The sequence below is a fragment of the Meles meles genome, chromosome 19 (genome assembly GCF_922984935.1).
Source record: "Meles meles chromosome 19, mMelMel3.1 paternal haplotype, whole genome shotgun sequence".
NCBI classification, from domain to species: domain Eukaryota; kingdom Metazoa; phylum Chordata; class Mammalia; order Carnivora; family Mustelidae; genus Meles; species Meles meles.
The window spans coordinates 54362556-54621247 of NC_060084.1; the positions used below are offsets into that span (position 1 = coordinate 54362556).

The window sequence follows — 258692 nt, forward strand, 5'->3', positions numbered from 1 at the left end:
ATATTCTTAATAGAGATCATTATATATATTCTATGTCATCTTATATGTATATAAATGAAATGTATGTAATATATAAATATTTGTATAAATATATATAAATATTTAGAAAATGACATAGATCAGTAGGTCGAAGTGAGCTATTTTCTTGAATGCTTAATATTCTGAATCGGCTTACAATGTGATTACAGAGAGAGCTGTATTAACATGATTCTGAAGCGTGGAGGAATATCCTTTATGTGTATTTATCACCTACTCCAAATTGACTGACTACTTCATTATAAACTTCTTCACATTGAAGACCAGGCTGGCGAACCACCAAAAGTCAGAATACCAATATGGTCAATTGACACAATTCCTAAATAAAGAAAAAGAATTACCTTTTCTAGATCCCCCCAATAATGCCTTTATCCAAGACTGTGTGTATATAAACTTTTCATGTACACTGGATAAAAGATTAGCAAGTACATCTTTTTTGCCCTTCACATTTAAGTTCATAGATGCCCATTCTCACACGAATTTAAATATACTAAGGTTCCTCCATAACTTCGCATTTCAAATGAATACCATCACTCTAGGATCCATTGTGCAAGGCTTCTAAGTGTCCATTTCTCTGCTGCCCCAAACTAAATTTGCCATCCAGCTGGATGGCAGACTATTATTCCATGGGTCCATAGTTTTCTTCCATTTCTTGAATGACCATCTCATATGTGCATCCTTATGGATAACACTGTCCTAAATTCCCATTTGTCACATTGAAATTTACACACTCTAATATTTGACTATAATCTGTGATTTGTTTTAGCATCTAACAATTCATGAGCACGCAGACTCTGAACTTTTCCACTGTACACATTAATCTTTTGATTTCTACAAGGCCACAATAAATACATCGCTTTTCCTTTACAATTGCTACTATAGGTTACTTTTAATTACTGGGACAAAGTTCAGTCTGTCTTGGTCACTGTTTGCCTGTAATGTGTTGAATAATAGAGCTTAGGATTCGGTGGAAGATGAATGAATGTAAACATTTTAACATTGTTAAAACATAGAATTTATGGGGTGCCTGGGTGGCTCAGTTGGTTGAACAACTGTCTTCAGCTCAGGTCATGATCCTGGAGTCCCGGGATCGAGTTCCGCATCGGGCTTCCAGCTCACAGAGAGTCTGCTTCTCCCTCTGACCTTCTCGTCACTCATGCTCCCTCTCTCACTGTCTCTCTCTCAAATAAATAAATAAAATATTTTTAAAAAACCATAGAATTTACATCTCTAATTATATTAAGGGACTTGAATTTCTTATCCAGTCACAACAGAGCCCAGATAGACTGGAGTCATGGCTCCTGAGAAGAAAGGGACAGACAGGTGGGAAATATGCAGCAAATAGCACAGACAGATTCCCCATCAACCAGTTGGGGGTATGAACAAGAGCACTGCACCCCTGAAGACAGAGGTGAGAGTGTTCAATGATACAAAGGTGCCCAGCATGACAAGGATGTTCTGGGTTACTGTGGTCTGGTGGGAGGGTCTGGGGAAAACCCAATTTCTACGAATGTGCTGGACCCCTGCTTCTTTTGCCTGGGCAGCATGGAAAGCAGGGAGCCACTGGCCCAGATCATGAGACCCAAAGGTGAAACACCAAGGAGTAACAGCCATGTGCAAATCGTGGCACTGTGCGTTCTCCTTGAAATGTAGCAGAACAGTGTCCAAAATCTATCTTTTCATGATGTGTTTACTACTCAAATTGCCAGCCATATACACAGGAAGAATCACGTTGATTAGCGTATATAGCACCCAATAAAGGAACATATTGAACTCAATGTACTCGGGAGATTACACTTGGAGCTCTGCCCACCTGGAGTTCCAGGGACTGAGCATGATCACCTGAAAGACACTCAGGAGGCAGGTGGTGCCAAGAGACACACCCCTGCCCATGCTGTGAAGCTAAAACACAGTTTGTATTCAAAATCTTTTGAGAATATCTTTCAGTGCAAAACCTGCCATTGCCTGGGTGACTCCTTTAGAAAAATACAAGCAAGGAGTGCCTATGGTCAGGTGTTTGAGAATCAGATCTGTGGACCTTACCTGTGCCCAGGGGAGTGAAAAGGAAGGAATAAGGGTAAAGAAGAGAGAACTTCTTCAGGTTTCCCACTATACCCTGTAATAAAAAAATGTTACGCCTGTTGTCAAGTGTTTACAGGCCATCCTACTGGCTTCCAGATGACTGCTATTCATCTTTGTTGCCAGAGATCTATGGAAGTATGAGGCAGGCATTCAATGGAGCATGGCAGATGAAAGTCAATAGTTAGCACTTTTTACTAGACCTACTCAAAGAAAATTACAAAAATATACTTCCTTTTGTTAAAAGGCTTCCAATCTTCAACCATATCAGCCTTGAAATAGGGACGTGTATGAAATACTGAAAACAACAATGCACATGTGTTACTTTTAATTTTTTTAAAATTTTTTTTCATGTGTTACTTTTTAAAAATCTTCATGATTCAGTAATATGGGCCCATACATAGTTTTTTTTTTTTAAAGATTTTATTTATTTATTTGACAGAGAGAAATCACAAGTAGACAGAGAGGCAGGCAGAGAGAGAGGAGGAAGCAGGCTCCCTGCAGAGCAGAGAGCCTGATGCGGGGCTCGATCCCAGGACCCTGAGATCATGACCTGAGCCGAAGGCAGCGGCTTAATCCACTGAGCCACCCAGGCGCCCCCATAGTTTTAATTTGTAGAGGAAAATGATGCAGACACAAAATTTTAAAAACTTAAAAAATTTTTAAATCTGAAAAAAAAATTTAGCCAGGTTTAAAGTTTTAGAATTTTAAACTTCACATATTTCTATGTGAAAATGTGCACACAGCTTATGGGCAGAGTGCTGTATTGTAGCAAAAACTGTGCTTTAACTACTGTGCTACAGGAATAAATCCTGACGGCTGGGTTTTCAACTAATTTCGATCTCTGCTTAGTTTTGTTTCTTATACCTTGACATTTTAAATTCGTATTTTTTTACTTTGTTTTCACAATATTCTTAGGTATAAATACTCTACAGGTCGGTGTGAAGTATGAAGAAAAACTTGGGGTTTTTATTATGTTAGATGAACTATTGCAGTATAATAGGAAAAGGAATCTGCCCCAAGACCAACTTGGATTTCGTGAAAATAGAATGACTTGTTAGACAACATTCATCTGTGTGTGTGCCAGTGTCCAAGTGCAATGTGAGATATCACAGTACGTCCAGAGTATTCGCATTATGAAACAATCCACGTGATGCAACCACTGTGAAATGTCAACCTTTGACCCAGTTTTGGGTAGAAATGAAGTTATTGGTATTATCAGACCACCTTGTTCTCCATTCACACCAGTGTAAAATGAAACTATTATCGATACAGTGAGATGTGTGAAGTGTTGTACATGGTGGAAAGTTGGGGGAAATGCATGCTGAGCTTGCGCTTGGTACTAAAATCTTTTTTAAAGAAGAGAAAATATCACAAAGTGCATTTGAGCCGAACAGCTGCTCTGTGAAACCCACGATGCGAAGCTTTTTTCGAATACCTCTTACTTCCTCACATCAATGGTCTCTTGATAATCATCAGAAAATGGATGTTAGAGTAGGGACGCTTTCAAAGTCTCCCTTACATGCATCCTGACCCATAGTTAGAGAAAAATATTTCTATTTTTGAAACATTCACTCACAGGCTGTTCTTTTTACAACTTGAAACCCTTTACCTCTCTTCCTCTGAGGTGTCCTCCACAGTGGGCTTCTTCTCATTGAATGTTTTCCTTATTTGCCTGTTCTACTGAAGGCTGGCTCTCTGAATATTTCTCTCCTTCATCACAGAATCTCCTGTCAGTTCTCACTTCTTTCTCCTTGGGCTGTTTATATGCGCTAAACAATTCTCACCATGAAGGAATGACCTAAAGCTCTTTTGAAGGTTAGTTTTGGGGGTGTTTCAGTTTTGACACCCAAGATTCCTTTTGGAGTTGGCAGTCAGGGTCTGGATATCAAAGAGGAGGGACAGCCTATAGCACTTAGTAGGCATAGGATATTGGGCTACTCTGTGTAGACCCGGATTAAAGAAAGTGCAGTGTAATCCAGATGGGGTCAATGACCCCAGTAAAGGGCAAAGTCCTGAAAAATGCAGAGTACTTAGCTCCGCCAGAATTTGAAAAACTAGAGGATGAACAAGAGCATTGCTGAATTCTGAATACCAAAAAGAGGTGTTACAGTGAATTGAATAAATCACTCCATAACCTGAAATCAGTTCTTATTGGCATTGCCTTTAAAAGCATATGACAGGGGCACTGGGTGGCTCAGTGGGTTAAGCCTTTGTCTTTGGCTCAGGTCATAATCTCAGGGTCCTGGGAACAATGCCGGCATAGGGTTCTCTGCTCAGCGGGGAGCCTGCTTCCCCCTCTCTCTGCCTGCTTGTGATCTGTCAAATAAATAAATAAAATCTTTAATGAAATAAAAATAAAATCATTTGATAAACTTGATTGATTAAAGAATTCATTTTTAAGAGACACAATCATCCTAGAAATCTTAAAAACTAGAGGTTTGGAAAGAATCTATACTTCAGGGGCGCCTGGGTGGCTCAGTGGATTAAGCCGCTGCCTTCGGCTCAGGTCATGATCTCAGGGTCCTGGGATCGAGCCCCGCATCGGGCTCTCTGCTCCACAGGGAGCCTGCTTCCTCCTCTCTCTCTGCCTGCCTCTCTGCCTGCTTGTGATCTCTCTCTCCGTCAAATAAATAAATAAAATCTTTAAAAAAAAAAAAAAAAGAATCTATACTTCATCCATTGAACTGAAGGCTAGATGTACATCAAATAATTGTTCTGGGTCATTCATTATAAATGAGGGAAAAATGCTTTCAATTCACTAGGAAGCAACCTAGAACTTTGGCTTTGAGATCAGACAGTCTCCAATGTGGTTTCAATCGTGATTACCAAAGCAACATTTCTCTTCGGGCAAATATTTCAAATACTCCTGAATGAAAGGTAAGTCATGTACCTTATAATTATATATGCAATATGAATCCCTTTCTACAGAAATATGCAGTCAGCTTTTCTTACCTGTATGACTTTAACTCTTTTACAAATATACAGATATTGAGTTAAAAGTATGCATGCCATTTTTGTTCCATTATGGGTTCCAGCTTTTCTCAACGTTTATGTAATCTAATTTCGAGTTGTTTTATTACTAGTAAAAATGAAATGGGGACATACCTTAAGATATCCGTGTATTTTTTTATTGATCACAGAGAAGTCATTTTTAAGTTCCTCTGCATAAAAAATGTTGTTATTTATATTTCAGACAGATTTGTATCTATTTCTTTATAAAAAAAAATTTTTTTTTGAGAGAAAACACAAGCAGGAGGAGTGGCAGAGGGAGAGGGAAAAGCAGGCTCCTTGTTAAGCAGGGAGTCAAACATGAGGCTGATCCCAGGGTTGGGATCATGACCAGAGCTAAAGGCAGATGCTTCACTGACAGACCCACCCAGGCACCCCTGTTTATTTCTATGAGTAGTAGAATATGAGCTGAAACTACTGTTTCAAAGACAAATGAATTCAAAACTCTTAAAAATATTTGACCGATCTTCACCAAAATTGCACTTATAGGATTACATAGGGTTATTTTATACAGTGTTTTTCCTCCCCGCCTCACCAACACTCTTCATTACTATTTCAATTTCATCTATCATGATGAGGCTAAAAGTGCTATGTGCGTATTTATTAGTAGTCTACTTCCTAGCTGTGAAATTGAGCAATTTTCATTATTAATATTCAAGTTATTCTGTCAATTAACTTTTGTACTTAGAAAAATAAGGTTCGGGGCACCTGGATGGCTCCTTGAGTTAAGCCTCTGCCTTCAGCTCAGGTCCTGATCTCAGGATCCTGGCACTGAGCGCCACATTTGGGGTCTCTGCTCAGGAGGGAGCCTGCTTCCCTCTTTATTTGCTTGCTGCTCTGCCTACTTTTGATTTGTCTGTCAAATAAATAAATAGAAAAAAAAAGATGGTTCAATTGCAGAGATATTATTTTTTAATCCTATGTAATAATTAAAATATTTTTTGTTGGCTAACAGTAATTTTTTACTTATAATATGTAAGAAAAATAGATATGCTCTTGATTATACTGTTAAATGTAACATCCCACCATAATTCTGATTTTGTCTTTTATGGAAGGCATGCTTCCACATGCTTCAAATGTATGCCTGAAAATGCTGTATACCCTCATTCACTTAGTCAAAATATTATAAGATGATGTTTAACTCTTTCTAGAAGTTATCTGGATTTTTTCTATTTTAAATAGTTTATATTAAAGTCATATGCAAATAAATCCATACCAGTTACTAGACAGTCTATTCTGGAGAACATAGTAATTAGCTGTATCTTCCAAAGGTGCTTTTCTGACTGACCTAACTGTGCCTCCAGACCGTCTTCAGATTCTCCAGCTGATTCAACATCAGCTCTTTCCTGGCCTTCGAGTCTGCTGGACTTCCTTGCCGACATCCGACTTGCCAACTGTTACATTTAGGTTAGGCAATTCATAAAGGAAGCTTTCCTTCCTTCTATATATGTAGAGATATATAGAGAAACATATTTTTATGTTTAGAGAAACATATACTTATGTATGTATAAACATATTTCTATAGAAATCTATAGAAATCGATATTAAAAATACAGAATTACACAGATATCCATTCTACTGATTCTTTAGAGAAACTGACAGATTTTCACCTCTCCATTTTCTTTATCGAACATCAAAGCGTTGAACATAACTCATACTAGTAATTATGTATGAGTACTTTGACAAAACTTTTCCTGTGTGCTTTTCAAAATTGTTTTGTGTCATTACAAAACTTAAGACACACAAGAAAGTTAAATCCTAAATTCCCATTGAAACCTTACAAATGTGTATGTGTTTAATAGATGAATTTATGTAGTCCTGAGATGTTATAATACTAAGTCTTCTTATGCAGGCATTTTTTTTTTTTCCTAAACATTTTATTTATTTATTTGACAGACAGAGATCACAGGTAGGCAGAGAGGCAGCCAGAGAGAGAGGAGGGGAAGCAGGCTCCCTTTATGCAGGCATTTATTTGGGGTTCCTTGTAATAGCTTTATTTGCACAGAATTTCCATGGTGCATGTCACCCATTTAAAATGTACAAGTGGACCAGATGGGATGCCTGGGTGGCTCAGGTAGTAATTCCAGAGTCCTGGGATTGAGGCCCACCTCTGGCTCCTTGCTAGTTGGGGAGTCTACTTCCCTCTCTCCCTCTGCCAGCCCCTCCCCCTGCTTATTCTCCGAGTTTCAAATAAATAAAATTGTACAACAAATGTGCAAAGTGAGGTTTTTAACTGATTCTCACATCAGTGCAAGCAAACAATAGTCAATTTTGCATTGAACTACCTCTTAAAGAGAATTCATACTCTATCACCATCCCTATCCTCTTATGCCTGTGGCTAGGAAACCACTAATTGGCTTATTTCATGTTTTTTCAGTCTCATTGATATAATTAATATGTAACATTTTAATGCACTGTATGGTTTACATATATTGCAAAAGTTATCACCTCAAAGATTTACAGGTTTTCATGTGATAAGAATTTTTAAAAGCTATTGTCTAAGCAACTTTCAAATGTATTGTTAATTATATCCAGTATACATTGTATATGCCCATTATCTACTCACCTGACGATGTACAAGGTACTTCCATTCTATTGGCTGTTATAAAGTTGTGTGATTATTTTTCACATTCTTGTGAATTTTCTCATTTTGTACTTGTAAATGACTTCTAGTTTCACGCCATAGTGGTTGGAAAGGTGCTTGATATCATTTCAATCATACACGTATTAAGACTTGTTTTGTGGTCCAACATATACTCTACACTGGAGAATGCTCCATGTGCACATAAGAATGTATTCTTGGACGCTGCTGGATAGTGTTGGAAGTCTGCCTTCCTCTTAACATTGAAGTCTGATGTTCCCTTACTCATTTTCTGTCTGGATAATCCACCCATTATTAAAGGCACAGTATCAAAGTCCCCTTCTAATATATTGCTGTCTCTTCCTCTGTTCTCGTCTGCTAATAGCTGTTTCATGTGTGATGTGCTTTTATGTTATGTGCATAAATAATTATAAAAGTTGTATCTGTTAGTTGAATTAACCCCTTTATTACTTTTTTCTTTTTAAGGAAAAGCATTCATTTGAAAAATATAAAAGAATACTATAGATCAAACAAAATTAGTCTTTAAAAGTAAGTGACTCCTATGTATCCAAATTTTGACAAATCAACACAACCATCCAATTCACAAAAAGACTGTTCTTTGCTCAAGGAGCAGAAAGCAATAAAGAGAAATGTCTTGTCACTACATACTCTATATGAATACACAAACCTACAGCTTTAATGTAACAAACCATACCTACACGTGTTAGCTACCTTTCTCCAAAATTAAAGGAGTGAACATTTTGTATTTAGTAAATGCATATATAACTTACACAACTGTTAGTCATAGGTAAGCCATGCTAGAAATGTTGAAGCAACTAGAATATAAGGGTTTCTTACAGGAAGATGTACATTTCCAAAAAAAACCCGGCTTGGACTAAATCTACTATCACAACTAAGGCAAAGGTGATCCAGAGGAAGCTTATCATTTGCAACTGAATAAAAAAAAAAGAAAGCCCAGAAATAAAATCAGGAATCTTCCTGAAGGGCATTATGGTAACCTGACTGAAAGTCCGAGTCATTTATTTAGGGATTTTAAATAACAGATAGCAGGGGCACCTGGGTGGCTCAGTCAGTTAAGCATCTCCCTTTAGCTCAGGTTATGATCATAGCGTGCTGGTATTGAGACCTATGTTGGCTCCCTGCTCTGCAAGGAGCCTGCTTCTCCCTCTACCTCCCCCTCTGCTTGTCACTCCCCCTGCTCGTGCTCTCTCCCTCTGTCAAATTAATAAAAAATAATAACAGATAACAATGTAAATGAAATAACACGTAAAAAAACTATGCAATGTATAATAGCAAGATGTTAGACAACTGAATACTGTGTTAAAGATTAGCCTCTACAAGTTAGTTTTGATAAATTACTGGCTACTTATTACGTAAGTTGCCAAGATTTTCAATGCAAACATATTTTTCCACACACATCAGAATCTGACAGCAGTAGGTTTTCTCACATTGTTATTCAGTGTTTTTTTTCCCCCAACCCTCAAAACACAGAAAAAGGGTTTTGAAAATCAACTGCTTGGTTAGGGGACTCCTAACATATCAATGTTCATAAACCTTACATAAGCTACAATTGAGGTACCTGGACAAACACCACCAACATTTATGGGAAAAGGTACTGGTTTTGGAAGAGGAAAGTGTTACACAAGTTACATAATCATACTATTCCTGTCCTTCCAAAACCAAAACAATGAGGGAAATCTTTTTTGACATTCTGCCAAAACCACATAATTATGAACACTGCACAAAGTGATCCTGTTATGTTACATGAGCTTTGCCATGTTTTTCTACACTCTCTGGCTTCAAGTTTATTTTCACTGATGTAAGCACAGCTAACCTGCTTTCTTTTCTATTCCATTTGCATGGAATATTCCCTTCTACATCTGCACTTTCCATCAGTGTTCTTAAAGCTGAAGTGATTATCTTGAAGACTGTATACAGTTGGGTCTTGTATTTCTTTCCTTTCAGGTACTCTGTATGTTTGGATTCAAGAATTTAGGCCCTTTATATTTAAAGCAAGTATCAGTACAAGTATGGAGTCACAGTCTGGCTGTTTAGAATTATCATCACTTTCTTATTCATTAGCTATCTTTGTGATTTGATGATTTTAAATAAAGGAATAGATTATTTTCTCTTTATGTCTTGTGTTATCTACTGCATTGTTTTCATTTTGTGATTACCATGAGGCTTAGAGAAGACATCTGATAGCAGTCTGATTTAACTTCTTACCAGCTTAGTTTTGCATACGAAAATGCTTTCAGGACTCTGGTAATTCTCTAAAAATGTGGATGTACAAGTGTATGTCATTTACAGAAGTTAGCTATTTTCTGATATGTCAGGATTTCTTCATTTCAACTCCATCAACTCATACTAACAATTACTGTTGTGAAGACTGCCATCTTGTTTTCATTATAAACACCAATTAGTAAAACATGTAATTGGTAATGGTCACAATTTTGTTTAGTTTTAATAACTGGAGAATGATGTTCTGAACACCTACTTCATGATGACCTATATCAATGTCATAACCATAAGAGGAATATTCATTTAGATTTTCCTCATATATTGTATGTTACACAGTCCATCATCCATGGAAAATTAGATATGCATGAATCCCACCTAAAGAACAGCTTCTCATATCCCTGATGCGACACCAATCACCTACACAGTTTCACACACTCACTAGAAATAAATGAATTTTCTGAAGAGTTCTAAGAGTAGAAATACATGAATAATTGCAAGTCACAAATCTCATACAGGGTCAGTGGATAGATAAACATTTAAATTATAATGAAAAAATCCCCCTTCTATCTTTTGAAGCATAATAGCACATACATTACCTAATTAAATTTGTATTATTTTTTTATGTAATCTCTGAAGAGAGTGACTGGTGTACTGCTTTATACTGTGAATTTTGTGACATTTATTGACATCTGATTTTCAATTAAATGTTTCTATGTATTTTTCTCTGAAAAGGTCCTTTTCTTCTCTAAACTCTGATGTTTTCTAAAGTGTAAGAGAAAGTCTTTCTTCATTATGTTTGTACAGTTTGAACCAAGACTGCATTTTGGGATACTGAGTAAGGACTGAATTCTAGTTAAAGGCTTGGCCACTGTCTTTACATATTACAGTTTTGCTCCTGGATGATAACGACGATGTTGAGCAAGTTATGACTTCCAGCCACGGGTTTGTCATGTTCTTTCCATTTCTAGCATTTCTCCTCAGTATGAACTCTGGGATGCTGAGCTAAGTATTGAGCAATCCGAAAGCTTTACCATATTCTCTCTTCTTTCTTTCTTAAGATTTTACTTATTTATTTGAGAGAGTGAGAGAGAGAGAACATGACACGGGGGAGGGTCAGAGGGAGAAGGAGACTCCCCACTGGGCAGGGAGCCTGATGATGTGGGCTCAAACCTGTAACTTCAGGATCACGACCTGAGCCAAAAGCAGTTGCTTAACCAACTGAGCCACCCAGGTGCCCCGCTTTACCACATTCCTTACACTTATAAGGTTTCTCTCTAGTGTGAATTCTGTAATACTGGGAGAGGCTTGAGCACTAGGAAAGGGCTTGCCAAATTTTGTATTTGTAAAATCACCTCCACTATACATTCTCTGATAAAGAACAAGGGTTTAGCATTGCTTAAAAGTCTTGCCACATTCTTTACACATAGATATTTCCTCTCCAATAGGAATTCTCTGACATAGGCTTAAGGTTTAGCAGTCCTTCCAAATTCTCTCAGTCTTCAAATTTGTAAGACTTGCTCCAGTAGGAATTCTGTGATTTTGTTTAAAGTATGATGGCTGGATAAAGCCCTGGCCACATTCTTTAAATTTCTAAGACTTCTCTCTAGTATGAATTCTGTGATGCACACTAAGGGCTGAGTTCCACTTAAAGGCCTTCCCACATTCTTTACACTTCAGAGGTTTCTCTCCAGTATGAATTCTTTGATGTTGAGTAAGGAATGACTGATGGATAAAGGCCTTGCCACATTCTTTACATTTGTAAGGTTTCTCATTGGCATGAATTCTCTGATGTTGAGTAAGGCCTGAATGGAGGATAAAGGCCTTGCCACATTCTTTACACTGGTAAGGTTTCTCTCCAGTATGAATTCTCTGATGCTGAGTAAGGCCTGAATGGAGGATAAAGGCCTTACCACATTCTTCACATTTATAAGGTTTCTCTCCAGTATGAAGTTTGTGATGTACACTAAGGGCTGAGTTCCACTTAAAGGCCTTCCCACATTCTTTGCACTTAAGAGGTTTGTCTCCAGTATGACTTCGTTGATGTTGAGTATGGCTTGATTGATTGATAAAGGCCTTACCACATTCTTTACATTTGTAAGGTTTCTCACCTGTATGAATTCTCTGATGTTGAGTAAGGCCTGAATGGAGGACAAAGGCTTTGCCACATTCTTTACATTGATAAGGTTTCTCTCCAGTATGAATTCTCTGATGTTGAGTAAGGTGTGTCTTCCTCCTAAAGGCCTTGCCACATTCTTTACATTTATAAGGCTTCTCTCTAGTATGAATTCTGTGATGCTGAGTAAGGTGTGAGTGCTGCCTAAATGCCTTCCCACATTCTTCACATTTGTAAGGTTTCTCTCCAGTATGAATTCTGTGATGCTGAGTGAGGCTTGAGTCATGGTTAAAGGCTTTGCCACATTCTTTACATTTATATGGTTTTTCTCCTGTGTGAATTTTATGATGTTGAGCAAGGGCTGAGTGCTGCTTGAAGGCCTTGCCACATTCGTTACATTTGTAAGGCCTCTCTCCAGTATGGATTCTGTGGTGTTGACTAAGGTTTGAATGCTGGCTAAAGGCCTTGCCACATTCTTGACATTTGTAAGGTTTCTCCCCATTATGAATTCTGTGATGCTGATTTAGGCTTGATTGCTGGATAAAGTCCTTGCCACAGTCTTTACATTTATAAGGTTTCTCTCCAGTATGAGTTTTGTGATGTTGAGTAAGGTATGATTGCTGGTTAAAGACCTTGCCACATTCTTTACATTTGTAAGTTTTCTCTCCAGTACAAACTGTCTTATGTATATGTATTCTTGGTGGCTGACTAAACATGTTCCTGGTCTTCTTGTATCTGTATGGGTTTTTCCCCACATGAATTATTGAATGATCACCAACACTGGAGGACTGGTTAAAATCTCTTTCATATTCATTCAATATATAAGGATTCTCTTTTATACGCATACTGTTAGACAGAAGGTTGGATCTTTGATAAAAGACTTCCCCACATTTAATGGGTTTGAAATGGTTCTCTGCAAAATGAGTCCTCAGGTGTTTATTAACATTTGAACCTTGATGAATTTTTTTCTCAGATTCACTGCCTTGAGCAATTCCCTCTCCATTGAAAATGCTCTGGGAATTTTGAAGGGTTGAGTCTTTAGTGAAGGACCTCTCAAATGGATCCCACTTAGCAGTTGTTTCTCCATGTTGAAATCTCTGAAGTTTAGAAATATTTGAATGAAAGGTCAATCCAATCCTATTTTCAAAATTGTTCAAATCATTATTTTCAGCACAGGCTAGGTAACTTTCAAGATGGTCCACATTCTCCATCCATAAATATGTACGTTTGAGTATTGGATTGGAGCTTCTGCTTACAGCAACACCCTGTTTTGCAGAACTAATGGACTTAAAAAGGAAGGTTTTACAAAATATTTTGTATCTTTCACCATTATGGGCAGTGAGATTCTCATTATGGGCAGTAGTCTCAATTTGGATATGTCCTTTATGATCATTATCCCAGTCTATCATTAAATGTAACTTCTCAAGGACATTATGTTTATATTGGCCCATTGACACATCTTGAAATGAAGCTTCTTTGCATGGCTTTGGCAGGAAGCTCAGGGTGCCCTGTGAAGATACAGCTGAAAGATATTGAAAAAACAGAAAAGTCAAGTCATTCCACTTACTACTTTCAGATGAATATACTGAGGATGTCTAACATAGCAACCATAAAATCAGAGAATGTCAGCAAGATGGCTGAGTAGGATGCATCAGGACGTTGTTCCTCCGTGGACACATAAACTAGCACACAACATACTGACCACACAACTTCATAGAAAAGACTATAGTATTGTCAGGGTCTAACACAAATCACTCTCCTCTATATCAAATAATCATGAAAAGTACCATTATATGAGCCCAAAATCAGCAGAAGGAAGGAATATCTTCAAAGACTTATTAGAGAGAGAGAGAGAGAGAGAGAGCATGAGTGAGTTAAGGGCCAAAAGGAGAGGGTCAAGTGGATTCCCTCCAAGCAGGAAGCCTGACACAGGATTGAATCCCAGAACCCTGAGATCATGACCTCAGCTGAAGTCAAATGCTTAACTGACCGAGCCATCCTAGCACCCAGTGGAAGAAATGAAATTTAAACATGACACAGAAATGAACAACTAGGATTTAGCAAAAAAAATAGGAAAATAACTAACAACAGGATTGGTTTTCAGAAAAAAAAATCAAAACTGACAAACCATTCAAGTAAGAATGAAAAAGACCGACTAAAATCAGAAGCAGTAAAACAGAGTGTAACTGATACCACAGAAATACAAGTAATTATGAGGCAATGACACTAATTATATGCCAAGAAATAGACAACAATAAATGAGTGTAAATACAAAAAACATTTATCAACCTGGATTCCATCATGAAGAAATATTTTTAAAACTCTTCACTGATCTACTCAGTAGATTGAAAGTCATTTAAAATAATGCCTAACAAAGAGAAGTCCTGTGCCATAGGAGTTCACTGCATAATTCCAACAAATATATAATGAGAAACTAGTTCAAATCTCCTCAATCATTTACAAGGAGTAAAGAGAAGGGAGACCATGAAAACACTCTCTGTGACACCAGCATTAACATGTTATCAAAGCCAAAGGAGAGATGCTACACATAAGGCCTACAAACTACTACCTGTGAGGAAGATTCCTTGAAAGTTGACAATAAAATAATCTGAATCATGAGATGCCTGGTTGGCTCAGTGGCTTAAAGCCTCTGCCTTCGGCTCAGGTCATCATCCCAGGGTCCTGGGATTGAGCCCCGCATCAGGCTCTCAGCTCAGCAAGGAGCCTCCTTTCCCCTCTCTCTCTCTGCCTGCCTCTCTGCCTACTTGAGATCTCTGTCAAATAAATAAAGAAAATCTTTAAAACAAATAAATTGAATCAAAAGCACAATTTACCATTTTACAACATAATCAAGTGTGAATTCAAGGGTGTTTCAACATACGGAATAGTATCAATTTGAGACTGTACATTTACAGAATGGGTTTCAAAAATGGCAATGATTAGGAACACCTGCGTGGTTCAGTTGGTTAAGCATCTAACTCTTGATTTCAGCTCAGGTCATGATCTTGGGGTCCTGGATGGAGCTCACATTGGGCTCCATGCTCAGTGGGGAGTCTGAGATTCTTTCTCTCTTCTACTGCCCCTCCCCCTGTTTGGGAGATCTCTATCTTTCTCTAAAGTAAATAAATAAATGTTTTTTTTTTTAAATGGCATGATTGGGATGTCCAGGTGGCTCAGTCAGTGAAGTGTCTGCCTTTGGAATCATGACCTGAGCCAAAGGCAGGAGCTTCATTAATTGAGCCACCCAGGTACCCCTTAACTTTTTTTTTCCCCGGGATCACGACGTGAGCCGAAGGCAGCTGCTTAACCAATTGAGCCACCCAGGTGTCCCAACTTTTTTTCTTAACATTACACCACAGGGAAAATAGAAAAAAAAAAAAAAAAAAAGGAAACTTAGCTGAAAGTCAGGAGGAGGAAATACCAAAGCAAAATCAGAAATAAATAAAAGAGACAGCAGGAAAAAAACAGTAACACTGAAAGCAAAGCCCAGTTTTACCAAACAACAAACAAAACTGGCAATATTTTAACATTACTTAAGAAAAAAAAAGAAAAAAAAGGAGAGATGACTCAAAAATGAAAATGAGAAATGGAAAAGAAAATGATATAACACTTAACCACAGAAATATATACTGTGATAACAGACTACTATAAACAATTGTATACTAACAACTCAGACAAATTGGGGAAAAAAGGATAATTCCTACAAATGCAGAAGTTACCGAGTTTGAAATACGAACCTTGAACCTAAGAAATAGCAAGTTTTCTTAGACCAAATGCAAAAATAAAAGTTGAATTTGGAATAAACATATTCCCAGTACAGAAAAGTCCAAGTCCACATGCCTTCATTGATCAATTCAAACAAAGACCAATAAATAAATAAACAAACAAACAAACAAACAAACGATAAATCTTAGAAATAGAAGAATGGAGGGAACACAATCAAAATCATGCCATGAGGTCCCATTATCCTGGTACCAAAGCAGGATAAAGACAAACAAGAACAAAAATGTTGATTTTTTTTTTTTAAGATTTTATTCATTTATTTGACAGAGAGGGCACAAGTAGGCAGAGACACAGGCAGAGAGAGAGGGGGAAGTAGGCTCCCTGCCGAGATGCGGGGCTTCATCCCAGGACCCTGAGATCATGACCTGAGCCGAAGGCAGAGAATCAACCCACTCAACCACCCAGGTGCCCCCCCCCCCCAAATGTCTATTTTGTCCAATATAAGTACTGTTACTCTGGCTTTCTTTTGACATCCATTTCAGCCCCTTTCAATCTGCAGGTGTCTTTAGGTTTAAAGTTAGTCTCTTACAGGAGTGCCTGAGTGGATTAGTCAGTTTAGCATCTAACTTCAGCTCAGGTCATGATCTTGGATCCTGGGATCCAGCCCTCCATTGGGTTCCCGACTCAGCATTGAGTCTGCTTGTCCCTCTCCCTCAGCCCCTCACTCTGCTTATACTTTCTCTCAAGTAAGTGAATCTTAAAAATAAAACAAAAATGAGGCTTCTGTACGGAGCATGTAGATAGGTCTTTTTTAAAAAATCCATGTCTTGACTGAAAGAAAATATATTGTACACTCCAAAGTAATTATTGAGAGAAACGTGTTTATTGCCATATTATTCCTTGTTTTGTCACTGTTTCTGGAGATATTCTCTGATGCTCTCTTGTCTGTATCACTTTTGCTATCTTATCTGTACTCAAGATTCTGTTTTAACATTTCTTGCAGGGCCGGTTCACTGATCAAGCTAATTCTACCCCTCTATGGTGAACTTCATCAACCTCTCTTCTGAGCTACCTTTTCCTTTCCTTCTTCCTGCCACCATGTCAAACATCTTCTTGGAAATAGCTCCCTCTTTGACAAATAAGGCAGGTACAATCTGTTTCTGGTGACAATGCTGGATTTCATAATCTGGATTCCAGTCAATCCACTGCCTTCAAAACTATCAAGTTTTCCCACTGCCTTACTAGTTCCCACTGTTCATGGTACAGGAGCTCTGTTTTTAACTCAGGTTTCCTCCTAAAATCTGACATTGCCTAATATGAGCATGGACATAAAAATCCACTGCGCTTTCCAGTATTCCCCAAGGAATCCATTTATGGAGAGAAGCCTTAATGAGCCATGTGATCATTATTACATACACTTTAATGGTGAGACATGAGAGAGAGAACCCTGCAGGGGAAACAACTAAAGAAGCTCGCACAGAAATGACTGTTCTTCATGTGTCTTCTGGGCTGCTCAGCCTGTGAGGACTCCAGGATTCACTTCTGAATGCTGGGTTCCTGCTGGGAGCTCTCACCTCTCTCCCATGTCCTCTCCTTTCTCTAGCATTGTGTTACAGATAAATTCACCTTCCTAAGTTTCTATCCTCCCATGAATACATAGGATTACCCAAATGTGCAGAGTAGGTTAGCTTTCCTTTACATGCAACTTCCTAAAAAAGTAGTTTAAGTGGGGCACCTGGGTGGTTCAGTGGGTTAAGCCTCTGCCTTTGGCTCAGGTCATGATCTCAGGGTCCTGGGATCAAGTCCCACATCAGGTTCTCTGCTTGGAAGAGAGCCTGCTTCCCCCTCCCTCTCTGCCTGCCTCTCTGCCTACTTGTGATATCTCTTTCTCTCTGTCAACAACAACAAAAAAGTAGTTTAAGTGACACATGTTTAGGCATATCTGTATCTGGTTTCTGTTCTTTTCTTCTCTCTCTTTTTAAAAAGTTTTTATTTATTTATTTGACAGAGAGATAGAGAACACAAGTAGGCAGGGCGGCAGGCAGAGGGAGAGAGAGAAGCAGGCTCTCCACTGAGCAGGGAACCTGATGTGGGGCTCAATCCCAGGGACCTGGGCTTATGACATGAGCTGAAGGCAGAGGCTTTAGCCAACTGAGCCATTGAGGTACCCCAGAAACCCCAATATCTTAAAGGAACACCTAGCCTATCTACCTGAACTTTGCCATGGAAGGAGCTATCTCCATTTTCCTGTACAGTGAATAAATCTGTGCTCTATCCAAGAGCAAGACACTACCACTATATTCCGAAGCTTTTTAATACACAAACATCAATGGAAAGACAAGAAGAAAAATTTCCAACGCCTCCATCCACAAAACATGGAGAAACATAAACCCACAGAGAATCATCTCCCAACAAAATCCCCCACTCAGTTTGACCCCGGCTTGACTCCTGCCTAATTTTCCCATGTGTACACCACCTCGTCAAACACTTCTGAATCTGACACAGGATCTGGAAGAAAATCTATCCAGTCTGCATCACTGAAACCCTGTTGAAGACTATGATCTGCACGATATAATACAGAAGAATCGTGTGAGCCATTATGTTCTCTTCTCAATGTCTCCGTAGGTCTTGCATTTGAACAGATAAAGAGATCCCAATACCTGTGAGAATCTACCTTAAATTTCTGTAGTGAGCTTCGAAGGGAGAGGGGTGAAGAAATTGCACAAAAGCATACAATTTACATGGATCTGAAAAGATGAGAGGATTTTAAATTTCTTACCGAAGAAGAGTAAGCCCTGCATATAATAGAATCATGGCCCATGACAGTAAAAGGGCTAATGATTGGGAAACACATAGGAAATAGGGCAGAGGTACTCCAGAAACTGTCAATGGAGAATATTAAGAACAGCAATGTAAACATAAAAGATGCAGGAGATTGAGTCAAAGGAGAAAGATGGGGGCACCTGGGTGGCTCAGTGGGTTAAAGCCTCTGCCTTCAGCTCAGGTCATGATCTCAGGGTCCTGGGATCAAGCCCCACATCGGGCTCTCTGCACGGCAGGGAGCCTGCTTCCTCCTCTCTCTCTGCCTGCCTCTGCCTACTTGTGATCTCTCTCTGTCGAATAAATAAATAAAATCTTAAAAAAAAAAAAAAAAAAAAGGAGAAAGATGCAGGAGATTGAGTCAGAAGGAGAAAAATACTTTGGGTGGCTATGAACTTAGGTGAAGATCTGGAGGAAATGCTGATCTTATGAATACACTCGACCCACTGCTTGTGTACTAGATGAAAATCAAGGAACCACTGGAGTGGACCATGAGCTCACAACATGATTTCAAGGAATAGTAACAATGCTGAGTAGAGCAAATGTATAATTTTCTTCTGATATCCACAATGGTTCCCAAAATAGGTTTTCCTTCAGCATGTTTTGCTGCTCATTTGGGAGTGACATATGGAAGAAAATGAAAAGGTTGTGTACTTGGAAGTCTTCACGTTAGCTCCTTCCAGGCAGCATACATACGGCTAATCTTAATGGTCTAGAAGACACTCGAGACCCCCAGTGTACTACAATGGACACACTACTGGTCACTCTGTAAAAATACCAAAGAAGTCTACATCCAAAATCATGACAGAAATCTCTTCACCCAAAAGCCATCACTCTTGGTGGGACTCCTTTAAAGACAATGACCAATGAGTTGACTAAACTTATGTTTGGCAGTAAATTCTTTAGAAGTTAACCCACGCCCCGTGAAATAATGACAAAAACAGCTCTCAGTTTGCCAAGATTCCAGCTATTGTCCATGACAAGTAGATTACTGCTATCACCAAGCCCTGAGAAGGCATTCTGCTATGGGAATACAGGAATGATCATTCAAAGAGCAGCCAGATGGTTCACATGGTAGTGCATATGACTCTTGATCTCAACATTTTAAGGTTAAGCTCCATGTTGATTACAGAGATTACTTACAAACGAAGTCTTAAACAATAGAAAACTTCAGTCACTACTCAAACCACAGAAGACGTTGTTTAATACATTTCTGAGCAAAACTGTAAGATAATTAATGATGTTATTAGAAAAACATAACGGATTGTGTTACTGTGGTCTTGGCATAAGAGAACATTTTTACAAATGGTTAAAGAAAACAACACTAACCATGGGATGTCTGGGTGGTTCAGCTGGTCAAGTGTCTACCTTCAGCTCAGGTCATGATCCTAGCACCCTGGATCGAGTCCCAAATCAGGATCCTTGCTCCGCTGGGAGACTGCTTCTCCTGCCTGTTGCTCCCCCTGCTTGGTCTCTTTCTCTCTCTCCCTCCCTCTAACAAATGAATCAAATCTTTTAATAAAGAATTTATCCATTTATTTAGAGAAAGAGCATGTGAGAGCACCGCAGGGGAGGGCCAGGGGGAGAGGGAGAGAGAATCCCTAGCAGACTCTGCTGAGCTTGAGCCCAACAGGAGCCTTTTCCAAGACTCCAACATCATGACCTGAGTTGAAATAAAAAGATGGATCATTAGCTAAGCCACACAGGCACACCTCTCTGTTTTACTTTAATGTAAATAATGACTCCCTGAACACTTACTTCACCATGATTTATATCACTCTTACACATCAACCACAAACAGCATCTCCATGTCGGCTTTCCTCATACACTATACACCACAGCCTCCTTAACCTTCTGTGCAAAGTGGCACGAGCGAATTCCCCATTATACAAGAGCCCCTCGTGTCTCTGAGGCAGCAATGATGAAATCACTTTGCATGTGTACAAGCAATAAAGGCACAGCATGAGATGATTTAAGAGTAAAATAGTATTTGCCATGGGAAAAATCTCAAATGTGGTCAAAAGAAAAGGAAGAGACACACTATTATCCCTCACCAGACAATGATCATCCCTTGATCCTTTGAGGCATATTAATGCAACTCACAATCGAGTAACATGGGTTTGAAGGGCCTGGGTCCACTTACACATAGATTTTGTTGATACCTACTGTGCCGTAGGCTAAAAATGTTTTCTGTTATGATTTCCTTAATATTGACTCTTCTTAAGCCTACCTTACTATAACAATACCATATAAAATACAGAGAATACGGGCTATTTGTTTTAGGTAAGGGTTCTGGTCAACAATGGGCTCTTTCTATGGAAAGCTAGGTGTGATTGGACGTTTGGAGACCCAAGAGTGAAAAGCAGATTGTCAATTTTGTTAGAGTTGACACCCTTAATGTCTGCATTGTCCAAAGCTAAAATGTTATTGATTTAACTGTTTGAATTCTGCATTCTTCGCTATAATAAATCATGTCTGGAAAATGAGACTAACTTACTGCTTTCTGCTGTGACTTTTGTGATTTTATATAAATGTCATTTCATTACATAGTTCGCTAACTGCTCATGTCTTTTATGGGGTTTTTTTTCCTCTTCACTAAGACTTTTTTCTGAAGTATGTACTAAAATATAGGTTTTTCAATCCATCATTACATTTCTGGCATTTCTATCCTGTATGCTTTCTCTGAGGTTGAGGAAGATTAAGTTCACTGTGAAGACTTTGTCTACATTCTGGACATTTTACAGTATCTCCACAGGATGTATGATCTCATGTTGAAGAGTCTGGATAAAAGCTCTGCCCCATTTTTTACATTTGTAGGGCTTCTGTCATCATGCACTCTCTGATGCTTAGAAAGTTGTGGTTCTCATAAAGGCTCTGCCACAATTTTTTTAACTTTTTTTTTTTTTTAAGATTTTACTTATTTACTTGACAGAGAGAAATTACAAGAGAGGCAGGCAGAGAGAGAGGAAGGGAAGCAGGCTCTCCGCTGAGCAGAGAGCCCGATGTGGGACTCGATCCCAGGACCCTGAGATCATGACCTGAGCCGAAGGCAGAGGCTTAACCCACTGAGCCAACCAGGTGCCCTTTTTTTAACCTTTATCGACCTTCTCACCAGTATGTGTTGCCTTATGTTGGTAACTTTTAGAATGGTCGTCAAAGGCTTTGCCACATTAAACAAAAGAAGTCCCACAAAGGGACCCTCTGTTAATGAAGAACTCCTACTTGCATGACAAAGAACTAACCATCATAAAGAGGCACATGGAGAAAGGAAGAGAAAACAGATATGAAACTCAGTGAAATCAGAAAACGGGTCATGACCAAAATGTAAACCTAAAGAGACGAAGTATAACAATCGGCCAAGCAGGAACAGGGAGCTGAAGAACACGATGACCGAAGTTAAAAACACACCAGTGGGTCACTCACAGACTTGCTCAAGCAGAAGAAAGAATCAGACAATCTAAAGACCCCTTGTTTTGAAGATCAATGAAAAATGTCAAAAAGGACACAGTCTGGGGACTCATGGGACACCAGTAAGTGGACTGATATGTACGTTAAGGGGACCCCACAAGGAGAGGAGAGTAAAAAGGGGGGAAAGAGGTGACATGAAGAACTAAAGGCTTCTACTGCACACACATGTGGGGAAAAGAGACAAACTCAACCATCTCAGTAATTCATAGAAGGATAAATGTCAAGACATGAACACACTGACACAGTATAATAAACCTAACAAAAGGGGCGCCTGGGTGGCTCAGTGGGTTAAGCCTCTGCCTTCAGCTCAGGTCATGACCTTAGGATCCTGGGATCGAGCCTCACATCTCTGCTCAGCGTGTAGTCTGTTTCCCTCCATCTCTCTGACTGCCTCTCAATCTACTTGCGATCTCTGTCTATCAAATAAAATATTAAATAAATAAATAAATAAACTCAGAGGTGAGGGGCACCTGGGTGGCTTAGTTGGTTAAGTGTCTGCCTTCGGCTCAGGTCATGATCCTGGGGTCCTGCTATCAAGCCCCACAGAGGGCTCCCTGCTCAGTAGGGAGCCTGTTTCTCCTCTCCCTTGCCTGCCACTTCCCCTGCTTGTGCGTGCTCTCTCTCTCTGTGAAATAAATAAACAAAACCCTTAAAAAAAATCTGAGGTAAAAAGGGAATTTTGAAACAGCGTGACAAAAGTAACTCACCTTCTATAAAGAGCTGCTATGAGAGTATAACTGGAATTTTCAGCAGACCTTACGGGAAAAGGGGAGTGCGATCATGTATTCCAGTACACGCAGAGTAAACAATCCACACCAAGAACAATCGACCTGGCAGAACTGTTGTGCCTGACTGTGCAAATGATGGCTACGCCAAGCAAAGACCCTCTGATTTACCAGCAGACCTGTCCCAAGAAATGTGAAGGGAAGTTTTTCTGCATGAAAGGAAAGGATTCGAAAGAGCAACTGAAAGCACATGACAACATAAAACTCCTGCTACTATAAATATTTACACAATTCTGGAAACCTGTAGTGCTGTAATGAGGTAGCACGGGTCACCTGTATTTCTGCTATAGAAGTTCTTAAACAAAAGCATAAAACTCATAAATCGACCTAATTAACTACATAACATAAAAGACAGAATTTCTGATAGTGGTAACATAAAGTAGGTTCAGGGCTGGAGAAGTTTAAGTAGAAAACTTTCCTATAAAAGTGACTTTGGTTTAAAATGATTTGCTATGCAACTTTAAGATGTTTTAAGGAATCCCTAAGGTAACAAGAATGAAAATACATAGAGAAGACAGAAAAGTTAATGAGAACGGTGTCAAAGCATATCATGGGAATAATACCAGAGTTACGACAAAATATAACACCTAGACAAGATACAGAGGTATAAAAAATGTAAAAATTGCTTTTGATTCACCAAAAGTGCTTCTCATGCAAAGAGAATATAAATTCAACAATAAATAGATGTTGAAATTAATGCCAATATTATAACAATTCACTTAGTTGTGAATGTTCTTTTTTTTTTTTTTAAGATTTTATTTAACAGAGATGACAAGTAGGCAGAGAGACAGGCAGTGGGGTGGGAGCGGAGAGGAAGCAGGCTCCTTCAGGAGAGCCCAATGTGGGCCTCAATCCCAGGACCCTGAGACCATGACCTGAGCTGAAGGCAGAGGCTTACCCAAAGAGCCACAAAGGTGCCCCGAAGAAAGAATATTTGAAGTGAAATAAAGGATTACATTGTCTCATCTTAGGGAAGTACTTTGTTACCTGATGAACTTACTGAGTCTCAGTTTTATGTTTAAGATTAAAGCCTCCATAACATTGGAAAGCATAAAGCAGAAACTACGTGGGTCTATCTCCAGTGTTCCGGGTATTTCCACACCAATCCCCAGTATACCCACCACAACTCGGGCAGTTTCTCACACGAAGCAACAGAACTCAGAAGAGACTTAGCACAGAGACCCTTAGAAACAGGGAGATTTTCCCAAGACCCTCATAGCAATGGAAGAGCTCTCAGATTATGGAGACCCTCCCACTCCCAGGAGAGTCTCCTGGTCCTCCCTGTGGACAGGATGGACCATCACTGGAGCTGAAGCAGAATCCTTAAGAGAAAATAAAAGCATGATAATGTTGGCTCGCAGATGTCTCTCTGGGAGAGACAGAGACAGAAGACCCGGCTTCTCCAACCCATTTTCATTCAAGCAGAGCTACTGGAACCACATTTGAAGGTTTACCTTCCTCCTTCAGACATGGGACTTCACCTCTGTCATCTGCTTCATCCATTCCCACCTACCTGGATCAAAGACCACTGTCTTCTTTCTCATCACATCCCAAGGGTCCTTCTTTTGCTCCAAAAAGGAGACCAAATCAGGCTTGGACACAATGAGACCTGTTTAATAGAGAAACCGAATACACATATTGCCATAGAGTCTTTCGATCCACTACTGCGCTCAGCAGAGAAGAGAGAACTTTGAAGAATTCTAAAATATGATTTCCCAAACACTGTTGACCAGCAGCCCCTATAGAACATGAAGGGCTTTCAAAGAGTCATATCCTAACTTGCACTTCTAAGTACTGCCGATACAATAATAAGCAGTGAAAATTGGAGTTTCAATGCAGGCAGTACCATTTTATGCCATGCCAGGCTTTCAACAGCCGCTGATCTATAGAAATCATGTTACCTGAAGGAAAGGGAGGCTAAAGCTGAAAAGTAATCATCAGGAGGATTTTTGTCTACACCTACAAATCCTTACTTGTGTTCCTTAGTGCAGTGATCTGATCTCCAGTTATGTAAAGAGGAATCATCCAAGAGATAGTCTTCATAGGGGAATGAAACCCTGAGTGTGGTCTGGGAAATCTGGAAGGAGTCATTCTCACCCAAGAAGAGCAGGTGTCCATAGTTCTCCAACATCACATCCCTGTACAGTTGCCGCTGAGTGTGGGTCAGGCGTGCCCACTCCTCCTCGGAGAATTCGATGGCCACATCCCTGAAGGTCAGCTGTCCCTGCAATAAATACCACAGTCACCAAGAGGCCATTGACACAGTTCACAATGGTCCCTAAGTTGAAAGAGGGAGTTAATGTCATCAGCTAGACCCAAGACCTGACCATCACTGCTTACCTGACTGTACCCACTAAATTTTATCCCACATTTGAGTTAAACTCTTCTTTTCACCTTATCCTTTACTTTAGCCAAAACACCCCATGGAGAGAGACTCCTGTGGTGGAAACAGAAACTACGCAATAAAAGGTAACGACGAGGGGCACTTCGGTGATTCAGTGGGTTAAGCCTCTGCCTTCGGCTCAGGTCCTCATCTCAGGGTCCTGGGACTGAGCCCCACACTGGGCTCTCTGCTCAGCAGGGAGCCTGCTTCCCCCTCTCCCTCAGCCTCCCTCTCTGCCTGCTTGTGATCTCTGTCTGTCAAATAAATAAATAAAATCTTAAAAAAAAAAAAGTGGTAGAGTAGAAAACTGTCACGGTGATTAATTCAAGAACCATTTTCATTCACATGAGATTTACAAATCACATTGTGGATGATACTGCCTCTGTCTTTTATTCCCACTATCTTTTTTTTTTTTTAAGGATATTTATTTATTTATTTGACAGAGAGAGATCACAAGTAGACAGAGAGGCAGGCAGAGAGAGAGAGTGGGAAGCAGGCTCCCTGCCGAGCAGAGAGCCTGACGCGGGACTCGATCCCAGGACCCTGAGGTCATGACCTGAGCTGAAGGCAGCGGCTCAACCCACTGAGCCACCCACGCGCCCAGCCACTATCGAGGGAAACACATAGAATGATACAGATAAAACAGCTATTATTGGGGCACCTGGGTGGCTCAGAGGGTTGGGCTCTGCCTTCAGCTCAGGTCATGACCTCAGGGTCCTGGGATTGAGCCCCGCATTCGGGCTCTCTGCATTCTGGCTCTCTGCTCAGCAGGGAGCCTGCTTCCCTCTCTCTGCCTGCTTGTGATCTGTCAAATAAATAAATAAAATCTTAAAAAAAAAAAACAGCAGGGCGCTTGGGTGGCTCAGTGGGTTGGGGCCTCTGCCTTCAGCTCAGGTCATGATCCCGGGGTCCTGGGATCAAGTCCCACATTGGGCTCTCTGCTTACCAGGGAGCCTGCTTCCCTTCTTCTCTCTCTGCCTGCCTCTCTGTCTACTTGTAATCTCTGTCAAATAAATAAATTAAATCTTTAAAAAAAAAAAAAACAGCTATTATTTATAAGGGTACATTTACCTTGAACTCAGAAGGCTGACCCACAGGCTTCCTAGTTCTGCTAAGAATAAAAAATATACTAATTGCTACATTCTTTTTTCTTTAAGATTTTATTATTTACTTGAGAGAAAGAATGAGAGAGAGAGAGCGTAAGAGGGAGGTTCAGAGGGAAAAGCAGACTCCCTGCCAACCAGGGAGCCTGATGCAGGACTTGATCCCAGGACTGGAGGATCATGACCTGAGTCCAAGGCAGAGACTTTTCTTTTTTAAATTTATTTATCTGACAGAGAGAGAAAGAGATCACAAGCAGGCAGAGAGGCAGGCAGGGAAGGGGGGAGCAGGCTCCCTGCTGAGCAGAGAGCCTGATTTGGGGCTTGATCCCAGGACCCTGATATCATGGGATCATGAGATCATGACCTGAGCCGAAGGCAGAGGCTTTAACCCACTGAGCCATCCAGGTGCCCTATTGCTGCTACATTCTTAAAGGGTCTCTTGACTCACCAATATTAATATCAAATGGAATGATACCATCAGAGAAATCTTGCAAACGTAGTTTTACACATACATTTTCTTTTTTTTTTTTTTTTTAATATTTTTTATTTATTTGACAGAGAGAAATCACAACTAGGCAGAGAGGCAGGCAGAGAGAGAGGAGGAAGCAGGCTCCCTGTGGAGCAGAGAGAGAAATCACAACTAGGCAGAGAGGCAGGCAGAGAGAGAGGAGGAAGCAGGCTCCCTGTGGAGCAGAGAGCCCGATGTGGGGCTCGATCCCAGGACCCTGGGATCATGACCTGAGCCGAAGGCAGAGGCTTTAACCCACTGAGCCACCCAGGTGCCCCTACACATACATTTTCAAACAAACATTTGTATCTACTACTCTGTGCACCTACCCCCCTCCCCAACACTGAGCATATACCCACCAGCTTCAGGCAGCTGACCTGCAGTTCCTTCTGCCCACAGGTCCTGTCCCAGCTACTTCAATAAACCTACTCTCTGGTACCATATAGCTTCTCAAGTATTCTTGAGAAGCTGTATTCTTGACCACCATGCTCGAAGATCCCACTACACAGTATTTCATCGAACGCTTTGGTATCAACCATCTGTGACCTATTTCAGGATTTTTAAGATCCTCAAACATGTTAATTATGTGATTCTTGTTTTCTTCTTCTGAAAATACAAAGGAGGAAACAGGGTGCCTGGGAGGCACAATGGGTTAAGCATCTTACTCTTGACTTTGGCTCAGGTCAGGGTCATGGTCTCAGGGTCCTGGGATCTACTCAGCACAGAGTCAGCTGGAAAGTCTCTCCCTCTCCCTCTGCCCCTACCCTGGATCACCCCCTCTATTTCTCTCACACACACCATTTCTCTCACTCTAAAATAAACAGAAACAATACTTTTTTTTTTTTTTGAAGACTATTGTCTATGACATGAGTGTGGAACAAAGTAAAAAATCACAAGAGGGAGGTCTGACTGAGTCAGATCCTCTACTCCCAGAAGTCTGTGCTACCGACTACACCAAGGTGGGAGTCTCCATCTGTCCCGTGCAAACTCATGTGAGGTGGCTTGCGAGCAGATGGTCAAGAAAGGATTCTTGAGGCATTTTTGGTTTAAAAAAAAAACCAAAAAACAAAAAAAAACCTCTTTTTATTAAGCCTCAGGGATAGGACCCGTTGGCAGAAAGAGCTGCAGTGTGATTTTGAGAACTCATTGCTTTTCAGTTAAGGGGGTAGAGACAGAAGTTTCAAAAGGGATTTTCATATGTTGAAGAGGACTTACAGGATCCTGGAGGTCTGACTATTTGCCACCTGAGGTAGCTTTTGCCTCTAGCAAAGCATTACACTAAGGCATCTGTGAATTCCTTAAAGAAAGCCAGACTTTGCTTGTATCCAGTATTTATCGGTGGGTGGCACATTGTAAGGACATTTCATTTTCCTCTACATTTCTTTTCTAGGGCTGATCCCAGGACCCTCTACATTCCTCTACATTGCTTTGTTCTCCTTATCAGACACTACAAGCAAAGAGAAACTAAGGAATTTCCAGCTGAAACGTGGTTTCTGCACATCACTCAGGAAATCCATCAAAGACATTCATGAATGTAAAAAGGAACAAATGAGCATTATTGGAGGGTTATCTGGCAGAAGGCATCAAGCCATTAAAAGAAGTTAACATCAGCTGTGATGAAACAAGTTGGTATGAGTGCCTAAGGCACATTGAAGGACCTGTGACTACTGGTGTTGAGTAAGGGACTGGCGGGACTGGGTAGGGATGGATAAGCAATAGGCTAAGTGACCAGGCTCACCAAAAATCCCAGGAATGAGGAGACACAAGAAAACCAGAGATAAGGGAACAGAACCAGACCACCTTGTTTGTTTTAAACATCAGAGATGAGATATTCAAAGGAGAAGTAATCATGGTGCTATCGGGGGTGACATCAAGAAGATGTAAGTGCCCTGGTCATTTTCTATAAAAGACCAACCATAAAAGTGCTCTGTGGCAACCCGTTCCGGACCCCTCTCACTCTAGAAAACTCTCTGTTCTCCCCTTCACTTGATACACTATCCCTTTACCATTTTGTGTCTGAGATCTTTCTTCTGCTCCAGAGAGACAAGAACTCTGCAAAGGTGTGTTCTTTGTTGAGGCCACTTTTAGGCAAAGAGGCCTGAGCACCGGAATGGGAAAAGGACCTGTGACTACCTGCCTGAACAGGGACAGGCCCATCAGGTGACCCACCCCCAAATAGCCATAGGCCCTAACTAACCAACAGATTACTTAGAACCAGTCCCATTCCCACAAAAGGGAATATTCCATCTGTCTCCGTACCTCCTCATCTTCCCCTGTAAAAACAGGTCCCACCCACCACCTCCCTGCAGACAGCCTCTCTGCTAGCTCCTGTACCCTGCTCCCTTGCTGTGTATCCAATGAACTTCTAGCTCCTTTGTTCTGCCTCAGGGGTGTTCCCTTGCTTCCCCTAGCCCGGCCCACACCTGATCATCACCCGACATTTAAGAGCCCCCCATATGATCAAGAGGCACTCCATGTAGGCACCGCATTCCTGTATTCCCTAACCAGCAAATCAGAATGTCCATGAAATTATGGGAATACACTGGATTTATGCACACTTCGATCACATATACTTTCCCTGTCCTGGAATATCTAGTATATTTTAGATACAGTATGTTTTCCACATGCTAAAGGGTATGGACCCCGCCCTTTTTTTTTTTTTTCCAGAGAATGTTCCAGGTTACTCTGGGTCTCATATCCACTGCTTATCTGTGTATTTTCTTACTCCTAGTCTACACAGAGCTGTAAGGCTTCCAGATGGGACCTAAATAAGACCACTTTCCTCCACTGATATCCCAGGACCAGATCCCTTCAGCAATAGGAATCCTTAACACCTTCCCCATGGATCTGTCACCAAGGGATTATTTTCAATACTGGCAGACAACAGTTTTTGTTTTGTTTTGTTTTAGCTATTTATTTGACAGAGAGAGACACAGCAAAAGAGGGAACATTAGCAGGGGACAAGGGAGAGAGGAGAGCTTGTTGTAGGGCTGATCCCAGGACCCTGGGATCATGACCTGAGCTGAAGGCAGATGCTTAACGACTGAGCCACCCGGGCACCCCTCAAAGTTACAACTGTTGATGGCCTACTGGAAGCCAGGTTGGAGAGAAGGGTTAGAAGGCTCTGGTTTATAGGTGAGAAGCGTTTTTAAAGACCTAATTTTGAGTATCATTTCTGGAAAGTTTCAAAAATTAGGTGTAAACATAAAGCAGAAACATCAGAACTAGAAAAGTCAGTATTTGCAATTTCTTTTTTTTTTTTAGATTTTCATTTATTTATTTGACAGACAGAGATCATAGGTAGGCAGAGAGGCAGCCAGAGGGAGAGAGGAGGGGAAGCAGGCTCCCTGCTGAGCAGAGAGCCTGATGCGGGGCTCGATCCCAGGACCCTGGGACCATGACCTGGGCCGAAGGCAGAGGCTTTAACCCACTGAGCCACCCAGGTGCCCCAGTATTTGCAATTTCTAAGTGTGAGGAATTTCAGGAGAAAAAGATGACTGGTCTCTAAACTCAGACGCAAGCCTTACCTGAGAACTGGCCATTTCTTCTTTCACTTGGTCCTTTGGCGTTCTTCCTCAGAAAAGATTCTAGGAGAAATCACAGAGCAGCGTCAGGAGAAAATGCCTTTTTAAAGCCACCGACAGAGTCTCTGCACCTCTAAACCACTGGCCTCCAGGTAGGACTTTGAAATGCAGAAAAGGTCCAATTTCCTAGCCTTTTGTATCAAGAGCTACTCAGAAATAATGAATATCTCCTTGGAAACTAATCTTTGAGTTTTCCTTCTCTGCTTTCAGGGGGCCTCCCAACCACAGACACACACACAACTTCTGGGAGAGCAGAAAGAAAGAAGTGTGCTGCACGGACCTGATGCTTCTAGAATCACTGGGTGGAGGCCATGTTACCTCTGCTGGAGCCAAAGCCTGCGCTCCGCTGTCTTCTATTCAGGGGAAGCCCTCCTGCTTATTGGTGGACTCACCTAGAATCGCCTGGAGTGTTTCACTAAAACAACACTGTTTTTTCCACCCTCACCAACGGACAGAATCTGGGTGGGACGCTCTGAGTACGATCATTTTGAAACTCCACACAGTTATCCTACTGGGAAACGTTGGGGAAGGTGACCAGGCAAAGCACAGTGACCAAGTCCATGATTGTTACTATTTAATCTGTGCCTTGTCCACTGATCAGAGTTTCTGGAGACTGACATTTTCTCCCTCTTTCTACTCAACAGAGGGAGACACCCTCACAAATAGAGCTTTCCCTTAACAAATGCAAATCTATTTTACCAAAGGCAACTTCTGCAGAGTTTCAGAGCTTTTCCTTTGTTTCTTTAAAATAAGCCTTATGCCAAAGAGACCTATTTTGTGGTGATAAAATGCTCCCCTTGGGTAGCAAAGTTTATTTTCATAAGTCACCGCCAAATCATTTTCCAAACTGAAAGTACTTTTTAAATTCCCATTGGTGTAGAATGTTGCGATTCGGAGTCAATGGCCAAGGAAGAATTCTTGAGATATCTTTGATGCAAAAAGGTGGTTTTATTAAAGTATGGGGACAGGACTCCGGGGCAGATAGATCTGCACTGGGGTTGCAACAGGTGACTGATTATATACTTTTAAGCTGGAAGGGGAGTAAGGACAGCACACGGTCTCCAAAGTATTTTGGGAACATCCAAATGTTGTTCCAGGATGTTGACAGGGCTAGCTATTTTTAGGAAAAGTTCATTTGTTACCGTTCAGTAACCCCTCAGTCATTAGATACTTCAGCTGTATAGCGGTGGGCCATATGTTTGGGGGATAATTGCTAACATATATCTTGGAAGGTAGAAATAAAGGAAGTTTCCAAAGGAATTTTCTTATGTTCACGTAGACTGACAGGATCTTAGGAGGCTGAGATAATGTTATTGTAAGATTGTCTTTTGTCCTTAGCAAAGAGATAACATGCAAGGCAGTTGAGCTCCGAGAGGAAGGTCACTCTACCTGTTTCAAGGACTTGTCAGTGGGCTGCTGGCAGTAAGGAAATCAATGCTTTCTCCTTTGCCTTTGTTTCCCACAGTAGTAAATGGGAATTCTAATTCCTCAATGTTTTCACTGAAGTATAGCTATCCTAGAAAATGTTCAGTGGTTTCTCACTGTAAATGTTAAGTTACCTCACTCCGGTTCTCCTGGTAACTGAAACTGAAACCATTTAAAAGCATCAAGCTGAACAAAATCAAAATGGCTGCCTTAAAACATCTGGGAGGCATTTTTTTAAAAAATAAATTATCTTTTTTTTAAAAGATTATTTATTTATTTGACAGAGATCACAAGTAGGCAGAGAGGCAGGGAGAGAGAGAGAGGAGGAAGCAGGGAGCCCGATGCGGGGCTCTATCCCAGGACCCTGAGATCATGACCTGAGCCAAAAGCAGAAGCTTAATCCACTGAGCCACCCAGGCACCCCTGGCAGTCATGATATTAAACTAAGTAACTTGTTTTCTTGTTTGGAAACCTTCCCTCCTCCCTTCTTAGACCTTTTTTTTTTTTTTTTTAAGGAATCTGGGAGCACACTGAAAACCTGATCAGCAGGGCTGGCGGCACAGACACACTTCCTGTCAAAACCAGGTAGATCCTGTTGAAGGAGGAGCGTGAACTTTTTGTCTCAGGGAGTCAAAGAATAAATCTTGAGGACAAAGGGGAGTGAATAAAGTGGTAGAGTTTTATTAAGCAAGGATAATGAGAACTCTCCAGAGTGAGAGGAGTCCTGAGGGGGTTGCCAATGCAGGCCTCCGCCAACAGTCTTTTTTTTTTTTTTAAACAGTAGAAAGTGACTTGTACTATTTTTTTTTAAGAATTTATTTATTTATTTGACAGAGATCACAAGTAGGCAGAGAGGCAGGCCAAGAGAGAGGAAGGAAGCAGGCTCCCCGCTGAGCAGAGAGCCCCATGCGGACCCGGGGATCATGACCTGAGCCGAAGGCAGAGGCTTTAACCCACTGAGCCACCCAGGCGCCCTCACTGACAGTCTTATATTCAGAACTGACCTCGGAGCTAGTGGCCTTAATGTTCTTGAGAAGCCTCAGTCTGACTAAGGACTGGTGATGACATCTTTTTTTTTTTTTTAAAGATTTTTATTTATTTATTTGACAGAGAGAAATCACAAGAGAGGCAGGCAGAGAGAGAGGAAGGGAAGCAGGCTCTCCGCTGAGCAGAGAACCCGATGCGGGACTCGATCCCAGGACTCTGAGATCATGACCCGAGCTGAAGGCGGCGGCTTAACCCACTGAGCCATCCAGGCACCCTGGTGATGACATCTTTAACGGCTTACTTCTTCTTTGGGGTCTGGTTATTTTTCATTGGTCACAATGTGACTGCCATAAAAAGACCCCAAATGCCCAGGGCAGGGTGGTCTGGTTTGTTTCCTTATCCCTGGTTTCCTTGTGCCTGCACACTTCTGGGATTTCTGTGAGCCTCATCGCAGGGCCCCACCTATCACTCCCTACCCAGCCCCACAGGTCCCTTTCTCAATGAGGCCCTTCGGATATAAAGCAGAAGGTCATATACTTGGGGGATGATTGCCAAAATGTATCTTGGCGGGGGGTGGGGGTTTGAGATAAAGAACTTTCCAAAGGAATTTTTATCTGTTAGAGTAGACTTACAGGATCCTGGGGGTCAGGCTAAGATTGCCTTCTGCCCTTAGCAAAGTGTTAACATCCAGACAGTTGCATTCCTAGGGGAATGTAACTCTGCCTACCTCGAAGACTTGCCAGTGGGCTGTAAGTACAAAAGAAATTTATAACTTTTCTTCTGTCTTTGTTTCCCACATCACTGCATTTCCCTACAAAACCCCCTGACCCTTCCTCCAGGTGGGCTTTTGGTTTGGAGGGCCCGGCCCTCTGTGTCCTCCTTTGCCTCACAAAGCAACAAAGGTACTGTTTCTCTTTATCCCAAACTCTGCCTTTGTCTTCTGTTTGGCTTTGAACCATGTAGGTCATTTTTTTGCCAACAGAATAAACATATAGGAGAAGAAACTTTTTTTTTAATCTGTTCTCAATTCTTTGTGCTTTTTTTAAAAAAAGATTTTATTGATTTATTTGAGAGAGAAAATAAGTGAAGAAAACACAATCAGGGGGAGCGGCAGAGAGAGAGGGAGAAGCAGGCTCCCCACTGAGCAGGGAGCCTGATGCAGGGCTCCATCCCAGGACCCTGAGATCATGACCTGAGCCAAAGGCAGAGGCTTAACCCACTGAGCCACCCAGGCGCCCCACAATTCTTTGTCCTTCTAATAATTAAGCAAACACAAGACAGGTTCACCAGAGGGAAAAAAAAAATTCTTAACATGGGAACCTCAAAGATAATGAATAAGGGACAGGTGGGGCTACATGACCGGGATCAGAGAAATCCCAGATGCGGAGAAACTCCCAACTGTAAAAAAGAGCAAAGCAAATAAACAAAGAAACAAAAACAGAGATAAGGGACTAAAACCACACCACCTCCTTTGTCTTCAAGGTCAGAGATGAGATACTCAAAAGAGAAGTAATCATCGTGCTATCAGTGGTGATATTGATAAAGTTCCAGAACCTAGGTGAGATTCGGTGGGGTGAGGTCCGGAGCCAATGACCAAGAAAGAATTCTTGAGACATCTTTGATGCAAAATGGTGGTTTATTAAAGCACGGGGACAGGACCCGTGGGCAGAAAGAGCTGCTGCTGCCCCGGGTTGTGAGGGATGGCAGGCTATGTACCCTGTGACTGGGGGAAGGTGAGGGAAAGGGAGGTTTCAACGGAGTTTTCATATGCTAAAGAGGACCTATAAGGTGCCAGGAGTATCCCAGAGGCTTGATTAATTACCATCAAGATAGTTGGGAGATTCCAGTCTTGCAGGCAAGTTAACTATTTGTTTCTCATTTATGGTGGTCAAGGGGTGCCTGAGGAATGCTACACATATCATGGAGGGGAGCCGATGGAGAGGGGGTGCAAGGTGCCAGCTTTTGCTTTGTCCTCAGCCAGTCTCCTGCTCCCTCATCAGTGACATCAAGAAGATTTAAGTTCCCTGGTCAGTTTGTTTGTTTTTTTAAGATTTTATTTATTTATTTGACAGACAGAGATCACAAGGAGGCAGAGCAGCAGGCAGAGAGAGGGGGAAGCAGTCTCCCTGCTGAGCAGAGTCCGATGCAGGGCTCTCTGCATCATGACCTGAGCCACCCAGGCGCCCCCTGGCCCCATCAGTTTTCAATAAAAGACTGATGATAAAAGTCTCTAGTGGCAACCCATTCAGGACCCCTCTCACTCAAGAGAGCTTTCTCTTTCTGCTCTCACCTTCACTTAATAAACTTTCACTTCACCCATTTGTGTCCCTGAGATTCATTCAGGCAGGCGACTGCCGCTTACATGCCCCTGTGACTCAAGGAGAAGGGACTAGGGATTTAGAATTTCAGGAAGGAGGAAGTACATTACAGGAAAAAGGAAAGAGCAAATGTTAATCAAACAAATGTTTGCCTGGGCAGGCAGGCAGCTCTTTACCCATTGTTCATCCAGGGGTGCAGGGGCGGGGGGTGGGGGGGGGTGGGGGAGGCTGGGTGACTCAGTCCTTTAGGCATCTGCCTTCAGCTTGGGTCATGATCTCAGGGTCCTCAGAGCCCCACATCGGGCTCTCTGCTCAGCAGGGAGTCTGTTTCTCCCTCTTCCTCTCCCTCTGCCCCTAACCCCACTCATGCTCTCTCTCTCTCAAATAAATAAATATTTTTTAAAAGCTCATCTCTGGTATTAGCTCTCTTCCTGGGAGAGGTATCTCATCTAATTTATTCTCGGTACATCCATCAGCCTCCAAAAAGAAGGAAATCCTTCCATCTGCAGCAACAGAATCATCCTAGAGGACATTTTGTTAAGTTCAATAAACCACATGCAGAAAAAAAAGACACCGTATGGAATCACAAGAGATGCAGAATCTTTAAAAAAAGGCAAAATTATCAAAGATTAGCATGTTTGTTCCTAGGGGCTGAGGATGGGGGAGAATGCTTAGATGTGGGTCAAAAGCTAAAAAAGTTCACTATGCAGGATGCAGAAACACTGAATGCTGAACATACAGCGTGCTGACTGAAGTTAGTAGGAGTGTATGGTGCACTTCAGATTTTCTAGAAGAGGGCATCTTAAGTGTTCTCACCTTTCACACACACACCCACATACACAGATCTTAACTATGTCAGCCGAAGGATGTCTTTATTCCACTGACTGTGGAAATTATGTTGTAACCAGGACCCGAGGGTACAAGGACACGTGGCTGCACAGGTCCCAGACCTATTCTGCCTCTCACGGCTGACAAAATCCAAAGGCAAGAAAGACGACGACTTTGGCCGCCTCAATTGTGGCCTCAGACTTTCCAGCTGGGTTCCTTCTGGCTCGTCTCCTGGCTCAGGAGGAAGACCCTGAGGGCAAAGCATCCCCCGAGGGGAACTGAAACGACCCCTCAAGCAACTGGGACTGCCCTGAGCCAGAGAGACCCCACCCCCCACTGACCTCCAGACAAGGACAGATTTAACCCTGGCTGCCTGCCTGCAGCTACCCCCTCGCTTGCTACCCGCCTCGCTTTCGCCCCCCATTTTCCTTCTGTAAACCTGGACGTGTTTTCAGCACTTCGGAGAGAGTCCTTGGGACATTCCTGGGCTGTCCTGCGGGTGTGGGTCTCCCCGAAGTAACTTCCTCTCTCGGCTCCCCACCATGGGTCTTTCTGCCTGGGATTCTGTCGGCAGGGAGTGGCCAAACCTGGTCTGTTCGGGACCCCCGGAGCCGCGTGCCCATGCGCCCCTCCCTGTGCCCTGGCCACCAGCGGCCGGATGAGTGGGAGCAAAACGAGAAAGGAATCTACTTCAGGGACACCGCCACAGCGAAGGCCGCGGAGTGACGTCTCAAAGGTGGTCTCTGAATCGCGGACCGCGCTTCCAAATCTGAATAAAGAAAATAAAGGACAAAGCGAGGCGGAACATGCAGGCGGGTGGTAGAGGTCAGGCCTGGTACTGTATTGGCGTCGGGCATGTGGGGTCTTGCTGGCTCCGCGCAGGCCCTGCTGTTTCAGGGTGTAGTTTCCCTCCCCTTCCTGGGATGCTGTGGGGCTCCGCCTTCTGCCTGAGCTAAAAAGATAAGCTGGCGAGAAGACCTGAGTGACTCACAGATACAGACTAAGGCTGAAATGGAGACAACTGAAGATACTACTGGGTCCTCTTTCCATTTCACAATATAAATGTATTTACTTTTTAAAACTTGAGGGGGCGTCCAGGGGGCTCAGTCCTTAAGCAGCTGCCTTCAGCTCAGATCATGATCCCAGCCTCCTGAGATCAAGTCCCGCATCGGGCTCCCTGCTCTGTGGGAAGCCTGCTTCTCCCTCTCCCACTCCCCTGCTTGTGTTCCCTCTCTCGCTGTGTTTCTCTCTGTCAAATAAATAAACAAAATCTTAAAAACAAACAAACAAACAAAAACTCTGAGTGACTACTAGATATTCAAAAATAGAAAACAAGCAGCTGAATGGGTTGGCTCTTGAAGCTGTCTCCGCGCAAAAAAGCCCTGTCCCCTTTCTGGGGAGTATGAATTCCTGTCCCCTACAAGGTTGTTCCACCTGCAGGAAAAATGAGACAGATTAGCAGAAGAGAATAAAAGTGAATAGCACACATACGGGGAATCCACAAACCCATGCAAATTCCAAAGTCACACAGGCAAAATGAGGTCTATACATCATCATCCCGAACCAAGAAAAAGTAGGAGCAGGAGTGTGGGATTTCAAGGTGAAGAAATGCAATCGACAGGGTACTAAGGAAAGGAAATTCTGGACAGTTGTCCCCACCCCTCACCAGAATGTGCCACTCTGGTGGGTGTATTATTTTGAGCTGAAAGCACTTAAGATCCTATAGTCTCAAGAGAAATGTTTGTCCCTCACTTCATCACACCGAAGAATCCAAATTAAAGGTCTTTTCCAGAATAAAGGTTATTAACAAATAAATTTTCTCGGAGTGACTCATCTCAATGATCGGGCAAATGTCCACCAAACACTTGCTTGTCCTATTGCCCCGTGAACTACATTCCTTTCCTCTGAAATCTTGGGTCCCTACCCCCTTCTCCTCAGTTCGGAATCACATATACACCTCATTTGCCTGTTTTTAAAATTTCCATGTCTATACAGATTCCTTGTACATATGCCATTAACTTTGATTTTCTTTTGTGAATCTGTCTCATGTCAATTTGATAGTCCAGCTCGAAGGACCCTTGAAGAGGACAGGAGTTCTTGCTCCTGACACTGGGGATTAGATGTCTACTCTGCCACACAGATGGACACTCAGGTAAAAGTATCTTCTGTAATTACCCGTGTTTGGGAAAGGGCCCCCAGTTTAGGTTCCTCTCTGTCGTGACGGGAGGCGCAAAGGTTTCTCTTGGGCCCATAGGGTCTTGGTTGCCGTCAACTCCAAATAACCCACGTGCCAAAGTGGCACATTCTGACCCACTTGGAGGCACAGAATGTAATGAGAAAGATAGAAAATAAGGCACCAAACACACAATCGTTGTGATATAGTCTTCGACTGTTGGTGAGATTGAGAGCAGATGGCCAAGAAAGAATTCTTGAGGGGCCTTGAGTGCAAAAAAAAAAAAGTGATTTTATGAAAGCACAGAGACAGGACCAGTTGGAAGAAAAATGTGGTAAGGAATGGCTGATTATACACAATGGAGTTGGGGGAAGTAAGGACAAAAGAAGGCATCCACAAGATTCTCATATGCTAAAGAAGACCCTCAGGATACTGAAGACCCTGCTGTTGTCAAGCTAAGGCTGTTTTTCTCTCTAGCAAGACATTAATATTAAGACTGTTGGGAGGGGCGCCTGGGTGGCTCAGTGGGTTAAGCCACTGCCTTCGGCTCAGGTCATGATCTCAGGGTCCTGGGATCGAGTCCCGCATCGGGCTCTCTGCTCAGCGGGGAGCCTGCTTCCCTCTCTCTCTCTGTGCCTGCCTCTCTGCCTACTTGTGATCTCTCTCTCTGTCAAATAAATAAATAAAATATTTAAAAAAAAAAAAAAGACTGTTGGAAGTTTCCTGGAAGAACATCACACACATCCCACCCAGGAGTGTGGCAGCAGAGAGGCTATGGGGTATGAGCTTCTGCTTTGTCCTTAGCTTGCCTTCTGCTCCCTTATTATTTGCTTCCATATATCTGATTTGGGATGTCAGCCAAACATTAGTATCTACCCATGAGGTGTGGGAGGAGCAGTGAACCAAACCTCTGACCTGTTCTGATCTGTTCAGTGAGGGGAGAACCCAGGGTGCGGCCAGACCTAGAGAAGCTTCAGAAGAGAGGATTCTAGGTAGAGCTGGAGAGGCAGAGGACTCAGGCTTCTGATTTCCTTGCTTATTGGATATTCCCAATTCTCTCTTCCTAAATTTCCCTAGCAGAAACTTTGTATGATTATATTCTATGTAAGCCAATTCCCTATTTTATAACGTGAAATAATAAGCAATTTAACATAAACACAGATTTCTGGGACAATGCTATTAGAAACTGAAGTTGACCCTTGAAAGACAGGGGTCTGAAGTGCATGGGGCTACTTGCACAGAGATTTTTTTGGATAAATACAGTAGAGCACTGGGAATGTGTTTTCCTTACAATTTTCTTAATATTTCTCTAAGTTTTTTTTTAAAGATTCTATTTATTTGACACAGAGAGAGAGAGAGAGAGAGAGAGAGACAGTGAGAGAGGGAACACAAGCAGAGGGAGTGGGAAAGGGAGAAGCAGGCTTCCCACTGAGCAGGGATCCGGATGCAGGGCTAGATCCCAGGACCCTGGGATCATGACCTGAGCCAAAGGCAGATGTTTAATGACTGAGCCACCCAGGTGACCCTCTAGTTTACTTTTATTGTAAGACATAGGCTTAGAGATATAAATGTATATGAGTATATAGATATTGATATGGCTATAGATACAGATACATAGAGTCAGTATGTAACTGACTATTTTATTGGTAAGGTTTCCAGTCAGAAGCTGTCCGTTAAGGGTTAAATTTTGGGGGTGTCAAAGTGACACATGGATTTTCCATTGCACACCATTTGCTCGAGACTAAAAGTCTCTGAATGGTGGGGGCCATGGCTCTTCATCTCTGTTCTTCTAATGATCAAGCTAAATAGAAACAATCGCTTTTTCTATCAGTTTGCATCTCTGTGTTCATCACAGTAGCTATAAACACATTCTAATCATGAGAAAAATAGCAGACAAATCCATTTTTAGAGATAAAAAGCATCTGTGTAGGCTTTCTCAAACCTGTCAAAGTTGTGAAATTTAGGAAAAAATGAAATTGATACAGAACAAAGGATACTGCAGAGATATGATGCATGTACAATGCTATTCTGGATCGCATCCTTGCGGAAGATGATGGATAGGTGGAAGGCAGCAATCAGGAACAAGGGGTCCCCACCTAAGAGAAAAGCACCCTTAAAAAGACTTTACACTGCTCTGGAAGGAGCCCTCCACCCTTACCCATGTGATAGGTGACAGATGACAGGCTCAGGGAAGGTTAATCAGGCTAAAAGAGCCCTCCTAAGTAAGCTGTAGAAGGCCCAGACTTAGAAGGTCCCAGTGGCAATCCTCTTGGGTTCCCTTCAACCGTCACATTGCCATTGCTCAATATACCTTGCTTTGCTGCCCACCCCTCTGTCTACCTCTCCACTCTTCAAAGTGGGGTGACCAAGAATCATGGGCATGAATGTAGAAAAGAATCCTGTTACAGTGGATGGAAAAATAATTAAAATTGGTGAAATACTAATAATTCTGAAACATCTATAATATTAGTGTGCCATTCCGAGTTGTAAATTTTGTCCAAAGGACCACAGTAGGGGTGCCTGGGTGGCTCAGTGGGTTAAGCCTCTGCCTCCAAGTCAGGTCATGATCCGAGGGTCCTGGGATTGAGCCCGGCATCAGGCTCTCTGCTCAGCAGGGAACCTGCTTTCCTTCCTCTCTCTCTGCCTGCCTCTCTGCCTACTTGTGATTTCTGTCTGTCAAATAAATAAACAAAATCTTTAAAAAAAAAAAAAAAGGACCATAGTAATGTCACAGTAACAAGGGAAGCGAGTAAGGACTCTATAAGAACTCTCTGTATTCCCTCTGCCATACCTCTGCAAGGATTAATGTATTACATAATAAAAACTTACATTAAAATTATAGCTTTAAAACATAATTATAGTTACATTAAATTAATGTTGAATAAATATCCCTTCTTTAAAATCATGTCCATTGTTCCTCCCTTAGATATTTCAAAAGCAATACAACTTCTTATTAGATAAAATACTTAATGCCTTTTGTCCCCAATTGTATCACTTTCATTTTCCAAGCTTGGTGAGCGTTTCCTCCATAAAACTGCTTGTTAAAACTGAGACAGCCAAAGACTATTCTTGTAACCTGTTTCCTTTCAAAAGAGAAAAGCTTTGGCATCCAAGCTTAACAAAAGCCAAGAGAACCCCAGCACATCACCAAATCCATTCAACTTGAACTCGGACACAAAATGTTCATTATTTGCTACCCACCATAATTCTTCTTGTCTATCAGCTGACACATGCACCGGTATTTTCTTTTGTTCCCTGCACTTCACTATTACAATTATAATGGAAAACACTTAAATACACTAGTGGTTTTCCTTGGGCATTGTCATCTATCAAGACTTCAACATATCTCCTAGGACATGAGACACAATGTTCACCACATAGTCTCCAATGCCTGCATTGCCTAAAACCCAGCTTCACCTGCCATCAGCTGCATCATACTTCTGAGACAACTTCCCTCACCCCAGCTTCCTGAAGGACCATTTGACATGTCAGCTTATCTTTGTGGAACTGTCTTCAGAACCTCACACCCAGATGAATGTTAGGCAAATACGGTATTTCATGTTGAAGGATACAAATTCAAAGATATTTCAAGGATTTCTGCATTATTATAGGACACAGTTGCATTACTGATTAGACTCTGGCCTTATTGCTGGGACCAGTGACACAAGACAATTGTACGGCTGCTTCTATGAGAATTATATGTGTTTGTGTGTATGTGTGTGTTTAAAGATTTTATGTATTTATATTTGTGGGAGAGAGAGAGCACGCACATGAGCGGGGGTTGGGGGAAGGGCAGGGGGTGAAGCAGACTCCCCGCTGAGTGGGGAGCCCAGTGCAGGACTCCACCCCAGAACCCTGGATCATGACATAAGCAGAAGGCAGACACTTAACCGACTGAGCCACCCAGGTGCCCTCTATGATAATTATAAAAGGTTTCAGTGTATGGCTATAATGTATTATTTATTACTGGAATGGATTCTCTTATTCATAATTTTACCTAAAATGTGAATCACTTGTAATTGTGCATAACATTCTCTGAGCCATGAATATATAAAAGACGAACATGGAGAAAAACAGTCCAAGAAAAACAGACTACTTTCTTCTCATCTGAGATGAGAAAGTTTTATAATTTCTCCAGGATACAGAGAAGAGCCTGAAAACACAGGGAACATTACTCAAGAAAATAAAAGGGCTGACCGTTGGGAAACACGCACTGATTAAGGCCGAGTTGTTCAATTGCTTCCACACGGTCTAATGAAAAGGAGAAAAAATCACAATGATGGCAGAGAAGGTATAAAAACTACAAAGATGCTCCACTAGGACAAGGATGCCAGGGGAGGTGTTTTCTGAGCAGAGGATCTAGGTGTGCATTGTTCCTAGCAGTGTGCTGGCCTGTCAGCTTGTGCATGCACAGAATGGAAACCATAGTAAGTCATAAACACAAAACATCTGGGCACATCTGAATGCCGTTTGGGGTATGTCTGTGTTTGTCACAAAGCAGAGCAGAACCAGATCCAATACTTAACAGTGTTTGTGAAGTATTTGTTGTCCTTCTTGTCTCATCCAATATAGACACTGTGATACTGACCAGCTCATGCAGAGTCTGGCACAGGACACTGGAGAGGCCAATGGAATACGGGACTGTAACTTAATGCTTCTCCCAACCGGAGTCCTAGGACTGATGATAGCGTCCTGTAAGTCCTTCAAGGGGACAGAGTTGCCAACAGACAGACCTCTGGACATTCTGTGAAACTAGAAAACAAGTCTCTATGCAAAACCGTGGAGAAAATGTTTCACACCAAAAGTTGCTAAGGTGTCTGGGATTCCACTTAGAAATTATGACCGACAGGTGGCCACATTCAGATGACTGAGAAGAACGTCTCAAACTTGCCCTGGTTCCCTTGGTGTAAAGGAAAAACAAAAATGATGACATAAGCTGTAGAATCCTGCAAGTTTCCACTGAAAATCTAGACCAGATTAATGTCTTAAAAGTGCTGTTGGCATAGTACGTTCTGCTGTGAATCTCTGGTATTTATTTAAATTTGTTTTCTCATTACATAAATTGCCATTTTTTACATCTTTCATGTTTTTATGCTGTATAAACTATTTTTCCCCAAAATGTATATTTAAAACAAAGGATTTCCCCTATTCATTACATTTCTAGGGTTCTGAAGATTTTTATTTATTTGAGATAGACCAAGAGAGTGAGAGCAGGGAGGAGGGGCAGAAGAAGAGGGAGAAGCAGTCTCTCCACTGAGCGGGGAGCCCAATGCGGGGCTCGATCCCAGGACCCTGAGATCATGACCTGAGCCAAAGGCAGAGGCTTAACCGACTGAGCACCCAGGTGCCTCTATCCGGTACACGCTCCCCGATGTTGAGTGTTAAATTCAGAGTAAAGACATTACCACATTCTTTACATTTGTACCTAGTCTCTCCAGTATATATTCTCTAATGTATAGTAAAGTGACGGTGCTAGTTAATGATTCAGTTATATTCTCTATATTTGTAGGGTTTCTCCCCTGCATGTATTGTCCTCTGTCAAGGAAGGCTTGAAATTCAGACAAAGATTTTGCCACATTTTTTATATTTGGGGGGTTTCTCCCAGTATGAATGCACAGAAGTTTATGTAGGTTTGTAGTTTTGTTTCAAGGCTTTGCCACATTCTCTGCATTTGTTGGGTTTCTCCCCAAGTATGTATACTCTGCTGTCAAGGAAGTCTGAGGAATAAAGGCTTCCGCAAAATCCTTACATTTGTAAGTTTTCTTCCCAGTATGTATTCTCTGATGTCAAGGAAGTTTTGAGTGCTGGCCATGTTACTTACAAGGTTTCTACCCATTATGTGTTCTCTGATTCATGAAGGCTAGAACTCCGGGAAAAGACTTTACACGCTCTTTACGTTTGTAAGGTTTTTCTCCAGTATACACTCTCTGATTCAAAAAATTTGAGTACTGGTTAGGGCTTTGCCACATTCCTTACTTATGGAAGGTTTCCTCGCAGTATGAAAACTCTGTGTTGAGCATGTTTGAAGACTGTGCTTAAAAACGTTGCCACATTCTTGCATTTGTAAGTCTTCTCTCCAGTAAGGAAACAATGACATTTAATAAGGCTTGAACTTTGATAAAAGACTTTCTCACATTTATTTCATTTGTACTGGTTCTCTAGAAACTGAGTTCTCTGCTGTTTATTAGGACTTGACCCACGGATAACATTTCCCCCAGATTCACTGCATTGGTAAGTTGTGTCTCCATTGTAAACACTTTAGTAATTATTAAAGATAGATCCTTAATAAAGATCTTCCTAAGTTCACAACACATAAAAGTTGATCCAAATTAACTTGGCAGCTTTTTATACTCTCTTACATCATTGTAATTTCTCTGTTTTTCATTAGATTATGTGGAATGAAGTGAACTCGGCCTTAATTGATGCATATGTCCCAACTGCCAGTCCCTTTATTCTCTTGAGTGATGACCACTGTGTATCTAGGTCCTTCTCTGTGTCCTAGGGAATTACAGAATTTTCTCATCTTATGAGAAAAATGTACTGTTTTTCTCTATGCCAGTCATTTATATATTCATGCCTCACAGAGTGTTCTATCCAATTACAAGCCAGTCCCATTGTAGGTAAAATTGTGAACTGGATAATCTATTCTAGTAATAAATACAGAATTACAGCTATAGAATGAACACTTTTATAATTATTACATAATTCTCCATAAAATTATGTATTGTTAATGGTACCAATAGACAAGTTTCAGAGACTAATCAGGAGTGAAATAGTGTATCCTGAAGAACACAAAGACACTCAAAATATCTTTGAATATGTATATTTCAGTACGAGATATTATATCACCTAATATTTACTTGGGTGTGGGGTTGTGAAGACTGTTCCACAAGGGGATGGTTACAAGTTTGATGGTCCTTCAAGAGCCTGGTGCCCCTCAAGGTCAGTGCAGAATCTCTAAGTGGCAACAAGAATGACCATGAAAACTTGCCACACTAGGTCCTGCCTTAATGCTACTTCAGGAGGGCAGAGAATCCATTAACAGTGAAAGGTTAAGACCCACAGAAATGCCTACGATCACGACCAGAACTACAGCTACCTAAAACCTTCTTACTCCAGAGAACCCTGCTCAGGGAGAGGACACATCACACCTGCATCAGAGGACCCTGCTCAGGGAGAGGACACATCACACCTGCATCAGAGGACCCTGCTCAGGGAGAGGACACATCACACCTGCATCAGAGGACCCTGCTCCGCCAGGACAGACCCATGCTCTACCTGATGGCCCAAGACTAAACCTCACTTTTCTGCTACCTAGATCCCTATGGGGGGGGCGTCCGGTCATTTTCACTGGGGACAGACTCTCCAGTGCCAGGGACTCTTTTAAAACCTGTGGTGTCCCATGTAGATAGGGTTTAGGCTAGCACGAGAATCTAAGTCTCCTACCACTTTAGAGAAAGAGGAATTGGTCATCCAGGGTCCTCTCCTCCCTCCAGAGAAAGAATCCCCTTTGTGGTAGCCCGGTGGGAGTCCCCCGGGTCCCTCACACTGTTGTAAGGAATAATGGACATAATCGTAGCTGTCATGCTGTACTTAAGGTCTCCAGATTTTACTCATCCTGAATAACTCAAATTGTGTACCATCGGATCAACATCTCCCATTTTTCCTGACCATCACAACTGCACTCTGCTTTTATGACTCGACTTTATTAGGTTCCAGATATAATCGAGATAATACAGTATTCGTCATTTTGTGTGGATTATTCCTCGTCACATAACATCCTCGAGGCTCACCTACTTTGTCCCAAATGGAAGCATGTCCTTTTTTAAAGGCTGAATTTTGGATATAGGTATCTAGATAGATAGATAAATACAAATATTATAGATGTTATATATTATGTATGGTACATAATCTATGATATATATTTTATGTCATAAGTAATATTACATTATTACAATATTACATAAGTAATATTACATCACATTACATTACATATATATATATGCTATGTAATATTACATGTGAGATAGATATACATATATATCTCACATTTTCATTAACTGCTCCTCCTAGAAAGCAGGGAAACTACAGGAAGATGACTCTTCCTATTTGCTAAAATGGCTAAACGTCAGAAGAAAAAAATAACACCGTGTGAAGGAATTAAAATCACCATATATTGCTGGGGTGCCTGGGTGGCTCAGTGGGTTAGGCCTCTGCCTTCAGCTCAGGTCATGGTCTCAGGGTCCTGGAATCAAGCCCCATGTCAAGCTCTCTGCTTGACGGGGAGCCTGTTTCCCCCTCTCTCTCCGCCTGCCTCTCTGCCCACTTGTGATCTCTCTGTCCAATAAATAAAATCTTTAAAAAATAAATAAATAAAATCATCATATATTGCTAATGAGAGTTTACAAAGTACAGGAAAACTGGTACATACTTAAAAACTCAAACATTTTTCTATCCTGTTAAGAAAATATAAATACTACGAGAACCCTCGGAACTATTAATCTGCCCTTCCTTTCTGCATTTCTCCATTCATCCATATTCACTCCTATAGTATACAATAGAGAAACAGAAGACGGAGCACACAGTCACCTATGGAGGCCCAGTACCTATATGTTCATGGTTATTACAGAACACTTAGTGCCCAGCTCACAGGATATTATGGGGATGAAATCACATCATATATATTATGTTCCCACTGTGGTGCACCATAACTTCCCTGTGAACACAGAATCAGTGTTCAGTCAACACTGCGGTAATGTATACGCATTGTTTTCCGGATAGAGACTTGCTCAGACATTAGCACTCACAAGCCTCCTTTCTGTAAAATTTAAAGTGCTAAGACAGGATGTGGTCCTTCAGGATGGTGATGGTGATCTTTTCTGGGACCTCATGAGGACAAGACACTCACCAGTACAGTACACTCACAGGGAAAAGTGAATACTATATTCTTTCCTGGGAACTCACCAGTTGTTTGTGTTAACGTAAGATGGTCCATGTGGGGTCTCAGATATGCTGTGCCTGCATTCTCCAGTTTAGCCACTAAATGTGGGTCTATTTGATTAAAATTTAAAATGTGAACTATCAAGGGACATCCCGGGAGTGGAAAGAGGGATGCTAGGTATTACTTTGGAAGCACTGCTTTCTCAAGAAAGGTAAACTGACTACCCAAATTGGAAATCCTTTGCTCTCCTTTATCTGAGTCTGTGCCTCAGGGAAGTGAATGGCAACCGAAGCAACCCAGGAGGTAGATAAGCCCAGAACTCTGTTCTTTGAGCTGTTCTGAGGAATCAGTGAATGGCAGAAAAGCAAAAGAGGACAATTTCATGGTCTGAGTGGTCATTTGTGACCAAATCTGAAGGGACAATTCTTCTTTTTTTTTTTTTAAGATTTTATTAATGTATATCACAGAGAGAGAAAAGAGAGACAGAGAGGGAGCACGAGCAGGGGCGTAGCAGTCACAGGGAAAGGGAGCAGCACGCTCCTGACAGGGGGCTCAATCCCAGGACCTTGGGATCATGACCTGAGCTGAAGGCGGACACTTAACCGACTGAGCCACCCAGGCTCCGTCCCTGATCCCCACCTGTTCTGGGGTACTCTTCATTATGGAAGATGCCCTACTCAGGTCCTTGAGTGGTTCCCCTGCATTCTCTTTGTGCCTATGCGTGAATTTTAGCAAGAAGAAAGGGAGAGGGCATCAAAACTCTGGATGTGAGAACTTTGGTCAGCAGGAAGACTGGTCTGTCCACAGTCTCTGGTCCCACCTTGCCTGACTGCGAGCCCAGGCGTGTGGGCCTGGTTGACATGGGATTCAGATGCAGTGCTGTTGGAGACCAGACTGGTGAGGGGCAGAGCACACGACTGCACATTTCGGCTCTGAGAGGGGCGGTGTGTACTCTAAGTGCTCCGTGCGCATGTGCAGCACGGTGGGAAATTCTGTCTGCGCAGACGCTGTGGGGAGCCATTACTAAGGGTTACATCTGAGGAAGTGAGGGCGGAGTGGCACTGAGATGCTGCAGGCATGTGCGAGAGTGGGCGGAAAGGGGCCCGGAAATACGTCACATGGAGTCTTCTGCCCACTAACCACACAGGGAAGATGTTTGGGCCACTGAGAACGTGCTCAACATGAGAGGTGGTACTACGTGGTGTTAAAAGACGAAATGATGTACCTTCAGATGTCCAAGAGTTAATTTCACCAGCTGGTTTGTTTTCAAGTTTAGACATGCTCCACTTGCAGGAGCTAGGAGTGGGGTTCTTGTTTTTTGCTTTTAAGGTTTTATTGATTCACTGGACAGAGAGAGAACAAGCAGGCAGAGTGGCAGGAAGACGGAGAAGGAGAAGCAGGCTCCCCCTGAGCAGGGAGCCCCCCGTGGGGCTCGATCCCGGGACGCTGAGGCCATGACCTGCTGGAAAGCATGTGCCTAACCGACTGAGCCACCCAGTGCCCTAGGACCGAGGTTTTTAATGAGAGGATGTGGAAGGTAAGCCAGGACAGTATTTGATTGGATGTACTTTAAGAAGTTACCTCATTTTGGAAGGCTATAGGTTCATTTTCTTCCATTTCAGTGTAATGACCGTGAATTGAGATGTGGTTTCCTTTCAGACACTACCGAGACATTACAGACACTTCCATCTATGGCTTCCAGGTTTAATTTCTCTCACAGTGGAAGCATAGTACTTAGGACACTATGGGGATTTTGTTTTGTTTTTTCATAGGTAATTTAGAAACTGTCCATTCAAGGTAAGAATGCAAGTCATGATGGTGCAACATCAACTGTTGCAGAGTCATCAGTAAAGTCACATGTGTACAAAGATCCACACTGCATGAAAGGCATAATAGTAGACCTATACTTTCTACTATGATTGTATAAACATGAGAATTCCAACAAGAATGTTGTCTTTATAATTTTTGTGGGATATGATGTCTTTTCATGTTGCAGTTGATTCATCTCTACTAGTGTGAAAAGGCCAGCTTCTGGGAGCCTGGGTTGCTCAGGTGGTTAAGCGACTGCCTTCAGCTCAGGTCATGATCCTGGAGTCCCAGGATCCAGTCCCACATCGGGCTCCCAGCTCCATAGGGAGTCTGCTTCTCCCTCTGACCTTCTCCCCTCTCGTGTGCTCTCTCTCAAATAAATAAATAAAATCTTTAAGAAAAAAAAAAGGCCAGCTTCCTATAGCACTGATTAAGGAATGCAATCTGACAGTTAAGTTGGATATGACAATATTTATGTAAATGAAGTACAAAATATTTGTGTCTATGTGTGTTATAGTCTGAAACTGTAAGAAGGAAGCTCCATCTCAACCTCACGAATTGTTAAGCCCGAAGATCAAACTATTACTGTTTGGGGGCAGTAATGGAAACTTTTACTTTATTTAGATGTTTTGTAAGTTTATAATTTTTTTAAAGATTTTATTTGTCAGACAAAGCACACAAGCAGGAGAGCATCATGCAGAGGGAGGAGCTGAGTCCGAGCGGGACTCGATCCCAGGTCCCTGGAACCATGACCTGAGCTAAAGGCAGATGCTTAACGACTGAACCACCCAGGCATCAAGAGAAGAGGGAAATTTAGACACAGAGGTGTGTAAAGAGGAAGGCAGGGGCTGAGTGATGCATCTACCAGCCAAGGAAGGTCAAAGATAGCTTTGAGACTTAATTGTTGAGATAAAGTACAGCCCTGCCAAAAGCTTGGCTTCAGACATCTAAGCACCTCCAGAACTCTGAGACCATTTTTGGGGTTCTTTAGCAAGCCAGTTATGATCATTTGTACAGTAGCCCTAAGAAACTAACATGGATCCTGTCCTCTCTTCCCTTGTGGCTCTTTTACCCAAAGCTCTCAAACTCTGTGTTCTCCATTTATCCCTGGCTCTTATTCTTACGCACTGTATCACTCCCCATTTTTGGGCCATGAATCTCTGACCTAAAGTAGCAATACTCCTTACTCCTTCAGTGACATCCATGGTGGATACGGTCCTTGACAATACCGTTAATCAGTATTATGAAATATCCTACCACAATTCTGATTTCCTATCTTTTGTGGAAGATATGCACTAGTCATGCAGGCCCAATATTCTTTTTTTTTTTTTTAAAGATTTTATTCATTTATTTGAAAGACAGAAATTACAAGTAGGCAGAGAGAGAGAGGAGGAAGCAGGCTCCCTGCTGAGCAGAGAGCCCGATGCGGGGCTCGATCCCAGGACTCTGGGATCATGACCTGAGCCGAAGGCAGAGGCTTTAACCCACTGAGCCACCCAGGCGCCCCAGGCCCAATATTCTAATTTATAAGATGTTCAACTATTTTTAGAATTTATTTGCATTTCTCCATTTACTTATATACTAAGTTTTACCCCAATAAGGCCATACCACCTACTAGACAATCCATTCTAGAGATTGTACTAATTACCTCTATATTTCAGAGTGCTTTTCCCTACTCACCTATGTCTGTTGCCACACAGTTTTCAGATTCTCAAGCTTCAACATCAGCACCTCCCTAGATCACCAGCCTGATGGCCTTCTTTGCAGACTTCAGCCTTGGCAGCTCTCACAATCGCATTAGCAAATTCATTAAAGGAAATCTTCCACTCTCTATATGAGATAGGCATCTATTTCCACGTATGATAAGCCTGTATCTATTTCTGTATCTGTGGCTCTATGAAATATGGATAAAAAATATACACAGATACATGCATATCCATTCTACTGATACTTTAGAGAAACTTTAGATTTTAGTACCCACACATTTTCTTCACCCAACATCAGCGATGTTAACTAACGCTAATAATACCATATATTATGTCTAATTTGACAAAATTTCCAGAATATGTGCTTTAAAAAATTATTTTTGTATTATCACAAAAATTAAAACAGAGGAGGAAATGAAATGCCAAATTCCATATGAAGTCTTTGTGTGTGCATGTACGTGTGTGTTTAATTATTACTTAAATTTATGTAGTCTTTGATATTTGTCATTAGTATTAGGTTTTCTTATACAGGAATTTCTTATTTTGGGTTCTTTTTAAAGAGCTTTGGGCACCTAGGTGGCTCAGTGGTTAAGTGTCTGCCTTTGGCCCTGCATTGGGCTCCCTGCTTGGTGGGAGGCCTGCTTCTCCTTCTCCCTCTGCTTGTGTTCTCTCTTCCGCTGTTTCTCTGTCAAATTAATAAATAAAATCTTTTAAAAAATTAAAACAGCTTTATTTGGATATGATTTACATGCCATATAGTTTACCCACTGAATGTGTACAACTGAAAGCTTTTTAACTAATTCACATGTAGGTAAGCAAACTGCTGTCAATTACAGAACATTTTATCACCTCCTAAGAAATTTTTTTCTATCACCACAGCTATCACCACTCTCATCATCTTATCCTCATGCCTAAGCAATAATCTGCTTATTTGACTTCTTTCCAGTTTTCATCAGATATTACTTACATATGACATTATATAAGCTTAAAGTGTACAATTTAATGACTTGACATATGTATGTATCTTGCAAAACATTTACCACAGTAAGTTTAGGTAACATCCATCACCTCACAGTTACAATTCTTCGCACGTGTGATAAGAATTTTTAAGAGCTACTCTTTAGCAACTTTCAAATAGGCAATATAGTATTGTTAATTATAGCCAGCAAATATTCTATATGTGCACCTCGTTATCTACTCATCTGACAATAGACACAAGTTATTTCCATGTCTTGCCCATTAGGAGTAATGCTGCTGCATGTTCTTTATTTTTCACATGGGTGTAATTTTTCTAGATTTGTACTTGTAACTGTTCCATGCCATTGTCGTTGGAGATGCTTGATAGGATTTCAATCAAATTTATCCAGACTTTTGTGGCCCAATATATAATCCATACTGGAGAATGTTCCTTGTGCACGTGAGAAGGCTGTGTTTTCTGCTGCTGTTGGATGGAATGCTCTAAGTCAATCTGCTAAATGTCATTGAAATCTGATTATTTCCTTATTATTTTTTTTATTTATATTTATTTTTTTTTCAGCGTAACAATATTCATTGTTTTTGCACAACACCCAGTGCTCCATGCAATACGTGCCCTCCCTATTACCCACCACCTGGTTCCCCCAACCTCCCACCCCCGCCCCTTCAAAACCCTCAGGTTGTTTTTCAGAGTCCATAGTCTCTTATGTTTCGCCTCCCCTTCCAATTTCCCTCAACTTCCTTCTCTTCTCCATCTCCCAATGTCCTCCATGTCATTTGTTATGCTCCACAAATAAGTGAAACCATATGATACTTGACTCTCTCTGCTTGACTTATTTCACTCAGCATAATCACTTCCAGTCCCGTCCATGTTGCTACAAAAGGTGGGTATTCATCCTTTCTTTCTTTTTTTTTTTTTTTTATAAACATATATTTTTATCCCCAGGGGTACAGGTCTGTGAATCACCAGGTTTACACACTTCACAGCACTCACGATAGCACATACCCTCCCCAATGTCCATAACCCCCTCCCCCTCTCCCAACCCCACCTTCCCCCAGCAACCCCCAGTTTGTTTTGTGAGATTAAGCCTTATTATTTTTTGTCCATTATTGAAGGTGCAGTATTGACATCCCCTACTATTGTATTGCTGTCTCTTTTTGTTCTTGTCGATTAAAGTTGTTTTATGTATTTAGGTGCTTTGATGTTGGGTACATAAGCAATCCAAAAATTCTTTTTGTTGAACTGACTCCTTTATTTTTTTAGAGAAGCCAGATTATATTTATTTGAAAAACATAGATCACTACTATATTTATCCAACAAAACTGGTTTTTAAAAGTAAGTGACTCATTTGTATCCAATCTTTGACCATAACAACATGCAATGCACAAAAGATTACCATTTGGCTAAAGCACAAAAAGCAATAAACAGAAGTAAACGTCTTCTTATTATAGACACTACGTAAATACACAAACCTACACCTTTACTACAAACAGTTCATAAGTATGTGTTAGCCACCTTTTGCCAACAGGAAATGAGTAAGTGTTTTATATTGGTAAATGCATATATAGTGTATAAGACTTTTAGTCACACGTAATGCAGTCTAAAAATCAAAGTAGAATGTAAGGTTTTCTTACACGAAAATGTACATTTCAGAAAGAACCCAACTTGAACTAAATCCACTATCAGAAGTATTTCAACGGTGACATATGCAATGCCTACCATTTGCATTGTATACAAAGAAAAGCTGCCCCGAAATAGCATCGGGAATCTTACTAAAGAGTATTATGATAACCTTCCTGAAAAGACAAGTTCATTCTGTGGGGACTTTAAATAGCAGAGAACAATGTAAATCAAATTACATGTAAATAAAATATGCACTGTGTAACAGCCAGAGGTTAGAAAACTGAATACTGTGGAAAAGATTTATTAGCCTGTACAAGGTGGTTTCAATAAACTACTGGCTATTTGTTACAGTATATTACCAAGATTATCATTGCCCAACAGTCTTTTTCCCACACACACATCAAAATCTGGAAGCAAATCTTTCTCAAATTGTCAGTTAGTGTTCTTTTTTTCCCAATCCTCAAAACACAGAAATAGATTTTTAAATATCAACTAGCCATTTAGGGGACACATAAGATACAGATGTCCATAAACATTACACAAGCTACCATGAAAATACTTGGAAAAACACCATCAATATTTATGGGAAAATATGTTGTTTTTAATAATGGTTAAGTATTGTATGGGTTATATAAACACACTATTCATGCCTACCAAAACCAGAATGGGGGAAAACATTTTTGCCATTCTGCAAAATACCACATAATTTAAAACACACCACAATGTAACCCCTTTCTTTTATAATGACCTATGCTGTGTCTTACTATAGTCTTTGGCTTAAAGTCTATTTTGTCTGACGTAAGCATAGCTACCCTGATTTTGTTTCATTTCTGTTGCTTGGTATATCTTTTTCCACACCTGCACTTTCAGTCTCAGTGTATTCTTAAAGCTAAATTGAGTCTTTTTGAAGGAAAATATACTTGGGTCTTCTATTTCCTTCCATTCAGCCAGTCTCTATCTTTTGGTTAGAGAATTTAGTCCCCTTATACTTAAAGTGAGCAATGACACAGGTATGGAGTTACTTTTGTCATCCTTTTCATTGTTTCCAGTCTGTTTTAGAATTATTTGCCCTTTCTTATTCATTTGCTCTATATCTTTGTGATCTGATGATTTTCTATAGGTGTATACTTAGGTTATTATTTTCGTAGGTTATTGTTTTCTCCCTATCTGTTGTGTATCTATGACAGTTTTTTGCTTTCTGGTTACCACGAGGCTTAAAGTAGCCATCTTGTAACAGTTGATTTTTAAGTTTTTAACCACTTAATTTTCATACTAAAACTTTTTCAGGCCTAACAAAACTCAAAAAATGTGAATGTACAACTGTATGTCATTTTAGGGAAGTTATTTATTCCATTTCTGGTATCTGCTGATTTTCTCATTTCAACCACATCAACTGATACTCTCAACTTACAACGACTGCTATCATGAAGGTGCTTCAGTAGTTTACTGGACTGCCATCTCTTGTCCCTTAAAGACCAATTAGTAAACCATTTTATCATATCCAGGAAGTCTTTTTTAGTTTTAATGAATGGAGAATGATGTTCTGAACACCTATTTCATGGTAATTTACATTAATGTTCTAACCAAGAATAGCATCTCCATTTAGGTTTTCCTTATATACTGCGTATTATATTTTTGTTCATCTTCCACAGAAAATTAGATATGCATAAGACCCACTGAAGGAAGAAGGGCAATTCATAGCTTTGATGCAGCAACATTCAGCCACATAATTTCACATACCCACTAGGCAGAAATGAATTTTCTAGAGCGAACTGAGAGTAGAAATGCACTGATATTTACTAGTCACAAGTCTCACAAAGGGTCAGTGTAAGATGAAAACACATATTGAAATAAATTGTACTTAGGCAAAAATCTATCCCTTGTATCCTTTGAAGCATAAGAGCATATACATTATTTGTATTATTCCTTATAAGTATTTTGATGTACTGTCTAAACAGAGTAATTGATGTACTCCTTTCTATTGATTTCTGTGACACTGACATTTGATGTTCAGTTAAATGCATTTCTAAATATTTATGTCTTCGAAGTTCCCGTTCTGTACTCTGATGTTTTCTAAAGTGTGTATTTAAAAAGGTCTTTCCTCGGGCGCCTGGGTGGCTCAGTGGGTTAAAGCCTCTGCCTTCAGCTCAGGTCATGATCCCAGGGTCCTGGGATCCAGCCCCACATCGGGCTCTCTGCCCAGCAGGGAGCCTGCTTCCTTTCCTCTCTCTCTGCCTGCCTCTCTCCCTACTTGTGATCTCTGTCAAATAAGTAAAAAAAATCTTAAAAAAAAAAAGGAGGTCTTTCCTCATTCACGCATTTGTAGGGCTTAAATCTAGTGTGCATTTTGGGATATCGATTCAGGACTGAATTCCAGGTAAAGGTACTGCAACTGCTACACTTTACGGTTTCTATCCTGTGGGATAGCCATGATGTTCAGCAAGTCTGAAGTTCCGGTTTACCATATCCTTTACTTTTGTAATGTTACTCCTCAAAATGAACTCTCTGATGCTGAGTAAGGCTTAAGGACTGTAATGGGCTTGTCAAATCCATTATATTTGTAAAAATGTTCTCCACAATACATTTTCTGATCAGGAATTATGGTTTGCCATTGCTTAAAGGCCTTGTCACATTCTTTATGTTCCATAACTCTCCAGTATGAATTCTCTAATATGGAATACAGGTTGAGCAATACTTACAAATCCTCTCACAGTTGTTACTTCTGCCACTCCTGGTGTTATATGTGTACTCTTACTGGGGACCTAGTATCTCTTCTGAGAAGCAGCAGCTGGGAAGATTCTGGCATTTCCAATGGTCAAGAAGAAGCCGAAGGAAGGAGTCAAGACTGTGGTTAGCAAACTCATGGAAAATGACTATGAATGACAGGGTTTGTCAAAGAGGCAGATCAGATTCCGAGTTGATGGGCACGCACTCAAGGAAGCAGACACACCGGCACAGATGGAAACGGAGGAGGAAGATACAACTGATGTCGACTAAAAAAGGCAACGTGCTACTTCACTGCAGAACTCCACTCCTCCAGACAGAGAAGACAGTCTCAATCAGAAAACCACAGTTTGGTTCCACCACATCCTGACCACTACATTCAGTTTTCTCTGTTCTTTCATTTTCCCCTTCCGTGTTCCTTGATTGGACATGAAGGAGCTGTGTATGTGCACAAGCATAAGGCATTTTTCTTTTAAACAAATGGCCAATGGTTCAGTTTAATCAACATCAAGAGGTGATGGGTTGGCCTTGGGAAAAACTGGATCTGTGAACATACTCCTTTGTTTTTCCATTAATGGCATGGCCATTCAGCTCTTATCGTTATATTCCAAAAGTTATTTTGTTCTACTTAACAACAACAATAAAAAAGAACATAAAAATCCTTGCATACTTTGTTTGATTGGGTCATTTTAATGTTTTTCATTTACGATTAGAGAATCAAGGACAATTCTATACAATTTGTCTGTACAGGCAATTGGTCTTAAAGTAGGGATAAATTACTCTAAGAAATGAATGTTGATCATTTTCCCTTCAAGTCAAATGCCTTGTTGTTTAACTTATTGTTTAAAGAAAAAAAAATTCTCTCACTGCCCTAAAATTTTTAAGCTCTGCTCTATTAGGACTTCTTTGATAATGAGTAAGGCTGAACACTGACTAAAGGCCTTGCCACATTCTTTACACTTGTAAGGTTTCTCTCCAGTGAGAATTCTGTGATGTTGAGTAAGGTGTGAACACTGGTTAAAGGCCTTGCCACATTCTTTACATTTATTAAGATTTCTCTCTAGTATGAATTCCGTAATGATTAGTAAGGTGTGAGTGCTGTTTAAAGGCCTTGCCACAGGCTTTACATTTATAAGGTTTCTCTCCAGTATGAATTCGGTGATGGCAAGTAAGTTTTGAGTGCTGTTTAAAGGCTTTGCCACATTCTTTACATTTATAAGGTTTCTCTCCAGTATGAATTCTATGATGGTAAGTAAGGCTTGAGTTGTGGTTAAAGGCCTTGCCACAGTCTTTACACTTGTAAGGTTTCTCCCCAGTATGAATTCTCTGATGACTAGTAAGTTGTGAGTGCTGGATAAAGGCCTTGCCACATTCTTTACATTTGTAAGGTTTCTCTCCAGTATGAATTCTGTGATGCTGAGTAAGTGTAGAGTCATGTTTAAAGGCCTTGCCACATTCTTTACATTTATAAGGTTTCTCTCCAGTATGAATTCTGTTATGGTGAATAAGGCTTGAGTGCTGGTTAAAGGCTCTGCCACATTCTTTACATTGGTAAGGTTTCTCTCCAGTATGAATTATGTGGTGCTGAGTAAGAGATGAATGCCTATTGAAGGTCTTACCACATTCCTCACATTTGTAAGGTTTCTCTCCAGTATGAATTCTGTGATGTCGAATAAGGTGTGAGTGTTGGCTGAAGGCCTTGCTGCATTCTTCACATTTGTAAGGTTTCTCTCTAATATGAGTCCTCTCATGACTAATAAGGTGTGAGCGCTGGTTAAAGGCCTTACCACATTCTTGACATTTGTAAGGTTTCTCTCCAGTATGAATTCTGTGATGCTGAGTAAGGCTTGAGTCATGGTTAAAGGCCTTGCCACATTCTTTACATTTATACGGTTTCTCTCCAGTATGAATTCTGTGATGCTGAGTAAGGCCTGAGTGGTGGTTAAAGGCCTTGCCACATTCCTTACATTTGAAAGGTTTCTCTCCAGTATGAATTCTGTGATGACTAATAAGGTGTGAGCGCTGGCTGAAGGACTTGCCACACTGTTCACATTTGTATGGTTTCTCTCCATTATGAATTCTGTGATGTTCAGTAAGGCTTGACTGCTGGTTAAAGGCTTTGCCGCATTCTTCACATTTGTAAGGTTTCTCTCCAGTATGGATTCGCTTATGTCTATTCACTGATGAGCAGACCTTAAAGGTTTTACCACATTCTTCACATCTGTACGGTTTCTCTCCAGTATGCATCCCCTGATCTTGAGTTGAGTGCCAGTCAAAGTCTTTGCCATACTCCTTAAAAATGTAACTTTTAGGTATATTTAGTCTTGATGATTGACTAAATGTGTTCCCAGGTTTTTTACATCCAAGTGGGTTTTTTCCCGCATGAATTCTCTGATGATCACCAACATCGGATGACTGGTTAAGAGCTTTCCCACATTCACTATAAGGATTCTCTCCCATATTCATACTCTTATGTATAATAAGGTCAGAGTTTTGATAGAAGACTTCCCCACGTTTATTACATTCATAATAATTTCCTGGAACACAAGTCCTCAGATGTTTATCAACATTTGAGCTCTGCGTGAATGTTTCCTCAGATTCAGTGCATTGAGCAATTCTGTCTCCGTTGACACTGCTCTGGTCATCCTGAAGGGTCGACTCCTCGGTGAAGGACCTCTCCAGTGGATCCCACTTTGCACTTTGTTCTTCACTTTTAAATCTCGGATTTTCAGAAATATTTGATTGAACAATCAATCCTATCCTTTTTTCAGAATGGTTCAAATAATTATTTTCAGCATGGACTAGGTAACTTTCCAGATTTTCCGAATTGTCTTTCCCTAAATATGTATGTCTGAATATTTGATTTGAGGTTTTACTTGCAGAATCACACTGGCTTTTGAAAACAGTGGACTCAAAAAGGGAAGTTTTCCAAAATGTTTTAAATCCTTCACCATTTGGGACAGTGAGATTCTTATTATAGGCAGTTGTCTGAGTTTGGATATGTCCTTCATGAAATCTTTGATACCCTTCACTCTTCCCATCATTGTCCCGGTCTATCATTAAGTGTAAATCCTCAACGTCACTATTTTTGTGTCTACCCATTGACACTTTTTGGAAAGAAGCTTCTATGCTCGGCTTTGGCATGAAGCTCTGGATGTCATGTGAAGATATGGCTGAAAGATATCAAATAAGAGAAAAGTAAAATCATTCCACCTACTACTCTCAGACGAATATGCTGACAACTTCTAATATACAACCTGAAAATCAGTCACAGGACGTCAGCAAGATGGCGGAGAAGGAATCATGAGGACTTCGTTCCTCCATGGACATAAGAACTTACACACAATGTACCGATCACATAGCCTAACAGACAGTTCTGTAGTCTTGTCATATTGGAACACACATCATTTTCCTATACTTCAAAAAAATCAAGAAAAGTCCCATATGAGCCCAAAATTTGCAGAAGGGAGGAAATTGAAACATACAACAGAAATGGACAAAATAGGAAATAGCAAAAATGGGAAAATATCAACAATTGGGAGAGCTGGTTTTCAGGAAAGATCAACAAAATTAACAGACCTTTAACAAAATCAAGTAAGAATGAAAGAAGACTGGGTGCCTGGGTGGCTCAGTTGGTTAAGGATCTGCCTTCAGCTCAGGTCATGATCCCAGGATTCTGGGATCGAGTCCCACACCAGGCTCCCTGCTCAGGGGGGAGTCTGCTTTTCCCTCTGCCCCTCTGCCTGCTCATGTGTGTTCTCTCTCAAATAAATAAATAAAATCTTTTTTTAAAAAAAGACAGAATGAAAGAAGACCAACTAAAATCAGAAGTGAATAAGTGAAAGTAGACAGTATCACTCCTACCATAGAAATACAAATAATTGGTATTATTATTATTGTTATTATTCCCCCTCTCTGTCTGCCTCTCTGCCTACTTGTGATCTCTATCAAATAAATAAAATCTTTAAAAAGTCAAAACTGATCTACAACTACTAAATAGATTGAAAAAGGAATTTTAAAACTCCCGACAAAGAAAAGTCCTGTGCCAGATGAAATCACTGGAAAATTCAGAGATTTTTTTTTTAAGATTTTATTTATTTATTTGACAGAGAGACAGCAAGAGACGGAACAGAAGCAGGGGGAGTGGGAGAGGGAGAAGCAGGCTCCCCACTGAGCAGGGAGTTTAACATGGGGCTCAATCCCAGGACCCTGGGATCATAACCTGAGCCAAAGGCAGATTCTTAAGGACTGAACCACCCAGGTGCCCTGATAATTCAGAGATTTAATGAGAAAGCGCTTCAAATCTCTTCATACATTTTTAGGGAGTGAACAAAAAGGAAATTACCAAACACTATCTGTGATGCCAGCATTGCTAGGTTATCAAAGACAAGGGAAGACACTATAAGCAGAGGAGGCTGCCAACTACTGCTTGTAGTCACACTAAGCCCACAATAAAATAAAGCAAACTGAGTCAAAAGCACATTTTCCCATCTTACAGCATAAGTAACTGGAAATTCTTCCTGGAATTCAAGGGTGTCTTGACAGGTGAAAAACTATAAATTTAAGGCTCCACACTAACAAAGATCAAAACCGACAATCATATTGACACAGAACAAGAATTTGAGCATACTGGGGGCGCCTGGGTGGCTCAGTGGGTTAAGCCGCTGCCTTCGGCTCAGGTTATGGTCTCAGGGTCCTGGGATCGAGTCCTGCATCAGTCTCTCTGCTCAGCAGTGAGCCTGCTTCCCTCTCTCTCTCTCTGCCTGCCTCTCTGTCTACTTGTGATCTCTCTCTGTCAAATAAATAAATAAAATCTTTAAAAAAAAAAAAAAAGAATTTGCGCATACTGGACAAGGTTTCATTATTAAAAATGCTCAATAAAGGGGCGCCTGGGTGGCTCAGTGGGTTAAAGCCTCTGCCTTCGGCTCAGGTCATGATCCCAGGCTTCTGGGATGGAGCCCCACTTCAGGCTCTCTGCTCCGCAGGGAGCCTGCTTCCTCCTCTCTCTCTCTCTGCCGGCCTCTCTGCCTACTTGTGATCTCTCTCTGTCAAGTAAATAAATAAAATCTTTTTTAAAGAAATACTCAATAAAGTAGGAACAGAAGGAAACCACCTCACCCTAACAAAGGCATCTATGTATGAAAAGCTGAAATCTAATATATTTAACAGTAGAGTGTAAGTTTCTCTTGTATGACCAGAAACAAGGTAATGGAGGGACTTCACCACTTTCAGTCAACACACTAATGGATATTCTAGTCTGAACAAACAGGCAAGAAAAATACAGAAATGGAATCAAAACTGGAAAAGAGAATACAAATTTATCTGCTTACAGGTGACATGATCTACTAAAAACCCTAAGGAATCCTTATTTTTTTTATTTGTTATTTTGTTCCTCATCACTAGTATTATTTATTTCTACTAATTTTTTCTACTAGACACTCTTTTTAACTTTTTTTATGCTATAAGTGCTTAAGTTACTTTTTTCAACTACGTATTTTTTCTCTCTCTTTTTTTTTAATATTGTATTTATTTGACAGAGAGAAATCACAACGAGGCAGAGAGGCAGGCAAAGAGAGAGGAGGAAGTAGGCTCCCTGCAGAGCAGAGAGCCCAGATGCGGGGCTCGATCCCAGGACCCTGGGATCATGACCTGAGCCGAAGGCAGAGGTCTGAGCCACCCAGGTGCCCCTCTCCTCTCTTTTTTCTTAAAAATAGGTTCCACACGTAGCATGGAGCTTAACCTGCTCACCCAGTCCTGAACCGAAGACCCAGAGATCAAGACCTAAGTTGAGATCAAGAGTCAGATACTTAACTGACCAAGCCACTCTGGAGCCCTACTCCCCAACTTTTCTTCTTAACATTAGAAGACAAGGAACTAGGAAAAGAAACTTAGCTGAAATTCAGTAGAGGAAGGTAATAACAAAGAAATATCAGAAATAAACTAGAGACTGCAATAAATAGTAATATAACATTGAAATTAATATCCAGATTTTCCAAAAAAAATAATCAAAATTTTAACTACATTAACTAAGAATAAAGGAGAGAAGTCTCAAAAATCAAGATGAGAAATGGAACAGAAAATGCAGCAGACAACTATGGAAATATAAAGTGTGATAACACACTGCTATAAACAATTATATTCTAACAAATCCAGTAACTTAAAAAAACAAACAAACCCAGATAATTCCTAAAATTATAAAGTTACCAAGATTGAAATAGGAATCTTAAACCTAAGGAATAGGAGATCTGAGACCAATAACAAGAATGAAAGTTGAATGTGGAATTAAAAAAGCTCCCAGCACAGAAAAGCCCAGGACCACATTAATTAATTGGTTAATTCCATCAAACATTTTTAAAAAATGACAATCTTCATCGGTATCTTACAAAGAGCGGAATGGAGGGAAAACATTCAAAATCATTTCATGGGGCCCCGCATTACCCTGGGACCCAAGGAGGACAAACACAATACAAGACCAAGAAGGTCTAGCTTATTCCACACAGGTGTTGCTACTCTGGCTTTCTGCTGACATCCATTCGCATCGGAAATGTGTCCCCATCACAAGTGTAGCTACTGTCGGGCACCACAGGACACCGCTGCAGTACCACTTACTGAGTCTCCTCTGCCGAATCCTTTATCCCCGTGACTGCATTCCGTAACCGAAAGCCTGTACCTTCCACCCCCCTTCACCCAGTCTGCCCACCGCTCCTCTCCATCCCACTCCGGTAGGCAGCAGTTTCTTTGTTTGGTTTTGTAAGGCGTCTGTTTCTGCTTTTTTGGTTGTTTCTTGCCATTTACGACAACACGGAGAGACCTAGAAACTATGTGGTAACTGAGACACATCAGCCAAAGACAGACAAATACCGTGTGACTTTCGGGTTCAGTCTAATAAACAAATAAGCAAACAAAGAAAAGCAGAAACAGACCCGTAAGTACGCATTTCATTCTGAGTAAGGTCCACGGATAATTCCAGGAGGTAGAAAAATTCCATGTCCCACACACTGTATAATGGAACGAGTTTGCCTGTAAGAATTTCCCAGTGGTGGCAGAAGACAGAGGACTCCCAGATTACAGCCCAGGGATCTTACGGCTCATGACACGTCACTAGCTTAACCTTCCTGACACGCTAATTCCGCTTGCCAGCTGCCCATCCGCAGCTGATACAGGGAGATGCTGCACGTTCCCCGGGTTTTCTCTCTCACCTGTGGGACCCTGAGCACAGGAAACCTCAGTATCTTTTTTTTTTTTTTTTTAAGATTTTATTTGTTCATTTGACAGAGATCACAGGTAGGCAGAGAGGCAGGCAGAGAGAGAGGAAGGGAAGCAGGCTTCCTACTGAGCAGAGCCCAACGCAGGGCTCGATCCCAGGACCCTGGGATCATGACCCCAGCCAAAGGCAGAGGCTTTAACCCACTGAGCCACCCAGGTGCCCAAAAATTCAGTATCTTGAAGGAGCAGACAGCGTACCTTCCTGAACCTTGCCATAGAAGGAGACAACTCTGTTTTCCTCTACAGTGAACAAATCTGTTCTCTACCCAAGGCCAAGAGATTATCACTGTATTCCAAAGCTTTTTAACACATGTACATGAGAAGAAAGACAATTAAGAATAAAAAACTTTCAAAAAAATAAAAAATAAAAATGTTCCATGCTTCTATCCTTAACACATGGAGAAACTTAAAACCATAGAATTAAAACAAACAAACAAAAAAACCACCGCAAAACAAACAAACAACAACAAAAAAACACAACCACAGAATTATCTCCTGACAACATTCACCACTCAGTTTGACCCCGGCTTGGATCCCACCTCATCTCCCCATATGCACGCCACCTTGTCGAACATTAATTAATCTGATATGAGATCTGGGATAAAATCTATTCAATTTGGGCCACCTGGGTGGCTCAGTCAGTTTAGCGTCAGACTCTTGATTTGGGCGCATGTCATGATCTCAGGGTCATGGGGTCAGGTCCCTCAACAGACTCCGTGCTCAGTGCTCATCACGAAGTCTGCTTGAGATTCTCTCCCTCTCTCCGTCCCACCCCACACCACGCACTCGCGCTGTCTCTCTAAAAATATAAAAGCTTTAAAAATTCTAAAATTTACTTTACATCAGGAACATTTTTTAAGGTTCTAACTGGCAGGATCCGAGGCGGAAGAACTGGGTGAGGTAGAACACCCACTTGGGCACTCTCCCTGTGGCTCCTGCGTTCAAGCAGGTAAACAAATCCCAGTACCCAGGAAGGTCTACCTTAAAGTTCTGTGGTGAACTTCCTAAGGGAGCTGTGTGAAGAAGCACCTACACTGTGTGAAAGCGTACAATTTACACGTCTCTGACGGGAGGGTTCTATAAGCCTAACCAAGGCAAAGAAGGCCCTGGAAAAACAGTGGAATCAGGGCTCATGACAATAATCGGGCTGAGAACTGAGAAACACACGGAATTAGTGCAGAAGTGTTCACCACCCATCAACAGGGAATATGATAATGAGCAACGCAGACATAAAAGACGGAGGGGATTTTGTAAAATGAAACAGAGGTGGTCACAATGACAGAAGATACTCTGGGTGGCTCTGGATGTAGATGAGGATCTGGAGGAAATGTCGAGCTTCCTGACCTACTCTTTGCGCCTCGAGTGGGTGGAAATCGTGGGACCATGGATCCAGATTATGAGCTCACCACGTGATTTCAGGGAATGACAACAATGCTGAGTACAGCAAGGGTATGGTTTTGATAAGATATCCACAACAGTAACCAAAATAGGTTTTTCTTCAAGAACTTTCGCTGCTCATTTGGCAGTGACATACAGAGGAAAATTTAAAAGTCAACGTACCTAGAAGCTCCTACTTTAATGTCCCTCCAAATGCAGCACTAACATTAATGGTCTGGAAGATAAAGACCCACATGCACCACAACCGACACACCCCCGGCCACTCTGTAAACATGTGGAGAAGCCTTCATCCAAAATCACCGCAGCAATCTGTCCACCCACAAGCGGTCACTGTGGGTGGGACCCCTTTAGAGACAATGTCCAATGACTTGAGTATATTCATGCGTAAGGCAGTAAAGTCTGTAGAACTTAACCTACCGGCAGGGAAGTAAGGAGAGAGATAATGGGAAACCAGCTATCAGTTTGCCAAGATTCTGGCTATGATCTACAACCAGTAAACGATGGCTCTGCCAAGCTGCTGGAGGCCATGCCGCTATGGGAAACAGGAAAGACCATTCATCAGAGCACAGAAGCCCATGGAAGATTCCGACATGAAAAGTGACATCCGATGTATGGTCCTGAGAGACTGCTATCACCAGAGGTAGGAAAAGACAGAGAGGAATCACAGGAGAAGTCCACTCCAAGACTGGGCAGCATTAATCCATGTGAAGCGATGACTAGTTAAAGCAAATGAAAAGAAAGCACAATATAACATTTCCAGAACATACTGCAATTTGTCAGCCATGTGGGAAGAAAAAGAAAAATAACAGAAAAATTCAGTCACTACACAAACTAGAGAACATTGATTTTTAATACATTTCTGATCGATACTGTAAAGATAATTATGTTTTTAGAAAAACACAAAGGTTTCTATCACTGTGGTCTTAGTATATGAGAAAAAAAAATTTTTGGGGCGCCTGGGTGGCTCAGTGGTTTCGGCCGCTGCCTTCGGCTCAGGTCATGATCTCAGGGTCCTGGGATCGAGTCCCGCATCGGGCTCTCTGCTCGGCAGGGAGCCTGCTTCCCTCTCACTCTCTCTGCCTGCCTCTCTGCCTACTTGTATCTCTCTCTGTCAAATGAATAAATAAAATCTTTAAAAAAAAAAAAAAAAAAAAAAAAAAAAAAAATTTTTGAAAAAATTTCTAAAAATCATAAAAACCACTAGCCATAAAGGGTGAAATGACAACCTGGATTACATCAGGAACTTCCCTGCCTCACAAGCTCAAGAAACAGAAGTAGAGTGAGAAGGAGACAAAGGACTCGTTCTCATAGTATATACAGAACCACAAAGCCAGAAGAAAAAGATACCGAAACAGAAAAAATAGTCACAGTAACTCACTAGATGCTGTGAAAAAGAGATTATCCCAAGGTTAATGCCCAAATCCACAGTCACAGGAAGTAACAACAACAAAAAAGCAAATAAAACCACGACTTTGTGACATCATATAACAAACAGGAGCCCAATGTCAAAATCCCATAAATTACCACGTTCTGGAAAGTATGTGGATAAGCCAGAAATCCTATCCACTGCTGGTGGATGTGAAAATTGGCACAAGGGAGTGCACGTTTCACTAAAAGACAAATTACAGATTTTACATGCCAGGAGATTTCTTGACAGTCCTGCACTGAGAACCACCCCCCCCCGCCCAGTAATGGCAGAATGATGTAATCAGCCAATATTCACACAAGGGAATCATCTCGATCCGTTCTCATGAGTCCTGCACGTCATCTGCAGGAATACAGATCAACACACAAAGCAGGTAGAAAGAAGAAAGCCAAATACCGGAGTTCCCACTGCCTGATTCCATTTACAGGAAATAACGCAATGAGGAGAGCAACTTCTTGCCCTACTTGTTAAAGAGTGCTGAGCTGTGGGGAAATAAAAAATAAAATAAATAAATAAAATAGGGAGGGTGTTAGGAAAAACACGACAATGTGGTATATCCAAGCCCTAACATCTCCACTGACGTATTAAACATAAAGAAACCAAATGTTCCTGGTAACACCAAACTTTGCTTCATTATATTCCACTATATTCCACTGGAATTTCCCTAGAGATAGAACTAAACCATGAGGATGAAACTGAAAAAAAGAGAACACAACAATCCAGGCAGTGATAACCAATCAACAGGCAAGGCGCAGGAGATATCTTACCAATACTCTTTCACACTACAGGAGTTTGTCACTGTTGCTAGGAGGGCTGTTTTCCAAGATCTAAATGTACATGATTCCATCTACGGCCATACCATTCTGAACGCACCCGATCTCGCTCAAATGTACTTGATTTCAATAATCCATTTCATGGAAAGCATAATCTATGCTTGTGTGCGTTCTTAAACACACGTATGTAAATATATATATGTATACATATGTATATGTGTGTGTGTGTGTACACAGGGAAACATTTATTTTTCGCCCATGAGACGTAACAAATATTTACCACAGAGGGTTGACATCACATTTAGAATTTTTATCTTCATTTTTAAATGTCTAACTTTCAGAAATATTTCATGGCTTGATTAATCCAATTTGATATTTGAAGTTGTTTGAATGATTACTTTCAGCATGGACTAGGTGATTTTCCAAAATTAACAAATGTCAGAAAATATGTATGTTTAAAAAATGGATTTGGAGGGACGCCTGGGTGGCTCAGTTGGTTAAGCGTCTGCCTTCGGCTCAGGTCATGATCCCGGAGTCCTGGGATCCAGCCCCGCATGGAGCTCCCTGCTCAGCTCTCTGCCTGCAGTTCCTCTGCTTACTGCCTTCCCTCACCGACAAATAGACAAAATCTTTAAAAAAAAAAAAAGATTTGGGTCCTTGGGTTCAAAGACATCGTTCGGCCAATATGACCAACTTAAGGTGGGGTTTTCCCCCAATTGTTTTTTTTTTTATTTTATTTTAAAAGATTTTATTTATTCATTTGACACAGAGAGACACAGCGAGAGAGGGAACACAAGCCTGGGGAGTGAGAGAGGGAGAAGCAGGCTCCCCGCTGAGCAGGGAATCCACATGGGGCTCAATCCCAGACCTGAGCTAAAGGCAGACGAGTGCCTTAAGGACTGAGTCACCCAGGTGCTCCTCCCCCGATTATTTTATGTCCTTGATCGCTTCTGGCAGTAGATTTCCTTACGGGTAATTGTCCCAGTTTGGTTCTGTCCATCACGACATCCTTCCTGCCCTTCACCCCGCACCTCATCACCTTCCCAGTCAGTCGTTAAGTATAAATACTCAGGGCCAGTGCTTCCACATCTTTCCATATCCTTCCATGGAATGAGTCTTTATTTCTCTTTCCCAACAAGCTTAAGGTGTTATGGAAAGACACAACTAACAGACTGAAAATCAGCTATCCCACTTACTGAACTCACACCATATACGTTAAAAGGCTAATGTGCAAAATTAATACCCATTCGAGGACAGCAACAGAATGGAGAAATAGGAAGCACAGGACTGGGCTCCTCCATGGAGACAAAAATAGACTAAATTACCTTTTAGAATGTTCCAGAAGCCAGTTAGGAGAATACAACAGGCTCCCGGGGCAGGTAGGAAGGAAGAAGAGGCACGTTGACGGGGCTCGCCCTCCCTGACTCTCCATGGCAACACTGTGAGAGAACTCTCACCTCTCCTCAGGAGAGAACAATGAGTTGCCTATATAGTCATGATTCTTTCCGGCTGCCTAAGGGACTTGTTTCTGTCATGCACCACATGGGACCCAGAGGGAGAGCACCCTGGATGCAGTGTGGGGGCTGCTCAGACCAACGGTGAGCCTTTGTGCAAACACTGGAGAGACGACAGAGAGAGGAGGGGATCATGCACTCTGGAGTGGTAACCCCACTGCCTTAAACTGGGAAATGACAAAAACTCAGACAAGACAAAGGCCCAGAACATGCGTGACAGGCCACAGAATTACTATTATTTGGGTACTCCTAAAGAAAGCAAGTCCATAATTCTGGGCCCACAGTCTGTTTTTTTAGATTCCCAAATATCAGTGCAAGTTCATATGGCATCAGAGAAACAGAAATATGTGTTCCATTCAGAGGAATGAAATACATCTCCGAAACGGGCCCTAAGTTAGTAAGAATCATTAATTGCCAACAAACAAACAATGAATTGCCTGGCAAAGAATTCTAATGACCATCATAGAGCTGCCCATGGAGGAAGAAGAGAAAACAGGTAAGTAAGTGGCATCCGGAAAACTGCGCATGACCCAAATGCAAACCCGAAGAGACAGCAAGCGTAACAATAAGGAACGAAAAACCAGGGGCTGAAGACTTCCGTCACTGGATTTGAAAGCGCACTACGTGGTCAGCAAATAATCAGGTAGAAAAAGCATCAGACCACGTAAAGACCCCCGTTTTAAATACTATGTTGACAGAAGCAAGGACATATGTGGGAAAGGACGGAGTCTTAGGGACTCATGGGACACCAACAGGTGGTCCATGTGTACACTAAGGGAACCCCAGAAGGAAAGAGTGACATAGGTGGAAAAAAGATACAACTTCATGCTCAGTAAATTCTACACAAGACAAATCAAGACATGAACACAGTGATACGTTAAAATTAACTTATCAAGAATCACAGGTGTGGGGCACCAGGGCCGCTCGGTCGGTTAACACCTGCCTTTGGGTCAGGTCATAATGCCAGGATCCTGGGACTGAGCCCCATGTAAGGACCCCTGCTCAGCGAGGAGCCTGCTTCCCCCTCTGCTTGCTGCTCCCCTGTATTATTTGTGCTAGGGAGTGTGCTCGTCCCATTAAATAAATGAAATCTTAAAAAAAAAATTCACACACATTCTGAGGAAAGTAAAAGAAAAACCTAATGATTATTTTTCCATAAAGTAAAATTACATTTATTCATTTTTTTAAAAATATCAGATTTTACAGGCACCTGGGTGGCTTAGTCAGTTAAGCAGCTGCTTTCAGCTCAAGTCATGATCCCAGAGTCCCAGGATTGAGCCCCACATCGAGCCTTACAGCGGGCTCCTTCTCAGCGGGGAGCCTGCTTCTCCCTCTGCCTGCCACTCCCTCTGCTTGTGAGTAGGCTCCCCCCCCAAAACAAAAACAAAAAAAAAAGGGGGGTAGAGATTTTACTAATTATCTACCTCACTTCTTACAAAGCACATGCCCATGTCATACCAGGACTTTTGATCTAAAAATTGAGAGAGGAGGGTTACCTGGGTGGCTCAGGCATTAAGCGTCTGCCTTCGGCTTAGGTCATGATCCCAGGATTCTGGGATTGAGCCTGGCACTGGGCTCCCTGCTCATCGGGAAGCCTGCTTCCCCTTCTCCCACTCCCCCTGCTTGAGCTCCCTCTCTCGCTGTGTCTGTGTCAAATAAATTTTAAAAAACAAAATAAACAAAAAAAACTTTAAAAATGAGAGATGAATTTCCTATATAACTAATAAGTGAAAACATACAGGACAAAGTCAGAAGAAATTCCTATCATACAAGACAAAATTATAAAATGATCCAATTACTAAGAAATATGTAAGAACTGAGAATTTATTGTATGATGCGAGTTCTGAGGTCTAAATGCCCTAGTTCTCCTGTGGCATTAATTTAGGTAGGAATTCTAAGATACAAATAGATATGCTACGTTATTTCACCACTGAGGAATGGAAAACAGAGGGATAATTTCTAATTTCAGTTCATACAAACAGAAATTAACCTCTGAAGTGAAATAAAGGATTCGATTTTTTTATTTTAGGGCGGTGCTTTGTTAGCAGATCAAATTACTGAGTCTCAATTTTGTACGATTAAGATTAAACCTGCCATCACATTGGAAAGCATAAAACAGAAAACATGGGATGTCTGTCTCCAGGTTGCCGGAATTTCTGCCCCAAACCCCAACAGGCCTGCAACCACCCTGACAACGCTTTTCACAGGAGGCAAACAGAACTTACAAAGGGCTTAGCACAGAGTTCTTCAGAAACAGAAGGACTTCCCAGGGCCCTCACAGCAATGGAGAAGCTCTCAGATTATGGAGGCCCTCCCGCTCCAAGGGGAGTCTCCTGCCCCTCCCTGTGGACGTGATGGACCATCACTGGAGCTGAATCAGAATCCCTAGAGAATGTGAGAGCTTGATAATGGTGGAGAGCAGATATCTCTTTGTGAGAGGGAGAAAACTATAACTAGATTTCTCAAGATTATGTCCATTCAAGGTGAGCTACTCAAACCACATTTCAAGGTCACTGTCCTCCTCCACATGTGGGCCTCACCTCTGTCATCTGCTTCATTCATTCCCACCTACCTGGGTGGATGGTTACCGTCTTCTTTCTCTTCAGATTCCAAGGTTCCTTCTTTTGCTCCAAAAAGGAGACCAGGTCTGGCTTTGACACAATGAGACCTGATTATTAGAAAAAAGGAATGAACATGAGCACTGCTAGAGATTTTCAATCTAGCATCGTGCTCAGTAGAGAAGAAAAGACATTTGTAACATCTAGAAAATGACTTCCCAAATGCTACTGATCAACAGCCCCTTTAGAAGACACAGGTGGGGGTGCCCTGGTGGTTCGGTCGGTTGGCCGTCTGGTTCAGGTCATGATCCCACAATACTGGGATCTAGTCCCACATCAGGCTCCCTGGTCAGTGGGAAGTCTGCTTCCCCCTTGGCCCCCTCCCCTGCTCACGTTCCCGCTCTCGACTGCTCGCTCTCTCTCTGTCAAATAAATAAATAAAATCTTAAAAACAAAACAAAACAAAAACAAAGGAAGGAACAAAACCCTGAGTGGGGTTTGGGAAACCTGAAGGAGTCGTCCTCACCCAGGAAGAGGAGGTGTCGGTAGTTCTCCAACATCACATCCCTGTACAGTTGCCGCTGAGTGTGGGTCAGGCGTCGCCACTCCTCCAGGGAGAATTCTACAGCCACATCCCTGAAGGTCAGCAGTCCCTGCAATAAATACCACAGTCACCAAGTGGCCATTGGCACAGTTCACGATGGTCGGTCCCTAAGTTGAAAGAGGGAGTCAGTGTCACCACCGAGACCAAGACTTGACCTTCCCTGCTTACCTGCTTGTCCAATGCGACGACTGTCCCACACTTTACTAACCTCTTCTTTCCACCTTATCTTTTACTTTATTCAAACCCCCAGGCACAGTGTCCTTCCAGGGAAACAAACTATGCAACACAGGTTATTAACTGCCCTGAGGAAGACCTTGGGTCAGCCCACTTTGACCTTAAGCCATCCCCTAAGCAGATGGGACCAAGGAGTAATCCAAGGGGTGACCTACAGTTCCCTTAATCTCCTGATAATATGAAATCACCACCCAAGGAGGAGCTCAAAGCTCATTTACATAACATCAAAGTATGTAGAGAAGGTTTTCTTGAGGCTCTTGGGCCACCTAATGCCCAGCTCTACACAAGATAAGGTTCCACTTTCTGAACATCCGCCCTAAACCCAAATAATACGAAGTCCTTCCTTCTGCTTCTCTGAGTGTCTGCTTTGGAAGTTATTCCCTCCGATCTCTCTTTTTTTAAAGATTTTATTTATTTATTTGACAGACAGAGATCACAAGTAGGCAGAGAGGCAGGCAGAGAGAGAGGAGCCTCTCTGCTGAGCAGAGAGCCCGATGCGGGGCTCAATCCCAGGACCCCGAGATCATGACCTGAGCCCAAGGCAGAGGCTTAACCCACTGAGCCACCCAGGGGCCCCCCTCCGATCTCTTTACATGCGGCAAATCCGCGTTAACAATCCCACCTGCTGTAGTTTCCATCTGTGATTCCCCAAGGAGTGAACTCCTTTTCTCTGCGTTGTATCAGAACTGCTTCTGGCTTAGGTGAGTTTCCTCCTCTATGCATCAGGGAATTTTTAACTCAGTAATATGCTCTAATGTGTTCTCTACGTTTGAGGTAAGAGGACGGCATGTGATCCGGAAAACCATTATAAATACTGTGTATTTATCCAAGATAATTTGTAAAATGAAGTCGTCAACAGAGACCCAACAAGTTACTGAGTACTGTATTATGTCATACATTATAGGCTGTGCCTTTTTCTTTTCCTTTTAGAGATCTTATTTATTTGAGAGAAAGAGAGTGCAAGCTGGGTGAGAGGGCCAGAGAGAGAGGGAGAAGCAGGGTCCCCACTGAGGAGGGAGCCCAACATGGAGCTCGATCCCAGGACCCTGAGATCATGACCTGAGTCAAAGGCAGACGCTCACCCGACCAACCCACCCTGGCGCCCCTAGTTGTGTCTCCTTCTTAGGTGGAATGCTTTTGTGGGTTACAAATGTACTGATCAAATTCAAAAGTGAATCAGAATTTCACAGCAGTGCACTGGAGATCTGGTTAAAATGCAGATTCTGTTCAGGAGTTCTGGGGTTAAACCGGGAGTCTGCCTTTCCAAAAAAAGCAGTAGTCTGTGGGCCCCAGTAAACATTCTTTAATAACAAAGAGGTAGAACTCCAAGGCAAGAATTCTTGGAGCACAGGGAACTGAATGGGTTTTATCACAATTACAGGTTCTACTGGAATGGCAAGAAAGCCAAAGCCAATCCTTTCTCAGCACGTTTACTCTCTTACTAGAGAGCATCTAACAGTTTTTCATAAATTCGCAGAAAATATATAATATTACCCTAAGACAGCAAACACATTATTCTATTATTATGAGAAGATTTTGTCAAACACCCTGTAACATGGACGGGATCAGGTTTTCACACTGGCTGACCCCGGAGTGGATCTAGAACGACAGCAGGTCAACATACAGGGAGAACCTTAAAGCAGTGTTCACCGCCGGTGTCAACCCTGAGAAGAGTGATGAAAACATGAAGAGATCCACACACATCTGACCTACCATGTCACACTCGTGCACACATCATACATTCAGGAAGTAGTTATACACACACTGGAAGTGACAGAGTGCAGAACTGTCATGGTGACTAATTTAAGAAACATTTTCAATGACATGACACAAAGCTCTTTGTGGATGATGCTGCGTCTGTCTTTAATTCACACTATCAACACAACCATCTTGAACTCTATAAATAAAAGAGCTATTATTTCTGAGTCTACTATGATGAGGGCTAGAAGCAGAAAAAAGTTCACCGTTAGCCAGAAGGCTGGCAGAGAACCCAACTAGTTCCAGTAGGGATCAAATAAGGGCTGCCTGCTATGTTTTTTGTTTTTTAAGATTTATTTATTTACTTACTTGACAGAGACACAGAGAGAGAGAGATCACAAGTAGGCAGAAAAGCAGGCAGAGAGAGAGGAAGGGAAGCAGGCTCCCCGCTGAGCAGAGAGCCTGATGCGGGGCTCGATCCGGGACCCTGAGATCATGACTTGAGCCGAACGCAGAGGCTTAACCCACTGAGCCACCCAGGCGCCCTGTGGCTGCTGTGTTCTTAAAGGTCTTGTGACGGCCTGTACATCTCACTGACAGTTAATATCGAACTTAATAAGCACCAGAAAAATCTTTCAAAAAATGTCTACATGTACAAGTAGAAATTCAAAGAAACACTCAGGATCTAATACTCCCCACATGGCCCCTCCCTCCTGCACTCGTCACAGGGAGCTACCAGCTTCCTGCAGGCTGCAGTGCATCTTTTTCTGCCCACAGGTCCTGGCCGCTTGCTACTTAAGTAACATGACCAAGAGGAGCTTTTAACGGTCTCAAGAATTCCTTCTTGACTGTTGAGCTCAATGACCCCACAGCATCGCATTTCATGGAAATCTTTCATTTCCGTCATCACTTATGCTCTATTATTATTTCAGGATTTTAAGACATCAAACTTGTTCATTATGCGATTCTTGTTTTCTCTTTCCGAAAATACAAAGAAGTAAACAGAAAAGTATGTTTGTGACAGGAGCGTGGAGTTAAAAAAAAAAAACCTATGGGATAGGGCTCAGACCAATTCAGAACCTCCAGTCCTGGAAGTCACTGTCTCTAGTACACCAAGGTACAAGACTTCATGGTCCAGCGGAAACTGATGTGACGTGGGACAGGAACCTACGGTCCAGAAACAACTACTGAGGTATTTTCAGTGCAAAATCTGTTTGTTGTTGTCCAGTAGGCTCTGTGCCAGGATGGAGCCCAGATTGGAGAAATTTGAACTCAGGACCCTGAGATCACAAGCTAACCTGAGATTAAGAGTCGGACTTAATCCATTGAGCCACTAAGATGCCCTGTTTTCAGTAAGGTTTGGTGACAGGGCCTGTAGGCAGAAAGAGCCCCAGAGGGGCGCCTGGGTGGCTCAGTGGGTTAAGCCTCTGCCTTCGGCTCAGGTCATGATCTCAGGGTCCTGGGATGGAGTCCCACATCGGGCTCTCTGCTCAGTGGGGAGCCTGCTTCCTCCTCTCTCTCTGCCTGCCTCTCTGCCTACTTGTGATCTCTGTCAAGTAAATAAAAATCTTAAAAAAAAAAAAAAAAAAAAGCGAGCAAGCAAGCGGCAGTGTGATTTTGAGGAAACACTGCCGGTACACTTTCAAGTTAGTGAGGGTAGAGGCGAAGGAAATTTAAAAGGGATTTTTCATGTTAGGCTAAAGAGGACTTCCAGGAACCCGGAGGTTTGGCTTTTGTCAAGTTAAGGTTGCATTTTGGCTCTCGAGGCAAGTAGTAAGGAAATTTCACTTCTTTTGTCTTTGCTCTCCTCAACAGAAACTACAAGCAAAAAGAAATTCAGGAGAAAGTCTCCAGTTTAAATGGGATGGTTTCCACGAAACTACAAGCAAAAAGAAATTCAGGAGAAAGTCTCCAGTTTAAATGGGATGGTTTCCGCACGCTGCTCAGTAAATCCATCGCAGATCCTTACAAGTGATAAGGGAGGGAAACATGAACAATATAGGGGAGAAATGGGGCAGAGAGCACCAAGCCGATAGAAGTAACATTAGCTGTAAGAAAACGAATTGGTATCAGCGCCTAATCATGTGGGACAGAAAGGCAGAAGAGAAAGTATTAAACGTCCTTACTACCTACAGCCCACTGACAAGTCCTTCGAAACAGGCAGAGTGACATTCCTCTAGGAACTCAACCGCCTGGATGTTGACACTTTGCTGAGGGCAAAGTCTAAATCTTAGCCCAACCCCCAAAACCCTGCATGCCTATTTTAACATATAAAAGTTGCTTTGGAAACTTCTTTTATCACTAAGCACCCCCCCCTTAGTACTGTTGGCAATCATCCCCCCAAGCTTATGACCTACTAATATACATCTGAAGGGTCTCATAACTTGGGTTTTATTGGGAAATAATAATGACCTTTTCCTAACAACAGCCAGTTCCCTCAAGGTCCCGGGAACTGTGCTTCCAAAATTCCTTAGAGACTTACACCATCACTAACCTCCTCCCAACTTGATAATGGGCCACTCCTCCTGACCCCAGTGCAGATCTTTCCACTCCCAGGGCCCTGTCCCCCTGCTTTAATAAAACCACCTTTTTGCACCAAAGATTGGTCAAGAATTGTTTCTTAGGGGCGCCTGGGTGGCTCAGTGGGTTAAATCCTCTGCTTTCGGCTCATGTCATGATCCCAGGATCCTGGGATTGAGCCTCACATTGGGCTCTCTGCTCAGCAGGGAGCCTGCTTCTCTGCCTAGTTGTGATCTGTCAAATAAATAAATAAAATCTTAAAAAAAAAAAAAAAAAGAATTGTTTCTTAGCCATTGGCTTCGAACCCTAATGTCTTTCCTACATCACTAAGGCACACCAAAGGACCTATTATAACTGCTGTGTTCCACCGGCCCCCAAACAGTGTATCAGATACAAACCGAATTATGAGAACAGAGTTGATTTACAGAAATTCTGATCAGGCATAGTTTCCACATCCTGTAGTACCCAGTATTTTTTAAATAGAATACATTGTAAAGAGCAAGAGTCCCCCTTTTTTTCCAGAACATTCAGACCTAGTCTGGTTCTCATATTCATCCTGTGTATTTGTGCATTTTTTTAAAGATTTTTATTTATTTATTTGACAGACAGAGATCATTTGTAGGCAAAGAGGCAGGCAGAGAGAGAGAGGGAAGCAGGCTCCCTGCTGAGCAGAGAGCCCGGTGTGCGGCTCAAAGCAGAGGCTTTAAGTATTTGTGCATTTTTAATACTAGTCTACACAGAACTTGAGAAAGCAACCTGTTTGGCCCTAAATGGGAACGAGTTTCTCCTCTGATGTCCCAGGACCGACCCCACCAGCAACAGGAATCTTGGACTCAACACTATCCCCTGTGAAACTATCATAAGGGATAGGTTTGGTTTTGGTTTTTTTGTAGTATTTGCAGGACTTTAATTCAAAGTGACAACTGTTGGGGGCGCCTGGGTCGCTCAGTGGGTTCAGCCTCTGCCTTCTGCTGGGGTCATGATCTCGGGCCCCGGGATCCAGCCCAGCATCGTGCTCCCTGCTCCGCGAGCAGTAGGCTTCTCCCTCTCCCCTTTCCCTCTGTCTTGCACTCTCGCTCTCAAATAAACCTTATTAAAAACAAAAAAAAACAAACAGGTCCCGGAGAGTGGGGTAGGCACGCGGGGGGGCTGGGAGTGCCTGGGTTCCAGCGGATGGCGGGAGCGGGAGGCTGAAGGGGAGACCGGGAAGGATGGGGCAGGAGGGCCAAGCGGGGAGCTGCGAAGCTGGAGCGCGAGACCCTGGCGGCGGGCCCTCTACTGGCTCCCACGCGGTCCTTTGTTCCTCCCCGAGCGACGTCCCGCTCTCCCCCGGGAGCCGCTGGGCCCGCGGAGGCCGCCGCGCGAGGCCTAGCGCCCGGGACTCTCCTCCCCGCCGCCCCCGCCCGCACCGAGAGCAGCGGCCGACCCTCCGCCGCGCCGGGGGCGAGTACCTGGTGCACTAGGGCTGCCGGCGGCGCGGCCTGGTGTGCGCGGGCGCGCGGGCCACGCTCAGGGTCGCCACGGTCCAGCGGCACACCGGGCAGGTGCATCCCTACTCCTCGGACTCCGCACCCGAGGAGCGCCAGACCATCCTGGAGGCCCCGGACGCGGCGGCTGCGGCTGGGAGGGCTGCGGGCTGCGGGCCCGGCGCCGCGGAGGGTTGGCGCGACGGGCGGGGCGGCTCCGCCCTCCGCCCTCCGTTCTCCGCTCTGCCGGCGCTCGGCGGGCCCTCGGCCTGGACACCTCGCCTCCCAGGGCCCGGCCGCCGCCGCCGCTGTCCCCCGGCGGGCCGGGACGGGCGGAGATGGGGACCGCGTGGGGTCGCCGGTGCCGCTCGGCGCCCCGCAGCCCGCGCGGGGCCCCCAGTTTCCCGAGAGGTCAGCACGCGTGTGCACCGAGGCCTGCCAGGCCGGGGGTGCGCCCGTCAGTACCAGGGCCCCAGGGCCCGGGGGAGGGCGCGAGGGCCGCGCCGACCCCGTCCGGGCCCCCGGGTTGGGGGCGGCTGCTGCCCGGTCCTCATTGGTTTTCCAGCCACTCGGAGGCCGGGACTGCTCCCGCGGAGGGCGGGGCGGCGGGGACGGGGGCCCGGGCGGGAAGGCGGCCTGCAGGCCGGGGCTGCGGAGCTGCGCCAGCCTCCTGGGCGGGTTATAGGGACCGCTCGCGCCTCCCCGGACCCCGATCTTTGAAGGCGATTAGACCTGTTTCCCCCAAACCCAGGCAGGCACGCTCCTGCTCTCTCGTCCCTGTCCCTGGGGGTCCTGGCAGTTGACATTCTATTCCTGTCCCCTTCCTGTCCCCTCCCTGTCCCCCTCCGGACGCGGTGGACGTGCCTCTGAGTCTCAGTCCCCAAGGCCCATCTCTTCTGTTCCCCGCGGCAGCGCCAGGCCAGCTGGGGCCGAAGTGGGGCCCCGCGATCCCCCAGGCCTGTCAGAGTGGGACATGCGGATTTATTCTCCTGTGGAGAACGGGAGGCCCCGAGATCTGGGCCTTTTTAGCTTTGGATATTATTTTGAAACTGTATTTAATGCTTCTATATGAAAGGGGGAGGGGCTGGGGGAGAGCGGTCCCCGGCATCCTTCTGTGCAAACGACTCACAATTCGTGTATCAGAGATGAAGTGTGGGGCGGAGGAGGAAGGAATGAGGACAGAGGGCATGGGGGACCCCAAACATCCCGCACTAACGTGGGACTCTCCAGGCCTCACTTCGAGAGTCTCTGGGCCCCAGTTCCTGCCCTTCACAGGGCCAGGCGGGTTCCTTTGGTCTCAAAGCCTCAGAGAGTGGGGAGGCGGGCCTTGAGGGCAAGGCCTGGAGGCAGAGGGGTCGGGGCACCTGGGGCCAGGGGTTGCCTCTGCGGGAAGGAAAGCAGACAGCTAAGAGGAAGCCCTTTCTCATCCCAGTATCCCCAGACCAGAGCCCAGGGTTCAAGTGCCTCAGGCTCGGTCCCCTCTATTCTTCCTGATTGCGAACTGGATTTTATTGCATTTTTTGTAATTCAAGGTTGGAGTCCGACGACCTTGGAGATCCACCATCCCCACCCCCTTGAGCCCTTCCACGGATAGGTAGTGAAGTGGGAAGCTGACTCGATCTCACACAGCCGGGAAGCAACAGTACAAACTACAATAAAAAGCTGACCTCCCGATTCAGTGTTGTTTGCCCTACACCCCACGGCCCCCCACTCTCTGGTCAGTTATTAAGATGTCGGTTCCCATGGGGCCTGCCCAAGGATGGAACTGCTTGCTGGGTGCCACAGGCCCTTAGAGCACAGTCCCAGCTTCGGGTTTAGGGGTGGGGGCATGGCAAAGGCCTGCCTGTCTCCCCGGGATCCAAGTCCTCGAGGGCAGCTCTGGCCACCGTGGGCTTCAGCTCCAGGGTTCGGGCAGCGGCCTCCTCCCTCAGAAGCCCGGGAGCAGGGCTGACCGGGTGACCGTTCCCTGGCCTCCCCAGGAAGGCAGGGGCTCTGGCTGGCTGTTTCTATTTGGGTGTCCCAGGGACTCGGGAAATACTGAATCAGCTGTCCGTTGGCTGAGAAGTGAATTCCCAGCATTTGAACCTCTAGGGGTTTTGAGTCAGTGTTTAAAAGCTTGAGAACAGGGATTACGCACGACACTGGGCTGGGCACTGCCATTCATGCACGTCCTTTTTGGGCTCAGAAGGAGTATTTTGCCACTTTGGCTTCTCTGCCTGTTCCCAAACAGGATGTAGTCAGGGGAGACCTATCATGGTCCCCCAGGCCCACTGCCTGGACCAAAGTTCAAGTAAGCCAGGAGAGAGCTGGTCAGGAAAGGCTTTTCCTCTGGACAGGTAGGGTCAGAGGCCTTGGGAACACCGGAATGAGGGTCTTCATTGAAGAGGCAGCCCCAAGCACTCTAGGGGGTTCTCAAAGTGTGGCCATCGGACCAGTAGCATCACATTAGGAACCTACTAGAAATGGAAATCCTTGAGCCCTGTCTCCATGCATTAGAAACCGGGGCAGCACCCAGCAATCTTTGGATAAGCCTTCCAAAGATCTCCAAGCAGGGGTGGGCTCAGGGCTACCGTGGGGGATTCCTGCTTTGACTGCCCCTAAATTCTCTTGGGTTGGAGGTCAGGGGGCTGGGTGGTCCTCCCCTCTCTGTGCCTCCTCCTTGCCTTGGGTATCTGACATGAACAGGTGAAGTTTCTTCATGCATCTGTTGTTAACAGTATGCTTGCTTTGATGGCCAATATGTAAACGTGACTCTGAATCCATATTTATAGGTCATGTGAGTGACACTACTTGAACATCTATACGTGTATTTATGTAATTGTTTGCTTCTGTTATTTTTTTCTTTAATTTCAGCCTAGGACGCCTGGATGGGCTCAGTCAGTTAAGCATCTGCCTTCAGCTCAGGTCATGATCTCGGAGTTCTGGATCCAGTCCCACTTCAGGCTCCCTGCTCATTGAGGGGCCTGCTTCTCCCTCTCCCTTTGCCCCTCCCCCTCCTCGGTTTGTCTCAAATAAAATCTTTTAATAAATAAATAAAAAGGGGCACCTAGGCAGCTCAGTGGGTTAAGCCTCTGCCTTCGGCTCAGGTCATGATCTCAGGGTCCTCGAATCGAGCCCCACATCGGGCTCTATGCTCAGCGGGGAGCCTGCCTCCCCCTTTCTCTGCCTACTTGTGATTTTTCCGTCAAATAAATAAGTAAAATCTTAATAAATAAAAATTTCAGCCTACAGCGCCTGTGTGGCTCAGTCGGTGAACCACCTACCTGCCTTTGGCTCGGGTCATGACCCAGGATCCTGGGATTGAGGCCCATGTAAGGCTCCCCACTCAGCAAGTCTTCTCCCTCTGTACCTCCCCCTGCTCATACTCTCTCAAAAAATAAAATCTTAAAAAAAAAAATCAGGGTGCCTGGGTGGGTCAGTTGGTTAAGCAACTACCTTCGGCTCAGGTCATGGTCCCAGGGTCCTGGGATTGAGCCCCACATCGGGCTTCCCTGCTCTGGGGGGAGCCTGCCTTTCCCTCTGCCTGCCACCCCCTTGCTTGTACTCTCTGTCATATAAATAAAATCTTAAAAAAAAAAAATTCAGGGCGCCTGGGTGCCTCAGTGGGGTTAAGCCTCTGCCTTCCGCTAAGGTCATGATCCCAGGGTCCTCGGATTGAGTTCCACGTCAGCCTCTCTGCTTGGCAGGGAACATGCTTCCTCCTCTCTCTGCCTGCCTCTCTGCCTGCTTGTGATCTGTCAAATAAATAAATAAATTCTTTTTTAATATTTTATTTATTTATTTGACAGAGAGAGAGGTCACAAGCAGGCAGAGAGGCAGGCAGAGAGAGAGGAGAAACAGGCTCCCCACTGAGCAGAGAGCCCGATGCGGGGCTCGATCCCAGGACCCTGAGATCATGACCCGAGCCGAAGGCAGAGGCTTAAACCACTGAGCCACCCAGGCGCCCCAATAAATAAATTCTTTAAAAAAAAAATCAGCATGTTTTCTAAGAAGTATGTTGAATAAATTATTTAAATCCAGAAAATAAAAGAAAAGAAAAACAAACAAAAAGTGGCAACTGCTGACGGCCTATTGGAAGCCAGCTTGGACAGAAGGGAGTGAATGCTCTGGGGTACAGGGGAGAAGTGTTCTAAAGACCTAACCGTGAGTATTATTTCTGAAAAGATTTAAAAATTACCTGAAGACATGAAGCAGAAATAAAGGAATCAACATTTGCAGTTTCCAAATACAAAGAATTTTAGGAGAAAACAGACGACCTTAGAGGCAAGGCTTACCTGAGACTCAGCCATTCCTTCTGCCACCACGTCCTCCAGATTTCTTTCTCGCGAGCTATTGGTGGAGAAACCACAGCTGCAATACGATCTTTAACCTTTAAAGCCCCCCGACAGAGACTCCCTGCCTAAAAACTGACCGCCTGCAGGCCGGACTTTAAAATGCAAAGAAGTCCCAGATTCCCGACGCTTTGTGTCAGGAGCTATTCAGAAACCAGGAGATCCTACTGGGAGACCAATCCCTGCCCTTTCCTTCTCCGCTTTCAGGGGGTCTCCCCAGCCCACAGGCACCCACAAATTCAGCTTCAGCATCGGAACCGCCTGCTGCACGAACCTGAGCCTCCCAGACTCACGGAGCAGAGACCCTCACCTGTCCTTGAGCCAAAGCCTGCTCTCCACTCCTAAAAGAACCCGACCCCCTGTGCTTAACCCTGGCCTCGCTGAGAATCACCTGGAGCCGCTAATTAACACAACACTGTTGTTTCCACCCAAACCAATCAGCAGAATCTGAGGCAGAGGGCACTAGAGTTGATTGTTTTTTGAAACTCCACACGTGATCCTAATTGCAAGCATTTGGGGAGGTGACCAGGCAAAGCCCAGGAACCAAGGCTCCGATTCTTATCCTGATTTAGAGCCATGCTTTCTCCACTGATCCGAGTTTCTGGAGACTGACACATTCTCCTTCCTGCTACACAGAGGAAGACACCCTTACGAATGAGCTTTCCCTTATTAAGGCAAATATCTTTTACAAAAGTAAACAAACTGAGTTTCAGGGCTTTTCCTTTCTTCCTTCTGTAAAGTAACAGCCTAAAAGAATCCTTAGGACAAAGAGACATATTTTGGGCTGGGAAATGCTCCCCTTCCATTAGTAAATGTTTGTTTTTGTAACTGCCAGTTTTCAAGTGAATGTACTTTTCACGCTCCCATCAGTGATATCTGCGAATTCTAATTTTGACATTTTCACTGAATTTTGGAATCATCCTTTTTCTTTAAGCCATTCTAGAAAATATTGACTGGTTTCTGACTGTCAAATATGAAACGGTCTTACTCTAGTTGTCCTTATGATTGAAACTGAAACCAATTAAAAGCATAAAGTTGGGGCGCCTGGGTGGCTCAGTGGGTTAAGCCTCTGCCTTTGGCTCAGGTCATGATCTCAGGGTCTTGGGATCGAGTCCCAAAGAGGGCTCTCTGCTCAGTAGGAAGCCTGCTTCCTTCTCTCTCTCACTCTCTCTGCCTGCCTCTCTGCCTACTTGTGATCTCTGTCAAATAAATAAATAAAATCTTTAAAAAACAAAACAAAACTGTGTGGGCTGACGGCTCAGTCAGTTAAGCATCTGCTTTTGGCTTAGATCGGGATCTCAGGGTCTTCGGATTGAGTCCTGGGTCAGGCTCCCCCCTCCCGCTGCTCCCTCTGCTCCTCCCCGTGCTCGTGCTCTGTCTCTCAAATAAGTAAAATCTTTTTTTTTTTTTAAGATTCATTTATTTGACAGATAGAGACCACAAGCAGGCAGAGAGGCAGGCAGAGAGAGAGAGAGAGAGAGAGAGAGAGAGGAGGAAGCAGGCTCCCCGCCAAGCAGAGAGCCTGATGCGGGGCTCGATCCCAGGACCCTGAGATCATGACCTGAGCTGAAGGCAGAGGCTTTAACCCGCTGAGCCACCCAGGCGCCCCTCAAATAAGTAAAATCTTAAAAAAGAAAAGCTTAACGAAAATCAAAAGGTACATTAAACATCAGGTGCCTTGATAACTTTTTTCTCTCTTCCCAAACCTCCCCTGTGATCTTCTCAGCCCTTTATTTCAGGAATCTAGCTCTATCCTGACAACGTGATGAACACAGCTGGACACACACACACACACACACACACACACACACACACACACACACAATTCCTGTCGAAACCGGCTGGATCCTGTATGTCCCTGCAAAACCACAGCCCCTGCCTCTGAGTGAGCTTGCTGTTTTGAAGGCCCTGCCCTCCTTTGCTGCCTCGTTTGCTGGCAAAGCAACAAAGCTACCGTTCCTGCTTCACCCCGGCTCTGTCTTCACATTCTGTTCAGCATCTGAAGCATGGAACTCAGTCTTTGACAACAAAATGAATGTGTAGGAGAGGAAAACATGTTTCTTTGTCTCTTAATTCTTTAGCTCATCTAACAATTAAGCTGTATTAGGATTCGCAAGAGCAAAAATAATTTAAGTTTGGGAAACTCAAAGATACGAGGCTCAAAGACAGGGGCTTGGGGCGCCTGGGTGGCTCAGTGGGTTAAAGCCTCTGCCTTCGGCTCAGGTTATGATCCCAGGGTTCTGGGATCGAGCCCCGCATCGGGCTCTCTGCTCGGCAGGGAGCCTGCTTCCTCCTCTCTCTCTCTGCCTGCCTCTCTGCCTACTTGTAATTTCTGTCTTTCAAATAAATAAATAAAATCTTTAAAAAAAAAAAAAAAGACAGGGGCTTGATGCTACCAAACCACCATGACATAAAGAGAAAGGCACGGGGATTTAGAATTTCTAAAAGGGGGAAGTCCTTCACAGGAAAAAAGAAAGAGCCCCTGTTGCTGATGAGGGAACAGAAGGCAATCTGAGGACAAAGCAGAAGCTGACACCCCTTACTGCCCCCCCCAACCACCACTATGGGATGCTTGTGACATTCCTCAGGCACTCCTGGCTGCCCTACAGGAAAAACAAATAGCTAATTTAGGTAGATCACAGTCCTGCAAGACATGAGTCTCCCTCAGTTTACAAGTTTCTTAACGATCTACAAGAACAAGCCATCTCTATCCATAACCCAGCTTCCGGAAGGAAATATAGATACAATTAAATGTCTTTGTAATCTGTGCCCATTGACAGATCCTTGAGATAGGCAGAGTGTAATGTTCCTCCAGGAAACTCCCAAGGATCTTCATGTTCATGTCTTGCTAGAGGGAAAAAACAACCTTAACTTGACAAATGGCAAGGCCTGGAGTAGCCTGTGAATCTTGTTTAAGGTATGAAAATCCTCTTCAAACCTCCCTTCTCCTTACCTCCCCCAAACACATAGTATATAATCAGCCACAATTCGCAGCCCTGGTGCAACAACTCTTTCTGCCCACGGGTCCTCTCCCTGTGCTTTCATAAACCACCATTTTGCACCAAAGACGTCTCAAGAATTCTTTCTTGGTCGTCGGCTCCGGACCTCACCTCACTGAAGCTCACCTATATTTCAAAACCCCATCATCGTCAAACAACTTTTTGCCACGCCAGGCAGGCAACTCTTCATGATACAAAAGGTTAATCTCTGGTGTTCTCTCTCTCCTCATCTAATTTTTCTCAGTATATATATCAGCTTCAGAAAAGAGGGAAAGCCTTCTGTTTGCAGCCACAGAATAAAAGTGGAGGACACTTTGGTAAGTTAAATAAGCCACACTTAAGAAAAAAAAAAACTTATTTTATGAAATCACATATATGCAGAATCGGGGTGGGGGGAGGCAAAATAGAAGAGGTACCATTTTTGTTGCCAGGGGCTAAGGATGGGGGGGTAATGTTGAGATGTTGATGAAATGGTAAAAAATCTCTAAGGAGGGGCGCCTGGGTGGCTCAGTGGTTTAGGCCGCTGCCTTCGGTTCGGGTCATAATCTCAGGGTCCTGGGATCGAGTCCCGCATCGGGCTCTCTGCTCGGCAGGGAGCCTGCTTCCCTCTCACTCTCTCTGCCTGCCTCTCTGCCTACTTGTGATCTCTCTCTGTCAAATAAATAAATAAAAATCTTTAAAAAAAAAAAAATCTCTAAGGAATTTTGGAAGCAAGGTTTCCAGGACCGTGAGGGGCTAGCTCTTGTTAGGAAAACGTCATTTATTACCGTCTAATAAAACCTTAGCATGAGACCCTGCAGATATGGCTTGAGGGATGAGTGCCAACACGGACCTTGGGGGTTTAGAGATAGAGGAGTTTCCAAAAGAATTTTTATGTGTCAAAGTAGACTTACAGGATCCTGGAGGGAGTTGGGGGCCTGGGAGGGTGGGGCTAGGATTGCCTTTTGCCCTCAGCAAAGTGTCACCATCCGGGTAGTTGAGTTCCTAGAGGATGTCACCCTGCCTGTTCCAGGGACTTCTCAATGGGCTGTAGGTAGCAAGGAAATTTACTAATTCCTCTTCTGCCTCTGTTTCCCACATCATATTCTACTGACTGTGGTAATTATGTTGTAACCCGGACCCGAGGGTACAAGGACACGTGGCTGCACGGGTCCCAGACCTATTCTGCCTCTCACGGCTGACAAAATCCAAAGGCAAGAAAGACGACTTTGGCCGCCTCAATTGTGGCCTCAGACTTTCCAGCTGGGTTCTTTCTGGCTCGTCTCCTGGCTCAGGAGGAAGACCCTGAGGGCAAAGCATCCCCTGAGGGGAACTGAAACGACCCCTCAAGCAACTGGGACTGCCCTGAGCCAGAGAGACCCCAACCCCCACTGACCTCCAGACAAGGACAGATTTAACCCTGGCTGCCTGCCTGCAGCTACCCCCTCGCTTGCTACCCGCCTCGCTTTCGCCCCCCATTTTCCTTCTGTAAACCTGGACGTGTTTTCAGCACTTTGGAGAGAGTCCTTGGGACATTCCTGGGCTGTCCTGCGGGTGTGGGTCTCCCCGAAGTAACTTCCTCTCTCGGCTCCCCACCATGGGTCTTTCTGCCTGGGATTCTGTCGGCAGGGAGTGGCCAAACCTGGTCTGTTCGGGACCCCAGGAGCCGCGTGCCCATGCGCCCCTCCCTGTGCCCTGGCCAACAGCGGCCGGATGAGTGGGAGCAAAACGAGAAAGGAATCTACTTCAGGGACACCGCCACAGCGAAGGCCGCAGAGCAATGTCTCAAAGATGGTCTCCAAGTTGCTGGGATAATAGTCAGCTTTCAAAAAAGAAACAGATCTTATATCACAGGATACAACATGGTTAAAATGTGATGATGACATAGAAATGTTGAGGTTCTGAGCCTGTGGCCAAGAAAGAATTCTTGAGACGCCTTTGTGCAAAAAAGGTGGTTTTGTTAAAGCAGGGGGACAGGACCCATGGGCAGAAGGAGCTGCCCTGGGGTTGTGACTGGGTGACTAAATATATGCTTTCAAGTCAGGTTGGGGTTTGGGACAGCACTAGCCTCCAGGGTATTATGGAAACAAGTCTTCCTCTCCAAACAAGGCTTCCTCTCCCTCTGCCCCAGGCTCACTCTCAAAAATAAATAAATAAATAAATAAAGCCGTGATCATGAGCCTCTTCAGATATATATTGGCGGGCCATATTCTTGGAGGATGATTGCTAACACATGTGGGAGGGGGGAGAAAGATAAAGGAAGTTTCCACGGGAATTTTCATATGTTAACGTAGATTCACAGGATCCTGGGAGGCTGGGGTAATGTTGTTGCAAGCTTGCCTTTTGCCCTCAGCCAAGTATCAACATTGAGGCAGCTGAGCTCCCAGAAGGTCACGCTACCCACTTCAAGGACTTGTCAATGGGCTGTAGGCAGTGAGGAAATTTAAAATTTTTTTTCTTTTGCCTTTGTTTCCCACATCAATGACGTTGTGCTAAGTGAAGTAAATGAATCACAGAGACAGATACACTGATTTCACTTATGTGACTAACCTAAAGTAGTGAAAGAGAAGGCAAGAAGGAAAGAAGGAAGAAAAGGGAGGAAGGTAGGAAGAAAAAAAGGAGGAGGGACGTGTAGTTGGTGGGGCTTAGAATAGAGACACAGGTGGCAGTGGCTGTTTTACAGGAAATGAGCTTCTGTTTTGCAAGATGAGAAATTCCAGAGGTTGGTTTTACAACAACATAAATATACTTCACACTACAGTTTAAAATGGTTAAGGGGTGCCTGGGTGGCTCAGTGGGTTAAGCCTCTGCCTTCGGCTCAGGTCATGATCCCAGGGTCCTGAGATTGAGCCCAGCATCAGGCTCTCTCTGCTCAGCAGGGAGCCTGCTTCCCTTCCTTTCTCTCTGGCTGCCTCTCTGCCTACCTGTGATCTCTGTCTGTCAAATAAATAAATAAAATATTTTAAAAAGAATAAAATGGTTAAAATGGGGGCACCTGGGTGGCTCAGTCATTAAGCATCTGCCTTTGGCTCAGGTCATTATCTAGGGTCCTGGGATGGAGCCTCGCATGGAGCCCTGCATGGGGCTCCCTGCATGGCGGGAGGCCTGCTTCTCCCTCTCCCTCTCCCCCTGCTTGTATTTCCTCTTTCATTGTCTCTCTCTCTCTGTCAAATAAATAAATAAAATCTTAAAAGAAAAATAAAAACAATTAAGATCGTGGAACCTATCATATAAGAGGAAGCATTGTAATGGAATTGTAAAACAAGAATGAGAGAAATCTTAACCCCACAAATTTCTGAATTATACATATTTTATTGAAAAAGATCCTTTTACATAACTGTAGTTTTTTTTTTTAAGGATTTTATTTATATATTTGTGAGTGAGAGATTGAGAAAAGAGAAAGAGCGCGCATGCGCGCACATACACACGAACAAGCAGGAGGAGGGGCAGAAGGAGAAAGAAAGCTGAGCAGGGAGCCTGATGCAGGGCTTATGATGAGGACCTGAGCCAAAGGCAGAAGCTTAACCCACTGAGCCACCTACATGCCCCTACAGCTGTAGTTTTTGTTTTGTTTGTTTTTTTAAGATTTAATTTATTTGACAGACAGAGATCACAAGTAGGCAGAGAGACAGGCACAGAGAGGGGGAAGCAAGCTCCACACCAAGCAGAGAGCCCAATGTGGGTCTCGATCCCAGAACTCTGGGATCATGACCTGAGCCAAGGGCAGAGGCTTTAACTCACTGAGCTACCCAGGCACCGCATCTGGTGGTTTTGATTATGCACGTCACAGCCAAACTTCCCAGAAACTTGTCTGTCTCCAGTGATCACATATGGGACACTCTCATAGCAAATTCATATAAACAAGACAAAATTATAAAATGGTAGTTGTTAAGAAATACGGTAATAATGTATGCTTTACTGTAGGTTGGACAATGTTCTAAGCTCCCCTATGGTGTCAATTATATGATGTAAAAAATATATATATATGATATAAATTGATACATTATTTTACCATTTAGGAATTAGGGAATACAGAGTTGAAATTTCTAATGTTAGTTCATATAAAAACAAAATTCTTTTTCAAGATTTTATTTATTTATTTGACAGAGAAAGAGAGGGAAAGCGAGAGAGAGGGTGAGCAGGAGCGGGGGTTTGGGGTGGCAGGCAGAGGGAGAAGCAGGCTCCCCACTGAGCAGGGAGCCCGATGCGGGACTCGATCCCAGGACCCTGGCATCATGCCCTGAGCCGAAGGCAGAGGCTTTAACCCACTGAGCCACCCAGGCGCCCCTAAAAGTGGAATTTTTAAAATGGCTTCACACACATTCCTCAGAAATAGGCACAGATTTCTCCAGGTCCCCGAACGCAATGGATACACGGCTATATCATGCAGGCCCTCCCAGGCCATGGAAAGGTCTTTGGCCCTTGCTGTGAATATGGTGGAAGACAAGGGGAGCAGAAAGAGAATCCTTAGAGGATGTGGGAGCGTGAGGAGTGTTAGGATTGTTGCCGTGTGATAGCAAGGGAAATTAACTTAATCTTATAGAAAATTATTTTCATTCAACAAAGTCTCCTAAACCACATTTTAAGGTCTGGTTTCCTCCTTAATTTTTGAACCTAACCTGTGTCATCTGCTTCATTCATTACCACCTATCTGGATGTAAAGCTACTGTCTCCTTTCTCTTACTCTCCCAGCCCCCTTCTCTGGCTCCAAAAAGGCAACCAGCTCTGGCTTCGAAGTATAGCAAGACTTACTTACTTATTTATAAAGATTTTATTTATTCATTTGAGAGAGAGAGATAGCAGGAGAGAGCATGAGCAGCAGGGAGCTGGAGAAGCAGGCTCCTGGCTGAGCAAGAAGCCTCACGTGGGGCTCAATCCCAGAACCCCAGGATCACAGCCCAAGCCAAAGGCAGTTGCTTAATGGACTGAGCTACCCAGGCACCCTAAGACCCATTTATTTAAAAGAAAAAAAAAAAAAAAAGAATATGGATTTTGCTGGAGAGTCTCTAATTTTTAATCCAGTATTATCCTCAGTAGAGAAGATATTGTAGAATTCTAGAAAATTATTTCCTAAAATACTGTCTTCTGACAGCCCCTTTAGAATACATAGGAGGGGTTTCCGGGGTGCCTGGGTGGCTCAGTGGGTTAAAGTCTCTGCCTTTGGCTAGGGAGCCTGCTTCCCCACCTCTCTCTGCCTGCCTCTCTGCCTACTTGTGATCTCTATCTGTCAAATAAATAAATAAAATCTTAAAAAAAAAAAAAAAGAATACATAGGAAGGATTTCCAAAGTTCAGATCTTGAGCTCTATTTCCAAGTATGATGGAAACAAAAACAAAGGGTGGGAAATGGAGTTTAAGTCTGCTCACTGCTGAGCAGAGAGCCTGATGCAGGGCTCGATCCCAGGACCCTGAGGTCATGACCTGAACCGAAAGCAGAGGCTTTAACCCACTGAGCCACCCAGGCACCCTGGAAGCAGTATCATTTTATACAATGGCATTTCTAGAATTACCACTACGTTAAATGATGACCTTAGCTTACGGAAGGGGAAGCTAAAGGTAGAGATGAAACACCATGAGGATTTTTTTCTCTGCACCTATAAACCCTTAATTATCTCCCTTCCTGCAGGGGTCTGAATTCCCATCATGCAAAGAAGAATCTTTGAAGACAGAGTCTCTACAGGAAGGAACAAAACCCTGAGTGGAGTTTGGGAAACCTGGATGGAAGCTATCCTCACCCATGAAGAGTAGGTGTCCATAGTTCCCTAACATCATGTCCCTGCAAGTCAGCAGTCCCAGAAACAAGGAACACATTGACCAAGTAGTGATGGGTAGGGTTCAAATTTGCTGAAGATGAAAGTAGGAGGGGCGCCTGGGTGGCTCAGTGGGTTAAGCCTCTGCCTTCGGCTCAGGTCATGATCTCAGGGTTCTGGGATCAAGACTGGCATCAGGCTCTGCTCAGTGGGGAGCCTGCTTTCCCCCTCTCTCTCTGCTTACCTCTCTGCCTGCTTGTGATCTCTCTCTGTCTAATAAATAAATAAAATCTTAAAAAAAAAAAAAAAGGAAAGTAGGAGAACTGTTTTTGGAGTAGGTGTTTTCCCTACTTTATGCAATAAGATCATTTTCAACACAGTAATATTCTACAATGTAACCTCTAGCTCTGAAGTTAGAGGATGGCATAGGTTTCCAAAGACTAAATATTGTATGTTTCTCCTCCATGTATTATAAAATAATGGTATCAACCCAAGCATATACATTTAGAGTACTGCATTAATGTCACACAGTCAAAGTTGTATATCTTTATTAGAAGGAAATGTTGATAGTTTAGAAGTGAACTTATAAAATTCTACTGTGAAATCTAATTTCACAACAGGGAATCAGAGACCTTATTAAAAATGTCAATTCTGGTGCTTGCTTTGGCAGCACATATATTTAAAAAATGTCAATTCTGAAAAAAACGTCAGTTCTGATTCAGGATTCTGGAATGAGATCTGAGTCTGCATTTCTAACAAGCCATTAATAAGAATCTCTTCTCCTGGGGCACCTGGGTAGCTCAGTCATCGAGCCTGGCGGGAAGCCGTTTCTCCATCTCCCACTCCCCACGCTTGTGTTCTGATGTCTCTCTGTCAAATAAATAAATAAAGTCTCATAAATAAATGTCTCTTTGTCTCTCTGTCAAAAAAATAAATCAAATTTTTTTAAAAAGATTTTATTTATTTGACAGAGAGAGACACAGCAAGAGAGGGAACACAAGCATGGGGAGTGGGAGAGGAAGAAGCAGGCTTCCCAAAGAGGAGGGAGCCCCATGCGGGGCTGGATCCCAGGACCCTGGGATCATGACCAGAGCCAAAGGCAGACGCTTAATGACTGAGCCACCCAGGCGCCCCAATAAATAGAATCTTAAAAAAAAAAAAAAAAAAGAACTCAGATCAACATTATGAAATCAATAAAGCCCCTTGAAATAATCTGCCTGGTACCTTGCTGTCATTGTTTGTAAGAGCCTTACTTACCAGGTGAGTAAATTAAGTTCACTTCCTGGCAGGCTTAGGAACCATGTCTATAGATTTGCAGGTGAATGTGATGGCGGGTATTTGGTCTGGCTTCTTAAACGCACAAGGCTCTAAAAATTCATTCTGAGGGCCCCTGGCTGGCTCAGTTGGAAGAGCATCTGACTCTCGATCTTGGGGTCATGGGTTTGAGCCCCACATTGGGTTTATACCAAAAAAAAATTACCAAAAGATTACCCCAAAAAGACCCAAAACAAAACAAAAAGAATACTTAAAAAATACAAATTCAATCTGAAATCCCTTAGAAAGGGTTCCAGCAAAGCAGATTTCAAAGAAACTTTAAAGTCAGTCACTATTCATACCACACTTACATAATTAGGCCAAGCTAAAGTTAAAACTGGGCTATTTTATGAACAAATAGTCTCGAATCGCTATGTTTGTTTAAAAGAAGGTTAATTTTAGAAAAAAAGATTCTATTTTCATAACAAACCTTTATGGATCTTAGTTTCCAGTTATGATGAACTATTTTTAAATGTTGTTTGCCTATAAAACTGGCTGGATCCTGAATTCTTCCAGTTTCCTCTGGTATCTGCCTTTGACCTGCCATCACTGGAACTGAAACTTCCCTTTGTTCCTGCAAACTGCCCAGGTAAGCTTCAGAGAAACTGCCAAATGGCCCGTGTTCACACAGTCTTCTTGCCTCTTGCTCTTTGGACCACTCAGAACGCTCACGGAGAAATTCCGACGGCAGACCAGGAACATCTCTCAGATTGCCGCTGTCTGCCCTCCATCTGAAGATGCTTGAAGCCCAACATCTAAACGTCTTCCCGCTGGCAGCATTCAGGATTCCAAAGCAATTTCTTGATACACTCAGAAATCCAAGTGAGAAAAGCTGGCTTACAAAATAAGATGACTTGGGGCGCCTGGGTGGCTCAGTTGGTTAGGCATCTGCCTTTCGCTCAGGTCATGATCCCAGGGATCCAGTCCCGCATTGGCTCCTGCTCAGTGGGGAGCCTGCTGCTCCCCATTCTTGTGTGCTTACTCTCTCTGACAAATAAATAAAATCCTAAAATTTTTTTTAATTTAAAAGAAATTAGAAAAGAACTCAAAGAAAGACCTGAATGAATATTTGCACATTTACGCCCATTTCAGCTTTACACACAAGAGCCCCAAATAGGTACAATCAGCTCAAATGCCTATGCATAGTTAAAGGGATAAAGAAAACATATAGCATATACATATTATGAAACATTTCTGAGCCTTGAGAGGGATACAGACATTATGATACAACTTGGATAAACCTTGAGGACGTTGCATCAAGGGAAAGAAATGAGTCACAAAGAGACAGATTCTGTAGGAATCCACTTACGTGAGTCATCTAAGGTGATGAAACTCATAAAAAATTAAAATGGCTGCCGGGGACTTAAGGTAGAGGGAAAGGAGGAAGTGGTTGTTTAACAGGTATTAAGTTTTACTCCCGCGAGAAGAGAAAGTAACAGAACTTGTTTGCACACTAATGTGAAATGTTAGGTAATTACTCTTTGCACAATAATTCAAAATGTTCAGTCCACAATACTCTGATGGTAAATATTATGCCATTTTAAAACCACAATTAAAATAAAAAAAATATGGGGGTGCCTGTGTGGCTCAGTGGGTTAAGCCTCTGCTTTCAGCTCCGGTCATGATCTCAGGGTCCTGGGACCAAGCCCTGCATCAGGCTTGCTGCTCAGCGGGGAGCCTGCTCCCCCCTCTCTCTCTGCCTGTCTCTCTGCCTACTTATGCTCTCTGTCAAATAAATAAATAAAATCTTTTTAAAAATTTAAAAAATATGTGAAAAGAATAAATAGATGATGAAATAGATTTAGTTTTCATGACTACTCACTTAGGCAGGGCAAAGCAACCATTGACCATTAACCAAGAATAGAAATAAAGAAGTTATGAGCAGAGTCAGAGTGATGTTCCTACATAAAATGACACAGAGAATTTTGTTTGCAATAGACACATGGCTAATATATACTTGAATTAAACCCCAGATCTCTTTAAAAATAACAAGTTGAAAATTTTGATCCAAAATCATAATATGTTGGTAAAAATCTAAAGCACGGTTGACTAATATCATGGATCCTACCAAAAATTGGAAATAAAGAGTTGTAAATGCAAAAACAAGAGAAAACTCACCATCTCAATTCTGAATACATCATAGATGTACTATCAAAAAAGATTTCTTCTGGGGCACCTGGGTGGCTCAGTGGGTTAAAGCCTCTGCCTTTGGCTCAGGTCACGATCCCAGGGTCCTGGGATTAAGCCCCGCATTGGGCTCTCTGCTTGGTAGGAAGCCTGTTTCCCCCTCTTTCTCTGCCTGCCTCTCTGCCTACTTGTGATCTTTCTCTCTGTCAGATAAATAAATAAGATTTTATTTTATTTTTTTTTAAGATTTTATTTATTTATCTGACAGAGAGAAAGATCACAAGTAGGCAGAGAGGCAGGCAGAGAAAGAGAGAGGGAAGCAGGCTCCCTGCTGAGCAGAGAGCCCAATGTGGATAAATAAATAAAATCTTAAAAAAAAAAAAAAGATTTCTTCCGCATAACTGGAAGTCTTAACCATGACTGTAAAATCATAGAGCACAAACATTTAAAATCATGAGTCTGTATTGTAGGGCAGGAACATTTCACAGTAAAGGCAAGAGTTTGAAATAACAACTTTTGACCAAGCATTTAAAAGACACTGGAGAGTGGGGTGCCTGGGTGGCTCAGTCGTTAAGCATCTGTGATCTGCTCAGTTCATGATCCCAGGGTTCTGGGATCGAGCCCCATGTCTGATTCCCTGCTCAGCGGGAAGCCTGCTTCTCCCTCTCCCGCTCCCCCTGCTTGTGTTCCCTCTTTCCCTGTGTCTCTCTGTGTCAAATAAATAAATAAATAATCTTAGAAAATAGTAAATAAAAGACATAGGAGAAATTTTATCATAGTATTAGAGCATTCCCATTCTTATACAATAATAAGAGTTTTAAGCCATTCTGTAGAAGAATTTTTTAAAAACCCCATAAACAAACAAAAAACTCTTCATTTGTAAATAAAGGAAGAAATGAAAGTTGTAAAAATGCTGAGCATCACTAATACATAAAATAAACATTTGGGATTAAGTTATACCATGACTCAGTTACATGTTGAGAGACCTGAATGAAAAACCCAGTAACTTTTTACTAAAGTAAATTTAAATTTGTAAGCTAGATATTTTGATAAATACAGGTACCTACTATTACTTGCTACATAATATGTGCACATTCAAGCATTTCCTATCAAAACTTTTCAATCTAAAAGGACACCTAAGTTTGACGTATATCCAATCAGAAAATGAAAACATATGGGACACAGGCTCAGTTCACTTTGTACTAAAGAACACAGAATTATTATTTTTTAAATGATTTTATTTATTTGAGAGAGAGTGAGTGAGCACAAGCAGGGGGAGCAGCAGAGGGAGAAGTAGGCTCCCCACTGAGCAGGGAGCCCAATGTGGGACTCGATCCTATGACCCTGGGATCACGACCTGAGCTGAGGTCAGACACTTAACTGCCTGAGTCACCCGGGCGCCCCAATAAAAAAAGGACATTTTTTAAGTGAAATGAAATATTAGAATTTCTCATTTTAGGGAGGTGGCTTGTTTTTGGATGGAAACAATGTGTCTCAATTGCGTACCATTAAGCTTTAAGCCTCTCAAAGATTGAGGATCAAAACCAGAAAACATGTGATATCTGTTTCCAGTGTTCCTGGGATTTTTGCACCAAACCCCAATATACCCAGTATTCCCCTCACACACTTTGGACATGAGGCATAAATAAATAGAACTTAGAAAGAGCTTCTCACTCAGATCCTCAGAAATAGGCACAGATTTCCCTGGCAAGGGAAAAGCACTGAGATCACTGTGACCCTCATAGACCAAGGAGAGGCCCTGAGCCCTCCCTGTGGATGTGACAGACCATCACTGGAGCTAAAGGAAGATCCTTAGAGAATGAAAGAGCAAGAGATAATGTTGGATAGCAGATGTCCCTCTGTGACAGCAAAAGAAAGAAACCTAGATTTCTCAATCTTGTTTCCATTCAACGAGAACAAATCACACTTAAAGGTCCAGCTTTCTCCTTGAACTTCAGACCTCGCCTCCATTATCTGCTTCATTATTCCCACCTACCTGGGTGTGTGGCTATACTCTCCTTTCTCTTCACTTCCCAGGGCTCCTTCTTTTGCTCCAAAAAGGTGACCAAGTCTGGCTTTGACACAAGACCTATTTATTTAAAAAGAAGAAGAAGAAGAACATGAGTATTGCTGGAGATTCTAATTTTTTTAAGATTTTATTTATTCATTTGACAGACAGAGATCACAAGTAGGCAGAGAAGCAGGTGGAAAGAGGAGGAAGCAGGCTCCCTGTTGAGCAGAGAGCCTGATGTGAGGCTCTATCCCAGGACCCTGGGATCACAACCTGAGTGGAAGGCGGGAGCTTTAACCCACTGAGCCACCCCAGGCGCCCAGATTCTAATTTTCAATCCAGTTTTGCACTCAGTAGAGAAAAGAGGACACTGTAGTATTCTGGAAAATGATTTACCAAACTTTGTTGCACAACAGCCCCTTTAGAACACAAAGGAGAGTTTTCTAATCTTCAGATCTTTTTTTTTTTTTAAAGATTTTATTTATTTATTTGACAGACAGAGATCACAAGTAGGCGGAGAGGCAGGCAGAGAGAGAGAGAGAGAGAGAGGAGGATGCAGGCTCCCCACTGAACAGAGAGCCCGATGCGGGACTCCCAGGACCCTGAGATCATGACCTGAGCCGAAGGCAGAGGCTTAACCCACTGAGCCACCCAGTCGCCCTTAATATTCAGATCTTAAGCCAAATATTACTGACACAATAACAAGGGACTGAAATTAGAATTTAGGATGTGGGCAATACCATTTAATGTCACTCAATGTTTAGAACTCATCTACAGTAATGATGATGGTACCTTAAGAAAGGGGAAGCTAAAACTGAAAATGAAGCATCATGAACAGTTTTAGCTCAACGCCTACAGAGCCCAATTTCTTTCCCTTACGGCGGGAATCTGAATTCTATGCATGCAAAAAAGAATCTCTCAAGAGACCTCCTTCCAGGAAGGAACAAAACCCTGAGTGTGGGTTTGGAACCATGTCCCATGAAGTGAATGAGGCTAAAACTGTCACCGGTAACTCTCCACTCAAGGAGGAGCATGGATTTCATTGCTACAACATGGGACACGTTTAGGCTTGTTTCCTAAGCACACATGTGTTTGTGCCTCCCTTATACCCATCACTACAAATGATGATGCAAAACTTCCCTTCCAGATTTTCATCCTAACCCTAAATAAAAGGAAGTCATACACCCCTGCCTGCTCTTGGACCACAGCTTAGGAAGTTATTCCCCTGATTTCTTTATTTGCTGCAGATTCAGTTTCCTTTGAGTGGGAACTACACTTTGTGTAGCCTCTGCCTGTAACTCATCATGGAGTGAACTCATGTTAGTTCAGCTACAGGACCTTATCCTCACCCAGGAAGCGGAGGTGTCCATAATTCTCCAACATCACATCCCTGTACAGTTCCCGCTGAGTGTGGGTCAGGCGTCCCCACTCCTCCTGAGAGAATTCTATGGCCACATCGCTGAATGTTAGCAGTCCCTGCAGTAAATACCACAGTCACCAAGTGGCCACAGGCAGACCTCAAAATTTTACCCAAGATGTAAAGAAGGAGTTAGGACAAATGGTTCTGGCTGAGGTGAGTTTCCTGCTTTATCCATAATTTTTAACACAGTAATCTGCTTCTATTTATTCTCTAAAGCTGAGGTAACGAGGTGGCATATGAACCACAGAAACACTTTAAATACTCTGTATTTCTTCAAAAGAAATTGGAAAATGAAGGATTCAATGGAGGCATACACATGTTTGAGTACAGTATTTGTATCATACAGTATAAGTTGTGTATATTTCTTTTTTATTTTTAAGATTTTATTTATTTGGGCACCTGGGCGACTCAGTCATGAAGCATCTGCCTTTGGCTCAGATCATGGTTCCAGGGTCCTGGGACAGAGCCGGGCATCAGGCTCCCTGCTCAGTGGGAAGACTGCTTCTCCCTCTCCCACTCCCCCACTTGTGTTCCCTCTCTCCCTGTGTCTGTCAAAAAATAAACAAAATCTTTAAAAAAAAAAAAAAAGGAACAAAAAACCCTAGTGGATTTATAGAAATTTCAAACCCCATAAATAAAACATCTTGGGGTATCTGGGTGGCTCGGTGGGTTAAAGCTTCTGCCTTTGGCTCAGGTCATGATCCCAGGGTCTTGGAATCAAGCCCGGCATTGGGCTCTCTGCTCAGCAGGGAGCCTGCTTCCCTCTCTCTGCCTATTTGTGATCTCTGTCTGTCAAATAAATAAATAAAATCTTTAAAAAAAAATAAAAAGAGCATTTTTTTTTTTTTTTTGCTTTCCAGAGAGGAAGTCTCTGATTCTTTTTCCAGACCTTTCTTAGCTATTCTGGGCTACATATCCATTTTGCTTATTTGTACATTTTCCTAATCCTAGTGTACTGCTGATAAAGCATTCAGATGGGGACCCACATATGAACTGTTTTCCTTGACTGATATCCCAAAAGCTGAGCCCTTCCACTATAGAAATCGTGGACTTAATGCCTTATCCTGTGAATCTGTCAAAAAGAACATTTCTCGGGGCACCTGGGTGGCTCAGTTGGTTAAGCAACTGCCTTCGGCTCCAGTCATAATCCCAGGATCCTGGGATTGAGCCCCGCATCAGGCTTCTGCTCAGTGGGGAGCCCGCTTCTACCTCTGCCCACCGCTCTCTCTGCTTGTGCTCTCTGTAAAATGAATAAATAAAATCTTAAAAAAACAGAGGGGGGGACATTTCTCAAAGTTTCAGGACAGTAATTCGAAGTGACAAATGTTCGTGTCTATTTGGAAGCTAGGTTGGAGAAAACGGAGAGAACTTCTAGAATATAGCAAAGAAGTATTCTAAAGAACTAAACTTCAGTATCATTTAAAAAAATAGTTTATTTGAGAAAGAAGGAGTGCATGAGCAGGGGAGGCGGAGGGAGAAGCAGACTCCCTGCTGCGGAGGAGTCTGATGTGGGGCTCCATTCCAGGACCCTGAGATCATGACCTGAGCCCAAGGCAGAGGCTTAATCAGCTGAACCAACCAGGTGCCCTCTTAAAAGATTTTTAAGAGTAGGTGAAAACACTCATAAGACAGGAATATCAGAACTAGAGAAATAAACCTTTGCAATTTTTAAAGGCATGGAATTTCAGGAGGAAAAGATGACACAGCCTCTAACCAGGGATGCGAGGCTTACCTGAGAACCGGCCATTTCATCTTCTTCCTCCTTGGGCTCTAGCTTTCCTTCTCGGGAGACCCTTGTGGTGAGATCGCAGCTGGATCGATCATAAGCATTTGCCTTTAACAAAGACTCTCTTCACCTGTCACCTACTCCTCTCCAGGCAGGACACTGAAATACAAAAACAGTCCTACGTCCTACTCTTTTGTGTGTCAGGAGCTATTCAACGACCATGAGCTTCTCCAAGAAGACCAATCCCTCCGTTTCTCCTTCCCTGTTGTCAGGGAGCTTCCCCACCAACAGTCACCCACACATTCTACTACAGCATAAGAACTCTATGCTGCATGGACCTGACCCTTCCAGATTCATGTAGGGGAGACCCTGTTACCTCTCCTTGGACCACAGCCAGCATTCAACTCTAATAAGTTACTGAGGGGCTCTAATGCTTAACTTTGGCACTTAGAATCACCTGAAACACATGACTAAAAGAACACTGTTGTTCTCACTGAGACCTATTGACAAAATCCGTGGTGGAGGGCACAAGTGATAAAATTTGAAACTTCACAAGTTATTCTAATGGACAGCCTGGGCTCAGAACCACTTAACTAAGGAATCTCGAGCTTTAATGTGCATAGAAATTATTACTTGCTCCAGACCTCCCCTGAAGAAACTGTGATGCTTCAGGATTGGAGGGTGGGTCCGTGAACTGGCGTCATAGAAGCTTCCACCTAGTCCTGATATAGGATCACATGGACCCAGAATCAGTATCACTAACCTAGCAAAAAATGACACAGCACACCTAAACTGCATATACGCACCATCGTGTCTCAACGTAAATTCTCTTGGTTCCCAGAGAAGACCACCAATCACCATCGTGAAACATCACAGTCTTTGCTGATCCTCTGAAGTTTACAGAAGGGTAAAGAAGGTAGTGATTTCTTGTTACTCAAACCCAAGTTCAGGGGTTCCATGCTTAAAAGCCAATACTTGAGAGACAAGTGTTGGTAATGCTAACCTTAAAAATAATGCTAATTATTTTACCAGCAAAAGATTGGTTTATTCAGGAATAAAAAAGAATTGCAATCCAGGAAAAACAACTTGTAGTAAAACTGTAGGCACCCCTGGGGAACAAAAAAAGAACAATTTATTTTAAAAAGGATAAAAAGTGTATATTGGGAAGTTGTGATGAACTAAAAGTCCTTTGGAGTAACTTGAACTTCAAAGTGTGGTAGCTTCTCATTGAATCTTTTGCCCAGGGTGAGTGTCTCTTTTAGTATCTAGGGACAAGCTTTAGTCAATGTAAGGCCAAGTCCATCTCTTATTTTTCTTTAGATTTTATTTCAAGCAATCTCTTCACCATATGTGGAGCTCAAACTTACAACCCTGCATGCTTCGCTGGTTCAGTCTACCAGGAGTCCCAAGTCCATCTCTTATTAATGGGTCTGCAATTGACTAGGACTAGGACAGCATCAAAACATCCAGACTCCATGTTAGTGAGGTTTCCCGTTACTAAGTCTCACATTCCACCCTCTTGATCAGATCTTTTTTTGAAGCCATCACTGATCAACAGTCAAGTTCTTTATATTTAATTTAGTGGTTTTGTCTCTCAGTGCCGGTAGGGACCACGCCTGTTTGTCATGTCTCATGTCAGAGTGAAAGTGCATAGCAGTTCCAAGACACTTAAACCACATTTAAAACACAGGGAAGTTTAGAAGGGAAAAACCCTCAGGTACTTCCCATCTGAAGTTTATATCTTCTCACTATTGTGAGTGTTGGGCCAGCATCATCTTTTTTTTTCTTTTAAAGATTTTTATTTATTTATTTGACAGACAGAGATCACAAGCAGGCAGAGAAGCAGGCAGAGAGAGAGAGAGGAGAAAGCAGGCTCCCTGCTGAGCAGAGAGCCCGATGCGGGGCTTGATCCCAGGACCCTGAGATCATGACCTGAGTTGAAGGCAGAGGCTTTAACCCACTGAGCCACCCAGGCGCCCAGGGCCAGCATCATCTTATTGGACACGTCCTTTCTGCAAAAGATTGATAAACGACAAATAAAACATGATAATTCCAAACTGTACGTTGGTTCTCTAAGTCTGAAAGCAGCTAACTGAAAATATTCATTGTCACTTATCTGGACTTAGGGAAGAAATGTTTCTCTCTGTGAAGGCAAAACCAATAATGCCTCCTGGAAGTCACCTCTTAAGTTGACTAGGAGGCAAACTTGTGTAACACTATGAGAGGGCACTGAATCAAGTAACCTAGTATATTTTGGAACATAGCATTCATGTGTAAACATGAAGCAATAGTTGATGACATCTTTGCAAGAAGAGCAAAGCTTCAAAGATATTTAAGAAATGTATTGTGTGGGGCGCCTGGGTGGCTCAGTGGGTTAAAGCCTCTGCCTTCGGCTCAGGTCATGATCCCAGGGTCCTGGGATCGAGCCCCGCATCGGACTCTCTGCTCAGCGGGGAGCCTGCTTTCTCCTCTCTCTCTGCCTGCCTCTCTGTCTACTTGTGATTTCTATCTGTCAAATGAATAAATAAAATCTTAAAAAAAAAATGTATTGTGATTTCAAAATAATTGTTGAGAAACATAAGTGCTATCCATAATATTCTAAAAAGCTAAATTCAGAAACCATGCATTTGGATAAAACTCCAGAGTTGGTAATAGTTTGATAAAGAAAATCTCTGTGAAGTCTGGAACTTCTAAACCTTCAGAAATGTGGACAGGATCATAATGTGACTCTTTCTGGAAAGGTCATAACCAAAAGAGGTTTCAAGAGGTTTTGCAAGAGATTGGGAAGTGCAGATAAAGGGTTTTTTTCTTTCCACAAAAGAGATAAAAGAAGCAACAGTGAGAAAAGGTATATGGGTCTGGTCCGGAAATCTTGGGAAGGCTGTGTCCCCAGATGTTATCTGTTTCATTTCTGGGAAGTCTTTGCCTTCAGAGCACCAGATGGTGTGCAGGTCCAGTCAGGATTTGGCCCTTTTTACATGTGTCATGTGATCCAAGAGTCTATTTCCTGGACTTTGACAGCACAAGATTGTTAAAGGGGACCCCATGACTATTGCCTCAGGGGTCTTAAATAAGAGGCAGTGGCAGGAATGGCCCTGAGGCCAGGGGGATGTTGCCAAGCCATATGGTCCAGTTAATCGCTATAATACCCTATATGGGGAAATGGTCTCCACGTTTTTGGTTGAGCACTCTGAGGGCATTCCTTTCCCGATCATGTACAATGAGAAAACAGGAAGTTGATTATTAGAGTGTCTGAGGGTAGGGGAATTTTTTAGATTTTCTTTTAAAGTCTCAAGACTAAGTCAACCTCTTCTTTTGAAACCCAGCCACATGCCCATGATAAAACAGCATACTGTGCCATGCCGCCAGGGCAGACAGCAGGGACCAAGACCGGGTGAAGGCAGGGATCTGACCGAAGCCTTGGTCACAGAGCGGACATTGTTTGCTCCTCTGTGAGGGCTTCCTGAGCTGTGGCAGGGGCAAACTCCCCTCCCTGGGAAGAGAGTGACCCAATGCCATTTTCATCCCTCCTATCCACAGGGACGGACTTTAATAAGGGTGCAGTGTGCACAGTGTAGTGCCCCCTGCAGGTGCCTTTATAAAATAGGGCAAGTATGATAGACAGCCAGAGCAACAACAGGTCCGTCCCCTAGAATACCAGCACAAACTCCCACAGGCACTAGGACTACTGATCTTGGAGTCCTGCAAAGTTTCGACTCTAGTCGGAGGACAGGCACAGGACAGGCACAGGCTTTTCTAACATACAAAACACAGAGACCTAGACAAAATGCCAAGACAGAGAAATTCATTCCAAAAGAAGCAAGAAGAGATCATGGCCGGGGAGCTAATCAAAGCAGATGTAGGTAATATGGCTGAACCAGAATTTAAAACAACGATCATAAAGATACTAACTGGTCTTTTTTTTTTTTTTAATATTTTATTTATTTAACAGAGAGAAATCACAACTAGGCAGAGAGGCAGGCAGAGAGAGAGGAGGAAGCAGGCTCCCCACGGAGCAGAGAGCCCAATGTGGGGCTCGATCCCAGGACCCTGAGATCATGACCTGAGCCGAAGGCAGAGGCTTTAACCCACTGAGCCACCCAGGCACCCCGATACTAGTTGGTCTTGAGAAAAACACAAAAGAAACCAGAGAAACCCTTACAGCAGAGATAAAAGATCTAGAATCTAGTCAGGCCAAAAAAAAAAAAAAAAAAAAAAAACCAAAAAACTTATAACAGAGATGTAAAACCGAATGGATGTAATGCCCACAGGATGGAAGAAGCAGAGGAATGAATAAGTGATGTGGAAAATAAAATTATTATGGAAAATAATGAGGTTGAAAAGAACAGGGAATGAAAAATGTTAGATCATGAATATAGACTTAGGAAACTCAGCAACTCCATAAAGCATAATAACATTTGTATCATAGGAGTCCCAGAAGAAGAAGAGATCCGGGGAAATGGGGCTATCCTCAAAGCCCCACAGTCAGGTAAATAATAAGCAAATATAATACCTTATATTGAAAGATACACATTCAAAGATATTTTGAGTATCTTTGCATTCTTTTAGGAAAAACTATTTTATTACTGATTAGATTTTAACTTTATCTACTGGTACCATTAGTACAACATAATTTTATGGATAATTATATAACAATTATAAAAGTATTCATTGTATGGTGATAATTTATTATTTATTACTAGAATAGATGATCTAATTCACAATTTCACCTGCAATGTGACTGGTTCATAATTGTATATAACACTCTGTGAGGCATGAAAATATAAATGACTGACATGGAGGAAAACACACTACACTTTCTCATGAGATGAGGAAGTTCTGTGACTCCTCCAGGATACAGAGAAGGACCTGGATACACAGTGGTCATCACTCAAGAGAATAAAGGGACTGGCAGTGGAAAACATGCACTGATTAAGGCTGAGTTGTTCACTTCCCACCCCATAGTCTAATGAAAAAGAGAAAAAAATTACTCTGATGGCAGACACGGTATAAAAAGTTACAAAAGTGCTCTTGAGGACAAGAATGCTTGGGGTCGTACCTGTCCTCTCGGGGGAGGATCTGGGTGTGATATTGTTCCTGTGAAGGTGTTGGCTTCTAGGCTTGTGTTTACACAGAATGACAATGAAAATCCTAATGAATCCTAACACAAAACATCTGCAATACATCTGTATGGTGCGTAGAGTAAGTCTATGTGAGCCTCACAAGGTATAGCCGTGTTTATGATGTATGTGTCATTCTTCCTGTCACACATATAAATACAAAGTGTGATATTTATAAGCTCACATAGGATCCAGGAGAGGACACTGGAGGGGCCACTGGAACATGGGACTATAACTTAATGCTTTGCCCACCTGGCGATCCTGGGACTGATGGTGATGGCTTGGAAGACAGTCAAGAGGCCATTGTTGCCAATGGACACAACTCTGGGCAGTCTGTGAGCCTAGAAAATAAGTATCTATCCAAAATCATGGAGAGAATGTTTCAAACCAAAGGACTGCCAAGATGTCTGAGATTCCACTAGTAGGAATGATCAACACTTTTTTTTTTTAAAGATTTTATTTATGTATTTGATAGACAGAGATTACAAGTAGTCAGAGAGGCAGGCAGAGAGAGAGGAGGAAGCAGGCTCCCTGCTGAGCAGAGAGCCCGATGTGGGGCTCGATCCCAGGACCCTGAGACCATGACCTGAGCTGAAGGCAGAGGCCTCAACCCACTGAGCCACCCAGGCGCCCTTTTTTTTTTTTTTTTAATTTTTATTATTATTATTTGTTAAAGATTTTATTTATTTATTTGACACAGAGAGAGATCACAAGCAGGCAGAGAGGCAGGCAGAGAGAGAGGAGGAAGCAGGCTCCCTGCCGAGCAGAGAGCCCGATGTGGGACTAGATCCCAGGACCCTGAGATCATGACCTGAGCCGAAGGCAGCGGCTTAATCCACTGAGCCACCCAGGCGCCCCGGAATGATCAACACTTTGCTACATTTAGGTGACTGAGGAAAAAAACCTCTCAAACTTCCTGATTCCCCTGTAGTATGGGAAATGATGGCATAAGAGGTAGGACTCCAGCAGATTTCCAGGGAAAATGTGGACAAAGAAGATCATTCCCACTGTCAGAGCCTCAGCTGCCATTTTCCAGGGTTCACTATTTATGTTTAAAAAAGAGAAATCATCATGGAAACATGAGTTTTTGGCTACCTTTTCTATCAAAAATAAAATCTACAGTACTCACCAAAGTCTAAAGTCATATAGTCTTTACAATGTATGGTCCACAGTTACTATTTATTCTAATGATTGTAACATTCATGATTTTTTGTTTTGGACAAATATTCATTTTTTACTGATGTCAGATAATAGTATATACATATTTATATATTACATATATATTTTATATATATATATATCACTATGTATCTCTTCATCTGGCTGTTCATCTATATCCTTTATAAACTGGCAAACACAAGTATTTCCCTGAGTTTGTTTTATCTTTCTTCCTTTCTTTCTCTCTTTCTTTCTTTCTTTGACAGACAGAGATCACTAGTAGGAGAGAGGCAGGGAAAGAGAGAAAGAGGGAAGCAGGCTCCCTGTTGAGCAGAGAGCCTGATATGGGACTCGATCCCAGGACCCTGAGATCATGACCTGAGCTGAAGGAAGAGGATTCACCCACTGAGCCTCCCAGGCACCATCCCTGAGTTTTCTGAGATGGTCTATCACCTATAGATGGTTCTATTAATTGAAACCAAGGAGGAGATTATTGGAACCTTCAGTCTATACCCTACAAACATGTGGGTGTGTGTTGTTTGCATGGGGGGGAGGGTAGTCTTGTGGGACTGAGCCCTTATCTGTGGGACCTGACAATATCTCTGGGTAGATAGTGCTCAAATTGAGTAAAATTGCAAGACATGCTGGTAGTGTTGGAGACTTGCTAGCTGTTGTGGGGAAAGGACGCCCCCCCCCCCCCCATATTTGTGACCACAAGCTCTGTGTATATAGTAAGAGGGACAAAGAGGGCATAAACACAGTAGGGAAGAACTGGGTTTTTCCCTTCATAGAAAATAGACAATAAGGCTGTTTTTCTTTACAACTGACCAAAATAGTTTAGTTAAAAAGGTTTAGGGGAGGGCGCCTGGGTGGCTCAGTGGGTTAAAGCCTCTGCCTTCGACTCGGGTCGTGATCTCAGGGTCCTGAGATCAAGCCCCCCATCGGGCTCTCTGCTTGGCGGGGAGCCTGCCTCCCTCTCTCTCTGCCTGCTTCTCTGCCTACTTGTGATCTCTCTGTGTATTAAATAAATAAAATCTTAAAAAAAAATTTTTAAGGGCATCTGGGCGGCTCAGCCAGTTAAGCATCTGCCATCGGCTCAGGTCATGATCTCAGGCTGCTGGGATTGAACCACGTATTGGGCTCCCTGCTCTGGGGGGAGTCTTGTTCTCCTTCTGCCCCTCACTCCACTCATTCTCTCATTCTTTTAAATAAACTCTTAAAAAAAAAGTTTAGTGATCATCTAAATATCAGTAGAGTCAGCATTTGAACCTGGGTACCTATAGCAACAGGAGGCATTCAAATGACCTTCCAAAAAGTTCTTGGATTATCTCCTCTGTCTGATAATCAATGCTTTGTCCAGAAATCTTTATGCAGAACAGGCTCCATGGTCTGAGACTTGAGAGTGTAAGTTCCAACCCTGGACACACACATGTACCTTGAATGGGTATTTAACTGACCACTGAAGACAAGGTACACAGGTCCAGCTTCCAGGGTTTAAACACGGAAGTCCAGCCTACCCGTGACTTACTTTCACGTCCGGAGAACCTAGACCAGAGTCCCCCTAAAACAATTCATGCCCATCTGTGTCTCTGACTGCATTCTTCATGAGCTAATCATTTCATTGAAGATGACCACCATAAGGGTACACAGAGATGTTCATTCTCAAAGCAGCTTCCCAAAACAGGCTCCACTGACATCACCTGAGAACTTGTGAGAACAGAAAACTGGGGGACTACAACCCAGAGCTACTGAAATGGCAACATGGGAAGAGACCTAGAAATCTGAGATTTTTTTACAAGTGCATCAGGTGACTCTGACACAAGATAAATTTGATAACCTCTGCAGTAACTGAGTCACAGATCATCCTTGAGTTATGCACGGATGGTCATTTTCCGATACTCTCTGTGTTTGTGGTGATGTTAGTGGTGTGACAAACACACACACAAAATACACATTGTCTTTATTCATAAATAAATCTTACTGTAACATGATCTTTCTTCGACTTTTTCGACTTCCATACTCCACTTCCTTCAGTGCCCTCCTCCAGCTTCCTGGGGTCACCCCCAGATACACTTGTCTTCACATTCTTTCGCCCAAATAATCCATCCTACATGCATTGGACTTTATTTAAGTATTTCATGGAGTAAGATATGAAACACATAGAGCCGAACATTAATAGATTTATAATGGATTTGAATGTAAATTCTCACTAGGAATCTGCATTTGATGGTTTTTACTAGAAGAGCACAAATAATTGCAGGTTTAAAGAGACCTTCACATTCAGAACCTCTGAAGAATTAGCACTCCATCTCCATCTATGATAGAAATTTTTGTGAATCTGAGTGGCACACTCTAGGTTTCAGGGCCTTTTCAGAACACCTCATTCTACTGCAAGGCATGAGGTCCTTTGTGTCAGATGTCCAGACACCAGTCAGGTAACACTGGCCATTCCCAGCAAGCTCATATGTCCACCCGTGTGCAGATATGTCGTTACTTAGAGGGGCTTCGTGACAGCGTTCTGGTCACTGAGATGAAGAGAGAAGCACCTGAAAGAGGGTGGCCTTCCTGGAGTGACAAAGGTTCGATAACAAATTTCCTGAGTCCTATCAGACTTACACCGCCTCCATGATGCCTGGAACATGGTTTGATGACCGAGGGTGGGGCAAGCATGTGTGGCCGTGAGAGAAGTGTTAGCACGACGTCTGCTGGCGGACAACAGCAGAGGGAAGAAACGGACCAACCAGACTACACCATAGTGTGGACGAGCCCTTTCATCAGACATGAGCATTACCTACGCAACATGCACGGAATACACGACATACGTCGTCTTCTCTAGAAGCACACATCTGCCTTTTCAGGGTACAGCAGACCACAAAGTAACAACCACCCCAAATGCAGGATTATTCTTCACTTGGATCAGGTTCAACGTGCACATGACCTGCTACCCAACTTCGTGCTATCAGTTTCCACAACTGCCAGGAGTCCTCTTCCCTGCTCCCCACAGGATGGGCAGAAACGCAGCATGGGCCGTAAATGAACATTTACCTTAAAAAGCAAGTGGAGGGCACCTGGGTGGCTCAGTGGGTTAAGCCGCTGCCTTCAGCTCAGGTCATGATCTCGGGGTCCTGGGATCAGGTCATGATCTCGGGGTCCTGGGATCGAGTCCCACATCGGGCTCTCTGCTCAGCGGAGAGCCTGCTTCCCTTCCTCTCTGCCTGCCTTTCTTGTGATTTCTCTCTGTTAAATAAATAAATCTTAAAAAAAAAAAAAAAAGCAAGTGGACTGTTTGGGGCAGAAATGCTCACTGCCTCTGACTGGTGAGCTGTCCCCCAACTAATCAGTGCCCCTCACACAGACCTCAAGGACTAACACTCGTCACAGGGCTCAAACAGAACACTTTCCTGCTTCTGTGCATCAGCTTCACTGGAACATCATCCAGCGTTGGGGTTAGATACCTAAGACTCTAGTGCTTTGTGGACACTCGGCACACATCTTCCTGATCCTTCCAGTGTCCACAAGGCTTCTGTGTTTCCAACATCTACTTTACCACGTGACATCTAAAGGGTACGGCCAATGTTTGCATCTTGCAGCAAGTCCTCTCCTACTCCAGTGGTTTTTGGCCTGAAATACAGAAATCTCTATCACCCAACAGTATCTGTCCTCAGTACTACACAGGAACTTGTAAAATTGTGAAGACAGGATCTGACTTCTCTGAAACCCTCCACATTTCTCAAGCCTCCATCTCTCTCATATTGTTCATCACAAGTAGCTTCCTAAGTCCTTGCAGTGACTAAAAGACACTCCCTGCCATTTCTTTTCCCACATTTCAAGAGTTTTTTGCATTTGCTTTCAGTAGGTCTTATCTTCCCCTCTAAGGATACCAGCATCATGTTTTATCTGCCTTCATAACTCTCATTGTCAGTGACTGAATTAAGCCTGTGGCCCATTGGCCCCTCTTTCCTCTTACCTCAATGAAGTGATGTCAATGTTGTACTTAAATCCTGAATATGGCCTCCAATGATCTGCTTAAAAATCATTTCTCATTACTGAAAAAAATTCCAAATTTCTTATCAGAACCTAGAAGGACCCAAGTGATTGATGTGTGAATGGGGAGGCTCTGATGCATATGTTACGGGCAATGCAAAAGGAGAGACATAGAACTGGAGATGATTTAGAAGGAAAACAAAGAGAATTTACCTTCCCAAGTTCAAACTCAGTAGTACAGCCTGGGACAGGTGTCCTGTCTCCACATGGAGAATACATGGCAACACTTCAGTCTGGATATTTTCATGGGGCAGTAGTTTTACTCTTAATGGAACAGTATTATCTTCTCAAGTATAGAAAAGCTACTACACACCCATCACTGTCCCATGTTTGTTCATTTCAAAGAAATATCAAAACAACCCATGACTCATAAAATCTCCATGCTTTCCCCTAAATTAAATTGTCACAGTAATGTGAACTTAGATGACATCATTTACCAAAAGTGAAGGAGCCAATAACTAAAGGAAGCAGACTTAATGTTCTTGTCAAACTGAGAAGAAATGAAATATACCAATTAAACAACATGCAACTTAATATGCTCATGGCAGAATTATTCTCACTTGAATGAATTTCTGAATATCAAGTAATTCAGTGCAAGCCATTCTTAAAATCCATGAGCAAGTCCTATGAGCAATCGTCCACAAACATTGGAACAAGGAAAAAAGAACATATGCTCCACAAGGAATAGACAAGACAGGATTTGCATGAGCAGATAATTATACCAAGAGTAATGAGATTTGAAAGAAATAAGTTAAATAAAAAAAGATATAAGTTCAATTCTGGGCGCCTGGGTGGCTCAGTGGGTTAAGCCTCTGCCTTCGGCTCAGGTCATGATCTCAGGGTCCTGGGATCAAGCCCCACATCTGGCTCTCTGCTTGGCAGGGAGCCTGCTTCTGCCTGCCTCTCTGCCTACTTGTGATCTCTGTCTGTCAAATAAGTAAATAAAAATTTTTTTTAAAAAATAAATAAATAAAAAGAAGAGAAAATCCCAAAGACTGGTTTTCCTTTTTTTCTTTTAAAGATTTATTGATTGATTGATTGATTTGACACAGAGAGAGAGAGAGAGAGAGAGAGCAAGAGAGGGAACACAAGCTGGGGGAGTGGGAAAGGGAGAAGCAGGCTTCCTGCTGAGCAGGGCACCCGATTCGGGGCTCAGTCCCAGGTACCCCTGCTCTTCTTATTCCCTTGTGAAGTGCATTTCTCCACTCGGAAGTCCCAGACTCATCTCCGTACTTCATGATGTCATAAATACCCCATTTTGCCTGAATGTCTTTGGGATTTCCATGTCTATGAGGGTTCCTTATACTTAGGAAACTTAATATAATCTCCTGTTAATTGTCTCATTTCCATTGGATTCTCAGTCCATCTAGGAGGGTGTTCAAGGGGACAGAAATTAATGCTCCCTGACAGGATCAACACAAAATTGATCTCATGAAGCCAGCATTGATCTCGTTAGTTCAGATGAAAGAACACAAACTGCAGGTCATACAGCTCCAAGCACAGGTGTACCAGCTGAGGAATAGGTTGCTCAGACTGAAGACACAAGGATGTAAACCCACCAGCCTTCAAGCTCTTACTCGGAACTGCTCTACAGGTATAACTATCACATGCAGCCAACCAAACCTCTGACACAAACAAGAAAGGAATTTTTTCTCATTTGAAGTCTTCTGAGTGGGATATAGCTCTGGGGTATGGCACCAGAAGATATCAACTATCATCTTTTTTTTTCCCCCCCTAAAGATTTTATTTATTTATTTATTTATTTGACAGAGAGAGATCACAAGCAGACATAGAGGCACGCGGGGTGGGGGGAGGGCAGGCTCCCCGCTGAGCAGAGAGCCTGATGCAGGGCTCCATCCCAGGACCCTGAGATTATGGCCCAAGCTGAAGGCAGAGGCTTAACCCACTGAGCCACCCAGGTGCCCTTCAACTATCATCTCTTTTTTTTTTTTTTTTTTAAGATTTATTTATTTGACAGATAGAGATCACAAGTAGGCAGAGTGGCAGGCAGAGAGAAAGAGAGAGGAGGAAGCAGGCTCCCAGCTAAGCAGAGAGCCGATGCGGGGCTTGATCCCAGGACCCTGGGATCTGACCTGAGCCGAAGGCAGAGGCTTTAACCCACTGAGCCACCCAGGTGCCCTCAACTATCATCTCTTAACATGACCTCATGGGTCTACATATATTTTCTTTTTTTTTAAGATTTTATTTATTTATTTGACAGAGATGGGGTGAGAGAGAGCGAACACAAGTAGGAGGAGTGCGGGAGGGAGAAGCAGGCTTCCCGCGAGCAGAGAGCCTGATGCGGGGCTCGATCCCTGGACCATGAGATCACGACCCGAGCCGAAGGCAGAGGCTTAACCCACTGAGCCACCCAGGCGCCCCCTACGTACATTTTCATTTTTTCCCAGTTTTACCTTTGGCCACAAAACTACACCATTTCTATTCTGTGTGACGAGTTTTTGACAACAGAGTTGTTCAAATTCACTTTAGGCTAACAATAAAGCAATGGAGTGCAATGGAAGCTGAACTGAATTCTACCTGTGAATGTTTTTTTGTAACATAACATTTTTCTTTTTATAAATAATTTTATTCAAATTCAATTAACATATAATATATTACTGGTTTCAGGGATACAGGCTTATGATTCATCAGTCTTGTATAATATCCAGTGCTCATTACATCACATGCCCTCCTTGACAATTACCCCCATCTCTCATTGTGCTCCCCTCCAGCAACCCTCAGTTTAACGTAACATTTGCAAATTTGTTTAAATCCAGATATTTTTTATGACAGAATTTGATTTTCACATCAATAAAATGCTAGATACATAACAATACAAACGAAGGAACAAGAATTTAATCTATAGTGAAATAAATAGGACACGTACAAAGCACACATAGTGAAAACACATCACAATAAATGGAAGTAGAGACATCATTTTGCTCAGTCACTAAAGAAACCCCTCGACACTTCTAATTTCACACTATCAAATTTATTATTATTGCTGATGTAAGAACACAAAACAAGTATGGATTCCAGGGCTTACTTCCAGAGGGATCAGCACAGGTAGCTTAGTTCAGTGATCCAAATTGGAAGTCAGTGGGGGCCAGTAAACCACAGCATGGAACAGTGAATGAGGTACTTTTTCCTTAGTGTCAGCAGGCGAGGACTATTATGTTTCATAGAGTTTCTCAAGAGGACTTCACATTTTCCCAAATACTCAGAAGAAATATATTTTACTTCTAAGCCCTACACTAGCACTGATGTGCTTTAGGCTTGAATATAGAGGAACACGCAGGTTTAAAATTTCTTTTATAAGTTTATTCAGTCTGGACTGTTGGCCTGAAGAGTATAACTGCTCAACCTGTACAATATTTGTTATTAAAAATGGATTCAAGGGGCGCCTGGGTGGCTCAGTCATTAAGCATCTGCCTTTGGCTCAGGTCATGATCCCAGAGTCCTGGGATAGAGCCCATCAGGCTCTCTGCTCAGCAGGGAGCCTACTTTTCCCTCTCCCACTTCTCCTGCCCTTTTAAAAAAAAAGATTTTATTTATTTATTTGACAGAGAGATCACAAGTAGGCAGAGAGGCAGGCAGAGAGAGAGGGGGGGAAGCAGGCTCCCTGCTGAGCAGAGCCTGATGCGGGGCTTGATCCCAGGACCCTGGAATCATGACCCGAGCCAAAGGCAGAGGCTTTACCCACTGAGCCACCCAGGTGACCCCCCACTTCCCCAGCTTGTGTTCCCTCTCGCTGTGTTTCTCTCTGTCAAATAAATAAACAAAATCTTTTAAAAAAAAATGGATTCAAGAGAAGTTCCTAGGAAATGCGGACATACTATATATACAAATTACTAATTTAATATATCCCACTATATAGCACACCAGAAGTAATGCATTTATAAAGCAGTCTTTTTAGGACTGTAATATTTGTGACCCCCTTTGCATTTATTCTGATACATCACAAACGACACCTGCCCAGGACTTGTCCCATTTGGTCTCAACCTACAAATATATATGGAAGCAAAAATTCATGTCAAAAGCAATTACTGTATTTTTACTTGTATTTTTTTTTAAGATTTTATTTATTCCTTTGACAGACAGAGATCACAAGTAGGCAGAGAGGCAGGCAGAGAGAGGAGGAAGCAGGCTCCCTGCTGAGCAGAGAGCCTGATGTGAGGCTCTATCCCAGGACCCTGGGATCACGACCTGAGCTGAAGGCAGAGGCTTTAACCCACTGAGCCACCCAGGTGCCCCCACTTGTATTTTTTCTTAAAGTTATTTTCATTTATTTGAGAGAGAGAGAGCACAAGCTGGGGAGAGAAGCAGAGGGAGAGGGAGAAGCAGACTCCATGCTGAGCAGGGAGCCCTATGTGGGGCCTGATCCCAGCACCCTGGGATCACGACCTCTGTGCAAGGCAGATGCCCAACTGATCAAGCCACTCAGGCACTTCAATTGTTCTATTTTAAATGCACAAGATAACATTTAGAATTAAACTGTTACAAAAACCAAAAATAAGTATAGTTGAAAAGGACTGTGCATATCAAACCTTTAGCTTTAAAAAGACTATGAAGGAAAAGGTGAAGACTCTTGACTATAGTGCTTTCATTTTGCAGTGGGAGAGGTCAAGCATCTGGCTGGGAAGCCCTCTCTTGGTAGAGGATCACCAGTAAAAACTGTCTTACTTGGTTAGAGTTTCATGATAAACTCATTTTAGTGAGGACTAGTCCTCTTCTGGTTAAAACAGGTTACGGAATCTGAGAATTTTGTGGTTCTCATTGTGTGCTCATTTAGGTGAAGTTGTTTTGTGGCTAGCAAAGGGAATCAGTGTGTCTGATCTAGCTCCCCACTTGCAGACCATTGTGCTGCACGTTACAAAATAGGATGGTGTGTGGTTAGGACTCCACTAAAAGGAAGGTGACTTTCTTTTCTAACACCACGTGGCCACCAAACACTTTAGTCAAGAGAAACACAGATTCCAAGTCTGTGGCACCGATGAAAAGTCCTCTTAGAATTTTAAAATTCTTCACAATGTGGCCAATTTAGATGTTTGTTGCATTCTGAAGATGAGTTTCTGAATGAATCCAAAGACAAAGTACATTAGCTTCTCTCAGTAGAGAGCGGCAAGGTCACCTGCAGCACTCAGCAGTCATCCCACAGGGATTCCCATTCACAACACGAAGGGTTTAGCTGCTCCATCAGGGGAAGCATAGAAGAATCAGCCACTTAGCACGCTGAGCGCTCTGAATTTAGCCAGGCTAACTCAGGGAAAACCAAGACAGGAAATACAATCTGCTATCTCCAGGTGACATGGAGGGACCAACATCACTCTAATCAGCACATTCAGTCACAGCTCACTCCCCTCAGGTAGTGTTGGGCATTTCACCCCACTAGGATGGAAAATAAACCATCACAATGGGAGAAAAGTGATGAAGAACCACTTCCAACAACCTGGTAGGATTCACGTTTTACACACGAGGATTAGACATTTGCAAGTACCTAAGTAGAAAACTATACTAATGATCAAATTAATGCTGAAGTGGCCTAAACAAAGACCCCTTGTAACACTGAATTTGTGTACTTCTGCATCCCTCTCAAGAGTCAACTGTTGAACTATACAAATTGAGTGGGATAGCGATTTTGATGGCTACCAAAAATCTTTCAAACAAAACATTGAGGAGATAGTATCCATAAGGGACACAAAAAAGGGACCTATTGAAACGGTGACAAAAACTGACCTCAAAAATGTCAACTCCTATAAAAGTACTTCATACTGCTCCACCATATTTTTATAATTTACTAAGAAGCCAGGAAGGGCGCCTGGTTGGCTCAGTGGGTTAAGCATCTGCCTTAAGCTCAGGTCCTGAGGGTCCTGGGATGGAGCTCTTTGTCTGGCTCCTTACTCCTCCTCCCTACAGCTCGTGCTTGCTCTCTCAAATAAGTACATAAAATAAACAGGATGCCAGGAAATTAAATACTACTACTACTACTACTACTAAATACTACTACTACAATTAAATACTCTGTCAGAGAAAAAGAATTCATGCCTCCTCAAAGACCCTTCCAGCTGGACAAAGAATCACACTGGCACGAGCCGTTAACAGGAGACAATCAAATTAAAACACATGAAAATACAGGGACTCCACATAGACATAAAAAGGTAAGATAAGGTAAAATGTCATCTTGAACTAAGGAAAAGAAGGTCTGGACCTGGAGCTTCAGAGGAAGGAAGACCCTTCACAGGGCGATAAGAAGAGCAACTATTTGGTAGTTAGATGTTTGTCCTATCTTACAGTTGGGTCACTAAATCACTGTTAAGTAAGTATTACTCTGAGAAAGACACCGCAATTTAGATTCTTCTGTGAGGTTAACGGTGGGAGAGGGGATGTTCTCTGGAGCCTGAAGGTTCTCAAGTACCTTCAGCTCAAGTAATCCACAGGCCAAAATGGCACATTCTGGGGTGGGGGGCAGAGAGACTGTCCTGACCCCTTCAGTTCCCCTATCTTAAACTTCCTTGGGAGTTTCACATATTAAAAGTTGACTTGGTAGATTATTTCATGTCACTGATCCAACATCAATTAAGATCTAGTAGCTACAAAGATGTGCTATTGAAACACATTTTTCTCTCTATACTCACCTGCATTTTTATCAAAGGTAACCAAATTAACAGTAATTTTTTAATTCAAATTAACAGTAATTTGACTGTAAAACAAGTCTGCAAAAAAAAAAATTTGGCCTGACTTTTTATATAAGAGCAGGAAGAATAGAGGTTTATATTTATTTATTAAGATGTTTAAAAATCTATTTGACAGAGAGAGACAGCGAGAGAGGGAACACAAGCATGGAGAGTGGGAGAGGGAGAAGCAAGCTTCCCGCTGAGCAGGGAGCCCAATACAGGCCTCGATCCCAGGGCCCTGGGATCATGACCTGAGCCAAAAGCAGGCGCTTAATGACTGAGCCACCCAGGCACCCCTATGTGCTCTTTAAAAAACAACTTTTAAGGTGCCTGGGTGGTTTGGTCAGTTGGGCGGCTGAGTCTTGGTTTCGGCTCAGGTCATGATCTCAGGGTCCTGGGACCAAGTCCCGCCTGGTGCTCCCTGCTCAATGGCGAGTCTTCTTGCCTCCCTCTCCGTCTCTCTCCTGATCCTTTCTTTTTCTCTTAAATGAACAAATAAATCTTAAAAACAAACAAACAGCTTTGCTGGAACTTTTCATAAGCAATCCCTAGACTGAAATTTCAATAGCTTCTCCAGGCCAGGAGCCAAGCCAAATACTTGCCACCAGACGTTGTCTACAATAACTAGAGATTTGGGTGAATTTCTGTATTCATGAAGTCCCTGAAATATCCTGAGTTTCCTGCAGCTGTTGGGAAGTGATCTTCCTTGCTCACCTGGTAAGACTGTGGGGAACTCTGTAAGCAAAGTATCGGGCTGGTATTTCCAAGGAGACTTTATTGACGCCATATAGTTCAATCTTAGTCCCTTCTAGCTGCCTGGTCATGTATGAGTCTATGCAGTTCTTTCTCAGCTGTAACATTCAGTCAAAGCCTTGGCTATATAATCACTGTTTCTGACTGTCTCTTAGCACCATGAGAACAGATTCTTATGGAAATGATGCAAATACATACACTGGCATAAAAATAGAAGAATAGTTACTGAGACTTAATGAATTCTGGAGGAATCAGGAATGGACAAAAGATAAATCTTTCATTTGTTTAACAAAGCTATATTTTCGGCCACTGCTGCAAGTCAGTGAAGGTAAAGGTTCTCTTTTATCTGTAAAAAACAAAACATTTTTTAAAAGATTTTATTTAACCAGTTAGTTAACATACAATGTAATATTAGTTCCACGTGTACAATAGTGATTGTACAATTCCATACAACACCTAGCACACGACAACAAAAAAATGCACATCTTCATTCCCATCACTTGTTTAACTCATCCCCCAATCCAGCCCCGCACTGGTATCCATCAGTTTCTTTTCTATAGTTAAGAGTCTCTCATGATTTGCTGGTCTTCTTTTTTCCCCTTTGCTTGTTTGTTTCTTATATTTCACACGAGTGAAATCCTATGGTATTTGTCTTTCTCTGATTTCACTCACTTAGCATAATACACTCTAGCTCCTTCCATGTCATTGCAAAGAGAAAGACCGAATTCCTTTTTATGGCTGAGTAATATTTCATTACATATATCTCATATCTTCTTTCTTCATTTCTCAATCAAAGAACACTTGGGCTAGACTGTTTGAAGTAGGAATGTTCACTGCCACTGAGTGTGGAATTGCTCCCCCGACAAGTCCACGGCACAGACACAGCCAGAGCGTGGGACTATACTCATCATGGCACCGAGTAAAGCGAGGAAGGTCCCGCACAGAAGTGTGTCACCTTCCCTGAAAATGTCACCCACCAACAGGGGGTCTAAACTATGTTGGGGTTATACACCTGGGATACTAGTGCGTCGTGCAACCACAGCACACGCCTTGCTGATCCCATCTACCATACTATCCAGAAGGCTTCTTCGTCTCCAACACCTGCTCGGCCATGTGCCATTTTTAAGCTATGCCCTACAGGATAGCATCATCCAACTCCCCCTACTCCATCGAGGCCACTGATCTAGGCCTGAGCAATCACAGTAATCATTGTTGTCCAACAGCATCTGGTCCTCGCCAACACAAAGGAATTCAATTAAATCATGAAGATAAAGTACAACTTCCCTAATCCTCAGAAACCCTGATTTGAAAGGTTTCACATTTGCCAATTCCTTATGTCCATTTCACTTATCCGATGACATTCACTGGATGATGCCACCAAGAGCTCCTTGTGCCTTTGGAGTGGCTAAAGGAGTCAACTCTGGTTCCCTCCCCACATTAGAAAGAGTTCTTCACATTTTAATAGGTCTTGTTTTTCTAAGTTTGGCAATCAAACACCCCACAATCCAGTGTTAAATGTCTAAATTTACACCCATTGACTTTATGTCTTTCTCATTTCAATTCAGCCACAACACAGGCAAAGAAGAATGTCTGTGATACCTACGTAGCTGGAAATAAAAATTAGGATAAACAGAACAGGCGATCTGGAGATCACTTGGAAAATAAATGAGCAGAAGGTGTTCTTCTAAATCCAGAGAGTCGGCTGGGCAACCTGGGCCAGGTGTCCTCCTCCACACGCAGAATTCATGCCAATTCTTCATCCTCTGCATTTTCTATCCCTTCCTTGGGGCGACAGTACCACTTCTATTGGAAATAGGTTTCTCCTACTTATAGGGTACCTATTACACACCCAGCACTGCTATAAGTGTGTCTTTACTTCATAGAAACATGGACACAACACCCCCACCTATGAACTGTGGCACATACCTTTATTAGGGACCATGGGTACAGTGATTTAGAGTCCCGGGGCTATGTCCAGATTGGGCCATTGGAACTAAAACAGGTTTAGGGTGAAGCTCTGTGAGAGTCTTCTTCAAGAACACACGAGGGGAAAGCCATGGTAGACAGGGGACATGGGTGCTCACAAGGGTGGACTGGGAATGTCATGTCAGAGGTTACATTAACTGGTGACTCTGCAGGGTACTGTTTAGGGAATGCACTAGTGAGAGTGGCTGCTATCAATTCGAGTCCCCTGCAAAACTGATGGGGACATCAGCATCATGGCGTACTTGAGTCATTCAGTCAATAAGACCCAAATATAATCTGTAACATGTCTGTTATAATATCCCACTAGTCCCAAAGAGGAGAAAATGATACAACAGATAAGCAAGGGGGAAATAATCAGACATTATTTAAACTTTAAGGCTATTGAGAAAATGGATTACTAGGTATGTTATTCCACGTGATTACCGAGTAAGTGACAGATTTCATCAGTTGCCTGCAATCTTATATAAAATGAGACTGGTTAACACTGATGGTGGGACGACACTCCACTCATTACTCACCCATGATAACACGTTAAAATTCATCATGTTTTATTAATTAAAATATATTACGTTCACACACAGACTAAGGTATACATTTCAAAGCCACTCTATAATCCTTTTTGGAAATACAGAATCAAGCATTAAAAAGCATTTGTGTGCTGATATCATGATGTGGGAGTACTGATTTCCATTGTTTTCAGGCATAGGATCATTCTTAAAAATTTTGTATGCATAATCCTAAGCCCTTTTAGGAAAGGGTTATCATCCTTTTGTATCTTTGAGGATTTCTTCATTTCAAGTACATCACCTGACATCCTCCACTCTAACTACAGCTATTATGAGGATACAACCGTATTTTACTGGACTGGCACCTCTTTTTTCTCAAAGACCAGACTAAAATATTTTATTTATAATATCCAGGAAGTTCTTTAGTTTTAATAAATGGAGAATAATGATGTTCTGAACACTTTTTCCATCATAACTAACATTAATGTTATAACCACAAACAGCATCTCCATTTAGATTTTCTTCATAACTTATATATTATATTGTCCTTCCTCATCCGTGGGCAATTAGATATGCAGGAGTCTCGCCTAATGAAGAAGGGCATCTCATAGCTTTGATCCAACAACAATCAGCCACATACTTTCACAAACCCACTAGGAGTAAATGAGTTTTCTGAAGTGATTTGAGGGTACAAATATGTTAATATTTGCTAGTCACAAATCCCAGATAAGGTCAATGAACAACAACAAAAAAACCCCGAACCCAAACCAAAACAAAAAACCCCCAAAACAAACCCAAACCCCCCCAAAACACAAAACCAAAAAACAAAAAAAACCCCAAAAAAACCCAAAACAACAACAAAATAAAAAGGACATATTGAAAAATTCATTATATCTATGCAAAAATCCATCCACTTGTTCTTTTGAAGCATAATAGCATATACATTTTCTAAGTGTTTAACTTTGTATTAGTCCTTATAATAAGTATTTTGATGTAACGTCTGAATAGAATGATTCATGTACTGCTTTCTACTTGATTTCTATGATATTTATTGACACTTGATGTTTACTGACATACATTTCTAAATATTTACATCTTTCAAGTAACTTACCTTTATGCACTCTCTGGTGTTTGCTACAATGAAAATTTAAAAGAAGGTCTTTCCTCAATCATGATGTTTTTAGGGTTTGAATCCAGTGTGCATTTTGGGATACTGTGTATAGACTGAATTCCAGTTAAAGGCACTGCAACTTTCTCTACATTTTACATTTATCTATGCTGTATGATAGCTATGATGTTGAGTAAGTTATGAGTTCCAGCTAGAGGCTTATGATACCCTTTACCTTTTGTAATGTTTTTCCTCAGTATAAACTCTGAGATGCTGCAAAGGGTTGAGCAGTTCTAAAAGCCTTCCCATGTTCTTTACATTTATAAGTTCTTCCCCAGTATGAATTCTGTGATGTTGAACGAAACGTGACCTCTGAATAAAGGGCTTGCAAAATTCTTCATATTCCAAAATCTTCCCCAGTACACTTTCTCTGATTAGGAATAGCATTGCTTAAAAGCCTTTCCACATTCTTTACAATTTTATGGTTCCTCTCCACTATGAATTCTCTGATGTGGAGTAAGGGGTGAGTCGTCTTTAAAGTTTTCTCACATTCCTTAAAATTGTAAGGTTTGTTCCATGAATTCTGTGATAATGAGTAAAGGATGAACAGTGATTAAAGGCCTTCCCACATTCTTTACTTTGGCAAGGTTTCCCTCAAGTATGAATTCTGTGATGTTGACTCAGGTGTGAGTGCTGGATAAAGGCGTGGCCACATTCCTTACATATGTAAGGTTTCTGTCCAAAATGAATTCTGTGATGTCGAGTCAGGTGTGAGTGCCGGTTAAAGGCCTTGCCACATTCTTTGCATATGTAAGGTTTCTCTCCAGTATGAATTCTGTGATGTTCAGTAAGCTTTGAGTGCTGGTTAAAGGCCTTGCCACATTCTTTACATTGATAAGGTTTCTCTCCAGTATGAATCCTGTGATGTCGAGTAAGGTGTGAGTGACGGTTAAAGGCCTGACCACATTCCGTACATATGAATGGTTTCTCTCCAGTATGAATTCTGTGATGTTCGGTAAGCTTTGAGTGCTGGTTAAAGGCCTTGCCACATTCTTTACATTGATAAGGTTTCTCTCCAGTATGAATTCTGTGATGTCGAGTAAGGTTCGAGTGCTGGTTAAAGGCCTGGCCACATTCTTTACATTGATAAGGTTTTTCTCCACTGTGAATTCTGTGATGTTGAGTAAGGCTAGAGTGATGGTTAAAGACTTGCCCACATTCTTTACATTGATAAGGTTTCTCTCTAGTATGAATTCTGTGATGTTGAGTAAGGTTTGAGTGCTGGTTGAAGGCCTTGCCACATTCTTTACATTGATAAGGTTTCTCACCAGTATGAATTCTGTGATGTCGAGTAAGCACTGAGTGCTGGTTAAAGGCCATGCCACATTCTTTACATTGGTAAGGTTTCTCTCCAGTATGAATTCTGTAATGTCGACTAAGATTTGAGTGATGGTTAAAGCACTTGCCACATTCTTTACACTGGTAGATTTTCTCTCCAGTACGAATTCTGTCACGTTGAGTAAAGTGTGAGTGGTGGATAAACACCTTACCACATTCTTCATATTTGTAAGCTTTTCCTCCCATATACATCGGCTGATGTTGACACAGGGTGGAGTGCCAGTCAAAGGCTTTGCCACATTCCTTACAAATGTAACTTTTTTGTTCAGTTCCGATTGTGTTATGTATATTTAGTCTTGATGACTGACTGAACATATTCCCAGGTTTATAACATCTGTATGAGTCTTTTCCCTCATGAATTCTCTGATGATCACCAACACTGGAGGACTGGTTAAGAGCTTTCTCACATTCATTATATTCATAATGATCCTCTTCCATAGGGATACTATTATGTATAATCAGGTTGGAGCTTTGATAAAAGACTTCCACACATTTATCAAGTTCATAATGGTTCTCTGGAAAATGAGTCCTCAGACATGTACTAACACTTGAACCGGGGTTAAATTTTTCCTCAGATTCACTGCATTGAGCAATTCTGTTTTCATTGAAAATACCCTGGTAATTTTGGAGAGTTAACTCCTCGGTGAAAGACCTCTCAAATGAATCCCACTCAGCACTTTGTTCTTCAATTTTAAATCTCTGATTTTCAGAAATATTTGACTCAAAGGTCAATCCAATCCTACTTTCAAAATGGTTGAAATAATTATTTTCAGCACGGACTAGGCAACTTTCCAGATTTTCCAACTTTTCGTTCTGCAAATATGTATGTTTAATCATTTGATTTGAGCCCTTATATATAGAAAGACACTGCTTTGCAGAAGTAGCAGACTTCAGAAGAGAAGTTTTCCAAAATGTTTTATATCCTTCACCATTTTGGGCAGTGATGTTCATATTATGCGCAGTTGTCTCAGTCTGGATATGTCCTTCATGATATATTTGATGCTCTTCACTCTCCCCATCATCGTTACAGTCTACCATGAAGTGTAGATTCTCAAGGGCAGTATGTTTATATCTACGCACCGCTACGTTTTGGAAAGAAGCTTCTATGCACAATGTTGGCAGGAAACTCTGGGTGCCATGTGAAGATACAGCTGAAAGATATCGAATAAGAGAAAAGTAAAATCATTCTACTTACTACTCTCAGACGAATACAGTGAAAACTTGTAATATGGAATAATAAAATCAATCAGAGAACTTCAGCAAGATGGCTGAGGGAATCATCTGGACTTGATTCCTGCAGGGACACATAAACTTGCAGACCACGTACTGATCACGTGGCCTCACAGAGAGTTCTGCAGTCTTGTCGTGCTGAAGCACACATCACTTTGCCACACCTCAAAAAATCAGGAAAAGTACTATCTGAGTCCAAACCTTAGTCCAAAGGAAATTTAAACTTAAAATAGAAATCAACAAAATAGGGTGTAGCAAAAGCGGAAAAATATCTACAATAGGAAGAGCTGGTTTCCAGAAGAGAGCTACAATACCGACATATTTTTAAGTAAATCATGGAAGAATGACAGAGAGAAAACCAGTGAAATCAAAATTGAAGAAGTGAAAGCAGATATAACTGACAGTAGTACAGAAATAAAGCTAATTTAAAAAGGCAGTGATGGATAATTACATACCCACAAATAGATATTTAAAAAGTATGAATTTCCAAAAAGGTATAACCTATTGAGTCAATCACAGGGGGGAAAAAAATCTCTACTGACTTACCACTACTAAGTAGACCGAAAAAGTAATTTAAAAAGCTCCCAATGAAGTCTTATGATAGATGAATATTCTGGATTATTCAAACAAACATTAATGAGAAAGTACTTCAAATCTCCTGTAACATTTCCAAGGAGTGAAGAGAAAGGAAATTATAAAACATTTTCTGTAACACCACCATTACCGTATAAACAAACCCAAGAAAGACACTAGAAGAAAGAAGCAAAGAAGACTAGAAACTACTACAGAGATGAATAGTCATTTAAACTCCCCAATAAAGGAAACAACCTGAATAAAAGCAGATTTTACTATTTTACAACATAACCACATGGGAATTCTTCCTGGAATTCAGGGTGTTTACACAAAAAGGAATCTATAAATTTAAGACAGCATGTAAAAGAATGAAGATCAAACATGACATGATCACATTTAAATACTCATGCAGAAGAAGAACGTGAGCATACTGGACACCTTTTCATGATTTAAAACACTCAGCAGGGGGCGCCTGAGTGGCTCAGTGGGTTAAAGCCTCTGCCTTCAGCTCAGGTCAGGATCTCAGGGTCCTGGAATCAAGCCCTGCTCTCTGCTCAGCAGGGAGCCTGCTTCCCTTCCTCTCTCTGCCTGCCTCTCTGCCTACTTGTGATCTCTGTCAAATAAATAAAATCTAAAAAAACAAACAAACAAAAAAAAGACAAAAAAAAACCACCACTCAGCAGTAGGAATAAAAGGACCAACTCAGACTAATAAACGCCATGTCTGCACTAAAAGCTGGAATCTAACGTATCTGATAGTAAAAGACTGAAGCCTCCTGTATGATCAGAAACAGGTAGTGAAGTGAATTCACCACTTTGAGTCAACACAGTAGTGGATTTTACAGTCAGAACAATGAGGCAAGAAAAAACATGTAAAAGTAACTTAACTGAAAAAGGAAGAGAAACATTTCTGTTCAGAGATGACATAATATATAGAAAACACTGAAGAATCAATATTTTAATGCTATTTTATTTATTGGACATCACTTTTATTATTTATTTCTAAGAATTTTCCCTCCTAGACTTTCACTTTTCCATTTTTTTATGATATAATGCTTGAGTGTAGAAAAAATTCAGGGGTGGCTCTGTCGGTCAGGTCTCTGCCTTTGGTTCAGGTCACGATCCCAGTGTCCTGGGATGGAGCCCCACATCAGGTTCCCTGCTCAGCGGGGAGTCTGCTTCTTCCTTTTCCTCTGCCGCTCTCCCTGCTCATTCTCTCTCTCACTCTCTCTCAAGTAAATAAATAGAATCTTTAAAATAAAGAAAAATTGGAAATAAAATTAACATGACACTACAAGGAACGAGAGAAAGAAACATAGCTGAAATTTAGTAGAGGAAGGAATTAAAAAAGAAAAAAAAGCCAGAAATAAATAAGATAGAGATCAGAATAAACAATAACATAACCTTTAAATGAACACAATCACTTCCCAAAATCCCAGTGCCATTTTTGGCAGAAAGATCAAAACCATCCTAACATTCATATGATGTCACAGGATGACACATACCCAGAACAATCTTGAAATTCAACAGTCAGTACATTGTGGTTCTATACCTACTGATTTAAAGAATACTAAAAGCCACTATTACCAAAATAATGTACTACAAACATAAAGACAGAGATAGAACAAGGAAAAGTAGAGGTGAGCTAGAGGTCTACTTCTCCAGGGTTAATGTGTATGACAATGAACTGAAGATCTTATTAAAATTCATATTCTGATTGGAATTTCTAGGTGGGCTCTGAGTTTCTACATTTCTCATGAGCTTGCAAGTGGTGCCAACATCTTAATTCAAGAGCCAGACTATTAAATTACAAAAGTTAAAAAACAAAAACTAAAACAGAGGAAATCATGGATGGCTTTGAAATTAAGAATATTGGGGAAATCACAACTTCTAACACCATGAACAGAAACAACAATTCTTCTTGAATATTTATTACCCACATACCATTCTAACACTTTTTCATAATTTTTTTTTTTTTAAGATTTTACTTATTTATTTGACAGACAGAGACCACAAGTAGGCAGAGAGGCAGGCAGAGAGAGAGGAGGAAGCAGGCTCCTGGCCGAGCAGAGAGCCAGATGCAGGGCTCGATCCCAGGACCCTGAGATCATGACCTGAGCCGAAGGCAGAGGCTTTAACCCACTGAGCCACCCAGATGCCCCCACAAATTCATCCATGAATAAATATGTTGAAAACAGTAGGATTGTTCTTCATCTTTCAATAAATATATTGCCAAAACTTCAGTGATAGCGGAGCCAGAGTTTTACCTCAGATTGTGTGACACTGCATAAGTCTAAGATGAACACACAGACCACTAGACAGAGGTAACTATAAAAGAAGATCCACAGCTGGTTTCAAAGGGACAGTGGGAATGCAAAATGATTAAGTTGCAGAACATTTCAACTACAAGAGGTAAGTGAGGATAAAACATAACACAGATTAAAATTACAAATTAAATTAAAAAGAATAAAAATGGGGGCGCCTGGGCGGCTCAGTGGGTTAAAGCCTCTGCCTTTGGCTCAGGTCATGATCTCAGGGTTCTGGGATTGAGCCCCACATAGGGCTCTCTGCTCAGTGGGGAGCCTGCTTCCCTTCTTCTCTCTCTGCCTGCCTCTCTGCTTACTTGTGAGCTCTGTTAAATGAATAAATAAAAAATAAAAAAAAAAGAATAAAAATGATAGGGCCAAAATTTCTTACTGTCCTTGAATCTAAGAAATGTCTTCAGTGGCATAAAACTTATAAATCTATTTGTGGATGAAGGAATTTGTGTCTTGCAAATATACCACATAGACAAGCCCACAATGATATAAATGAAATACCTTGTGTTTGTGAGTCTCTTACTGCATTGAAAGCTTTTGCTCATATACCTTTGTGCCGAGCTGTATTTTACAATTTTACGGCAGTGGGACATATATGATGCACGCTTTCCTCCTACAGAGCAACAGAGAAACTCTAAGGAAGAGTTGGTTTGTGACACGAGTGTGTAGTAGAATGGAAAGTTGAAGGACCCATGTGACTGACTGACCATCTCCCCTTCAAACACCACCATCTCCAGCAAACATAGGAGAGAGCCTTCAGTTTCAAAGCAGACTACAAACAAAGTGAAACAGAGAAGGGAGTTTCCAGATTAAATGAGACGATTTATACACATCTTTCAGTAAGTGCTTCCAAGGTACGTGATGATAAATGAGAAAAAGTATTAATCATACAGTGGAGGGATCTGGCATACAGGACAGAGGAAATGAAGTACATGAACTTGTCATGGGTCACATTGGTATCAGGTGCCTAACATCCTTCAAAGGGCACAGAAAAAGTGCTGTGAAATAAATGTCTAAAACAAGTCGGTAAATCATAATCTAAATGTAAACCTGAAAACACCCACTTTATTCAAATACCAAGCCATATACAGTACCCATACACTGTAATTTGTAGTAGTGCATTCAAGCTTGGTTTTGTGTGTGATCACAGGCTTTCACAGGCTCCTCTTCGCATTCTGATCAGCTCAAGCACACAGGCTTGGTCCAGAGACCCTGACACGGAGGTGAACTGAAGCTCAGGACCTGTGGGATGAGGGTGTCTGGGTGGCAGAGCTGGCTGAGTGTGTATCTCTTGGTTTTGGCTCAGGTCCTTATCTCAGGGTCACGAGACTGAGCCCTGGGTGTGGCTCTGCACTCACCGTGGAGTCTGCTTGGGATTATCACTCTTCCTCTGGCTCACCTCACCCCACCACTGCTTGTGATCTCTCTCCCTCCCACATAAGTAAATTAAAAAAAAAAAGAATTCTGGAACTCTCATCTCCTGTAGGTACCCTGCCCTCACTTAGTAATATCCTCCAGGGTTCCTAAAACACTGCGGGATTTCTCCGCTGCAACAGTAGGGACTGGGAGCTTTCACAGAAGTCCTAGTCATCACACTCACCTATGTCCTAATTTTTTTCTCTCAAGGATAGTGTTCTAGTCTTTCTTGAGGTGCCCAAAGCAAGGAACCTCACTGTACAAATGTACTGACCTAGTCAAGTGAAGAGGAACAACCAGGGCTGAATCTACAGCTCCCTTACCTCATTTTTCTGGGAGGTTTAAATAAACAATGATAAAAATTTATTCCTTTCTAGGTGGTAGGACCATAGTAGAAAGAGGTGCACCTCACACGGGAACCAAGAGATTGAATCAAGGCTGCACGGAGTCCAGCTTCGGTTCAATAAAGAACATTAATTATATTAAAAGCAAAAACAAAAAACACTTCTATAATCTGGAGCACACTACCACTTCTCAGCAGTCAAACCTGGAGAATGCAGGCTCCACACAGAACTCCAGGCCTGCATCAGAGAAGATGGACAGTTTCACAGGGCTCCTCGACACAGGGAAGAAGACAAAACAGGTGGGCCTGAGTCCTTCCCTCCCTCACTTTCCATCTGAGCCAGCATGGCCCCGGCATGTGAACAGGACCTGCCACTACTCTCTGGGGCTGCTTGTATTTCTCCGTCTTCCACTCACCCTGCCAAGCATGTTCTTGGAAACAGCTCCCACGTCGACAAGTAAAGTAGGAACAATTTGGTCCTGGTTCAATGCTGGGTTTCTTAACTTGGACCCCTGAGATCCCACAGTCTTTAAAAATACCAAGTTTTGGGGGTGCCTGGGAGGCTCAGTGGGTTAAAGCCTCTGCCTTCGGCTCAGGTCATGATCCCAGAGTCCTGGGATCGAGCCCTGCGCATTGGGCTCTCTCCTCGGCAGAGAGTCTGCTTCCCCCTACCCCTGCCTGCCTCTCTGCCTACTTGTGATCTCTGTCTGTCAAATAAATAAATTATATCTTAAAACAAAACAAAACCAAGTTTTCCCTATACTTTTACTAATGCCCACTGCTTCTGGGTACAGGATCTCCTTGGTTTGCATCTCTGGCTTCCTTCTAAAAACTGACTTTGTCTATAATGAACGTGGGCAGGAAACTTAGTTGGATTTTCCAGTATCCCCAAAAGAATCCACTTACGCAGAGAAGCCTTCATGAATCATGTGGCCATTACTTACATGCACTTTAACGGTGAGAGATAAGAGAGAGCGCATTGCAATGAAAAACAACTGAAGAAACATTCAGAAATTACTGTTCTTCCTTGTACCTCCTGGGCTGCTCAGCCTCTGAGCGCTCCATGCTCTTCTATGTCTTTTTCCTTCTCCACCCTGCTGGGCACATTCTCCTTCTCCTACACCCTCTCCTTTCTCCACAATTTACATTGTCTCCATTGTGTTACACAGAAATTTGCTATCCTACTATGAATACCTACGATGAGCTGCATGTGGAGAGGAGGTTAGCTTTCTTTACATGCGACTTCTTTTTTCTTTTTAAATTTTATTTATTTATTTGACAGAGAGAGACACACAGTGAGAGAGGGAACACAAGCAGGGCGGGTAGGAGAGGGAGAAGCAGGCTTCCCGCCAAGCAGGGAGTCCAATGCAAGACTCAATCCCAGAACCCTGGGATCATGACCAGAGCTGAAGGCAGATGCTCAACTGACTGAGCTACCTACCCAGGGGTCCCTCTATTTTGTTTTCTGTTAAAGTATAACTGACAAAAAAAAAAAAAACCCTATACATACAGTATTACATCAGTTGTGGTGTGCAACAGTGATTTCATAACGCAGTCGGCTCTACTATGCTCACCACTTGTAAGCTATTTACTGTCTGTAGCCATACAACGCTATTACAATAGCACTGAATGTATTCCCTAAGCTGTATCTTTTATACCCTGTGACTCACTCATTCCCTTAACTAAAACTCTGTACCACCAATTACCCTTTACTTATTTTGCCCATCCTACCAGTGAGGTTCACTCTGGTAACCAGCAGGCTGTTCATTGTATTTATGGGTCTGTTTTTTCTAGCTATTTGTTACAACGTGGACAGACCTGGAAGGTATTATGCTATGTGAAATACATCAGACAAACACGGACAAATACCATATGATTTCACTAACGTGTACAACAACGAAACAAATACACAAACAAAAGCAAAACACACCCATGTATGTCTGTTTTGTTTTGAATAAAGTCCATGGATAATCTTAAGTACTATAAAAATTCCAAGATTACACACATTCTGTAATGTAACAAGTTGGCCTCTAACAATTTTCCACTGCTGGCAGAAAACAGAAGACTCATGGACTAAAGACCGAAGGCTTTATGATAAGCAAACATCACCAACATTTGATCATACTAATTTCACTTGTCAGCCTCCTACCCACAATTCCTACAGGGAGACGCTGCACATACAGTAGGTTTGCGCCACATGTGTGAGATCCTGAGCACAGGAAACCCCAATATATTAAAGGAAGATCTAGGGTATCTGCCTAAACTTTTATGATGGAAGGGGACATACATTTTCTTATTCAATAAACAAATCTGTCCTCTACCCAAGGGCAAGACCCTATCACTATATTCCAAGCTTTTTTATACACAAACATCAATGGAAAGACAATTAGAATAAAAATGTTCAAAGGATCTATCCAGAACACATGGAGAAAACGTAACCAACATCCCAATCATCTCCCAACAATATCCATCACTCAGTATGATACCAGCCGGGTTCCAGCCCAATTTTCCCCTATGTACACCACCTCAGCAAACACTCATTAAGCCGACGTAGGCTCTGGGACAAAATCTATTCAATGTACATCAGGAAACATTTTGCAAGGCTATGACAGGCAGGCTACAATACAGAAGAATTGAGTGAGCTGTAACATTCACTTCTGTAATGTCAACATGGGTCTTGCATTGAACCAGGTAAAGAAATCCCAGTACCCAGGAGGGTCTACCTTACATTTCTATAGTGAGCTTCTCTAAGGGACATGGTAAACAAACAACAAACAAATTTACATGTTAACTGAAAAGATAAAAGAGTATTTTGTACTCCTTACCCAGGCAAAGCAGATCCTGGATACAGTAGAATCATGGCTCATCACAAAAAAGGGGAAAAGAATTGGGAAACACATAGGAATTAGGGCAGAGCTGTTCACCAAACATCAATGGGGATTAAAATAGCAACAAAGATCTAAAAGCTGGACAAGACTGTATAAAGTGAAACAGTGTTGGTCACAAGGATAAAAACACATTGGATTGCCCTGAACTTAGGTGAAGATCTGGAGGAAATGTTGATATCGTGAATGCACGTGACCCACACTGTGTGCCAGTACCTGATGAAAATCAAGGAACCTGGTCCAGGTCATGAGCTCACAGCATGATTTCAAGGAGTAATAACAATGCTGCACAGAGCAAATGTATGATTTTCTTCTGTATTCATGACAGTACCCAAAATTCATTTTCCTTTATACTGCTCTGTTGCTCATTTAGTAGTGACATATAGAGCAAAATTAAAGACTCAATGGACCTGGAAGCTTGGACTTTAATAAGCTTCTTCCAACCAGTGTCCATAGAGCTAATCTTAACGGTCTGGAAGACACCGAAGACACATACTCTACCACAAAGGACACAACCCTGGCCACTCTGTAAACATACGAAACAGGTGTGCATCCAGAATCATGGCAGCAACCTTTTTGCCCAAAAGCTGTCACTGTGGGTGGGACTTATTTAGAGACAGTGACCAATGAGTTGACTATACTCATATTAGGTGATAAAATCGATAGAATTTAAACTACCTCTTAATCTACTTAGGTTACCTCCAGTGACCGGAGAGAGAGAATGATAAAACAGCTATCAGACTGCCAAGATTCCAGTTAGAGTGTATAAGAAGAAGACTTCTATTACCAAGTCCCTGAAAGTCATTCTGTTATGGGAATACTGAAATAATCATTTGTCAGAGCAAAGACACTCATGGAAGGTTTTTGTTTTTAAAAAAAAAAAAAAAAAAAAAAAAAATATATATATATATATTCCCCCCCCGTCATGGAAGGTTTTTGACATCAAAACTGACATTGGGGGTGCCTGGGTGGCTCGGTGGGTTAAAGCCTCTGCGTTTGGCTCGGGTCATGATCCCAGGGTCCTGGGATCGAGTCCCACATCGGGCTCTCTGCTCACCAGGGAGCCTGCTTCCTCCTCTCTCTCTGCCTGCCTCTCTGCCTACTTGTGATCTCTGTCTTCAAATAAATAAATAAAAATCTAAAACAAACAAACAAAAAAACTGACATTGGGTGTGTGGTCCTATGAGACTGCTAAACATCAATAGAGGCAGGAAAAGATGGAGAGAAATCATAGGGGAAATCTGTTCCAAAATTGTGATGGTGTTAATGCTATGAAGACTTGTACAAAAAAATGAAAAGAAAGCACAATACAATATTTTCAGAATACATTTCAAAGTATTAGCTAATCTGTTGGGAAAAAAAATACATAAAGCATGCAACATACTGATTTTTAATAGGTTTCAGAATGAAATTGTAAGGGGCACCTGGGTGGCTCAGTGGGTTAAGCCTCTGCCTTCGGCTCAGGTCATCATGATCCCAGGGTCTGGGATCGAGCCCCGCATCGGGCTCTCTGCTCAGGGGGGAACCTTCTTCCCCGCCTCTTTCTGCCTGCTGCTCTGCCTACTTGTGATCTCTCTCTCTGTCAAATAAATAAAATCTTAAAAAAAAAAACGAAATTGTAAAAGTAATGATGTCTTTAGAAAAACACAAAGGATTCTGTCTCTGAGGTCTTGGTATCAACCAAGATTTCTAAAAAGGATAAAAACACTAACCGTGAAGGGTGAACTGACAAACTGGATTACGTTTAATTAAGAACTACTCTGTATCACAAGCTCAAAAGAGAAAACAGAGGTAGAGTGAGAGAGGAGGCAAAGGACTTATTCTCAGCATATATAGAAAACTACAAAGCCTAAAGAGAAAGATATCTCAACAGGAAAAAAAAAATGGTCACAAAAACCCACTAGACACTTTGAAAAAGAGATTATCCAAAGGTTAACCAAACCCCATACTAACAGGAAGTAACAAATAACAACAAAAATGCAAATAAAACCATGACTTGGTAACACCACATACCAACCAACCAACTACCATGAAAAAAAAAAAAAAAAACTACGTAAAAAACTAAGTTTTGTAAATATGTAATTCAGAAATCCAGTACACTGCCGGTGGCAGGAAAACTGGTATATATATTTTGGCAAAGTGTTTGGCAGTATCTGAACATATCTTACTGTATTTATGAAAACTTCAGTCCCACATAAATAGCCAGCAGATATGTGTACATGTTCCACTGAAAGACAAATCCTAGATTTTTACATGTCAGTACTAGTCATAACAGTCCTGCACAGAGAACCATCCCCCCTCCTGTTAACAGTGGAATGATGCGATTAGTATCCACACAATGGAACAGGATCGCTCCATTCTAATGAATGATGCCCAGTAACATGCAGAAAAACCAACTAATTTACAAATTCGGATAAAGGAAAAAAAGGGCAAATACAAGTGTCCCCATCGCCTGATGACATTTATACAAAGTAAAAAAGTGAGCACAGCAATCTCTTGCCTTAGATGCTCAAAGAGTGCTGAGTTTAGGGGAAAAGTTACTGAGACCTCAAAGGGAATTCAGAGCACCATATTGTGTTTCATGACCTCAATGGCTTATACAGATGAGATCAGTCTGTGAAATTCCATGCAGTAGAATGATGCAGTCAGTTGATATTCACAACGGAATTGGATCTAACCATTCTAACGAATGAGGCACAATAACATGCAGTAAAGACAGATAAATTCACAAATGATGGGAAGAAAAGAAACCAAATACAAAAGAGCTCCCATTGCCTAATTACTTTTACATAAAGTTCAAAAGTGAGGACAGCAATCTCTTGCATTATACATTAAAGGACTGCTGAGCTTCGAGGAAAGTTACTGAGGAGCTCAGGAGGACAAATATCCTGATTCATGATCTCAATGGCTGAGAGATGTGATCAGTTTGTGAAATTCTACTCAGTTCTTTACTTAAGATTTCCACATGTTACATTATTAAAAAAAAATTTCTCATCATTAAAAATAGATATAAATAAATAAATATCATAATGTACACATACTGACAACTTGAAATTAAGGTAGATGTAATTTCACACTGTGACTAGATTTAAAGTGTTTCTTTTAAAAAAATACTGCAGGGGCGCCTTGGTGGCTCAGTGGGTTAAAGCCTCTGCCTTTGGATCAGGTCGTGATCCCAGGGTCCTGGGATTGAGCCCCGCTTCAGACTCTCTGCTCAGCGGGGAGCCTGCTTCCCTTCCTCCCTCTCTCTGCCTGCCTCTCTGCCCACCAGTGATCTCTGTCTGTCAAATAAATAAACAAACAAACAAACTAAAAAAACAAAAAAATAACAAGACCTGTAATTTCTCGCTAAAGCAATACGGTACTGAGTATACAAAGTTTACAGGAAAAAGAATGAAATATAGAATTATTTTCTTAAAATGTGAACAGGAAAACATAAGAAATAAGTAATAAAAAATGACTGAGTGTAAGGAAAAGCATAAAAAAGTGGTAAATTCAAACACCAATATCACCGTTAGAATACTAAATATAAATAAACCAAATGTTCCTAGTAACACTATATGTTGCTTGAATATACTGCACTGGAATTTTCAGAGAGCTATAATTAAACAGAAGGAAATAAGTGGAAAGAAAAAAAGAAAAAGAAAACACCCTATGTAGTGATGACCAATCAAACAACCAGCATGGTAATATAAATATTATATAGAAAAATCTTTTTTTTTTTTAAAGATTTTATTTATTTACTTGACAGAAAGAGATCACAAGTAGGCAGAGAGGCAGGAAGAGAAAGAGACAGGGAAGCAGGCCCCCCGCTGAGCAGAGAGCCTGATGTGGGACTCGATCCCAGGACCCTGAGATCATGACCTGAGCCGAAGGCAGTGGTTCAACCCACTGAGCCACCCAGGCGTCCCTATAGAAAAATCTTTAACACTAAAGGAGGTCGGGGGACTGAGATGGTGAAAGAATAGGAGACCTTAGTTTTGTCTGGTCCCAGGAATTTAGCTAGGAAGCTATCAAATAATTGTGAACACCTGAAATCTCAACCGGAGAGCTAAGAAAAGAAGGGCTGCAACTCTACTAATAGAAAAGCAACCATTTTCTGGAAGAATGATAAGACAGAAAAACTGACCTCAAAGAAGAGAATAAGAGGCAGTACTGTCAAGGACCTAATCAGTATGGATATAAGTAAGATGTCAGAACTAGAGTTTGGAATAATGATTATAAAGACACTAGGTGGGCTTGAAAAGAGCATAGAAGACACTAGAAAATCGCTTTCTGGAGAAATAAAAGAACTAAAATCTAACCAAGTAGAAATTAAAATGGCTATTAATGAGATGCAATAAAAAATGGAAGCTCAGGCACCTGGGTGGCTCAGTGGGTTAAGCCTCTGCCTTCGGCTCAGGTCATGATCTCAGGGTCCTGGGATGGAGCCCTGCATCGGGCTCTCTGCTCAGCAGGGAGCCTGCTTCCCCGCCTCTCTCTGCCTGCTGCTCTGCCTACTTGTGATCTGTCAAATAAATAAATAAAATCTTTAAAAAAAAATGGAGGCTCTAGCTGCTAGGATAAATGAGGCAGAAGATAGAATTAGTGATATAGAAGACAAAACAATGAAGAATAAAGAAGCTGAGAAAAGGAGAGATAATCAAGGGGAGGGGAGAATTTGAGAGATCAGTGATATCACACAGCGAAACATATTAGAATAATTGGGATCCTTGCAGGTGGCTCTATTGCTTAGCTGGTTAAAGTGCCTGTCTCATAGAATAATTGGGATCCTAGAAGAGGAGAGGTATAGAAGATATACCGGAGCAAATTATCCGGGAGCTGGTTCTTTGAAAGAATTAATAAGATTGATAAACCCCTGGCTAGAGTTATCAAAAAGAAGAGAAAGAACCCAAATAAATAAAATCATGAATGAAAGAGGAGAGATTACAACCAACACTAAAGAAATACAAATTTTAAGAATATATTATGAACAACTATATGCCAACAAATTAGGCAATATGGTAGAAATGGATGCATTCCTAAAGACATATAAATGACCAAAACTGAAACAGGCAAAGAAATAGAAAACCTGAACAGACCCATAACCAGTGAGGAGAATGAAGCAGTTATCAAAAAATCTCCGAAAGGACAAGAGCCCAGGGCCAGACGTCTTCCCAGGGGAATTCTACCAAACATTTAAAGAACTAATACCTATTCTTCTGAAGCTGTTTCAAAGAACAGAAATGGAAGGAAAACTTCCAAACTCATTATATGAGGCCAGCATTACCTTGATCCCAAACCAGACAAAGATCCCACCAAAAAGGAGAATTACAGTCCAATATCCTTGATGAACATGGACACTAAAATTCTTACTAAGATACTAGTCAATAGGATCCAACAATACATTCAAAGGATTATTCACCATGACCAAGTGGGATTTATTCCTGGGCTGCAAGGTGGTTCAACATTCACAAATCAATTAATGTGATACATCACAATAAAAGAAAGGACAAGAACTATATGATCTAAATAGATGCAGAGAAGTCATTTGATAAAGCACAGCATCCTTTCTTGATTAAAACTCTTCAATGTGAAGAGGGAACATACCTCAATATCTTAAAAGCCCTATATGAAAAGCTGACGGTCAATATCATTCTCAATGGGGAAAAACTGAGAGCTTTTCTCCTCTGAGGTCAGGAACATGGCAGGGATGACCACTGTCACCACTGATGTTCAACACAGTACTAGAAGTCCTAACCTCAGCAATTAGACAACAAAAAGAAATAAAGGGCATCCGAACTGGCAAAGAAGAAGTCAAACTTGCACTCTTTGCAGATGACATGATACTCTCTGTGGAACCCAAAAGACCCTACAGCAAAATTGCTGGAACTCATAGAGGAACTTAGCAAAGTGGCAGGATATAAAATCAATGTACAAAAATCATTGCATTTCTATACACTAACAATGAGACAGAAGAAAGACAAATTAAGGAGTTGATTCCATTTACAATTGCATCCACAACCATAAGATACTGAGGAATAAACCCAACCAAACAGCCAAAGGATCTATAGTTTATTCTGAAAATTATAGAACAGTCGTGAAAGAAATTGAGGAAGACACAAAGAAATGGGAAAATATTCCATGCTCATGAACTAGAATAACAAATTTTGATAAATATCTATGCTACGTAGAGCAACCTACACATTCAATGCAATCCCTATCAAAATAGTATCAACTTTTTTCACAGACCTGGAGCAAATAATCCTAAAAAGATCCCAAATAGCCAAAGGAATGTTGAAAAAGAAAACCAAAACTGGTGGCATCATAATTTCAGACATCAAGCTCTATTACAAAACTGTAATCATCAAGGCACTATGTAGTGGCACAAAAACAGGCATATAGAGAAATGTAATAGAATAAAGAAACCAGAAATAGTTCCTCAACTCTATGGTTGACTAATATTTGACAAAGCAGTAAAGAATATCCAATGGAAAAAAGTCTCTGCAACAAATAATGTTGGGAAAATTGTACAGCCACATGTACTAAATGAAACTGGACCATTTCCTTACACCACACACAAAAATAGACTCAAAATGGAAGAAAGACCTAAATATGAGACAGCAATCCATCAAAATTCTAGAGGAGAACACAGGCAACAACCTTTATGACCATGGCCACAGCAACTTCTTTTATTTATTATTTTTTTAAAGATTTCTTTCTTTCTTTATTTGACAGACAGAGATCACAAGTAGGCAGAGAGGCAGGCAGAGAGAGAGGAGGAAGCAGGCTGCGTGCTGAGCAGAGCGTCCGACACAGGGCTTAATCCCAGGCGCCCCGTTCACCACAGCAACTTCTTGTTAGACATGTCTTCAAAGGCAAGGGAAACAAAGGCAAAAATGAACTATTGGGGGCACCTGGGTGGCTCAGTGGGTTAAGCCTCTGCTTTCGGCTCAGGTTATGGTCTCAGGGTCCTGGGATTGAGTCCCACGTTGGGCTCTCTGCTCTGCAGGAAGTCTGCTTCCTCCCTCTCTGTCTGCCTCTCTGCCTACTTGTGATTGCTGTCTGTCAAATAAATGAATAAAATCTTTAAAAAACAAATGAACTATTGGGTCTTCATCAAGATAAAAAAGCTTTTGTACAGTAAAGGAAACAGTCAACAAAACCAAGACAACCAACATAATGGGAGAAGATATTTGCAAATCAGATAAGGATTAGGATTCAAAAATCTATAAAGAATTTATCAAACTCAACACCCAAGAACAAATAATGCAATCAAGAAATGGGCAGAAGACACTAACAGATATTTCTCCAAAGAAGACATATAAATGGCCAACAGACACATGAAAAAATACTCAACATCACTCAGCATCAGGGAAATGCAAATCAAAACTACAATGAGATGCCCCCTGACACCAGTCAGAATGGCTAAAATTAGCAAGTTAGGAAACAACAGCAGTTGGCAAGGATGCAGAGAAAGGAGAACCCTCCTAAGTATTGGTGGGAATGAAAGCTGGCACAGCCACTCTGGAAAACAGTACGGAGGTTCCTCAAAAAGTTGAAAATAGAGCTACCCTATGGGGCACCTGGTTAAAGCCTCTGCCTTCAGCTCAGGTCATGATCCCAGGGTCCTGGGATCAAGCCCCGCATCAGGCTCTCTGCTCAGCAGGGAGCCTGCTTCCTCCTCTCTCTCCCTGTCTGCCTCTCTGACTAATTGCAATCTCTGTCTATCAAATAAATAAATAAAATCTTAAAAAAAAAAATAGAGCTACCCTATGAACCAACAATTGCACTACTGCGTATTTACTCCAAAGGTACAAATGTAGTGATCTGAAGGGGCATTTGCACTCCAATGCTTATAGCAGCAATGTCGACAATAGCCAAACTATGGAAAGAGTCCAGATGTCCATGAACAGGAGAAGGGATAAAGAAGATGTGGTATAAAAGAGGCAAAGAATCTATACTCAGAAAACTATAAAGTACTCATGGAGGAGATTGAGGAAGACACAAAGAAATGGGAAAATGTTCCATGCTCATGGATTGGAAGAACAAATATTGTGAAAATGTCTATGCTACCTGAAGCAATCTACATGTTTAATGCAACCCCTATCAAAATTCCCTCAATTTTTTTCAAAGAAATGGAACAAATAATCCTAAAATTCATATGGAACCAGAAAAGACCTCGAAGAGCCAGAGGAATGTTGAAAAAGAAAGCCAAAGTTGGTGGCATCACAATTCCACACAATTCTAAACAGAATAGAAAGCCCAGATATAGACCCCTCAACTCTATGGTCAACTAATCTTCGACAAAGCAGGAAAGAATGTCCAATGGAAAAAAGACAGTCTCTTCAATAAATGGTGTTGGGAAAATTGGACAGCCACGTGCGGAAAAATGAAATTGGACCATTTCCTTACACTACACGAAAATAGATTCAAAATGGATGAAGGACCTCAATGTGAGAGAGGAATCCATCAAAATCCTTGAGGAGAACACAGGCAGCAACCTCTTAGACCTCAGCCACAGCAACTTCTTCCTAGGAACATCACCAAAAGCAAGGGAAGCAAGGGCAAAAATGAACTATTGGGACTTCATCAAGATCAAAAGCTTCTGCACAGCAGAGGAAACAGTCAACAAAAGCAAAAGACAACTAATAGAATGCGAGAAGATATTTGCAAATGACATATCAGGTAAAAGGCTAGTATCCGGGGTGCCTGGGTGGCTCAGTGGGTTAAACCTCTGCCTTTGGCTCAGGTCGTGATCTCAGGGTCCTGGGATTGAGCCCTGCATCAGGCTCTCTGCTCAGCGGGGAGCCTGCTTCCCCCTCTCTCTCTGCCTACTTGTGATCTCTGTCTGTCAAACAAATAAAATCTTAAAAAAAAAAAAAAAGGCTAGTATCCAAAATCTATAAAGAACTTATCAAACTCAACACCCAAAGAACAAATAATCCAATCAAGAAATGGGCAGAGGACATGAACAGACATTTCTGCAAAGAAGACATCCAGATGGCCAACAGACACATGAAAAAGTGCTCCACATCACTCGGCATCAGGGAAACACAAATCAAAACCACAATGAGATATCACCTCACACCAGTCAGAATGGCTAAAATTAACAAGTCAGGAACTGACAGATGCTGGCGAGGATGCGGAGAAAGGGGAACCCTCCTACACTCTTGGTGGGAATGCAAGTTGGTGCAACCACTCTGGAAAACAGCATGGAGGTTCCTCAAAAAGTTGAAAATAGAACTACCCTATGACCCAGCAATTGCACTACTGGGTATTTACCCTAAAGATACAAATGTAGTGATCCGAAGGGGCACGTGCACCCTAATGTTTATAGCAGCAATGTCTACAATAGCCAAACTATGGAAAGAACCTAGATGTCCATCAGCAGATGAATGGATAAAGAAGATGTGGTATATATACACAATGGAATACTATGCAGCCATCAAAAGAAATAAAATCTTGCCATTTGCAGTGATGTGGATGGAACCAGAGGGTATTATGCTTAGCGAAATAAGTCAATCAGAGAAAGACAATTATCATATGATCTCCCTGATATGAAGAAGTTGAGAGGCAGAGTCAGGAGTTTGGGGGGTAGGGAAGGAAAAAATGAAACAAGATGGGATTGGGAGGGAGACAAACCATAAGAGACTCTTAATCTCACAAAATAAACTGAGGGTGGTTGGGTTATGGACAATGGGGAAGGTATGTGCTATGGTGAGTGCTGTGAAGTGTGTAAACCTACCATTCACAGACCTGTACCCCTGGGGCTAATAATACATTATATGTTAATAAAAAAATTAAAATAAAAAAAAAGAAGATACGGTATATACACAGTGGAGAATTACTCGGCCATCAAAAAATTGAAATCTTGCTGTTTGCATTGATGTGGATGGAACTATATTATGCTAAGACAAGTAAGTCAATCAAAGAAAAATAACTGTCATATGACTCATTGATGTGCAAAATTTAAGAAACAAAACAGAGGATCGTAGGGGAAGAGAGGAAAAATGAAACAAGAAGAAACCAGAGAGGGAAAGAAACCATAAAAGACTCTTAATCATAGGAAATAAACTGAGGGTTGCTGGAGAGGACAAGGATGGAGGAATGGGGTTAATGGGTGATGAATATTAAGGAGGTCATGTGATGTAATAAGCAATGGGTATTATATAAGACCGATGAATGACTGACCTCTATCTCTGAAACCAGTATTACATTATGTGTTAATTAATTGAATTTAAATTTTTTTATTTTTTTTAAATGATTTTATTTATTTATTTATTTGAGAGACAGAGAGCATGAGAGGAGAGAGGTCAGCGAGAGAAGCAGACTCCCTGCCTAGCAGGGAGCCGGACGTGGGACTCAATCCCGGGACTCCAGGATCATGACCAGAGCCAAAGGCAGTCGCTTAATCAACTGAGCCACCTAGGCGCCCCTTGAATTTAAATTTTTAAAAAATTAAAAAATTAAATTATCTCTGGAAGAATAAACAAAAACAAAAACACAAAGGATTTAGTTATTGTTATTCATAGTGTTATATTTCAATATTTAAATGTGCACCATTTCAATATTCTAATTGGAGGAAAACAAACATAATCTACGTATATGTGTGTGCATATTTATACAAAAACGCATATATAAATATACACATATAAATACATGTATCTAGGGAAACATTTATTTTTAGCTCATAAGTCATTAAAATAATCATCACAGAGGGCTGACAACACTGAGATAGTAAAAGCAGGGGACTGGGTGACTTAGTTAAGTGTCCCGCTCTAGATTTAGACTCAGGCCATAATCTCTACATTGTGGGATCAATCCCTACATCCAACTCACGTACCCTCCTCCATGCTGGGCATCTAACCTGCTTGGGGTTCTCTCTCTCCCTCTCCTTCTGCTCTTCTCCCATCTCTCTCTCCCTCTCTCTAAAAAAAGAAAAGATGGTGAAATACATAGCTCAGGCATCACTAATTCTCATAAGCTCAATTAGAAACTTTCACATAACACATCAGCAGACAAATCACAGTACTCAAGGGTGAGGCTAAAACACGCCCTGGATGACAGAGATCGAGAGTATGGTGGGTACAGCTTACAGTAACCAGGGCTCAGATCTTGGAAGACTGCCAGAAGAGACTGTGTTCCACCTCGCAGTCTCCACTCCTGCCCCACCAGCAAGTCTGAACAAAGACTCTGGGCAACACCAGAGCCTATCACACAGGCCTACTTGGGGAGAGAGCCAAGCCCAGAGCACAGCCCTAGTGTTGAGCATAATCCTAAGTCTAAAAGGACCAGGGAGCTTGAACAGTGAACCAGCGCAGTCTCAGAGCCTAGCCTACTGCAGTTCATTGCAACTGGGAACAGCCATCAGTTCTGCCAAATGTTTCAACAGAACCTCTGGACCCACCTGAACAGGGACTTGGCAGCACTGGCTTAGAAAATATTCAGGTACCCATAGATGCCAATGGATACAAGTCTACCCTCTATTAACATAAAAATGAGGATTCCAAGAAAAGTCTGGACCAGAGATGTCTTTCCAATTTGCAAATGCACACAGGCTAGTCAGTTATTCCAAGGGTCAAGGCTCACATTCAATAAGAGAAGATCCAGCATAAAACTTGACTTGTGGGCTACCTTTTTTATGAAAAACATCCAAAATATTCACTGAAGTCTGAAATGTTCCTTCGTATAGTATGGACAAAGAATGTCCCGGTTATTGATGCTTTATCTATTGTAATGTATTTAACATTCTTGATTCTATATGTTAGTGCTAATATTACTGCCCTCCTACTGATAGAAATAATTAAAGTAAGATTTAGGGATCATCTCAATATTGGTAGAGTCGATTTGAACCAGGATACTCTACACATCAACATGTACCCGGGTCAAATGTTTTTCCAGAAGGTGACCCGTGCGTGGATTCTTTCCTCTTTGATACATGATTCCCCTAGAGATCTATACACAGAATAGCCTCCTTGAGGTTTCAAAGTGAAAATTCTACCCCAAAACACAAAGATGTAGTCTGAATGGCTCTTTGGTTGACAACTAAGAAGAAGACACAGAGGACAGGCATCACATATAAAAACACATATGTACCCCAATGTTCACAGCAGCAATGGCCACAATCGCCAAACTGTGGAAAGAGCCAAGATGCTCTTCAACAGACGAATGGATAAAGAAGCTCTGGTCCATATATACAATGGAGTATTATGCCTCCATCAGAAAGGATGAATACCCAATTTTGTATCAACATGGACAGGACTGGAGGAGATTATGCTGAGTGAAATAAGTCAAGCAGAGAGATTCAATTACCATATGGTTTCACTTTCTGTGGAGCATAAGGAATAACACAGAGGACATAAGAAGGAAAAGAAAAGTGAATTGGGATAAATTGGAGGGGGAGATGAACCATGAGAGACTGTGGACTCTGAGAAACAAACTGAGGGTTTTGGAGGGGTGGGAAGAGGGGATGAGTGAGCCTGGTGATGGCTATTAAGAAGGGCACGGATTGCATGGAGCACTGCATGTGGTGCATAAACAATGAGTCTCAGAGCACTGAAAAAATAAGTTTAAATTAAAAAAAAGAAGAAGTAAAACAAAAAACAAAACATAGGAAAGGCCCAGCACACACGAGTCCACTTTCACACCCAAAGAACCAAGAGTACACATCTGTGTATCCGACTACATTTTGCATTGGCTAATACCCTTCCTGAAGAAGACAACTATAATAAATGTGTCCCCAGACAATGGTTCTCAACGTGTGTTCCCTACACAGGCATCTAAGAATATGCAGGAAAGGAAATTTGGGGGACTGTACCCCAGAACTATTGCCATGGTTGCCATGGTAATGTGAGGATAGGCAGAGCAATCAAAGACTTAAAATGCTCCAGGTGGGGGCACCTGGGTGGCTCGGTGGGTTAAGCATCTGCCTTTGGCTCAGGTCATGATCTTAGGGTCCTGGGATCGAGCCCCGCATTGGGCTCTCTGCTCAGCAGGGAGCCTGCTTCCCTCCCTCTCTCTGCCTGTCTCTCTGCCTACTTGTGATCTCTTTCTGTCAAATAATTAAATAAAATCTTAAAAAAAAAATGCTCCAGGTGATTCTGACTCAGGCTAAAGTTGATAACCTCTGCAGCAACTAAGTCACAGATCAGTCCTGAGTTATCCACACAGAAGTTCCTCTCAGAATTCTCCATGCTTGTGGTCATGTTACTGTTGTGACACACGTACACACAACATACACAAACACACATTTTCCTTATTCATAAATGAATCTGAAGCTAACAGAGTCTATCTCAGCTTCCTCCTCTTCCTTCTGTGGCTTCTCTCAATACCGTCCTTGAGCTTCCTGGGGTCAAATACACTTTTGTTCACATTCCTAAATACACTAATTCCTAAATACACTTTTGTTCACACTCCTAAATGAAAACAATCCAAATTAAAGTTAATTGGAACGTACGTAAATATTTCATCAAGTAAGTTATGAAAAGCATCAAGACATTAATACGTGTTATATATTAAAATGGGATTGAACAGAGCATTCTCACTATAATGCTGTATTTGATGGCTTTTACCCTAAGACCATAAATAACTGCAGCTTAAGCAGCTCTTCATCAGCACGCCATTAACATGCAGAATAAAACACCTGGGCATTAAGGATAAGGATACTGTAAATTTCAGGGGATTTCTCTAACACGTGGTTTCAAGGAAAAGTGTGATTGCCTTTCTGTCATATGCTGGGAAACAGTTCCGAGAATACGAGCCATTCGCAAACATGTCCACCGGTGCTACAGTTGTATCTCTGTACTTAGACCGGCAGCGATGACAGAGTGCTGGTCAGTTACATGGACAGAGTAGTGCTTGGGGAGAATGGCCCTCCCTGAATAAAAACAGAAACGTCTGAAATCAAATTTCTCAAGTGCTATCAGATTTACACTGCTTCCTTTGCTGACTTACACATGGTTTGATGCCTGGTGGGGGGGCAGATATCTTGGGGCCATGAGAGAACAAGCAGGAACACAACAGCTAGGGTGGACAACCAGAGGAAAGACATGGAAAAATGAGAGGACACTCTAAGAGTGTCTGAGCCTCTCCAACAGACTTAAGCATCTACCTACTCACTGTGTACATAACCCAAAATATACAGCTTCTTTCTTATATATACACATGCGCTTCTCATGGTATAGTAGACCACAAAATAACGGGTACTGAAAAATGAATTATTATCCTTCAACTGATCCAATATTAAATGTGAGTGTAACATGCCACCCAATTTAATTTTATCGATATCTACAACGGATAAAAATCCTCTCTCTACTCAGGTCAGGATAGGTAATAAGGACAGCATGGCCTATGAAAACAAACAAACAAAAAGAAACAACACGGGGACATCTAGCCTAAAAACTGGGTAGAATGAAGCAGAAATGCTCACTGCCAGCGACTGGTGACTGGCTTCCCAACGAATCGGTGCCTTGCACACAGTCCAGAGCACAGGACAGACTCATCATGGGGCTGAGTGGAAGTGAGGGAGGGCCCTGTCAGCTGTGGGTCAGCGTCTTTGGAAGGTCACCCATCTACACTGGATCAGACCTATGTTGGAGTTATACACCTGGGACACCAGTGCTTTGTGGATCCACACATCTTGCTGGTTCTGCATATTACTGTCCAGCAGCCATCTTCATCTTGAAAATCTACTCTGTCTTGTGACGTTTTAAAGCTATGCCCACAATATTTAAATCATCCAATATCCCTTCTCTACCCATCACCACACATCTGGACCAGTCATCCAACAGCAACTGGTATGCAGTATATCCAGGGCGGGCATTAAATCATGAGAAAAGGATTTGACTTCCCTGAAATCATGGAAAATGAACACATACCCCAAACTCCCACCTCTGCTACATTTCTTCAACACAAGTGGCTTCCCAAGACCTTGCAATCGCCAAAGGGAGCTCCTTAACACATCTGTCTTCACATTTCAGCTCTCCGTATTTGCTATTAGCAGAACTTACCTTCCTATAGAAGTATACCATCATCATACCTTATCTGTCCTCACAACACTCCTTAGTACCAAGTGCCTGAGGTAATCCTGTGGCCCACTGGTGTCTTCCTGTTCTTATAGCAAAGTGGTGACAACACTGTATTTCGAGTTCAGAATCAGCCTCAAGTGATCCAGTTACCAACCATTTCTGATTGAATTGAAAAATTCCAAGCTACTTGTAAGAATCTACAAGGGCGTGCATGGCTAATGTGGGAGGGGGAGATAGCAGTGAAAGTGGGGTCCTATAACACAGGGAAGAAGTACAGCTGTGACGCCTGTGTCATCAGAACGGAGATGAGGAGACAGCACTGGAGATGATTTAGAAAGAAAACAAGTAAAATTTGTATTTCTAGATTCAGGGTCATTAGTGCAGCCTTGGACAAGTGTCCTCTCCCCACTTTAGGATTTCATTTCACCACCATCTTCTATAAATTTTTCATCTCTTATCTTGGACTACATCATGACTCCTAATAGAATGTTGTTTTCTTCCTAAGCTAGAACATCTACCAAGCACTCAGTACCATCCCATGTTTATTCCCTTCAAATCAATGTTAAAACAACCCAGGATTCATAATGTCTTGAAGTTTTCACTTATCAAATTGTTGCAGTGATGTGAATAACATGGATAATATCATTTCTGAGAAGGGAAAAGAACAAAGTATGCTCGGAAAAACAATATAAGCAAAGAAAAATATAGGGTGACATTTTCAAAATACTGATTGAGAATTCTGTAAATATAGCTTATATTATATTAGTAGTGATTTTGTTGAATTAGCTGTAGTTAAGTAGAACCCCTGGGCATTAGACACATGAGCCACGGTTCAGTAAAAGAAAACAAAGATGTTGAAGTAAAGTTCACTACTCATAGATCCTGGAGGATGTACATAATATGCCTTGGGACACCGTGAAAAGGTCAAGACCAAGTGCAGGCAGAGAAAATGCCAAGAACCAGAGCAGAGGCCTTTCTTAGGGTCCACAGTTGGTGTGCTTTGGAGCTCCCAGGCCAAGTCCAGAATGCACAATTCAAACCAAAATGAACAGAGTATGGTAAATTGTGTGGGTCTTCCTTAAGGGATCCTTATGGTAAATATACTGGGAATAGACACATTTTCACATTTAATAGTGGGGAGCTCATACAGGAACTTACTACCTTCACTTGTGACTGTGGGCTTTTGTCTAGTGTATTTGCTGTTCAGTGGATCTACAGTCAGTTCACATGCCCTGAATGTGGTCTGGTTATATAACTGGAATCTAAGCCAGTGGTATCAAGGAATTGTTTAGCTATACTCTCAATAATACTTCTATATCATCCTTATTAAAAACACCGTAATGTCAGAGCAGTTCAAAAAGAAAGAAAGATATAAAACATAAATGTGGGGAAAATTAATCTCAAATAATTTGAGATTTAGGGCCACTAGGAACAAAACATTAGTGATACAAGTGCCCCTTGAAAAATGCAGGCATTCGGTGTACCCACCTCCATGTAGTTGAAAATCTGTGTATAGTCTGACTTCCCAACACCTGATAGCTTACAGTTCAAAAGAAGCCTTAGCAAGAACAGTTAATTAATACATACTTACGTGTTATATTTGGTATTCCTACAAAAAAGGAAGCTCAAGAGAAGACAACGTTAAGAAAATCAGAAGGAGATACTACATTCATAATACTGTGCTATAAATAAATCTGACTGTAAGCGGACCCATACAGTTCAAACCCATGTTGTTCAAGGAGCAAGTGTACTTTGTCTGTCTACCTGCAACCTTGATGACCTTGAGGCAGGCTAAAGTGGTACAGGATAACACTTCATATAATATATATCAGTGTTAACACATTAAATCCATTTAGTGTTATGAGTGAAAATATATTGAGTTCAAATGCACTATGAACAAACTACGGCAAAATCATTGGTCAAAATACCCATCACAAGATTCAAGGATCAATCTTGTTCCTCTGATATAATGATCTCTGAGTTGTGCGTCTGAGTCTTTTCAAACTGAGGCTAATTATTGAGTAAACGTGGATTTACAATAATTTTACACCCGTTTATGGAAGTTTTCCCTATTCATCCCTCAGTTATCTGTGAAAATTTATTTCAACAGAATAACTAATGTTCTTGACTTGCAGAAATTCCTATGAAGATACATCCAGCTTTAAATAAAGTATTACCATATTCTTCTTAAACAGCAACTAGCAAAAATACTTAAGATTTAGAATGTTTGTTTTACTTTAAATTGCAAATAATAATGTCCTGCATACTTAATTCATCATGACTTATTTTACTCTTATATGTCAACCACAAACAACATCTCCATGTCAACTTTCTTCATACATTTTACATTACAGCACCTTTGACGGCCCATGGAAAAGTAGGTGTGAATGAATTCTCATCATAACACAGCCCCTCATGTCTGTGAGACAGCAACAATTAAATCATTTTGCATGCCCATGAGCACTGAAGTCTTAGCATGAGATGATTTAAGAGTCAAATTAATAATATTTGCCATGCAAAATATCTCCAATATGGTCAAAAGAAAAAAAGAGACACAGTGAAACTAATTACCTTTCCAGACATCCAACCTCCTTGATCCTTTCAGTAATATTAACAAATACATTTGACCATTGAATAATATGGGTTTGAACAGTGTGGGTCTACTTATACATACATATATTTTCTTATAAATATAGTGCAGCAGTGTAAGCATGTTTTCTCTTTGTTATGATTTCCTTAATATTTTTTCTCCCCCTTAGTTTATTATAAAAATCCTGCAGAGAATATGGACGATATACAAAGAATGGGATGATTAAATGTTAATGTTTTACGTAAGGTTTTGAGTCAACAATACCGCATTTGCATGGTAAAGTAGGAATGGTTTTAAGTTTGGGGACTCAAAAATTACACACACATTTTCAGTTCTAGAGGGGGTTGGTGTCCCTCATGCCTGCACTATCCAACGCTACAATGTAATTGATCTAAATAATTTAAATTTGGAGTTTTCTCAATAATAAATACGCTGATTCAGAACCTTATCTGAAAAGTGGTACTGACTGACTACTTTCTGCTGTGACTTCTCTGATTTTCTTTCTTTCTTTATTAAAGATTTATTTATTTTGGAGAGAGAGAGAGAGGGAGAGAGAGAGAGAGAACAGAAGGAGGGACAGAGGGAGAGAGAGAGAAGACCAAGTATTTGGCACAGAGTTTGCCCTGGAGCTCAATCCCAGGACCCTGAGATCGTGAGCTGAGCTGAAGTCAAGAGTTGGACACTTAACTAAAGAGCCACCCAGGCACTTTCTTTTGCATATTTTGCAAATTATTTCCATCTTTAATTTTTTTATCCCTTATAGTTTCTTTTTTCCTGAACTCTATATTAAAAAGAGATTGTCCATCAATCATTACATTTCTATCCAGTCTGCTTGCTCTGATATTGAGTAAGATTTCAGTTCCAGATAAAGACTTTACCATCATTCTTGACATTTGTAAGGTATCTCTCCAGTATATATAATTTCATGTTGAATACTTCCAATTATTAATTAAATATTGCCACATTCTTTACATTTCTAGAGTTCATACAGTATGCATGTTGTAATGTTTAGGAAGTTTATAGTTCTGCTTAAAGGCTTTGCCACATTTTTTTACATTTGTCTGAATTCTCCCCCACTATGTATTACCATGTATGGATAATATTTGAATGTTAACGACTTTACTTACATTTATGAGATTTCTTTCCATTATGAAATGTCTCCTGTTGAGTGAGTTTTGAAGACTAGTTAAAAGGTTTGCCACACTTTCTATCTTTTTTTAAAAAAAGATTTTATTTACTTATTTGACGGAGAGAAAGAGATCACAAGTAGGCAGAGAGGCAGGAAGAGAGGGGGAAGCAGGCTCCCTGCTGAGCAGAGAGCGTGATGTGGGGCTTGATCCCAGGATCCTGAGATCATGCATGACCTGAGCTGAAGGCAGAGGCTTAACCCACTGAGCCACCCAGGTGCCCCCACTTAATACTTTTTTAAGTTTTCACTTGATGAAGGATATAATGATGTACAATAAGACTGGAACTTTCTGAAAAGACTTTCCCACATTTATTACTATGATAATGGTTCTCTGGAAATTGAGTTCTCTGATGTTGAGTTCCCTGACACTTGACTGACATCTTCCCCAGATTCATTACTTTGGTTTAGTTTTGTCTCCTTTATAAATACCTCGTAATTATGGAAAATAGAGTCCTCACTAAAGGCCTTCCTAAGTTCACAACACATGAAAACTTGCTCCAATTTAAGTTATTATCTAGTAAGTATTCCACAGTGATGTTTAGATAAAGATCCTTCTGTGTTTACTGAATTTAGAGAATATGCAACAAGGAGGGATAATGTGTTGGTGGGAGAATAATGAACCCTCTGAAAAGGACTTCTCAAATCAATAACATTTAGAATTTTTATCTTCATTTTTAAATGTCTAACATTCAGAAATGCATCAGTAAATGATTAAACCACTCTTAAATTTGAAATCGTTTGGGGGCACCTGGGTGGCTCAGTCGGTTAAGCCACTGCCTTCGGCTCAGGTCATGATTTCAGGGTCCTGGGATCGAGCCCCACATTGGGTTCTCCACTCAGGGGGGAGCCTGCTTCCCCCTCTCTCTCTGCCTGCCTCTCTCTCTACTTGTGATCTCCCTCTCTCTCTGTGTGTCAAATAAATAAATAAAACCTTAAAAAAAATTTTTTTTTAAATTCTTTGAATGAAACTTTCAACACGAACTAGGTGACTTCCCAAAATATCCGAATGTCCTTCTAGAGAATATGTACGTTGAAAAATGGATTATTATTGCTAGGTTCAAAGACATTGTTCTGCGAATGACTTAAGGTGGGTTTTTTCCCTGAATGTTTTCCCTCCTTGATCTGGTCTGTCAGTAGGATTTCATTATGGTAATTTTCCCACGTGGGTTATATCCATCATAACATCCTGCCTCCCTGGCCCTCACTACACCCATCACCTTCCCAGTCATTCATTAAGCATAAATACTCAGGGCCAGTGCTTCCACATCTTTCCATATCACTCCAGAAAACAAATCTTCCTCACTGGTCTTTCCCAATAGGCCTACAGTGTGTGGAAAGACACAACGGAAAGATACAAAATAAGTTATACCACTCACTGTACTGTTAAAATTCTAATGTGAAAAATTAATACACATTATAGTACATCATCAATGAGAAAAAGGAAGCACCAGGGTTTTGTTCTATCATGAAGACAAAAATGAATCAAACTGCCTTCTGGAGCGCTCCAGAAGGCATTTAGAACACAGCACTCCCAAGTACAAAAAAAGAAGAGCCACAAGGGAGAGACAAAGAAAGTTTGTGATGCTTGACCACAAAAGCTGCTCACCCTCCTTCACTCTCCATGGCAGCACTGTGAGAACACTCTTACCTCTCCTCAGGAGAGAAACAAATGAGTGACCTGTATGTTCAAGGCTTCAAAGGCCTGGCTTCTTTCCTTCTACCCTCTGGAATGGTTCTAGTCATGCGTGACATAGAAGGCAGAAGGAATGACAGCACCCTCTTAATGTCCTGTAATGGTGGCTCAGAGAAAAGGTGATCAGTTTGCTCAAACAATGGAGAGACCACGTACCTGAAGGCAGAGAGAGGAAAGTGTCATGGGCTCTAATGTGAACTACAATTTTTTAAACTGGGGAATTACAAAAATCGAGATGAGACAAATGGAAGAATATAGAATATGTCTGACAGGCCCCTGAAATTACTAATATAGGTGTTCTCCTACAGAAACCAAGTTCAGAATACATGGCTAAGAGGCTGTTTTTTATTTTAATTACCTAATTTGAACAAATGATCACAAGGCATATAAAGAAATAGAAAAATGTGTTTCAATCAGAGGAACAAAATAAATCTCCAAAACTGGCCCTAAATTAATAAAGAATTATTAATTGCCTGACACAGAAATCAAATAACCATCACAAAGATGCTAATGGAGAAAGAAGAGAAAATGGATAGTGTAACTAATTGTTATCAGGAAAACTACGCATGAACAAAACAAAAAGCAAAGGAGACAGAAAATATAACAACAATTTACCACAAATTGGGAGCTGAAGAGTACAATCACTGAATTTGAAAACACAACAAGGGGTCAGTCACAGACTTGATCAAGCAGAAAAAGAATGAAACAACTTAAGGATGCTTTGTTTTAAATTATCTACTGAGAGGACAAAAGAAAATGTGGAAAAGGACGGAGTCTAAGAGACTCATAGAACATCAACAAATGGACCAATATGTACACTAAGGGGACCCCAAAGGGAGAGCAGAGTGAAAGGGGCCAGAGTTTTTACATGAAGAACTAAAGACTTCTACTTCCCACATGTGTGGAGAAAGGAGACAAATTCAGCAAGTTTGGTAAATTTAAAGTAGGATACATGTTAAGACATGAATACAGTGCCACCTTATAATTAACCTATGAAAAATCCCAAGTGAAAACAGAATTTTGGAACAGCATGACAAAGGCAATTCAACTCATCTTGTACAAGAGAGCACCTGTAAGATTAGTAGTGGGATTCACAGCAGACCTTATAGGAAAAATTCAGGGGACCAATATATTCGAGCACTGAAAGATCAAAATGTAACCACCAAGAATACCCTATCTGGCAAAACTGATCTCCATGAATGTAGAAATGAAGACTTTCCTAAGTAACAACTGCTCTAAGCTTACCAGTAGATCTGTCCTACAAGAACCATTAAAGGAAGTCTTTCTAGGTGAAATAAAAGGATTCTAAGCAGAAACTGAAACCACACGAGAACACAAGCTCTCCATAAACATAAATATTCACACACTCATAGTAATCTACAGTGTTAATGAGGTAGCACAAGTCACTTTTATTTCTGCTAGAGAATTAAAAAAAATAAAAGCGTAAATATCGTAAGTCTAGGTAAATAAGTATATGACATAAAATACAAAATTTGTGATACTGGTAACAGAAAGTGGGTCCAGGGTTAGAAATAAGTAGAAGAGTTTTCTATGAAATTGACAATATCAGTTTAAAATTATTTAATTGTTATAAATAAATAAATAGATAAAATTATTTAATTGTTATGTCTTTAACAAATTTTGAGCAAGGTAACCACAAAAAAATTTTACTCCAAGGCAGCCCCAAAGAAAACATGTATAGAAGACACAAAGTTAATGGAAATGGAATCAAAGCACGTTATGGGTAGAACACCACAATTAAAGATAAAATTGAACACGTAAACATGATAGAAGTAGAAATTGTTTAAACATTGCTTTCCATTCACAGGAAGTGTTTCTCTCATGCAAAGAGACTACGTACGTTCTGCAAGAGGTGATGAGATTAATTGTATTACTGTGACAACTCATCTGCACACGATGTATACTCACTGAACACTAACCAGTCAAAGAAATGCACAAGATGAGTCACAACCAAAGCATGTATGGCTGGAAATTGTACGGATACATATGTAATTTTATTAGTAAAGAGCATAAACCTGACTCATATTTAAGTTAAATTCACACTGTCTAAACTGTATAAAGTTGACAACTCTCATCCTATAACAAGATACACAGGTAAAAATGATATCACAACTAAATAATGTTATGGAAGGTCCCATACAAAAGGAAGCACATTATTATGGAACTCTAGAACCAGAAGAAGGCAACATTTAACCAAAAGGAAATCACTATAAAAATAGGCAAATTTTTTAAAAAGAAATCTTCTTTATAACTCTAATTTCAAACTGTGACTGTGTAATGATGAAAAACAAGCATTTTGAATTACTGGCATGCCTTCACTGGAAGTAAGCTTGTAAAGAATATTCATTAATACAACCATGAAAAGCTCTAATGGAAAATTTTATGACTAAGTATTTAAAAGACATTAAAAAGTGTATTATGTTATTAATATATTCCTCCTCTTACACAGAATGCAAGGCTCTAAAACATTCTTCAGAACCAAGCACTGAAACAAAAACCTTTCATTTTGAAATAAAAACAACATGAAAATTGTAAAATGTGCTAGCAATCACTCTGTAAGAAATAAATATTTGGGATTAAATTCAGATATATTCTGAGGAAAGCAGAAGAGAAGACTAATGGCTAATTTTTCCTGTAAATGTAAAACTGAATTTAGGGACGCCTGGGTGGCTCGGTTGGTTAAGCCGCTGCCTTTGGCTCAGGTCATGATCCCAGGGTCCTGGGATTGAGTCCCGCATCGGGCTCCTTGCTCTGCAGGGAGCCTGCTTCTCTCACTGCCTCTGCCTGCCTCTCTGCCTGCTTGTATGTACTCTCTCTCTCTATCTCTGGCAAATAAATAAAATCTTTAAAAAAATAAAAAATAAAAAAATAAAACTGAATTTATAAACAAGATTTTTTTTTAAATATGGGAATTTTACCAATTATCCACCATACTTGTAAGCAAATGTCCATGTCATATCACAAATTTTCATGTAAAAAAATTCAGATATGAATCTGATATATAACTAATAAAGTGAAAACACACTTGATGAAGTCAAAGAACTTCATATCATACAAAATTATAAAATGATGTGGTTATGAATAAATAAGGTTTATTATAGCCTGCAAGTTCTGAGTTCTAAATGTTCTAGCTCCCATATGGCATTAATTACCAAGAAATTCTAGGATTCAAGTTGATATAATAAATTATTTCACCACTGAGAAATGGAACACAGAGTGGAAATTTCTAATTTTAGCTGATAAAAAAAAATGGACTTTTATAGTGAAAGAAAGCAGTATACCCTTCATTGTAGGAAGGTGCTTTGTTACCTGATGAACTTAGTGAGTCTCCATTACGTACAATTAAGATTAAAGCCTCCATAACATTGGAAAGCATAAACCAGAAAACATTTGATATCTGTCTCCACGGTTCTGGGATTTCTACACCAAACCCCAATATGCCAGCCACTACCCTAACACGCTTCTCACACAAGGCAAAGCAGAACTTACAAAGGGCTTAGCACAGGGTTCGTCAGAAATAGGATGACCTCCCCAGGGCCCTCACGGCGATGGAGAAGCTCTCAGATTATGGAAGCCCTCCCACTCCAAGGGGAGCCTCCTGGCCCTCCCTGTGGACGTGATGGACCATCACTGGAGCTGAAAGAGAATCCTTAGAGAATGTAAGAGCTTGATAATGGTGGAGAGCAGATGTTCCTCTGTGAGAGGGAGAGAAAGAACACTAGGCTTCTCAAACTAATTTCTGTTCAGGAAAACTATTAGAACCATAGCTTAAGGTCTACCTTCCTCCTTCAGACCTAAACGTCCCCTCTGTCATCTGCCTCATTCATTCCCACCTACCTGGATGGAAGGCTACCGACTCCTTTCTCTTCACATCCCAGAGCTGCTTCTCTTGCTCCAAAAAGATGACCAGGTCTGGCTTCCACATAACGAGACCTGTTTATTAGAAAAAATGACTAGGAGTATTACTGGAGATTCTAACTTTCATTCCACTATTGTGCTCAGTGGAGAAGAGAGAACATTCCAGAATTCTAGAAAAGGATTTCTCAAACACTGTTGACCAACAGCCCCTTTAGAACACATGGTAATTCCAAATAGTCACATCATGACCTCCACTTCCAAGTACAAAATATAATTATAAGGAATAAAAATTGGAGTTGATGATATGGGCAGCACTATTTTATGCTTCCAATGTTCAGTATTAACACTGATCTACAGAAGTGATGATGTTCCCTTAAGGAAGGGGACGCTAAGGCTGAAAAGGAAACATCATGAAGATTTTTCTCTCCTTCTATAAACCCCCACTTATTTCCCTTTCTGCCTGGATCTGAATTCCAATCATTCAAAGAGGAATCCTCTAATAGACAATCTTCAAAGGAGGGAAAATACCCCTTGGTTTGGGAAATCTTCTCACCCAGGAAGAGGAGGTGTCCGTAGTTCTCCAACATCACATCCCTGTACAGTTCCCGCTGAGTGTGGGTCAGGCGTCCCCACTCCTCCTGAGAGAATTCTATGGCCACATCCCTGAATGTCAGCAGTCCCTGTAATAAATATCACAGTCACCAAGGGGCCATTGACAGAGTTGACAATGGTCCCTAAGATGAAAGAGGGAGTTAATGTCACCAGCTAGACCCCAAGACCTGATCTTCAGGCCCACCGGCTTGTACCCACCAATTTTATCCTACATTTTACTTAACCTTCTCTTCCCACCTTATCTGTTGCTTCAGTCGAAAGACCCCATGGGCAGAGTCTCCTGTGTTGGAAACAGAAACTATCCAACGAAAAGTTTTGACTGCCCTGAGGAAGCACTTGGGCCTGTCTAGTTTGAGTTTAACCCCTGACTCATACCTGTGTAGATGGAGCAAGGAGTGACCCATGGAGTGGCCAACAGTTACTTCACCTCATTATAGTATGAAAAGCTCCACTGAAGGGGAAGCATAGACATCGTTTTCATAACATACAAAGTATGTATATAACTGTTGTCATCACAAGCATGTGTGATCATATGCCCAACTCTATGTAAGATGATAAAGCCCCTCTTGCTGAGTTTCCAGCTGAACCCCAAGTAAAAGGAAAATGTCTCCCCTGGCTCTGGGAGTCTCTGGAAGTTATTCCCTGTGATCTTCTTGGCTGCAAATCAAGTTTCCTTTGTGTCACAAGCCCATCTGCTGTAGTTTCTACCTGTGACTCTATGATACTTCAGGATTTTAAGACACTCAGACATGTTAATTAAGTGATTCTTGTTTTGTTTTGCTTGAAAATACAAAGAAGTAAATAGAAGGGTCACTCTGTGACCTATGTGTGGAGTAAAATAAAACCCTACAAGATGGGGGTCTGACTAAGAACCTCCCGTCCCAGAAATCATTATCTCTGCTACACGAAGGTGAGAGCCTTCATTGTCCAGTGGAAACGGACCTGAAGGGGCCTGCGAGCTAAAGGTAAAAAAAAAAGCATTCTTGAGACATTTTTGGTGCAAGAAACTGTTTTTATTAAAGCATAGGGACAGGACCGCTGGGCAGAAAGACCTACACAGTCCTTGTGAGAAGCCATTAGTAATATAGTTTTATGTTGGGGGTAGAAATAAAGGAAGTTTCTGCAGGGATTTTCATATGTTAAAGAGGACTTACAGGATCCTGGAGGTCTGGCTATTGTCAAGCTGGTAGCTTTTAGCCTCTAGCAGAGCATTAACATTAAGGCAGTTGGGAATTCCTGATGCAATGTCATACTCTTGCCTGTCTCAAGTATTTATCAACAGTCTGCAAGTTGCATTTCTGTCTACATTTCTTCTACCTTGGTTCTCAACAGAAACTAGAAGCAAGAGAAACCAGGAAGGAAGAAGTTTCCATTTTAACTGTGAAAGTTTCTGCATATCGCTCAGCAAATCCATCTAAGATCCTTAAGAATGATAATGGGGAAAATTCAAACTTCATAGGGGAGAAATCTGTCAGAGAGCACCAACCCAAGTAAAAAGAAGGTAACAGATCAGTGCCTTAGGCATCCTGAAGGATCTATTATTAATGGTGTGTTCTTTTGCCCCCAAACGGTAAATCAGAATAAAACTGTATTATGAGAATACAGTGCATTTATACGAAGTTCGGTCACACATAGTTTCCATGTCCTGTAATATCTAGCAACTTTAAATAGAGTATCTTTTTCACATTCTAGAGCGCAATCCTCCCCCTTTTTTTTTTTTTGAAAACTTTTTGAGTTATTCTGGGTCTCAAATCCATTGTGTTTGTTAATGCAATTCCTTACTCCTGATCTACACAGGGCTCAGAAAGAATCCAGATGGAACCTAGTAAGAAATGTTTTCCTTGACTGATATCCAAGGCTGGAGCCCCTCAGCAGCAGGAATCTGGGTCTCGGTGCTGTCCTCTTAGGGTCTGTCACCAAGGGACTATTGGTGGCATTTGCAGGCCTCTAATTCAAAGGGACAATTGTTGATAGACTATTGAAAGACAGGTTGGGGACAAGGGAGAGAATGCTCTGTAATATAGGGGGGGAGTGTTCTAAAGACTTAACCTTGAGTCATTTTTGAAAATGTCTTAAAATTAGGGGAACACATAAAGCAGAAACAATGTGACTAGAGGAATCAATATTTGCAATTTTTAAATGAACGGGATTTTGGGATAAAGAGTGACGCGCCATCTGACTTGAGACGCAAGGCTTACCTGAGAACGGGCCATTTCTTCTTCTTTCATGTTGTCCTCTAGATTTCTTTCTCAGAGGAGATTCGTGGAGAAATCACAGCTGCGTCAGGAGAAAATGCCTTTAAAGCCACCAACAGAGCGTCTGCACCTCTAAACTGCTCGGCCTGACGGCAGGACTTTGAAATGCAGAAAAGGCCCAAATTCCCAGTCCTTTGTGTCAGGAGCCTTTCAGAAACTATGACCTCCTACTTGAAGACCAATCCCTGACTTTTCCTTCTCTGCTTTCAGGGGGCCTCCCCTCCCACCGATGCCCACAAATTCAGCTTCAGCATAGGAACCGCGTGCTGCACGGACCTGAGCCTCCCAGACTCCTGTAACAGAGACCCCGTTACCTCTCCGCGAGCCAAAAACTCTACTCAAGTCTCATAAATTAATGAGGAGCCCTCCTGCTTAATCCTGGCCTCACTTAGGATCACCTGCAGTCCTTAATTAAAACAACACTGTCTTTTCCACCCACACCGATAGGCAGAATCTGAGGAGGGCACCGGCAATGATCGGTTTTGAAACTCCACACGTGATCCTATTGGGAAGCATTTGGGGGAGGTGACCAGGCAAAGGACAGCAACCAAGGCTAGAATTGTTATCCAGATTTAAATCCATGCCTTTTCCACGGACCAGTTTCCGGAGATTTATACATTCTCCGTCTTTCTGCTCAGCACAGGGAGACACCCTTACAAATGGAGCTTTCCCTTATAAATGCAAATATCTCTTACAAAAGTAAACATACTGGGTTTCAGAGCTTTTCCTTTGTCTGCTGTTTCTTTAAAATAACAGCCTAGTGGCGCCTGGGTGGCTCAGTTGGATGAGAGTCAGACTTGATTTCGGCTCAGGTCGTGATCTCAGGGTCATGAGGTCGGGCTCTGCGGAGCAAGGAGCCTGCTTAAGATTCTCTCCCTCTTCTCTCCTCCCCCTCCCCCCCCAGCTCCGTCACACATTCTCAAAAAACAAAAAACAAAACCAAACAAACAAACAAACAAACAAAAAAACAGTATAAAATAATCCTTATGGCAAAAACACATATTTTGGGATGGTACAAGGCTCTTCTTAAATAGGCAAATATTTATTTTCCTAAGTATCTGCCAAACAGCTTCCCAAAGTGAATGTCGTTTTTATACTCCCATCAGCAATAGAAAAGAATTCGCATTTCTCAGTATTTTCACAGAAATGTGGTGTTACCCTTTTCCTTGATTTTAGCCCTTATAGAAAATATTGAGTGATTCCTCCCTGTAAAATATGAAGTGGTCTTAATACAGTTATTCTGGTGACTCAAAGGGAAACCACTTAAAAGCATCGTGTTGAACAAAAACCAAAATAGCTGCATTAAAATGTCAGCAAGGCTTGATATTAAACTAAGTATCCTTTTTCATTTCGGCAAGCTTCCCCTCCCCCTTCCTTCGTCTTCCCCCCTCCCCCCCAGGAATCCAGGACCACTCTGAAAACCTAGTGAATAAGGCTGGAAGCACAAACACAATTCCTGTCGAAACCGGCTAGATCCTGTATTGCCCTACAAACCCCCCCAGCCCCTTCCCCTGGGTGGGCTTGCAGTTTTGAAGGCCCTGACCTGCGGCAGCCTTGTCTGCCGAGCAAAGCTAAAAGCTGTTGTTCCTTTTTATCCCCAACTCTGTCTTCACATTACATTTTGGGTCTGAAGCATGAATGTCAGTTTTCAGCAACAGAATGAATGTTGAGAGAGGAATCCATCATTCTTCATCTGTTCTCAAGTCTTTGGCCGGTCTAATAATTAAACTGATGTAAGGGAGATTCACAAGAGAAAAATAATAATAATTTCTTAATTAGGGGAACTTCAAAGATACGAGGCTCGAAGACAGGGAATTGATGCTTCATGCTGCTGTGACTTAAGAAGGGGTAGAGATTTAGAATTTCATAAGGGGGTAAGCATAGTCCCAGGAAAAAGGAAAGAGCAAATGTTTATCAAACAACAGTTTGCCACACCAGGCAGGCAACTCTTTATAATATAAAAAGTTAAAGTCTATATTACTGTAGAGTTCCACCGTCTAATAAATTAGAGGTATACAATCAACCTCACAAAAGAAGGAAATCCTTCCATTTGTAGCAACACAATAAACCTAGAGGACCTTTTTTTTAAGTTACAGAAGCCAAGCCAGTGCCCCTTTGCCCAGCTTAGCAGTCTTTAAATTTTAGCATGCACCTGTAGCCCCACTGATTGATAAACCCAACCTCTTTGTATATCTACAGATCGTGCCTTGTTTCCTAGAAAGACTTGGATTGGAACCCTTTTGCACAACCTTTCTCCTGGGGCACCAATACACAATCTCCAGCACCTCAGTAATGTCTGTGGCTACGAAGAGGCAAGCACGAAGTGTTACAGATTACCGCACTCCTCTTTTACAGATTACTGGCCTCGAGTTCCTTTTCAACTCTTTGGACCAGGCTGAAACTGTGGAGCTGGTTTTTGGACAAGACTCCACCTTCTTCCCAAATGGCTGTCCTCCTGAATAAAGCTCACATTCCTTCCCAGTCAAAACCGTGTCTTGAGTGTTAGCTTTGGGAACAACTCACAGCCAATCTTTTTTTTTTTGTAACAAAATTGTGTTATCATTTAGTACATCCGGTGGGAAAGAATTCTTGAGATGTTTAAGATGAAACTTAGTAAGTTTATTCAAGTAGCAGGGGGATAGGACCCCTGGGCCGACAGAGCTGCACTTTTGTTGCAAAGAGCTGGAGGTTATATGCTTAGTGGTCAGGGGCAAGGGTCATGCAGGATGTATTAGATCATAAATGTTTCTTTGAATTTCTATTCATATAACTACTTTAGCAAAATTTCTCTGGTGCTTATCATTCAGTTCAATATTAATTATGAGATAGACAGGCAGTCAGGAGACCCTTTAAGAATGTAGCAATCAGCTACATTTGATTCTTATCAAAACTATGCAGGCTATAGGTCAACCTTCTGGGTTAAAGGTGAACATTTTTCTGTTTCTGTGCCTCAGCATTTCACACCCAACCAATTTTCTGTCTTTAAATATTTAAGGTTGTTGAAGGGTGAAGGGCTCATATTCTATAACTTTTTCTAGATGACACGGGTTGTAGAGACGTCCCTACCCATGCATTGAAATTGGTCCCTATCTGTCCCCACATATAACTATTAGAGAAGCCATTATTGTAGAGTCCAGAGGGGACATTGCGGTGAATTAGCTTTGAGTAGTGGGTATTATCTGTTGGCTGTGTAAAGGAGTCAGGAACTGCTTACACATATTTCAACAATAGGACAGAAAATAGCAAAAGAGAAAACACATTAGAATATTACTATAATGAAAAATCAGAAGAACAACAGAACAGAGACAGAATAATGTAAAGAGAGACAAGTCACAAAACAGACTCTTAAGGATAGAAAACAAAAAAAAGATAGTTACCAGAGGGAAGGGGGGTGGGGTGAAGGGTTAAACATATGATTAAGGACTGCATTTGTGATAACCACTGAGTCATGTATGAAATTATTTAACCACTGTATTGCACAGCTGAAACTAACATAACATTTTATGTTAACTGGAATTAAAATAAATCTTAAGTCAAAAACAAAGAAAAAGTGGTGGCAATCCATTAAAATACTGACATATTGGGGCCTGGGTGGCTCAGCTGGTTAAGCGACTGCCTTAGGTCACGATCCTGGAGTCTCGGGATCGAGTCCCTGCATCGGGCTCCCAGCTCAGCAGAGAATCTGTTTCTCCCTCTGACCTTCCCCTTCTTGTGCTCTCTTTCTCTGGTTCTCTCCCACTCAAATGAATATATAAAATATTAAAAAAATACTCATGTATCTTCACAATAGCAATAGACAGATAAACAGTATATTAGTTGATATGACTGAAATGAAGAAGCCTTCCCAGATATCTGTAGAGGATAGCTAATGCTTTGCTAACAGGACATATGATTGTACATCAACATTTCTTAATAATTACTTCTAGTCTGAAAATTAATGAAATTATGACTCTTAGGACATTATATCAGAAAATGAATGCTTCTTGAATGCTTATAATTTATATTTTCAACAAGAATTATATAGTAGATTTGAAATGCATAACACAGTCTGTAATGATCTTAATACATTTTAATGATAGAACATCTTTTTTCTTTTTTTAGAGATTTTATTTATTTATTTGACAGAGAGAGAGACAGACAGTAAGAGAGAGAGGGAACACAAGCAGGCAGAGTAGGACAGGAAGAAGCAGACTTCCCGCCAAGCAAGGAGCTCATGTGGAGCTTGATCCTAGCACCCTGGGATCATGACCTGAGCTGAAGGCAGACGCTTAACGACTGGACCACCCAGGCGCCCCATAGAACATATTGGTTTTTAATGTGTTAATATTAATATTAATTAATATTAATAATGTTAATATTGATAGGTAGTGAATAATGTATTATCCTGCCATCAGTATTAACCTACCTCACCTTAATTAAGAATGTAGACAACAGGGCACTTGGGTGGCTCAGTGGGTTGAGCCTCTGCCTTCGACTCGGGTCATGATCTCAGGGTCCTGGGATCAAGCCCACATTGGGCTCTCTGCTCAGCAGGGAACCTGCTTCCCCTCCTCCCTCTGCCTGTCTCTCTGTCTACCTGTGATCTCTCACTCTGTCAAATAAATAAATAAAATCTTTAAAAAAAAAAAAAGTCACACACAAAAAAAGTGTAGACAACAGATAGTATCTACCACCCATTTGATAATGGTGATGTAATATAACTAGTAATCCATTTTCTCAGTGGCCTCAGACTTTAGAAAACGTGTGGTTATATTTATAACAGTATGTTGCATCGGTTTCTCCCCCTTTGAACTTCTAGGACATCAACATGAATATCTTACAGATTATACAGGGGGACTGCTGACAGTTGAGGCAAACTCCATGACAGTGCTACTTGGCATCCATGGGGTGTGGTCAGTTGGGCTGCAGAGGACTTGAACTAACACCAGCCCTTCTCACTAGCACGTTCTCTAAACAACACCCCGTAGAGTCACATGTTAATATGACACCTTATAGGACACTTCAACCACTGCCCTTGTGAACAAGCACTTCCCATGGCGCTCTAGGCATTCCCCTTGTGCACACCTTAGAGAAGATCCCCACAGAGTTTACCTAAACCTGTTTTAGTTCCAATAGGACAACCTGGAATTCCCCAGGAACTCCAAAGCACTCCACCCATGGATCCGAATAAAGAATTGAGCCCCATGTGAAAACCCAGTGTCTTTAAAGATAGATTCTGTCAAGAACCTAAAGGGTCCGGGGAGTAGATTCCCCACTAGAGGCTGCAGAGAAAATCCCAGGCCTCGTGAAACCTTGATTTTGACTGTATAAGACCCTAAACAGAAACTCGGCAAACCCACTGAAAGTCAGATACATAAATAGCAGAGTATTCTTTTTTAGCTCCTAAATGTGTGGAAACCGGTTACAGTAAAGTTGGAAAACATCTACACAAAGGCAAAACATTAAGTATAAACAAAAATTATTTACTCATTTTTAATTTAAACAAATTAAAGTAAAAGTCCCCATTCATTACCCCTAGTCAGTAACAGTTTGATCTTCAGTCATAAAAGCCCATCAGTTTGAGGTGTATCCTCATTCTTGTGTAATTTCAGAGGGTACGTGAAGTTCCACTTGAAATCGTGTAACACACTTACAAACTAAAATATATTGCACTAGCTTTAATGTTTACAGAAATATTGTCAGATCGAACTCTGCCAATCAAACTGCTTTCCTCAGCCAATCCTACGTATGTAAAGGTGGTGTTTTCCCACCAGTAGAAATAGATTTACTGCAGTCCTGAAACATATCTGGTGGTAACTATCAATATTACACCCTTGCTGAAACACCTCCTTTTTAAATACATTTATATACTTAAATGGATCACTCTCTTCCTATCACACGTCATGAAATGTGGATCTTTGATTTATACACGTGTGCCTTAACTGGTGGGTTCCTGGATTGAGACGGTTGCACCATCATGACTGTCTTTTTATAATGAGTGGACAATTGCTGAACTACCCTTGCAAATGCATAAAACAAAAAAAAGGCAGAAAAATCAGTAATATCCTATCAACTGTGTTTCCACTGTTAAAGAAATTAAACAAGGAAGCCATTGACTCAGGTGGCTCTAATGCCTTAGTAGCCTCTATAAGCAAATCACAAGTTAATTCACAGTCACTGCATTGGAATGGGGGAAAAAAAAATGAGGGGCGCCTGAGGAGCTCAGTGGGTTGAAGCCTCTGCCTTCAGCTCCAGTCATGATCTCAGGGTCCTGGGATGGAGCCCCACATTGGGCTCTCTGCTCATTGGGGAGCCTGCTTCCCCCCATCTCTCTCTGCCTGTCAAATAAATAAATAAAATCTTTTTAAAAAATGAACTTAAGATCAAAGAGTTACAGTAAAGGAGGCTTTCCAAAAATAAGGCAACTACCAAGGTATACCCAAACACTGTCCTTGCTTTGCTTCCACATACTCTCAAATAAAAACCTCACTAGTAGCTCCTACAGGTGGGACATCCCTAACTAATCTTTTTGCTAAAGATAGATTGATTTTTACATTTTTATTTACTTTTTATATATTCGTATTTTTATTTATATTTTATTCATTCAATTAATTAATTAAGACGGGGAGGGGAAGAAGGCAGTGAGAGGGAATCTCCAGCAGACGACCTGCAGAGCTCTGCCAGAAGCCCAAGGCCACTCTTGATCTCACCACCCTGAGATCATGACCTGAGCCAAAACCAAGTGGGAGACTTAACTAACTCAGCCACCCTGGTTCCCAGTGCCTAACAAACTGAGTAGGCAAATTATATTGTCAATTTAAGACTTGAAAATTTCAATGTACATTACTTCATCTTTTCAGATCACAGTGCCACCTTTGATTTTGACAAGTTTCTCAAGCGGCCTAAGCCCCTTGCCCCCGCTGCAAGTGGGCAGCCCATTCGGTGCGACAGGTTTCCCCGCCCCACTGTGCCCACTTTAGCACATGCGTGCAACACACCAATGAGATTCTGCCCTCACTTCCCCAGACTTCACCCTCCGTAATGGCTTCCCTCAGTGCCTGCGCAGATTGTTCCCAAACAAGTGCTGTGCATGCACACAGAGGACGTGTGGCGCACGCAGCCTCTCTCTGGGCGGAAACCCGAGTCGTCCCATCCTTCCCTCACCAGCTGGGGTCTTCAAGCACCACCCCCGAATCCCAACTCAGCGAAGCCCACACACCTCAGTTCACAGCTCAGGCAAGCTAGGGCCAAAGTCTATGGGCACGCCAGTCCTCCTTCTGACTAATGTTATCATTACACCGAGAATGTTCGACGCCCTCTCCCTTCCCTGTGGCCCACACTTTGCACATGCGCACACGGGGAACCCGGTGAGCTTCCCGACATCCGCAGTGCAGAGGGACCCAGAGCAGCGGGTATAAGGAATTGGACATCTGGGTTCACCCAGTGCAATGTGAACTCAGGGAGCTCCCCCAATGCCACCTCTCCAGCAGACCCGCTGACACCCTATTCCGGATTCATTCTTCAGGGCTAACACTATGAGCACAAACCTCAGCTGCCCCAGAATTCACATCAGGAATAGTACTTTTGCCTAAACGGGGTTTTGCAGAGCCTAACACAGAACTATCGGTTCAGTTTCTGTCAAAAATGATCTCAGGCCACAATACTGCCCTTCACGGCTCCACCGTCAATCCCTGTGCCTCCCTTCTCAACAGCTCCGGGACAGCTCCTGGCAGGTCCACCTGGGTGGCCCCAACTAGCACTCACACTTTCCTGAGGCTCAGACTCAGAGAAAGCAGAGTAAAGGACTAAAAATTTCGGGAGTCAGTTTCACATGTCTGGTTGAAACGCTGCTTCCAAGTTAACACATGGCATCCCACCTTCCATTCCTGGGATGTCCACTCATAGTCCACACATTAAAATGAACCAAATACATAAATGCAAATGATGAATCAAATTTCACACAGAGGCTCTAGTCCACCTTTCCTTTCTCTCTCCCAGTCCACTCTCTATATTTGTGCTATCATGGACAACACTACTTTTCAGATTAATGATCATGAAAAAGGAAAAACAGTCCCTAGAGTCCCAGGGAGGCACACGCAGTATCCACATCCTCATGAGAGAAATAAACATACAGGACCCAATTCCCAGGGATTTTGAAAGATTAACACGCGCAATGCCTGTAAGACTCCCAGTACAGTGTCCTGGGCCCAGTGCATCCTGTAGTCACACACCCAGACATCCTACACCTGGAGCATGTAGTAGCTGCTCAATAAACATTCCTTTGATGCATGAGCACATACTATTTATCCCAAACAGCCTTGCGCTGACACCAGCGCCTTATCTAGTCCCTTCCCAGCTTGCAGGGGATGAGCAGAGTGTCATGTTTCCAGGAGATGTCAGTCTTCCCTGCGAATGGCAGTATTTGTGTTGATATAGGATGATTGGGTAGAACAGATTCAGGTTTGATCTTCTGCTTTCTCAGTGCTACTGGAAATGATGTCTGGGGGCAGCAACCTCAGTGGTCGTTAAAAACACAAATTAATGGGCTTCATGCAGACCTAGGGAGTAGTGATATCTGAGTGTGGGGCTAATCTGTTTTTAATGGGAATCTCGAATGGTTTGTATACACATGAAATTTTCTTAAGTTTATTTATCTAAGCAATCTCAGTACCCAACAAGGGACTTGAACTCATGACCCCACAACAAAGAGTCACATGCACTGCAAACTAAGCCAGCCAGCCAACCCTATATATACACGAAATTTTGAAAAGCAGTATTTGCAAAATTCATTCTCAGGTTTGGCATCCTGTCAGGATCCCCTGTGTGGGTTTTAGAACTATCATCTCCAGGATCCCAACCCCAAAGCTTTTGTCACTTACTCCTCAATAAGGCCTAGCCTCTATTAGTTCTTAATGACATGGCTCAATTCATTCCACTGTGAGGCCAAGGTAAACACTGAGGCTCCCAGTTACATTTCTGAGGACAGAGCACACATGGCCTCATCAATGGGGAAGCCTCAATGGGGAGAGCTGTTCTATGTAAGTTTGGATAGGGGAGGGTCAGTCTACCCCACATTCCTGATGTTGTACCAGAACATGTGTATCTGCAGGAGACAAGGGCACCAAAAAAAAAAAAAAAAAGGAGAGAGAGAGAGAGAAAAGTAAAAGACATTGGGTAACTCTTGGAAACTCGCTACGTGTACAGATTTTCACATGCCTCCACAATCAATGGAATAGCAATCAGATCACATATACCCTCACTGGCATGGGGAGGGTTTGGATTTCACTGTGAATGCCATGGAAGACACTAGAACAGAAGGTAAGTCCTTAGAGGATATAGGAAGATGTGAGGAGTTAGACAGGAAATGTCCCCCTGTGACCACCAGAGAAATAAACCTTGTCTACAGGATCATTCCATTTAAGAAGAGCATCCCAAGACACATTTTATTTTTTAAAAAGATTTATTTATTTATTTGTTTGAGAGAAAGAGAATGTACAAGTGGGAGGAGAGGCAGGGGGAGAAGTAGAATCCTCAGGATTGAGGGCAGAGCCCATTGTGGGGCTGGATACTAGGACCATGAGATCATGACCTGAGCCAAAATCAAGAGTCAGACACCCAACCAAATGAGCCACGCAGTACCCCCCAGATCACATTTTAAGGCTAAGTTTTCTCCCTTGACCTTCATCTGTGCCATTTGCTTCATTCATTCCCACCTACCTTGGTGTGTGACTACAGTCTCCTTTCTCATCATATACCAGGGTTCTTTCCTTTTCTAACAAAAAAGACCAAATACAATCTAGAGATAGCAAGGCCTACTTATAAGAAAAGGAAACGTGACTCTTGCTGGAGATTCTTCAATTTGAAATCCAGCACTATGCTTGGTAGAGAAGAGAGCACATTACGAAAGGATATAGAAAATTAGGGGTGCCTGGGTGGCTCAGTCAGTTAAGCATCTGCCTTTGGCTCAGATCATGATCCCAGGGTGCAAGGATCAAGCCCTGCATTGGGCTCCCTGCTCGGCAGGAAGCCTGCTTCTCCCTCTCCCACTCCCACCCCCTCTACTTCTGTTCCCTCTCTCAATGTCTCTCTGTCAAATAAATAAATGAAATCTTGGGGTGCCTGGGTGGCCTGCTTCCCCCCCACCTGATTGTCTCTCTGCCTACTTGTGATATCTGTCAAATAAATACTTTAAAAATAAATAAATAAAATCTTAAAAAGAGAAGAAAAAAAGTTATTTCTCCAAATGCTCTTACTGATGGCCACGTTAGAACACTTAGGAAGCATTTTCAATGTTCAGCTCCTTAATACCACTTCCAAATACTGCTGAATCAAAAGGAAGGAATCGATGTCTGATTTTAAGATTCTATGCCACTTAGTTTCTAGAATTATCAGTAATCTAGAGTGAAGGTTATGGAGAACCTCGGCAGATGGGAAAGTTAAAGTCAAGACAAAACATCATGAATACTTCCTTACTTACACTTACAACCACAAAGCCCGACTGTTTCCTTGAAATGAGGTCATTTGTCATTTCTGATGAGTTATATAGAATTTTAAAACACATGGACATAAAGCAATTATACTATGCTACTTTCCTCTTCCTGAAAATAGAAAAGTAATAAAGGAGAGAATGTCTGTAATGCTATGCAGGATAAAATGGAAAGTTATAAGACCAAGGAATTTAGAACATTTACTTGCAAAGACTAGGATCTCCAGTAGACAATTCCCTTCATTTTCTAAGGGAATCTGGCAAGAGATCCTGAACCAAGTGAACAAAATTAATATTAGCTCTAATGAGATAAACTGATTCCAGTGGCCTGAAGCACAAAGGACTCATTACTGTGGTTGTGCTTACCAAAATAAAGCAAATCTTTATATTATTCCATTCATGAAAATATAGCATTTTTCTGAAAATTTCAAGCCATGGATTGCTTCCATGTCCTGTAATCTTTAAAATATTTTATTTATTTTTTTAAGATTTTATTTATTTATTAGAGAGACAGAGATCACAAGCAGGCAGAGAGGCAGGCAGAGAGAGAGATGAAGGGAAGAAGGCTCCCTGCTGAGCAGAGAGCCCGACATGGGGCTCAATCCCAGGATGCTGAGATCATGACCTGAGCTGAAGACAGACGCTTAACCCACTGAGCCACCTAGGCGCCCCTAAAATATTTTAAATAGTAAGACTTTCGTTGAAGCAATCTAGACAGCAAGACTCTCCTTTTCAGAACATTGACTTATTCTCGGCCCAATAACTGTCTGGTTTATTGGTTCATGTTCATCTAGTTTCCAAAGACTCAGGCCTCACCCAGATAGAACCTCAATATTGTATATTCTCCTCCTTTACTGGGATCCCCAAACCCAACCCACCTCTAGAGAGAATCTTGGGTATCAACACATCTCCATATTGATCCGTCACAGAGAATATCACAGAATATTTTCAATAGTTGCAGGTCATGACTGCATGGTAGGAATTCACGCTGCATAGAAAACGCGGTTGGAGAGAATGGAGGGATGGCCCCAGGGATGTAAGAGAGGACTATCCTGAAGGGCTGACTGACTATCCTTAAAAGGATAAATACGGAAACCTATGGGCTCTGCAGGACCACCAGAACTAGACAAGTAAATATTTGCAAGTTCTGACACCTGACCTTTCAGAAAGAAATGAAGACATAGTCCTAAGGCTAAGTCAAGATCTAACCAAGAAGCAGCCATTTCTGCCTCTCCCTTCTGTTCTAGCTTTGTTTCTTAAATGATATTAGGTAGAGAAATCACACCTGTTTGGCTTTAAAGGCCTCAACGCAGCCTCTTCACCCGCTATCATCAGCTCAGAGGCACAAGGATCTCGAGATGCACAAAAGGCCACCTCTCCTTTGTCAGAGGAAGGATTCAGAAAAAAGGAGCTGCTAAGTGGACACTTACAAGTGTGTTTCTCCTTCCCGGTTTCAGATGTCCTCCCCTCCCACAGACAGCCACAAATCCTGCCACAGCACGGGGAGCCTGGGCTGCCCTGACCTGCCCCTTCCAACTGCAGACAGAACAGACTGTTACCTTGTCTCCACCAGAAATCCAGACTCAGCTCTCACAGATACACCTTCAAATCCTCATGCTTCCCCCTGGTCTCCTGAGAATCACCTGGAGCACGGAGTTAAAGCGGCCCTGACGCTCTCCCCCTGACCCACAGACAGACTCTGGCAGAGGGCACAGGTGATGCTCGTTCTCAAAACGCACCGTGGGATGTTTACTGTAAGCCCAGGCTGATAAGCAATGATATGCTTTCACGTTTCAATGGGCATAGAAATCACCTGGTGTTCCAGGTTCCACAGAAGAGATGGTGATTCTGCAGGTTTGGAATGGGGTCCGGGAACTGGCACGTTTCACAAGTTCCTCGTTAGTGCTGATGCTGCTCCTGGGGACCCACGCTTAGTGGCTACACCGGAGAATGCAGGCACAGCACACCTGAGCCCCCCACACCCACCATCTTATGTCAACACAAACATTTCCTGGTAAGTTCCCAGTTAAGAATTTACTATTTACTTTTCACTGTTGTGAGTTTACTGTTGTTCCCAGCAAAGACCACCATCACCACCCCAAAGGACCACGTGCTTTCACAGCACTTTAAAATTTACAGAAAGAAGACTAGTGAATGCACTAATGTCTGAGCAAGTCTCTATTTGGAAAATAATGTGTATACATTGATTACTGCAATGTTGACTGAGCACTGATTTTGTGTTCACAAGGGTTATGGTGCGACATGTTGGCAACTGCCCATATATGATGCGATTTCACCCTCATATAATCCTGCGAGCTGGGCACTAGGTGTCCTGTAATAACCATGAAGATGTAGATACTGGCCCCACCTATCTGCCTCATCTTTTTCCCTATCAATTAAAAGAAATGTTTGTATTCTGTATGAGTGAAATATGGACGGATGTAAAAATACAGAAAGGAAGGGATGCCTGGGTGGCTCAGTGGGTTAAGCGTCTGTCTTCAGCTCAGGTCATGATCTCAGGGTCCTGGGATCAAGTTCCATGTTGGGCTCTCTGCTCAGCAGGGAGCCTGCTTCCCTCTCTCTCTGCCTGCCTCTCTGCCTGCTTGTGATCTCTGTCTGGCAAATAAATAAATAAAATCTTTAAAAAAAAAAATACAGAAAGGAAGAATAGAAATTCAGAGAGTTTTCATTGTTGCATTTACGTATTTTTAAGAGGAAAGAAAAATATTTGATTTTATAAGTAAATGATAGTTTTCTGTACCATGTATACTTTCTTCATCAACATATGATTATTTTAATTCCTTCACAATAGTGTAAATTTTTAAAAAAGATTTATTTTTACTCATTTGTCAGGAGAAGAGAGAGAGTTCAAGCAGGGGGAATGGCGGGCAGAGGGAGAAGCAGGCTCTCTGCTGAGCAGGGAGCCCAGTGCGAGACTTGAGCCCAGGACCCTGGGACCATAACTTGAGCTGAAGGCAGACACTTAACTGACTGAGTCTCCTAGGCATTCCTGGTGCTACAAATTTCTATTTTTTTTTTTCTCAATTTTAGTTATTCTAAATAGGAAGAGTCATCTCCCTGTAGTCTCCCTGGTTTCTAGGAATAGTGATTAAAGAAAATTATATATGTATATATGTATATGTATGTATGTATATATGTACACACACATATACATATGTGTATATGTATACATTTATTGTATATGTGTATACATATATACATACATACGTATACATATATACATATGTATATGTATGTGTGCATACATATGTATATATGTATATGTACATATGTGTGCACATATATAATATTTATGATATATGTATCAAAATACATATCAAAAATAATATATAATATTGATCTCTGTATCTATCTATACAAAACTCAGCTTAGAAGAAGGACATCCTTCCATCTGGACAGTGCGGGTGAGCATGGAGGATATTACGCTAAGTGGAATAACCCAGACAAAATGGCAAATACTGCATTATGTCAATTATATCTGAAATCTAATGAAACTGACCTCAAAGCAGAGTAGAAATGTGATGCCACGAGGTGGCTGATGGCAAAGTGGGAGGCGTTGGTCAAATGGTACAAAATTTCACTTATGCAAGATGAGTAAGTTCTGGAGATGTGAGCTACAGCATGGTGACTACAGACAATTCTGTCTTATTATATCTGAAATTTGCTAAGAGAGTATATCTTAGATGTTCTTACAAAAATTAAAACATCAAAAATAAAAAAAAATCTGTAACACTTTGAGGTGATGGACATGTTCATTAGCTAGGTCATTTAAAAAAATTTTTTTAAAAGATTTTATTTATTTATTTGACGGGCAGAGATCACAAGTAGGCAGAGAGGCAGGCAGAGAGAGAGAGGAAGGGAAGCAGGCTCCCTGCCGAGCAGAGAACCCGATGCGGGACTCGATCCCAGGACCCTGAGATCATGACCTGAGCTAAAGGCAGAGGCTTAACCCACTGAGCCACCCAGGCGCCCCTAGCTAGGTCATTTTAACCATGTTGTAATGTATACAGATATTTCTATTTTGTTACTTGAGTTACTACTCAATCTGCAGGAATGGAAAACAGGATTCTGAGTGAAAGACTTGCGAAGCACGGGACTTAATGATAAAAACAGAAACAAAGGCACTAAGATACATAGTCCTTTGCTCCCATTTCTCTGATTCGCAGTTTTGGGAATTGTGAGCACCAGCCCTGGAGAGATGAAAGGAACAGCCACTCAGAGTGTGATCTCCTCTAATCTGTCCTGCGAAGGGAGGAGCTCCCAGTGCCAGGCCAGACAGGCACACAGCCTGAGAAGCGGGGGATGTGGTTTGCCTGAGGTTGAGACTGGCTGTAGGCTCTGATCCCCCTGCCTCTGGGGGTACTTCCAGCTCTGTCGTTCCTAAGCCTGCCCAAAGAGATTCAACGCTCAGCATTCATATTATTTTAATCTATTTTGTCTCTTCTTTGTCTATTCATACAATGAAAAGCAAGTTAACATAAATGCTTAGAATTTTCAGTAAGAATTATATTAGAAAGCTTCCATTCTTTTTTTTTTTTTTTAAAGATTTATTTATTTATTTATTTGACAGAGAGATCACAAGTAGGCAGAGAGGCAGGCAGAGAGAGAGAGAGGGAAGCAGGCTCCCTACCAAGCAGAGAGCCTGATGCGGGGCTCGATTCCAGGACCCTGGATCATGACCTGAGCCGAAGGCAGAGGCTTTAACACACTGAGCCATCCAGGCACCCCTAGAAAGCTTCCATTCTTAACAAAAATGTACAACAAATACTACTACTGGTACTAAACACTCTGGTCCATGGACGGCCCCTCAGGGGTGATACCAGAGCTCATACCACCACACAGAGAAGGAACTGGCCCAACTGAAGCAAAGTGCCCTGTGCATCACGTCTTCCTCACCTTGACTCCACAATCCTGAATTCAACAATGTTCCCATTTGCTCTAACCTAAAAGTTCCTGGATGGTAGGCATCATGACTCTTTATCTGTTTTGTAATGACTGAATGCCATGGAAATAATCAGGTTCTATCTGTTTGCATCTCTGTACTTGCTCAGTCAGTGTCTTTACCACAGTATGAGGACCCTGGAGCACCTCTCACTGGGAACCATGAAGGAGACTCCTTCTCTGGAGGGAGAAGAGGACCCTGGATGACTCATTCTTCTTTCTCTGAGATGGAAGCAGATTCACGTTCTGGTGACAGTCTAACACCAGTCTACAAAGGACATCCCTAAATATTCCAAAGAGTCCCTGGTCCTGAAGAGTGTGTCCCCAGTGAGACTGAACTGATGCCCCATAAGGATCCAGGCAGCAGAAACCTTGGGCTGAGTCTGGGCCATCATGTGGGGCACAGATGTGTCCTGGTGGATCGGTATCCTTTGATGCAGATGTGATGTATCCTGTTCCTGGGCAGGGCTCTCTGGAGTAAGAAGTCTCTACTTCAGTTAACATAGTTTACAGGCAGCTGTAGTTGTGGTCATGATTCCAGATACATTGTGGGTCTTAACCCCGCAGTGTTAAAGGATCTTCTCCTCTCTAGAGTTTGCTTTAAGGCAGGACCTAGTGTGGTAGGTTTCAATGCCTACGCTTGTTGCCACTTAGAGGCTCCCCACTGACCATTAGGAGTGACAGGTTTTTGGACAATCAACCTTGCTGACCACCTTTGTGGAACTGTCTTCACAAGCCCACACACAGGAAAATGTTAGGCAAATATGACATCTCATATTGAAAGGTATCCATTCAGAAATATTTTGGGTATCTCTACATTCTTTCAGGAGACACTGTTACATTACTGACTGGACTCTGACCTTATATCCTGGGACCATTAATACAACACAATTGTGTGGATAATTACATAATAATTTTTAAAAGATTCATTGTATAGCTATAATTATCTATTACTAGAATAGATTCTCTATATTATTCTCAATTTTACCTACAATGTCACTAGCTTGTAAGTGTACATAACACTTTGTGAGGCATGAACACATCAATGACTGACTTGGAGGGAAATAGACTACATTTCTGATTCATCCAGGGTACAGAGGAAGACCTGTATAGAGAGTGGTCATCACTCAGAGAATAAAGGGGCTGACAGTTTACATATTCAATGCAATCCCTATCAAAATGATACGAGTATTTTTCACAGAGCTAGAACAAATAACCCTAAAATTTGTATGGAACCAGAAAAGATCCCGAATAGCCAAAGAAATGTTGAAAAAGAAAACCAAAGCTGGAGGCATCACAGTTCCAGACTTCAAGCTCTATTACAAAGCTGTAGTCATCAGGACAGTATGGTACTGGCACAAAAATAGACACATAGATCAATGGAAAAGAAAAGACAACCCAGAAATGGACCCTCAACTCTATGGTCAACTAATCTTCGAAAAAGCAGGAAAGAATATTCAGTGGAAAAAAGACGATCTCTTCAATAAATGGTGTTGAGAAAATTGGAAAGTAACATGCAGAAGGATGAAACTGAACCACTCTTTTACACCATATACACAAATAACACTCAAAATGGATAAAAGACCTAAATGTGAGACAGGAATCCATCAAAATCCTAGAGGAGAACACAGGCAACAACCTCTTTGATTTCAGCCACAACAATTTCTTACTTACTAGATATGTCTCCAGAGATGAGAGAAATAAAAGCAAAAAATGAACTATAGGGACTTCGTCGAGATTAAAAACCTTCTGCACAGCAAAGGAAAGAATCAACAAAACTATAGAAAGAATATTTCTATAAGGAATCTACAGAGTGGGAGAGGATATTTGCAAATGGCATATTAGATAAAGGGCTAGCATCCAAAATCTATGCAGAACTTATCAAACTGAATAATCAAAAAACAAAAAATCCAGTCGAGAAAAGGAAAGAAGAGCAGACATTTCTCCAAAGAAGACACACAAATGGCTAAGAGACACATTAAAAAAGTACTTAACATCACTCATCATCAGGGAAATACAAATCAAAACGACAGTGAGACACCATCTCACACCAGTCAGAATGGCTAAAATTAACAAGTCAGGAAACAACAGGGTGTTGGGGAGGATGCAGAGAAAGGGGAACCCTCCTCCGCTGTTGGTGGGAAGGAAAGCTGCTGTAACCACTTTGGAAAACTACGGAGTTTCCTTAAAAAGTTAAAAATAGAGCTACCCTATGATCCAGCAATTACATTACAGGGTATTTATCCAAAGGATATGAAGATAGTGACTTGAAGGGGCACCTGCACCCCAATGTTTATAGCAGCATTGTCCACAATAGCCAAACTGTGAAGAGAGCCCAGATGTCCATCTATGGATGTCAGATAAAGAAGATGCGGGGTGTATATATATATATATATATATATATATATATATACACACACACACACACACACACACACACACACACAACTGAATATTACTCAGCCATTAAAAAGAATGAAATCTGGATATTTGAAACAATGAGGATAGAAAATGAGTGTATTACCCTAAGTGAAATCAGCCAGTCAGAGAAAGATGAATATTATGCAGCCATCAAAAATCCAAATCTTGCCACTTGTAATGATGTGGATGGAACTAGAGGGTATTACGCTAAGTGAAATAAGTCAATCAGAGAAAGACAATTATCATATGATCTCCCTGATACAAGGAATATGAGAAACAAGACGGAGGATTATAGGGGAAGGGAAGCAAAAATGAAATAAGATAAAAACAGAGAGGGAGGGAAATGATAAGAGACTCTTAACTCTAGGGAACAAACCAAAGGCTGCTGGAGGGGAGGGGAGTGGGGGACGGGGTAACTGGGTGAAGGGCACTTGATGTAATGAGCTCTAGGTGTTATATGCAACTCGCAAACCACTAAATTTTACCCCTGAATCCAATAACACACTATCTGTTAACTAACTTGGATTTAAATAAAATCTTCAAAAAAACAGCTCTTCTAAAAAAAAGTGAATGAGGATGGCAATTTGGAAACATGCATTGATTAAGAACAATTTGTTCACTTCCCTCCACATAGTCTAGTGAAAAAGATAAAAATTACAATAATGGAGGGAAGATACAAAAAATTACAACAGGGCTTTCCAGGACATAAGTGCTTGGGGTAGCTATTTTTTCAGGAGAGGTTCTCGGTGTGGTATTGGTCTGAGGAAAGTGTTAGGCCCCCATTTGTGCATGCACAGAGGAAAACCAGAATGAGTCCCAAACAGAAAACATCTGAGGCCCATCAGAAGGCTGCACAGAGTAAGTCTATGTGGTCCTCACAAGGTAGAGCAGAACAGGATCCAAAGCCTACAATGTTTGTGTGTATTTGTTCTACTTCTTGTCCCATACATACATAGGAACTGTGGTACAGACCCGCTCAGGGAGGATCCAGCACAAGACACTGGAGAGGCCAACTTAATGTGGGACTATTCCTTAATGTTTTGCCCACCTAGAGTTCCTGGGACTGGTGGTGATGGCTTGGAAGACACTCAAGGGGCCAGAGTTGTCAATGGACATACCTCTGGACTCTCTGTGAAACTAGAAAGTGAGTCTGCATCCAAAATTGTAGAGAAAGTGTTTCAAATCAAAAGCTGCCAACTGTCTGAGATGCCTCTTAAAGAATGACCGACACTTGGCTACAGTCAGATGACTGAGAAAAACCTCTCAGAGTTGCCCTGGTTCCCCCTTAGTAGGGGAAATGATGACGTACAAGGTAGAACTCCTGCAGTTTTCCAGGGAGAATCTGGACCAGGAAGATCATTCCCAATGTCAAATACTCAAATGCTAATTTCCAGGATTCAGTATTTACATTCACATGCAGAAAAATCAGCAGGGAAACATGAGTTGTGGGCCATGTTTTTCATGAAAGATGAAACCTACAAGGTTGACCAAAGTCTAAAGTCATTCTATAGTGTTTACAAGATACAGCCTGCTGTTTCTAATGCTTTATTCTGATGATTATAATGTTCATGACTTTATGCTTCTGGACTACTATTATTCCTTTTTTACTGTGTCAGATAACAGAATACATGTATAATTGGACTGTTCCTGATTTTGGCACAAAGCTCCTAACATCCTTATAAGTTCCCAAGTGATAAGAGTGCTAGGAACATCCACATTCTAGTATTGGTCTTTGAATTCTCCCTGACCCAGGACTGCTAAAACTCTTTTAATTCCTAAGTGATAACAGCACTAGGAGTATCTCTTATTCTAGGGAATTGGCTCTGGGTGGGATCCTGGATGGGAGCTAGCCACCAGAAAGACCAAGCCATGACCAGGAGCTTGGAACACTCAAGCTTCATCTTCCCAACCCCTTACTTTGGAGAAGAGCTGCAAATGGAGTTATGACTAGCCATGTGTACATGAAGAAGGCTCCATAAAGTCCCAACAGTATGGAGTTGTGACACATTACAGGCTGGTGAACACATCCACACAGGGAAGGTCACAAACCCTAACTTCATGGAGACAAAAGCTCATGACTATGGGACCCTCCCTGACTTCACACTATGTGTCTCTTCATCTGGCTATTCATCTGTATCCTTTACCATACTTTTTAATAAGCTGGTAAACATAAGTGTTTCCCTGAGGTTTGTGAGATGTTCTAGCAAATTAATTGAACCCAAGAAGGAGATTATTGGAAGCTCCAATCTACAGACCTGGTCATTCATGTATATGCGTAACAGGGTGAGCTTGTGAATAGGGTATGAAAGTATTTTGGAGGGGTGTGGGGGCAGTCTGTGAGACTGAGCTCTTACCTATGGGACTGAAAAAATCTCTGGGTAAACAGTGTCCAAACTGAATTAAATTGCAAAATGTCCAGTTGATGTTGGAGACTTGCTTGTTGTGGGGAAAGGACCCCCCACCCCCATATTTGTGACAGAAGTGTCAGAAGTATAATGCTCTGTGTATGTAGTAAGAGGGACACAAAGGACATATACATAATAGGGAAGAACTGTGTTTACTCCTTCACAGAAAAGAAATAATAGGTTTTTTTATTCCTTAATCACGGACCAAAATAGTTCAGTTAAAAAAGGTTTAGTGATCATCTAAATGTTGGTAGAGTCCGCATTTGAACCTGGATACCTACAGCAACAAGAGGCATTCAAATGCCCTTCCAGAAGACCTGTTCTTGGGTTCTCTCCCATTAAACAATCAATCCTTCATCCAGAAGACTTCACACAAAACAGCTTCCATGGTCTCAGACATGAGAGTGTAAGTTCCAGCCCTGGACAGAAGCCCAGCCTACAGAGGACCCACAGTCACATCTGCAGAACCAAAACCAGAGCCCACTTAAAACAATTCATGCTCATCTGTTTATCTGACTGTGTTCTCTATGGGTATCTTCATTGAGGATGACCACCATTAGGATGCCCCCAGAGTGTCATTCTGAAAGCAGGTTCCCAAAACAGGCCCCACTGGCATCACTTGAGTACTTGCAAGAACAGAAAATTGGGGGTGGGGTGGCTATAGCCCAGCCCAGAACTAATGAAATGACAACATGGGAGGAAGCCTAGAAATCTTAGATGTTTGCAAGTGCATCAGGTGATTCTCATGCAAGATATGACAGCTTCTGTAATAACTAAGTCACAGGTCATCCCTGCATTACGCACAGATAAGTCACTCTTGGGGCGCCTGGGTGGCTCAGTGGATTAAGCCGCTGCCTTCGGCTCGGGTCATGGTCTCAGGGTCCTGGGATCGAGCCCCGCATCGGGCTCTCTGCTCCGCAGGGAGCCTGCTTCCTCCTCTCTCTCTGCCTGCCTCTCTGCCTACTTGTGATCTCTCTCTCTGTCAAATAAATAAATAAAATTAAAAAAAAAAAAAAAGATAAGTCACTCTTACAAACCCTCTATATTTGTGGTGATGTTAGTGGTGTGGACACACACACACAAATACACACAAAACACACTCTTCTTATCCATAAAAAAATAAGTACACTAAGAGTCTGTTATGGCTTCCTGGTCTTCCAGGTCTTATTTCCCTCAATGTCCTCACCCAGCTTTCTGGGATCACCCATAAATACAGTTCTTATCGCATTCTTTCATCAAAATAATCCAACTTAGAGTGAATTGGAATTTATTCAAATATCTCATCAGATAAGATAGGAAACACATAGAGCCAAATGGTAATCAATGTTATGATTTAGAAGAGACATGGATATAGAATTCACACTATGAATTGGCATTTGATAATTTTTATTATAAGAGCATAACTAATGGGATGCCTGGGTGACTCAGTCTGTTAAGTGCTCAACTCTTTTTTTTTTTTTTAAAGAATTTATTTATTTATTTGACAGACAGAGATCACAAGTAGGCAGAGAGAGAGAGAGAGGAGGAAGCAGGCTCCCCGCAGAGCAGAGAGCCCGATGTGGGGCTCGATCCCAGGACCCTGGGATCATGACCCGAGCCGAAGGCAGAGGCTTTAACCCACTGAGCCACCCAGGCGCCCAGTGCTCAACTCTTGATTTTGGTTCAGGTCATGAACTCAGGGTCGTGAGATCCAGGCCTGCATTGGGCTCTACACTGGGCATGGACCCTGCTTAAGATTCTCTCTCTGCCCCTCCCCCTACCCAGGCATGCTCTCTCTTTTTCTCTCTCTTCAAAAAAAAAAAAAAGAAAGAAAGAAGAGGGGCACCTGGGTGGTTCAGTGGGCTAAAGCCTCTGCCATCGGCTCAGGTCATGATCCCAGAGTCCTGGGATCAAGCCCCACATCCGGCTCTCTGCTCAGCGGGGAGCCTGCTTCCTCCTCTCTCTCTGCCTGCCTCTCTGCCTACTTGTGATCTCTGTCTGTCAAATAAATAAATAAAAATATTTTTAAAATTTTTTTTTGTTTTGTTTTGTTTTTGTAGATTTTATTTATTTATTTGACAGACAGAGATTACAAGTAGGCAGAGAGGCAGGCAGAGAAAGAGAGGAGGAAGCAGGCTCCCCGCTGAGCAGAGAGCCTGATGTGGGGCTCCATCCCAGGACCCTGGGATCATGACCTGAGCTGAAGGCAGAGGCTTTAACCCACTGAGCCACCCAGGCGCCCCATAAATAAAAATCTTAAAAAAAAAAAGAAAGAAAGAAAAAGAAGAAAAGCAGAAAAATATGTGTAAATTATGGAGTATACAACATAAAAGACAGGATTTGAATTACTGGTGATATAATGACAGTAAGTGGGGGACACAAAAAGTAGCAGAGTTTTGTATGCTACTGACAATATCAAATTAAAATGGTTTGTCACAGCTTGGAGAGGTTTTAAGTAATCTCCAAGGTGAAAGGAAAAAAAAAACTATAAAAACCATTAAAAGGAAGTGAAAATGGTATGAAAGCTGTCATTACAAACATCAAAGAAACATAATGGAACACAATAAGAGAGGGAAAGGGGGATAAAATATCCACAAGAAGTACAGAAAACTGAAAACACAATAGCCATCGTCCTTCTCAGTAAGAACATTAAATTTCCCCCTTTAAAAGGCATAAAATAAGGGCACCTGAGTGGTACAGGTGGTTAAGCATCTAATTCTTGGTTTCAGCTCAGGTTGTGATCTCAGGGTTGTGAGATCAGGCCAGAGTCAGCTCCACACACAGTGTGAAGGCAGCTTTGGACCCTCCCCACCCTCCCGTCCCCTGGCCTGCCCTATCTCTCCTCCACCTCCCTGGATTAAATACATCTTAAAAAGAAAAAGAAAAAGAGGGGCTCCTGGGTGGCTCAGTGGGTTAAAGCCTCTGCCTTTCGCTCGGGTCATGATCCCAGGGTCCTGGGATCGAGCCCCACATCGGGCTCTCTGCTCTGCAGGGAGCCTGCTTCCTCCTCTCTCTCTCTGCCTGCCTCTCTGCCTACTTGTGATTTCTCTCTCTGTCAAATAAATAAAAAAAAAAAAAAAAAAAAAGAAAAAGAAAAAGAAAAAAGCCATAAGGTTGCCGAATTAAACACAACATCCACCGACCTCCCATTTACAAGAATCACATTAAATCTAAAGACACACGGGGCACCTGGGTGGCTCAGTGGGTTAAAGCCTCTGCCTTCAACTCAGGTCATGATCCCAGGGTCCTGGGATCGAGCCCCGCATCAGGCTCTCTGCTCGGCAGGGAGCCTGCCTCCCCCTCTCTCTGTGCCTGCCTCTGCCTACTTGTGATTTCTGTCTGTCGGATAAATAAAATCTTTAAAAAAAAAAACACCTAAAGACATACTTAGGATACAATTCAAAGTATGTAAAAGTACATTTCGTGCAATGGAAAGCAAAGGCAAAAAAATAAGTATGGGTAGCCATACTAATATCAGACAAATACACACATTAAGTTCATAGAGTGTCAGTGCAGAGAAATGACAATATACATAAAGAAATGAAATTACCCAGATACTATAACAATTATAATTTTGTGTGCACCTAACATCAGAGGTCCCATGTCTGTGAAACATCTAAGATGGAACGGAAACAAGAAATCAACAGCGTCATGGTAGTGGCAGAAGTTAATATGTTAACTTAACTGGACAGAAAGACCACACTCAAGCCCAGCAGGGAGAGCACCTGAATAACATAAAAGACCAATTACATCTAATGCCATATACAGACAATCCTACCAAACAACAACAAAATAGACAATCTTCTCAACCACACATGGAACACTCTCTGGTACAGACAACCTGTTTGCCTACAAGTCTTAACAAAATTAAGAAGACAGATCTCATACCAGTATCTTTTCTAACCAACATGGCATGAAATTAAGAATAAATAGCAGATGGGACATTGGAAATGCCACAAATATTTGGAAATTGAACAACACGCTCTTGAAAAAATCAATGGGTTAATATGAAATTTTAAAAAATAGCCAGTAGGTATCTTGAGACTAATGAAATGAAATACAATATATTCAGACACATGGAAATCAGATAAAATAATTGTAAGGAAACATTCAGTGAGTTTAAAGGCAACCTGAGAAATGGAAGGAAACTTGTCTCTAGAGCATAAGGATTTAAAGTTAAGAATACAGAAAGAACTTTTGCCAACAACAACCAAACAGCAACTAGCATTATTATGAACTGGACACAGTTTACAACCAATGGACAAAGACGTGAAAGATGCTCAGAGTCACCATTCATTAGAAGAATACAACTCAAGCAGTAAGTCATCACCTCACACCTGTTCAGATCCCACTACCAAAACACCAAAAAACCTAGATGTGTTGGAAAGGATGAGAAGAGATTGAAACCCTTATGCACTGCTAGAGGAAATGCAAATGGTGTAATCATTTTGGGAAACAGAATAGAGATTCCTCAAAACTTATAAATCATATTATCATAAGACTCAGCCATCCCACTTGACAGTATATAACGAAAGAATTCAAAGTAGGATCTGCAAGAGATTTTTGCATAAGCAGATTCACAGCAGCATCATTCAGAAAAGCCAATAATAAATGAAAGCAACAGAACTATTAGAGGATGCATAAAGAAAATGTAGCATATGTGTGCACTGGAATAATATTCAGTTTGAAAAAGAAGACACATCTTGTCACATCATACAACATGGTTAAAACGTGGTGGCATTAAGTGAAATAAATGCATCACAGGAACAGATACATATGATTTCACTTAAGTGCCTGACCTAGTGTCATGAACAGCATGAAGGAAGGAAGGAAAGAAAGAGAGAAAGAGAGAGAGAGAGAAAAAGAGAATGAGTGCCAGGGTCTTAGAATAGAGAAAGATGCGGAAGCAGCTGCTTAACAGGTATTATGTTTCAAATCCGCAAGATGAGAAAATTCCAGAAATTTTTTTTTTTAATATTTTTTATTTATTTGACAGAGAGAAACCACACTAGGCAGAGAGGCCGGCAGAGAGAGAGGAGGAAGCAGGCTCCCCGCGGAGCAGAGAGCCCGATGTGGGGCTCGATCCCAGGACCCTGGGACCATGACCCGAGCCGAAGGCAGAGGGTTAACCCACTGAGCCACCCAGGCGCCCCCAGAAATTTTTTTTCCAATAACTTAAATACACTTAACACTTTAGTGACTACCAGAGACAGATTTTATCTGAGTGACCCATCTGATGACAGGGCACACATCTAATTACCCAACATGTGCTCTTTGTCTTCTGGCTCTGGGAAGCGCATTTCTCCATTTCAAAGTCCCAGGCTGTCCTCCATATAAAGGATGATTATATATATATATATATACACACACACCTCATTTAGCCTGTCTTTGGGATTTCCATGTCTGTGCAGTTCCTTCTGCTTATGAAATCTAATTTGATCCATTCTGCCACTCTGTCAAACTTCAATTGGATTCTTTGTCCAGACAGAAGGACCTTGGAAGGGACAGAAATTCAAGCTTCCTGACAGAATCGACACAAAGTTGGTCTCACGAAGCCGGCACTGATCTTGTCAGTTCAGATGACAGAAAGCACATCACAGGTCCTATGTCCCCAGGCACAGCTGTCGCAGACAAGGGACATGTAGCCTAGGCTCAAGACATAGGAATGTGACCCCACTCGCTTACGAGTGGCTAATCAGCACTACTCTACAGTGTAATTATGGGATACACCTTACAAAACCAAGAACATTAAGAAGAAACATTTTCTCTGATTTAAAGTCATTTGAGGTAGAAGATACCTCTGGGATACAAGGTAAAGTGGCAGCAGAAGGCATGAATTAACTTCTGCTGACATGGCCTCATGGGTCTGTAATTTGTTTTTTCTATTTTTTTCCAATTTCACCTTAGGCCACAAAATTACACCACTTCTATTATTTATGAGGAGTTTATGACAATAGAATTGTTCAAATTCACCTCATTCTAACAAAAAGGCAATGAGGGGCTACGGAAGGCTGAATTCTAACTAACGTTTTTTTTTCTTTTTTTTTTTTTTAAAGATTTTATTTATTTATTTGACAGAGAGAAGATCACAAGTAGGCAGAGAGGCAGGCAGAGAGAGAGGAGGAAGCAGGCCCCCCGCGGAGCAGAGAGCCCGATGCGGGGCTCGATCCCAGGATCCCGAGATCATGACCTGAGCCGAAGGCAGCGGCTTAATCCACTGAGCCACCCAGGCGCCCCTAACGGTTTTTTTTCTTAAATAACATTTTTAAATATACGTAAATATGGAGAGGTTTTTATGACACAATTTGATTTGCACATCAATGAAATAGGAATATATAACAATACAGGAGAAGAAGAATTTAATTTGTATTGAAATAAATATGACATATACAAAGCACACAGAGTGAAAGTGAGTCACTATAAATGAAGTGGAGACATCATTTTTGCTCAGTCGCTAAAGAAAACCCTCGACACTTCCAATCCTACATCATCAAATTTAATTATTCTTGCTGATTCAGAACACAAACAAGTAGAGATCCCAGGGCTTCACGTTCAGAGGTTCCAGCATACATCAATCACTACAGTGGTCGGATTTAAGGTCAGTAGGGACCAGTAAATCACGGCATGAAAGTGGATGAGGTCCTCTTTCCATTAGTGCCATCAGGCTAGGATTATTATGTTACCACATTGTCTCAAAAGGACTTCCCATTTTCTCAGATATTCAGGAGAAATCTATTTTCCCTCTGAACCTGCCACTAGCATTGATGTGCTTTTGTCTTGAACATAGAAGAATGAGGAGTTTTAAAATTTCTTTTATACATTTATACAATCTGGACTGTATTGGCTTGAAGAGTGTAACTGCCAAACCTGTACAATAATTGTTATTAAAAATAGATGCAAGAAAAGTCATTAGGAAATGCAGACATACTATATACACAAATCGTTAGTTTAATATATCTCATTACATAGAGCACAAGAAGTATGAATTTTAAAGCAAGGAGTTTCTCAGGACTCTAATATTAGCCATGCTTTAACATTTCTTCTGATACAGATGTATCACAGAAGTCACCTATCCAAGACTTGGCCCATTTGGTCTCAACCTACAAATATATATGTAAGCAAAAATTCATGTCAAAAGCAATTTCTTTCCCACTCTCTCTCTTTCTTCCTATTTATTTATTTTTAAAGATTTTTATCTATTCACTTGACACAGAGAGACACAGGGAAAGAGGGAACACAAGCAGGGGGGAGTGGGAGAGGGAGAAGCAGGCTTCCTGCTGAGCAGAGAGCCCAACAGGACCCCAGGATCATGACCTGAGCCTTAGGCAGACGCTTAACAACTGAGCCACCCAGGTGCCCCAAATGCTCAATTTAAAATGTACAAAATAAAATTTTGAACTAAACACTCACGGACAACAACAAAACAGCTTAGTTTAAAAGGACCATGCATATCAAAAAGTTACCTTCAAGAAGACTATGATGGAAAATGTGAAATGACTCTTGAGTATGGCACTTTCATTTTGCAATGAAATAAGGAATCTGGCTGGACAGACTTCTCTAGGTAAATAATTTGGCATGTAACTTGGCAGAGAGATTTCTTATTACTGGAATGGAATTTCATCATAAACTCACTTTGAGGAGGACTAGTCCTCTACCGCTTATGATAGTTTACAGAATCTGAGAAGCTCTGTGGTTCCTGTTGTGTGCTTGTATTGTTGACGTTATTTTTGTGGCTGGCCATGAGAAATGGTGTGTCTGATCTACCTCCCCACTTGCAGCCCATTAGGCTGCCTGTTTACAAAACTAGTTGGTGTTTAGTTACTACTTTCTTCAAAGGAAGGTGATTTTCTATTGTAATTCTTCATGGCCACCATATTTTAGAGTCAGGAGCAGCACAGACTGCAGATGGCCGGTACAGATGCATCTGCCTCTTAGAATTTTAAAATTCTGCACAATGTGGTCCATGTAAGTGCTTAATACATTCTGTAGATGAGATTCTGGGGCTCCTGAGTGCTTCAGTGAGTTAAGCGTCTGTCTTCAGCTCAGGTCATGATTCCAGGGTCCTGGGATCGAGTCCCACTTTGGGCTCCTTGCTCAATGGTGAGCCTGCTTCTCCCTCTCCTGCTCCCCCTGCTCTCTCCCTGCATCAAATAAGTAAATAAATAAATAAATAAATAAATAAATAAAACCTGGGGGGGACGGGAAGGAACAAGAAGGAGATGCTGAATGAATCTAAAGACAAAGGGCATGAGCTCCTCTCAGTCAACTCCAGCCCCCCCTCCCCCCCCCCCCCGGCACGGGCGTCCCACAGAGATTTCCATTCACGACACGAATGGTTTAGCTGCCCCATCCAGGGAAGCATAGAAGAATCAGCCATTTAGCATGTTGAGCACTCTGAATTTAGGCAAGTTAACTCCAGAAAAAACCAGGACAGGAAATAGAATTAATCTTCTCCAGGGTGACACGTGAAGGAGCAAGACCACTCTAGTGAGCACATTCATCCCCACATAAAACCCCACAGGTAGTGCTGGGCGTCTCCCCCCACTAGGATGCACCATAAGCTATCCCAGTGGGAAGTGATGGAGAACCACCTTCCAACAATCTGGTGGGGTTGATGCTTGTCACATACACATTACGTAGGCTCAGGTCTATAAGTAAATAGAAAATCGTACTCATGAGGATCTGAAGGCTGAGGTGGCTTACACGAGGACCCCCTGAAATTCTTCATTCATGTACTTATGCACTCACTGTCCTCCAGAGAGCCAACTCGTAAATGAAACCATCAAGTATGGTACCCATTTTGACTACTGCTTGGAACATTTTATTTATTATTTATTTATTTTTTTTTTTAAAAGATTTTATTTATTTATTTGACAGAGAGAGATCACAAGTAGGCAGAGAGGCAGGCAGAGAGAGTGAGAGGGAAGCAGGCTCCCTGCCCAGCAGAGAGCCCGATGCGGGACTCGATCCCAGGACCCTGAGATCATGACCTGAGCCGAAGGCAGTGGCTTAACCCACTGAGCCACCCAGGCGCCCCTGCTTGGAACCTTTTAAAGGAGACACTGAGAGAGCAGTCGCCATGCAGGAAACGGAGAGTGCACTTTCTGAAACAGTAACAAAACCTGAGCTAAAACATGTCAAGTGCCAGACAAGTACTTCCGACTGCTGCGCCTTCCTTTTATACTGTAAATAGGTGCCGGGAAATGAGGCATTAAAATTAAATCCTGTCAGAGAACAAGAGTCCTTGTCTCTTCAAAGGTCCTTCCAGTTGGACTAAGAATCAAATTAAAATGACAGATGACCAGAAGAAAATCAAATTAAATATGTGTAAGTACAGGGAATCCAGATAGACTGAATTGAAGTTCCAAAGACTGTCAGGCAAGATGAGGTACGAATGTCATCCTGAGCTAAGGAAAGGAGAATAGGGGCCTGGAGCTTCACAGGGAAGGAAAATACTTCACAGGGCAGGACAAGGACCAGATATTTGGTACATATTTGTGATTACAGGTGGGTCCCAGAGGTAAACATTCTCACTGTTAGTAACTCTTATTTGGGGAAATACACCTCCCCCCCGCCACCATTTTAGATGATTTTCTGTGGTTAAGAAGGGAGGGAATGTTTTCCTGAGCCTGCGGGTTCTTAACTCAAATGATCTAAAGGCCAAAGTGGCGCACTGGGTGTCGGGGGAGGGGGGGGGCAGAAAGGGATGGAGATGCTGCTCTGAACCCTTTCCAGTTCCTCCATCTGAACTTCCTTGGGAGGTTCACGTATAGAAGTTGACCTGGTAGATTGCTTCATGTCATGGATCCAGGACTTTCCACTGGACAATAGGTCAGTAAAAATCAAAACTCATTTCAGGAGGCAATGATGCAGGTCTCTGTTTCAAAGGTAGCCCAGGGGTTCAAGTAAGGTTATGAAATGAGACATTGATAGGAAAACAAAGGAACTGTGCTTAAAGATTAGATCAAACGTTAAGCCTTGTTCTGATTTCTTTTTTTTTTTTTAATTTTACTTCATTATTTTAGAGAGAGAGAGAGACCATGAGCCTGGGGAGGGGCAGGAGGGAGAGGCGGACTCCCTGCTGAGCAGGATGCCTGGTGCCATATGGGGCTCCATCCCAGGACCTTGGGATCATGACCTGAGCTGAAGGCAGAAACTTAACCAACTAAGCCACCCAGGCGTCCTGCCAGATTCTGATTTCTAAGGGTAGCCAGCTGAACAGACTTCTAGATGATACACTTAAAGCATCTTGGGGTAGAGTGAGGGTAAGTAGGGGCAACCTGACAGATGTTCCTTGTTTATTTCTCAAGTGCATCTGGTAATACTTTCAGCAGAACATAGAGCCACAACACGAGGACTGTCTATACATGACCTACTACCATGATTTCTGTACATCAAGATATTTACATTACGTTTGCAGAGCTATAGGGGAAAAGGCCATTTTAGTTCTCAAATGATTACAAATCAGAAAGGTGGGAGAAATATTAAAATGTCTCGGGTGCCTGGGTGGTGCCGTCCATTAAGCATCCAGCTCTTAGTTTCAGCTCAGGTCATGATCTCAGGGTTGTGAGATCTAGCCCTACATCGGGTTCCATGGTCATCATAATCTTCTTGGGATTCTCACTCTTCCTCTGTCCCTCACCCCGCGTGCTCTCTCTCTCTCAAATAAATAAATCTTTTAAAAAATCACGTTAGTTTGGGGACTCAAAGCCTGGCATTAGAAGACTCCACAGGAAATCAGGATGTCGTCCATTTGATGATTAATAGTATTAAAAACTCGTAACTACAAACGTGTTACTACTGAGACATATTTTTCTCTATAATCATCTCCATTTTTACTGAAGGTAGCCAAACTAACACTGATTTGTTTGCAAAAGAAGTCTCACAAAAAAACTTGTCCTGGAGGGCGGCTGCATGGCTCATGCAGTTGCTTTTGGCTCAGGTTATGATATCATAGTACTGGGATAGAGCCCTGCACCAGGCTCCCTGTAGGGCAGAAAGCCTCTTCTCCCTCTGTCCCTCACCACTCTCCCACACTCGGGCTCTCTCTCTCTCTCTTGCTCTCTCAAATAAATAAAATCTTAAAAAAAAACCCAAAAAACTAAACTAAAACCTTATCCTGATTCTTTACATAAATGTAGGAAGAATAGAGTTTGACCTATCAAATCTTTAAAAATAGCTTTTCTGGAACTTTTCATAAGGAATCTCAGGATTGAACCTTCAATAGCGTCTCCACACCAGGAGCCATGCCATGAACTTGCCACAAGACTTTGTTTATAACAACAGAACTGGGTAAATCGTCTCTTCATGAAGACCCGTTAACTATCCCTAGGTTCCTGCACCTCTTAGGAAATTACCTTCTTTGCTCTCCTGGTAAGCTTCTGGGTACTCGGTAAACAAGGTGTCAGGTTGATATTTCCAAGGGGGCTTTATTGGCTCCATAAAGTCAATCCTAGTCCCTTATAGCTGTCATCATATCTGGATCTATGCAGATCTTTCTCAGCAAGGACATTCTTGTCAAAGGCTTGGTTATATAATCAGTGTTTTCCTTTCCTTTCTTTTTTTTTTTTTTAAGATTTTATTTATTTATTTGACAGAGACACAGCAAGAGAGGGAACACAAGCTGGAGAGTGGGAGAGGGAGAAGCAGGCCTCCTGCTGAGCAGAGAGCCCGATGCAGGGCTCAATCCCAGGACCCTGGGACCATGACCTGAGCCGAAGGCAGAGGCTTTAACCCACTGAGCCACCCAGGCACCCTATAACCAGTGTTTTCAATTGTGTCTCCTCCCAATGAGAACAGATCCTTATTGAAATTGAAATTGCAAACACATATTTTGGCTAAAATATAATAGTTACTCCAACTTTCTGGATTCTGGAATAATCAGGTAGAGAGAAAAGACAAAATGTTTCAACTGGCTTACAGAGGTATATTTTATGCCCTGCTACATGTCAGTTAACTTAAGAGTTTTCTAGGGGAGCCTGAGTGGCTCAGACGGTTGAGCATCTGCCGTCGGCTCAGGTCATGATCTTGGGGGTCCCACGACTGAGCCCCACATCTGGCTCTCTGCTCAGCGGAGTGTCCGCTTCTCCCTCTCCCCCTCCCCTGCTTACGCTTTCTCTTTCTCTCAAATGAATAAAATCTTCTTTTTTTAAAAAGGAAAGTTTTCTTAAATCTGTAAAAAACAATACATTTAAAAGTTTTTTTTTTTCAATTCCAGTTAGTTAATATACACTTTAATATTAATTCCAGGGGTACAACAGTGACAATAATTCCATGCAATACTCATTGTTCAACACAAATGCACTCCTTAATTCCCTTCATTTATTTAACCCATCCCTCAACCGACCTCCACTCTGGCAACTGTCAATTTCCTCTCTATACATAGGCTGTTTTGTAATTTGCCTGTCTTCTTGTTTATTTTGTTTCTTATATACTACATATGATTGAAAATTTATTTCTCTTTAACATCTTGCGCTTAGAATACTCTCTAGCTCCATTCATGTCATTGCAAATGGCAAGATTAACTTCCTTTTTATGTTGGAATATTCCATTACCCCCTCTCAACACACACACACACACACACAAACACAAACATGCACACAGTGTCTTTATTCATTTACCAGTCAATGAATGCTCGGGCCTGAATGTCTGAACAGAAATGGTCACTGGCACTGACTGCTGAACCACCCCTCCAACAAGTCCATGGCACAGACAAAGCCAGATAACAGGACCGTACCCGGCATGGGGCTGACTGAAGGGTGGAAACTTCCACACAGCAGTGCATGAACCTTCATGAAAAGTCACCATCAACAATGGTTCTAACAAGGCTGGGGTCATGGACCTGGGATACTAGGGCCTGGATGCAACCACAGGACATGCCTTGCTGATCCTGCCTATGCCACCGTCCCGAAGTCTTCATCTCCAACATCTATTTTACCATGGGATTTGATTTAAAAGATTTTTAATTAATTCATTTATCAGAGAGAGCACAAGCAGGGGGAGCTGCAGGCAGAGGGAGAGGGAGAAGCAGGCTCCCCGCTGAGAAAGGAGCTCAATGTGGGATTTGATCCCAGCAGCCTGGGATCATGACCTGAGCAGAAGGCAGATGCTTAACCCACTGAGCCACCCAGGCGTCCCTACCATGTGACATTTCAAAGCTATGCCCAAATGATTGCATCATCGAATACCTTTCCTCCACCAGTTACCACTGATCTAGAACTGGGCAAACACAGTCATCACGACCACCCAGAATAATCTGGTCCTCAGGAACACACGGGAATTCAATTAAATCATGAAAACAAAGCAGGAGTTCCCTACTCTTCAGAAACCCACAGTTGCCAGTTTCTTACCCGCATTGCATGTATTCATTCATTAGATGACCCAACCCAAAGCTGCCTGTGCCTTAGGAGAGGCTGGAGGGGGCCACCTCTGTCTGGTGCCCTCCCCACACTGTAAAGAGTTCTTCACACTTTTTTTTTCTTAAGATTTTATTTATTTCAGAGAGAGAGAGACACCGCGTAAAGTCAGGGGAGACAGGTCAAGAATGAGGGAGAAGCAGGCTCCCCGCTGAGCAGGGAGACCAAGGAGGGGCTCCATCCCAGGACCCCGAGATCATGACCTGAGTTGAAGGCAGATGCTTAATCCACTGAGCCACCCGGGCGCCCGTCACACTTTCTTTCAATAGATCTTATCTTTCTCAGGATGGTGGTGGCTTCCTTGTGTTTTACATCCCGGAGTTCAAAGTCTTAACATCCACTGGCCTTACATTTCTCTAGCCTCCATTCAGTGTTTACGGAGGAAACTAGCTACAGCACAAGCAAAGAATATCTGTGATGCCCAAAGAGCTGGAAAGGGAAATGAGGATAAATGGAACTGCAGATCTGGAGATCACTAGGAAATAAGGAGACGCTGTTTTTCTAAAGGCAGGGGGTGAGTTGTGCAACCCAAGAAAGGTGTCCTCTCTCCACATGCAGATTTCTTGCCAGTTCCTCATCCTCTGTATTTCCTACCTCTTCCTTGAGGCTACGTATCAGTCCTACTCGAACAGTTTTCTCCTACTTCTAGGGCACCTATCACACACCAAGCATTGGTATGAGTGCATGCTTACTTCATAGAAAAATCAGAACAACACCCTTACACACGAGGTGGTGCAAGTACCTTTATTTGGGGCCATGGTGCCATGCTTTAATGTCCCAGGTCTAAGTCCAGATTGGGGCATTCGAACTAAAACAGGGTTAGGTAAGCTCCGTGGGAGTCTTCTCTCATGGACGCATGAGGTAAAGTCATGGTACTTCGGGCACATGTTTGCTCACAAGAGTGGACTGGAGATGTGAACAGAAGTTACAGGAACCTGTGACTCTGCAGAGTGTTGTCTAGGGAATGCACTACCAAGAGGGGCTGATGTCAGCTCAAGGCCCCTGCAAAAGCACTGGCTACACAAAACATACCCCAAGTAGCATTATTATGGAGTACTTGAGCTAATCAGACAGTAAGACCCCCATGTAATCTGCAACATGTCCATGATAATATCCAACTAGTCCCTAAGAGGGGAAAATGACACTAGATAAACTAGGGAAAAATAATCACACAGTACTTAAACGTTAAGGCCAATGAAAGAATGGAGGACTATGTATATTATTTCACTCTAATTACCAAATACGTGACAGATTCCACCAGTTACCTACAACCTTTAGATAGGTTAACATCGGTGGTGGGATAACACGTCATTCATTACTCATCCATGGTAATACATTAAAGATCAATTATGTTTTATTAATTAAAATATGTTAAGCTCACGCATAAACTAATTTATGAATTTCAAATGCACTCTATGATCCTTATGCAAAATGCAGAATACAGTGCTAAAAAGCACTCGTCTGCAGATATAATGGTGTGGAAGTAGTGATTTCCATAATTTTCAGGCATGAGGTCATTCTTAAAAAATGTGTGTATATAATTATATACCATTTTAGGGAAGAATTAACTATCCTCTTCTGGAATCTGTGAGAATTTCATTTCAACCGCATCCCTGGACATTCTCTACTTGCAACTACAGCTATTATGAGGATACATTTTACTGGATTGCCACTTCTTTTTCCTCAGAGAACAGATGTCAAAATGTTTTATTTATACTATCCAGGGGTTCTTCAGTTTAATAAATGGAGAAGAATGTTGTTCTGAACACCTCTTTCATGATAACTGACATTAATGTTTTAACTGCAAATAGCATCTGCATTTAGATTCTCTTCACATATTGTGTATTACATCGTCCTTCTTCCATGGACAATTAGATACCGAGTCCGAACAAATGAAGAAGGGCGTCTCGTATCTCTAATACAGCAACAATCAGCCACATACTTCCACACACCCACTAGGAATAAATGAATTTTCTGAACTGAAAATACATTAATATTTGTTAGTCACAAATCCCAGGTAGGGTCAATGAAAAAAAAAAAAGCACATACAGAAATTAATTGTACTCATGTAAAAATCCATCCACTTGTTCTTTTGAAGCATAATAGCATATACACTAAGTGTTTAACTTCGTATTATTCCTTATAAGGAATATTTTGATGTAACGTCTGAATAGATTGACTCATGTACTGCTTTCTACTCGATTTCTGTGGTATTTATTGACATTTGATGTTCACTTACATACATTTCTAAATATTTACATCTTTCAAGTTACTTTTGTGTATGCACTCTCTGGTATTTGCTACAGTGAGTATTTAAAATGAAGGTCTTTCCTCAGTCATGATGTTTCTAGGGTTTGATAGGATGCATTTGGGGATACGGAGTATAGACTGAATTCCAGTTAAAGGCACTGCAACTTTGTCTGCATTTCACAGTTTCTATCCTGTATGATAACTGAGCAGGCTGTGAGTTCTGGCTAGAGGCTTGACACACCCCTTGTATTGCAATCTTTCTCCTCAGTATAAACTCTGAGATACGGAAAAGGGTTGAGCAGCTTAAAAGTTTGCCCATGTTCTTTACATTTATAACTTTTCCCTCAGTGTGAATTCTGAGATGTTGAATGAGGCTTGACCTCTTATTAACGACCATGCCAAATTCTTTATATTTGCAAAATCCACTCCAGCATACATTCTCTGATGAGGAATCAGGGTTTAACATTGCTTAAAGGCCTTGCCACATTCTCAACAATTTCACGTTTCTCTCCAATATGAATTCTCTGATGTGGAGTAAGGGGTGGGTCGTCCTTAAATGTTTTCTCACATTCTTTACATTTGTAATGTTGGCTCCACTGTGAATTCCGTCGTAATGAGTAAAGGTTGAACAGTGATGAAAGGCTTTCCCTTCTTTACTTGGGTAAGGTTTCTGACGTCAAGTGTGAGTTCTGTGATGTTGACGCAGGTGTGAGTGCTGGATAAAAGCGTGGCCACATTCCTTACATATGTAAGGTCTCTCTCCAGTATGAATTCTGTAATGTCGAGTCAGGTGTGAGTGCCGGTTAAAGGCCTTTCCACAATCTTTGCATACGAAAGGTCTCTCTCCAGTATGAATTCTGTGATGTTCAGTAAGCTTTGAGTGTTGGTTAAAGGCCTTTCCACATTCTTTGCACACAAAAGGTCTCTCTCCAGTATGAATTCTGTGATGTCGAACAAGGTATGAGTGCCGATTAAAGGCCTTTCCACATTCTTTACATATGTAAGGTTTCTCTCCAGTATGAATTCTGTGATGTTGAGTAAGATTTGAGTGTAGGTTAAAGGCCTTGCCACATTCTTTACATATGTAAGGTTTCTCTCCACTGTGAATTCTGTTATGTTGAGTAAGGCTTGAGTGATGGTTAAAGGCCTGGCCACATTCTTTACATTTGTACGGTTTCTCTCCAGTATGAATTCTGTGATGCTGAGTAAGGTTTGAGTGCTGGTTGAAGGCCTTGCCACATTGTTCACATTGGTAAGGTTTCTCTCCAGTATGAATTCTTTGATGTCGAGTAAGCATTGAGTTCTGGTTAAAGGCCTTGCCACATTGTCCACACTGGTAAGGTTTCTCTCCAATATGCATTGGCTGATGTTGAGATAGTGTTGAGTGCCAGTCGAAGACTTTGCCACATTCCTCACAAATGTAACTTTCCTGTCCAGTGCCAACTGTATTATGCATATTTAGTCCCGAGGCTTGACTAAACATGTTCCCAGGTTTATTACATCTGTATGAGTTTTTTTCCATGTGAATTCTCTGATAATCACCAACACTGGAGGACTGGTTAACAGATTTCCCAAATTCATTGTATTTATAAGGATTCTGTCCCATAGGCATACTCTTATATACAATAAGGTTGGAGCTTTGAAAAAGGACTTCCTCAAATTTATCAAAGTTATAACGATTCTCTGGAAAATGAGTCCTCAGACATATATTAATATTTGAACCCAGGTTGAACTTTTTCTCAGATTCACTGTATTGAACAAATCCGTTTTCATCGATTATGTTCTGGTAATTATGGAGAGTCAGCTGCTCGGTGAAGGACCTTTCAAACGGATCCCACATAGTAGTTGGTTCTTCAGTTTTAAATCTCTGATTTTCAGAAATATTTGACTCAAGGGTCAATCCAATCCTACTTTCAAAATGGTTCAAATAATTACTTTTAGCAGGGACAAGGTAACTTTCCACATTTTCCAAATTTTCATTCTCCAGATATGTATGTTTGACCACTTGATCTGAGCCCTTGTTTACAGAAAGACACTGCTTTGCAGAAGAAGCAGGATTAAGAAGGGATGTTTTCCAAGGTGTTTTATATCCTTCACCATTTTGGGCAGTCAGATTCATATTACGGACAGTTGTCTCAGTTTGGTTATGTCCTTCATGATATCTTTGATGCCCTTTACTCTCCCCATCATTTTTCCAGTCTATCATTAAGGGTAAATCCTCAAGGGCACTATGTTTATATCTACCCACTGCCACGTTTTGGAAAGAAGCTTCTATGCACAGCTTTGGCAGGAAACTCTGGGTGCCATGTGAAGATACAGCTGAAAGATATCGAATAAGAGAAAAGTAAAATCATTCCACTTACTACTCTCAGATGAATATAATGAAAACTTCTAATACGGAAAAATAAAATCAATCAGAGAACGTCAGCAAGATGGCTGAGAAGGAATCATCAGAACTTCACTCCTCCAGGGAGACATAAACTTGCAGACAATGTACCCGTGACATAGCCTAAAAGATAGTTCTGTAGTCTTGTCATGCTAGAGGACACAGCACTTTCCCATACCTACAAAAATCAGGAAAAGTACCATTTGAGCCTAAAATTAGCAGCAGGGAGGAAATTTAAACTTAAAATACAAATAAGATATAGCAAAAACAGAAAAATATCAACAATAGGAAGAGCTGGTTTTCAGAAAAGAGCAACAGCATTGACATACTTTTAACTAAATCAATTAAGAATGAAAGAGAGAAGACCAACTAAAATCAGAACTGAAGAAGTGAAAGCAGACACAGTATAACTGATACCATACAAATAAAAAAATTATAAGAGGTGATGATGGATAATTATATGCCCAGAGATAGATAACCAAACAAGGTGTATAAATTTTAGAAAACGTACCACCTACCTGACTCCATCATGAATTTAAAACAAAACAAAACAAAACGAAAAACCCTCTACTACCACTACTGAGTAGGATTGAAAAATAAAAGAAACGCTCAATCAAGAGAAGTCTTGTGCCAGATGAATTCACTGGATAATTCTAAGGAACGTGTAATGAGATCATTCCCAAGAGGCGAAGAGAAGGGACATTATCTGACACTCTCTGTGACGCTAGCACTACCACATTGCAGAGCCAAGGAAGATACTATAAGCAGAGTACCAGCCGCTACCTTCAAGAACAGTCATGTAAATGCCAAGGTAAAAGGAAGCAGAGTGAATCAGAAGCACCATCTACTATTTTATGACATAATCAAGTGAGAATTCTTCCTGGAATTCAAGTGTGTTTCAACATACTGAAATCTATAAATTTAAGATTATACATCAATAGAATGAAGATCAAATATGATCATATTAATTCATGTAGAACAAGAATGTGAGCATACTGGACACCATTTCATGATGAAAAACACTCCATGGTAGAAATAAAAAGAAACTACCCCCACGGAATAAAGGCCACATATGTACAAAAAGCAGAAATCTAACATATTTAATAGTAAAAGATTGAAAACGTCTCTTTTATAACCAGAAACAAGGTAATAAAGAGACTTTACCACTTCCAATCAACACAGTATTAGATATTCTAGTCAGAACAATGAGGAGAGAAAAGATACGTAAAAGAAATCCTATTGAAAAGAAAATGAGGGGCACCTAGGGGGCTCAGTCACTAAGCATCTGCCTTAGGCTCAGGTCATAATCCCAGGGTTCTGGGATAGAGCCCTGCATTGGGCTCCTTTCTCAGCGGGAAGCCTGCTTCTCCCTCTCCCACACCCCTTGCTTCTGTTCCCTCTCTCGCTGTCTCTCTCTGCCAAATACATAAATAAAATCTTAAAAAAAAAAAAAGAAAGAAAAAAGAAAAACTATCGCCGTTCACAGATGACATGATCAACAGAAAACCCTAAGGAATTCTTATTTTTGCTTTTTATACTATTTCATTTTTTTGGTCATCACTTACATTGTTTATTTCTGCTAATTTTCCCTTGTAGACACTCCACTTTTAATTTTCTTATGCTATAAACGCTTAAGAAAAAAAATTCAAATAAGCAACTTAACATTACACCACAATGAACTAGAAAAAGAAGAAACATAATTGATACTTAGCTGAGGAAGGAAATAACAAAGAAAAATCAGATATACATAAAATATAGATCAGAATAAGTAATAACATAACATTGGAAGTAATGCAATCTCTAGCAAAATCCAAGTGCCATTTTTGGCAAAGGAACAAAACCCCTTTTAACATTCCTGTGGATGTTACAGGAAAACACATACCCAGAACAGTCTTGAAAAGGAAGGGTTTATTGGTGGCACCATACTTCCTGATTTAAAACACACTACAAAGACACAGTTGTCAACATAATGTACTGTAGATATAAAGACAGGGATAGAACAATGGAAAGGTAGAGGGTGAGCTAGAGGTCTACTTCCTCTGTGTTAATGCGCATGACAATGAACTGAAGTTCTTGTTCAATAGCCAGACTATTAAATTAAAAAAAAAATTAGATAAAATCATGAATGATTTTGAATGTAAAGAAAATTGTGGCAATTACAACTTCTAATGCCAAGAACAGAAACAACAATCTTCTTGAACATATGCTATCTACTCCATAACATTCCAACACTGATTCATAAACTCAGCCATAAATCCACACTAACCTATGAGAACAGTAGAACTGTTCCTCACCTTTCAAAGAAAAATCTTGGCAAAACTTCCGTAATAGGAGAGCCCGAGTTTTACCCCAGACTGTATGATGCTGAATTTGTGTAAGAGGAACACAGAGACCAGTATACAGAGGCAACTCTGAAAGAAAGTTCACAGTAGGTTTCAAAGTGACAATGGGAATGCAAACAGGATTAAACCACTGAACATTGGTGCTCCTACTGCATCAAGTTTTTGACTCATTTACCTTTCCGCCAAGTTATACTTCAGAATTTAAGACAGTGGAATGTATACGATGCAAGTTTTCTTCCTCTAGAGCAACAGAGAAGTGAGAACCGAGAGTCTATCTGTGACATGACTGTGGAATAAAAGGGAAAGTTGGATGACCCATGTGACTGACTGACCTTCTCCCCTTCAAACACCGCCATCTCCAGCAAACACAGGAAGAGAGCCTTCAGTTTCAAAGCAAAGTACGAACAAAGTGAAAACAGGGAAGGGAGTTTCCAGAGTAAATGAGATGATTTATACACATCTTTTAGTAAGTCATCCCAAGGTACGTGATGATAAATGAGAAAAAGTATTAATCTTACAGTGGAGGGATCTGACATACAGGACAGAGGAAATGGAAGTGTATGAACCTGTCATGGATCACCCTGGTGTCGGGTGCCCACAGTTCCTCAAACCCTGGTGTCAGGTGCCCACAGAACAAGTACTGTGAAATAAATGTCTAAAACAAGTCGGTAAATCATAATCTAAATGTAAACCTGAAAACATCCATCTTATTCAAATGCCAAGTCACATACAGGACTCACACTCTGGAATCGTGTCGGTAAACTATGTCCTTCATGTGTGATCATGGGCTTTCACAGGCTCCTCCTGGCATTCTGATCAGCTGAATCACAAAGACTTGGTCCAGAGACCCAGACATGGGAGGCTAACCGATGTGTGAGAATCATGGCCCTCTCACCTCCAGCATGTGCCCTGCCCTCACTTCATGATGTCCTCCAGGGTCCCCGAAACACTGCGGGCTTTCTCCGCTGCAACACAGATGGACTGGGAGTTCAGATACAAGTCCTAATCATCATGCTGACCAATGTACTGTCCAAATTTTTTTTAAAAAGATTTTATTTATTTGACAGAGATCAGAAGTAGGCAGAGGCAGGCAGAGAGAGACGGGAAAGCAGGCTCCTTGCTGAGCAGAGAGCCTGATGTGGGGCTTGATCCCAGGACCCTGAGATCATGATCTGAGCCGAAAGCAGAGGCCTAACCCACTGAGCCACCCAGGTGCCCCTCCTGTCCAATTTTTGTCTCTCAAGGATAATGTTCTTCTATTCTAACCTGTGAGCGCCCATAGCAAGGTACATCTGCGTATAAATGTGAATGATCTAGGGGCGTCTGGGTAGCTGGTTTAGTTAAGAGACTGACTTTGGCTCAGGTCCTGAACTCAGGGTCCTGGGATTGAGCTCCAGGTGGAACCCTGCATGGAATCCCACATAGGGCTCTGCTCTCACCAGGGAGTCTGTCTGTACCTCTACACTCTCTCTGCTCTCTCACTCTCTCTTAAATACATAAATAAAAAACCTTTAAAACAAACAAACACAAAGTTACTGATCTAGTCAAGTGAAGAGGAATAGGCGAAGTCCATTCAACACCAGGGCTGAATCTACAGCTACTTTACCTCATTTTTCTGGGAGGTTTAAACAAACAATGATAAAAATTTATTCCATTCTAGGTGGTGGGACCATAGTAGAAAGAGGTGCACTTCACACGGGAACCAAGAGATTGAATCAAGGCTGCACGGAGTCCAGCTTCGGTTCAATGAAGAGCATTAATTATATTAAAAGCAAAAACAAAAAACACTTCTATAATCTGAAGCACACTACCACTTCTCAGCAGTCAAACCTGGAGAATGCAGGCTCCACACAGAACTCCAGGCCTGCATCAGAGAAGATGGACAGTTTCACAGGGCTCCTCGACACAGGGAAGAAGACAAAACAGGTGGGCCTGAGTCCTTCCCTCCCTTCACTTTCCATCTGAGCCAGCATGGCCCCGGCATGTGAACAGGACCTGCCACTACTCTCTGGGGCTGCTTGTATTTCTCCGTCTTCCACTCACCCTGCCAAGCATGTTCTTGGAAACAGCTCCCACGTCGACAAGTAATGCAAGAACAATCTGGTCCTGGTCCAGTGCTGGGTTTCTTAGCTTGGACCCCTGAGATCCCACAGTCTTTAAAAATACCAAGTTTTGGGGGCGCCTGGGTGGCTCAGTGGGTTAAAGCCTCTGCCTTCGGCTCAGGTCATGATCTCAGGGTCCTGGGATCGAGCCCTGCGCATTGGGCTCTCTCCTTGGCAGAGAGTCTGCTTCGCCCCCACCCCTGCCTGCCTCTCTGCCTACTTCTGATCGCTGTCAAATAAATAAATAAATAATCTTAAAAAAACAAAAATACCGAGTTTTCCCTATACTTTTACTAATGGCCACTGCTTCATGCTACAGAATCTCTTCTGTTTTCCATGCAAGCCTCCTCCTAAAAATTGACTTTGCCTAAAATCAACACAGGCAGGACAATCAGTCGCACTTTTCTAACATCCCCAAAAGAATCCACTTACACAGAAAAGCCTTCATGAGACCTTTGGCCATTATTACATACATGTTAATGGTGAGAACTGAGAGCTAGTGCATTGTGGGAAAAACAATTCAAGATGCTCTCACAAAAATTACTGTTCTTGGGGCATCTGGATGGCTCAGTTGGTTGAGCTTCTGCCTTCGGCTCAGGTCATGATCCCAGGGTCGTAGGATTGAGCCCCGCATTAGGCTTTCTACTTGGAGGGGTGCCTGCTTCTCCCTCTCTCTCTCCTGCTCCCCCTGCTTGTGCTCTCTCACTCTCTCTGTCAAATAAGTAAAATCTTAAAAAAAAATTACTGTTCTTCCATTTACCTCCCAGGTTGCTCAGCCTGTGGGGACTCCAGGCTCTCCCATGTTCTCCACTTCTCCACTCTGCTAGACACACTCTCCTCCACAGTTTACATTTTCTCCTTGTGTTATTTATAAATTTGCATTCCTAAATCTCTACCCTACCATGAATACCTAGGGTTGGCTTCATTTGGAGAGCAGATTAGCTTGCTTTACATGCAAGTTCTGCAGAAAGTGGCTGAATGGTGTGTGTGTGTATGCATATCTGTGTCTATTTTGTTTTCTATGCAAGTACACTTGGTGGAGTATCACATTAGTTGAGGTTTACAGCATAGTGATTTCACAACCCCACAAGTTCTACGATGCTCAGCACAAGTGAGCTGCCGTCCATCTCCGTAAACCATTATTATGATAGTACTGAATCTATTCCCTATGCTGTACCTTTTATCCCCATGACTTATTAATTCCGTAACTAAAACTCTGTACTTCCCACTCCACTTTACTCATTCTGCCCATCCTTTAGCTTGATTTCACTCTGGTAACTGGCAGGTTGTTCACTGTATTTACAGGACTGTTTCTGGTCTTTTGGGTTGTTCCTTGCTGTTTGTGATAATGTACATAGATAGAAGCGGAAGGTATTATGCTATGTGAAACAGTTAGAAAAAAAAAAAGACAAATACCATATGATTTCATTTATATGTACAATCTAAACAACACAAATGAACAAACAAAACCAGAAACAGATATGTGACTGTTTCCTTTTGAATAAAGTCCATCAATAACCTTGAGAACTATAAAAATTTCATGACTACACACATTCTGTAATGTTACAAGTTGGACTCTTAACAATTTTCCAGTGCTGGCAGAAGGCAGGAGACTCCTAGATCAAGGTCCAAGCATCTTATGGCTCATGACACAGCCAACACCAGAAATGTCTTCATCACACTAATTCCATATCCCAGCTCCCCATCCCCAGCTGATACAGGGGCAGTGGGTTTGGTCATATCTGTGAGATTCTGAGCATAGGAAACCCCAATATCTTACAGGAACATCTAGTGTATCTGCCCAAATTTTTGCCATTGGAAGAGACATGTGTTTTCCTGTATGATAAATAAATCTGTCTTCTACCCAAAAGTAAGACATTATCACTGTATTCCAAAGCCTTTTTATACACAAACATCAGCAGAATGACAATTAGAATAAAAATTTTCGGGGAGCCTGGGTGGCTCAGTGGGTTAAGCCTCTGCCTTCAGCTCAGGTCACAATTTCAGGGTCCTGGGATCGAGTCCACATCAGGCTCTCTGCTCAGCAGGGAGCCTGCTTCCTCTGTCTCTGCCTGCCTCTCTGCCTACTTGTGATCTCTGTCTGTCAAGTAAATAAAAAAAATAAAAAAAAAAATTTGAAAAAAAAATTTGCAATGCCTCCATCCAATTCCAAATTGGATGGGAAAAAGAGAAAAAATATAAATATAAAACTTCCATTACTACACAAACCATGCAACACATTGATTTTTAATACATTTCTGACTGAAACTGTAAAGATCATGTTTTGTTTTGTTTTGTTTTGAAAAACAGAAGATTCTATCTCTGTGGTCTTGGTAGAAGAGAAGATATCTAAAAATGAGAAAAATCACTAACCATGAAAGATGAAATGAAAAATTGAGTTACATTTATTTATTTATTTTAAAAGATTTTATTTATTTGACAGAGAGAGAGATCACAAGCAGACAGAGAGGCAGAGCAGGAGAGGGGGGGAAGCAGGCTCCCTCCTGAGCAGAGAGCCTGATGCGGGACTCGATCCCAGGACCCTGGGATCATGACCTGAGCCGAAAGCAGAGGTTTAACCCACTGAGCCACCCAGGCGCCCTTGAGTTACATTTAAATTAAGAACTCAGGGCAACTGGGGGGCTCCATCAATTAAGCATCCAACTCCTGATTTCAGCTCGGGTCACGAGATAGAGCCCCATACCCAGATCTAGGCTCAGCTAGAAGTCTGCTTGTGGTTCTCTCCCTTTCCCTTGGCCCCTCCCCCTGCTCTCCCTCAAATAAATAAATAAATCTTAAAAAAAAAAAAAAAAACTTCTCTGAATTACAATCTCAAAAGATAAAAACATAGGTAGAGTAAGAAAGAAGACAAAGGTCTCATTCTCAGCGTATATATAAAACTACAAAACCTGAAGAAAAAGACATCACAACATCTGGGGTGCCTAAATGGCACAGTCCCTTAAGCATGGACTCTTGGCTTCAGCTCAGGTTGTGATCTCAGACTCATGAGACTGAGCCCCGTGTCAGGCGTCACACTCAATGTGGACTGTTCTCCTGAGTCTTTTTCCTTCTGTCCCTTCCATTTTGGCTCTCTCACACTGTCTAAAAAAATAAATAAATCTCAGCAAAAAAAAAAAAAAAAAAAGAGATATCACAACAGTAAAAAAGGATAAGAACTAACTAGACACTTCGAAAAGGAGACTATCGCTTACCCAGTTCCACATTAACAGGAAGCAAGAACAACAACAACAAAGCAAATAAAACTGCCACTTGGTAACATCACACAGCAACCAGAAGCCGACTGTGAAAATGACGCAATCTACCATGTTTTAGAAAGTCTGTGGATAAGCCAGAAATCCCATACACTGCTGGTGTGTGTGAAAACTGGTACAAAAACTTTGACAAAGTGTTTCGGAGTATCTCTAAAAGGTGAACAAATCTAAACATATTTACCAGTAATTCACTCCCACAAATATAGGCAGCAGATATGTGTATATGTTTCACTAAAAGGCAAATTATCAATTTCATGTGCCGGTGCTAGTCATGACAGTCCTGCCCTGAGAACCACCCCCTGACCAGTAACAGCAGAATGACGCGGTCATCTGTTATGCACAATGGAGCTGGACGGATCCACTCTAATGAATGAGGCACAGCATCATGCAAGAATACAGATAATTCAAACGACAGAAGGAAAGAAAAGAAGCCAAATATAAAAGAGTTCCTGTTGCCCAATTACTTTCACACTAAGTACAAAAATGGGGACAGTACTCCCTTGCCTTACATGTTAAAAGAGTGTTGAGCTTTGGGGAAAGTTACTGAAGGGCTCAAAGGGAATTTCAGAGGACAAATAATATTCTATTCCTTGATCTCAGTGGCTTTTAGAGATGTGATCAGTTTGTATAATTCCACTGAGCCGTTCACTTATGATTTCCCTATATTTACTTTAAAAAAAAAAGTGCCATCAAAAACCTGGTAAGTAAATAGATAAGTATCACAATGTACATATACGGAGAAGCTGAAATTAGGATGTCACTTCACACTGTGACTATATTTAAAAAGCCTTTAAAAGTTTATTTTTATATTTTTTAAAGATTTTATTTATTTATTTGATAGATGGAGAGAGATCACAAGTAGGCAGAGAGAGAGGGGGAAGCAGGCTCCCCTCAAGCAGGCAGAGACACTGCCCCGCTCCCCCCCATGCAAGGCTCAATCCCAGGACCCTACCTGAGCTGAAGGCAGAGGCTTAACCCACTGAGCCACCCAGTGGCTAAAAAGCCCTTTTTTTAAAAAGCGTGCTTTAATTTCTAGCTAAAGCAATATAGTCCATGTATACAAAGTTTACAGAAAAAGAATGAAATGTATAATTATTTCCTTAAAATACACACAGGAAAACACAGCATACAAATAATGAAAAAAATACATATGGTGTAAGGAAAAGCATAAAAACTTGGTAAATAGGAGCCCCAGTATCTCCATTAGGATATTAAACATAAATAAACCAAATGTTCCTGGTAACACCAAAATTTGCTTGAGTATATTCCACTGGAATTTCCCTAAAGCCATACTGAAAATAGGAGGAAAGAACTAGAAAAAAAAAGAGACAAACAAAAACACCCCATGCAGTGATAACCAACCAAACTGACAAATATAAATCTCATATATTAAAATCCTTAACACTAATGGGCTTTGTCACTGCTACTTACAGTGTTATTCTTCAGTATCTAAATACACAGCATTTCAGTATTTTGACTAGAGAAAACAAACACAATCTATATTTTTGTATGTGCATATTTTTACACACACATAGATAAAATATAGATCAATAATATAGGGCAAAATTTTTGGCTCATGAGACATTTAAAAATCATCACAAAGGGTTGACATCACCAAGATGGTGAGAACAGATGCGCCTGGGTGGCTTAGTCTGACCACGGATTTCAGTGCAAGTCATGATCTTAGGGTTGCGAGATGGAGCCCCACATCCAGCTCCACGAAGGGAATGGAGCCTGCTTGGGATTCTCTCACTCCCTCTGTCCCTCCCACATGTCTCTCTCCTCCTCTTAAAAAATAAGAAAAAAGATGCTGAAATAGTTGCCACTTCAATACTTCTCATAATAAGCTCAAGTAGCAACTATTCACATAAGATGTCACCGGGTAAATCTCAGTGCTCAGGGGTGGGGCTAAAACACCTTCTAGACCACAGAGATCAACAAGCACAGCATTAGAAGGGTTAAGAGGTTAATTTAGGTTAATTAAGGGTTAATTTCATATTGACCACAATGCACCTGCCCCCCCCCCACGGCCCCCAAGCCAGCACAGTGCCCTATCATGACTCATCACCTGGAACTCTAATTCCTGCACCAAGCAAAAGCAAGCAGTGGGCATCCAGCATTCTCCAAATGGCAAGCTGCTTCCTGGGAGGCCCACTGAGGTCTGACTTCACGGGGAATCCCTGGAGGAATCTGTGGTGTGGACTACTGGCAATCACTGAGACATGGACAAGGTGGGCAGGGCTTACAGCAACGAGTGCTCAGATCTTGGAACACTGAGAGACCAGACTATAGTCCTCCTTGCAGTCACACCCAATCAGAGATCACACAGTCTCTGTCCACTTGCAGAACAGATGAATCCACCCGCTTAAGAAGATTCGTCAGCAGATGTACCTGACTTGGGTCTCCAGCCAACAGGGTGAACTAGAGCATGGAGGCCATTCTAGGGGGCTCTATTTGAGCAAGTATGCAAACTGGAAGTCACTTTCCACTGCTGAGCATAGCCTCTAGTCCCCCCACCAGCAACCCTGAACAAAGGTCCTGGGCAACCGCAGAGCCTATCTCATTGACCTACTGGGGACAGCACCAAGCCAGTAGCATTGCCCAAGTGTTGAACATAACCTCTCTCTGCCGGAGCAGGGAGCTTGAACAGTGAACTGGGGCAGACTCAGAGCCTAGCCTGTGGTACTGCCCAGCAGCAGAGAATGGCCTACAGTCCTGCCACATGTTTGAACATAACCCGTGGAACCACTCGACCAGGGACTTGCCAGCATTGGCTCGGAAAACACTCAGAAGCCCGCAGTTCCCAATGGACACATGTCTGCCCTCTGTGAACATACAATGTATGTCCCATGGTTATTAGTGCTCTATAAACTGTCATGTATTTAATGTTCTTGGTCCTGTGTATTATTGCTAATATTATCCTCCTCTTTTTGACAAAAAAAGTTAAAAGAAGGTGTTGTGATCATCTCAATATTGGTGGAGTCAGGGTTTGAACATGGACACTGCACACATCAACAAGAGGTAGGAAGGTCAAGTGCCCTTCCAGAAGGTGACTGTGCTTGGATGCTTTTTCCTTTTTGTCCCTCAATGATTCACTGAAAAAAGTCTTCACACACAGAGGCCTCCATGAGACTTCGGAGTGAAAATTCCAGCCCAAACCAAAGACATGTAAACTGAATAGCTTTCACTTGAGTACAAAGAACCAGAAACACAGATCAGGTATCCAAGACAAAAACAAAGGAAAGGCCCAGCACCCAAGAGTCCACATTCACACCTGGAAAACCATGACTACACACCTGTGTATCCAACAACATTTGCAATAGGCCAATACCCTTCCTGAAGAACACAACTACAACTGTGTCCCCAGCCATGGGTCCCCAACATGTTACCTAGACAGGCACCTGAGAACACACAGGAAAGGAAATTTGGGGGCTGCACCTCAGAACCACTGACATGGTTAGTGTGGGGACAGGCACAGAAATCCAGTATTCACAAGTGCTCCCAGGATCTGATGCAGGCTAAATTTGACAACCTTTGCAGGAACTAAGTCACAGGTCAATCTCGAGTTATCCACACAGAAGTCCCTCTTAGAAACCCTCTAAGCCTGTGGTCACGTTACTGTTGTGTCACACAAACACAACACACACAACACACATTTTCCTTATTCATATATGAATCTGAAGCTAACAGAATCTATCTCGGCTTCCTCCTCTTCCACCTGTTGCTTCTCTCAATACCGTCCTTGAGCTTCCTGGGGTCACCCCAAATACACTTTTGTTCATATTCCTAAATGAAAACAATCCAAATTAAAGTTAATTGGAACGTACGTAAATATTTCATCAAGTAAGTTATGAAAAGCATCAAGACATTAATACGTGTTATATATTAAAATGGGATTGAACAGAGCATTCTCACTATAATGCTGTATTTGATGGCTTTTACCCTAAGACCATAAATAATTGCAGCTTAAGCAGCTCTTCATCAGCACGCCATTAACATGCAGAATAAAACACCTGGGCATTAAGGATAAGGATACTGTAAATTTCAGGGGATTTCTCTAACACGTGGTTTCAAGGAAAAGTGTGATTGCCTTTCTGTCATATGCTGGGAAACAGTTCTGAGAACAAGAGCCATTCGCAAACATGTCCACCGGTGCTATAGTTGTATCTCTGTACTTAGACCGGCAGCGATGACAGAGTGCTGGTCAGTGATGGAGGAAGTAGTGCCCTGGTGAGGATGACCTTCCCTGCACAAACCAGAAAGATTTTAAATTTATTAAGGACTTTAATGCGCCTGGGCTGCTCAGTTGGTTAAGCGTCTGCCTTCAGCTCAGGTCACGATACCAGGGTCCTGGGAGGGAGCCCCACTTGGTTGGTCTGCCTGCTCAGCGGAGAGCCTGCTTCTCCTTCTGCTATTTCTACCGCTTGTGCTCTCTCTCATTCAAGTAAATTAAAAAAAAAACTCCTCAAATTTTTTAAGTCCTATCAGATTTATAATGCCTCCTTCGCTGCCTGGATCATGGTTGGAATTCTGGTCGGGGGGCAGGTATCTCGGAGCCATGAGGGAGCACGTATAAACACAATGTCTGCAGGTAGACAGTACCTAGAAGAAGAAATGGAAAATCAGAGAATACTCTAGGATGTCTGAGACATTTTATAAGCTCTGAGCATCTACTATTCACTGTGCACGTAACACAAAATGCACATCTTCTTTTCTATACATACCCAGCAGTCTTCTCGTAATATGGCTGACCGCCAAGTAATAGCTACTAAAAAATGAATTATTGTCCCTGAAGTGAACAAACGTTAACTACACAATTTTATTTGATCAATTTCTACGAGTGATAAAAATCCTTACTCTGGCGAACCATGAGACTATGGACTCCGAAAAACCACCTGAGGGTTTTGAAGGGTCAGGGGTGGGAGATTGGGGGAACCAGGTGGTGGGTATTAGGGAGGGCACGTATCGCATGGAGCACTGGGTGTTGTGCAAATGCAATGAATACTGTTACGCTAAAAAAATAAATTAATTAATTAAAAAAAATCCTTACTCTGCTCAGCTCAGGATGGGTGTAAGGACAGCATGGCCTGTGAAACAACATAGGGACATCTAATCTAGAAACTGGGTAGATTGTTTTAAGCAGAAAAACTCACTGCCAGTGACTGCAGACCGGCTTCCCAATGAATCAGTGCCTTGCACACAGTCCAGAGCATAGGACAGACTCGTCATGGGACTGAGTGGAAATGAGGGAGGGCCCTGCCAGCTGTGGCTCAACATCCTTGGAAAGTCACCCATCTACACTGGATCAGACCCATGTTGGGGTATATACCTGGGACACTAGTGCTTTGTGGAACCACAACACACACCTTGCTGGTTCTGACTACTAGGGTCCAGCAGCCTTCATCATCTTCATGATCTACTGTGTCATGTGACACCTTAGAGCTATACATATAACGTTTAACTCATCCAATACCCCTTCTCCATCCACCGCCACACATCTGGGCCTAGGAAAGTAGTTTCCCTGCCATCCAGCAGCAACTGGTCCTCAGGACAACCAGGAAATTCTGACTTCCCTCAATTCCAGAAAACCACATTTCCCAAGTTTCTGTCTCTGTCACATTTGGTCAATACCAGAAACTTCTTAAGACTTTGCAGTGACTAAAAGGAGCTCCTTACCAGATTTTCTCACATTTCAAGAGTCCTCCATATTTGCTTTTACTGGGATTTTTCTTCCTCTCAAACTGTATCAACATCATTTTTTAATCTGTCCTCACAACTTTCTCAGTGTCAGGGTCTAAATTAAGCCTACGAGCCACTGATGGTATTTTCTTGTTCTTCCAGTGACGTGGTGACGTCATAGGGTTTAAATCTCAGATATGGCTTCAAATGATCTGTTACCAACCATGTACCATTGAATTTGAAAATTCCAAGCTACTCCTAAGAACCTACAAGGGCCTGAATGACTTATGTTGCAGGAAGAGAGCAGTGATAGTGGGGTCTCCGTAACACAGGAAGGAAGGACAGCTGTGATGCCTACATCACTGGAACGTAAATAAGGAGACAGAGGACTGGAGATGATTTAGAAAGAAAACAAGTAAAATTTATCTTTCAAGACTCAGAGTCAAGAGCGCAGCCTTGGAGAGATGTCTTTTCGCCACATGAGGAATTCATGCCAATGCTTCAGACTTAGATGCTTTTTATCTCTGACCTTGGGCTGCAACATCTCTCATAATAGAAGACTATTTTGTTGCTATCTTTAGAATATCTGCTAAGACCCAGCATTATCCTAATGTTTGGTACCTTCAAAGATATGTTAAAACAAGCCATGACTTATGAAGTCTCCAAGTTTCCACCTAATAAACTTGTTTGTTTTCTTAAAAGATTTTATGTATTGACAAATTTCAGAGTAAAATTAATATTTCCTATTGGAAATAACTCAAATATAGCCAAAAGAAAAAAAGAGACATAGTAAAACTAATTATCCCTCTCCAAATAGCCATGCCACCTTGATCCTTTCAGGGATATTAACAAATAGAGTTGAACACTGAATAACATAGGTTTAAACAGTGTGAGTCTACTTATACAAAGACTTTTTTCTTTTGTACAAATATTGTGTAGTACTGTAAACATGTTTTCTCTTCATTACCACAATCCTTAATATTTTCTCTGTACCTTGCTTTACTATAAAAATATAGAACACAGACAACATAAAAAGAAGGGAATGATTAACTATTCATGCTCTAGGTAAGGTTTCAATAATACGGTATTTCCATGGTAAAGAAGGAATGGTTTTAAGTTTTTGGGACTCAAAAATTACACACAGAGGCGTGTTCGGGTGGCTCAGTTGTTAAGCATCTGCCTTTGGCTCAGGTCATGGTCTCAGGGTCCTGGGATGGAGCCCTGTATCGGGCTCCCTGCTCAGCAGGAAGCCTGCTTCTCCCTCTCCCACTGTGTCTCTCTCTGTCAAATAAATAAATAAAATCTCAAAAAAAAAAAAAAATTACATACAGATTTTCAGTTCTGGAAGGGGTTGGTGCCCCTCACACCTGCCGTGTCCAGAGCTAAAAATGTGACTGATCTAGGTCATTTAAATTTGGATTTTCCTCTGTAATAAATACTCTGATTTAGTCATGTCTGAAATGGCACTTACTGATTTCTGTTAATTCTGATTTTATTTAGATTTGCCTTTCTATTGTACATACATAGTCAATTGTTTACATCTTTAATATTTTTATCCTTTATAAAGACTCTTTCTTTCTGAACTGTATATGAAAAACAAAGGTCATTCTTCAGTCATTACACTAAAGTTTCCATCTAGTGTGTATTACCTTACGTCGAGTAAGGGTTCAGTTCCAGGTGAAGAGCAGACCACCATTCTTGACAATTTTAAGTTATTGCCCCAGGACGCATTATCTCACGTCGAATTATGATTATGAATGAAATGCTTTACCGCATTCCTTACATTACATTATGCACTCCTTGATATTCAGCAAGATCGTAGCTCTGCTTAAAGACTTTGCCACTCCCCACTGTATTTTACGTTATATTGGTTAAGTTTTGAGCGGCAGTTAAGGTCTTTACCACATTGTTTATATTTGTACTATTTCTTCCCATTATGAAATGGCTGCTGTTGAGTGAGTCTTGAAGACTAGTTAAAAGGTTTGCCACAGGGGCGCCTGGGTGGCTCAGTGGATTAAGCCGCTGCCTTCGGCTCAGGTCGTGATCTCAGGGTCCTGGGATCGAGCCCCGCGTCAGGCTCTCTGCTCCACAGGGAGCCTGCTTCCTCCTCTCTCTGCCTGCCTCTCTGCCTGCTTGTGATCTCTCTCTCCATCAAATAAATAAATAAAATCTTTAAAAAAAAAAAAAAAAGGTTTGCCACACTTATACCTTCTTCAGTCTTCATTTCAGTAAGGATACAATGATATACAAGAAGACTGGAGCTTTCATAAAGCTCCATATTTATCACTCTACTAGTTCTCTAGAAACTAAATTCTCTGAGGTTTATTAGGATTTGACCCTTGACTGACATTTTCCCCAGACTCATTACATGGGTACACTCTGTCTCCTTTATAAACAACTTGGTAATTATGGAAAATAGAGTACTCATTAAAGGCCTTCTTAAGTTCACAACACATGAAAACTTATTCCAATTAAGTATTCTGTGGTAAGTATTCCCCAGTGACATTTGGATAAAGACCCTCCTGTATTTATCAGATTTATAGAGTGTGCCACAAGGAGGGATTTTGTGTTGGTGGGAGAATAAGGAACTTCTTGAAAAGGACTTCTTAAACCAATCATATTTAGAATTTTTACCTTCATTTTTAAATGTCTAACATTCAGAAATGCATCAGTGAATTATTCAACCACTCTTAACCTTGAAATGGTTTGAATGAATCTTTCCGCATGGACTAGGTGACCTCCCAAAATATCCAAATGTCCTTCCAGAAAATATGTATGTCGAAAATGATTATCGCCAGGTTCAAAGATATTGTTCTGCAAATATAAATGTCTTAACGGTGGGGGTTTTCCTCAAATGTTCTCTATGCCTCATCTCTTCTGGTGGGAAGGATTTCTTTATGCTAACTGTCCCCCTTGGGTTACACCCATCATAACGTCCTTCCTTCCTGCCCTTCACTACCCTCCGCCACCTGCCGAGTTACTCGTTAAGTGTAAATACTCAGGACTGCTGCTTCCACCTCTTCCCATGTCACTTTAAAAAGGGTCCTGGGATCGAGTCCCACATCCAGCTCTCTGCTCAGCAGGGAGCCTGCTTCTCAGTCTCTCTCTGCCTACTTGTGATCTCTGTCAAATAAATAAATAAAATCTTAAAAAAAAAAAAAAAAGGTGAATCTTCTTTCCCCGTCTTTGCCAACAGACCTTTGGGTGTTAGGGAAAGACACAACTAAAAGATACATAGTAAGTTATCACACTCACCATACATGCGTATATGTTAACATGCTAATGTGCAAACTTAATGCTCATTATCGCACATGAGCAAAATGGAGAAATAGGAAGCCCAGGACTGTGCTCCTCCATGGGCACAAAAATGGACCAAATTACCCTTTAGAATGTTCCAGAAGCCAGTTAGGAGAACACAGCTCCCTCAGGCAAGCAGAAAGGACGAAGAGGCACGTTGAAAAGACAAGGGGAGTTTGCGACACTTGCTCACAACCAGGGCTTGCCCTCCCTGACTCTCCACAGCAACACTGTGAGAGAACTCTCTCACCTCTCCTCAGGAGAGAACAAATGAGTGCCCTGTATGCTCCATGATGTGGCTGTGTGGCTGCTGCCTGAGGGACTTGTTTCTGTCAGGTAGGCCACAGGGGCCGAAGAAGGACAGCTCCCTCTGGATGCATTACGTGGAGGCTCAGACAAACGCTGAGCAATTGTTCAAACACTGGAGAGATGAGGAGCTCATTCATACTGGAGTTCACACTATCCTGAAATCTACTGAGTTGAAAACTGTCTTCCTATTAAATACACAGGTAACTAAACAATGTTGTGAAAGGTCCCATACAAAAGGAAGCCCGTTATTGCGGAATTGTAAAACCAGAATAAGCCAAAACGTAACCCAAAGAATTGCACATACAAATAGATGAATTCTGGGATGCCTGGGTGGGTCAGGCTCTTAAGCATTTAACTTGAGCTCAGCTCATGATCTTGGGGTCCTGGGATGGAACCCAGTGTGGGATCCTTGCTCAGTGGGAAGTATGCCTGTCTCGCTCCTTCCCTGTCCCGCCCCCTACTTCTGCGTATTTTCTCCCTGACAGATAAATAAAATCTATAGAAAAAAATGAATGCATTTTTAAAAGGAAACCTTTTATATAATTTTAAACTGTGACTGTGTACCCATGAAAATCAAGCATTTTGAATTACTGGCATGTCTTCGTTGACAGTAAAATAGTAAAGAACATGTATTAAAATCTACCATGAGAAGGTTCAATGGAAAATTTTATGAATAAGCACTTAAAAGGCATTGGAAACTGTATTCTTATTAACATATCCCTTCTGTACACAGAATGTAAGGCTATAATCCATTCTTTAGAATCAAGCACCATGGGGCACCTGATGGCTCGGTTCACCCGACTCTGGATTTTGGCTCAGGTCATGATCTCAGGGTTGTGGAATGGAGCCCCTTGAGGGTGTTGACCCTCAGCAAAGAATCTACTTGGGATTCTCGGGAGAGAACCTCTCCCTCTCTCTCTCTGCCCCTCACCCCACTTGAGGTCGTGCATTCTCTGCCTCATAAATAAATATATATTTAAAAAAAAGAAAAAAATAAGAACCAAGCACCCCAAAGACCCCTTCATTTTGAAATAAAGAAATACTATCACAACTGTAAAATATGCCAGCAATCACTTGTAAAAAATAAATATCTGGAATTAAATCCAGATATATTCTGAGGAAAGGAGAAGAAAAATCTTATGGTTAATTTTTCCAGATGTAAATTAAATTTATAAGCAAAGCATTTTTTTTAAAATATGGGAATTTTACTGATTATCCATTTTACTTTTTATAAGCAAATGCTCATGTCATATCACAACTTCTGATATTAAAAAAAAGATGAATGTCATGTATAACTAATAAGAAAATGAGAAAACACATGGCAAAGTAATAGGAACTTCACACCATATAAAATTAGAAAACCATTCAATTATTATGAATAAAGTAACAACTAAGACTTTATTACAGGCTACAAATTCTGAATTCTAAATGTTCCAGCTACCCTATGGCACTATTTAGGTAGGAAATGGAGGAAACAAAGAGATACATTTAATTATTTCACCATGAGGAATGGAACATATAGAGTGGAAATTTCTAGTATTACTTAATACAAAGAAAAACAAACTTTTAAGTGAAATAAAGGATTAGTTTTTCTCATTTTAGGGAGGTGTTTTGTTATCTGATGAAACTGCTAATTCTCAATCTTATAGGGTTAAGATTAAAGCCACCATGACATCGGAAAGCATAAAAACATGTGCTGTCTCCAGTGTTCCCAGGGTTTCTGCACCAAACTGACTGTGCACCCACCACCCTGACACACTTCTCCCATGATGAAAAATAGAACTTACAAAGGTTTAGAATAGAGATCCTAAGAAACTGGGGATTTCCCCAAGGCCTTCAAAACAATGGAGAAGCTCTCAGATTATGGAGACCCTCCCACTCCCGAGGAGTCTCCTGGTCTCCATCAATGGATGTGATGGACCATCACTGGAGCTGAGGGATGTGATGGACCCTCACTGGAGCTGAAGGAGAATCCTTAGAAAATGTAAGAGCCTGATAATGTTGGAGAGCAGATGTTCTTCTGTGACAGGGGAAGAAGTTCAACTGTGCTTCTGAAACTAATTTCCATTCAAGGAGAGCTACTCGAATCAGAATTTAAGGTCTGTCTACCTCCTTCAGACCTGGACCTCCCTTCTGCATGCATCTGCCTCATTCATTCCCACCTACCTGGATGGAAGGTTACTGTCTCCTTTCTCCTCACATCCCAGAGTTGCTTCTCTTGCTCCAAAAAGATGACCAGGTCAGGCTTCCACACAATAAGACCTGTTTATTAGAAAAAATGAATAGGTGTACTGTTGGAGATTTTAACTTTCAATCCACTAAAGGACAATGCAGAATTCTAGAAAATGACTTCCCAAACATGGTTGACCAACAGGCCATTAAACATGCAGGAGAAATTTGAAATTTTCACATCATGACTTCCACTTTCAAGTACTACCAATACAATAATAATAAGTTAAAATTTCATCTTAAGATGTGATTCAGTACCATTTTTTGCCACTCACTATTTACAATTGACACTCATCTACAGAAGTGGTATTACCTTAAAGAAGAAGAAGCTAAAGGTAAAAAGGAAACAACATGATGATTTTTCTCTCCATCTACAAACCCCTACTTATTCCCCTCTCTGCCTGGATCTGAATTCCAGTCATTCAAAGAGGAATCTTCTAAGAGACAGTCTTCACAGGAAGGAAGAAAACCCAGAGTGGGGTTTGGAAATCTGGAAGGAGTCTTCCTCACCCAAGAAGAGGAGGTGTCCGTAGTTCTCTAACATCACATCCCTGTACAGTTCCCGCTGAGTGTGGTTCAGGAATCCCCACTCCTCCTGAGAGAATTCTATGGCCACATCCCTGAATGTCAGCAGTCCCTGCAATAAATACCATAGTCACCAAATGGCCATTGACAGAGTTCACGATGCTTCCTAAGATGAAAGTGGGAGTTAATGTCAGCAGCTAGACCCAAGACCTGACCCTCCCTGGTTACCTGCTTGCACCCTCTAATCTCTGTCCCACATTTTACTTAACCTCTTTTTCCATCTTATCTTTTACTCCAGGCAAAGACCCCATGCTCTAGTCTCCTGTCCAGGAACAGAAGCCATCCAACTAAAGGTAATGACCACCCAAATAATGAGATTGGGCCAGCCCAGTCTGAGCCTAATCCCTGACTCACACCTGTGTAGACCGACCAAAGAGTAAGCCATGGTACTTTTACCTCATTATAATATGAAAATCTCAATCCTAGGAGAAGCACAAACTCACTTACATTACATACAAAGTATGTATGGAAGTGTCTTCAGGTACCTGTCTGGCCTTATGCCCAGATCTATACAAGATGATGAAGCCCATCTTTCTGAATTTCCATCTGAACCCTCATAAAAGGAAACTGCCCCCCACCCCAGCTCCGGGAGTCTCTGCTTTGGAGGTTATTCCCTGTGATCTCCTTACTGGCTGCAAATCAAGTTTCCTTTGTGTCACAAGCCTACCTGATAAAATTTCTATCTGTGACTCTATTCTATTTCAGGATTTTAAGACACTCAGACATGTTAATTGATTCTTTTTTTTTTTTTTCCCTGAAAATACAAAGAAGTAAATAGAAGGGTCACTCTGTGACCTATGTGTGGAGTAAAAAAAACCTACAAGATGGAGGTCTGACTTAGCACCTCCCGTCCCAGAAATCATTATCTCTGCTACACGAGGGTGAGAGCCTTCATTGTCCAGTGCAAACGGACCTGAAGGGGACTGCGAACTAAGGGTCAAAAAAGTATTCTTGAGACATTTTTGGTGCAAAAAACCTGCTTTTATTAAAGCACAGGGACAGGACCCCTGGGCAGAAACATCTACATGGTCCTTGTGAGAAGCCATTGATAAAACAGTTTTAAGTTGGGGGTAGAAATAAGGGAAGTTTCTGCAGGGATTTTCATATGTTAAAGAGGACTTACAGAATCCTGGAGGTCTGGCTATTGTCAAGCTGGTAGCTTTTAGCCTCTAGCAGAGCATTAACATTAAGGTAGTTGGGAATTTCTGATGCAATGTCATACTCTTGCCTGTCTCAAGTATTTATCAACGGTCTGCAAGTTGCATTTCAGTTTGTGTACATTTCTTCTACCTTGGTTCTCAACAGAAACTTGAAGCAACAGAAACTCAAAAGAAAGAAGTTTCCACATTAAATGGAAGGGTTTCTGCATATCACTCAGTAAATCTAAGATTCTTAGGAATATTAAGGGGGAAAATATGAAGTTTACAGGGGAGAAATCTGTCAGAGAGCACCAACTCAAGTAGAAGAAGGTAGCTTGAGGGCATCTGGGTGGCTCTGTTAGTTAAGTACATGTGTTCCACTCAGGACGTGACTCCAGGCTCCGGGGATCAAGCCCTGGAATCCAGCTCCTTGCTCTGTGGGGAGTCTGCTCCTCCCTTTACCCCTCCTCCCTGCTCCCTGCTCTCCGTCTCTCACTCTTTCTCTCTCAAATAAATAAATAAAATCTTTAAAAAAAAAAGTAACATAAGCTCTAAGGAAACTAACTGTTATCAGTGCCTAAAGCACACCGAAGGACATATTATTCCTGCTATGTTCTTATGGTCATCAAACCTTAAATCAGAATAGAAATTGAAATATGAGAATACAGTGCATTTATACAAAGTCCAATCACACACAGTTTCCAAGTCCTGTAATATCTATTATAGTTTAAACAGAATATCTTTTTACAATCTAAAGAACAGAAATCCGTCCCTCTCCCCTCCCCCCACCCAAGAACTTTCCCAGTGATTCTGAGCCTCATATCCATCATGTTTATTTATGCATTTTCTGACTCCTGGTCTACAGAAAGCTGAAAAAGCATCCAGATGGGACCTAAATGAGAACTGCTCTCCTTGACTGATATCCCAGGACCCGACCCCATCAGTAACAGGAATCCTGAACTCAAAGACTTCCCTTGTGAGTCCGTCACAAAGGGAGTATTTTCAGTACTTGCAGGACTTTAATTCAATGTGACAATTGTTGATGGCCTATTGGAAGCCAGGTTGGAGAGAAAGGAGAGAAGTCTCTGGGATATAAGGAAGAATTGTTCTAAAGACAGCCTTGAGTATCATTTTTGATAAGATTTTAAACATAAAACATAAGCAGAAAGCAGAAATATCAGAACTAGAGGAATCGACATTTGCAACTTCTAAATGCAAGGAATTTCAGGAGAAAATATGATAGCCTCTGACCTCAGACGCAAGGCTTACCTGAGAACTGGCCATTTCTTCGTCGTTCACCTTGTCCTCTAGATTTCTTTGTCAGAAGAGACTCGTGGAGAAATCACAGCTGCATCAGGAGAAAATGCCTTTAAAGCCACCAACAGAGCGTCTGCACCTCTAAACTGCTCGGCCTGAAGGCAGGACTTTGAAATGCAGAAAAGGCCCAACTTCCTAGTCCTTTGTGTCAGGAGCCTTTCAGAAACTATGACCTCCTACGTGGAGACCAATCCCTGACTTTTCCTTCTCGGCTTTCAGGGGGCCTCCCCTCCCACAGACTATCACAAATTCAGCTACAGCATAGGAACCGCGTGCTGCACGGACCTCAGCCTCCCAGACTCACGCAGCAGAGACCCTCTTACCTCTCCTTGAGCCAAAGCCTGCTCTCCACTCGTAAAATAACGGAAAGCCCTCGTACTTAACCCTGGCCTCACTGAGAATCTCCTGGAGCCCGTAATTAACACAACACTGTTGTTTTCATCAGTTGACAGAATCTGAGGAGGACGACACCAGCAAGGATCATTCTGGAAACTCCACGCGTGATCCTACTGGGAAGCATTTGGGGAGGTGACCAGGCAAAGCCCAGTAACCAAGGCTGTGGTTGCTAACCAGATTGAAATCGATGCTTTTTCCACTGATCGGAGTTTCTGGAGATTCAGACATTCTCCCTCTTTCCTACACAGAGGGAGACACCCTTATAAATGGAGCTTCCTCTCCCTAAATGGAGCAAATATCTCCTACAAAAGTAAACATACTGGGTTGCAGGGCTTTTCCTTTGTCTGCTGTTTCTTTGAAATAACAAGCAGAGGGGCGCAGGGGCGGCTCAGCAGGCTGAGCATGTGACTCTTGAATTCACCTCAGGTCGTGATCTCAGTGTCATGAGGTCAGCGTCCGCTGAGCAAGGAGCCTGCTTAAGATTCTGTCACTCTGCCTTTGCCCCTCCTCCCCCCGCCCGCGTGCGCATGCTCACTTGCTCTCTCCCTCAAAAAAACAAAACCAAACACACAGAGACACACAGACACCCCCCCCCCCCAGCCTAAAATAACTCTTCAACAAAGCGATATATTTTGCGCGGAGAACATGCTCCCCTTCAGTAGGTTAATGGTTGTTTTCATAAGAAACTGTAAAACAGGTTTCCAAAATGAATGTACTTTTTACTTTTCCACCGGCAATATAGGAGAATTCCAATTCCTCAGTATTTCCACTGAAATTTGGTGTTATACTTTTTTATTTTTGGAATTCTAGAAAATAATGGCTTCAAATTGAAAACACGAAGTGATCTTCCTTCAGGTGCCCTGGTGACTCAAACTGAAACTGCTTGAGAGCAGGAAGTTGAACAAAAACCAAATGGCTGCATTAAACCGTAGCAAGGCTGGATAGCTAAAAATAAGAATCCTCCTCCCTCTCTTCCCCAAGCTTCCCTTCCCCCTTCTTAGGCTTTGTTTTCTGTTTTCAGGAATCCAGTACCACTCGGAAAACATGAACAAGGCTGGCAACACAGACACAACTCCTGCTCAAACAGGCCGGATCCTGCATAGTCCTACAAAGCCCCAGCCCGCTCCCCTGGGTGGGCTTGTAGCTCTGAAGGCCTCGACTTCCAGCAGCCTCCTCTGTCCTGCCAAGCTATCAAGCTACTGTTCTCTTTATCCCCAATTCTATCTTCAAGTTATATTTTGGCTCTGAAGCACGGAGCAGGTCTGTTTTTGACAGACTGAATGTGTAGGAGAGGAAAACATTTTCCTCATCTGTTCTCAGTTCTTTGGCTGGTCTAATAATTAAATTGGTGTAAGACAGACTCACAAAAGAAAAAAAATCTTAGTTATGGGAACCTCAAAAACATGAGATTCGAAGACAGGGAATTGACGCTTCATGCTGCTGTGACTTACGAAGGGGTAGGCATTCAGAATTTCATAAGGGGGGTAAGCATAGTCCCAGGAAAAAGGAAAGAGCAAATGTTTATCAAACTGTGACTTACGAAGGGGTAGGCATTCAGAATTTCATAAGGGGGTAAGCATAGTCCCAGGAAAAAGGAAAGAAAACAACAGGCAGGCAACTCTTTATAATATAAAAAGTTAAAGTCTAATATTAGCTATATTACTGATAAGAGTTCCACTGTCTAATTTATTCTTGGTATACAATCAACCTCACAAACGAAGGAAATCCTTCCATTTGTAGCAACACAATAAACCTAGTGGACCTTTCTTTAAAATCACAGAAGCCAAGCCAGTGCCCCTTTGCCCAGCTTAGTAGTCTTTAAATTTTAGCACACGCCTTTTAGCCCGAATGATTGATACACCAAACCTCTTTGTATATCTACAAATAGTACCTTGTTTCCTAGAAAGACTCGGATTGGAACCCTCTCGCACAACCTCTCTCCTGGGGCACCAATAAACAATCTCCAAGCACCTCAGTAATGTCTGTGGCTACGAAGAGGCAAGCACGAAGTGTTACAGATTACTGCACTCCTCTTTTACAGATTACTGGCCTTGAGTTCCTTTTCAACTCTTTGGACCAGGCTGAAACTGTGGAGCTGGTTTTTGGACAAGACTCCACCTTCTTCCCAAGTGGCTGTCCTCCTGAATAAAGCTCATATTCTTTTCCAGTCAAAACTGCATCTTGAGGGGCGCCTGGGTGGCTCAGTGGTTTAAGCCACTGCCTTCGGCTCAGGTCATGATCTCAGGGTCCTGGGATCGAGTCCCGCATCGGGCTCTCTGCTCAGCAGGGAGCCTGCTTCCCTCTCACTCTCTCTGCCTGCCTCTCTGCCTACTTGTGATCTCTCTCTGTCAAATAAATAAAAAAATAAAAATCTTTAAAAAAAAAAAAAACAAAAAAACTGCATCTTGAGTATTGGCTTTTTGAGCCACCAGCAGCCAAAAATGGAGTTTGCAGTAACAAAGCTGTTGTGGGATTGTGGAGCCCATCCAGTAGGAAAGAATTCTTGAGATGTTTTATGGTTTATTCAAGTAGCCCAGAAAAAGACTCCTGGGCAGAAAGAGTTGCACTTTGGCTACATGAAGCTTGTGGTTATATGCTTAGTGCTCATGGGGAGGGGATGTGCAGGGAGTATCTTCATAAATCTATCTTCAATTTTCTACTTATAAAACTACTTTTTGGGATGTCTAGGTGATTCAGTCAGGTAAGTATCTGCCTTCAGCACAGGTCATGATCCCAGGGACCTGGGATCGAGTCCTTCATCATGCTCCTTGCTCAATGGGGAGTCTGCTTCTTTCTCTGCCTGTAGCTCCCCTTGCTGGTGCTCACCCTCCTTCTCTCAAGTAAATAAAATCTTGAAAGAAAAACCACCCACTACTTTTGCAAAATTTCTCTGGTGCTTATCATTCAGTTCGATATTAACTATGGGTGGGATGTACAGGCAGTCATGAGACCCTTTAAGAATGTACCAACCATGGGATGCCTGGGTGGCTTAGTCGTTAAGCCTCTGCCTTCGGCTCAGGTCATGATCCCAGGGACCTGGGATGGAGCCCTGCATCCGGCTCCCTGCTCAGCGGGAAGCCTGCCTCTCCCTCTCCCCCTCGCCCAGTCCCCCTGCTTGTGTTCCCTCTCTCGCTGTGTTCTCTGTCAAATAATAAATAAAATCTAAAAAGAAAAAAGAATGTATCAACCAGCACGTATTTGATCGTTATCACAACTACGCAGGTTAACCTTCTGGGTTAAAGGGGAACATTTGTCTGTTTCTTTCCCTTATCACTGCACTCCTGACCAATTATTTGTTCTTAAATTGTTCAGGTTGTTGAAGGGTAAAGGGCTCATATTCCGTAACTTCTTCAGAGTGACAGGGGTTGTAGAGATGTCCCTACCCATGCATTGAAATTGGTCCCTATCTGTCCCTACGTGTAAATATTACAGAAGCCATTATTGTAGAGTCCAGAGGGAACACTGCAGAGAATTAGCTTTTTGAGTAGTCGGTTATGATCTGTTTGGCTGCGTAAAGGAGTCAGGAACTGCTCGCATATATCTCAACAATAGGAGAGAACAAAGCGAAAGAGAAAACACGTTAGAATATCATTATAATGAAAAACCAGAAAAGCAATGAGAAGACCCTTTAGGGTGACCATAGTCCACCTCTCCATGAGAAATTTAATCAATTCTTAAGTGACAGTGGAGAGAGACAGAGAGAGAGAGAGAAATCAAGAAAAAGACTCTTAACGATAAGGAATAAACCAGTAGTTACCAGAGGAAGGGTGGGTGGGGAGAAGGGTTAAAGAGGTTCTTGGAAATGCAGGACTGCCCTTGTTGCGACAACCACTGGATAATGTACGGAATTCTTCAACCACTACATTGTATAGCTGAAACTAACATAACAGCTTGTTAACTGGAATTAAAATCTTAAAAAGCCAAAAACAAAGAAAAAGTGGCGACACTCCATTAAAATACTGATGTGTCTTTATAATAGCGACTGACAGACGTACAGAATGTTAGCTGATGTGATTGAAATGAAGAAACCTCAGATATCTGTAGAGGACAGCTAACTCTTCCATAAAAGGGCATATGATTGTATATCAGCATTTCTTAACAATTACTTCAGACCTGAAAATTGTTGAAATTATGACTCCTACGACATTTTATCAGAACAAGAATGCTTCTTGAATGCTTGTAATCTGTATCTTCAACAAGGACCATACAGTGGATTTGGAAATGCATAACTTAGTCTATGTGTGATCCTAAGATACTTTAATAATAGAACATTGGTTTTTAATGTGTTAACGCTGACTGGTAATGAATGATGCATTATCCTGCCACCAGTATTAACCTAGCTCACCTTAATTAAGAATGTAGACAACAGATAGTATCTACCACCCATCTGATAACTAGTAATTTATTTTCTCAGTAGCCTCAGACTTTAAATAATGTATGGTTCTATTTTCAACAATTTATCTATTGCATTGGTTTCTCCCCCTCTGAAGTCCTGGGACATCAACATGGATATATTACAGATTATATACATAGGGAGACAGTTGACAGTTGAGGCAAACTCCATGATGGTGCTACTTGACATCCATGGGGTGTGGTCAGTTGGGTTACAGAGGACTTGAACTAACACCAGCCCTTCTCACTAGCACGTTCTCTAAACAACACCCCGTAGAGTCACACATTAATGGAACTTCTGATAGGACACCTCAACCAAAGCCCTCGTGAACAAGCACTTCCCCTGTAGAGAAGATCCCCCAAGAGTTTACCTAAACCTGTTTACGCTTCAGTGGCTCGATCTGGACTTACCCAGGAACTTTCAAGCACTCCACCCACGGAACCTAATAAAGGACTGAGCCCCATGTCATAATGGAGGGGTTCCTTTGATGTTTAAATGAGGTGAATAAAAAAAAATAAATGAGGTGAATATATACACACAAGGCCATACTGGATGTGTGATAGATATCCCCTATGCAGGAGGAAAATATTTCTGTATGAGGCAAGGCCACGGAGAGAGAAAGAGTACAGGAAGTACTGATGAATTCTGCATGTGCAGAAAGGATACCCGTTCCCAGGTTGCACAACTCTCTGAATGAAGAAAGATAAATTCTATTTGTCTTTTTTTTTTGACTTTATTTGTTTGACAGAGAGAGATACAGCGAGACAGGGAACACAAGCAGGGGGAGTAGGAGAGAGAGAAGCAGGCTTCCTGCAGAGCAGGCAGCCCAATGCTGGACTTGATCCCAAGACCCTAGGATAATGACCTGTGCTGAAGGCAGCCACTTAATGACTGAGCCACCCAGGTGCCCCTATTTTTCTTATTTTTTCATGATCTCCAGTTCTTCTTAATTTCTCAGTTTCTTTCCCAGCTACAAATACATCTGAGAAAACTTTTTTGTATGTGTTGTGGCTGGAGAGTCCTCCCTGACCTCTTAATTCAGATTAGAGGGATAAAAGGACAATGGGCCACAGTGTAAATTCAGTTAGCACTTAGGAGGGATGTGAACATAGGTAAAACATGAAGCTCTACACTCCTAGAAAGAAAGGTAAGAAGATTTAATTTTTTAAAAGGATTTTTATTTATTTATTTGACAGAGAGATCAAAAGGAGGCAGAGAGGCAGGAAGAGAGATGGGGGAAGCAGGCTTCCTGCTGAGCAGAGAGCCGGATTCGGGCTTGATCCCAGGACTCTTGAGACCTTGACTTGAGCTGAAGGCAGAGGCTTAACCCAATGAACAATCCAGGCGCCAATACTTTTTTTTTTTTTTTAAGATTTTATTTATTTGAGGGGTGCCTGGGTGTCCCAGTCATTAGGCGTCTGCCTTTGGCTGGTGTGGTTCTGGGATGAGTACCCCATCGGGCTCCCTGATCAGCGGGAAGCCTGCCTCTCCCTCTCCCACTTCCCTGCTTATGTTCCCTCTCGCTGTCTCTCTCTGTCAAATGAATAATTAAAGCCTTTAAATAAAGAAAAATATTTTATTTATTTGAGAGAGAGAGAGGGAGAGAGCATAAACAGGGCGAGTGGCAGAGGCAGAGGGAAGAGCTGGCTCCCAGCAGGGCAGGGAGCCCAAGGCAGGCTCGAATCCAGGACCCCAGGATCATGACCCGAGTTGAAGGCAGAGGCCCAATGGCCTGAGCCACCCAGGTGGCCAAGACTATTTTTAAAAAGATTTTATTTATTTATTTCGCAGAGAGAAAGGGAAAGCACACGCAGGAAGAGCAATAGAGGAAAAGGGAGAAGTAGGCTAGATCCCAGGATCCTGGATCTGAGCCAAAGGAAGATACTTCACTGACAGCCACCCAGGGGGCCCTGAGATAAGACCTTTTAAAAGCATACCTGGAGAACTCTTTCTGAAATTTGGGGAGGGAACTGGAGGTAACATGTGCTCACTCCAAAGGCCAAGTCACGGTGCTGCTCATGGTGTCATCTGATAAAAGTATGGAGATATGGACTTGGCATATATGGTGATTTCCTGGAACCAAGGATTTCCCATTTTTCTTCATGACTTAACTGAAATCTTGGGTGTCACTGATAAGCGGATTCTGCTGGCTGACAGAGATTACTATCTTCCTCAGGCCGAGACTGGTGGCAGTGGATGGTGACAGGTATTGGATGATAGAAGCATTGTGGACATGGCAGAGTAGATCTTGGCGAAGAACCTTCAGGACATGGTAATAGGTAGGATCAGCAAGTCATGGGCTGTGGTTTCACAAAGTACTAGTATCCCAGGTACATAACCCCAAAACAGGTTTGACCCACTGCAGATGGGTGACCTTCCAGGGACACAGACTCAGAGCTGAGAGGTACCTCCATCATTCCACTTACCCATGGTTAGGGCAGGCATGTGCTCTGTGCTCTGAGGGGACAGAGATCAGCAGTCAGAGGCACTGACCATCTCTGCTTCACATGATCCACCCAATTTTTGGCCAGAAATCCCCAAGGTATTTCCTAGCCAGTGCTGTTCTGACACTCACCCTGTCTAGAGTGGAACTGGGATGTTGCAGAATCTACTGCAAAGAAGCTGGATAGCAGGTTAAGCCCATTTAACATTATTACAAGTGAAATATAATAATCCATCTTATTTTGTAGCTGTGTGCTTATGTTCAGCTCTAAGGAAGGTCAATACTTATAGAAAATAAGATGTATATTTTATGTACACAACGAACATGTAGGAAGCCCATGTCTGATAAAATGACTGAGACATCACATGGGGTAACCTCTTTTTCCTAATTTTTGCCCTGATATTATTGATATGCAGCACTGTGTTCCTCCTTCCTCTCTTATGACCCCCAAATGGTTGCCCTCCCACAATGTACCAAACTTTGTTTCAAGATTAAGAAGGATTAAGAAAAAAATCTGACAGTACATAAGGATTTTGACTGGAAGTTATTTCTTTTTCATTCAGGGCAGTCCTGCCTGCACAGGGACTTTCCATCTCACTGACCAGCGCTCTCTCAGATGGCCCTGTAAGCACTAGTGTGTGTGTGCCACAAGTGGTCACCCAAGAATATCATTAAAAATGGCCATTTTTACCCGCACTGTGTCACCACACCTGACACAATGACCATCACCCTTTTCACTATGTTTTATGAAAACCCCTCAAATTTAGAATATACTTAACCCAGATGCACAAGAATTTTATTATGTGTACAAGTAGAATGCTCCTTTTGAGATAGGCATGTAAAGGTCTTCAATCCTGCACATACGTTATTTAGGAGTTTAGGGAAAAATTATTGGGGAGGAACAATATTCCTTTACCATTCAAGATTATTTTACCTAGGTAAATAAAACAGGTAAAATAATCAAACTGACAGGGGCACCTGGGTGGCTCAGTGGGTTAAAGCCTCTGCCTTTGGCTCGGGTCATGATCCCAGGGTCCTGGGATCGAGCCCCACATTGGGCTCTCTGCTCAGCGGGGAGCCTGCTTCCTCCTCTCTCTCTCTGCCTGCCTCTCTGCCTACTTATGATCTCTGTCTGTCAAATAAATAAATAAATAAAATCTTAAAAAAAAAAAAATCAAACTGACAGAGACAGATTACAGGAGAAAGCAATCCCAAAGTCTAGTAACATGCACCCAAAACCCAATAATGAACGTGAGACCCATAAAAATAACCAATGTAGATAGTTTTCACGATTTATTTGGAAAAAGAAGAGACAATACATCTGTGAGAATTTGACAGCATAAAGAAAACTCCTGTTTGGGCCTTCACATAGTATGGAATTCTGAGTGGAATTTAGGTAGTGGTAGTGAAGTAGTGAAAAGTAACAAGTTTCTTCATGCAAGCTTTTCAGCTCCCAATTCCCTATCCATGGAGATAAGAATACCTCTTTCTCTCTCTGTGCAGGAAAGGTATCCATTGCACAGGAGACTGATTTCCTGCTTTCTGGACACAAATGGTGGTCAGGATGTTCTTTTTGTATTGGCTGATTGCTAAGTACCTTTTATTTCAAAATAATCAATATGGCAAAGGGGCACGTTTTAGGGCAGCCTACCATTATCCTCTGTACAAACTCAGGAAGATAGAACTGGTAATCCGTCACAACACAGAGATCAGAAGCCTAGAACCCTCACCTTCCACAACTCCACACATTCACCCTCTTAAGACTTTCTAGGTCTGTCCCCACTCTGGGCTATCCCTTCACTGAACAGATAGAAGGAGATCAAAATTTTCTGTGGCTGCCTATTCCCAATCTCAATGGTAGGTGTTCACTTTTTGCCAGAACCCAACACCAGATACAGGGGAGCAGAGATATGTATGTCTGAGTGCCTAAATGTCTGTCTTTGTCATTCAAGTCAATGCTGCTTTTGTGTGCTCATTCAGGACCTTGTTTTCATTTATGAACATCCCTTTGTTGCTGAGGGTTAAAATAGTAAATATCCATATTCATGGTGAAATGATCATCTGAAACTGGTTTCGCTTCACCAGCACCTTTGGTGTCGAGCCAAAAAACACCGCCAAGACAAAAATAAGAAATAGGAAAAAGGTTTTACTTGTATCAAGTAAAGAGAACACCAGGGACATTTCCCAAAACTAGCTCCCCAAACAACAAAACTGGGTGAGTTTTAAGCTAATGGCATATGTATATTCATCAAGGAGCCTGGAAAAGCCCATTTCAGAGTGAAATCCACCAAAATGTCATCCTAAATTGCACAGTCCAGGTCCCAGTTGACTGAAGTCAAAGGACCAGTAACGGTGGGCATAATCATCTCTCCGGCTCCTTTATTCTGTTATCTGTGTACTCAAGAGGGTTTAATTCCCACAACAGCTACTAGAGAATCTGTTAAGACAATCTTTACTTGGGAAAAAAGAAAAAGGACAATCTTTACTTTGGAAACAGCAATGCGAGTTTTATCAAGGTTAATTGTCTCTGATATGGCTAGACTATCTCCTGGGCTTGTGGTGGTGGCTGTTGGTATTTACATTCTTTTGCTGCCTTAAAACCATGAACTACTGATGTCTCTCTGTAATTCTGACATATTCCAGAACATTCTTCAAAGAGGTGCTTGGGTAAGTAGTGCTGGCAGAGATCACAAACAGGCATAGATCATGAAATTGCTGGGGGCCTAAAGTGACTTCTCTTATGTGAAGAAATCTTTGTCTCTTCTCCCTTTTTCTGTGGACCCTTATTAACCTACAAAACCTTTACCATAATGAAGCGAATGAACATATCCAAAACTCCATATAGTTAAGCTTTTTGCATGCTGATAACGCTTTATTTAGATGCATTCTGGCAAATTTCCATGGTAAAATATACCACTAGAGTCAGTGTGCTGCAGAGTGGAACACCAGTATTTCTTCATCCTTAGTGAGTGCTGTTATATTATGGATTATTTAAAAGATTTATTTATTTCAGAGAGAGAGAGAAAGAGAGAGTGAGCAAGGGGAGCGGCAGAAGGAGAGAAAGAGAAAGAATCTGCAAGCCGACTCTCCACTGAGTACGGCGCCCAGCACGGGCATCAACTGCAGGACCCTGAGATCTTGACCTAGATGGATATCATAGAGCTGGCTGCCTAACCAACTGGGCTGCCCAGGTGTCCCAACTGTTGTTATATTTAACATTAAAAATAAAAACTGCCAGGGGTGACTGAGTGTCAGTCAGTTGGTTGTCTGACTTAATTTTGGCTCACAACATGATCTCAGGGTGAGGAGACAGAGCCCTCCAACGGCTCTTCGACGAGCACAGAGCCTGCTAAAGATTCCCTCTGCTGCTCTCACTCTCCCCTCCACACCTCGCTTGCGCTCTTGGTCTCTCCAAAAATAAGGAAATAAATAAAAGAATAAATAAAAATAAACAAATAGGGCACCTGGGTGGCTCAGTGGGTTAAGCCCCTGCCTTTGGCTCAGGTCATGATCTCAGGGTCCTGGGATCGAGTCCCGCATCGGGCTCTCTGCTCAGCAGGGAGCCTGCTTCCTTCCCTCTCTCTCTCTCTGCCTGCCTCTCTGCCTACTTGTGATCTCTCTGTTAAATAAATAAATAAAATCTTTTAAAAAAAAACAAAACTGCCAGTTATTTTATCCACAAAATGATGGGTTTATTCAGGAATAACAGTATCAAATTAGGGACATACAAGCTACGGCAAAACGATAGGCAAGTCTAGGAAACAAAGAAGAGGGACGCTTTTACTGAGGCGAGAAGGGGGAAGATGAGAACTCTGTTACACACTAAAAGTTCTTCAGAGTAAAATGGTAGTATGAAGGTTGTGGTTTTTCAGTGGTTGAGCTATTGCCTGGGAGGGATAAAAAAAACCATCTCTTCCTCTGGCTGGAACAGTATAGTCTATGTCCAAGGTCAAGTTTGCATAATGCCAAGACCTTCCCTTCCTATTGGAGCTGCAATGACTGAGTCATAGGGCTTGAGAGCTCCCCCTGCTGAAACCTCCTGACTCCATTTTAGTGAGGGTTCCCATTAATTTCACATTTCCAGGTGACCAACATTTCAAAATTTCCTTCACTGCCAGTTGCTGGCAACAAACCCTGTAATCTTCACATTGATGATTTAATTTTTTTTTAAATTCCATGTGATTTCATACAGTATTTCTTTTTTCCATGTGTGTCTTACTTAACTCAACAAAATATCCTACAGATTGTATGGGCCAAGCACAGGCTACCCCATGATGGGCCACTTTGTTACAAAGTTTATCTTGAGTGAAAAAGCAACCAAAATCCAGCACATTCAGGAAAAGTCTTTTCCACCCCACCTCACTGAATAAAAAGAATTTAGATAGAGTAGCTGCCGCAGGTTGAGAGCTATCAACATACCTAACTGCATTATGATATATAGGAGGTATGAGAGGCAGAAAGGAACCTAAGAAGACCTGTTTGAGCCACATTCTCTATGTTCTATTTTTTTTGAGTGGCCCAGAGAATAATATTTTACCAAATATTTACTCATTTTCTTCTTCTCATGAATTATAGCTCTTCCCTTGGAATTCTTAGACTTCTCCCTTCTTCCTTTCTTCTGCTTTTCTCCTCAAAGACATATGTACCTTACCGTGCCAGTCTTTGAAACTTTCACATCTCTGTGGAGTCTCCATACATATGGATTAAATTTTATTTTTTCCTCTTCATCTCATGCTAATTTGTTCTTAGTCAACAACGAGAAGTTCCTCATACATTCCAGTTCATGCTTTCATAATATATATTCTTCCACTACATTTAGCTCCTATTTTATACACTTAATGTTTTTTCTGTTTTGTCTTGCGAATTTTTTTTTAAGATTATTTATTTGACAGAGAGAGAGAGAGAGAGAGACAATGAGAGAGGGAACACAGCAGGGGGAGTGGGAGAGGGAGAGCAGGCTTCCAGCGGAGCAGGGAGCCTGATGTGGGGCTCAATCCCAGGACCCCAGGATCATGACCTGAGCTAAAGGCAGATGCTTAATGACTGAACCACCCTGGTGCCCCTAAGCTTAATGTTAAAAAAGAAAAAGAAACAAAAAGACAGGGCCCAGCATCTACCTTCTCAGGGAAAATAGGGGACATCTAGCACCAACCGCTCAAGTTTTATGAGGATTAACCCACCTACATGTTCCTGAGGTCCCAGCACAGCCCCAAGGATCCTATGTGTGTGCGCAGGTAAAAGTGCAGTACCTGCAGCATTCATAATGTGTCTGTGTTGTTTCCAAATACAGATTTCCCGGGCTATAGCTACTCCAAGCACTGCTGGTACATCCATCTAACTCATTCACCTCTGCTCTCTAACTGAAGCCTTGACTAGCTGTAGGTTCTTGAGATCAACAGACCTCTGAGGTGGGGGAAACGAGGAACCCAATGTTCCTGGAAGATCAAGCATCAGCATGCTAGGGAGGGGCCTGCCCTGCGTCAGGTGAGTCTCCTTGAGACCGGACTGACGATAATGAAGCCCTGGAGCACTGCTTCCCCGGCCTGTCATGCTCACTACTTCTGTGCCTGCCCCTGAAGCCCTTCGTGCTTGGTTTGTGACTATGTACATTGTCTCTGGACATGAATCCACCATGCTCCCCATCTGCCAAACTCCCAAACAAAGCAAAATTTCCTTTCCAACCGTGGAAAATTAGGGATGGGATGTCTCACTAAAATGGAGTCAGAGGTTTTAGGCAGGAAGAACTCTTTTGCCGTACCACTGGAAGTCAGTTGCAGACCCAACAGAGAGATGCACTTGGGGGTGTCTGGGTGGCTCAGTGGGTTAAGCCTCTGCCTTCGGCTCAGGTCATGATCTCAGGGTCCTGGGATCAAGCCCCACATCGGGCTCTCTGCTCAGGAAGGAGCCTGCTTCCCCCTCTCTTTCTGCCTGCCTCTCTGCCTACTTGTGATCTCTCTGTCAAATAAATAAATAAATAAATAAAATCTTTTAAAAAAGAAAGAGGGGCCTGGGTGGCTCAGTGGGTTAAAGCTTCTGCTTCGGCTCAGGTCATGGTCTCAGGGTCCTGGAATCGAGGCCCGAATCGGGCTCTCTGCTCAGCGGGGAGCCTGCTTCCTCCTCTCTCTCTGCCTGCCTCTCTGCCTACTCTCTCTCTGTGAAATAAATAAAAAGTCTTAAAAAAAAATAAAATAAAAAATAAAAGAAAGAAAGAGATGGCACTTGATCTTTTTTTTTTTTTAATATTTTATTTATTTATTTGACAGAGATCACAAGTAGGCAAAGAGGCAGGCAGAGAGAGAGAGAGAGAGGGAAGCAGGCTCCCCGCCGAGCAGAGAGCCCGATGCGGGACTCGATCCCAGGACCCTGAGATCATGACCCGAGCCGAAGGCAGCGGCCCAACCCACTTGATCTTATGTGGACTTTACCTTGCTCCAGGATACTCCTCCTCTGTTGTAGTGTAAGGAAGAGATGCTTTTCTTTCTTTCCTTCTTCCTTCCTTTCTTCCCTCCCTCCGTCCCCCTACCCCATCTGTCTGTCTTTCTTTCTTTCTTCCTTATATTTTATTTATTTGAGAGAGAGAGAGAGAGAACACAAGCAGAGGGAGCAGCAGGCAGAGGGAGAGGGAGAAGCAGGCTTCCTGCTGATCAGAGCGCCCAATGTGGGGTTCGATCCCAGGACCCCAGGATCATGACCTGAGCCAAAGGCAAATGCTCAACCAACTGAGCCACCCAAGTGCTGCAGGAAGAGATGTCTTTCTTATGTATAAAAAATACCTTCTCTCTTCATGGGCTTTTATATATAAATGGACTGAATTAACAAGAAGTAATTTATTTTTTTAAAGATTTATTTATTTATTTATTTGACAGAGGGAGAGAGAGATCACAAGTAGGCAGAGAGGCAGACAGAGAGAGAGCAGAAAGCCGGCTCCCCGCTGAGCAGAGAGCCTCATGTGGGGCTCCATCCCAGGATCCTGAGATCATGATGTGAGCCCAAGGCAGAGGCTTAACCCACCGGGCCACCCAGGTGCCCCAATAAGAAGTAATTTAGAACTTCAATGGCCAGAACAGGATTCTTTTACCTTTCCAAAGTTACTTTTATCACAGATGAGTTCGACAAACATGGTTCTAAAATTGACAAAACTGAATGGATTCCTATTTTAATAGGGATTTTGAGGATTCCAAACCCTATCAGAAACATAATATTGCCTCATACCAACATGTAATTTTTGAACTGAATAAGGTAAGCGAACAACTACAAACACAGAAAAGGGCTTTTGAGGCCCAGGCCTCCCCTCTCCCACCTTTACCGAGAGTCGCTAGGAAGCCACCCTGTGCTCAGGCCCCATGTCCAAAACCACCTTCCTTTGTGCTCTCCCTTCTTCATCTCCATTCTCATTCTACTCTTTTGCTGCACCTTCTTTTTCCTCTGAAGTTCCCTCTGCTGCCTCCTCTCCTGAACCTATTAAAATCTGCCCCCTTAAAGTTAAGTCTTCTGAAGATCTAAGTGGACACAATGTTTATGTTCCCTGGAATAAAGATGAACTTGGAGCAATAAAGAGTTCCCTAAAGTGACTGAGCATCTCCATATGTTTGCTGAAGAATTTAACATATCAATTCAAAGTTCCCAAGCTAGTTTTTCAGATTTTCATCAGTGGGTCCACATGCTTATGGCGAGGGCCAGGCCAAACACTGGATGAAACTAGCCCAACGGAAACATCATGAACAGGATCTAAAGAAACAGACCCCTAAGTTTTGGCAAGGTGCTTGAAAACTTCCTAGAGGACGTCAACAATCAATTATACTGCATCTCTGAATCCAGTGGATCAGAACAAAATCCAGGCTTGTATACAAGAGGCAGATGAATCCCTTCATAAGGGTTAGAATCAACTCCAATTTGTCTTTAAAGATGGATTCAGCCAGGGTGCCTGGGTGGCTCCAGTGGTTGCGTGTCTGATTCCTGATTTTGCTCATGTCATGATCTCAGGGTTGTGAGACGGAGCCCTACTTCAGGCTCAGCACAGAATCTGTTTGAGATTCTCTCTCTCCTCCCTCTGCCCAACCCCTGCTTCTGCTCCAAATAAATAAATACATATCATTGAAGATGGATTCTGTCAAGAACTTGAATGGTTCTGGAAGTAGATTCTCCCTTAGAAGCTGCAGAGAAAATCCCAGGCCTTGTGAAACCTTGATTTTGACCTTATAGGACCCTAAACAGAAAACGGGATAAGCCCACTGAAATTCAAATATATAATCAGCAGAGCATCCTTTTTAGCTCCTGAATGTGTGGAAATTTGTTACAGTGGAGACAGAACATAACATAGACATAACATTAAATATTTTGTACATTTAACAAACTGAGGATTGCTGGGGGTGGGGAGGAGGGTGATGGACATTGTGGAGGATATGTGCTACGGTGAGTGCTGTCAACTGTATAAGACTGATGATCACAGACCTGGACCCCTGAAGCAAATAATATATTTTTTTTTTAAAAAAGGAAAAATAATTAACATGAAGGGCCCCTAGTGGCTCAGTCACGAAGTGTCTGCCTTTGGCTCAGGTCATGATCCCAGGGTCCTGGATTGAGCCAGGAGTTGGGCTCCCTGCTCAGTGGGAAGCCTGCTTCTCCGTCTTCCACTCCCCCTGCTGGTATTCCCTCTCTGTTTGTCAAATAAATAAAATCTTTAAAAAAATTTTTTTACACTTAAATAAAATAAAAATCCTCATTCATTGCCCCCAGTAACAGTTTGATATTCAGTCATAAAAGCTCATCAGTTTGAAGTGTATCCTCGTTCTTGTGCAATTTCAGGGGACACGTGAAGTTCCATTTGAAATTGTGTAACACACCTACAAACTAAAATATTTTGCACTAGCTTTAATGTTTGCATAAATATTGTCATATCAAACTGTCAATCAAACTGTTTTTCCTAATCAATGCTACATGAAGGCGGTATCTTCACAGTAGTAGAAATGGATTTACTGCATTTCTTACACATATCCCGCTGTGGTTGTAAATGTAACACACTTGTTGAAACTCCTTGTTGACACACAAATGTATCTGTCTCCTACTACCAAGCACATCATGAAATGTGGATCTTTGATTTGTACACAAGTAACTGACTGGGTGGTTTTGGGACACAAAATTGTTGCACCATCATGACTGTGCGTTCTTACGATGAGGGGACAACTGCTGAACTACCCTTGCAAATGGACAATAAAAACCAGACACAAACACACAAAAACACATGATATGCTGCCAACTGTGTTTCCACTGTTAAAACAATTAAACAGGGAAGCCACAGACTCAGTTGGCTTTAAGGTCTCAGAACCCTCTGTAAGCAAACCACAACTTAATTCGCAATCAATGCACTGGAAAGGGAGAAAATCAACTCAAGAACAAACAATTAGAGTCAAGTAGGCCTTCCGAAAATAAGGCAACAGCGTGGGGTACAGCCAATCACATACCACCTCCCCACCATCTCTCCATAAAACCCTCACTGCTATCTTCTACAGGTGGGGCAAGCGTAACGGTTTGAAAAGACAAAGCAACTGGCCCGATTCACTCTGGGAAATCTGAACATATATCATCTCATCTCTGAAGATCACACAGTACCTACCACCTTTCATTTCGACCAGTTTCTCAAGTGGCCTAAACTCCTGACCCACGTTGCAGGCTGGCAGAAGACTGTGACAGGTTTCCCCAACAGCCCCCTTTCGCACATGCGCACAATACACCAATGCGATTCTGCCCTCACTTCCCTAGCCCTCACCCTCAGCAATGGCTTCCCATAGCACCTGCGCAGATAGAGTCGCCCAGTAAGGGCTGCACATGCGCACGGAGGGTTTGTGGCGCCCACTGCTTCTCTATGGGCCCCAACGTGCAGTCGTGTACTCCTCCCTAACCAGCCGAGGGGGTTTCCTGAATCTCACTTCAACCGAGCCCATACACCTGAGTTCAAGTTCAGGCAAGCTAGGACCAGAGTGTATGGACAGACCGGTCCTCCTTCTGGCCTGTGTTGCTGTTATATGCTGCCCTCTCCCGTTTCTGCTTTCCTGTTGACGCCTGTGCACACTGAAAACAGAGGTCGTGAACCCCTCAGGGTCCTGAGTGCAGAGGGTCCCAGAAGAGATGGGGATCAGGGACTGGACATCCAGGATCACCTGTGCAACATGAATGCAAGTGGCGCCCGTCAATCCCACCAGCGGACCTACTCACGCCCTGGGATTCCGGTTGCATATTTGGGTCCTGGGTCCTAACATTATGTGGACAGAGCTCAGGTGCCCAGAAATTTCATCGGGCAGACTCCCTCTGCCTAAATGGGGATTCTGTGGAAAATAACCTCAGACCACAAAATTGCCCTCCACAGCTCCACTGCTGGTCCCCATGCCTCCCTTCTCAGAACAGCTCAGAGAACAGAGTTCCTGGCAGCCCCATGTGGGTGGCCCCAACTGGCATTCACACTTTCCTGAGGTTCAGAGTCAGACAAAGCACAGTAAAAGACTTAAAATTTGGGGAGGAAGTTTTCACCTTTCTGGTTAAAACACTGCTTAAAGGGGCGCCTGGGTGGCTCAGTGGGTTAAGCCTCTGCCCTCCACTTGGGTCATGATCTCAGGGTCCTGGGATTGAGCCCCACGTTGGGCTCTCTGCTCAGCAGGGAGCCTGCTTCCGCCCTCCCCCGCCCCCGCCTGCCTCCCCCTCCCCCACCCCCCTGCCTCTCAGCCTACTTGTGATTTCTGTCAAATAAATGAATAAAATCTTAAAAAAAAAAAAAAAAGCTTCCAAGGTAACACATAGCAATAGCATCCCACCTTCCATTCCTGGGATGTCCACTCATAGTCCACACATTAGAATGAACCAAATACATAAATGCAAATGATTGATGTATCAAATTTCATTCAGAGCCTCTAATCCACCCTTCCTTCCTGGCTCCCAGACTGCTCTCATATATATATATATGCCATCACACCCAACATTATTTTTAAGGTTAATGATTATGAAAAAGAAGAGAGAGTCTCTACTCCCAAGAAGGCACACCCAGGGGACGCCTGGGTGGCTCATTGGTTTAAGCCGCTGTCTTCGGCTCAGGTCATGATCTCAGGGTCCTGGGATCAAGTCCCGCATCGGGCTCTCTGCTCAGCAGGGAGCCTGCTTCCCTCTCACTCTCTCCTGCCTGCCTCTCTGCCTACTTGTGATCTCTCTCTGTCAAATAAATAAATAAAATCTTTAAAAAAAAAAAAAAAAAGAAAAGAAGGCACACCCAGTACCCAAATCCCTCTGGAAAGAGTGATCATATAGTATCCAATTCAGGGCTTTAGAATGATTAACATGCATATTGTAAGATTCCCAGCACAGTGTCCTGGGCCCAATGCATCCTCTAGTCACACACCCAGACATCCTATACCTGGAGCATGTAGCAGCTGCTCAATAAACATTCCTTTCATGAATGAGCACATACTATTCATATAAAACAATCTTGCGCGGACAACACAACCTTATCTAGTCTCTTCCTAACTTGTATGGGATGAGCAGAAAAGGTCATCTTTCCAGAAGCTGTTAGTAGTCATCACTGAGAAAGACAGTATTTGTGTTGAGAGAGAACAGTTTGGAATAAGGGACTCAGATGTGCTCTTCTGCTTTCTCTAACATAATGCTAGTGGACATGAAGTCTGGGGACAACAACCTCAATGACTGAAAAACACACCTTAATGGGCTTCATCCACTTCTAGGGAGTCATGATATCAGAGTGTGGGGCCCCAGAATCTATTTTTGATGGGAACCTCAAATGGTTTGTAGATACATGCAATTCTGACAAACAATGGTTGAAAAGTCATTCTCAGCTGTGCCTTCATGTTGGGCTCTCCTGTGTAGGTTTTAGAACCACCATGTCTAGTGTCCCAACCACAAAGATTCTGTCACTTAGTCCTTAATAGGACCTAGCATCAATTAGGTCTTAGTGAAGTGACCCAACATATTCTACTGTGAGGCCAATGTAAATACTGAGGCTCCCAGATACATTTCTAAGGACAGAGCACAGAGTCCGGTCAATGGGGAAGCCTCCATACAGAGGGCTACTCTATATAAGATTTCATAGGGTAGGTCAGTCTCCCCAACATTCCTGATTTTGTACCAGACTTTGTGCACGCCTGCAGGAGACAAATGCACCCAAAAAATTAGAGAGGAGTAAATCACATTGGGGTCTCCACTTTGAAACTACCGATGCGTACAGATTTTCAGATGCTTCCACAAACAATGGAATAGAAATCAAGATCACATAAACCCTTAGTAGCCATGGAGAGACTTTTGGATTTCCCTGTGAGTGCCATGGAAGACACCAGAACAGGAGGTGAGTCCTTCAAGGATGCAGGAGCATGTGAAGAGTGAGACGGGAGCTATCCCTCTGTGACCACCAGAGAATTAAACCTTCCAGACTCATCCCGTTCAAGCAGAGCATCTCAAACCACATTTTAAGCTCAAGTTTTCTCTTTTGGGCTTTGGCCCCCACTGTGTCATCTCTTTCATTCATTCCCACCTACCTGAGTGTGTGGCTATTGTCTCCTTTCTCCTCATGTGCTGGGGCTCTTTACTTTTCCAGAGAAGATGACCAGATCCAGACTACAGACAGCAAGACCTATTGACAAGAAAAAGAAGCATGACTCTTCCTGGAGAATTTACAATTTCAACTGCAGCACTATGCTCAGTAGGGAAGAGAGCACATTACAGAAGCCTGTAGAAATTTACTTCTCCAAACTCTGTTTCCTGGTGGCCTCTTTAGAATACTTAGGAAGCATTTTCAATGTTCAGCTCCTTAACACCACTTCCAAGTACTGCTGAATCAGAAATAAGGACTAGATATTTGATTTTAATATGTGAGCAACGATATTTTACGCCAGTTAGTTTCTAGAATTATCCCTACTCTAGAGTGTAGTTTACAGATAACCTCAGGGAATGGTAAGGCTGAAATCAAAATAAAACATCATGAATACTTCCTTCCTCACACCAACAAATATTATTATTTCAAAGAAATAATCAGGCATTTATCATTTGTGCTTACACCACAGAATTTTAAGACATTTGAATATACAGTAATTCCACAGTACTTGTTTCATTCTGCTGAAAATAAAAACGTAATAAAGGAGAGCATATCTGTGACACTGTGCAGAATTAAATGGAAACTCATGAAACCAAAGACCATTTAGTACCTTTATTTGCAAAGACCAAGATCTCCTCCTGTAAAGAAAAGTGAGAGTCCACATTTTCCAGGGGAATCTAGCAGAGAGACCCTGAACCAAGTGAACAAAGTTAGTATCAGACAAAAAAAGACAAATTGGGATCAGTGGCCTGATGCACGTAGGACTCCTCACTGTTGTGATAAAGTTTACAAAACAATCATATTATGATTCTGATCATGAAAATATAGCAGTTTTATGAAATTTCAAGTCAGAGATAGCTCCCATAACTTGCAATCTTTAATGTATTCCAAATACTAAGTCTTTCATTAGGGCAACTAGACAGCGAGGCCTTCTTTTTCAGGACATTGACTTATTCTGGGCCTGACAGCCATCTGCATTATCCGTTCACATTCATTCAGTTTACATAGACTCAGACCACACCCAGGAAGAATCTAAATATTAAGTATTTCCTCCTCCATTGGGATTCCTGACAAATCTCCAGTGAGGATCATGGGTATCAACACAGCCCCATGTTGCTCTATCACAGAGGGAATATTTTCAACAGTTTCAGGTCATGAATTCATGGAGGGGATTCATGTAGCACAGAAAGCCCAGTTGGAGAGAATGGAGAGACAGCTCCAGGAAAGGACTACCCTGAAGGGCTCACTTTGACTATCTTTAAACGGATACATAGTTGTCCAAAAGCTACTGGCTCCACAGGACCACCAGAACTGGAGAAGTGAATGCTTCCCAGTTCTTAACAGTCTTTCAGAAAGAAAGGAAGACACTGCTCCTGAGCTCATCAGGACAAGATCTACCTGAGAAGCAGCCATTTCTTCCTCTCCCTTCTGGGCTACATGTATTTCTCAGGTGATATGTAATCACACAGGTTTGCCCTTAAAGGCCTCGGCACAGCCTCTTCACCCACTATCAGCAGCTCAAGGCACAAGGATCTTGAAATGCACAAAAAGCCGCCCTCTACTTTGTCACAGGAAAGATTCAGGAAAAAAAGGGCTTTCACTTGGACATTTGCATGTGCGCTTCTCCTTCCTTGGTTTCAGATGTCCTTGCCTTCCACAAATCCTGCCACAGCCAGGCAGTCCTTGCCCCCAAGTCATCCCCCAATACACTGAGAATCTCCTGACCTTCAGTTACCATCACAGACCCCCTGAAGCGGGGTGGGGGAGGGATGGGACTCGGGGAGCCCTACCTTATCATGTACCAGAAAAAAGAATACCGTACCCACAGGGGAAAAAAAGTTTTTATATGTTAGGAATGAAATATGGATGAATGGAAAAATACAGAAAGGAAGAGTAGATCAGTAGTTCAGGGAGGTTTTATTCTTGTATTCACATTTTAGGATAGAAAATGTTTGACTTTATAAGTAAATGCCAGTTTTCCTGTACTTTATCCATACTCATCAACGGTGTATAATCATTTTAATTCCTCCACATTGGTGTTAACAATTTTATTTTTTTCTCAAATTTAGTCATTCTAGAAATAGAAAGTGTCATCTCCTTGTAGTTTTTCTGTTTTCTAGGAGTGGTTAAAGAAAATAGGACATATATGCATTATATATTTAAGATATAAAATACATATATCAGACTATATTATGAATCATATATAATACATAAGATATATGTACGCAACTTTCAGTCTTAAAAAAGGAAGACAGACATCTTCCCATTTTAGACAAAGCAGGTGAGCCTGGAGGACATTATTGTGAGTTGAATAAGCCACACAAAGCGGGAAATACTGCTTTGTCTAATTATATCTGGAATCTAATAAAGTTGAACTCCTAAAAGCAGAGTAAAAGTGTGATTGCAGGACACAGTTGAGGGTGAAGTGGGAGATGTTGGCCAAAGGGTACAAAATTTCAGTTACGCAGAATGAATAAATTCTGGAGTTCTAACGTGTGGCACGGTGACTGCAGATGGTTCTGGGTCTATTATACTTGATATTTCTAAGAGAATATATCTGCAATGTTCTCAACAAAAAATAAAGAATCAGAAATCAAAAAACCCTAGCACTATGAGGAGATAATGTTAATGAGCTAGATTGTTTTAATCGTGTCATAATGTACACATAGATTTATGTTTTGTTACTTGAGCAATTACTGAATCTGCAGGAATGGAAAACAAGGTTCTGGGTGAAAGGCCAGCGAAGCACACGACTTAATAATAAAAAACAGAGGGCACCTGGGTGGCTCAGTGGGTTAAACCCTCTGCCTTCAGCTCAGGTCATGATCCCAGGGTCCTGGGATATAGCCCTGCATCAGGCTCTCTGCTAAGTGGGGAGGGAGCCTGCTTCCTCCCCTCTCTCTCTACCTGCCTCTCGCCCTACTTGTGATCTGTCAAATAAATAAATAAATAAATAAATATCTAAAAAGATAATAATAATAATAATAATAATAATAAACAGAAATGAAGGCACCAAAATACATAGTCCTTTGGCCCCATTTATCAGAGTCTGGGTTTTGTGAATTGTGAGCACCAGCCCTGGAGAGATTAAAGGAAGAGCCCCCAGAATCTGATTTCCTTTAAGCTGTCCTGGGAAGGGAGGAGATCAGGAGCCAGGCCAGACCTGCGCAGCCTCAGCAGGGAGCGGATCTGGTTTGGGCTAGGGAGGGAGACGGCTAGAGGCTGTGATCTCCCTGCCTCTGGGGTATGTCAAAGCCTGTCATTCCCAAGCCCTCCCAAAGAAATTCCACACCCAGAGTTCATATGGTTTGAATCTATTTAGTCTCATTCCTACTTCAGAAAATAAAACAAAAAGCAACTTAACATAAACACTTAGCATTTTCGGGGCAACTATATTAGAAAACTTTTTATTCTTAAGAAGAATGCAAAATAAATGCTACTGTTACTAAAAACTCTAGCCCATGGATGGCCCATCAGAGGTGACACCAGAACTCACACCCCACCTGAAGCAAAGTGCTGCTGCTTCCTCACATCGACTCCACAATCCTGAATTGAACCATGCACCCATTTGCTCTGAAAATTTCTGGATGTTATGGATCATGAAACTTCATCGGTTTTTTTAATGACTGACTGCCACCAAAACAATCAGTTTCTATCTGTTTGCATCTCTACACCTGCTCCGTGCTCTATAACCACAGAACAGACTCCCATCCAGGAACCACAATGGAGATTTCTTCTATGGAGGGAAGAGAGGACCCTGGATGACTCACTCCTCTTTCTCTGAGATGGAAACATCTTCCAATTCTACAGTCTACATAGGACATCCCTTTATGTTCCAAAGAGTGCCTGATACTAGAGAGTATGTCCCCAGTGAGACTGAGCTGATGCCCTCACGCGGATCCAGGTAGGGGAAACCTTAGGCTGAGTCTGGGCCATCATATAGGGCACAGACCAGTCCTGGTGGGGCAGTGTCCTCTCATGCAGGTGTGATGTATCCTGTCCCTGAGCAGGGCTCCCTGGAGTAAGAAGCCTCAACTCTGTTTACATAGGTTACAGGTAACTGTACTTGTGGTCATGATTCGAGATTTGTTGTGGGTCTTAACCTTTCATTGTTAAAGGATCTTCTTCCCTGCTGAGGTTGCAGTAATGCGGGACCTAGTGTGGCAAGTTTTAAGCCTGTGCTTTTGACAACTTAGAGATCTGGCATTGATCATGAAGGAGCGTCAGTTTGTTGCAGGACAATCAAACATGTTAACCTTCTTCGTGGAACTGTCTTCAGAACCCCATGCCCAGGTGTGCGTTAGGAACATATGCTATCTTCTATTGAAATATACACATTCAAATGTACTTTGAGTATCTCTGCTTTGTTTCAGGAGAAACTGCTTCATTCGTGATTGGACTCTGACCTTACTACTGGAGCCATCAGTACAACATGATTCTATGGATAATTATACAATTACAAAAGGATTCATTATGCAGCTATAATTGATTATTACTGAAACAGATTCTCTGTTATTCACAAATTTTACCTACAATGTGACTGGCTTGTAATTGTACATGACACCCTGTGAGGCATGAATATATAAATGACTGACATGGAGGAAAACAGTCTACAGTCTACATTTTCTCATGAGATGAGGAAGTTCTGTGACTCCTCCAGAATACAGAGAAGGACCTGGACACACAGTGGTCATGTCCCAAGAGAATAAAGGGGCTGGCAAGTGGGAAACATGCACTGATCAAGGTCAAGTTGCTCACTTGCTACCAGGAAATCTAACGAAAAAGAGAAAAATTACTATGATGGCAGAGAGGGTATAAAAAATTACAACGGTGCTTTCCAGTACAAGCATGCTTGGGGTTGCAGCTGTCCTTTCAGAGAGGATCTAGGTGTGATATTGTTCCTGTGAAGGTGTTGGCCCCTAGCCTTGTGCATGCACAGAGCAACAACCGTAATGAATCCTACACACAAGATCTGAGGTACATCTGAACGCTGCATAGAGTATGTCTACGTGTATATCACAAAATCTCAAACAGGTGCCAGTATCTATAGTCTTTGTGCTTTATTTTATGTATTGATCTTCTTGTAACACACATACATAGTAACTGTGGTATTTGCCAGCTCCTGTGAGTTCCAGCAGAGGATACTGGAAGAGCTAATACAATGTGAGACTTTTGTTCCTTAATATTTCGCTCACCTGGAGTTCTGGGACTGATGGTGGTGGCCTGAAGACAAGGACCCAGAGCTGCCAGGACATACCTCTGGACACTGTGAAACTAGAAATACGTCTGGATCCAACATTATGGACAAAATATTTCAAACTGAAAGCTGCCAAGGTGTCTGGGATAGCACCAAAAGGAAAGAATGGTCGTGGCTACATTCAGATGACTGAGGAAAAGCCTCTCAAACCTGTCCTGTTTTCACTGCAGTAAAGGGAAATAAGGATGACGTAAGACATAGAACTCCCGCAGGTTTCCAGGGAAAATCTGGACCAGGAAGATCATTCCCACTGTCAGAATCTCAGCTGCCATTTTCAGGGTTCAAATGTTTACTTTCCTTTTTTTTTTTTTAAGATTTTATTTTATTTATTTGACAGAGAGAGACACAGCGAGAGAGGGAATGAGCAGGGGAAGTGGGAGAGGGAGAAGCAGGCTTCCTGCTGAGCAGGGAGCCCGATCAGGACTCGATTCCAGGACCCTGCGACAATGACCAGAACCGAAGGCAGATGCTTAGCCAACTGAGCCACCCAGGTACCTCAAATATTTACTATCAAAAACACGGAAAGCAGCATGGAAACGAGTTCTGGGCCCTATTTTCCATGAAAAATGAAATCCACAAAATTCACCAACATCTAAAGTAATTCTATAATGTTTACAGTGTATGGCCCAGTTATTAATGCTTTATTTATCCTCATGATTTTATAAATAAGGACTAATGCTATTCCTTTCTTACTGATGTTACATAATAGAATACAAAAATATTTGGCACAAAACTCTGAAAACTCTTATAAATTACTAAGTTGTAACAGCAGTAGGAACATTTTTTTGTTCTACGGAAGGGACTCTGGGTGGGCTCCTGGTTGGGGAAGGGCCATGAGAAATACCAAGCCATAATGAGAATCCTGGAAGACTCAGCTTCATAACTCCATGGGGACAAAAGCTCCTGATCATGGGACCCTCCCAGACTTCACACTATGTATTTCTTCATCTGTATCCTTTATCATAGCCTTTATTTATTTTTTAAGATTTATTTATTTAGTTGAGAGAGAGCGAGCATATGGTGGAGAGGGGCAGAGAGAGAAGAGAGAAACTCAGGCAGACTGCGCTGAACGCAGAGACCCACACGAGGATCATTCTCAGGACCCTGAGATCTGAGCTGAAACCAAGAGTCGGTGGCTTAATGAATTACACCAACCAGGTGCCCCTCTAATAGCCTTTTTTTTTTTTTAAGATTTTATTTATTTATTTGACAGAGAGAGATCACAAGTAGGCAGAGAGGCAGGCAGAGAGAGTGAGAGGGAAGCAGGCTCCCCGCCGAGCAGAGAGCCCGATGCGGGACCCGATCCCAGGACCCCGAGACCACGACCCGAGCCGAAGGCAGAGGCCTAAACCACTGATTCCCTTGAAGTTTGCAAGCCCCTCTAGCAAACTAACTGAACCCAAAGAAGACATTATTGGAATCTCTAAAATACATCCAGTCATTCACATATATGGGTATTGGCTGAGCTTGTGGAAGTGTCTGAAAGTATGTGTGTAAGGCGGGAAGTCAATCCCGTGGAACTGAACCCTTATCTGTGGGACCTGAAGAAACCTCCAGGTAAAGAGTGTTCAAGTTAAGCTGTAAGACGTCTACATGGTGTTGGAGACCTGCTACTTGTGATGGGGAAAGCACCTCCACACTGCATTGCGACAAGAAGTGTCAGAAGTAAGTAAGAGGGACACAAAGCAGAGAAACACATTAGAGAAGAACTGGGTTTTTCCCTTCATAGAAAAGAAACAATAGGGTTTTTTTTCTTTATAACTGATAAAATAACTGATAAAAAAACTGATAAAGCATTTAATTTTTTTAAAAAAGGATTAATGATCATCTAAATATTGATAGTCAACATTTGAACCTATAGTCAACATTTGAACCTATAGCATCAAGAGGCAATCAGGTGCCCTTCCAGAAGACCTGTTCTTGGGTTATCTCCTCTGACAATCAGTGCTTCTCCAGAAATCTTTGTGCAGAACAGCCTCTAAGTTCCAGCCCTGGACACACGCATAGCGGTGTTTAACTGAATGGGTATTTAACTGACCACTGAAGACCAGGTATGCAGGTCCAACTTCTGTTTAAACACAGAAGTCCAGCCTACCCGTGACTTACTTTCACATCTGGAGAACCTAGTCCAGAGTCCCCCTAAAACAATCCATGCCCATCTGTGTCTCTGACTGCATTCTTCCTGAGCTAATCATTTCATTGAAGATGACCACCATAAGGATGCCCTCAGCGTGTCATCCTCAAAGCAGGTTCCCCAAACAGGCCTGAAAGGCCATCACCTGAGAACTCACCTGAGAACAGAAAATTGGAGGGTGGGGGTGTTTACAGCCAGCCCAGAAACAATGAAATGGTTACATAGAAAGAGGCCTAGAAATCTGAGGTTTTACAAGTGCTCCAGGTGGTTCTGATGTAAGATAAATTTGACAGCCTCTGTGTTAACTAAGTCAACGATTATTCCTGAATAATGCATAGATGGTCACTCTAAGATATTCTCTCTGTTTGCGGTGATCTTACTTACATGACACACACAACCTAGACATTTCCGGTATTCATAAATAAATAGGACTGTAACACAGTCTGTCTTGGCTACCTCATCTTCCACATGTCCCTTCCTGCAGTGCCTTCCTCCAGCTTCCTGGGATCAGCCACAAATACACTTCTCATCACATTCTTTCATCAAAATAATCCAATTTAGAATGAACTAGAATTTTCTCAAATAGTTCATCAAATAAGAACATGGTTTGATGACCGAGGGTGGGGCAAGCATGTGTGGCCGTGAGAGAAGTGTTAGCACGACGTCTGCTGGCGGACAACAGCAGAGGGAAGAAACGGACCAACCAGACTACACCATAGTGTGGACGAGCCCTTTCATCAGACATGAGCATTACCTACGCAACATGCACGGAATACACGACATACGTCGTCTTCTCTAGAAGCACACATCTGCCTTTTCAGGGTACAGCAGACCACAAAGTAACAACCACCCCAAATGCAGGATTATTCTTCACTTGGATCAGGTTCAACGTGCACATGACCTGCTACCCAACTTCGTGCTATCAGTTTCCACAACTGCCAGGAGTCCTCTTCCCTGCTCCCCACAGGATGGGCAGAAACACAGCATGGGCCGTAAATGAACATCTACCTTAAAAAGCAGGAGGACTGTTTGGGACAGAAATGCTCACTGCCTCTGACTGGTGAGCTGCCCCCCAACTAATCAGTGCCCCTCACACAGATGGCAAGGAGTAACACTCGTCACAGGGCTCAAACAGAACGGAGTTTCCTGCCGGCTGTGCATCGGCTTCACTGGAATGTCATCCAGCACTGGGGTTAGATACCTAAGACTCTAGTGCTTTGTGGACACTCGGCACACACCTTCCTGATCCTTCCAGTGTCCACAAGGCTTCTGTGTTTCCAACATCTACTTTACCACATGACATCTAAAGGGTACGGCCACAATGTTTGCATCTTGCAGCAAGCCCTCTCCTACCCCACTGGTTTTTGGCCTGAAAAATATAGGAATCTCCAGCAGCATCTGTCCTCAGTACTACACAGGAATTTATGAAATCAGGAAGACAGGATCTGATGTCTCTGGAGGTAGGGAAAAGAATGTGTTAATAAGAAAATCACAAGGAGGGGAGCCTAGATGGCTCAGTTCATTAGGCATTTGACTTCAGCTCAGGTCATCATCTCAGAGTCCTCGTAGCAAGCCTGGTATGGAGATTTGCACTGAGCGGGAGTCTGCTTCTCCCTGTCCCTCTCCCTTGGCCCTTCCCCCAATTTGTGCTCTCCCTCCCTCTCTCAAATAAATAAAATCTTAAAAAAAAAAAAAAGGAAAATACATTTACAGTAGTGTATTATAAAAGTACGTATATTTAGTGCACACACAGTTCAATGCCATGGTGTTCAAGGTTCAACAATACTTTACTTTGTAGTCACAGTCTTTTTACCTATAACCTTGTTTAGTGTGGAGTACGTGAAAGTTAGTGCAAGGATAACATTTCATTCACAACACATCAGTGTTAACACACACACACACATGCAATTCAGTCTCACTAATTAAATAGTAAGTTCAAACATAGTCTAAAGAAACCACTGCAAAATCACTGTATAACCCTTGGTCAAAATACAGATTACCTCAGAGAGTTGCGGCCCTGTGGTTTTACTAGTAACATTCCAAATATGTGATCAAACTGTTTATGTTCTCAGTAAGGTTTCTGGTCAAGAGCAGTCTGCTAACAGTTAAATTCTGGCACGTGCGTGCGCACACACACACACACACAGTTTTTCCTTAGTTCTCTTACACCTAAATTATATCTTAAGTTTTGCATATTTACAACTTGCATCCCATGCATACCAAAGCCATGGGAATCTTTTTTGCTCAGGACACGGAGGAAAAAAAAACAAATGAACAAAGAATGACACAGAATAAAATTTTATAAATGGTGATTCAGAATTCAGAAAAATATATTTCTAATGACGTAGTTATATTAGCATTTGTAAAATACAGTCCCTGGGCCTTGTGTGGGTAGCCAAGTTTCAATAAAAGGACACCAAAGAAAATGGAATAGCCAAGTTCATCACTCATAGATCCTAAAGGATGCACACAATATGCCTTGAAAAGTACATGACGGAGCCAAGAAGGAGTGCAAGGAGAGAAAGCAGCAGGAACTGGGGCAGATGACTTTATTAGGGCCCATGGTTGGAGCTCCCTGCACTTCTGGGCAAGTCAAGAATGCACAATTCAAACCAAAGTATGTGGAGTCTGATCATCTCTGTAGGGTCTGCTCTACAGAATGCACAAGGGAGTGTGTCCTGAGGGTGGACCGTGTTGTTTACAAGGGCTGCTGGGGTTGTCGTTTCAGGAACTTACACTGGCTTGTAACTCTGGGGGCTGTTATCGATTACACCTGCTACCAGAAGGAGCTGGTATCAGTTCGAGCCCACTGCAGGATTCAAACGGAGCCCAAGGCAGCAACACCAAGAAGTGAGATAGCTACATTTTTTTTTTTTAAAGATTTTATTTATTTAACAGAGAGAGACACAGCAAGAGAAGGAACACAAGCAGGGGGCGGGTGGGAGAGGGAGAAGCAGACCTCCCGCTGAGCAGGGAGCCCAATGAGGGGCTCAATCCCAGAACCCCGGGATCACGACCTGAGCCAAAGCCACCCAGGCGCCCTAGATAGCTACATTCTTAATTACACTCCTTTGTTTTTGTTTCAATGATTCATTTTATTATTTATTTGAGAGAGAGCAACAAGCAGAAGGGGGAGAGGGAGAAAGAATCTCAAGCAGGGCGCCTGGGTGGCTCAGTGGGTTAAGCCGCTGCCTTCGGCTCAGGTCATGATCTCAGGGTCCTGGGATCGAGTCCCGCATCGGGCTCTCTGCTCAGCAGGGAGCCTGCTTCTCTCCCCGCCTGCCTCTCTGTCTACTTGTGATCTCTCTCTGTCAAATAAATAAATAAATAAAAATCTAAAAAAAAAAAAAATTTAAAAAAAAAAAAAAAAAAAAAGAATCTCAAGCAGACTCGATGCTCAGTGCAGAGCCTGACACAGGTCTCGATCTCATGAACGTAAGATCAGGACCTGAGCTGAAACCAAGAGTTGGCGGCTTAACTGACTGCCACCTAGGTGCCCCTCTTGATAATACTTCTTTGTCATCTGCATTATAGCCATCAAAATGTCCCAGTAGTTTCAAAAAGGAGGAAAATATATAATATATAAATTTGGGACAGATAATCTCAGATCATTTGAGGCTTAATGCTACTGGGAAAAGGCAATACTTGTTAGGCCATCTCACTGCATTCCTAAGTACAGTTGATTCTGCAACAAAGAAGGCACAGGGTTTCTCCTACATATGTACATTCTGATGTCAAAGAAGTTTAAAAAAAAATAAAAATAAAAATAAAAAAATAAATAAAAAAAAAAAGTTTTAAGCAATGCTTAAAGGTTTCACCAAATTGTTTACATTTGTAAGATTTCGTCCCAGCATGTATTCTCTGATGTCTAGGAAGGCTTCAATGCTGGGTAAAGGCTATGCCATATTCCTTACATACGTAAGGTTTCTTCTCTTCATGAAGTCTGAGTTTGAAGACTGCTTTAAAGCTTTGACACATTTATTATATTGGTAAATCATCTCTTGAGGAAGGATACAATGACATATAAGAAGGTTAAAGCTTGATAAAAAACTTTCCAGTATGTATTTCTTTTATACTCGTAACTGGAAACAGTTCTTTAAAGTTTATTAGGATTTACCCTTGATAATGTTTATTTCCAGATTTATCATTCATAAATTCTCTCTCCATTATAAACACCTCGGTAATTATTGAAGATCAAGTCCTCACAAAAAGCCATCCAAAGTTCATCACACATCAAATGTTGCTCCAAATTATGTATTATAACTATTGAACAGTGACGGTTGGAAAAAGACACTCCAATGTGTATCAAAATTAGGGACTCTAGAATAGGAGAGCCTATTTGTTAGTAGAAGAATCATGAACCCTCAGGAAAGGAATTCTGAAATTCATTATATTTAGACTTTTAATCTTCAAATTTCTAATTTACAAGAATCTTTGAATAATACCTATAATGGAAATGTTTCAAATCATTACTTTCAGCATGCAACAGGTGTTTTCCAGACTTTCCAGTTTTGTTTTCAGAGAATACGTATTTATGAAAAAAGGAGTTGAGGTTTTGTATTCAAACACAATATTCTGCAAACACAATTGTTTTAAAGTGGGATTTTCCCCAAAATGTTTTCTATTCTCTGTTTCTTCTAGCAGCAACGATTCAATTAAGGGTAATTGTCCCCAGTTAGTTATATCCATTATATCACTGTTTCTGCCCCTCACTTCCTTCTGTCACCTTCTCAGTCTTTCATTAACTGTGATCTCAAAGCCACAGTTTCCAGTATCTTCCCAGTAGCATGTTATGGAATACATATTCTTTGACTGTTTTTGTAAAAAATCCCAGGTGTCATGAGAAGACATAACTGAAAAACACCAAGTAAAAATTATCCCACACAGTACACTTGCAAGTATATACTTTAAAATGCTAATGTATAAAGTTAATATTCATCAGAGGACATGAGGAAGATGGAGAACTAGGAAGGACCAGGACTTTGCTCCTTCATGAAGACACAGACTAACCAAACTGCCTTTCTGAGTGCTCCAGAAGTCAGCTGGGAGAGCACAGCACCCTCAGGCAAGTGCAGGTGAAGAAAGGCCAGCTAGAAGAGAGAAGGCAGGTTCGTTACATTTCCCACGCTAGCTGTTCACCCTACCTGGCACTCCATGACAAGACCGTGAGAACACTCTCCACTCTGCTCAGGAGAGAAAGAAGTGAGTGAACTCTGTGGGCAGTAATCTGGCTTCTTTGCAGAGGCCTGGAGAACTTGTTTCTTTCATGCGGGACATGGAAGGCTGAGGGAATGGGAACAATGGAACAAACCCTTTTGATGCGTTGTGGGGACCACTCACAGAACAGGCAAATACTTGCACAAAACCCAGAAACTGCCGTGCTGGATATCACCACGTGCAATTAACATGAACCAACAGCCAATTACTTAACTGGAAAGTACAAAAACTCAGACATTACCCATCCCCAGAATATGTCTGACAGGCCCCACAGTTAGGGCACAGATGGCTGTTCCTGTGTTATCCATTACAAAGCAAATGCATAAGTTCTGGATCCAGGGCTGGTTTTTAAATTTCCAAACATCAACGAAAGATCACAAGGCATACGAAGGAGCAGAAAAACATGTTCCAACTAAAGGAACAGAAGAAAGCTCCCAAACCTGGCCCTATATGAATAAAGAATGGTAAATTACCCAACAAAGGATTTAAACTATCCTGAAGGTGCTCTTGAAGGAAGAGTAGAAACCAGGAAACTAACTGATAGTCAGTGAAGGATGCATGACCAAAATGAAAAGCCAAAAAGACAGGAAATTTTAAAAAATCACTAGACAGAAATTAGGAGATGGGAAGTACAAACTAAATTTCAAAGAAGGGCTCAGCACCTGACTTGATTAAGTAGAAGAAAGACTTAGACAACTTAAAGTTCCCTCGTTTTCAATTATCCACTGAGGAGAGCAAAAAACTTGTGGTAAAGGACAGGGTCTAAGGGACTTATGGACACCAGTAAGTAGACCAATATATACATTAAGGGAACCCCCAACCAAGGACAGGATAGTCGAAAAGGCCAGAGAGTTTACATGAAGAACAACTGGCTTATACTTCCACAATTGTGGGGAAAAAGAGATATGTTCAAGCAGCTCACTGAATTCTAAGTAGGCTAGATATTAAGACATGAAGACACTGACACATTATAATTAATTTATCAAAAATCATAAGTGAACAGAGAGCTCTGAACAGCATGACAAAACTAATTCCTCCTGTGTAACAGAGCTCCTTGAAGAATATTAATGGCTTTTCAGCAGAACTTACAAAAAGAAATGGAAGGGATAATACCTTGTACTGAAAGATCAAAAAGCTATCAACCAAAAACATTGTATCTGGCATAAATGTCCTTCAAAAATGGAGAAATGAAGATATACCCTAGTCAAATCCCCTAAAAGTGTACCATTAGACCTGTCCTACAACCAACACTAAAAGCAAGTCTTCCTGGTTAAAATACAAAGATCCTAAATACTAACTAAAACCACAGGAAAATATAAAGTTCTCTGGTAAATGTAAATGTTTACGCAAATACAGAAACCTAGACTATTGTAATGAGGTAGCACAGACTGCTATTTTCTCACTGAACTGAATTATTTTAAAGAATAAAAACATAGGGGTGCCTGGTTGATTCTGGTTCAGGTCAAGATCTCAGGGTTGTGAGATCAAACCCTGCACTGGGCTCTGAGCTGGGCATGGAGCCTACTTAAGATTCTTTCTCTCCCTTGCCTTCTGCCTCTCCACCCCCTCACATGTGCGCTGTCTCTCTTAAAAAACATAAATAGAAGAATAAAAAGGATATATCACAACTATACAGTACACAACAGGAAAGAGAGAATTATTAAATACAGGGTCATCAGTGACCTACAGCGGGTACAGGGATAGACATGGTAAGTAGTAGAGTTTTGCATGCTCTTGACAATATTAGATTTAAATGGTTTGTTACAGCTTTGAGAGGTTTTAAGTAATCCAGATGGTAAGGGGGCGGAGGGGGGAGGGACACAACTACATAAGACATAAAAAGGAAATGAGAATCATATCAATGCATGTCACTACAAAATCAAACAAATATAATGAAGCACACTGGGAGGGAAAGGGTAAAAACAGCCACAAGAAGTACAGAAAACTATGAAACAGCAGCAGCAGTGATACTTCCCTTTAGTAATTTGCTGGTAAATTGATTAAACTCCATCCCCCCCCCCCCGCCCCGCCCCATTAAAAGGCATGAACTGGGGATGCCTGGTGCTCAGTGGGTTAAGCCTCTACCTTTGGCTCAGGTCATGATCTCAGGGTCCTGGGATCAAGCCCCGCATTGGGCTCTCTGCTTAGCAGGGAGCCTGCTTCCCCCTCTCTCTCTGCCTGCCTCTCTGCCTACTTGATCTCTCTTGTTCTGTCAAATAAATAAATAAATAAAATCTTTAAAAATAGATAAATAAAATAAAAGGCATGAACTGGCTGACTGAGTAAAATACAAGACACAACAACCTCCCGTCTACAAGACAGTCAGTCATATTAAATCTAAGGACACAGATAAGGTCCAAGTAAAAGCAGTAAAAGGACATTTCATGAAAATGGAAACCAAAAGAGGGCATCAGTGGCTGTGCTAATATCATACAAATACATACTAAGTTCATAGAGTTTCAGAACAGAAAAACATTATATATGCATACAGAAAGGAAATTACCCAGATACTGTAACAGTTATGGGTGCACCTAACAACAGAGACCCCACATATGGGAAGCACAGAAGGCAGAACTGAAGCAAGAAGTCAAGAGCACCATTATAGCAGCAAAGGGTTAATACCTTGGTTTAACTGGATAGAAAGACCAGAGTTAAGTCCAAGAAGGAAAGCACTTGAACAAGACTACAATCAATTACATGTGATGGACATACACAGACCATTCCACCAGGCAAGAGCAGAAGACACAATCTTCTCAATCACACACAGAATGCTCTCTAGTATAGACACACTACCTACAAAACAAGCCTTTAAAAAAAAAGAGATTTTACTTATTTATTTGACAGAGAGAGAGAGAGACGTAGTGTGAGAGGGAACACAAGCAGAGGGAGTGGGAGAGGGAGAAGCAGACCTCCCGCGGAGCAGAGAGCCCCATGTGAGGGTCGATCCCAGGACCCCGGGATCACAACTGGAGCCATAAGGCAGACGCTTAATGACTGAGCCACCCAGGCGCCCTACAAAACAAGTCTTAAGAAATTTAAGAAGATTAATATTGTAAGTATCATTTCTGACCACCATGAACTAAAACAAAGAATGAACAGCAGATGGGAAAATAGAAATGCCACAAATATTTGGAAATTAAACAATGTGCTCTTGAACAATCAATGGATCAAAATGAAATTAAAGAAAATAACCAGTAAATACCTTGAGAGTAATGAAATGAAACAATATATTCAAACATACTGAAATCAGAAAAAGTCACTGGTTTTTTTTTTTTTTTCCCAAGATTTTATTTATTTACTTGAGAGGGAAAGAGAGGAGGGAGGGAGCGCATGAGCAGGGGAAGAGGCAGAGGGAGAAGGAGAAGCAAATTCCCTGCTGAGTGCATACTGGGATGCAGGGCTCAGTCTAAGGGCCCTTAGGTCATGACCTGAGCCTCAGTCAGTCACCCCCAGAGAAAGTAATCTAAGGAAGCAGTCAGTGGAGTGAAAAAGCAACCCGAAAAATGCAAGGAATTCTTTTGGAGAGCCTCTAAAGCAGAGGGATTTAACATCTAGAACAGAGAAGGTTGTTGTTTGTTGTTTTTTTTAAGATTTTACTCATTTATTTATTTGACACAGAGAGAGATGACAAGTAGGCAGAGAGGTAGGCAGAGAGAGGGGGAAGCAGGCTGTCTGCTGAGCAGAGAGCCCGATGTGGGGGTCGATCCCAGGACCCCGAGATCATGACCTGACCTGAGCCGAAGATAGAGGCCCCCAACCCACTGATCCACCCAGGTGCCCCCAGAGAAAGAACTTTTGCAGTGACAACCAAACAGCAATAGCATGATTAAGAACTGGACAAAGTTTTCAGTGGGCACAATCCAAGGAAGATATACAAATTGACAAGGCATAGGAAAGATGCTCAACCTCACTATTCATTAGAAAAATACAACTCAGGGCGCCTGGGTGGCTCAGTGGGTTAAGCCGCTGCCTTCGGCTCAGGTCATGATCTCAGGGTCCTGGAATCGAGTCCCGCATCGGGCTCTCTGCTCAGTGGGGAGCCTGCTTCCCTCTCTCTCTCTCTGCCTGCTTCTCTGTCTACTTGTGATCCCTCTCTGACAAATAACTAAATAAAATCTTTAAAAAAAAAAAAAAAAGAAAAATACAACTCAAACAGTGAGTCATCACCTCTCACCCGCTCAGTCCCCACTAATAAACATGAACCAAAAAACTTACACGTGCTGGGAAGGATGAGGAGAGACTGGAACCCTTACCCACTACTAGAGGAAATGCGTATGAAGCAATCATTATGGAAAACAGAATGGAGGTTCCTCAAAGAGTTGTAAATCATATTACAATACGATCCAGCCATTCCACCTGACAGTTTATAACCAAACCAAATCAAAGTGTGATCTACATGAGATATCTGCACAGGGAGATTCATAGCAGCATTATTCAGAAAAGCCAGTAATAAATGAAAGCAACAGAAATATTTGTAAATGGATTAGAAAATGAAGCATATACATTCACTAGAATAATATTCAGCCTTGAAAGGAGACACATCTTGTCTCTTTATATAACATGGTTAAAACGTGATGATGTTATGTTACGTGAAGTAAAGAAGTCACAGAAATAGACTATGATTTCGTTTAAGTGACCAAACCTAATGTCGTGAACCTTACAAATAAGGAAGGAAGGAAAGAGAGAAGGAGAGAAACAGAGGGTGCCAGGGTCGTAGACACAAGTGTGGAAGTGGGTACTTAACAGGTATTAACTTTTAGTCTTGCAGGATGAGAAAGTTCTAGAAATTGGTATTCCAATAATGTCAACACACTTAACACCTTAGCTAAAAGTGGTTCAAATGGTAAATTTCATGGCATATATTTTTGACCACAATTAAGAATAAATAATGACACCTAAAAGGGAAAGAATATTATAAAGTTCTAAAAATGATCTTTAGTTCAAAAAGGTGCTTCTTTCAAAAAGATAGTATGATTCCACAAATAGATGAGGACACTAATTCCATGTAACAACTTACCCAGGATAAACACACAGTATAATACAACCACTGACAATTAACCAAGAAAAGAAACAAACAAAGTAAGTCATGAACCAACAATGCACGGGTAGTATTATACAGACAAATACATACAGAATTTTATTGGCATTTGGCATGCTGATTCCTGTTTCACTTAAACCCTACACTGTCTTTGAACTCCTAAGTTGAAAATTGTTATCCAAAACTATAAAACAGATTTTAAAAAGCACGATTCAATAATGCTGTAAAACTATCAATAAAAGTGAAGTTTACTGAATGCAAACAATAAGAGAAATGTTAACTGCAAGAATTCTGAATAAAACATAGGTATGTTATTATAAAAGGATTCTCGATATGACAGTAGTTTTAAACTGAGTCCGGGCACTCAAGAAAAGCAAGTATTTGAAGCATTAGTATGTGTTATATGCCACAAATTATGCTCAGAAAATTCATTACACTTAATCATAAAATGTTCTAATAAAAATTTTACAGATGAGCTTTGAAAGGACATTAGAGAATTTGAGATATATTCCCACTTTTACAAAGAATGCCAAGGCTGTAATTCATCCTTTAGAAGCAACATCATGAACAAACATATAAAAACAGACCACGATTGTTGTAAAATATGCTGAATATCACTGCTACATAAAATAAACATTTAGATGTAAATTATACCACAAACACTTAAGATAATTATTTCAAGTAGCACTCCCCATATCACATCTTCAGGTGTGGTCTCCTCCTGGACCATTACATCTCACCTATGTCACCTGCTTTACTCACTGGCACCTACCTGGATGTAAGGCTCTTTTCTCTTCACATCCCAGGGCTCTCTCTTGGCTCCAAAAAGGTGAACAGGTATCACTTAGATATAACAAGACTCATTTATTTTAAAAAACAGAAATATGAGTTTTGTTGAATTCTGTAATTTTCAACCCAGTATTATCCTCAACAGAGAAGACAGAACATTGTAGAATGCTAGCAAATGGTTTCCCCAAATAATGTTATTTGATGACTCTGAATGGAATGTTTTTATGGCAATTATAGGTGCTACTAGAACACAAAGAATGGCAACGACAATCCTTTTTACACATATACTAGAAACCAGAGTATTATAGGTTAATGCAAACAAACAAAAAAAGAGAACAACAAAGTAATTTATGAGACCAAACATATTTTTTCTCTCTCATGAGAGTGTTTGGCCAAATGTCCAGTCAATGGAAGAAACGAGGTTTTAAACAACGTTATCTGAGTTCGTGCAGGTCTACAAACACAGACGTATATGGTGATGTTTAAAGCAATGTTCTGTAGGGACCAAGGGTAGGCTGCCCACAAGATGGACACTTTAGCATGGACATTCTTTGGGCTAACGGTAACTGATAGCCTGATTTAAGAGTAACTTTTTACCCTCCCTTAACTTTGTAGAAGGATCTAACTTGGGGGTCTTTCACAGAATATGGGTCATTAGTAGTGACAAATTTTTCTGAGTGATCCACCTGTGATGTGGCAAACATCTAATTACCAAACATCTACTCTTCTCATTGCCTGGTGAAGTGCATTTTCCACTCAAAAATCCCCAGTCCTTCTCCTCCTCAGTTCAGGAAGACATAGATGCCTCCTTTTGCCTGACTGCCTTTGGGATCTCCATGCCTGTGAAGGCTCCTTACACACAGAAAATTTAAGTTGCTCTTTCGTGACAATCTATCTCATTGGATTCTTAGTCCAGCTAGAAGGACCTTAAAAGGGACAGAAATTCAAGCTCCCTGACAGAATCGATACAAAGTTGGTCTCGCGAAGCCGGCACTGATCTTGTTAGTTAAGATGAGAGAAAGCACACCACAGGTCCTATGTCCCCAGGCACAGCTGTCGCAGACAAGGGACATGTAGCCTAGGCTCAAGACATAGGAATGTGACCCCACTAGCTTACAAGTGGCTAATCAGCACTACTCTACAGTGTAATTATGGGATACACCTCATAAAACCTCTCAGATAAAGAAGAAAGATATTTTTTCTGATTCAAAGTGTTTTCAGATCAAGTACACCTCCAGGTTACAAGGTGAAGGGGCACCAGAAGTTAGCAAGGACATCTGCTAACATGGCCTCTTGGGTCTATGAGTTTTATTCTGTTTTTTCCAGTTTCATCTTAGGCCACAAAATTACACCACTTCTATTATTTGTCAAGAGTTTACGACAACACAATTGTCCAAATTCATCTTACCCTAACAATAAGGCAATGAAAGGCGGAATTCTATGTAACACAGCAATTTCAAATCTGCTTAAATCCACAGAGATTTTTACCACACAATTTGATTTTCACATCAATAAAATATTAGACATAAACAAAGCACATCTAGTGGAAACAAGCCACAATAAATGAAAGTGTAGACATTGCTCAGTCGCTAAAGAAAGCCCTTGACATTTCCAATTTCACACCATCGAATTAATCATTCTTGCTGCTTTAAAAACACAAATCAGGGGGGCTTTGGTGGCTCAGTCGGGTAAGCATCTGCCTTTGGCTCAGGTCATGATCCCAGGACACCGGGGTCCAGTCCTGAGTTAGCTCCCAGCTCAGTGGGGAGCTTGCTTCTCCCTCCCCTCCCCGACCAACTCTTGTTCTCTCTTGCTCACTCTTCTCCCTCTCTCAAATAAATAAATAATCTAACTTGATTATAAAATAGTCTAAGAAAAAAACACTTGGCCTGATTATTTACATAGCAGCAGGCAGAACGGAGGTTGAGCTAGAGACACTTTAAAAACAGGTTTGCAGAAACATTTCATGAGGAATCTCTAAATTGAACTTTTTTAAAGAAATTTTATTTATTTATTTGAGAGAGAAAAAGAGAATGAGAGAGAGGGAGCATGAGAGGGGAGAGATCAG

The 258692-nt window shown here is 41.9% G+C and overlaps 5 protein-coding genes across 9 annotated transcripts; all 5 read right to left on the reverse strand.

Moving 5' to 3' along the window:
- Positions 1-10495: 10495 nt before the first annotated feature.
- Positions 10496-71012, reverse strand: LOC123931282 (zinc finger protein 345-like). The gene is made up of 5 exons (XM_045988222.1): positions 70917-71012; positions 30401-30460; positions 24977-25103; positions 24393-24488; positions 10496-13605 (listed from the first exon to the last, which is right to left on the reverse strand). The coding sequence occupies exons 2-5, from the start codon at positions 30413-30415 to the stop codon at positions 11561-11563; spliced, it is 2283 nt and encodes a 760-aa protein (XP_045844178.1). The 5' UTR covers positions 30416-30460; positions 70917-71012; the 3' UTR covers positions 10496-11560.
- On the reverse strand, positions 55441-78143 carry LOC123931277 (zinc finger protein 678-like). Its single transcript, XM_045988210.1, is given in 5 exon segments — positions 55441-57019; positions 57021-59140; positions 70917-71012; positions 71429-71555; positions 77410-78143. Coding segments are annotated over 5 exon segments (2631 nt in total). The 5' UTR covers positions 77509-78143; the 3' UTR covers positions 55441-56830.
- Positions 78144-95905: 17762 nt separating this feature from the next.
- Positions 95906-99101, reverse strand: LOC123930580 (putative protein ZNF720). The gene is made up of 3 exons (XM_045986789.1): positions 99087-99101; positions 97284-97410; positions 95906-96012 (listed from the first exon to the last, which is right to left on the reverse strand). Exons 1-3 carry the CDS (start codon positions 99099-99101, stop codon positions 95906-95908), a joined length of 249 nt encoding a protein of 82 aa, XP_045842745.1.
- An 18089-nt stretch (positions 99102-117190) lies between these two features.
- LOC123931286 (zinc finger protein 724-like) lies at positions 117191-215329 on the reverse strand. Its single transcript, XM_045988228.1, has 5 exons — positions 215268-215329; positions 157761-157839; positions 155504-155630; positions 154930-155025; positions 117191-122978 (listed from the first exon to the last, which is right to left on the reverse strand). Exons 2-5 carry the CDS (start codon positions 157788-157790, stop codon positions 121084-121086), a joined length of 2148 nt encoding a protein of 715 aa, XP_045844184.1. The 5' UTR covers positions 157791-157839; positions 215268-215329; the 3' UTR covers positions 117191-121083.
- LOC123931291 (putative protein ZNF720) lies at positions 155590-238228 on the reverse strand. Of its 5 annotated transcripts, XM_045988238.1 has the most exons (6): positions 238134-238228; positions 218324-218402; positions 215841-215967; positions 215268-215363; positions 157761-157839; positions 155590-155630 (listed from the first exon to the last, which is right to left on the reverse strand). In XM_045988238.1, the coding sequence occupies exons 2-5, from the start codon at positions 218336-218338 to the stop codon at positions 157799-157801; spliced, it is 279 nt and encodes a 92-aa protein (XP_045844194.1). In that variant the 5' UTR covers positions 218339-218402; positions 238134-238228; the 3' UTR covers positions 155590-155630; positions 157761-157798. The 5 variants fall into 5 exon arrangements, with proteins under 5 accessions (XP_045844194.1, XP_045844190.1, XP_045844191.1 ...); XM_045988234.1 differs by lacking the exons at positions 155590-155630; positions 157761-157839 and adding an exon at positions 192194-196033; XM_045988235.1 differs by lacking the exons at positions 155590-155630; positions 157761-157839 and adding an exon at positions 203489-203646.
- Between the last annotated feature and the right edge of the window lie 20464 nt (positions 238229-258692).

What these genes read in the sequence shown, in the direction of transcription:
- LOC123931282 (XM_045988222.1), bottom strand. An exon ending in TGGACACCTGCTCTTCTTGG is followed by an intron (nt 24,489 to 24,976) that starts GTGAGAATGACT and finishes TCTATTAAACAG; the next exon opens with GTCTCATTGTGTCCAAGCCT. An exon ending in GACAGTGGTCTTTGATCCAG is followed by an intron (nt 13,606 to 24,392) that starts GTAGGTGGGAAT and finishes AATATCTTTCAG; the next exon opens with CTGTATCTTCACAGGGCACC.
- LOC123930580 (XM_045986789.1), bottom strand. An exon ending in TGGACACCTCCGCTTCCTGG is followed by an intron (nt 96,013 to 97,283) that starts GTGAGGATAAGG and finishes TTAAATAAATAG; the next exon opens with GTCTTGTGTCAAAGCCAGAC.
- LOC123931286 (XM_045988228.1), bottom strand. Translation starts at nt 157,790, where the DNA reads ATGAAAGAAGAAGAAATGGCCCGTTCTCAG. An exon ending in CGGACACCTCCTCTTCCTGG is followed by an intron (nt 155,026 to 155,503) that starts GTGAGAAGATTT and finishes TCTAATAAACAG; the next exon opens with GTCTCGTTATGTGGAAGCCA. An exon ending in GTCGGTAGCCTTCCATCCAG is followed by an intron (nt 122,979 to 154,929) that starts GTAGGTGGGAAT and finishes GATATCTTTCAG; the next exon opens with CTGTATCTTCACATGGCACC.
- LOC123931291 (XM_045988234.1), bottom strand. An exon ending in CGGACACCTCCTCTTCTTGG is followed by an intron (nt 215,364 to 215,840) that starts GTGAGGAAGACT and finishes TCTAATAAACAG; the next exon opens with GTCTTATTGTGTGGAAGCCT. An exon ending in GACAGTAACCTTCCATCCAG is followed by an intron (nt 196,034 to 215,267) that starts GTAGGTGGGAAT and finishes GATATCTTTCAG; the next exon opens with CTGTATCTTCACATGGCACC.